Source organism: Balaenoptera physalus (assembly GCF_965194825.1).
Source record: "Balaenoptera physalus genome assembly, chromosome: 10".
NCBI classification, from domain to species: domain Eukaryota; kingdom Metazoa; phylum Chordata; class Mammalia; order Artiodactyla; family Balaenopteridae; genus Balaenoptera; species Balaenoptera physalus.
This window is the reverse complement of record NC_138889.1, coordinates 9541553-9823880: the sequence shown is the minus strand read 5'-3', so window position 1 is coordinate 9823880 and position 282328 is coordinate 9541553. Positions and strand designations below refer to the sequence as shown.

Sequence of the window (282328 nt, the reverse complement as noted above, 5' to 3'; positions counted from 1 at the left end):
CACTTCGGAGGCAGCCACCCCTCAAAGGTGATCTCCTCACACGGAGCCTTCCGGTTGAACCAGAACCCCACCATCAGCAGGGCCTTAGCTCAGATAGGCCCGGGTCTCTCTTCCCCTGACACCCCAAGGCCACCCCTAACCTAGGAAAGTGTGTGTGTGTGTGTGTGTGTGGAGGGGGGCGACTGGGAGATCTTCAGGTACAAAGCACGCCAGAAAAGCCAGAAACAGGCGGGTGGGGGGGGGTTGGGTGTGGGGGGGTGTCGTGTCCCCCCGCCTAAGGAGGATCGTTATCAAGTTTGAACAGATTTGAGCGAGTTTTCCATCAACCCCATGTCTTCTCTTGCACTTGCCTTTACAGAAACAATATTGCTCTCTTTGTCTTAGCCCCAGACTCCCTGGTTCCCCTTCAGTCTCCTCCGAAAGGTAAGACAATTTAATAAAATACGTCAGAGCAAAGTAATGCAAAAGCATGCCAATAGATGCGAGATGCCTGGGTTTCCCTGGGCTTTCCGCCTCCAGTTTTATCCCTGTTGAGTATCCTCAGGAACTACTAGGTCAGTGGTGCGTCTGGGGCAAGGACTCCCAGGTCAAGACGCGCCGCCTCATCCCCCGGTCTCTCGGCTGCAAACCAGGCGACTGCTGGGCAAAGGGGTGGACGCACCGCGGAATTATTCTCCACCCACTCCCAACTCCCGCCCCAAACCAAGCCAGCCGTCCGCACTCCCGCAGCAAAGCCCGGAGACTTGGGAGGAAGTGGAAGCCAGGACTTGGAGAGCTAGAGGAACGGTCTGGCGCTTTGCCTCAGTTTCCTAAAAGAGGAAAAGAGGGGAGGGATTCCTCCTTTGAAGTCAGGCAGAAGGGCAGAGTCCGAAAGAGCCTCATCCCTCATCTTGGGTGCTTTGAGAAAGGAGGGAAACTCTCCCGAGGTGTCCAGAACCGACGCGGGACTCGGGGCGCGGGGCGGGGACTCCATCTCGCGCGCGACGCGACTCTAGTCTCTGGCCCTGCTAGTGGCCGTCGGGGTGGGGGCGGGAGGGTGGAAGGCGGCGGATTAATCCCTTAATTACGCGGTGATCCGCGTGGCACCTGCTTTCTGCCCGCCCAGCTCCCGGGGGACCCGGGCACTGGCGGGTGGAGAGAGAAGGACGAGGGAAGGAGGAGGGCACGCGGAGGCACGCGCGGTACCCAGGCGCGCCGGCAGGAGAGCGGCACCGTGGCTGGGACAGCGCGCAGAAGCTGTAGAGGGGCTTACGGCTCCCGGCCCGCGGGTCTCAGACCCAGGGGCTGGGCTCCGAGCCCCCAGCCCCGGTCTCAGTCGGGTCGCGCCATGCTGCGCTACCTGCTTAAAACGCTGCTGCAGATGAACTTGTTCGCGGACTCCTTGGGCGGGGACATATCGAACTCCAGCGACCTGCTCTTCGGCTTCAACTCCTCGCTGGCGACGCTCAACCAAAGCCAGCTGACCCCCGGCGATCCTTATCTCAACGGTGAGACCCTGCCCCACGGGGACTTCGGATCCAGGGATGGGGTAAGGTGGGAGGGCGGCAAGGTCCGGGACCGAGCGATGCCCTCCCGCGCCTCCCTGGTGGTGGGGGCCAATGGATAGTTTGGGGCTTAAAGCACTTGAGTGGGGATATCGGCGGGAGGTCGAGGGCTTGGGAAGAGTTGGCAGCTGAGTCCACCACTCCTCTCCTCCCCAACCGATGCCCACGGCCACCCCAGGTGAGAAGAACCGGAGTAAGAGAGGCCGGGACCCACAGCACGGAGGGTAGAGGAGGGGGCGCGGTCGCTGGAGGGCCTGGGCCAAGCCGGGCCACTCGGTGACCCACCCAGGTAACAGGTTTCCCTTCGGGACCCTAAGTTTTACAAGAACTCACTTAGGACGAGGGTGATGACGCCAAAATGTTAAATGTGTTTGCTACAGAAGAAGGTAGAGGCGGCGACCATTTCAGGGAAACTTAGAAGTTTGCCCCTCAGAGGTAGAACTCACCGCCGGCCCACCCCGGCAGAGCTGCGGCGGGCGGGCAGCGCTGGCGGGGAGGTCATTACCGCTAATTACGGTGATTAATAAATGACTGAGACAGCGCGCTTTCCCCTAGCGCTGCGGGGAGGCGGCGAGAGTAGATCTGCCGGAGCCTGGGGAGAGGGCCAATTGCGCCCCCTGCCGGCCGCATCGGGAACTCCCGCATCCCTGAACGACTTTGCTGTTGATCCCCCTCTGGGCACAGCCTTCATCCTTCCGCCTCTACCCGCTCGAATCTACCAGCACCGTGCTGGGGACTCCAAGGTGGCAAGAAAGGAGACCCAGGCAATGGATGTGTGTTTGTGAGTGGGATAATCCAGGTGCTGGGGGAGGAGCGCCAGAGCCCCATTAGCATGGCCATTAGCTATTCATTAGCTGCTGTCGAAGCATCTCCTGAGACCTGGAATGACAGGGAAGAAATTCCAGGGAAAGGACGCCTGCAGCTGTGTCTACAGGAATTAGTGGGAAAGAGCCGATGAGAAGGGTGTGGTTTGTATGGAGGGAGCAAGGAGGAAGAAGATGGGGAATGAGATGGGATTCTCCAACCTCCTGACCCTCTTAGATTCCCAGGAGGTTAAGCACAGAGCCCTTCTCACGGACACCCCAGACGCGCCTCTGCTCCCCCAGCGCTCTTACAGTGTTTTCACCACACATGGTCTCATTCAAACTCGAAAATTTAAGGAGGTGCGTTGATGGTCACATTTTGTGACTGAGAAAACAAACTCAGAGCGGATGAATAGTATCCCAATGGTCACGAAAGCAACGTAAAGCTTGGCAATAACAAACCAACTTCCATTACACCCAAAGGCCATGTGAAGGGGGGAAAGGGAATTTTGGGGCCTGGAAGAATCTGATTCAGGTAGAGACTGTAGAGGTCAAGATAAGGTAAGGTGGGCCAGGGAGGAAGAGCCCGTAACTAATGGTAGAATAGCCATATTCATGGAGTCTTCTTCCAAGTGCTTTACATACACTCTGGTCTTGTGACAACCCTATCACTACTGCCACATTACAGGTAAAGAAACTTCGACCCAGACAAGTTCAATAATTTGCCCTAGTTCTCACAGCTAGGAAGTGTCAGCGTCTGAGATTCCAGCCCCGGTCGGTTCCACGACACCCCTTGAGCTCTTAACCACTCCAGGGTCGCTCACGTGGGGTCTGGCCTGTCTAAACGGGGACTGGAATGGGATGGAGAAGAAGAAACGAGTGAGAAGCAGAGATTTCCATCTGAAAGGGAGGAAATCGAGAAAAATTCCTTCCTTCCCTAAGTGGGAGGGAAACCGATCTTCTTGTCCCTAACCAGTTAGATACCCTCCCCCCAGGATAGCAGCAGCACGGGGCAGCCCATGCAGCTTTGTCTCCACTAGAACTTCTTAAGAGCCGGGGCTGAGAAATGAAACCCAATCCCGTACAGAGGCTGGAAGCAAGAGGTCCCCGCGGATTTTGGAACTGGGGGTGGGGTGGGGCGTTGGGGGCGGGGGCGGGGGAGGGGAGGCAGAGAACAGAAGCACGGGGCTGTCCCTGATTATTTAAGGACACCAGGTTACGCGAGGCGGCAGCGACGCCTACTGGCCGCCATAGGTTACAAATCCACTTTTGACGAATCTGGGGGTGGGCGTCTGAGCTCAACCCGCTCGAGGATCCTGGATCCCAAACTGCAGAAGAAGAAGCGAGCAGAAGTCTGTAGGCCAAAGGAGGGGCAGGAGCAGACATGCGGTGAACGGATCTGAGTGACCAAGGAAAGTAGAGGAATTCCTCTCTCAATGATTCTTAGCCTTTCTTAACTATATCAACCTGTAGCATAATCTGTTGAAAACTATGCCCTCTTAGAAAAGGAGCGTTACTCACTATTCCACCATCATTTGCGTTCAATTCCTGTGACTTCACAGGACCCAGAAACGTGGGCACTGTGCCCATTCACGGGCTCCAGGATAAGGAGTCCCAGCCCTCAGCCCATCATTCACTTCTTCCCTTTCCTAAGGGGGGCCCCAGGCTGGGTCACAGTCTCCATATCGCTGGTCCGGGACCGCGCGGAGGCGAAGAACAAATTGTCGGCGCTGGTGCACCGCTTATGGTTGTTCACAGGTCTGTGAACCAGCGCGGGTGGGGGACTGAAAACCAGTCGGGTAGAGGCGCGGTCTACTTGCCAAGCCGTGGCCCAGTCACTCTGCACTTCAACTTGGCAGGAGAGGAGGCTGGCGTCGTTAGCAGGCCTAGAAAGCCGGCCTAGGAGCAGGTGTCCAGATTCCTCTACTGATCTGCCTGTCCGCAGGCATCTCCTTTCCAGCCTAAGAACGTGCGGAGCACCTGTCCCGAAGGAGATACTCGACCCTACACACAGAGAGGGTGGGCAGGAGGGGATCTTTCTTCTCTCTGGAGATTCGATCTTTCTCCCGGTTTCCGGGTCTGAATGCTCTGTGCCCCCCACCCCCCTCAGGGTCAAAGGTCGGGCCGGAGGACGCGATGCCGCGCATCGTGGAGCAGCCGCCAGATCTGCTGGTCTCCCGAGGCGAGCCGGCCACGCTGCCCTGCCGCGCGGAGGGCCGGCCGCGGCCCAACATCGAGTGGTACAAGAATGGGGCGCGCGTGGCCACCGCGCGCGAGGACCCGCGCGCACACCGCCTGCTTCTGCCCAGCGGCGCCCTCTTCTTCCCGCGCATCGTGCACGGGCGCCGCGCGCGGCCGGACGAGGGTGTCTACACTTGCGTAGCGCGCAACTACCTGGGAGCGGCGGCTAGTAGAAACGCCTCTCTAGAAGTGGCAGGTAGGAGTCCCCTGGTTGCTTCCAGAGCCTCGGGAAGGCGGGAGGGCACCGGGTAATGCCATCCAGAGCCAGGCCCAATCTCAACCCATTCAGCAGCTTCCCTTTGGGACTAAGACCTTTGGCCTCTAAAGCCCTCGCTTTGGCCGGAGGAGGAAGTGGGCCTGGTGTTGTCGCAATCCGGGAAGAGTTCCGGTCTGCGGTCTGCGGTGATCCCCCTCTCCCCAAAACACTTTCCTGTGTCCTCACCCAGTTATGTCACCCCACACCCTATTTATTCCCCTGGTCATTCATTCTCTCTCTCTCTCTCTCTCTCTCTCTCTCTCGCTCTCCCTCTCTCCAGTCCTCCGTGATGATTTCCGGCAGTCTCCTGGGAACGTGGTGGCGGCCGTGGGGGAGCCCGCGGTAATGGAATGCGTGCCCCCCCGCGGCCACCCAGAGCCTTCCGTGTCCTGGAAGAAGGACGGTGCTAGACTAAAGGAGGAGGAGGGAAGGATCACGGTGAGGGGCGGGGCCACGGCTGGGGATCCGACGACTGGGAGCCAGGGTCGGGGCCAGGGACATCCTGAGGGGCGAAGCCCTAGGCTAGGGGTCTGGGACATGTGTCAGAGGAGGAAGGCCTGAATCTAAACGTCTTGGAGGGGCGGGGGAAAAGTCCTGGAGGCGATAAGACAAGAGATTTGAAATTGGGGCATTAGCTAGCCAGAGGCTGAGAGTCAGCTACTGAGTGGGGGATAAGTCAGCAGAGGTAGGACGGAATCAGTGTAAGAAGGTGGGGAGTATGATGCCCCAGGGACTGGTGGGAGGTGGTCTGGGCTGTGGGAGAAATGATACACCTGAGCCCCACCTTGTGCAAATCACTCAAGGATTCCTTATCTGATAAGTGGGTCAAATTCACTGGTCTTCATTGGCTTGCTGTGAGGATCAGATAAACAAATATGCTTTGATGGCTATAAAGGATCAAAGTTTCCATTATTACTCTGCAGCTCCGTGGAGGGAAGCTGATGATGTCACATACGCTCAAGAGTGATACAGGGATGTATGTGTGCGTGGCCTCCAACATGGCAGGAGAACGGGAGAGTGGGGCAGCCAAACTTGTGGTCCTGGGTAGGCACGTGGGGTTTTGGAGTTATGGGAGTGTGTAGCCTGGGGAGTGAGTAACTGAGCAGACCCCCTGACTATTCACTCCCTCCCTCTGCACAGAGCGTCCCTCATTCCTGCGTAGACCAGTGAATCAGGTGGTCCTGGCTGATGCCCCCGTGGACTTCCCATGTGAGGTGCAGGGGGATCCCCCGCCTCGTCTACGCTGGCGCAAGGAGGATGGGGAACTGCCCACAGGCAGGTGAGAAGCCCCCTCCTACTGCCTGTAAGGAGACCCAATCAGCTCAAGAACATACCCAGCCCTAGAAAACTGGGGGTGGGGGGTGGGGAAGGAAGGCAGATGCCTCTCACTTGATGGCACAGAGAAGTCTGTCCCCCAGAGCCTGTGGCCCCTGCGCTAACCAGTCCCCACGTCCGTTCATGGGTCCATGGGTACCAGCTTCTGTCCCTGTTGAGGTCTACCTTGTCCTTATGTACCCTGATCCTGGTGTGTGTCCTGGGTGGGTGAGAAAGGGTCTGTAGCTGTGGCCAATCCAGCCTGGGGGTGGGGGGGTGGAGCAGGTATGAGATCCGGAGCGACCACAGCCTTTGGATCGGGCGTGTGAGCGCTGAAGATGAGGGGACTTACACTTGTGTGGCGGAGAACAGCGTGGGCCGCGCCGAAGCCTCCGGCTCCCTCAGTGTTCACGGTGAGGGCCCCACCTGGGACTGCCTGCAGCAGGGATGAGACGAGGGAAGACGGAGGATGGGTGGAGGTGGAGAATGAGGAGAAAGGACAGAGCAGGAGATATGAGTGCGTCCCCTGAGACTTCTGGAAGGGGAGGAAGGATGGGAAAGCTAGGCAGGCTTGAGCAAGAGATGGACATCTGCTCCTGCTTAAGCCAAGCTCAGGCTTCTCTCTCCTGTTCCCTCTGTCTCCCTTCTTAGTACCCCTGACTCCCTGTTCCTTTATCTCCCCTCCCCTTCCCAGTCCCACCCCAGCTGGTGACCCAGCCCCAGGACCAGATGGCGGCTCCTGGAGAGAGCATAGCTTTCCAGTGCGAGACCAAAGGAAACCCCCCGCCTGCCATCTTCTGGCAAAAGGAGGGAAGTCAAGTAGGTGGCCAGCTCCACAGGCCTTCCCACCAGCTTCTCCTCTGGGTCTCAGCCTTCCTCCTTCTACATTCTGCAAACTTCTCTCTGGGGTTCTGTCTTACCTTTCCTTCCAGAAACCCATGCAAGTTATTTGGGAGGATTAAATAAGATAATGAATATAAAAGGCCTGGAATATATGATAATATGTTTTGGAGGTAGGGAACAGTCCTGTATGGTAATTCATTGGAGCATCTTTCTGTTTTGGGCAAGGCTGTCCTGAGGATGTAGCAGATCCAATTAGATCCTTCCTCCTCCCCACGCCTGGGGCCTGGGCTTTAACATTCTGCTCTGGAAAGCGAGTACTGTACCAAAGCTGCTCAGGGTAGAACATTACAAGCTTTTCTAATTACAAAGGACTTCCACCAGGGGGAGCTCACAGACACCCCTCAACCTTAGCAAACAAATCTCAGCATATAGAATTGGAATGAACATTAGTTAATGTTACAACACAAGTAACTCCCTCCAAGGGAAGGATGGGAATTTTGCTACTGCGAAACAGGGTCAGTATAATAAAATAAGTCTCATTAACCCCATCCCACTGGGAAACCAGGCCACCCGCTACCTCGTTGCAAATCCACAGCCACAATTTTCCAACATCTTCTCTAGCACTGGGGACTGCTGCATTTTAATTAGATTCTTAAGTGAATAAAAACGCTGATGGTAGTAGAGGGTGGGAATAAGTATCAGTCAGGGGCTCATCATGGTGCCATTAAAACCTGCTTCCCTACCTTCTGTGTATCTAATGTAAAATGTTAAAGCCAGAAAGAAGGGGAAAGTACTTAACGTTTATCATCCAATGTACTGAAAGAGTTTCAGGTAGTCACTTGATTTAATCCTCATAACTATCCTCTAAGAGCCAAATTTGGGGAAATTGGGGCTCAGGAAGGTTAAATAGCTTGCTCAGTTTCCTGACTGGTAGAGCTGGGACGGGCACCCCCAAAATCATCTAATAAAACTCCCTTATTCTTGTGAATAGGGTTAACTAGTTTGCCTAAGGTCACAAAACTGGCTTGGGACAGAGTATGAACTAGAACCTTAGGACTTCTCTGAATTCTGGGGTTGGTGAGAATGGGGAGCTCTCCCTGCCAGCTGCCAGGTGGCTTGGTTGCTTGCTCTGTCCCCAGGCCCTGCTATTCCCCAGTCAGTCACTTCAGCCCACGGGGCGCTTCTCAGTCTCTCCCAGAGGCCAGCTCAGCATCACTGAAGTGCAGAGCGGGGACGCTGGCTACTACGTGTGCCAGGCTGTCAGTGTGGCCGGCAGCATCCTGGCCAAGGCTCTGTTGGAGGTGAAAGGAGGTACGTGCCCATGGAGACAGGGCTGGACTCATGGCCTGGAAGGAAATCATGGCTTAAAGAGATCTGTTTTTCTTGGATTCTATGTAATATATCTGCAAGGGGAGAGGCATGTTCCTGAGACATGTCCTTGAAGTTTGGAAATCAGGTACAGAAGCCACTAATAGATGGCTGATACCACACAGAGACAACAGGTGGTTATGGAAGCCCCCTGCAATATCCAGGGGAGGGGAAGTGAAGGAACAGAGATGAGGACAAGGGGCTGGTTGCCTGAACCCAGGACCCTCGCCTGAGGTGCCCAAGTTCTTCCTCTCTCAGCCTCCCTGGATGGGCTGCCTCCCATCATCCTCCAGGGACCAGCTAATCAGACGCTGGCACTTGGCTCCTCTGTGTGGCTGCCATGCAGAGTGACTGGGAACCCTCAGCCTAGCGTCCAGTGGAAGAAGGATGGGCAGTGGCTGCAAGGGGATGACGTCCAACTCAACCTAATGGCCAACGGTACCCTGCACATCGCCAGTGTGCAGGTGAGTCTCACTCCTGGGGCCCAAGTAACTGAGAATGGCCACGTGGTCCACATGCCCAACTCCAGTACCTGCTGCAACTTGAACTCCACCTCTGCCCCTCTGCTCTCAGGCCACCTAGAGTGGACAACATCCTCCCCGTCCTTCTGTATACCCACCTCCACTCCTTCGCCCTACCTTGCTCCACTCCCAGTTTGCCAGTCCTCCGCCCTCTCCCGCAGGAGATGCACATGGGATTCTATAGCTGTGTGGCCAAGAGTTCCACAGGGGAGGCCACCTGGAGTGGCTGGCTTAGGAGGCGGGGTGAGTTTTTCCTCTGTTCCCTTGTTTTGCCAGCACCCTTCTCCAAACCTGCTTCAAAGGTGGCCAGTACCACCCCAAACCCCAGGACTGATTTTATCTTCCAAATGCCATGGCCATGGTGGTGGGGAGAAGGAGGACAGTAGTGGTGCCCTTGGGAGGCACATGTGAGCAGGGGTTAGTTCACTATGTCCCCCCTCCACCATCACCACTGTCACAGCGCCACAGCTCCTCTGGGAAGGAGGAAGGTTACGCTGGGGCCATCTTTTCCCCATTCTTCTACTCAAAGATTATCTCCTCACTGCAGAAGATTGGGGAGTATCACCAGACCCCCCTACAGAACCCAGTACCCCTCCGGGGCCTCCCTCGCAACCAGTGGTCACTGACATTACCAAAAACAGCATTACCCTGACCTGGAAGCCTAACCCACAAGCTGGGGCCACAGTCACCTCTTATGTGATAGAGGCCTTCAGGTAAGGAGAAGGTTTTGAATGCAAACATGGAAAGTTACAAGGAGGGGCCCCTGTGTCCTTAAAGGCTTTGCTGTTGTGGTGAGAGGTTTGCCAGGGTGAGGAGGTAGTAGGGGGTGACAGAGAATGGATGAGATGAAATAGACACATTGGGCTCGGACAGCTCTGTCACCTCATTTTTGTAGCCAAGCCTCTGGCAACATGTGGCGGACGGTGGCAGATGGCGTGCAGCTGGAGACACACACCGTCAGCGGTCTGCAGCCCAATACCATCTACCTGTTCCTGGTGCGAGCCGTGGGAACCTGGGGCCTCAGTGAGCCCAGCCCCGTCTCCAAGCCCGTCCGCACCCAGGGTGAGTAAGGTCAGGGTCTCCGGATCACAGGTATAACGTGAAACATGGCAGAGCACCCCCTCCCCGCAAACCATGGCACCTACCTGGTTCCAGGTCTGTCCTGGTGGCCCGGCCTGGAATAGGAGGTCATGCTTCCCTTTCACTGAGGGAACGAGAGAAGAGGAGAGAGGGAAAGAGAGGAAGATGATTCAGGCATCTTGGTAACTCCTCACTTCTGAGCCTTTACCCACAGATAACGCAGATTATAAGGAGTGGAAGGAAACTTGGAGGGTCATCTTCATGTGAGAGATGAGGAACAGGGCCTTTAAAGGGCCCATATGTAGTCACGCAGAAAGAATACTCATGTTAGCTGGACACCCTGGCCCACCTCTGGAAGGTCTTCCCCTGACCAGCCTGTTCCTGACCCTGGGATGTGCTCCGAAGTACTAAGTAGTGGTCTGTGGGGCAGGGCAGAGGTGGAACATACGCACACTCTCAGTCCTGACCCCCTGTCCCGGTGGCCCCTGCTGAGTGGGCTCTTTGGTCAGTAGACAGCGACCCATCCAGGCCAGTGGAGGAGGCCCCGTGGAGGGGCCAGCGGGGACTGGCTGAAGTGGCTGTGCGTCTGCAGGAGCCCGTAGTCCTTGGGCCCCGGACCCTGCAGGTGTCCTGGACTGTGAGTGTGGCCTAGGGATGAGGTTAAGGGCGGAGGTGATGATGGGGCACAAAGGGGCCTCCAAGCATGGGTGTGGGAGGGTGCGAGGTGAGCGGCTGGGGAAGATGGGTGAGTAGAGGAGGGCTGGGGCTGGAGGGCTTGTGTGGCTCCAGCTCTACCCCTGGTGTTCTTTGTCCTGCCTCCCACAGGTAGATGGCCCAGTCCAGCTGGTACATGCTTTCCGGGTGTCTTGGAGGGTAGCAGGTCCTGATGGGGGAAGCTGGTCAGTGCTGGACCTACAGTCCCCAAGCCAGCAAAGTACTGTGCTAAGAGGACTCCCCCCAGGGACTCAAATTCAGATCAAGGTGCAAGCTCAAGGCCAGGAGGGGCTGGGGGCTGAAAGCCCCTTGGTGACCAGGAGCATTCCTGAGGAGGGTAAGGGGGTGGGGCCCAGAGCTGATGGGTGGACAAGAGGGAAGGAGTGGGGGAGGATGAAGGTTTGCCTGCGGAGAGCAAGGAGCCGGTGGGAAGGAGGGATGCATCTCGCTTCCCTAAGATGTTAGAACTGGGAGGATGAGGAAGGGCGGGGCACGAGGGGCAGCTTGCAATGACTGTCTGTGTCCTTCTCACCATGCTCCACCCTGGCCCAGCCCCCAGTGGTCCCCCCCAGGGAGTGGCAGTGGCCTTGGGGGGTGAAGGCAACAGCAGTATCACTGTGTCTTGGGAACCTCCGCTCCCCTCCCAGCAAAATGGGGTCATCAAGGAATACCAGGTGCAGGGGTTGAGAAGGTGGGCGGGCTGGGGAGTGGAGGGAGAGGGAGGCTCCAGGGGTTAGGATCAGGGAGGAGGGAACCTAGGAGTGGCTTTGGGCCTGGAGACGAGGCTGGGGTTAGGATTAGGGAGGAGGGAACCTAGGACTGGCTTTGGGCCTGGAGACCAGGCTGGGGTTAGGATCAGGGAGGAGGGAACCTAGGACTGGCTTTGGGCCTGGAGACGAGGCTGGGGTTAGGATCAGGGAGGAGGGAACCTAGGACTGGCTTTGGGCCTGGAGACGAGGCTGGGGGAAGAGGAGAGAGGTTTCAGAGTGCCCTCTCTGAGTTGAATTACGCCCGGCTAAGCCCCTTCTACCATTCAGAGCTTCAAGTTTCCCCGTGAGGCCAGAAGCCACTTCTGAAACTCTAAACCTGGGTCTCGGCCTCCCCAGATCTGGTGCCTGGGCAATGAGAGCCGCTTCCACCTCAACCGGTCCGCGGCAGGCTGGGCGCGCTCGGCGGTGCTCCGGGGACTGCTGCCCGGTCTCCTCTACCGGACCCAGGTGGCGGCGGCCACCAGCGCGGGCGTGGGCGTGGCCAGTGCCCCGGTGTCGGTGCAGCTGCGTGAGTCCGGAGGGGGTGGGAGGGCGGGGCTGGGAGTTAAGGGGGGTCCTGGGGTAGCGGTTCCTCTACTCCCCTCACCTCTCTGACCCCCACAGCGTCTCCGCCGGAACTGGAGCCTGGGCTCGAGGCGGGCCCGGGGCTGGCGGAGCGGCTGGCGAGGGTGCTGCGGGAGCCCGCTTTCCTAGCGGGCAGCGGCGCCGCGTGCGGGGCGCTGCTCCTCGGGCTCTGCGCCGCCCTCTACCGGCGCCAGAGGCAGCGCAAGGAGCTCAGTCACTACACGGGTGAGAGCCCGGCCCGGGGGCAGCGCGGGCGGGGGACGCAAGGGCGTCGCGGAGATGGAAAGGAGGGCCTTGGAGTGGGCGGAGCCTGGAGATCCCGCCCCCCCCGGGAGGGTGGCAGGGAGGATGGAAAGAGAGGAGGAGGGGCTCAACAGCCCCCGGAGCGGCGTCGGGCGAGGGGTCGCCCGGGAACTCAGCCCCTTGGACAGGGGCCGGGTGCCCAAGGTGGAACCGGGAGCTGTCGGGACCTGGGCTGGGTGGTTGGGGGGGGGACGGGGAAGATCGGGGCCCAGAGGGGGCGGGGCGGGGCCTGAGTTTGCTGAGAGGAGTGAGATTTGTCCTTAAAATGCCTCGGGAAGGAGCAGGCTTTGCGGTCAGCCTCAGTAGAGAAGGGGCAAGTCTGGGGGGCGGGGGGCGGAAACTCATTTCCTGGGGGTAGGGGGCTGGCAGAGGGAGTGTGGCCAGGATCCCAGGCGATAAATTGTCAGGCGGGGTCTGGATGGAAAGGGGAGGACCCGCTGAAAGGAGGAGACTTGAGTTCTGCTTCTCCCTGGGAAGGGGCGTGTCCGGAGAGATGTGAGGTCTCTTAGTTCAGAGGTTCTCAATCTTCGCTACACGCAGGAATCACTTGGGGAGCTTTAGAAAAATACTGATGCCTGAGTCGCATCCCTAGGAATTCCGATGAAATTGGTCCAGGGTACAACCCGAGTGGTGGAATTAGGACCAGGCCCAAGGAGTGGACCAGAATATGGATATTTCTGACTTTTCTCCCCATTTCCCCTCTTCTTTCTCCCACGGGTTCCTTTTCGGAAGCCTCCTTTGCTTACACATCTGCAGGTAAGACATCTCTGCCCCCGGGGTGGGGGTGGGGCGGGGTTCGGACCCCAGGTAGCCGCGCTTCTCACAGTCTCTCCCTCATCTTCCCCAGTGTCCTTCCCACACTCAGAGGGCCTGTCGGCAGCCAGTTCCAGGTAATTCTCTTAGCTCATCTCCCCAAGATGAGACCACTCCCTTCGTCCCAGGCCCAGCTGCCTCCCCGTGCTGACCTCCGCCCTCCTCTCACCGCCACACTCACCGTTACCGTCCTCCAGCTCCCATTACCCCTGCCTCCCTTACTTTGCTGGCCTCTTCAGGCTCTCTGTCCCCAGCGTTCACCTGCTGTCCCTCAGGCCACCAATGGGCCTTGGCCCTGCTCCTTACCCGTGGCTGGCAGACTCGTGGCCGCACTCATCTCGCAGCCCCGCGGCCCAGGAACCCAGGGGAAGCTGCTGCCCCAGCAATTCTGACCCAGACGACAGATATTACAATGGTGAGGAGTTCTGCTTCCCTCAGGGGTACACCAGGAGGCCCTGCACCCTCTCTCCTCCCGACCGGCTGGGGCAAACTGAAGGGGGCCAAGGGGTCCCAGTCTTGCTGAGGGTGCGTGGTCCTTGGGAAGCTGTGAGTTGGGGGAGCCTCTCTCATGCCTCACCTTTACCCCGGATTGGGATAGGGGAAGAAGTGGGATCCCCTTGTGCCCTCCATTCTCCTGTTGTCCTCTATTTTTCTGTCTCTGCCCCGTCTCCTCCCCGGGCCTCCCTCTTTCTCCCCCTCAGAAGCAGGGATCTCCCTTTACCTGGCTCAGACGGCCCGGGGAGCTGCCGCCTCTGCTGAGGGTCCCGTCTACAGCACCACTGACCTGGCCGGCGAGGAGCTGCAGACCTTCCACGGGGGGTTCCCTCCACACCCCTCAGGGGAGCCAGGCGACTGGAGCCAGTATGCTCCTCCAGAATGGAGCCAGGGGGACAGTGGTAGGACTCCAGTTCCCAACACCCCCATTTTAGCCCTGAGCAGCATCTTCCCCAAAGAGTGTCCTCCACCCCCCCTTCTGGGACCTAGCCCAGCACTCCCTTCTGACGTGTCTCACCTCTGCCTCTTTCCTGCCTGTATCTCGCTGTGGCCCCACCCTGCTCTCCTCAGGAGCCAGGGGAGGCAAAGTAAAGCTTCTGGGAAAACCTGTACAGATGCCCTCTCTCAACTGGCCAGAAGCGCTGCCACCCCCGCCCCCTTCCTGTGAACTGAGCTGCCTAGAGGGGCCTGAGGAGGAGCTGGAGGGCGGGTAAGGAGGCGCCTTGCCTGCAGATGCCCTGTACACATGGGACCAGCCCAGGGCCTCCTGTCAGCGGAGGGCAAAGATGCTGGGAGAAGAAGGGAAGGGGGCAACGGAAGGCCAAAGGGAGGGTATGAGGCTACTCAGTCACCCCGCCCTCCTGCCTCTTTGCCCCCAGCTCAGAGCCGGAAGAGTGGGGCCCACCAGTGCCCGAGAGGAGCCACGTGGCAGAGCCCAGCACCAGCGGGGGGTGCTTGGTCCCTCCGTCCCGAGGGGAAACCCCCTCTCCCACACCTTCCTATGGACAGCAGTCCACAGCCACTCTTACCCCCTCACCTCCTGACCCTCCCCAGCCCCCCACTGACATTCCCCATCTCCACCAGACGCCCAGGTAGGGAGGTGTATAGTACCTTGCATGTTACAGGCCCTCCGTGCATATCTATTCAGTGGGTGAATGGGTGGATGACCAGATGGATGGATGAATCTGGGGCCCAGAGGTCTCATGGCTGTATCAGGGTGGAAGTGTGATCTGGGGAGAAATGTGGAGGCTGACAAGGTCTCTCACTCCCGACAGTCATTGGAGGGACTCTGCAAGCTTCCTGGGGCATTTCAAAGTTGGCTTTCCTAGTATTCCACCAGCATGGGAGCCTTGTGGAGGACGAGCTGTGTCTTATTCATCTGAGTGTTAGGTTGATTGTTTAGCACGGTGCCTGGCACACAGTAGGCACTTAGTGTCTGTTGAGCGAACAAATGATGCCTCATGTCATTGCAGGAGGGTGCCCCTTGGGCCAAGTTCCCCTCTCAGTGTATCCCAGCCCACGCTGAGTAGCCACGAAGGGAGGCCTGCTGGCCTGGTTGCTGACCCCTCGGCCCTCCATCACAGCCCCAGCCCTGCCGCTAGTACAGCCAGCAGTGCCCCAGGTGAGTCTGTAGACCCCTCAACTGGCCTCCACCTCCCCATCCCCCGGAAGCTTGTTTCCCCTTCACCCTCAAGCCCCTTTCTTGACCCACTCTCTTACCCGCTCCTCCCCACATCTCCCGATGCCACAGGGAGAACCCGGCAGGCGCCTGGGGAGATGACTCCTCCGCTTCACGGGCCCCGCGCCCGAATCCGGAAGAAACCCAAGGCTCTTCCCTACCGGCGGGAGCACAGTCCTGGGGGTGAGGGGGCCATGAGCCTGGGAGGTGGTGACAGTAGGGGAAGCAGGCGGATAACCAAGGGTGAGCTCTGCGGGCTGGAGGAGGGAGCTAGTGGACCCAAACCTTGGGCTGTTCGTTCAGCGCCCTCTGACGCCAGGGAGTGGGAGTGGGAGAAAGACCCTTATCGGGAGAAGCAGGAGAGTGCTGAAGACAGGTCTCTCCCCAGACTTGCCGCCCCCTCCCTTGCCGCCGCCGGACGAAGAGGCAAGCTGGGCCTTGGGGCTGAGGGCTGCAGGCAGCATGTCCTCCTTGGAACGGGAGCGGGAGCACAGTGGGGGGAGGAGAGTGGCTCAGGCCGGGCCCCTGGGCGCCTGGCGGGGCCCGCACCTGGATGGTAAGGAGGGCCCCTGCTACACAAGAGGGTGGGCGCTGGGACTGGGGCCTAACAGGTGGTACAGACCGTGCCACTGATGCACTAATTTTCAACCCAGCTCACCCCTGACCTCCAGCTGGGAGGAGGTCAACATTTGATCAACATCAAAGACACTTGTCTCTCTAGCTCTCTTTGAGCAAAATCCCCTGAAGTTCCCAAGTTGTATCCTTTCCCAGGACTGAAGCCCAGAGGAGAAAAGAGTGGGAGCCGGGCGCTCTGTCCCTGCTTTCCCAAGGCCCTCTCTGCGTGGGAGTTCCCCACGGGTTTCTGAGCACGTGTTATGTGAAGGCCATGGGCTGCGCGCTCTGCTTCTCCTCAGCCCCCAGGATGGTCTGCCCTCAACTCTGCTTCCAGAGCTGGGATGGCGGTTAGGGGGGCACGGGGGCAAGCAGCGATGTTCTCCCCCTGCCTGGGCGCAAATGCCCCTCTGTCTCGTGCTGCAGAAGAGGCCTGGCTCCCCTACAGCCGACCAAGCTTCCTGTCCCGGGGCCAGGGCACCAGCACCTGTTCCACAGCCGGCAGCAACTCTTCGAGAGGCTCCGGCAGCTCTCGGGGCTCCCGGGGCCCTGGGCGGAGCCGGAGCCGGAGCCGGAGCTAGAGCCAAAGGCCAGGACAGAAGCGTGGAGAGGTAGGGGCTGGGGATGGCAAAAAATGAGAGTGGAGGGCTAGGGAGTGTGGGCCACGGGATGATTAAAACTAGGAAGGCAGAGAGGTCTTCTGGGGGAAGTGTCAAAAGGAAGGGACCCCGTGAGTAAGGAGGAAGGGAGGACTCCTGGAGTACAGGTGACAAAGGATGAAGACAGATGACGTAACAGAGGGGCCAGGCTCTGTAGGAGAGCTGGATCAGGAGAGAGGCTGACCAGAAATGAGGTGCATCCCTACTGGGTCCTGTTTGTCCCGACCAGCGCCTTGCAAACCAGCCTCTCCCTCTCTCTCTCTCTCTAGGAACCAAGATGACCTTTGATGAAATACCAGAAATCCCATGGGGAAGGGCGTGTCCCTGGGCCGGGAGCCTGAGCAAGAGCCCCTCCCCCTGGTGAATGAGGGCTGAGCAGAGAGGAGCAGGGCCGAGTCTCTTCCCTCTCAGCAATGATGCATGGGGCTCCCTGAGAAACTGGCCTAGAAACCAGGAGCCAGCTCTTCCCTTGCCATCTGGGACCCATTCATAAAAAAGACAATAAAAAGAGTCTGATCAGAGCCCTGGGCCCTGTTTGTCTGGTTTTGTGCAGGATGTGGGGAGGAAGGGGGCTGCTAGCGTGTGTATATCATTTGAGCTTCTTCGGCTGAAAGCACTAGGTGAGGGCAGGGCTAAGAGATGCCACCTGTTTTGCCTCCAGAAGGAGCTGAAGCCACTGTCTTCCCAGTTACACCCAGAAGGACTTTCCAAATAACCAACAGCGAGAATCTTGTCCCGCCTTCTGAGAGCCGAGCCAGGCCCTCCCTTGGTGCCCTCCTCCCCTATCAGGAAATATACCCCTTACAATAACAGTAATTTTTAAAAACTCAAAGAAAGGAGGAGCTGATGGGGGAAATCCCAGCCAAGAAGGAAAAAGAGGCTTTTTCAGACAACCAGCCACACCCCCTCACGAAGGGTGTGTGTAGACAGGCACCTCTTAGCCAGATTAGGCCCAGATGTAGCTGGTTAGACTGGCAGAGAATTTCCTTTTAATTTTGGCCACGAACGCCATAGTCCCCATCACTCCCGAACCCACAGCCCATGCCACTCGCTGGGCACTGAGGTCTGTTTCCGTCTCACTTGCCCAGTGACTGCTCCGGGCTCTCAGGGGATGGCCGCTGACCCCCCCCCATCCCAGGCTCTGACGTCTCCTGCCACTTTGACCTAAGTGTGTACAAATCCCTTTTTTCTCATTTGGTCTGGCAAATGAGGTTGGCATGTTTTCAAAAGGAATTTTACCAGGAAGCTAAAAGAAAAATAAAATCCAAAAAAGGAAAAGCAAATAAAGAGGAACGGATGTGTATCCAGGGCACTGACTCCTCATCCTGAGATCACGACCCTGGGCGTGCTCGGTAGCAACCGCCCAGCGTGTGGATTCTGCCCCTGACCTTTCCTACCAAGTGAGAAGCATGCAGCCCTGCCTGCCCTCCGTTGGTTTCCTGCGGCTCAGGCTCTGGAAGTCCTGCTCCTCCATTTCTCTGTTCTGTTTTTTGTCTGAAGCGTGCCCACTAGCCAACCGTTACAGGTGGTTCTACCTTTTGTGAAACTTAGCTACTTTGTCTATTTTTTTTTTATAAACTTTTTTTTAAATTAATTTATTTATTTTTGCTGTGTTGGTTCTTCCTTTCTGTGCGAGGGCTTTCTCTAGTTGTGGCAAGTGGGGGCCACTCTTCATCGCGGTGCGCGGGCCTCTCACTATCGCGGCCTCTCTTGTTGCGGAGCACAGGCTCCAGACGCGCAGGCTCAGTAGGTGTGGCTCATGGGCCCAGTTGCTCCGCGGCATGTGGGATCTTCCCAGACCAGGGCTCGAACCCGTGTCCCCTGCAGTAGCAGGCAGATTCGCAACCGCTGCACCACCAGGGAAGCCCCTACTTTGTCTATTTTAAGAAACCATCTGGGACTGGTCTTTGGGGAGGGCAGCTGGGACCTCTGAAAGCAGGAGTTGTCTTCGCAGGACAAGTTGCTAAGACCAGCAGACCCCCCCGAAAATCCCCCACCCCTCCCTTTCCTGGATTCTGCTTAAAGTCTGGAAGCTGCAGGTAATTCCGCCTTCACAACAGAACAGAAAGGAGTGACAGCCAGCGTGTCAGTGAACACTGCATCCCTTTCTAACCCAGGAGCCCTCCCCAGGATGGTGCCCCACACAGTGACCTCACAGAACTCAAGTCATCGTAGCTTTATGGTATCAAATTCCTTAAGCTTATAGTGACAACAGTGTGAGGAGGGTGCATTTGTCCCACGTTCGTCACTCTTCCTTCATCTTCCTCCCTAGACTCATCCTGAACCCTTTGTCTTGGTGCTGAGATAGGGCCTCACTGCCTCAGTGGAGTCTCTCTTTATGTCCCTTCGTGGTGTGTTTGGGGAGAGAGCTAGGAATGGTCCAGAAAGGGCTGAGAGGGGAGGCCCTGAGATGAGAAGCTCCTTCCTCCACAGCCCTCTCCCGTGAGCCACTGTTGTTCTCCAGGAAGACATTTGGCTCCTCCACTTCCCGTGATCCAAGTGGGTGGGGAGATCAGGATTTAGGGCTGCTTCTTAGGCCCAAATGACCTGGTTTTGGACGTGGATGAAGCAGAAGGAAAAGCAAGGGCTGGGAGTCAGGTGGAGATGATTTTTTCCCCCCGGGGGCTCCAGGTCCGCTTTGTTCGTATTTTGTTTTGCTTTCATTTGTTTTCACAATCCGGGACGGAGAACTCTGGAGGCTGGGAGAGGTGGACCCCAACTGCAGAGAAGCACAGGCCAAGACCCACAGTCCGCAGCCCAGGCTGGTGGCTGACAGGGGAGAGGGTTCTGATTCTCCTCTTGGCGGTCTCGCGATCAGCTCACGAGGCATCTGTAGGAGAAGTTGAAGGAGGATGGATTTATCCCCCAGCTCCTTAGCTCTCCTGCCAGACCCCAGGCGCCTTCTTGGACCCCACCCCACTGCCAAGAACCCCTGCAGTCAAGATCGCCACATCAGCCAGCCAGCCAGACACTCACCGCCGGCCTTGGGCGCAGGACAGCTGAGCTGACTTCTCTGGGACGAGATCCGAGAGGTGGGGGGCCAGGGAGGCAGCCCCCTTCCCAGCCACTGGGTGTGGTTTTTCTCCATGTCCTCCAACCACTCTGACCTCCACTCCCACGGGGGCAGGGAGAGGGCGGAGTTCAGGAAGAGGTCATCCCGGGGGGAGGGAGGTGACAAAGCATCTGTCAGGGAGGGTAGAGGTATCTGTGGAGGGTTGTCCTTCACCCTTATGGACCAGTTTAGGGCAGAGAGCTTGGGGCTGCTTAAGGCATACACCCAACCCTAGACATAACCCAGCCCCACTCGGTCGATCACCCCCAGTGGCCACATCCACAGGAGCCTCTGCCCCAGGGAAAGGAAGATGTCCGTTGGTTTCTTCAGAGAGAACAGCTTGAACTCTTTCCTCCTAGCCCAGCCCTGGCCTTCTGTCCTAGGTAATCCTTGCTCTCCTATTCGCCACAAGGCTGACTGCTTTTTTTGAGGGGCAAAAGGTAGAGTTAGGGCTCGTAAGATGGGTCTAGGGGATCTAATAGAGTGTCTGAGGAAGGGCACACCAAAGGGCCATGGGGAGCCCTGACTACCTTCTGTTGACTTGGGGATGATGGTCCCACCTGCTAGACACGTGAAACAGGCAGCCCAGTGACTTCCCATCCTTCCACACACAGGACAGGAAGAAGGCCTTGAAAGCACAGGGGGACGTATGAGAGAAAACAGAACTTCCCACAGTGGGGACGGATCTGAGTCACTGGGCTGGGGAGCAACCTTTCCTGGAGACCCACATCTGGTAAGAGGGTCCTGGAGGTAGCAGAATGGACTGTACAATTGGCTGCCTCTGTGATTTTAACTTGAACAATTTATCCTTGTTCTGGTAGGTGACCTTGAGTAAGCTAATAAAGCCGTTGGACTTACAGTTTCTTCATTTGGAAAAGAATGATAAAGAATATTCTTCAGAGAGTTGCTGTTAATGCTGAGTGTATGTGAAGCACTTATCATAGTGCCTGGGACATAGTCATCCCTCAATAAAAACTAGCTGTTTTAGGGATGACGACGACGAAGACGATGCTTAGGATGCTTTGCCTCTTGCTTGGGGAGAAGCTGTGTCCACTCCAGGGGGTGGGGGTGAGGAGTAAGCCCGTGATCTCACGTACCTGTGAAGACGCAGTCTGCCTCCCTGGGCTCCAGACCAAAGCCAAAGCTGTCTGCAGCCACGGCCAGGGCCCGGGCGAAGTGGGCGTCGGCGAGGAAGGAGCCGTCGGAGGAGCTGACCAGGCTGGCTCTGGCGCTGGGGGCGTTGTCCTCAGAGGCCGAGCCCCAGCCATTGGCCAAGGAGCCCTCGCTGGGCGTGGGTGTGGGGCAGGGCCGAGGTGGGCACAGCAAGCCCCTCACCTCGGACCCCACCCCTCCTCCAGGCCTGCCCATGTCCGCTAGCTCCGAGGCCGTCGGGACGCTGATGTAGCCATAGGTGATGGGGGGTGAAGGAGTCCTTGGCATTGGAGAGACACTGTTCCTAGGAAGAGGTGAAACGGGGGATGGGACGCGGTCGGGGGGGAGGGGGGAGGCGGGGCGTGGAGTGGCAGAAACAGCCCCGTTGAGGAGGATGGAGGCAGCAGACGTAGGCACGCTCCTGCCTCGCGCTCACATCTGTATCCTTTGGTTGCCCCTCTGGCCACTCACCTGGGGGTCTCCTCACCCTCACTGAGCTCCAGGCACAGCGCCACCTCCTCAGGGGTCAGCACACTGTCCTGGTCATCCCCCAGGGATGACAGTGACGAGCTGGACAGGCGACTGGATGCTGGGCTGGGGCCAGAGAGGGAAGAGGCCTGGGGACTGGAGGGGATAAAGGCGGGGACGGGGGCTGCTGGCAGTGGGGGGCAGGAGGGGGCTTGGGGCTCCACCGAGTGCCTGATTGGGGTAAGACGGCGGGATGGTTAGTGCCGTCCTCCTGGCCCCGCCACCCCTCCCGCAGCCCCGTCCTCGCTCAGCAGACACCCCACACCCCCAGTGCCCAGCCCTGCTTCCTGAGCCCGTGCCCTCTTACTGCGTCTGTTGACTCTGAGTGGGGGGTCCACGAGGAGAGAGGGGTGCTGCGGGGAGAGGGCGAGTCACCAGCTCACTGCAGGAGCTGAGGAGCTGTGGTCCCAGGGCCCGCCAGGCAACCAGGGCCCAGGGCACAGCTCCTGGGGAACGACAGGCTGGGCGTGAGACAGCAGAACCCCCATCAGCCCCGGGCCCCAGTTTGCCTGTCTACCCAGCCCCTCAGAGTCCTGTCCGCACCCAGCCAGCCTCCTCAGGGGCAGGAGAAGCCCCACACCCTGCCTCACCCCCTCACCTGCCTCGCAGCGCCCTCCTCTCACCTGGGCTTTGGGAAAGGTTCTTGGATCCTCGGTTGCCCAACTCACAGGCCCAGAGCTCCACGGGGTGGCTGGCCCGGAGCAGTGGGGAGCTGTTGGCCTGGTGCAGCTCTGCAAAGCAAAGAGTCGGTGGCTGGAGGCCAAGCCTGGGTGTGCCTTGTAGACCTCAACCACAGGCTCTATCTTCAGCTTGGTCATCCAGTTAAGCTTTAGGGTTCTTGAACCCAGAGGGAAGAGGGAAGAACCTCCCTCCATCCAGGCTGCTGTGATATAATGGAAGGAGCACTAAGCTTGGAGTCAAAACACCTGCACTCAGCCTGGCTCAGCCACGTATTAGCTGTGTGACCTCAGGTAAATCCATTAACCTTCCTGAGCCTGTTTCGTTTGTAAACAACCACTGCAAAGCATGGTTTGGCCAGTTAACTAAAAACAGATTGGAAAGTTTTTGGCACCTAATAGATATATTTATTTCTCTTTACTGTACACATTCCAATTTCCTGATCTCTATACCCTCACATTGCTACCTACTGTCATGAATTTTGGCTCCGTGAAGGCAAATACTCCTTCTTTTCTTGGAGAGAATCTGTTAATTTCCACTTCTCACATTGCAAATATCTCACATGGCTCTGGATAGTCTTGCCCTGATAAACCCAAGTGTCTCTCACTTGGAGAGATGGGTTGGGCTGTCAAGTTGAGCTGAACGAGGAAGACAAAACCAGGGAGCTCCAGACCATGTCAGGTGTGAAGGGAGAGAGTCAGCTGATGGGAAGAGGAACTTTAAAATAGGAAGATGTGTTGGTCTCACCCAGGGAGGTAATGCCCTGCCCGTGGATATTCAGTACGTGTTGAATGAATGAGTGAATGGATGGATGATATCAGAGATGCAGGTTTAAACACAAGGTGAGAAGAATCATGTACAAGGTGGCAGCTATCATCAGGCCCATGTGGCCACTTAGGAGACAGGGCTCTGAGTGAAGTGTGACAATACAGAAGACCCGGCTGTGTGTAATGACTTGGTCAGGCCAAAACCAAAATGGATCTCAGCTTAAACCAGAGAGGAGCAGAATAATAAAGGGAAAAGGATTTTCCCAAGACCAGGAACAGGAGAACATCAAGCAAAGGAGGAAAGAAACAGCCTTCAGGTCAGTGTCACATGATCAGAAGCCCAGTTAGGAAAGGGGACCGGAGACCAGGCAGGACTCTCAAGACAGAGCTGTCTAGTCAGTCTGATTTCAAAGATCTGGGGCAGGTTCAAAGCAGGGACAAGGCATTCATCAGGAATCCATCTGGACCCTAGGAATCCGTGTACAGTAGCCAGACCTTCTGAGCCACTGGGATGAAAAGCCACACAATGGCTAGACTTCCTCCATCAAAGTTTCCTTTTGTACTTTGGCTGGTTTGGCTTTTACTCATTTCCTTTAATTGTCATATGACCCAGGGAGTCCCGGAGGCCAAATCTGGGTGCTCCAACCCTGCTCTCGTCACCTTTGTCTTGTCTTGTGCCTGGCTTCTTGACTAAGCTCAGAAATGGGGGCACCTGTTGTTTATGTTGGTTTGAGTGGAAAGGGAAGGAAAAGGCCAATACTCATCCCTGCTCCTATCATTTCCTCTAAGGATTCTGGTAACAAAACAACCCTCCTTCCACCTTGCTTGGAATTACTTGAATTTAGTTTCAATATTATTTGAATTAAACTATACAGTAAACATGTTATCAGGGTTAGGTGGAATCTTGTTGGGCACACCTGAATTGCGATAAATATTTGTTTGAATTAATTATTTAATGAGGCTATTCAATGTACTGATGATATGTATCAGCAAAGTGAACTGAGAATAAGATATAATGGATTAGACACGGGAGACAGCAGTTGGGAGATTATTAGTCACAGAGGAAAAAACCCAACTAAGGTCAGATAATAAGAAAAAGGGGACTTCCCTGGTGGCACAGTGGTTGAGAATCCACCTGCCAATGCAGGGGACACAGGTTCGATCCCTAATCTGGGAAGATCCCACATGTCACAGAGCAACTAAGCCTGTGCGCCACAACTACTGAGCCTGCGCTCTAGAGCCCGTGAGTTACAACTACTGAGCCCGCGTGCCACAACTACTGAAGCCCGTGCGCCTAGAACCTGTGCTCTGTGACAAGAGAAGCCATCGCAATGAGAAGCCTGCGCACCGCAATGAAGAGTAACCCCCGCTTGCTGCAACTAGAGAAAGCCTGGGCGCAGCAACGAAGACCCAACTTAGCCACAAACAAATAAATAAATAAATAGATTTATTTAAAAAAAAAAAGAAAAGAAAAAAGAATAAGCAAGTCAACGGGGTAGAGGACACTGAGAGAGCCTGCCAGTTTTAAAAGGCAAGGAAGCAGTCTTTCCGACTAGCTGACAGCAGTAGAGGAGCTCCATGCCTCTGAGATCTTGCTGCCGCTGCAAAGAGCCAGAGGTAGGCCAAGTGTCCACCAGCCCAGGGGAGTCGCTGTTCTCAGCCCATCCTGGGCAGTGGTGGGGTGGGGCCAGGTGAGGAGAAAAGGGGTGCAGTGAGGACCTGAATCTCTGAGTGAGGTTAGGAAGCTTCATCTCAGAATTGGAACCTTCTTAAGAATTGAGTGTAGAAAATTGCTCACCTTTTGCGGGGTAGTATTAATGTTCTCAGACAGGGTATATATTATATTCAAATTACTGTGGTTATCCATGGAAAAGCTAGTTTTTAAATGAGACTTCTGCAACCTCTTTTTAGCTGGTATTTCATTATCACAGATGATTTCTAATGCAATAGCTCTGAGGCAAAGCTGGAAAGGATGCCAGCTTGGCTAATATTTAGAGTCATAAAATTCTGGATATTGGACAAGCTCTTAATTACTCTGAATCCATCTTTGTCTTAATGAAAGTTGGATTATATCCACTTAACAAAGCTGGCTGTTGAACATTTGTAAATCTTACTAATCAGTACCGGAGGCTCAGGAGGACAGCAGAGAGAGTGCAGACAATGTTCAGAAACAGGAGAAAAGAGTCAGCGAGAGAACAGAATTTCCCAAGGGTGTTCCCAGAGAGATTCAGAGTAGCCTTTGGAAGCAGACCATTCTGGCTTCAAATTTGAGACCTGCAGCTTATGCACATGGAGTTTTGAACAAGTTACTCAATTCTGATCCTCTTTCCTAATCTTGTAAAATTAGAGAAATAGCACCTAGCCAATATGTTGTGAGGATTAAATGAAATAACAAATATAAGTAAAGCACCTCACATAGAGTAGTTGCTAAAGAAACAGAGACTATAATTATTTCTCTCTAGAAAATCAAAGCAGGTAGCCAGAAGTCAGGAGAAAAATCTGGACAGAAAGGAAATACTCATTCTCTGGGAAGCCAGTTGGAGGTGGGTACCTGGGCAGACCCATATATCGTGCACGTACATAGTACATATGGACACAGTGCGTAGTACAGAGGTCATGAGTGCCTGAGGCTTCGGGCTTGCACTGGTGACACCCCTCCAGGTTCTAGAATTATCTGTGCACTGGTCAGGCACTTTCGTTAGACTTTGAGCTCGTAGAGAGTAAGGATTATATCTGGTGTCTCTGTGTCCCCCGTCTGGCATACAGTGGTGCTTATTAAATGTTTGCTGAGTTGAGCTGGCTGCAGAAACAGGGCTCACTGCTGGTGTGGCAAAACCCAAGCAAGAGCACGGTGTAAAGAAAAGCTAAGGCCAGCACACTCCGGGCTGGGTGCGTGGCGATAGGCGTCCATCAGGACAGGCTGTGGGTGGGGTGCGGCCCACACCCGGCGTCGAGGCCACCCCACGCTCTCTCCTGTCCCCCCTACCACCCGATTCAGACCGTGTCCATCCTCCCATCCTTACCCTGCTTTTTTTTGGCCTTCCAAGCCTCTGCAGGGGCCAGAGACAAGCGCGGAGAAGAGAGGCCCCTGCGGCCGCAGAGGCTGTCCGAACTGGGCCAGGGACTGGAGGCCCTGGCCAGCTGGGGTGTGAGCCGCCTGGCAGCTGGGGCCTGGGGACTTGGCCGGGCTGGGGGGCTGGAAGGCAGCTCATTGATGAGGGAGCCATAAAAAGTGCTGGTGTCGGGAAGCAGGGGCACACCGGGGCTTCGGGGATCCCAGGAGATCACTGCAATAAAAACGACAGGAGGAATTATGGTGAGCGCATCCCACCCATGCCCCCCTTCTCCAGCCCTGGGACCCGCTGCTTCACTGCCAGGCCCACCCCACCCCCTCGGGACATGCTCACAGGAGCGACGACCGTCTAGTGGGTCCCGGGGGTCCACTCCCACTCGGCTGCTGAGACTGCTGCTGCTGCTGAGGTCCCGAGAGCCAGAGGTGGAGCGCCAAGTGTCTGCCAGCCACGGGGAGTCACTGTGATCCATCCTGGGCAATGGAGGGTGGGGTGGAGGGAGAACAAGATTGGCCAAGACCTCCAGCTCAGCGGGTAGCAGAAGGGGTGGGGTGTTATTCTCACTACTTTTCAGCCCCTCACAGTCTCCTACAGATCTCTGATCTGCTGTCCCAAACTCAGCGCCGCTTTCTTGTCCTGGGATCAGGGGAAGTCTGAGTTGCCCAGAGCTAGGAGGTATCAAAGAGAGATAGCTATGGGCTGAGACAAAAAGAACACAGACCTGTAGCCAGATCTGCTGCAGCCTAGCTGTGCAACCCTGGGCCACTCAGTCTGTTAGCCTCTCTAAGCCCCAGTTTCTCCATCTGTAAAATGGCAACAGTAAGGCCTTCCTTACAAGGCTGATGCTGAAAGTTGGGACGAAGAAATGTGAGATCACTCAGCCAGCAGATCAGGAGTGTGCTACCTGAATGTTGGCTTCTCTACGTCTAGCCTGGTTCCCTTTGATTGGGACACTATGCGGCAGGGGTCAGACCAAAGCACTTTTCTGCCTAAAACCTTCAGTGGCTCCCCATTTACCAAGATAGAGCCCACCTGCCTAGCATGGCTAACAGGGCCCTCATTGGTCTGGCTTCCAGCTCCTCAGTCTTATCCTTTGCTCTGACCCATCCCACACAGTACGCCCCAGCCAGACCAAAAGGCTTGTCTTTCCCTATGAACGCAACAGGCTATTTCTTGCTGTTCCCTTTGCCCTTCCCCTTCTAACTGTCAGGGTAAATGTGAAATCTTCTTCCTCCCATAGTTCCCCGCCCCCAGGCCCTTCCTTGTACTTGTACATCTTTCTGCACTCCCAACTCTGGATTGCATTTATGCTTGCGTGGCTGTCTCTGCTAGACGGAAGCTGTTCTAAAGGAATGAATGAACAAAGTGATCAGAGTGGAATCTCCCTCAGGGAGAAGGGATGAAGTCCCAGGGGAGCCAGAGAAAGTTGGGGGCAGAGCAGACTAAGCCCAGGAGGTAGCTGGAAGGGAAAGACCAATGAGCACAGAACAACGCAGGAACACAGCACCAGCCAGCACAGAACCTTGCTCTGGGCCAAGAAACTGACAGCAAAATGGTAGAGCTGGATGTGTCTCACACACAGTAGGTGCTTGATAAATTCCTGTTGAAAGGTGCAGACCTGGAATGTGAAATCTCCCAGAGGAGATCTAATGAGATAAAGAACAGGAGAAGGTGGGCCGAGATGAAATGGTTATTTAGTGTAAAATTCAGCCAATAGGAGAAAAAAGGATGTTTTCTTTTTTAGCGTCGTGTCTCATAATGGGAGACTTGCTCTGGCAGCCAAACGCGCTTGGAGCAGATGTACCTGCAGGCGGGCTCCGTTGCTGAGAACAAGGAGTAAGAATCCATCACGCAAGGGCAGAGCGCCCTCTGCTGGAACTGCGGGTGGATTATTGCGAAGGAAAGATGCCTCCGTGGGCAGGTGATTTCCTGTACCCAAAGGGACTACTAGGTAGATGCTGAGTGTACAGAGCAAATTAGAAATCAGACTGGTCCTCCTGTGCTAGTTACTCTCCACCTAGCAGAACGAGTCAGCAGGAGAGTGCAGCAAGTATTCATGAGAGCTTGGTAACAAGAGCACTGGATTAGGAATTCAGAAGGCAGCTACTAGCTGTGTAGCCTTGGGCAGTCACTTGAGTCGTGAGTCTTCAGTTTACTCACCTTGTCAAGTGGTGTGATAGGAACATTAATGAAAGAGAAATTAATTCTCACTTGAAGTTCAAGGGAAATTCAGGTACTAGGATGCCAAATTGCCTGGCAGTAGGGGAGACTAGTACTCTGGCCAGTTCTCCATCCCAGCTCCACTGTCCCTCGGCCCCTCTGCCCCTCCCTCGCCTCAGGCCCTTTCGTCTCTCACCTGTGTTTTAGGATGGCGTCCTCACTGGTATGTCTGTACAGACCTGGGAGAGGGCAGGAGGAAGGGTCAGCCCAGAGTCTCCAGCACCTGGCTAGCGGTCTAAACCCCTGTAGCGTTCTGGCTGGACCCAGGGAAGACCTGATCACCTGGGAGCCCACTTCACCTTCTCACCTGGGCCCAGGTGCACCCCAGCTCGGCGCCGGCGGTGGACGCACACGGCGGTGCCCAGCAGCAGCAGCCAGAGCACAACACCCCCGCTGGCAATGACCTCTGGCTGCCTCAAGGCCGCCCTCAGTTGCTCCAGGGTCCACGGCCCGTGCGCACTGGGTTCCTGGGCAGCTTGCTCCACGGCCTGCTCTGTATGGGAACTTGAGCTCAGTGGGGAGGGGGCGGCCGAGGCAGTGAGGGTGGGGCAGACGAGGGGGAGGAGCCAGAAGCGTGAGCGGGGAGAGAGGAAGGCGGAGATGGGGCCTGAATGGGTCTGGGTGGGGCCGGTGGGCACTGTCCTCACCTAAAAGGAGGCAGACAGGGCTGCTGGGCTGCCCAGCCCCAGCCCCAGTGACTGCGGCCACTTGTACGCAGTAGGAGCCTGGCATGCGGGTGGCGATCTCCAGCCGGGTCTGCTCGCCCGCCACCGTCCAGTTGGCGGGGGGCAACGAGGTGTTGCCCAGGCTCCAGACCTGAGACGCAAACAGAGGGGAGCTCGCCCCCTGGCACCATCCCAGCAGCTCAGCCCTTCCTCTTGCGGATCAGACTCCGGGCGTGTGGCCGCCCCGTCCTGCCATTCACCTGGGGACGTCCCTCGCATGCACCCACACGTCCTATTTCCTCCTCCCCCTACAGCGTGGGAGAGACTTCTCTCTAGACCGACAGACGAGGGACAAAAGTAATCTGCCGAAATAGGCTTTAGACCCATGGTTCACAAACGTCAGCGTGCTTCAGGATCACTTGGAGGATTTGATAAAATCCGGATTGCCGGGTCCATCCCCGACTTGCTGATTCACAAAGCCTGGCAAAGGACCTAAGGATTTGCATTCTAACAAGTTCTCAGGTGATGCTGAAGTTGGCTGGTCCAGGCACCGCCCTCTGACACCACTGCCTTAGAAGCTGGGAGTCAGACACGGCCTGGTTTGACTCCTGTTCGGTTTCCCGCACCTGTGACCTTAGCCTCACTTTCCATGTCTGTAAATTGGGGACAGTGACCCAGGGTGGGCTATGAGATGAAATGAGATCCTGTAAGTAAGTGCTCGGCAGCATCTGGCAGACAGTAGGGTCCTTGCCCAACAACAGTAAGTTTCCCTTGCTTCTCTGCCCAAGTACCATTTCTTAGTGCCCAGAGCAAGTGTCATACAGGACACCAGGGAAGAGGGATCTCCTGGCACCACTAGGAGGGGGTGTGTCAGTTTGTGGCGGGTACCTGGTAGCCACGGATGATGCCATTGTGCTTTTCAGCAGGTGGTGGGACCCAGCTCACGAGGACACTGCCGTTGCCAGGTAAAAGGGTCACCTCCTGCGGAGGGGCACTGGGCACTGGGGAGGGGGGAGGGAGAGAGGCTGTAAGGGATGCTGAGGGAGAAGGCTCTAGGGAAAAGAGCTGGAATGGGACACAGGGTCAGAGCCATACTGATGAGACTAAGAGCCTTTCTCAGCTCTGCTTGCTGAGCCAGGGCAGGAGGGAGCCCAGGGGTGGGACCCACCATCCCCCCCAGCTAGAGTGGGACAAAAAGGGGCTGGGGGTATGTTGTTGGGTTTTGGGGGGCATCTGTCCCTGACCTTGTTCAGGCAGCCTCAGGAGCAGCACGTTGCTGTCGGGGCCTTGAGCCCGCCCGGAGGATGGTCTCACTTTGAACTCGTAGTCTTGGCCCCAGTGGAGGCCCTCAAGCTCTGCGCTCTGCCAGCCAGCCAGCAGGGCCTCTGCCCACGGGGCTCCCTGGCCTCCGGGGGCAGCCTGGGTCCTGAACAGGGCCGTGTAGGACTGGGCAGGTGCAGCAGGGCCGCTCACCTGGGAAAGAGTCCAGAGGGAGAGGAGGGCTCAGGGCTCTCGTGACCAGCCCTTTCTGAAGCTGTGACGGGCTCCAGCCCAGGTCCTGGGCCTCACCTTCCAGCTGAGCCACACAGCAGGACCAGGCTGGGTGCCCTTCGCAGGGTCTGGGTTCAGCAGGGTCACGTTTTCCAGCTGAATGCGCACAGCCAGAAGCTCCAGGGGCTCCTTGTATTCCTGGGGCTCTGTGGGGAGCACAGGGCTGGGGTGGGGCCCATAGGCCAGAATGGAGGAATTGAGGAGTGGGACATCCCTCGGCCACAGAGGGGCCAGAACTCGCAGCTCGCCCAGGTTGAGAGCACTCCGATTTCTATTCTAGGACGGGGGAACCACCCCTAAATGGGGTCCCCGCCACTCTGACCCTGATCCCGGGTTCCGCTCCCACATCCCCTAACCCCAGTCAAAAGCAGACCACACCACCCTAACTGGAGCCCCCGACCTTGGCCCTGACCGCCCTCCCCTTACCTTGGACAGACACCCTGGCTGCCCGGCTCTCCCGTCGTCCTGCACTGTTGGTGGCCACGCACATATAGGTCCCTGCGTCACTCTTCTCTGCTCTTGCCATCAGCAGGGAACCTTTGGACACCTGTCAGGACCAGGTGCGTTGTGAAGTCTCCCCTGCGGGGAGGGCCTCTGAGTGGGGAGGGAAGTCTAAGGCCTCACTGCCTCCCCTTCCTCAAATTCTGCAGGGGGACATTGGGCCACGGGGCGGGTCAGTCCCTCGGGTGTGCACAGTTGTGGCCAGGACAGGGTGAGGTGAAGGGGGTTACACTCACCGAGTGCCGCCCTGGCTGCAGGGCCAGGGGTTTCCCATCCTTCCACCATGAGACTGTGGGCTCTGGGTGGCCCCAGGGCGGCCCACACTGCAGAATCACCTGCTCGCCCACTGTGGCCACCGCGTCCCGAGGCTGGACCTGGAAATCTTCCCGAAGGACTGTGGGGAGGAGGGAGGGTCGCAGAGAGCGGGACCCAGTCCCCACATCCAGGTCCCGCCTTGGCATCTCCCAGCGTTCTGCATTACCTACCTTTCTGCTGCCTTGAGCTCACTCTTCAGAGCCCCACCTCCCAGGTCTCCCATCTAGGGCCACCCCCAGCCCAGGTGTCCACTCCCAAGTCTCCCCGCCCAGGCCTCACCAGCCACAGACAGCCGAGCGCCCCGGCTGACTGCCGTGCCCAGCCGGTTGCTGGCCTCACACGTGTAGACACCCAGGTCTGTGGACAGGGCCTGGTCATCGTGGGCACGTCCCCGGGGAGGGGCCCGCAGCAGCAGGAGGGTTCCGTCAGGTAGGAGGTGGTGAATGTCTGGGGGCACCATGCTCAGGGGATGCCCATTCAGCAGCCAGCGGATGGTGGGAGGTGGCTGGCCTGAGGCCTGGCAGCTCATCTTGGCCGGGCCAGGACCCTGGAGCAGCTGGTCCTCGGGGTGGATGAGGATCTGGGGTGGGGAGTCCTGAGCCATGCCTCCTGGGAGAGAAAAGGAGGTGGAGCCCAGTCTGACTACAAATAGGGCCCCCAAATCCCTGCACGCCTCATCTTCCTCCTCTTGCCTGAAGATCAGTTCCCCAATAACACGCTAGCTGGGAGGGGAGAAGGCCAGCATGCGCGTGGGGCACCCAGGTGAGGGCCAGTGGAGCTCTCAGTCTGTCTGCCTCACACTCAACATCACCATCATCGTCATCACCACCGTCGTCTCTGGTACCCCCCACTGCAAAAGGGAAGCAAAGGAGCAAGGGGGTCTCCTCCCTGCCTCGGCCAGGCCTCGGACCAATGGAGCGGAGCGTGGGCTAGGAGTGGGGAGGGCCACACTCACCTGTGACGAGCAGAAGCAGGAGAGGCAGGGACTGACGGGCCCCGAGGAGGCAAACTCCTCCAGAGCCCATGGCTGCCCTCGGGCCTCTGTCCTCGTCCGTAGCACTTTGTCCCACTGCTCTGAGCTCACAGCGGAGGGAAGGAGGGGCGGGCGCGGTGGTGGTGGTTGTTTGTGACCGAGACTCTGCCCCAGGAGGGAAGCGGCTTTGAGGAAACCGATGCTTCCTGCCTGGCCCTCAGTGCCTTGGAGAACTGGGAGGAGACCAGAGGAGAGAAAGTCTCTGACCTTGATCCTTTAGTCATAACCTCTGACTCCAAGCCCCGCCCTAGGGTTTATCTTGTGATCTAGTCTAGGATTTCTTAGAGGTAATCCGCAGCCTAACCATAACTCCAACCACTGTTTTGATCCTTTACCCCAAGCCTCTATGGAACCCTTGAATCCCAATCCCAATCCCTTGGCTTCCAAGCGACCCCCTGCTAGAGTGGCGTGAAAACCCAGAAGTGGAATTTCAGGGCACAGCATTCTGAAGCTGAGGGTAGAGGAAAGCAGGCCCCGGAAGCCGAGTGCGGGGAGCAAGAGTGTCTTGTCATGCCCTGGCCCGTTTCCCGGGGAGAGGTCAGGGTGGTAGGTCAGAAGACAGAGAAGATCACAGGCTCTTGGACAGTCTGGGAGACGCCCACTCTGTGCGCCTAGTCAGCCCAGAGACAGATGAGATAAGCTTCTGGGAGACCTCGGGCAAGTGACTTAACCCCTGAAAGTCAGTTTCCTTATTTGTAAAGTGAGAATAATAATAATAATAATAATAATAGTTCCTACCTTGAGAGCTGCAGTAAGAGTGAGAGGAGATAAAGCATAAAATCACCTAGCACAGTGCCTAATGCATTGTAAGTGATCAGTAAAGCTTAGCCAATATTGTGATATATTTATTTTTATGCACATCCCGTCATTGAAACTATTTGAGCATCCTTGGCAGGGATATTTCTCAGGCCCTGGAAAGGTGGTTGGAGTACATGACCTTTAAGAGTTTTTCCAGCCCTGAAACCTCATGTCTAGAGCAGCCAGGACTGTAGCTTGTGAGCCTGCAATGTCAGTGCTCACCCCGCGGCTCCCCACCCCCTGCCTACAGAGATGCTGCTCTCCCCTCTCAGAGCCCAGCTCCTGTTTACAGGTCTCTTCCTTCCAAATCTGGAATCTCAGACATTTCCTGGAACTGTTCCCGGAAGGCCAAGGCCAGGCTCTGGAGACTCAGCGGAAGAATGTCCAGCCTTTGTTCCCCATTGTTCCTGGCCAGCTCCTTTGTGGGGCCCCTAACCCAGCCGACTCCCTCCCTTCCTCCCCCTTCTCAGCCTGGCCTCGGTGCCAGCTGCAGCCACGGCCCTCACAGCCTATCAAGAGGAAGGCCTCCTTCACTCTTTCTTCTCTTTCCCCTCAAATGCAGACCAAGACTGATTAAGACAATTAGAGCAAGAGAACACTGTGGTCTCTCCAAACTGGGCATTTCCAAGGGGTAAAAAATAGAGTTAAAGTAACAGAGTGACAGAGCTGGAAGAATAGGAATTGGGGTCAGAGAATAGAGCTTGGTATTTCAGAAGTGGAGGAACTAAGAGCAGTGACAAACTCCATGGCGCGTGCCTGGGCATGTGTGTGCCAGGCATAGCGGAGTAGAATTTATGGGGTCAGGGATCTGTGGGGACAGAGTGATGAAGGAGGTATTCACATGGACACTGAAGTCAGCCAAGGATGAACAACAAAGGATGTGGTGGGACAGATGGATTTACTGCACATCTAGCCAATTTGGGATTTCCCAGGTCCAGAGCCCCCCAGGCCTGTCTGACCCAGTGACTACCTGCTCCCCAGGAACGTTGCTGTTAGCAGTCCTCTTTAGTCTCTTCTGCTTATACATTGGACTTGGGGAGACTAAACAAGTTCTCTGCTAATTATTTGATGGCAGCCTGATTTGACTCAAATCTCTATAATCCAGAAAGATGGTATAAATTTCCCTTGGGGGGTAAGAGGGCAAGTCTCAAAGGAATTCAGATTCATGACTAGCGCTGTCCTCCGCTGAGTAGGAACGGGCAGGTGACTCAGCGAGGAGAGGCACCAGTGCTGTACTGCAGGAATGGAGCCTGGAGGCTGCAGCAGCTGGGGAGGGGCCCTTGCCCCACAGTTACGTGACTCATCCCTGGACATGCCGTTGGCACAGCCTCTTTCCATTCCCAGACTCTGGACACCCAAGTGCTAAGAACTGATGGGGATTGGAAGGCCTCATCATTCTGAGCTCTTCCTTAGGACGTTAAGACTCTTTCTCCTCACTCAGTCCAAGCATCCAGGGCACTCAGGGATCTGTGGAGTGATGGCCGAGGGGACTTCCCAACAGTGAGGTATGTCTGGATGGCTCTCAGAGACCACAGTGATCATTTCCAGCAACCTGTCCCATCAGCATCCTGACTGTCTCATTTCCACACACTAAGGAAGAGCCGACTGCGTGAGTCATGGGGATGACGTTAGTCAATGGGACCCGCCTCCAACTATTTCAAGGAAGCTCTGCTCTGGGACCCTGGGGATGCGCCGGCCAGTGACCAGTTTAAATACTATCTTCCTTCACCCCCTAGTTTTAGAGTTTTGTGTTTTTGTGAGTAACTCTTTCATTGCTTGTAAGAGGGAAGAGAGAGGAGAGAGATTAGGTGCTCTTCAAGGACCCTCCAGAGGACATTTTTTCCTCCTGGTTTCTCTGGCGTCTTATTCTGTGTTTTCTGAAAATGCAGCCCAGGGACTCCAGCTGGTCAAGCTGGTGGGGTAAACAGTACTAATTCAGGTGGGATTTGATGTCAGTTATGCTTAGGTTGCGATCCTAGCTCCGCCTCTTACTGGCAGAGGGACCTCAAATAAGTCACATAACTTTTCCAAGCCCCACCTTCTTTATCTGTGAAGTGTCTGTATGAAGTTTGTTGATAGTGGGTATGTAAGTGCTGTGAAAACACTAGGTATGTGTTAAGTAGCCCTTGAGTGTTCTGGAAGGGGCATAGGCCCTCACTGACCAACAGAGTCACAGCCGGCCGGCCCTCACCACCCAGGGCACTCTCTTTGGCCTTGAGATCCTGCCCTTTCTGTCTTCTTGTTTTTATTTTGTTTTGCTTTATTTTGCTTCCCTCTTTGCTTGAGTCCGTTTGGTCCCATTTTCCAAACTCTCCTCTTTGTTCCACAATGCCAATAGCTGGAGGGAAATTGAGACAAGAGAGGAGACAAGAATGATCTCCTCTTAGCCAAGGGAAAGTTGCCCTGAGGCCACTTGACTGGCTGTGCTTCTGCTTCCTCCTTCCTGGTCCCATCAACATCACGGGCAATTCGAGGGTCCATGTGGAAATCACCTCTAACACCCTCAACACCACAGTTTCTTGGCTTCCTCAACACCAATGTCTATGGGTCACATCTAGACCAAACGTTGGAAATTGGACCAAGTGGAGATTTTGAAAGCTGTTGGCATCAGTATTTAACTGTCTGCTCACATGTCCAAGAAGAAAAAGAGATCAGTTACTGTACTTTGTGTTCAGCTTGTCAATGCCCTGCAGGCAAAGAAAAGACCACCAGAACATACCTGTTGTTAACATGTTGGGTTTATTACTCCTTGCAGCTAAGGGGAGTGTGCACCATGGGGTGCCTCAGTAAGGTGTTAGAACCTATTATAAGATTTGGACTTTGACTGGGTATTGAGGAGGGTTCTAGGAAGCGAAGTTTTGCTCTAAATTGGGTGCTGTCAGGCATCAGGTACAATTCTATGATTCTTTGCAGAAGAGTGTCTTTGATAATTTCCTTACTCTGTAGTATATCAAGTGGTTCTTTTTCTTCTTCTATTATGAACCGTGCTGAATGTTTATTTTGTATGTCTTCTAGTATAATTAAGATTTTCTTTAGGGAATAAAAAACCTAGTAGTAGAATTTCTGTGTCTTGGGACATACAAATATTCAACTTCAGATGCTAATGACAAATTGTTTTCCAGATCATTTGGTTGTCCCAATAACCTTAAACCACATCTTCAGAAGAGTTGATGGATTTCTTATTTTTGACAATCTAGTATGCAAAAAAATATATTATTATTGTCTTAATTTGCATTTGCCTGATTAAATAATGAAGCTGAGCATCTTTTCAAGTATTATTCGCCATTTGTGTTTTTTCTTCTGGGAAGTATTTGTTTCTATCTATAGCTCATTTTTCTATTGCTTATTTGTCTTTTTCTCAATAACTCTCAGGAGTTTTATACATTCGGGAAAATAACTCTCTGTGAATTAGAGATGTTGTGAGAACAAGTATGGCCTCATGTTTTCTCTTTTTTTAAAAAAAATTTTAATTATTTATTTATTTATTTATTATTTTTGGCTGTGTTGGGTCTTCGTTTCTGTGCGAGGGCTTTCTCTAGTTGCGGTGAGCGGGGGCCACTCTTCATCACGGTGCGCAGGCCTCTCACTGTCATGGTCTCTTTTGTTGGGGAGCACAGGCTCCAGACGCGCAGGCTCAGTAGTTGTGGCTCACGGGTCCAGTTGCTCCGCGGCATGTGGGATCTTCCCAGACCAGGGCTCGAACCCGTGTCCCCTGCATTGGCAGGCAGATTCTCAACCACTGCGCCACCAGGGAAGCCCTCTATGCTTTTTTTCTCTTTTCTTGGCTTTAAAAGAAATTGATTGAGTTTGTGTTTGTTTCCTTATTCTATTCCCCCCTTTATCGATTTGGAACTTATACCAATTCTCTCATTTTCTTTTTTTTTTTTTTTGCAGTTACCTTGATAATGTTCCCCTGCATACTCAATAAAATCTGAAATTAATATCTTAGCCATCTTCTCCTCCTGAAAGAATTCAAGGACTTTGGAATAATTTAATTCTGATAACTCCCCTCCTGGTTTATATACATGCTATCATTTTCCTGTATTTTATTTGTCAGGTTTTGAAACCACAAATTAGATATTATTTTCATATTATAAGATACTATTTATTTATTTATTTTAAATTATTTATTTATTTATTTATTTGGTTGCATCGGGTCTTAGTTGAGGCATGCAGGATCTTTTTTTGCGGTGTTCGGGCTTCTATTTAGTTGTGGTTTGCAGGCTCCAGAGCACGTGGGCTCAGAAGTTGCAGCACGTGGGCTCTAGAGCGCCCGGGCTTAGCTTCCTGGCCAGGGATCGAACCCACATCCCCTGCATTGGAAGGCAGATTCTTAATCACTGGACCACCAGGGAAATCCCTATCAGGTACTATTTAGATTTGCTTATGTTTTTACTAATTTCTTTGCTCACTATTCTTTCTTCTGCCTCAAACCTTTCTTTTGGAATAATTTTCCTTCTTCCTAAAATGCGTCTTTTAGGAGTTCTTTTAGTGTTGATGGTAAACTGTAGTTTTTGTTCAGATGATAATATATTTTACCCTCATATCTGGAAGACTGCATTGCTAGGTACAATATTCTGAGTTAATTGTTGTTTTTGCCCATCATTTTGAAGATACTATTCACTTTCAAATGATTTCTTTTATTATTGTTGTCAAAATGTGTAAGATCTGTCTTTTTCCCTCTGACTGCCTTTAAGATTGCCAACTATTCAATATAAATTGGCACGTGCCATCTACGTCTACAAAGATTAAATCATGAGCCACTGCAGCTGCTGACCTGCAACACACCCTGAAAGGAGTTCAAGGTGGAGATCAGGAATGAGGCACTCTGTGCTCTGGGACAAACTGGCAGAACAGGTCTTTCAGTAGATATTTTCAGGAGAAGATTTTATGAGCCCAATTCTTGCATCTCCTCGTATCTTCTAAAAAAGCATTAAAATCATTACCAGTGACATCTGCTCCTCATGACTAGCAGCAAGACTTTGCCAAAATGTGTGCTTGACTGCAGGCACCTTCCTTCACTAAAATCATATACAACACTGACCGTCCTCCCTGCTTCTGGAGCAGTCTCTCAGGGCTATCTGAAATGCTTTCTCCTAGGCTATCGTCCTCATTTTGCCCCAAATAAAACTTAATTCACAACTCTCAAGTTTTGCATTTTTTTTAGTCAACAAGATCTTCTCTTTGTCTTTGGTGTACTCTAGTTTTACTACATTTTATGTAGGTGTGGAAATCTTTTAAAATACCTTGTGTGTCAACCTTCTTGAATCTGTATATTTACATTTGTCATGAGTTCTACAAAAATTTCAGTCATTACTCTTAAAATATTGTCTCTTCTCCATCTCTATTATCCCCTTTGAGCTCTTGAGGAAATGTGTGTCAGACCTTTTCATGCTACATGCCATATCCCTTAATCTTTCTTCTCATATATTTCATCTCCTTGTCTGTCTGTGCCTAATTCTGAATAATTTCTTCAGGTACACCTTTCAGTTAACTAACTCTCTTCAGCTGTTTTTAGTGTGCTGTTAAACTCATTTACATTTTTATTTCAATAAATTATATTTTTATTTATGAGTTCTATTTGTTCCTTTTCAAATTTGATCACTTTTGATAGTCTCTTGTTGCTTGTTCATTTTTGTAATTTTGTCTTGTATTACTTCAAGCATTTCATAATTATTTTATGTTTTCTATCTGATAATTTCAGTATCTGAAGACCTTGGGGGTCTAAATCTATTGCTTCTTATATTTGCTGACTTTCATTCATGGTGATTTGTTTCCTTCTGTGTTTAATGACCTTTCCTTGTGAACTTGTCTTTGGTTGGTCTTAGTCTCTGAAAATTTAAGGAGATGTTTTTTTCCAGAGAGGATTTGTATTTTTTATTTTAGGAGCCTGGTATGCTACCAGCTGGGGGCCAGTACCAATTTAATCCAGGAGTCTCAGGTTCAGCTCCCACACCTTGCCACTGGCACAAGTCTGGTCTTTCGTCAGTGCTAATATAAACATTTGCCCTTGGGTAATCCACATTTTATGAGTGCTAAGAAGTCAGGACTCACCTTACACTTCTAAGCTTTTATATATGCTGCTCCTTCTGCCTGGAATATGTGTCCTTTTATCCTCCCCACCACGCCCCATCTGATTAACCAATCTTAAGACTAAGTTCAGGCTTGTTCTCCTCCAAGATACCTTTGCTGACGATCCCTAGTCTGGGTTAGATGCCGCTCTTACATGCCTCTATAGCACCCTGTATCTACCTGTCGTTGCATTTTCCACACTGTATTGTAATAATCTGTTTACTTATCTGTCTTCCTCCATGAGACTCTCTTTGGTCGGGGTCATGGCATAGTTATGCTGTTTCCCCAGTGTCTGGCACAGGGCGGATCATGGTAGATTAATACATGTTTGTTGAATAAACGAAAGAACACCCGAATAAATGAATGAATGAATGAGTGAGTGATGATTTTGGAATGGACAATATGGGATTTCCAGAGAGGGTGAAGGATGATGGAGGGATGTGAGAAGAAAAAAGAAAAGGGAAATGACTGGTATTTTTAGGCTGTTTGTTTGTTCTCCTTGATTAAGTGGAATAAAGTTGTCACTTCATTTCATCAAAAGTTTATTGAGCATCCAGTATGTGCTAGGCACTCTGCTAGATGCCAGTAATACAAAGATGAAGATCAAAACGAAACAAAAACAAAACCACTCCCCCCTCACCCCATTTAAGGCAGATTTGGCTTGAGCCTGGGAAGCCGGCCCCTCAGGGATGCAGAACCGGGGTTTGGAATACAACTTGCCCTCATCTCACCTTAATCTTCACCCTTGCCTCTCAAGGCTGACCAGCATGTACCCATCTCCAAGTCCTGCATCTTCCACCTGCCTGAGCAACTTTCCCCTGCATGCATTATCTCCTTCTAGATGAGGCACATGGGGAAGTGAGGGGAGCAGCTCTGGCTAAGGAAGGGGAGCTGCAAAGGCACACCTGCTCAGATGAGCCTGGAGAAGTGCATAGGGACAGGGAGCTGGGAGGGGCACGACGTCCAGGTAAGAGCAGAGAGGAACAACTAGAAATGTTGTTGTCCTTGGGGCTGGGACAAAACTGGCCCCAGTGTGGAGTGGTGGGGAACAGGGACCTTGAGAGTCGCTCTGTGGGATGGTGCAGAGTCAGAGCAGGAGCTTAGGAAGTTAAGGAGGGACCAGGGATGCACAAGAGGCATCAGGGGAGAGAGGTCAGAACACAGCGAGGGACTTCTTCTCTTTCAGCTTTTTAATTGCCCTCTCTCTTCACACGGTAGATTACTGTTCCTACAAACTGTTCAAGAGGCGGCGGCATGGGCGTGGCCTGGCTACACGCCCGACCTCTCTGTGGACCAGTGGACCAACCTCTCGGTGTTCTGCTGTCTGTGTGACTGGGGAGTCTTCCCTTGTCCTGTCTCCTGGGACCTGAGCATCTGGGAGCAGGGCAGGTGAGAGGCCAGAGGCCAAGGGTTCCATCATGTCTCCAAGACATGCTGGGGAGCAATAAGCCTCCTCCTCCCCCTACCATTTTTGGGGAGAGTCGAACTTCATCCTCTTACAGCTGGAGGAAGCCCAACAACTTTCCGGGGGATAATGATTGTTTGAAAGGCTTGTTTTGTACAAAACCAGGGAGAAGCCATAGGTATGAGGGGTCAAAAGACAGATCTTCACTTGATCTAGCCTTCTGGGCCTGGAGAATGAGTGAGAAGCCCCTTCTCTATGGAACAGAGACGGAAAGAATGCTGGGCTCGCCACTGAGGGAGGCTTTGGGAGGAGGCCAAGCGTGGGAGGCTTGAATCCTTTGCTCTTGCTAGAACCCCGGTAGCGGGGCAACGGAATGTATTGTACTTGAGCTCCTCCCTCAGCAACTGGTAGGTAGCGAGATACCATATGCCTGAGAAGGGCGCTCCAAGGCACTGCCTTCACAATGATTCCGTGGACGCTCAGAACAGCCCTCTGTACACCCAGTAAAGGGCATCGGACTTCCCCTTAGTTTAGGACAGTTGTACGTTTGAGTCAAGTGGCCTCTCTAATCTGGGCTTGCCAAAAAAGTTCCCCAGGAACCAGGAGTTCGTTCGGAGGGAAGGGGAATGGGTGGGAAGCGTGAGTGCGCCCTAAGAAGGGCATAGGAGAGTCAAGGGCGTTAGGTTACTGATGTTAGTTTCCATAAGCCCCTCCGGGGATTGGGCCGTAAATTTAATAATCTATATGGTCCTAAAAGGGCACAACCCACACCCACTGAGAACACAACTAAAGAGCCGGGAGCAAACGTAACCCGGTTTCACCGTCGGATCCACCCTCCGCCTTCCCGCCGCGTCCCCCCATCTGCGCATGCTCACAGTCGTCCACGCGCCGGACCCATCGCGCTGGGTGAGGACCTCCCTCGCCCCTCGCCCCTCGCCCGTCGCCCCTCGCCCCACGCCCCTCACCCCTCGCCCCTGGCGGGCTGCGGCCCCGCTGCCCTGCCCTCCCCCGGGCCGCGGGCAGCAGTGCGCGGGCGCCTCCCGGGGGCTCCCGAGGAGGCTCAGGCGCTGATCTCCACCGGGCCGGCCTCGTCTTGCTCGCGGATCAGGTGCACGCCGCCCGCAGTCCGCAGTGTGCGCGAGGCGCTGCGCGAGCGGCCGGGCGAGCTCGGGGCCCGGGGCGGCGACGTGTGCGTCCGGCCCGTGGCGGGGGAGCGCGCTGGAGAGCGTGGGTAGCGGCGGGCAGAGCGGCCGGGCAGTCCCGGCGAGCGGCCCGGCACGGCCGGCGACACGGAGTAGCCGGGCGGGCCGGGCTCCGTCGCGCTCCGAGGCTCCGGGGCGGGGTTCTCCTCGGGCTCCGGGGAGTCCTGCAAGGACACGTGCCGCGAGGGGTCAGCGGACAGCCGGCCAGGGCTGGGAGCGCGCCTGCTGTTCCAGGGCGCTGGGAATACCGAGGTGGAGGGGACATAGTCCCCTCCACACTCCGACTGCCTGGAGGGCTGCAGGCGTAGGTCTGTTTTTTCTTGCAACACAGGACACTTAGCGTGGGGCCTGGCACATAATAGGTGCTCATTAAATGTTGAAATGCATTAGTTTGAGTGCTTTGTCCACTTACTCTGCGCCTTCCACCTGCCCTGGACAGCGTGGGACAGAGTTGGTTATGGAATAGTAGGGAAATCACCAGAGACAGTGTCCAAAGACCTGGGTTTGAAGCCTAGATTTGCCACTGATTTACTTGTTTGATCCTGGGCAAGTCATTTCACACCTGTCAGCCTTATTTTTCTCATCTCTAAAGTGGGGATGACACAAATATTTCTCAGGGTTAGTCTGAGTCCTAGAAAGGTATATCAATATGGTATGGCTACGTAACACCAGAACATGGCAGGGGCTGGTGGAGTGTTTGTGGGGCACCCAGCCCGGAGCTGCTTACCTTGTCCTTCAGGATGTAGAGTGCCATGGGGTTCTTCCGCTCCTGCTCTCCACTTCGCGGGAGGGTGTCTGCTGCACGGAGCAAAGAATGGGGTGGCTGGCCCGGGTACAGAGCCCTTTCCACCAGCCAGCACCTACACTCTTTGCTTTCCGATGGCCAGTTAAGGCCATCAGGAAGCCAACCTCCACCAAAGGGTCCGGAATACCTGAGGTCCTACCTTGGCCGCTCCTCTCCCTGCTCTGCAGTCTTCGTGCAGTTGATGGAGGAAGGGGCCCTGCAGAGCTGGCTTCCTTGTCACCCATTTCAGCCTTTTCCCAGCAGCTCACTGATCTGAGTGAAGATGGGACGGGTGAGTGCGTGGCTGGGAGCTCACCTTCTGCTTTCAGGCGGTCATCATTCTGATCCATATATTCCAGGGAGTTTTGCTTCTCCAGCTTCCTCTTCTTCCTGCAAATCAACCCAGCACCCTGTGAACAGAGCTGTCGAGTGTGAGCAGAAGTTCTGGGGGTGAGGACACGGGCAGGATCTGATGGCCATAAACGAGGCCTTGTAACAGGAAGACGGGCTGAGTGCGGTGGGAGGGGGAGTAGTCCAGGGCTTTGGGATGCATCCCATCTAGGTTTGCATCCTGAGTCTGTCCCTAGCATTGTGACTGTGGGCAAGTCATTTAACTAATCTGAGTCTCCGGTCGTTATCTGTAAACTGCAGATAATCAAATTTAAAGGTAACACCCTTTAAATTGTTGTCAGGGTTGTGAGCACAGGTTGTCAGGGTTGTGAGCACAGGATGTGGTTCCATATACAACACTTGCAGTGGTAAGATGGATCTCCTGGGAAGAGGTGCGGGGCCCTGGGAGGAAAGGCGTTTAAAGAGACAAAGGAAAGAACAGAGCTTGGGGCTGGGATGGGTTGAAGGATTCAGGTGCTCAGGGAGAGGAACTTGGAGAGTTACCCAGACTTTTTGGAGGGTTTCCAGCAGGCACAGACTGTCACCAGGGTCACAAGGAGGAAGATGCCTCCTGTGGACAAGATTATGTAGAGGGAGCTTCTTCCTAGGGAGAGAGAGGCAGAGAGGTGGGAGAGACTTCAGAGGGGGCAGGGGGTGTGGTGAGGAGAGCTTCCTGCGGCCGAAGGAATAGAAAAGGAACCCCAGGCAGCATGGCTGGCCAGTGGTGGACTTTGCCCAGAACTCACTTCCCACCTGTGGCTGTCCTCCAGGGAGAGCTGGCCCATCTCTGCCTCTCTCCCCCTCCAGTGGCACTCTGTCTGGGATGTCCTTAGCCTCTCATGGGCACCTGCCTCTCAGGGCTCTGAGTCCCAGGGGAGGGCAGCGGGAGACTCACTGTACACGGTGATCTTGACGGGCAGGCTGCGGCCCTGGCTGATGGGGTTCTCCACCACACAGCTGTACAGGTCGTCGTCCTCCATGAGCACGCGGGTGATGGTGAGCACCTTTTGGTCGGGGGACAGGAGCATCCGCGAGTCGTTGAGGAGGGGCTTGCCGCCCTTCAGCCATGTGTAGCTGGGCTTGGTGCCATTCTCGTGCGAGCAGTTCAGGGTAAAGGCCTCGCTGAGCTCCAGCACCGTGGTCGAAGCCACTAACACCTGGGGCCTCGAAATGGGCACTGAGCCGGGGGTGGGGAGAGCCTGTGAGCCACAGGCCAAAAAGCATCTCCCTTCCCCTTCTTAACTGCCTACCTTCCAACTCAGTCTGCGGTCTTCAGAGATCATCACTCCAGCTCTTTACCACCATCCATCCACCCATCCATCCATCCATCCACTCACTCATTTATTTACCCACTATTTATTGAGCACCTACTGAGCACAGGGAGTACAATGGCGAACAAGACAGCTATGGTCCCTGCCCTCATGGACCTTCCCTTCCCTTCTTCCCAAATACCTTTCCAAGATGTCTTAAACTGACCCAGCCTGTACAATATTTTAGTTGGGCTAAGCTTAGGTCCAAATAGGTTCAAATATTGGCTCTACCACTTACTAGCTGCCTGAACTTATGCCCCAGTTTCCTCATCTGCAAAATGGGGTCCATGATATTAACTATCCCTAGATTATTATGAGCATTACATGAGTCAATATAGGCAAAGCACTTACAATCGTTTCTGGCACACAGTAAGCGCTGTATACGTGTTAGCTATGGCCCATCTGCCAACCTCTAACATTCCAGTTGGCTCACTCCCAAGTGGCTTTTGTGTGGGTTTTCCTGGGGTCTAGCTAATGTACTGGGTGGACGTGGCCCCAGTCCCAGTCACCAGTCCCGCCTCCTTCCCTGCCAGAGACTTTACCATCTACAGTGAGGTTGATGGTCTTCTCCCCAGTGAAGGTGTCATCGGTGATAGAGATCTCAACCTCATAGGTGCCCTCGTCGGCCAGCTGCAGGTCGCTGAGAAGCAGGGAGCCATTTTCAAAGAGGCGGATGCGGTCTCGATAGTCGGGCCGCAGGGTACCAATGACCTCTGTGCCGATGGACTGAACCACGGTCACTGGCTTGTCCCGCTTCAGCTGCCACTTGACAACGGGTTTGTCACTGCTGGTGCTGCTGTACTGCACGGAAAGCAGGGCCGCCTTCCCCACTGTGCCATGGATCAGGCGCACCGGGCTGGTGATGTTCACCCCCTCCAGGGGCTCTGCGAACAGAGACCCACGAGGCGAGGGCAGCGTCAGGCCCTGGCTCCTAACCTCACTCCCATCTTCGAGTCCTCTGGTCTCTCCGTGCCTCACCCTTCTGGGCCCTTCACTCCCTGTCAGTCCTTCCTTCTTACCCTTTGACTGTAGCTCTGGCCCCTCCACTCCCCTGTCATCCCTCACACCCACCCCTTTGACCTCAATCCTTCTTCAATCTGGACCTCTGCCTCTGGCAGTTTTCCCCATTGCCTTCCTCTTGAGGAAGATTCCAGCTAACCCATACCTTATGTGGCCCATTTATGGAAATACGTATTGAGACTTCCCATGTGCCAGGCACTGTTCTATGTCCCCAGGATATATCAGTGAGCAAAACTGACAAACATCCCTACCCACTGAAGCTTATAGGTCATTAGACCTCAGAGTGAATTTGTCAGATTTTCTCCTTAATTGGGCATTGGGAGAGCGGGGGATGGAGAAAGCATGGAAATGTAGATTCCCAAAGAAAGGAGGGTGTCGTGAGACAGTGCCAGTAAAGGGCAAGTTTAGGGGCCTGAGGACAACTGGACAACTCTCCGGTCATACCAAGAGCCTCCCCTATCCTTGCCCCAGCTGCACGTAGCATCATACTAGGCCTGCCCAGGGCAGAACAGTCCTGGAAATTCACCCAAACTCCAGCCCAATTTGCATCCCCTATGGAAGAGGGATTTGGGACAGGTCAAGCAAAGAGCTTGGAGTCAGAAGACCTTGTACGATTGGGCTCCACTGCTTACTGGCTGTGAGAATTTGGGCAAGTCATCCTTCTAGGCCTCACTCTTCTCTTTTAGAAAATAAGGATGACAACAATAAGAAGAGCAAGTGTCTTATCCAGTTCACAGTGCAAAAGCACGATATGTGTGTCAGTTACTGTGGTGTAGGGGAGAGAACACAGGATTGAGCATCAGAGATCGGGGCCCTATTGTTGACTTAGGACCTGGGAGAAGTTGCTTATCTGTTCAGGGCTCAGATTTCCCACAGGTCAAATGAGTGGTAACGAGATGGTCTCATGGTTTTTTCCAGCCCTGTAGTTAGTTCTGGGATTTTACCATCTTGTCCAATGGCAGCCCCATCCAGAGACACATCTCACATTTCAGAGATCTCTTAGGAACTTTGGGGCCTGAACAGATGCTGCTTGTTGGTGTCACCTGGCCTTGCAGAGCAATACAGCCACCTGAGGGAGGGGTCTTCTGGAGAGGATGTCAGCTAGGAACAGGGCTGAGTTTAGCTGAATAGACACATACATGTCAGATTCTCTGTCCCTCTGCACCCCCAGCTGCTTCCTTTGACTCTCATTGCCTCTGAAGTTCCCTCCTTCTTTCTCACCCCTATTTCCCACTCTGCTGCTGCTGCAGTGTAGATTTGGCGAAGGTGAGCTGTACCTTTCCAACCCCTGTTCCTCTCCTTGTACCTCGAGGACACAGACCAAACCAGGAGGCAATGGAACTAAAAGGTTAGTTGTACAGATCGAAGCAAATTTAATTTAAAAACATATCCAGTCCATTTTGGGAGCAAATGCATTGTTAAGTAAGGAGCTCATCATCTTTGGAAGTGGTCAAGGAAAGGCCAATTGACTGTTCTTTCACCTCTCTGTGCTTCCATTTCCTCCTCTGAATAGTGAGGTGGTGGGACCAGATGATCTCTAGGGGCCTTCTCCACCCTGACGTTCTATGATCCATCACCTGTCAAGGATGTTACAATCATAAAACCTTAAGCATGGAAGAGACTACTTTAATGATGAAAGCCACCATATGTATGAATATTCTATACTTGTTACTGAGAGGAGTCTCAATTGGCAGGAGTTAGAATGGACAAAATCAACTATTTTCAAATTTTTTAAATTAAAGGTATTTTTGTTCCCACAAAACCTTATAGAAATTGAAAAGAAATGAAATTTAGTTCTAGTTCACCTGATTTGGTCAAAGAGGTGGTGAGGACCAGAGCCCTGTCCTCTCCAATACCTTGGGGTGCTGCTAGGAATCCTTATGGCTCTGTGTATCAGGCTGAAATCGTTTGGCTACATGATCCTTAAGATTTCTCCAGCTCTTAGTTTCTGTGATTGTTTAGATGGGATTTCCTGCCTTGTATCTGCTAGGTCCCAGGCTTGCTTTGATTTAGAAACAAAAGCTTTCAAATTTCCCTGAATAGGCAAATAGGGTTTGGTGTGTGTGACTTGAGGTGGCCCTGAAAAAAATCACTGAGCTTCATTAAAGGCCAGGGTGGGCACATCTACCCCCCTTCCTCAGGACCCAGTCTGAAGCAGTGGGGTTGGCACATGAGAGTGATATATATGCAGAGCCATCCTGGGGTTTAGCAACCCCAAGCACTGAGGTTCCCCTTTCCTCCCTCCCGGAGGCTGGACAGTGACAGTCCCAGCCCCAAGAAAAAGTGGAAGGGATTCTCCTCCCCCCTTCTATCTTCTCTGGCCCTCCCTGAGTTTCCCCATCGTCCACTCTCTTCCATCCCATACAAGGTCCTTCTAGTGCTTTTGTGATGTCTTTCCCCCTTCAAGTCAGCTCTTTCTACCAATTTATTTATTTATTTATTTTGACCACACCACGCAGCATGTGGGATCTTAGTTCCCTGACCAGGGATTGAACCCGTGACCCCTGCATTGGAAGTATGGAGTCCTAACCACAGGACCGCCAGAGAAGTCCCTCTTTCTACCAATTTAAACTTGATTCTTCTGGATAAAAACATTGGAGAAGCTACAGCATGTGGATTGCCCTGGGCCTCACCCTCTTCTAGGTGGATGCCTGTGAACAGGGCCTGCCCATGAGTCGTAGGGATGTAGGTAGGTATGTTCATAGTGGAGGGAGCAGTCTTTCTCAGAAGCTGACAAAGAAAGCGTTTTTGCTGAGCAAACACTGGTTCCCAAAACTCGCGCCAAAATCGGAGTTGCTTTTAAGTTCAGGGTCCCACAACTTTCAAGGGACGCAGAGAACTGGGACAGGTGCCAAAGTAAGACACAGAAGTGAGGAAATGGCTAACAGTGCAAATAAAAGGGACTGGGACTATTCAACCTTGAGAAACGATTAACTTAATCATCGTCCTCAAGTCTCTGAGGCATCATTATGTAGAAAGTCTCTGTTCCCGCTGGAGGCCGAACAAAAGGAAATTGACCTCGCAGCAAGACGTCCCTATCAATTTAAACGGCCATACCGGATCAGGTAGGTGGCCCTCATCAAGTAGGATTTTGAACTGCGGTGACACCAAGGAATGTCAAGCTTTAAAGTATAAAAATGTACCGAAGAGACACCAAGGGTGCACAGGTGCCGAGGGAGCACCAGGTGAACACACAAAGAGAAGGTAGCCAAGAAGAAAGACTTTAGAAGAAGCCAGCTCTACTAGCATCTTGATCTTGAACTTCAGCCTCCAGAACCGATTGGAACAAAGCTGGTGGAGTAGAAGGACGTGCTCTCACTCCCTCTTGTGAGAACACCAGAATCACAACTAGCTGCTGGACAATCATCGACAGGAAAACACTGGAACTCACCAAAAAAGATACCCCACATCCAAAGACAAAGGAGAAGCCACAGTGAGATGGTAGGAGGGGCACAATCACAGTAAAATCAAATCCCATAAATGCTGGGTGGGTGACTCACAGACTGGAGAACACTTATACCACAGAGGTCCACACACTGGAGTGAAGGTTCTGAGCCCCACGTCAGGCTTCCCAACCTGGGGGTCTGGCAACGGGAGGAGGAATTCCTAGAGAATCAGACTTTGAAGGCTAGTGGGATTTGATTGCAGGACTTCTACAGGACTGGGGGAAAGAGAGACTCCACTCTTGGAGGGCATACACAAAGTAGTGTGTGCATCGGGACCCAGGGGAAGGAGCAGTGACCCCAGGAGAGACTGAACGAGACCTACCTGCTAGTGTTGGAGGGTCTCCTGCAGAGGCGGGGGTGGCTGTGGCTCACCGTGGGGACAAGGACACTGGCAGCAGAAGACTGGGAAGTACTCCTTGGAGTGAGCCCTCCCAGAGTCTGCCATTAGCCCCACCAAAGAGCCCAGGTAGGCTCCAGTGTTGGGTTGCCTCAGGCCAAACAACCAACAGGGAGGGTACCCAGCCCCACTCATCAGCAGTCAAACGGATTAAAGTCTAACTGAGCTCTGCCCACCAGAGCAACAGTCAGCTCTACCCACCACCAGTCCCTCCCATCAGGACACTTGCACAAGCCTCTTAGATAGCCTCATCCACCAGAGGGCAGACAGCAGAAGCAAGAAGAACTACAATCCTCCAGCCTGTGGAACAAAAACCACATTCACAGAAAGATAGACAAGATGAAAAGGCAGCGGGCTATGTACCAGATGGAAGAAGAAGATAAAACCCCAGAAAAACAACTAAATGAAGTGGAGATAGGCAACCTTCCAGAAAAAGAATTCAGAATAATGATAGTGAAGATGATCCAGGACCTCGGAAAAAGATTGGAGGCAAAGATCGAGAAGATGCAAGAAATGTTTAACAAAGACTTAGAAGAATTAAAGAACAAACAAACAGAGGTGAACAATACAATAACTGAAATGAAAAATACACTATAAGGAATCAATAGCAGAATAACTGAGGCAGAAGAACGGATAAGTGACCTGGAAGACAGAATGGTGGAATTCACTGCTGCGGAACAGAATAAAGAAAAAAGAATGAAAAGAAATGAAGACAGCCTAAGAGACCTCTGGGACAACATGAAACGCAACAACATTCGCATTATAGGGGTCCCAGAAGGAGAAGAGAGAGAGAAAGGACCAGAGAAAATATTTGAAGAGATTATAATTGAAAACTTCCCTAACATGGGAAAGGAAATAGCCACCCAAGTCCAGGAAGTGCAGAGAGTCCCATACAGGATAAACCCAAGGAGAAACACGAGACACATAGTAATCAAATTGGCAAAAATTAAAGACAAAGAAAAAGTATTGAAAGCAGCAAGGGAAAAATGACAAATAACATACAAGGGAACTCCCATAAGGTTAACAGCTGATTTCTCAGCAGAAACTCTACAAGCCAGAAGGGAGTGGTGTGATATACTTAAAATGATGAAAGGGAAGAACCTACAACAAAGATTACTCTACCCAGCAAGGATCTCATTCAGATTTGATGGAGAAATCAAAAGCTTTACAGACAAGCAAAAGCTAAGAGAATTCAGCACCATAAAACCAGCTCTACAACAAATGCTAAAGGAACTTCTCTAAGTGGGAAACACAAGAGAAGAAAAGGACCTACAAAAACAAACCCAAAACAATTAAGAAAATGGTCATAGGAACATACATATCGATAATTACCTTAAATGTGAATGCATTAAATGCTCCAACCAAAAGACAAAGGCTTGCTGAATGGATACAAAAACAAGACCCATATATATGATGTCTACAAGAGACCCACTTCAGACCTAGGGGCACATACAGACTGAAAGTGAGGGGATGGAAAAAGATATTCCACGCAAATGGAAATCAAAAGAAAGCTGGAGTAGCAATACTCATATCAGATAAAATAGACTTTAAAATAAAGAATGTTACAAGAGACAAGGAAGGACACTACATAATGATCAAGGGATCAATCCAAGAAGAAGATATAACAATTATAAATATATATGTACCCAACATAGGAGCACCTCAATACATAAGGCAACTGCTAACAGCTATAAAAGAGGAAATCGACAGTAACACCGTAATAGTGGGGGACGTTAAAACCTCACTTACACCAATGGACAGATCATCCAAACAGAAAATTAACAAGGAAACACAAGCTTTAAATGACACAATAGACCAGATAGATTTAATTGATATTTATAGGACATTCCATCCAAAAACAGCAGATTTCACTTTCTTCTCAAGTGTGCACGGAACATTCTCCAGGATAGATCACATCTTGGGTCACAAATCAAGCCTCAGTAAATTTAAGAAAATTGAAATCATATCAAGCATCTTTTCTGACCACGATGCTATGAGATTAGAAATGAATTACGGGGAAAAAAACGTAAAAAACACAAACACATGGAGGCTAAACAATACAGTACTAAATAACCAAGAGATCACTGAAGAAATCAAAGAGGAAATCAAAAAATACCTAGAGACAAATTACAATGAAAACACGATGATCCAAAACCTATGGGATGCAGCAAAAGCAGTTCTAAGAGGGAAGTTTATAGCAGTACAAGCCTACCTCAAGAAACAAGAAAAATCTCAAATAAACAATCTAACCTTACACCTAAAGGAACTAGAGAAAGAAGAACAAACAAAACCCAAAGTTAGCAGAAGGAAAGAAATCATAAAGATCAGAGCAGAAATAAGTGAAATAGAAAAAAAGAAAACAATAGCAAAGATCAACAAAACTAAAAGCTGGTTCTTTGAGAAGATAAAGAAAATTGATAAACCATTAGCTGGACTCATCAAGAAAAAGAGGGAGAGGACTCAAATCAATAAAATTAGAAATGAAAAAGGAGAAGTTACAACAGACACAGCAGAAATACAAAGCATCCTAAGAGACTACTACAAGCAACTGTATGCCAATAAAATGGACAACCTGGAAAAAATGGACAAATTCTTAGAAAGGTATAACCTTGCAAGACTGAACCAGGAAGAAATAGAAAACATGAACAGACCAATCACAAGTAATGAAATTGAAACTGTGATTAAAAATCTTCCAACAAACAAAAGTCCAGGACCAGATGGCTTCACAGGTGAATTCTATCAAACCTTTAGAGAAGACCTAACACCCATCCTTCTCAAACTCTTCCAAAAAATTGCAGAGGAAGGAACACTCCCAAACTCATTCTATGAGGCCACCATCACCCTGATACCAAAACCAGACAAAGATACTACAAAAAAAGAAAATTACAGACCAATATCACTGATGAATATAGATGCAAAAGTCCTCAGCAAAATACCAGCAAACAGAATCCACCAACACATTAAAACGATCATACACCATGATCAAGTGGGATTTATCCCAGGGATGCAAGGATTCTTCAATATACGCAAATCAATCAATGTGATACACCATATTAACAAATTGAAGAAGAAAAACCATATGATCATCTTAATAGATGCAGAAAAAGCTTTTGACAAAATTCAACACCTGTTTATGATAAAAACTCTCCAGGAAGTGGGCATAGAGGGAACCTACCTCAACATAATAAAGGCCATATATGACAAACCCACAGCAAACATCATTCTCAATGGTGAAAACCTGAAAGCATTTCCTCTAAGATCAGGAACAAGACAAGGATGTCCACTCTCACCACTATTATTCAACATAGTTTTGAAAGTCCTAGCCACGGCAATCAGAGAAGAAAAAGAAATAAAAGGAATACAAATTGGAAAAGAAGAAGTAAAATTGTCACTGTTTGCAGATGACATGATACTATAGATAGAGAATCCTAAAGAGGCCACCAGAAAACTACTAGAGCTAATAAGTGAATTGGGTAAAGTTGCAGGATACAAAATTAATGCACAGAAATCTCTTGCATTCCTATACACCAATGATGAAAAATGTGAAAGAGAAATTAAGGAAACACTCCCATTCACCATTGCAACAAAAAGAATAAAATACCTAGGAATAAACCTACCTAGGGAGACAAAAGACCTGTATGCAGAAAACTAAAAGACACTGATGAAAGAAATGAAAGATGGTACCAACAGATGGAGAGATATACCATGTTCTTGGATTGGAAGAATCAATATTGTGAAAATGACTATAGTACCCAAAGCAATCTACAGATTCAATGCAATCCCTATCAAATTACCAATGGCTTTTTTTTTTACAGAACTAGAACAAAAAATCTTAAAATTTGTATGGAGACACAAAAGATCCCGAATAGCCAAAGCAGTCTTGAGGGAAAAAAATGGAGCTGGAGGAATCAGACTCCCTAACTTCAGACTATAATACAAAGCTGCAGTAATCAAGACAATATGGTACTGGCACAAAAACAGAAACATAGATCAATGGAACAAGATAGAAAGCCCAGAGATAAACCCACACACCTATGGTCAACTAATCTATGACAAAGGAGGCAAGGATATACAATGGAGAAAAGACAGTCTCTTCAATAAGTGGTACTGGGAAAATTGGACAGCTACATGTAAAAGAATGAAATTAGAACACTCCTTAACACCATACACAAAAATAAACTCAAAATGGATTAGAGACCTAAATGTAAGACCGGACAGTATAAAACTCTTAGAGGAAAACATAGGAAGAACACTCTTTGACATAAATCACAGCAAGATCTTTTTTGATCCACCTCCTAGAGGAATGGAAATAAAAACAAAAATAAACAAATGGGACCTAATGAAACTTCAAATCTTTTGCACAGCAAAGGAAACCATAAACAAGATGAAAAGACACCCTCAGAATGGGAGAAAATATTTGCAAACGAATCAACAGACAAAGGATTAATCTCCAAAATATATAAACAGCTCATTCAGTTCAATATTAAAAAAACAAACAACCCAATCCAAAAATGGGCAGAAGACCTAAATAGACATTTCTCCAAAGAAGACATACAGATGGCCAAGAAGCACATGAAAAGCTGCTCAACATCACTAATTATTAGAGAGATGCAAATCAAAACTACAATGAGGTATCACCTCACACCAGTTAGAATGGGCATCATCAGAAAATCTACAAACAACAAATGCTGGAGAGGGTGTGGAGAAAAGGGAACCCTCTTGCACTGTTGGTGGGAATGTAAATTGATACAGCCACTATGGAGAACAGTATGGAGGTTCCTTAAAGAACTAAAAATAAAATTGCCATATGACCCAGCAATCCCACTACTGGGCATATACCCAGACAAAACCATAATTCAAAAGGACACATGCACCCCAATGTTCATTGCAGCACTGTTTACAATAGCCAGGTCATGGAAGCAACCTAAATGCCCATCGACAGACGAATGGATAAAGAAGAAGTGGTACATATATACAATGGAATATTACTCAGCCATAAAAAGGAACGAAATTGGGTCATTTGTTGAGACGTGGATGGATCTAGAGACTGTCATACAGAGTGAAGTAAGTCAGAAAGAGAAAAACAAATATCGTATATTAACGCATATATGTGGAACCTAGAAAAATGGTACAGATGTACCGGTTTGCAGGGCAGAAATTGAGACACAGATGTAGAGAACAAACGTATGGACGCCAAGGGGGGAAAGCGGCGGGGGTGTGGGGGTGGTGGTGGTGTGCTGAATTGGGCGATTGGGATTGACATGTATACACTGATGTGTATTAAATTGATGACTAATAAGAATCTGCTGTATAAAAAAATAAATAAAATAAAATTCAAAAAAAAATAAAAATAAAACGCTAAAAAAAAAATAGAATGTACCTACCAGTAGCCTTGGGGTCCCTTAATAGCCTCTTCCTTTAAAGAAACCATCATCTACTCATTTTCATGTGATCCCTTTTGCTGGGCAAAGGTTTTCTTTTACCAGTATTTGCCGTCAATTTACCTTTTAAAAGTATCAATGAGATAGTGCGAAACATATTACACCTAATCTGTACACTCTGATACCACGGGCTGCAGTTAAATCCCTTTTTATCTGAAGGGCTTTTTGTTTTGTTTGGATATGTCTCCACAAGGAAGTCCCTCTTTCCCTTTGGCTAGTATAGATACCCTTGTTTGGGCTTTCTCCAGCTCTATTATTTCTTTTTTTGAGATGTGGTAACCAGAACTGCATACAGTAACCCAAGGGCAGCACACAGCGTGGTTTTTGAAGAGGAAAAAATATTGCTTTCCACTTTTCATTTTTAATATTCTTCTTAATGAATTAATAATAAAGGATATTAAATGCTCTGAGAAAACAACCCCCCTCCTCTGTCCCTACTATACAGGGCCTTCACTGTTGGGGTTATTGTATTGTATTCTTATGCTGTTACCACGCTGAGGCCTACAAAACTGTGAAATCATTTTAAGTGTCAGTCACTCAGGAATATAAGAGAAAACTAGGAAACAGAAATTGTGAAGAAGGCCCTTGGGATCCAGGAAGAGAAGGATAGCTTTTTTTCTACACTGTACAGAGTGTAGATGTTCAGTAATGTGTACCTAGCTAATAAGTGTTAAGATGACACACAGAGATTTACCGTGTTTTGGATTGGAATAATCATTATTGTTAAGCTGTCATATCTCCCAAGCTGACTTATAAATTTAATACAATGCCAATCAAAATCCCAGGAGGTTTACTTTGTGATATTGGCACAAGGATAGACAAATAGATCAATGGAACAGAATAGAGAGTCCAAAAACAGACTTAAACATGATAGCTTGACTTTTTTCTTTTTTTGGCTGCGAGGCTTGTGGGATCTTAGTTCCTGACCAGGGATCGAACCCGTGCCCCCTGCAGTAGGAGCATGGAGTCCTAACCACTGGACCGCCAGGGAACTCCCTGATTGCTTGACTTATGACACAGGTGACATTGCAGTGAAGTGGAGAAAGATTTTTTTTTCTTTTTAATAAATAGTGCTGGGCCACATAGGAAAAAAAAAAAGAATCTTGATCCTTATCTCACATCTCACACAAATAGCAATTCTAGATAGATTGTAGATCTAAGTGTGAAAGGTAAAACAATGTTTTAAAAAGAAAACATAGCATAATATCTCCATGACTTGAGGGAAGACACAGATTTTTTGACAGGACAGAAAAGCGGTACCCATAAAAGAAGAAAATGATACACTGGACACAATAAAATTAAGAGTTTCTGTTCATCAAAAGACACCATTCAGAGAGTGAAAAGGCAAGCTGTACAGTGGGAGATAGTTGTAATACATATATCCTATAAATGACTCATATCCAACATATATATTTTAAACTCCTACAAATTACTACTTTAACAAAATCCAGGAAACTCAATAGAAAGTGGGCAAAAGACTTGGAACAGGTACCTCACATAAAAGGATTTCCAAATGGCTAATAAGTATATGAAAAAGACAACTTCATTAATCATCATAGAAACGCAATATCCCTGGTGGCGCAGTGGTTAAGAATATGCCTGCCAATGCAGGGGACACAGGTTCCAGCCCTGGTCCGGGAAGATCCCACATGCTGCGGAGCAACTAAGCCCGTGTGCCACAGTTACTGAGCCTGCGCCCTAGAGCCCGTGAACCACAACTACTGAAGCCCACGTGCCTAGAGCCTGTGCTCCGCAACAAGAAAAGCCACCGCAATGAGAAGCCCGCGCACCGCAACGAAGAGTAGCCCCCGCTCACCGCAACTAGAGAAAGCCCGTGCGCAGCAACGAAGATCCAACGCAGCCAAAAATAAATAAATTTTAAAAATTAAAAAAAAAAGAAATGCAATTTTAAACCATAATTTGATGCCACCTCATACTAGGATAGCTAAAATGAAAAAGAAAAGATTCAATTATTGGTGAATATATGGAACATCTGGAACTCTCAGTCACTGCTGGTGGGAAAGTAGATTGATACAACCACTTTTGAAAACTCTGGCTATGTCTACTAAGTCTAACCACACAAGTATAACTCAGCAAATTCTACTCCTGGGTATATCTGTTCACCAAAAGACATCTACTAGAATGTTTTAACAACTCTATGCATAAAGGTCCAAACTGTAAACAACCACAGTGTCTATCAAAGTTCAATAGATAAATTGTGGTAAATTCATACAATGGAATATTCTATAGCACTGAGGCCAAGCAAGTTATAATTTTAACAACAAAATGCATGAATCTTACAAATTTGGTGCTCATTGAAAGAAGCCAGGCATAAAAGAATGCATACATATAATTCCATTTTTATGAAGTTCAAAGACATGCAAAATTAATCCGTATTAGAAGTTAGGACACCACTGTGACCCTGAGGGGAAGGCAATAGTAACAGAAATAGTATGGGGGTGCTTCTGAGGTGCTGAAATGTTCTTTTTCTTGGTCTTGGGGGCTGATTAAATGGGTCTGTTCACTTCGTAAAGGTTCATAAAACTGTATCCTTATGCAAAATGCATGTTCCTGTACGTAATTTTCAATTGCAATTAAAAAAAAAAAAAAAAAAAAGACAGCACCTACAATGTGAAGGTGATCTTAGGACTAAAAGGGTGGAAACCAGGCAAGGGACTTCTTCCTACTGGGTCCATAGAGGATGGGCTGGCTCTAGGATCCCAGAGAGTAACATCTTGCAAATCAGATTATGTAGATTTATGGCATGTTGTGTTTATGTCTGTAAATTAGTATCCTAGCCTCTAGAAAAGCCTTGTTTGAATGTTCCAGGAATAGGGCTGTGATGAATTTAGGAAAGCCTCATTAGGCCGTATTAGGTTCAGAGCACTAAGTGTTACTTGCCTGAGGCTAGTTTGGTGATTGCTGCCATAGGGAGTATGGCAAGGGATTACGGTAAATCTCTGGGAGCCAGGGCCACATGGTCCAGCCCCCCTTTTAGTGCCAATCTTAAAACTACATTTCCCAGCCTCCCTTGCAATTAATTATGCTACTACTGATTTCTAGCCAGTAATACTAGTAAAAGTGGTAGACACCATTTATAGGCTGATTTAGAAAAACCTCCCTCCTTTTTTTTTTTAATCCTCTACCTAAAAGAAATGAAGATAAATCTCAGACTGACCATTGGACACACATGTCAAAGTTGATAGCGCTCCATCAGCTTGGTCCCTGAAAAACCTCATGGAACAGAGTCTTTCCTCATCCCAGACCTAGCCTGAAACGGCACTGACTACTCCATGGTTAATGCCAGGAGGACTTAAATTTTGGAATTTATTTGTCACAGAAGCTGACATTTTCCTCATAGATTGAGGATGGCAGAAATTCCTTATAGAATCTCAGCTCTTCATTGCTCTTGAGTCCACAGCAGTACAATGGCCTGACCCTGCACTTACCTCTTACCTGTCATAGATTGTAACTAATATCTTATTAGCATAGTTTATATTTAGAATTTTTTTGTTATACTTTTTTTTTTTTTTTTTGGCCGAGCCACGTGGCATGCCGGATCTTAGTTCCTTGACCAGTGATCGAACCCATGCCCCCTGTAGTGGAAGCATGGAGTCTTAACCGCTGGACCGCCAGGGAAGTCCCTTGTTATATAATCCTTATTAAGTTCCATTTTCCCTCACAGAAGATCCTTTGTCACTTTTTTTTTTGCCTAATCACACTGACTGACAAGATCTTTCTATATATTTTTTTCTTTACCATATGATGACCTGAAAGAGCTTAGGGACATCTCTGATTTGTATAATTCATTGTGCACTTCCTATTCCCAATTCACTGCCTCCATACCCTCAGCTCTCATTTCCTCAACTCATTGTAATTTCCGCTGAGACTGCTCTCACCAAGGCTAATGGTAACCTCTTTTATTTTTTAAAAAATAAATTTATTTATTTATTTATTTTTGGCTGTGTAGGGTCTTCGTTGCTGCACGTGGGCTTTCTCTAGTTGCGGTGAGCAGGGGCTACTCTTCGTTGCGGTGCGCGGGCTTCTCATTGCAGTGGCTTCTCTTGTTGCGGAGCACGGGCTCTAGGCGCAAGGGCTTCAGTAGTTGTGGCACATGGGCTCAGTAGTTGTGGTGCATGGGCTTAGTTGCTCCATGGCATGTGGGATCTTCCTGGACCAGGGCTCGAACCCGTGTACCCCTGCATTGGCAGACGGATTCTTAACCACTGCACCACCAGGTAAATCCCTAATGGTAACCTTTTAATTGGCATATCCAATGGGCTCTTTCTGGTCCTTATTATACTGGGTTCCTTGATACATTTGATGATGATTCTCCGGGAAACTCCCAACTCCCTTCACTTTCTGGATACCACAGTCTTCCAGGTCTCCCTCTGTGCCTCTGATTGTTCCTTCTGGGTCTCCTCAATGGGCTTTATTCTCTGCCTTCCTCTGCAAATCTTGGGGTTCCTCAGTGTTCCATATTTAGCTCATTTTCTCCTCCAAGGTAATGTTTATTCATTCTCATTGTTTTAAATCTCACCTCTTGGCTGACAGTTTGCAAATACTTCTCTCCAACCCTCCAGCTTTAGGTTATTCAACATTTTCCCAGAAATGTCTCATAGGCATTTCAACCTCAGTGTGAGTAACACTGGTTATCATATCTCCCAACCTTGCCCCATTTTTTAAATTTATGGTTTCACACAGAAACCCTACCTCCTTCTCTAGATTGTTTCACTTCCTGTAAATCACTAGGTCCTGACATTCCCTCCAAAATATTATCTCAACATCCCTCACTCCCCCTCTCTTTATTCGAATTCCAGCCCAGCTCATTTCTCTCCTGAACTATTGCAATAGCCTCGCTATGGTTTGACTTGTGTCCCCTAAAATTCATATCTTGAAGTCCTAACCCCAAGTATCTCAGAATGTGACCTTATTTTGCAGTGTGGTCATTGCCAAGGTAATAAGCTAAGATGAGGTCATGCTGGAGTGGGGTGGGCCCCTAATCGAAGATGACTGGTGTCCTTTTAAAAAGGAGAAATTTGGATATACACACAAGCACAGGGGAGAATGCCATGTGAAGATTAAAGTTAATCTGTCACAGCCAAGGAACTCCCAGAAGCCAGCAGAGAGGGCTGGAACAGAACCTTCCCTAGGGCCTTCAGAGGGAGCACAGCCTTGCCAACACCTTGATCTTGAACTTTTAGCCTCCAGAACTGTGAGACAATACATTTCTGCTGTTGAAGCCACCCAGTCTGTGGTTCCAGCAAATGGATACAGGCTTCCTTTCCTATCTTGCTTGTCTACAGTTTCACCTCCAACGCCTCACTGCAGAGTGAGGGATCTGAGCTATACTCTGGCCCCGCTGGTTCCCAGATTAAAAACCATTCAACATCCTCCCCCGCTCCCATTGTTTGCAAATTATATTACAGTTTCCTTAGCAGGGTTTACCAGTCTCACCTAACTCCATCCACACTTTCCTCTCCAGCAGCAGGGACTGGCTGGGTTGCTCCTAACATGTGATACCGTTTCACGCTGTTGACCTTGGCCCATTTTCCCAACTATAATGCTCACTCCCACACCTACCTGTTTTTCTCATCTTTTAAAATTCAGTGCAGACATTCCCAGGAAACCTCCCCTGATATTCCCCCACTCCCATCCTGTACCACCAGCACCAGCTTCCTGATGGGGTAGGTGACCTCTCTCTGATTCTTGGAACCCTCTGCCTCTCTGACTCACAGTAGTTTCTGCATTTTATTAAAATGATCTCTGCATCTTATTTGCCCCACTAAATTGTGAATTCCTAGGCTCTCTGGAATAGCGTGTGTGTGTGTGCGCATGTGTGTGTGCACATAAGCACATGTATTTCAAATAAGATCATTTCTCCAAGGAGTTGGTAGGGGGAGGTAGGTGTCTATGGCGCGTGTGTTATGCATAGGTTGGTGTTACTCTCCCAAACCAGGAGGCTTATTATCTCCAAAGCTTCTTTCATCTCCCTTGTTATTTTACGCTCAGAGAAGCCAGGGTGGCGGTTGGGGAGGCACAAAACCAAGATTTCCCCACCCCTCCAAGGCCCACCATAGTCCCTTGGAAGGAATGCCGGACTGGCCCACGCCAACAAGACATCCCATCAGAAACGGCTCATTGCCCTCCATCTAATGTACTGAATGCCGTGGGAGCTGCAAAGTCATGCAGGCTTTGGGGGGTGGGGGGCAGGGGCCGGGCAGGAGGCACACAGAATGAAGAAATACGTTCAACACGAATGCCTGAATTCACTGAGACGCTTCCCACGGCGGCTGAGCATTCTCCCCTCCTCCCGCCCCAGAGGCATTCTGGCCCTCAGCTCTCCCCTCCCTCTCCTTGGAAAGCCCCGGGTCCCTTCTCCAGACCCTGTCTTACCCTCCGGTCTCCTACCTGTCTGGATCAGAAGCAGGTAGAGAAAAGGAGTGAGGCGCAGGGCACTGAAGGCTCTGGACAGGGCTTCCCTTTCTCTCTTCATTTTGGGTGGCGTTCTCCAGCTCTGGTGCACACAATTAGCATGATTTCTCCACTCTGGGCACGTCCCTTTGTACCACTCGGAGTTTCTCTGCCCGAACACAACCCTGCCAAGTTCCCTCTGAATACACAGAGCTCTGTGTGTTGCTGGACTTGTTCTTTCCTCTCTTTCAGACCTGGCATTTTCTAGTTTCAAAGCCCTACATCCCGGGTTCGGAGGAGGGTATCTGCTTGGGAGATAATCTCCAGCACAGGGTTCAGTCTGATGGGTCCCAGCAGCCTAGCAGTTCTTTGCCCAGCTGCGCTGAGCCCCACTGCCAGGGGGAGATGAGGATTTGGGCTCAATGAAGGGACTGGGCTGGGACACACACTAAACTGGACCTGTGCGTCCCAACCTGTCCAGTCTCCACCTCACGCTCCCTGTTCCTGCGAAGGAGGGTGTGTGCCAGGGACACACCTCCAATAAGCTCTGAAAATGGAGGGAGAGGAGCTTTTCAAAAGCTGGGGAATGAGAGATTCCAGAAACTGCTGAAGAAATGGAAAACTTCTGTTCCACCCCAAAGAAAGAAGATTGGAATATGGCTTGAATTCTATTATTTTCATACCAGTCCTGGTCCTGCTTGGGCTTCTCTCTCCTATCATAGAATCATGTAGTTGCTGGGGACCTTTCTCCAGAAGCTACTCTGCTCATTCCCCAGCCTCCAGCCCATTTTCTAGAACATGTCAGAGCAAAGATGAAGGTAATAGCCCAAGAGCCTGGGGTTCTGTCACCAGCTACAGCCCAGCCGTTTCCTCAAGTCTTGAGGCGTGATGAAGAGAGACACCCCAGCTCTACCCTGACCCTTCATTACCACATCCACACCCTCTCCTGAGGGGCGTCAGTGGAATGTATGCTTGCTAGCTGTGTGATCTGGGGATGGGTGTGCAACCTTGTTAATTCTCCAATTTAACATCTGTAAGGGGGGAAAACAGTAGCTTCCTTGTAGAAATTGTTGAGAGGATTGTTGAAGATTTAGTACGGTAGAGTGCCTAGAAAATTCTTTGTTGGAGAGGTAATATTTTAAACTTTAAGAAAAAACTGCCTCTTCTTCTTTTCCATTCCTTTAAGGATCTTTTATCTTGGTGAGACCAAAGTTTACAACTTCCCCTCTTGATTGTCTCTAACGCTGACCTTAGTTTTGTAAATGCAGTAGCTATCTCTCAAAGTATTCTTTTTACGTACTGGAGACAGCTTGTGTAAGCCAGGTTTCTAGAACTGAAGATTGAGTGCATGGTCCATCTGAGCCAAAGGATGGGGAGAAGAGGTGGGAAGCATTGCTTTTGAACTTCACAGAGGAACTCCAAAAAATATTCTGAAATACACAAGTCAGATTCTTTTTCCTTTTGCATCTTTATGGTTGTGACTTTTTCCTACACAGCTCAAGGCGCTTGTCTGCCTCTGGTAGCGTTAATGGTGTTTCAGCATGATACTATGAAAAAGAGAAAGGCAATATTCAGCTTCTGACATCGAAAATAGTATTTTAGAGTCAGTAGCAAGACGAAAGGTTTGAAAGCCAGTATTTGTAAGGTACAGAAGGATATTTTAATTTCTTTTATCTGCTCCTTTGATGTATCACAGAGCAGGCTGTGGACCAGATCATAGCATTCTTCTATAGTTGCAGACAAATGGCATCTTTTGCCTGTGATGGTTAGGTCCGGAGGCTTATTGTCTGAGGTAAAAGGATATGATGTTCAGGAAATAGAAAGCCTGAACTCTGCCTTTTTCATCCTGAAGGACTGTGGAAAGAGAACTGTGATAGAGGGAGACCTGGGCAGGATCTAAGTTCTCCACGTCCCCTCCAGGGATGAACCTGAGGCTCCTTACACCCATGCAGAATACGAAAGTGCCCCAAAGTGGCCACATGTTCCCTTGAGGGGACCCAGAGGTGCTGGAGGGTAAAGCACCAGTAGAGGGCAGAACAGGGAGCAAAGGGGCCGCACTGTGCAGGTGATAGCTGGGCCACCAACCGCCCTCAGACCAGGGAGCAACCTAGACTCAAGCAGAGACCAGTGGGAGTCCTGAGAAGGCCACACAGGTCCCCGGACACCATCTCCCCCGTTGCCACAAGGACCCCTAAACCACACCACCTATGCTCACCCTAACGCTTCTCAGAGAAGAGCTGGGTTTGGGGAAGAAACTGGAAAGACTGATCCAAGCAGAGACTGAGCTACCTCAAGAGAACGTTCAGGTGGTTGGGTTAGACTGAGTTTACCAGGATGGACTGACTTTTGGTTTTCCTCTGCTGCCCTGGGGTGGGGGGGTGGGAGGCTCACATGGGAGACCCCAGCAGCTGCAAAGGCACAAAGGCACCACTGTGCCTTTGCACATCTGAGTGTACGAGGAGCAATTCTGAAATCCTGCTTCAGGTGTTTTAAGATGAGTAGCCCTACAGAAGCGTATATCATCTGCTTCTGTGCTTTTCTCATCTCAAGAACAGAGAGTTCTTTGATTGAAGGACTGTGCCTTATTGGCCTCTGTAGCCCTACTGTGTAACACAGGGCGGGGCACATAGTAGGTGCTCAGCAGACAGTTGCTGACTATTGAATGGGCCAGAACTTGTTGGGGGGTAAGGGGGCTTCTCTAGCAGCTGGTGGAGTGAAGGGCAACTGTGAGGGGGAGCTGGGCCAGAGGAATGACAGCGGGGAGGGCACCAAATAGCAACTGCAGATGACAGAGCGATGTGTGAGCACACATGAGGCAGCCCTTTGGGAATTCCCAGAAGTAACTGGGATTCACTTGAGGGGGGCCACTGATCCAAGAGGCAACGGGTGACAGAAACATAAGGTAACGGTCCAGCCAACTTAGTCGCACACACAACACGTTCCCGGTGATCTCACCTGTCTGAGCTGACCTCGTTTTATCCTTCCATGAACTCCTTGGGTTTTTCCCTGTGGGTGTGTCTGTTCCAGCTAACTGTTGATGATTCAGACGGGGGTTTTTGTTTTTTTGTCTTTCGTTTTTTTCTTTTGGTACGGATATCCTGATTATAAATATTACTTTTCTTTAGCTTTGAAGAGGGTTGTCCCCCTTGGGATCAGAAAACATGGTTACTGTGGCCATCTCCTCATTAGCCTGGGAGACTCTCCAGGGCAGGAGCTGTAATTCTTCATTCTTATGGGTCTCCTCCCAGGGAGGAGCTCTGAGCTCTGCATAACATGGCTATTAAACATGTGTAGACACCCTGCTTGACTGACTGCCTCCAAGGCCTGTGCCCTTTCCTCCTCTGAGCACTTCAACAGATGCATTTCCGCGGGCATCGTCCTCTCCTGAGCAGCTCGGCCCGGTCCTCTTGGCCCTTCGGCTGCACACAGGTTCTTCAGGCCACTCTCGTCTGGCACCCGCTCTGGGGCTCTGGGATTCCGACCCTCCCCTCCCCCGTGCCCACGGCAGCCCTGGCCTGCTGTACTCAGGCCGCTATGCTGAGCACACAGACAGTGGCCCTGCAGCTCAGAATGGAAACCTCCCCCAACACACACACACACACACACACACACACATACACACACACACGCGCACACACACACAAATGATGTATAGATAAGTAGGTTTTAATAACCTACCATTAGATTTAAATTTATTTATTTATTTATTTATGGCTGTGTTGGGTCTTCGTTTCTGTGCGAGGGCTTTCTCTAGTTGTGGCGAGCGGGGGCCACTCTTCATCGCGGTGCGCGGGCCTCTCACTGTCACGGCCTCTCTTGTTGCGGAGCACAGGCTCCAGACGCGCAGGCTCAGTAGTTGTGGCTCACGTGGCATGTGGGATCTTCCCAGACCAGGGCTCGAACCCGTGTCCCCTGCATTGGCAGGCAAATTCTCAACCACTGCGCCACCAGGGAAGCCCTACCATTAGATTGAAGAATGTCCCTGCCCACTTGGCCTCTTGTCTTGTCTCCAGGCTGCAGGAAGAATGCTCTGGCACCGATACTACTGGAGAGGTTTGGTCCTTGCTAATATCATAACATCAGTGGTGATTTTTATATTTAGCACCCTCTCCCTCCTTCCCTTCATTCACTTCCTGTTATTGAGTCAAATCTGTCTCCTCCACTAAACTGTAATTAATCTTTGGTAGCAGAATGAAAAATAATCTGACAAATGGCACCCAAATTCCTCTTATAGAGTAAATTGTCTTTAGCAAGAAAAATATCTAGATATGCCACATGGAGTGGAAGGTAAGGCCTGAAGCAGAAGACATCAAGGCACAAAAAGATAAACCCCTGTGCAATAGAAACAAACAGGAATTGGGGATGGAGAAAGAGCAAAGAGGAGAGACGTGAGGGGTAGGGGTGAGAAAGCAACAAGGGGCAGAGAGCTGAAAACAATTGAAGAACAACTTGCATTGTTACACTATAAAACCCTTTCTCCTCTGTCTTCTTCAAAACTCTAAGAAAAGTTTACTGTACACAAATTGCGGTATGTGTGTGTGTGCTTCTAGCTGATAGAATATGGCAAAGGTGATAGGATAGCCACTCCCTTGGTTAGATTATGTTATATAAGACTCAGACTTAGCAGACCAGAGAGAGAGAGATGGTCCTGCTGACTCTGAAGAAGTCAACTGCCCTGCTGTGAAACAGCCTCGTGGCAAGGAAATGCTGGTGGCTCTAGGAGCCGAGAGCTACCCTCAGCTAGTAACTGGCAAGAAAATAGGAACCTCAGTACTACAGGCACAAGGAACTGAACTCTTCCAATGACTACATGAGCTTGGAAGAGGACCTTGAGCTTCAGAAAGGAATGCAAACCAGCTGACACCTTAACTGAAGTCCGATGAAACCTTGAGCAGAAAATCCAGCTAAGCTGTACCTGACCCACAGAAACTGTAAAAAAAAATAAATGTATGTTGTTTTAAGCTGCTAAATTTGTGGCAATTAGTTATGCAGCATAGAAAACTAATACGGGTGTGTGTGTGTGTGTGTGTGTGTGTTTACACACTGAGACAAAGGACGGAGTTCCAGGTCTGGATCAACAAGGTGGTGCAGGAGGATAACACATATAGAACAGTGAAATGATCTCTAAAGGGACTAATTCAGGTGAAGCAGGAGTTTGGAGTCAGAGATAGTGCTGAGAACTTAGGCCTTCAGAAATTTGGAGAAATATTGATATCTTAGTCCAGGTTCCCCCAGAGGCAGACTCCAAGACAAGAAGCTAAATAGTTTATCTGAAAGGTGACCCCAGCAAAACCAGGTAGGATATTGGGGGAATGAGACATGGAAGGGAAGGAAGCCAATGAAGGTTGCACATCAAGCAATTTACTACCGTGGACAGCTAGAGCTTAATCCTGTGGGAAATAATGAAGAATAAGCCTCAATTATCCCACCCAAGGGGCAAGGGAGCTGGGATATTTATCCACCAACTGCCACCAGATATGGGTTGAAGGCTGCTTCTCCGGGGTAAGGAGAAGTTAATTCCCCAGATTTCTGGGTCACCTTGCAGGAACGTATCCCGTCCAAACCTTCTCCCCTTCTCTAACTGCTCTCAAAGCGTGTGTGTGTGTGTGTGTGTAAGCTACTCTTACTGTCAGGCACTTTGTATCTATTTGTTCATTTAATTCTCCCAGTACCTCCTTTTCAGTAGATATTATCACCTCATTTTACAAACAAGAGAGACTAAAACTTCAAGAAGTTAGCGATTTGTTGAGGTCATATAGTTACTAAGTGGCAGAACTTGGATTCGAAACCCAGGTTAGTCGCTCACAAAGCTGTGGCTCCCGACCACCTCTCTGGGTCATCAGTTGGAAGTCCAAATCCTGGTCTAACCCTTTACCCCCAGCACCCACGCTCTGACTAAGCTTCAGGATGTAAGGTGGACCTCTCTGCCCACTCCTGATGCCCTCTCTCGTTGCTGAAGCTATTTTCGATTCTTTGTTCCATAAACCTATATGTGAATGGTGCCAGAGCTGTCCCTACCATCAGTTCAATTTGCCAGAAAAGAGGGAGAGGGAGGACTCAAGAATTTGTGGAGCTGCAGCGCGTTGCCTGGGAACGAGGAATTTGTGTGAGGCTTTGAGCTGAGAGAAGGCAGGGCCCTGCTGCTCCAGCAACCAGCGAACCAGAGACAGATTAGCCAGCTCTCTTTGGAACAAAACAAGCTTTCTGTGGGCCTGGAGAGTGAGGAATGGCCCTCCCCAAGGACATTTTTTCTTTCCTTTTTCTTTTTAAATTTCCCCACCTCTGGCTCGCTTCTGAGAAACATCAAATATGAACAGAGACGGGGGTCAAAAGGCTCCCCGTGCCCTCCCCGGGGCCTTCATCCTGAACGTTCGTTTTGCTGCCTGTGAGTTCTGTGAATGTGAGGGGACGCCTGGAAGAAAAGCGTTCTACAGAGATAGGGTGTCTCAAAAAGGCGTGGAGTTTACTAGCAGAAACAATGTGATCCTGCAACGGCATGGGGTCCAGATTTCCATAAGGCAGGGAGGAGGTGCTCCCAGTTCCAAACTGGAAAACTTGAAAACATCAAAGTGTTTTATGCTGAGAGTCAATATTTGATTTCTGAATAGAATTCCCACCCTCTCAGAAACTGAGAGGAACTCAGGCTTGTGTCCACGGTCGATGAACGTGCCCTATTCAGCAACTCTCCAGAGGAACAAAGAGGAGACATGAATTGCTATTAAAGCGTGGAGAGATCCAGCTTTCGTTGACCTATTTGAGATGTGGCAAGGACATTCTAGAAAACATCTCTGGATTTCTGTTCATGTAAAGCTTCAGTGCTCAAAGAAAAACAGGTTGAAAAATCATGGGGAAGCCACAAATTACCCCCAACTCATGAATGGCTTCATTTTTTCTTTTCTCCTAGATCCTCAGATGGTGTCCTCCCACCAACCTTATCAGGAACGGGTTTGGTCCCATCCTCCCTCTCCTGCCCTCCTCCCAAAGAGGGAGGCACAGAAATGGAAATCAGCTGGCCAGCATCTAATAACTGCCTACTGTGTGAAGAGCACTCCGTGTTCCAGACTTTAGTAAGAGTGGGATGTGGGGGTGTCACATTCAAAAGTAACAGAAAACACAATCCTTGCCTAGGTGCTTAACTCTAGTTGGGAGAGCTGCATCTATATCTATAATACTGTTGATAATATATTTGCATTGCCCCTTACAAATTGTCTTTTATTTATTTATTTATATTTATTTATTTTTAATATTTTATTTATTTGGCTGTGCTGGGTCTTAGTTAGGCGCACGGGATCTTCAGTTGCAGCACGCAGGATCTAGTTCCCTGACCAGGGATTGAAGCCAGGCGCCCTGCATTGATAGCACGGAGTCTTAACCACTGGACCACCAGGGAAGTCCCCCAATAAAGGGATTTATTATCTTATATAACCAGAGTCCTAAATAAGGGCATGTCTGTAACTTGTAAAAGAAAGTGGCTCAGCAATGTTATCAAGGATCCAGGTCCTTTCTGTCTTGCTATCTACCAGTCCCAGCTTCTTTTTTCATCGTACTTATCACCATTTGAGACAATATGACGTAGGGGTTAACACAGACTCTGAAGCCAAACTCCCTGAATTTGAAACCTGGCTACCACGTTACTAGGTGTTGAGTTAAACTACTCAATCTCTCAGTTTCCGTATCTGTAAAATGGGGATGATTATTATAGTATTACCTACCTCAGAGGGTTGACTTGAGGATTGAACGAGTTGCTGTGAGGATTAAATATGTAAAATGCTTAAGCAACCTAAATGCCCATCAACAGACGAATGGATAATGAAGGTGTGGCACACACATACAATGGAACACCACTCAGCCACAAAAAGGAACAAAACTGGGCCACCTGTAGAGACTCGGATGGACCCAGAGACTGCCATAGAGTGAAGCAAGTCAGAAAGAGAAAAACAAACATTGTATGTCAATGCATATATGTGGAATCTAGAAAAATGGCACAGATGAAATAGAGGCTTGCAAGGCAGAAATAGAGACACAGATGCAAGGCTTGCAAGGCAGAAATAGAGACACAGATGTAGAGAACAAACGCATGGACACCAAGGGGGGAAAGTGGCGGGGGGGGGTTGAATTGGGAGATTGGGACCAACACATACACACCAATATGCATAAAATAGACAAGTAACAAGGACCTGCTGTATAAAAAAACAAATAAATAAAAATTAAAAAAAAAAGAAACTATAGATTTAGCAGGGCCTTCTAAAAATAAATAAATATGTAAAATGTTTGAAACAGCTACCCTAGTACTAGTTCATTCCTCAGGCTCAGCTGTATCCTGGAGACATTCCTGTATCCTTTTAATAAATTCTCCTTTCTCGTTTAAACCCTTCATTTCTGGGGTTCTCCACGAGGCTCCCCGCCATCAACAAACTGTCTTTCAGAATATGGTCTTATTTAATCTTCTAACAACTTTATGTGGTAAGAATTTTTTCCCCAAGGAGGGACATGAAGCTCAGAGAGGTTAAGTAACCTGCTCAAAGTCACACAGTTTATAAGTCAGCATAGTGCAGATTCAGCTTGTGCTTCTTGGACTAGTATTCACATGCTACACTCCTGAAAGAGGCTGCCTTCACTCAGGCCCAGAAGTAAAAAGTGGGTAGAAAAAAGGAAGGCTCTGAGACAAGATATGAGACAAGGAAGGATAAAGGCGAGCAACAGGGACTTAAAAATAAAAAACTTAGTCAGCAAGAGAATGATTGGGTCCCCAGTGGTGAGTCTGGGGACACTAAGAAGATGAATTTATGATACATGGGATGCAACATAGGGAGAGACAAGGTTTCTTTTTTTTTTTTTTTAATTTTATGTATTTTTTGGCTGCGTTGGGTCTTCGTTGCTGCGCTCGGGCTTTCTCTAGTTGCGGTGAGCAGGGGCTACTCTTCGTTTTGATGCAGGGACTTCTCATTGCAGTGGCTTCTCTTGTTGCGGAGCACGGGCTCTAGGTGTGCGGGCTTCAGTAGTTGTGGCATGTGGGCTCAGTAGTTGTGGCGCACGGGTTTAGCTGCTCCCCAGCATGTGGGATCTTCCCAGACCAGGGATCGAACCTGTGTCCCCTGCATTGGCAGGCAGATTCTTAACCACTGCACCACCAGGCAAGTCCTGAGACAAGGTTTCTTAAAAGAAGGTCCCAACTAAGTTAGTAGGAAGGTGGCCTTGAAGACAGGCCAAAATGTTCACCTCTTGTTGTAGTACTTTTAGGGTCCAGCTCTGTTTCGTTTACAGATCCTTACCAGAGTTAGCCCTCCAGGATTCTGCATCTGGTTTGCTGCCCGTCAAGCTAGAGAATGTGATTCATCAAGATTTTTTGGTTGTAAGTGACAGAAGTTCAACTTGAACTGTTTGAAAGCCCAAAAGGAGGAATTTCTTGCACCATGTAACAAAATTTCGGAGGGAACCAGAATTGGGAATGAGAAACTTAAAAGCCATGGCAGTTATCTCTCATCTCTCTTGCTTATGTCTTGGTGTCAGCTTCATTCTCATAAACCTTCTTACGCTTTTTGAGGGGGGCCGTCGTTGCCAGTCAGTCTAAGGTATCAGTGCTGCCCAGTATAACTTCTGTATCTCTGCTGTTAAGCACAGTAGCTGTTAGCCACACGTGGCTATTGAGAACTCCAAATGTGGCTAGTAGGACTGAGGAACTGAATTATAAATTTTATCTAATTTTAATTAATTTGAAATTAAATAGCGACATGTAGCTAGTGGTTAACACATTGGACTGTGCGGCTTGTTATCCAGGGAGGAGAATTTTGATGAAGCTAGCTAAAAAAAACTTGGTGGAGGACTGTGGCTGGTGCGGAATAGGTCACAGACACAGCTCTGTATCAGTCACAATAGCCAGGAGGATAGAATGCTATCCCAGGCTGGGCCATGTGCAGACAAATCAGTCTGCTAGGGGCGGAAGAGATGAATTCTATGTTGCTTCCTAAAAAAAAAAATTTAGCAAGCATTTATTGAAAACCTATTATATATTACACATTTCACATATATTACCTTCATTTTCACAAAAAAGTCCTGAAAGGTCAATTGTTCCACCCATATTGTAGATGAAGAAACAAAGATGCAGATTATGTGACTTGACCATAAACAGTAAATTGCAGAGTCAGAATATAAATCCAGGTTTGTTTCCAAAGTCTCTGTTCTCTGCACTATAATATGCTGTCTCTAGAGATTTGGGATATAGAAAACGAGACTATTAATAGTGGATAATTATAACAATCATAGAAGAACACACAAAATGAATGACTTGGTTTTCTCCAAATAGTTATCTTGAGCGCCTGCTACTTATTCTATAAAACATTTTTGAAATTCCTCTTTTGAAATTGCTTTTAGATCCTGCAACATATTTTTTAAAGTATCTTTAATGATTGTAATTTTTATATTTTAGAAGTACATTTTCTAAAACAGTAAAAATATGGTGAATAATATTGGTAACAATTTATTGATAGATAAAATCTTTTTGGTCCTAACTAACTTGTGTTAAGGCAAAGTCTCTTATCTTCGTGAAGCTTCTTTGGCTTCAAAGAACAGATACCCCAGGGAAGGTACCATCAGAGGAGAGGCACATCACAAGGATCTCGAATTGGAGAGCTCAAACGCTGAAGCAGCTCCTGGAACCAGATTTTTTTTTTTTTTTTAATTTATTTTTATTTATTTATTTTTGGCTGCACTGGGTCTTCGTTGCTGTGTGCGGGCTTTCTCTAGTTGTGGAGAGCAGGAGTTGCTCAGCAGTTGTGGAGCAGGGGCTTAGCTGCTCCGCAGCATGTGGGATCTTCCCGGGCCAGGGCTCGAACCCGTGTCCCCCGCATCGGCAGGCAGACTCTTAACCACTGCGCCACCAGGGAAGTCCCTGGAACCAGTTTTTGTAGGTAGCTTGGAATCTTCTGCTTATCTGCTTCATCCTCCTACATTTACCAATTGCCTCCCTCTACTTTGCTCATCTCAGGGCTCTCTGTGTTACAAACAATATAAAACCTAATGCAAATTGGCATTCACGATAAACAACTTTCTTGGCTCACATATTTTGAAAGTCTAGAGGTGGGGTAACCTTGAGACTTAGCTTAATCCAGAGGCTCAAAAGAGTCAACAGGGAATAGGAAGGACTTTAAACTGTGGTTTGATGGAAAAGAATAATGATAAGGATTGTCTATGTATTTTTACACTGGGAATTATGTGGCCTCAGAGCTGTTAGTGCCGTGGTCCCTGAGGCCTAACAACACTCAGAGGGGGTTGTAGGTGGGCTCTCCAGGAAGCAGACTCTAAGACTCAAGTTCAGGATGTTTATCAGGGAGTGTGCTGGAGATTGGCACCTGTGGAAGGGAGGAGGAGGAAGCAGGAAGAGGCACAGGAAGAGGTTGAGCTGTGATGCAGGTTGGACAACCTCAGCCAAGCCCACGGGAGCTCTGAAGCTGAAATGATGGCTCACTGGCGTTGTTCCAAGTTAGGCAGAAACCGCCAGGCCTTTACATCCCCAGACCCACCGGTCTCAGGATGCGGCTCCTCCTCAGAGGGGGGGTGAGGCTGCTCTCTGAAGCTGAGGCCGTCCCTGAAGGAGCCGACAGCTCAAGGGACTACAACATTCTCAGAAGCTGGGCCAACAAGTCCTTCCTTGAAGGGGGATCTGGGAAGCGCATCTCTGTGTCCATCCAAGATGAGTATTTGATAACGAGGAGGACAATGAAATTCTTGTGTTAATTTTTTTTTATCACCGACAGAAAGTGGAAAGACTTCTGCATCTATGATAAAATTAGAGAATTTTTTGCAAAGATCAGTACAGCAGGTGCTATTGAGACAACCGGAACAATCCGCTATCAGTGCCACATACAATGAAATGCTGCTGCAGAAACTTATTTTGCACAGGCAAGCAGAAGAACCCTCATCAATTATTCCAGTTAGAAGGGTTATTTTGTGAGGTGGGTAAGGAGGAGGAGGAACAAAGAGAACTTTCAGGAAATATCCCAGAACATTGGTTGTTAGCCCTGGGGAACCCTGCTTAAATTTGGGAAAGAGAGTGGAAGAGGGTACGACTCAGCTGCCTGAGGATCCCGATATCCAGATCCCACGAGAGTGGGAATAGGCAGCTTTCCCACTTCCAGAGAGGTTCTCCTTAGGATAGGCCCTTAGGACGAACGGGTGACCAAGTTTTCTAATTCGTTACAGGTCGGGGGTGTCAGTCGGCCACAAATAGGACAGTGACGACCAAGCAGCACATTTCTGAGTTCTGTGTGGGGTGGACCACTGCCAGGGACCCAGTGACTCAGGGCTTTGTGCAGAGGTGGCCAGGGACCCCCCAGCCACACACATCAGAGACTATCCAGCCCGATGAGGAGTGCTCTGGAGTAGGGCCGCAAGACTGCTGCCAGCAATACCCATTCGAGTTTCTGAAGAAGAGAGACATTTCTAAGCAAACAGTTCCCTTGCTGAGAAACAAACTCTGGCCATACAGAAGATAAGCCTTGAGAAGACGTCAGAAAATGGGTGCAGGGCCCAAGATGTGATCTCTCTAGACATACGAGAGTATAGATTCATATGAAGCCACTGGCACAGCAGTTAGTGGGAGGCACAGACCTGAGGTAGAGGGTTAGAGACAGCAAGGAGCTACCTAGTAACACTTCTTCTGAGTGTGTGTGTGTGTGTGTGTGTGTGTGTGTGTGTGTGTGTGTGTGTGTGTGTGTGTGTGTATGGAGGTGTACAGATCAATCTCCCTCTGGCCCTCTCCAGTGGTATGTTCTTTTCCTCACCCTTCTGGGTGGATGTGGGATGGGTTTCCTTCTTGTTACTTGATTACTCAGGGCTATTTACAAACCATTTATTTTTTATTTTATTATTTATAAAAAGGGAGCTCCTTTTTTTCTCAGCTTCACCTCTTGCTTTGAATCTGATGTTAGACTATGTCACTCGCTACTTTCCAGGCTACACTCATCTACCAGCCTCCGGGTCTTTTCCTGAAATTCCTTGAAGATTGTTGCTCCTGGCTCTCGCCAACACTCTCTGGTCATGTATCTTGGTGATTTCAACAACCTCAGGAATAATCCATCCAGTGCTCTTGCCCTCATTTCTATGACCTCTTCTTCTCCAGTCATCTTGTTCTCCTACTCCCTCCCTTGGTCATACCATAAACTTTGACAGTACCAATATCTGCAGTTTCAAACATCCCACTCTTGGATCACCATCTCTTATTTTTTCAGTGCATTCCTTCTAGTATCCTACTCTAACAAACCTTAGATCCCCACTGGAGCCTACAATCTCTTGATACTACAAATTTTACAAGGTCCCTTATCTACTTGTTATCCTTTCCCATATTACCTATCTTAAATTCCATGGTCAGTCATTTAATCACTCCCTTGCACTCAACTTTAACTCTCTTGCCCCTTTCTTGTTTGAGAGTAATAGTTTGGTAAAACCTCAACCCTGATTAAAAGTAAAATTTCTACCTATGGCTATGCCTGTAACCATGCAACTGAAGGAAAACACTCAACCATGCTGACTAGTCTCACTTTAAATTCATAATCATGAACCTCACATGGGTCCCTAAGGCTGTCTGGCAATTGCACGTTTCTAGTTCATACTTCTACTCTTCTGGACAACTATTTTATACCTTCTTCAAACCTCCAACATCTCTTCCTCTATTTTATTAATTGATGAACTTGTTTTCTATTTGTATTAGTTATCTCTGTGTAACAAATTACCTCAGAATCTAGCATCTGAGAACAACAAATATTATCTCATACAGTTTCTGGCTGGGTCGTCTGTCTCTGGGTCTCTTATGAGATTGCAGTCAAGTTGTTGGCCAAGACTATAGTCTCTGAAGACCTGACTGGGGCTGGAGGATCCACTTCCAAGATCATTCACCTGGCTGTTAGCACGAGCCTTGAGTTCTTTGCCATGTGGGCTTTTTTATGTGACTTACCATGACATAAATGGCTCCCCCCCAGAGGAAGTGACCTGAGTGAGAGTGAGAATGAGAGTGAGAGCAAGAGTAAGAGATGGAAAGAATGAGAGTGCACGCTGGAGAGAGAGAGAGAGAAAGAGAAACAGAAACAGAGAGAGGACACAGTATCTTTTATAACCTCATCTCTGAAGTGACATACCATCCCTTCTGCCATATTCGATCTGTCACACAGACCAACTCTGGTACGGTGTGAAAGGGGACTACACAGGGTGTGAATACCAGGAGGTGGGGATCATCAGAGGCCATCTTGTAGGCTGGCTACAATTCTGTTTTACAGAAAAAACAGAGGAATCAGAAAAGAACTTCCCACTGCCATATTACCCAATTACCAGTATATATTCTATTTTCACTGCTAATGTTATAATGAACTCTCTCTCTCCTGCTATCTAAGGCCAATCCTTCCAATTGTTCACTAGATCCTGTTCCCTCTTGCCCACTTAAGGACATAGATACAAAAATTCTCCTCTATCCTGCATTGTCAGTTTTCTTTTGTTTACTGGATAATTCCCATCAACAAAACATATGTGCTGCGATATTAAAGAATCCTCCTATGATCCTATCTCTCCTTTCAGCTACGCATTTCTCTGTGTCCCTTTACAATAAAACTCATTGAAAGAGTTGTCTAAAATGACTGTCTCCAATTCTTCCTCCCCCTCTCTTTTAAGTCTACCCCATCAGGCTTTTGCTCTCAAACTACTCTAAAAATACCGCTCTTATAAAAGTCGTCTATGACCTCCATATTGTTAAATCCAATGGTAAATTCTCAGTCCTCATCCTATTTGACCTAACAGCAGAGTTTTTAACATAGGTGGTTGGTTCTCTTAAACAAAACACTTTCTTCACTTGGCTTTCAAGGTATCACACCCTCCTGGTTTTCTTCCTTAGCTTACTGGCTGATCCTTCCCAATCTCTTTGCATTTCCCTCTTCTTTCCAGCCTCTTTAATGTTGGAAAACCCCAGGGTCAGTTTCTCAGCCAGGCAGGCACCCACCTTGGAGTGATTGTACTTGCTGTTCCTTTTGCCTGGAACACTCTTTTGGAACACTCTCTGGTGAAAATTAAAGTAGCTTGTTCCATTACCTCATGGAATTTTGCATTGGAGTCTTTGCTCAAAAGTACCTCAGTGAAGTGTTCTCTGGTCATCCTATCTAAAATTGCATCTCCCCTACCCTCCAACACACTTTTAATCCTCTTCCTCAGCTTTTACTCTACAATGCTCATCAGCACCAGACACATTTGTCTACTTATTCATTAGTCCATTTGGTTACTTCTCATTGTCAATTCCATGAACAAGGGATATATGCATGTTTTGTTCACTGCTATATATTTCCAGTGCCTAGAACAGTGGTGGTGTATAAAAATCTCTCAATTATATATTACACGAACGAACGAATGGGTATTCCACATGGATAATAGCGAAGTGTCCCAGGATTATAGCAGAGCTTGGAGCAGACAGGGAGACCACTCATGAGGCTGCGATGTTTATATGTAAGAACAGGTATGAAAGAGCTCCGTTAACGTAGCGAGGTGTACAAAAGATCAGTATGATTTACTGTTGGCTTAGTTCGTTCTTCAAGAAAGCCCTGCCAGGCCCGCCTTCTCCCATCCTTTTCCCGTGCTTCCCTCAATTGGTCCCCTGCCCTGCCCAATCAGCTCTTCAGCCCAACATACTTCTTTTCCTGAAGGACGTGGGATGGTCCCAGCGCCGGGACACTCGGGGCACGGCCAGTGGGGCGACACTTCCGCCCGCCTGTTACCCAGCGGCCACGCGAACTCACCCGTGGCCCACCAGTTCCACGCGCGTTTATAAGTCCCGCCCACACAGCGAGACAAAGCGGAAGTGACGAACCTCTGGAGCGCGAAACCCCGCCCCTCACGCCTTTCCAGTCTCCGGTAGGTGACACAAGCCCGGAAGAGGCAGATACAAGGCCGCCGAGGGGCGGGGCGGGGTGGGGCAGCCATCTCCAAAGCGGCGGTTTACCGGAGGCGGTTCCCTTAGTGTCAGTGGTAGCTTGAATCCGTGGCGAACCGCTATCGATACTAGGCCGGTGCAGTCTCAGCAGGAGTGGGACCCTGAGGCTTGAGAAACAGGCTTTTCTTTGGTCCGGGACTCCCCGGCGTCCAGCCCTTCCCCCCCATAACCGGACACCAGTTATTCGGACTCTTTGCCTCAGACCCAGGTTCCCACCCCGCACCCTCCCAGCCCCCTTGCCCTCCGGCTGCTACGCACTTTCCTCCCTTTCCTGCATCGCTTTGCCGCCACTGGCACAAACTTCGTTCTCTCATTCAGATTCTTGTTTCTCCCCCTTCTCGTCCCTGTTCCTTTCCGAGGGCGATCTTTAAACATTTCCTTCCTTTGTTTCTTCCCCCTTCTCTTCCCTTTTTTCCCTTTTCGTTCCTTCTTCTCCAGTATCCTTGTCAGGCTACTGCCTCCTCCAAGGCTTCTCTCCTTTTCAGGAGCCTGTGGCATACGTGTTAGGGGGTTGAGCTTTCAAGGCGGTCGTTTGAAGATTTTAAGCTTTTCCTCTCTCCTAACCAGGAATCATAGATGCCAGGAAGTATGGCCCCCCTCAAGAAGCCTCGAAATACCACAGAGTTGCCCCTGGCTTTAAACCCCCTGAAGAGCAAGGACGTGTTGGCAGTGCTGGCTGAGAGGAACCAGGCTATAGTACCCGTTGGGGCATGGGTGGAGCCTGCCCCGCCGGATAGTTCAGCAGTCCCGGCATCTGTGAGTGTCAGTTTGATGCAAGTATGGTGGGGTTCTTCCTCCATCTTTCTTTTTATTAGCCTTCTCAAATCCCTGGTGCTCAGATAAGATGAGCAGTCTGGGGTTACCGTTTCTATTCTGTCATAAATAGATATGTTCTTGCATTAGGATTATAGAACAAATATGTATCTGCTGAAACTTGCTGCAGCTTTAGTCGGCATAATCAAATATTTGTTACCTATATATATTTCAGTTTGCTTTGCAAACCCTTGATTGCTTTCTATGCACAAGACATAGGCACTGTCTTTCAGACACTCTACAATGTAGTAGGGATGACGACCACACTTAATGTAACATTGATTGCTTAAAGTTTATGGTAAGTTTTGTAATGGAGATTCAGTAAGGTTCAGATGTAGTGGGAGAATAAAGGAGAAAGAGATGAATTCTGATTGGGATTCCGAGAAAGTTTAACTGTAAATTCCATGAGGACAGGGATCTTTATGTTTTGTTCATTCCTGTACTGGCATATGGCAAGTCTTCAGGATATAGTTGTTGAATGAGTGAATGAGGTAATATAGTATGTGTTAGTCCTTAAAGAATGGAAGTGCTGTGAGTACAGATGAAAGGGAAGAGCATTTCAGATGAAGGGAAACTTTTGCAAATTGACATGTGTGCCTGTCAGACAACTCTCTTACGTAGCTATTAACACAGGAGGACAATTTTGTAAGATTTTTTTTTTTCCTTTTTGGTAAGAAGATTTTTGATTGTCTTTCGCCAAACTGTGCTCCTTAGCTATTTGTTCATATATTATTGTGGTTCATTTATTATTATAAATACCACATTATATTTATAGTAAGTTGTTTACATATCTCCTTTTCCTGATGGAGCATGTAGATATTTATGGAATGCACAAGATGTGTGAAGATCTTCACAATGTATAGACAAGGTGCTGAACATGAGTTGAAAAGTATGAGGTAGGTTCTCTTAGTGGTCCTTCATCTCAGAGAAGAAATGAGACGTGTTTCAAGTAAATGTTAAATAGCAGTGCAATGGCATGTATGCATTCATTTTATTTATGTCTGTAAGGATGTATATACGTATGCATTCATTTATTACTATGCTATTTCCAGAAAGGATTTTGAGTCTGAGTAGTATATGATAAAGTGCTAAGACTATAGCACTTAACGAAGAAAGATATGGTTTTGAATTGATGTGACCCAAGAAAGTTTAGTGAAGAATTTCGTTAATCAAAAAGAAAGAGGATGATTCTCCGATTAAGAAGAATGGAGAGAGTAGGAAGTAAGCAAGGTATATTTAGGATTTAAGGGTAGGTTAGATTGATTGCAGTGGAAGGCCTAGTAGGGGCATGGTGGTTGATAGGATTGTGGAAAATAGGAGTGGTAGGGAACCACAGGAAGTTTTGGAGAAGGGATTGACTTCATTCATTGTTTAATATTTACAGATTAATTTCATGATCAAATAGTGTTTTGATTAGATTAATTGCTTTAACTTTTTTTTAAAGTTCTATTTTTTATAACTATTTATTTATTTTATTTATTATTTTTGGCTGCGTTGGGTCTTCATTGCTGCGTGCGGCTTTCTCTAGTTGCGGCGAGCAGGCTTCTCATTGCGGTGGCTTTTCTTGTTGTGGAGCACGGGCTCTACGCACACGAGCTTCAGTAGTTGTGGCACGCGGGCTCAGTAGTTGTGGCTTGCGGGCTCTAGACTGCAGGCTCAGTAGTTGTAGCGCACGGGCTTAGTTGCCCCGTGGCATGTGGGATCTTCCCCGACCAGGGCTCGAACCCGTGTCCCCTGCATTTGCAGGCGGGTTCTTAAGCACTGAGCAACCAAGGAAGTCCTGCTTTAACATTTTTAAAGGTGAAGGAGCGATTGGCTCCTGAGGGACAAATTAGGATGTAATGGTAACAATTTAGGCATGAAGTATAGCACCAGGATTTTAGTGGTAAGTAATGTAGAGGGAAAGCCTTGAAAAAGGGATTGAAATGGAAATGAAAAGGGATAAATGTACAAAACATCCCAGAAGAATCAGTAAGATTTGGTACAAAGTTATTTTGGTATTTAAATTATTGACACCTGTTTTTAATTGCCCATATTATGATATCTTTATAATATCAATAGCATAAAAATGTCTAAAAACGACCAAGATTTTCTGTGTTAAAAAGAATCATCACATGTTCCCACATATCAACTCAAAATATTAAAGTCTTGGAGCATGTGTAAACATGTCTCCTTTCCCTCATTTAAAAAATTCTGATCATTACCAGTCAAAGGCAATTTGATCAAGCATCTAATAGAACTCTTTATCACTTTAGCATATACAGCCTGGGGAATTCAATCTTATTAACAGATGTAGGTCTTGTCAACTTAGAACTTCTAAAGCTTGGTTACCCTAAGATCATGTCTATGCTAAAGGGAAATGCCTAATCATTTTTGTCCTTAAGTTTCAAGGAGCCATCAGAATTCCTAAAAACGCCATGGTTTGAGACTGCCCCTTAATTAAATTATCATCCAAGGATACTGCTTTCCTATCAGCATATATAGCTATTGCATTGTTTTATAATTTATCTGATTATCTACTGTTGTGTAAGAAACCACTCTAAACCACTTTAAAGGCATAAAGCAAACAATATTGTGCATCAGGAATTTGAGCAGGGCACAGAGGGGATGGCTTGTCTGCTCCACAGTGTCTGAGCCCTCAGTTGGGGTGACTCCAATAGCTGATGATGTCTGGAACAACTTGACTGGATTCTGGCTGGTGGCTGGATTTCTTGGTTCTTCTTTATCTGGCATCTGCTGGGCTGTAATGTCCTACATGGCTTTCTTACTCATATATCTGGCACTTGGGCTAGGATGACTAGAATGGCTGAGGGCTGGGTGGACATCTTCCTCTTTCCACGTGGTCTCTCTGCTTGGCTAGTATGGGCTTCCCTAGGTGGAGGTTGCTTTATGACCTTGCCTGGGAAGTCATGGAGCCAACACTTGTGCCTCAGTCTATTGAGTATACAGTCAGACTACATTCAGTATGGGAGATGACTACACAAGAGCATATATACTGGGAGGCTTGATTCATTGGGGGCAGAAGGGGAGATCACCTTTGGAGACTAAGGACTGTGAAATCTAACTATTAGTTCCACCATATATAAATTATCCGAATGTATTCTTTGATTGTCCTGAGAAACACTTCATTCTGTATTGCCCCCTTGGATAGTCTATAGGGTGCAAAAAGGCTATGAAGAATTGGTTGTACAATTGAAACAGTACGGTTGTCCCTCAGTATCTGGAGGGGATTGGTTCCAGGACCCCTCTCTTCCCCCACCTCCCCCACCTGCAGATACCAAAATTCACAGATGCTCAAGCAGTTGTATAAAATAGCATAGAATTTGCATATAACCTATGTACATCCTCCTATATATTTTAAATCACCTCTAGATTACTTATAATACCTAATACAATGTAGATGCTATGTAAATAGTTGCCTGTGCTTGGCATATTTAAGTTTTGCTTTTTTGGAACTTTCTGGAAAATTTTCTTTTCATCCATGGTTGGTTGAATCTGAGGATGAGGAACCTGTGGATACAGAGGGCCGACTATTTATTTTTGTTTAACCCAGTATTTCTCAAGTTTATATGATTCTGGGAACCTCTTAACATCCCATGGAACAAGTGTTTTCAGGTTCTGGTTGTCTTACACAATAGGGTTGATAAGAAAAATATGTTTCTAAAATATGTTTCTATGGTACAATCTTATCTTTGGTTTATGCTTGAGATCCACAATTTGGAACCAGTCATGCACTTCAATAAGACGTTTGATAATCCCAAGGTGCGAGTAAAAGAGGGCAGACAGAGACAATGGGAATAAAAGAAAGGCAGAATGGCTTAAATTTGTCTGGGTCTTGACTTAACTTGAGTCACTTGTTCAGGCTTTACTACATATATATCTACTTTGGAATTATTTTACTTAATTATTCATTGATATCTGTCTTGTACATTCTACTCCTATGGTACATACTCTTGTAGAATAGTTTATGGGATAGATTTCTTGGAAATTTTAATTTTAATTGGAACTTAAATTCATTTGATTTGGAGAATTTAATGACTCTCTGTGAAATAATTTGGGGCACCCCTCAGAATTAGAATTTGGAATCACTGCATTAGAAGAAGGGATAGATAGGAGGTATGATGATTTTATTTAATATGAAGATTCCTTATGGAAGAGAGACATAGTCAAGAGAAAAGCAGTACAGTATAGGGCATAAATGTTGGAGTCAGAGAAACTTCTAGCTCTGCTGCTTGCCAGCTATAGGATCTTGGGCTACTACTAAAGATTAATCCTTCTGAGCCCCATTTCCTCATTTTTAACATAAGAGTTAAGAATACCTAGTATTGGAGGTAGTTTTGAGGATTCATTGATACAAGGTAGTTAAAGTGTTTATCTCATAATAGATCTTTAATAATGGTAACTGCTGTTATTATAATGACTTTGTTATTCAAAGCACTTGGAGGAGGCGAACAATGATCAAGGACTCAAATGTGATAAAATGTTCCAGATTGTTTAGAATGTTTTGGAATTAAGCATTATATAAATATTGAGTACCTTTGTATTCAAGGCTCTGTGTTGTATACCATAGGGGAAACAAAGGAGAATTAAATACATTTCCTGCCCTCAAAGAATTCATAATCTAATGGGGGAGTTAAGAAGTATTGTACTCAACGTTAATAAGAGTGAGAGGTACTAGATGGGTATTGGATGGTCTTGACTGAGTAGGCCTTTTCTAGATAGAGGTGACAAGAAGGGCATGCTAGGTTAAAAATGAAGCCTAATTCTCATTTTATAATAGGACATAGTGGGTGAGTGGTGAGCAATCTGGTGTATCTGGACTATTTTACTCATTTTAGAAAATGTAACATAATATAGGTTTGAATTGGTTCATTAAGAATTAATGAAGATACTTTTAGTTCTCAGTACAATGAAAAATTAAGATTTGATTTGAGTGCTCACAGATTCCAATTTTTGGTTTGTGATTTGGTTTAAGTTCTTGGTACTCACTAGCTACGTCTAGATTATCAGCTCTGAACTCCTGTGATTTCTTTACTGTATGGGGAATTTTGGGTTGTAGAACTGAATTATTTTTTCAGGGCTGTATTCTGACTGCTTTGTGTTTACAACAGAGTCCTAATGGGCAAAACGAATGGGACATGTAAGTTTATTTTCTATTTTTCATCTTTAAAGACTTCAGCATATTTGATTGAAGAAGAGCTAAAGGAACAGCTAAGAAAGAAACAAGAAGCTCTGAAGCGTTTTCAGAGACAAGTCAAACGCCGAGTAAATCAGCAAATTAGGCTGAGAAAAAAACAACAACTTCAGAGGTCTTATGAAGCCGTAAGTTCAAAAGTGAGCCTGAGTAAAGATTGAATGGGAAGTGTGTTTGTTATGAGAAATGCTATTAGGCAATGACAGAATCACTTTCTTTTGATTCCAGGCTTCGCATAATCTGATTTACTAGTGAGGGCAGTGGATTGTATATAGAGAAACTGTTGTTTCTGTTTCCTGTGTTGTTCTGACTCCCTCTTTTGCTTTCGCCAAATAGTTATAAACAATGTCAGAGTTTGGGGTTGGGGTTTGAATTCTGGCTTTGCTGCCTACTAGCTTTGTGACCTTGGGCTAATTACTTAAATTCTCTCGACTATAGTTTCTTTATGTGTGAAATGGGGATATGATACTTGTTTCCCAGTGTTGTTTTGAGAATTAGATAATGTAAAATATTAGCACATAGTAGGTGCCTGGTAAATGTTAGTTTTTTTGCCAGCTAAAGTCTTCCCCTCCTTCCCCCAACCCCAGTTTTAAAGCTTTTGGGCTGCTGGTAGACATTATTTGATTGCACTGGACTGGGGGAAGCTCACTCTTTCTTCCTTTGTGTAGGCAGAAAAAGAAGGCTCTATAGCCATGCACTCTTCCGATCCAGCATACTTAACTCTTAAAAGAACGAGTGTTTTTCCAAACCATTTGAATGCTGCTATTGGAAGTGCTAGGTTACCTCCTTCCCAGAAGCTTGAGGATGGAATAGAAGATAGAGAGAATCAGAATGAACTATTCCAACAACAAGCCCAGGCTGTAAGTACATATTCATTTTATTTTATGTCTCTGGGTTTTTTTTAGGCTATGATGTAGAGATTAGGAGGTGTCGCATTCAACTTCGCTTTTTATCACCTCCTCTTTTTATTTACCTTTGTAAAGTGGGGAATAGTGGGATGATGTTTATTTTTATATATATTTTAAATTTATATTTATTGGTCAGACACTTAAGAATCATCTAAAGAAAGGTGCCAGAGTGTTAGAGTTCAAAACTTATTAGAAAGAGCTTTAGGTCAAAGAATGTAGATTTTTCAGTTATACTGAAATTGTGTTATGGGTAAGTTACTCTCAGTTTGTGGCATATGGACAAAAGATTATTTTTGTTTCTTTTTTCTGTCCCTCAATCTGATTATCACAATAAATTGATCTATAAGTCAAGTAATAATATAGTAAACTCTAAATTAACATATTCAGAATTTTTTAATGTAACTTTTTAGTGACTCACTTTATATAACGAATATTTAAAAATTAAACACCATGAGTAGATTCATCCACTCAAATCACTTGATGCCATCTAATCAGTACCCCCCTCCACCCTGCATAATATACCCAGGCTTTTGTCCGGTTGATCATGTTCTTCAACTCTTCTGTGGGAATAATCCTTCATCTTATCATTCTAAAATGTAATCCTAGGGTTAGTGAGAGGAGAACAAAAATGTGGAAAATTATGATTATGTGAAAATAAAAGTTGTGTGATTGCTGACATACTTCGTCATAAGTATGAAGCAAATCTGATTATGCTGTTAGTATAAATAGGGAAAGCTTTATAAGCACGTGTTATGTTGAAATACTTATTAAAAAGATTTTTCTCTCTGCCCAAACTATGACTTTTTCTTGTCATTATTTGGTTTGTAGTGATCATTTTTATAACCATTTGTGTTTTTAAGATTATGAACAGTTTACTGAGCAAATATTTATTGAGCCAGGCACTGCAGAAATTGCAAAGGATAGAACATTGACTGAGACAGAATAACAGTCCTTGCTTTCATGCTACTGGTAGCTATAAATTCCATTGTAGTGAGGATTTTACTTCATCTGTTTGATACATGAATAGGACACATCAGTCCACAGATATTTGAATATACTGTGTTTGTTAAACATTGTAGGGATACTAATATGTGAACTAGGACCTTTCATGGGTTTATATTTCCAAGTAGAGATACGAAGCTGGTAGACCCCCAATCTATTAGATAATAATATGGAGATATTTGCTGCATTGTTGATAAATTTGTACAGTGCAAATTCAAAAATTTTTTAATTCCAAGGAAATAGTTTGGGAAGAATTCCTGGAAGAGGTGGATTTGAGCTGTGTATTTTGAATTGGTAAACTGAATTTAATTGGTAAATTCAAAAGAATTTTGAGATAGGAGGAATAGTAAAAAGTCTAGAATATGTAATGAGCTTAGTATTGGGTTGGCCAGAAAGTTCGTTCAGGTTTTTCTGTAACAGCGTACAAAAACCCGAACAAACTTTCTGGCCAACCCAATATATTTGCTAATAAGTGATGGAACCTTTCTAATTGATAGTGTACAGGGTAAAGCAACAGAAAATGAGGTTAGACGGGTAGGAAAAAATCAGGTTATGAAAAGCCTTAAATGTTCCCCAAATCTAAAAAGTTTTTATACCATTTTTTTCTTTTCTTTTTTTTTTTGGCTGTGCCTTGTGGCATGTGGGATCTTAGTTCCCCAACCAGGGAGCGAACACGTGCCCCCAGCCATACAAGTGCGGAGTCCTAACCACTGGACCGCCAGGGAATTCCCAACCCTGTTTTTTTCTTAAAAGAAGATGCACTACTGAGGAATGTTCAGTGACTTAAACTACTTTAAGCCTGTAAACTTTTGCCCATACAACACCATGACAATAGATGCTCAATTTTTTTTAATCTTACTGTTTTTGTTGCAGTTTCTATCCACTAGATGTTGCTAAGAACTAGACAGTGAGACAGAGTTCAAGCACTAACTCCTTTGGGACAGTTTCAGGCAAATGGAGAGTTGGTCATCCTGTCTCTACATGTGTTCTCTCTTCTTTACTTATTTTTCTACTACTAACTGGTATTTTCATCATCACAGCTCCAAAACTTTGGCATACCTGAGGCTCCTTTAGCCTCTTCTCTCCATCTTAGGATCTTTTAGGTCCAGCTCCTGTCTCTGACTTTTTCTCTGAACACTTCCTTGTTCATTATGTAAGGTAAGGAATCTTTATTGGCCCATCCTGCCTTTTTGCATTAGGTCTAGGTTACTGGCCAACCTCTAGTTTGGTATGCCTACTTAAAGGTAAATTGATGCACTACTTTGGGGTTCATAGTCTATGCTAAGGGCCTCATGTGAATTTTTAGGTGTATGGTATTTTTGTGGCTGTAGAAAAGTCTAACACACTGAAAAATCAATATGTTATCTTTTGCAAATAAACTATATTGTACTTGGATAGAATTCAACTTTGGGTAGATTTTTATGGCATTAACATACATTTAAATACATTGGTATTAGGCCTCCATGGCAGTGCAATAGGTGAAATTCTATAAATGTTAGATCTCATCTATAGTCTTTTCCCATGACCTGCATGTTATTACTACATTGTTTCATTTATATAGTTCCATATAAATTCCTAATTGTCTGAATAAATTAAAAAGAACTGGGGCTTCCCTGGTGGCGCAGTGGTTGAGAATCTGCCTGCCAATGCAGAGGATACGGGTTCGAGCTCTGGTCTGGGAAGATCCCACATGCCGCGAAGCAACTGGGCCCGTGAGCCACAATTACTGAGCCTGCGCGTCTGGAGCCTGTGCTCTGCAGCAAGAGAGGCCGCGATAGTGAGAGGCCCACGCACCGCGATGAAGAATGGCCCCCACTTGCCGCAACTAGAGAAAGCCCTCACACAGAAACGAAGACCCAACACAGCCATAAAAATAAATAAATAAATAAACCCAAAGTTTAAAAAAAAAAAAAAAAAAAAGAGAACTGAAGAAAATATGAACAATGAGTGGGGAACAATGTCACAGTAGATATCTATTTTTGTCAAATTTCATCCTGCATATTTGAAGTTTTACATTTTAATATATGATCAGTGTTTGCTTTAGATTTTAAGATTTAAGTCTCAAAATTTGTTTATTTAAATCTCAAAATTTGTTTATATAGTACATTTTATTGGTCAGAACTACCTTTGCTTATTGATAGCTGGGTTTTCTATGTAATTATATAATAATTTATTTCCATTAGGGAATTTTTAAGTCTTGGTTAGCGATTCAGTGCCAGTCTTTGTTGATAACAACAGCTACAAAGGAATGAAAATTGTGTCTAAGCTTCTAGGACAGAAAAGACTTTTGGGGGAGTTCCCTGGCAGTCCAGTGGTTAGGACTTGGTGCTTTCACTGCTGTGGCCCTGGGTTCAATCCCTGGTCGGGGAACTATCCCGCAAGCCGCGTGGCGCGGTCCCCCAAAAAGAAAAAGAACAGACAAGACTTCTGGTCAAATTTTATGTTTTGAGTAGTTACAAACACAACACATATATGTGTTTAAACTCACATATGTAAATATATATGTATATATATACACATACAATGCATATATATACACACACATACTCACCAATATATGTAGTGATCACCATTATCTTACAATAAGAGGAACGTACTTCTCTGCCTGTTCATTTTACATAATTTGATTTTTACCATCCCCTTGTCTTCTGTGTTTTGTTTAGTGCTTATTAACATTAACTTTGGTCTTTGTATTAGTTTCCTGTGGCTGCTGTAACGAATTACCCCAAACTCAGTGGCTTAAAATGACAGAAACTTATTCTCTCACAGTTGTGGAGGCCAGAAGTCCAAAATCAGTTTCACTAAGTCAAAATCCAGGTGTCCGCAGATTCTAGGGAGAATTTGTTCCTTGACTCTTGAAGCTTTTGGTGTCTGCTGGCATTCCTTTGCTTGTGACCACATCAGACCCATCTCTGCCTCCATCTTCACATCACTTCTTCCGTATGTCTGATCTTCCTCTACCTCTCTTATAAAAACACTTGTGATGGCATTTAGTGCCTGTCTGGATAATCCAGGATTATCTCCTCATCTCAAGATCCCTAATCACACGTGCAAAGGCCTTTTCTCCTTATAAAGTAACATTTCAGGGATTAAGCTCTGATATCTTTGGGTGGCCATTATTCAGCCTCCTACAGTCCTCATAGCAGGTTATTGAAAGGATCTTTTGGTTGATTTGATGAAGGGTTTTGGTAAAGACAGAAAAACTGAACGTAATGTTTAGTCCAACTGCCGGACCAGTTGAAATATCCTGCTTAAGGGAGTAAAATCAATCTGCGACTAATAGAGGTTTGGACTTGATGGAAAATGAAGATTATGTACTCTTATTTTAAATCTGTTACAGCAAGTATTTTGCATCCTTGGTCACTTTGTGCAGGGCAATAATGTCTACCACACTTGGCAAGGAGTAAAAGTAAGCATGTTCATGGCTCTGTACTTTTTCATAACTTCAACTGCAGATATACTATCTCTTTTTGCATTGTGATTAACTCTATCTTGACCCCTTTAGCCCTCTGCACTAACCAAATTTGGAAGTCCTCCTCTTAGTAGAATAAAGAGTAATGTTTCAAGCTGATTTCTCTGGCTAGAGGTATAGACCTTCTAGAAACGAGGACAAAACAGAGGTGATAATGCTGTAAGGAAACCGGGCTGTTAGCAAGAGAGTGTTTTTATCTCTACGTCACTATTAGTAAATATCATAAAGTATTTGTTATTTATATCTGTAAATCATAGTCATTATTTCCCTTTAAGGGAGAAATGATGTCATTAAACTTTCACTGGATGGGTTAGAACTGGTCCTGGCTTCGCCATAATTTCACTGAGTAGTATAGGGAATGTGCTTTTCTGTATTTTCCTTAAAGGAACATTCTGTGCAGATATGTGAAATGTAAATTAGGCTGTGTGCTTCTCTGAAAAAGAAATCAAAATAGATACTTACTGAAATTGCTAGGTAGAGATAAGGAATGAACACAAAATTAACATATTTAATATTAATATTTATTATCAATTGTTACCTAGAGTACCTGAGACAAATTGGTTCTGTTGACAGGTTTGAATTTATACTCTAAATTAACTTAGGAAGGCTTCCTGGAAGAAGAGACATTTGAGAAAAGACTAAATAACTATAGTTTTCAAATGTTATGGGTGAAGAAGAGACTCATGTAAATAGGAAAAAAGGATTTTAGGGGGACTAGGAATAGAGTCTTCTTACAAGGAATGATAAAAGTGATCAGGCATGCAAGGACCAGTTGAAGAAATAACTCTTTATTAAGAAGATGGATAGAAGGTAAGGAATGTGTCTGCTCAATAATTTCCAAATTCAGACTTTTAGGTTCTAATATTTTTGTGTATGTACTTAATATAAAGCATACATTATTAAAAAATGATTTGAGTAACAGCACTTAAATCAAGTCATGAAATACAGTCTCTTAAGATAATGAAAATAATGTTGTAAATACACTTAGCAGCAGATCAGAAAATCTCCTTTCCAAGTAATCCTCTTGTCTTAGGTCTGGCATTTTTTTTAATAATAGGGGCCTGTTTTCCTGTTGGAACACTTAGTGAATTTGGTATTAAGACTTTAGCCTGTTTTTGTTTTCTTTTTTTCCCCTTTCTTTGGCAGCTTAGTCAAACCATGAAAGAAGCACGTCAACGGCTGGCATCATTTAAAACTGTGAATAAAAAAAATGCATCGGTGTTTCCAGATGATCGAAAGAAAAACTTTCCCACCCAAGAGGTAAATTAAATTCTAATGAGCTGGTTCGAAAAATACAGATAAAAAATAAGATAAAGATTAATTTACATCTCTACATTATTTAGACCTGAAAAATAATTGGAAATAACCTTAATTATCCAATAGTAGGGAGCGGTTTAAAAGTTATGATATATTCGTTTATAGCTATTATCAAAAATATCATGCTTTCAAAGGATATCTGAAGACTAGGGAAAGTGTCTGTGATATAAAGTAAAGTGGAAAAAGTAGGATATAAAATTAGATACAATATAAGGTCAATTAAAAAAATTCATTCCATAAATATTTATGGAATGTCTACCATTGCCAGGCATTGTTCTAGAAGCAGGACTTAACAGTGGTGAAAAGGTAGACAAGGAGCTCCTGTGTTAGTAGGGAAGCATATAATAAATAAGCAAATAAATACAAAATATAATTTCAAATGATAAGTGCTATGAAAAAAATAAAGCAAAATATCGAGATGGGGAGAGAATGCTATGAGCACAGACAAAGGCCTGGAAAGAAATGGACCAAGAGGTTAATACTGATTATTTCTGGATAGTGTTATTACAGGTGATTTTTATTTTTTTCTCTTGGTTTTCTTTACTGTAGAAATTTTCCATAATGTATATATTTTATTTTTTAATCAGGAAAAAGTCAATACCATTATTTTTTAAAAAGAAAGAAATTCTTTTGATTCAAAATATAGAATAAGTTTAGAGTGAATAATTGGAACCTAAATATGGAGTTAGACTTAAAAGAATATTTAAAGCTATGCTTGTAAAATTACATTGTTTTGGTGCCTCCTTATTTCCGTGTTCACAAATTTGGATGTTAAACCCATGTATTTTCCTGTGTTTACTTAATTTTAGCATTAATTTCAAGTTTTGATAGGCAGCATCAGTAAAATGGATCATTAATTAGTCTTTTTTTACTCTTTTTTTTTGGTACCATTATGAACTCTGTCTCTTGCTTAGTTCTTTCTCAGTTTTGCTTCCTAATTGGTATTTTTTTACATTTTCCTAGGTTACATATATGTTTATATTTTATTTTGGTATTTTTTCCTTAAGTATCTCTGTGCAACCATCAAAGACATTTGTCTCTTATATGTTTGCAGTTGGTAGAATACTAAGCTCTAATACCTTCCTCTTCAGCGATAATTAAGAAATTTATAGTTAAATATAAAAAACAAGTGGGCATGGGTGTGCCTACATATGGCATTCCATCTTAGATGCATTAAGTATGGTTAACTTTTTCTAGGATTGCCTTGTTGTGACTTAAGACTCTTTTGAAACTAAATTCTTGACTTAGTTTCTTGACAATTTTCATACCTTTACCACGGATTTGGCAGTACTATAGTTTGGTCCATAAGACTGACTTCCCGGTACTGCTCAAAGGAGATGATTGGACACATTTTATTTAAACCAGAAAAAAAAAACAAGGGTTATCAGAGCCTAGAGACTGATACTTCACATTGTGTGGAGCATGTTCAAATCTTTCAACTGATGTTTTTCCCAGAAAGAGTACTGTTCCTAGGCCTGACTGAAATAATTCTCCAGTAGAAGGGAGGAGGATTAAGTCTGAGATAACATCCTTGTGTAAACCAGTTTGATACGTCAAAGGTGCCATTTAAGTGTAATTCATTATGATGTTGATGGTGAATTCAGCCTAGCTGCTTGCTTCCAAAGAATGCATGTATGTTTTTCAGGTAAAACATCACAAACAAATCTACTCCATATAATTGAGAATGATCTAAGAAATTAGTGAAATTTTTCTTATCAAGTACGTAGTCTTTCCCTCAAATCTGAGCAGTTTTCTACCCATTCAGTTGTGTGAAGGAGGAAGCTGCCAGTCAGAAAGGAGAACAATCTATAACCCAGCTGAACTCTGGTTTCGTTTTCTTGTTTCGACTGACATTAGAATCTCTCTGGTTGTTATTGTTGTTCCAGATTTAGAGATAAACATAGAAGAGATATATTTGCCTTGCCCACTGTTAGATCACCAAGACAAAATTATAAGCCTTCTGAAATTGTTACTGGCTAGGATAGGGGCAAATTATCATTTATAAAGTTAAAATATTCTCCTACCAGGATCAGCTCCGTGCTTTGTGATCACCTAGAAGGGTGGGATAGGGAGGGCGGGAGGGAGATGCTAGAGAGAGTGGATACGGGGATATATGTATATGTATAGCTGATTCACTTTGTTATACAGCAGAAACTAACACAACAATGTAAAGCAATTATACTCCAATAAAGATGTTAAAAAAAAAAATTCTCCTACCAGGAATTTCACTTCCATGTGTTTGATATGTAAGTGACTTGTTTGTATACTTGAAATAGAACTCACTATTCTGTATTAGACTACCATAACCTGCTAGGATTGCTCCAGATCTTTCACAAAAACTCAGCTTAGTGTCATGAGCATATTACTTTCTCTAGACCATTTATATTTGTATTAATTTTTCTTTTTTTTCAGAAAGCACTTTGTAGAAAACCATCATTCACTAGGATAAATGTAGGGATAAGAGGAGAAATGCCCTTTGAGGTCCATCAAGGTCTTTTAACTCTTGTAGATTACCAGAAATTTATGGAAGATCAGGTAGGGAAATGTAAAGAGTAGAGGGAAAAAGATGCCTTGTTAGAACTATCCACAGCTAATTAAGGATGGGTTTAAGTATTAAGATTATAATGCCCAATAGTTGTTTTTTTCTAACAGTTTTATTAAGCTATAATTCACATACCACACAATTCACCCACTTAAAGTGTACAGTTCAGAGGTTTTTGGTATATTCACAGGGTTGTGCAACTGTCACCACAATCTAATTTAGAAGATTTTCTTCACCCCTGAAAGAAACCTGTACCTGTTAACTGTCACTCCCCAGTCCCTCCCTGTCCCTACCCCCAGTACTAAGCAACCACTAAACTACTTTCTGTCTCTGTAGATTTGCTTATTCTGGGCATTTCATATAAATGGAATAATATAATATGGGGTCTTTTGTGACTGGCTTCTTTCACTTTGCATAATGTATTCAAAGTTCATCCACATTGTAGCCTGTATAAGTACATCAGTATGTCACACTTGGTATATCTGTTCATCAGTTGATAGACATTTGTGTTGTTTCCATTTCTTAGCTTTTATGAATAATTGTGCTATAAGCAGTTTTTACATGTTTTTGTATGGACATTCATTTCTCTGGTTGTGGAATTTCTGGGTCATGTTAACTCTATGTTTAATATTTTGAGGAACTGCCAAGGTGTTTTTTTTTTTAATTTTTAAAAAATTAATTAATTAATTTTAAAATTTATTTTTGGCTGTGTTGGATCTTCATCGCTGTGCATGGGCTTTTCTGTAGTTGCAGCGAGCGGGGGCTACTCTTTGTTGCAGTGTGCAGGCTTCTCATTGCGGTGGCTTCTCTTGTTGCGGAGCACGGGCTCTAGGCACGCGGGCTTCAGTAGTTGTGGCTCGCGGGCTCTAGAGCACAGGCTCAATAGTTGTGGTGCACGGGCTTAGTTGCTCCACGGCATGTGGGATCTTCCCAGACCAGGGATCGAACCTCTGTCCCCTGCATTGGCAGGCAGGTTCTTATCCACTGCGCCACCAGGGAAGCCCCTGCCAAGGTGTTTTCCATCAGCAATGTATGAGGGTTCCAATTTCTCCACATCGTCTTCAAAACTTGTTATTGCCCATCTTTTTTATAGCCACCTTAGTGGGTGTGAAGTGGTATCTCTCCATACTTTTGATTTGTATTTTCCTGATGACTAATCATCTTGAATATCTTTTCATGTGCTTATTGCCCATTTATATATCTCTCGTGGAGAAAATCTGTATTCAAATGTAGTGCCATTTTTAAATTGAGTTGTCTTTTATTATCAAGTTATAAGAATTCTTTATATATTCTGAATACAAGTCCCTTATCAGATACTTGATTGCAAGTATTTTCTCCCATTCTCTGGGTTGTCATTTCACTTTCTTAATGCTATCATTTGCAGCACAAAAGTTTTAGTTTTGGTATAGTCTAATTTATCTGTTTTTCTTTTGCTGCTTGTGCCTTCGGTGCAGTATCTTTTAAGCCATTGCTTAATCTGTCTTCTTCTAAGAATTTTATAATTTTATCTCTCATATTTAGGTCTATAATCCATTTTGAGTTAATTTTTGTATATGGTGTGAGGAAGAGTTCTAACTTAATTCTTTTGCATGCATTCTTGTTTCTACCTGTAACAGGTACATTTGGTTGTTTTTTTTTTTCTTTTCCATTTTTGTTTGTGTGTTCTTTAGGAACCTGACACTGAGGAATCTTCATCTATTATGACAGAGAAGAAAGGGAAAAAGAATTTGTCTTGGGGGGACCAGCAGGATCTCCTTTTTGAAGACAAGGATATACCTTTCAGCACAGTTCAGGTAAAGCAGAGTGAAAGGAGATAGTATAATAGAAATTAAAGTAATTATGATTTGGACTAGAGATGCCAGTATTCTTGTACTGGTTTGGGACTGTAGATTTAGGTTCTATTGAGTTGAGCAAAGACCGTAATTTTGCATTTTATTTTAGTAATTTGTTTGACTACCGTATCCTTTTAAGATTATTTTAGGAATCTTGCAGAAAACCCAGTGTTGCTGATGCTTGGCATTCTGTATTTGATGTTTATGTTCACTTTTAGAAAGTACAATTCAAAAATCCATTATTTGCTGTGATGGAAGAGGAAGAGGTAAAGCAGTTACATCAGGATGTTCTGCCAGAAGCCCAGGATTATCTTCCAGAAACCCAAGGTGACCTGCTGCAAACCCAGGGTGATTTGACAGGTGTCTGCAGTGTTGAGCTGGAAGCCCAGAGCGTTGAGTTGAGGCTCAGTGCCCAGGATATCGAGCTGGAAGGCCAAGCTGTTGAGCCCAAAGCCCAGGCTGTTAAGACCAAAACTCAGAGTGTTACGCTGAAAGATCAGAGTGTTGAACTAGAAGATGGGAATATTGTTTTGGAAGGCCAAGCTTTTGAGCCCAAAGCCCAGGCTGTTAAGACCAAAACTCAGAGTGTTATGCTGAAAGATCAGAATGTTGAACTAGAAGATGGGAATATTGTTTTGGAAGTCCAAGATTTTCTACTCCAAAACCAGGCTTTTCTACCCACAGACCAGCATATTCTTCCCAAAGATCAGAATGTTCTACCCAAATGTCAGGACCAGGATTTTCTACCCACAGACCAGCATGTTCTTCCCAAAGACCAGAATGTTCAACCCAAATGCCAGGACCAGGATTTTCTACCCAGAGATCAGGTAAAATAGAGTGGAAAGGAGATATAACAAAAAGAAATAAGCTCTTTAAGGCTTGTAGTGGGATTTGCAAGGACTATATTGCAGCTGATTTGGAGAGCCATAGTTGGAACAAAATAGTTTACTGATTGATTTATCAAATAAATGTCCAGGGTTCTTATTAAGTGTTAAAATATTATCAGTAGCATATTACTCCTGTCTGGACAATTTGCTTTTTAAAAAATTTTCTTCATTAGGGAAAGTATTTCTTGCAGCCGTCATTTGTTTTGAGAGCTGAAAGATGGGAAAAAAGAGTGGCCCACAAGTGTCCAACTGTATTTTTTACCCAGGTTCCAAGGTCAGCCCTCCACCAGGGATCAGTTAGACCAAGAGGAAGAAGAAAGGGATCAACAGGAAGTAAATTACTTAGGGTTGTGGCTGGGTTTATGGGGAATAGAGTATAATGTGTTAATTTATTCTATAAGATGTTCAATTATATTCTGACCTCAGTTAACTCCTGAATTCTCAGTGCAACCTAAAGTATTATTGATTAACCTGTCTTTCTTAACTGAACAATTGCTATTTTATATTTGTTCTTTTTTAGAAAGCAAATTTGAAGCCACCAGCATCAATTTTGATAGGTAGGAGTGGGGGAGAGGTGTTTCCTCTGGATGTCCATCAGGATCTTCTACACAGGCATCAAGATCAGGCCTTCATCAACAGCAAGGTAGAGCAGAAAAAGGAGAGAGACCATCAGGAACTGCATTGTTTGGGTTTAGTTTGGAACTTTCCAAGATTGTTCTTAGCTAGATTTCAAAAAGTATGGTTTTCTGTTGTATTCCATAATGTTTCACATTATCTGGAGTTGAAAAAATTACCGTAAGGCTTCCAATAAAGCCTAGAATATTATTGCTATCATGTTACTCCCACTGAACAATTTACACTTTATGTTTTTTTCTCTTTAGAAGGTACGCTTCAAGGAGTCATATTGTGATATGACAAATGAGAAAGGGAGAGAAGGCTTTCCTCTGGCAGGTTATCAGTATCTGCCTCCTAAACTTCAGGACCAGGCCTTCATCAGAGATCAGGTAGAGCACAATCAGAAAGAGATAGATAAGAAATAAAGTAACTGGATTTTATACATTTTCAACAACTGGTAATGTCAAATATAGAATCAGGTCCTTGTTCAGTGAACTGTATCAGTCAAATCAGTTCTGTCATTCAGAAGGATGATAAATCACAATTCATATTCTTATTGTGGAATCAGACTATTTTAATTTACTAAGATTATGCTATAACTTTTGCTGAAGCCCACTTTATTACCACAAGCATACTGCCCTTACGTGAATATTATAGGAAGAATTAGCAGATACTAAATTACTTAAAATTTGGGGGGGGTGGTTTGTCAGACTATTCTGTACGTGTTTGGGGATTAAAAATTAAGATCTAGGGGCTTCCCTGGTGGCGCAGCGGTTGAGAGTCTGCCTGCCAGTGCAGGGGACACGAGTTCGAGCCCTGGTCTGGGAGGATCCCACATGCCACGGAGCAACTGGGTCCGTGAGCCACCATTGCTGAGCCTGCGCATCTGGAGCCTGTGCTCCACAGCAAGAGAGGCCGCGATAGTAAGAGGCCCGCGCACCGCGATGAAGAGTGGCCCCCGCTTGCCGCAACTAGAGAAAGCCCTCGCACAGAAACGAAGACCCAACACAGCAAAAATAAATAAATAAATAAAATTAAGAAGTGTTGTAAGAAAGGTTTAATTTAAAAAAAAAAAATTAAGATCTATAGAGTTGGGGTAAAAGTATAACATCCTCGTTCAAACCAAAATGTATCAGAATATCCTCATCTGGTACCATTTCCCTGGAGTTCTCACTGAAGCCTAGAGTATTAAGATTAGCCTGTTGCCCTGGTTAGACGACTTGTTTTCTGTTTTTGTTGTTTCTTTTGAACATGTTTCTGAAGCAACTGTCATCTTTTATGAGAGAAGAGAGAGTGAGAGATGACTTGACTCTGGGGTGTCATCAGTATGTTAAACCTAAAATGCAAGACCAAGCCTCCCCTAGAGAGCAGGTAGAGCAGAATACAGTGAGAGCACTGTCTACTTTCTAAAAGAGTAACAGATGAAATTACTTAAGATTTGGGCTGGAGCTTGCCAAGCTAGCTAGTATGTAGACTACATAGAATTAAAGCTTCTAGAGTTAGGCTAAGAGTATGATGTCTTCATTTATTTCAGAGTGTGCCAGATCTAAAGAGTCCAGGTGAGAAAGCATACCTCTGTCATTTGGGTTAAATAAGAGATAGGTTTTATATAACATTGATTGGTTATCCGTAAATTGTTCTTCTTGAACTCAAGTCCTTCAGCAAATTTGGCTTTTGACCTTTAGTCTTATACGTACTGAAGGAATTCTACTCTTGGCCATCTGAAGCAGTACACCAAAGCCAGACATCCAATTTGCAAACCAATTATGATGAAGGAAAAAACAAGCTGTTTGCCACTCAAAACTTCCTAGACTTCACCACTTCTAGTGTTTCTGCATGGAGTTATTGGGGACATCGAGTAGGAGTACTTTGGGAAATGACACAAACTTTTTTCCTGGCTTTACCTGAGAAAATGCTAGCAACATTATAAAAATATTGCCTTGTTGCCTTATCTTCTTCCAAATGTGTTGTTGAATAAAGAGTTGCCCCATGCAAAAAATGAAAAAGAAAAAAAATGCCAGAATAATCTGGGATTTGCTTTAAAATACTCCAGGAAAGAAAGTGGGAGAAGAGATGGATGAAAAAACATGATGTTGCTGGGAGGGACAAATTGGGAGATTGGGATTGACATATACACACTACTATATATAAAATAGATAACTAATAAGGACCTACTGTATAGCACAGGGAACTCTACTCAATATTCTGTAATGGCCTATATGGGAAAAGAATCTAAAAAAGAGTGGATGTATGTATAACTGACTCACTTTGCTGTGCACCTGAAACTAATACAACATTGTAAAATCAACCATACTCCAATAAAAATTAAAAGAAAAAACAAAAACAAAAAACATGATGTTGCTAATTGTCGGTGCTGGGTGATAGGTATCTGGGATTTATTATACTAATTTTTTTCCCACTTTTATGTATGTTTGGAAATTTTATATTAAACACACACATGCACACCTCTAATTGTTATATTACCCTCCCCTAGTATCATTATTTCGGGGTTGTCACTGAAGTGTACAGTATTGTCACTAACCTATAATTTTTGCTTAGACAATTAGTTCTGTGTTTTGTTATTCCTTTAGAACAAGTGTATCAAGCAGCCCTCATCTTTTGAGAAATGGGAGATTGAAAGAGGAGTTGCTTCTGGAGTGCCATCGGTATGTTTCACCTGGTATTCAAGACCTAGCCTCTCCCAGAGAATAAGTAAAGCAGAATATAGTGAGAAGTAAGTAACAGAGAGTAAATTCCTTAGGTTTTGGTTCAAGATTGACAGGGCAAAGTAGTAACTGCTTCAGGGGTTTAGTGTTAAGGTCAATAACAATGGGCAAAGATATAATGTCCTCCTGTTCCGTGACCATTCTGCCCTGTTGAAACTACTTCTGGCCTCTTCACTGAAGCTTTTACTATTGCCCTGGCATGATGCTACCGCTTGGACAATTGATGTTCAATGTTTGTTTTCTTTTAGCACAGGAACTATGGGCAGGCCTCACATAATATGACAGATGAGAGATGGAGAATGGAGTTATTTCTGGAGCATCATGAATATGTTTTACATGAAATCCAGGATCCAGGCTCCACCAGAGAGCAGGTAGAGCAGAGTATAGTAAAGTGTAAGCAGCAGAAAGTCAGTTAGTTAGAGTCTGATATAGACTTGCCAGAGCTATGCTACCAACAACAATGATGATGATGATAGTGTTATCTCTTATTAATATTATCAATAATGTTATTAATATTATTAAGACTAACAGCTTAAATTCATTAAGCATTTACCATAGCCAAAATGGTTCTAAAACTTTGTATCCATTGTCTCATTTAACTCTCACAATTACCCTGGGAGATGGATACTATTCTTATCCTTGTTTTATGGATAGAGAAACTTATTGCTTTGCAGATACAGTTAAGATCCATAGTAGTGGAAGGAAGTGTAATGTCTACTTTTATGCCATAATGTATTAGACTATTCTGACCTATTTAGATTACAGCAGGGGTATCGCTGCAGCCTAAAGTATTTTTACTACCATTACGTCACTGCTCACACAATTTGGTGAATGCATTTGTATCTTTTAGAGCTTACGCTCCATACAGCAACCGTCTGTTGGAACAGCTGAAAGACAGCGAGCAGGTTTGCTTCCGGCCGGCCATCAACATCTTCCACCCAAGCACCAGAGAGAGGCTTCCAGCAGCAGACAGGTAAAGCAGACTGTAGAGTATGAGCCCTGGAGTTTAGATAGGGTTATGGGTCCTACTGAGCTGGGAGCAGTAAGGCTGAGCAAAAAGCAGATTCTGAGTTTATTTCATAGTGTGTAAAATCTAAGATTACTCGCCGAAGCCTAGGGTATTGTCAGGAGCGCTTGTTGCCTATTGGAAAATTGTATTTTTTACATGTATGTTCTTTTATTAAAGGTGTATTTCTGGTGGCCGTTGTCTTCTATGGTGTGAGAGGGAAAGAAATAAGTGGTTTCTGAGGGGGAGGGGTCAGGAGGATCTTTCACCAACAGCCAGGACTAGATCTCCATTAGTAACCTGGTAGAGCATAAGGTAGGATCACCAAGAAATAAACTATTCAGAATTTGGGCTGGAGCTTGTTAGGGTTATATTGCCTAAGTTTTGGTGTATTGATTTAAGATCTATAGTTTTTCAAGAAAATGTCACAGTACGCTGGCCTACTAAGATTTTTCTATGACTTAACTGAAGTCTAGTTTATTCCCACTAGAATTTTACCATTGTCTGGATAATTTCTGACTTGTGGTTTCACGTTATTTTAAAGACAGAGCCTTCAGGCAACCAGCGTTGTTAGAATATATGAAAGAGATAAAGAGAAATTTCCTCTTGGCTGTTTTAAGAGAGCAGAAAGAAAAGGAGGCATAAAGGCAGAATTATGGATTTGGGCTGAGGTTTTTAGGACTAAACTGCAGATCCTCTGTTATTTTTGGTTTGGGTCTCTAAGATTGGTCTAAGGGAAGGCTGTCATGTTTTCTTCTGCATCGCCATTTATATATCCTGAACTATGCCAGGCCCTTTTCTACTTCAGCTGTTTTGCTTTTTTTCCGCCTCTGCTTGGATAGTCTTCTCTTTTTTCTTCACAAAGTTGGTCCCTTCTCATCCTTCACGTTTCAGCTTAAATGTCACCTTTTTAGAAAAGACTGCTCTGACCACCTTATCAAGATTAGGCCTCCCCTCTTCTGTTTTTCCTCTGTCCCTGCATTCTGTTTGTTTCCTTCTCCATAAACAAGACAGTTCGTAATTATTTACTTATTTACATGGCTTCCACTAGTCTATAAGCTTTATGAGGAGAGGCACCACACTTGTTTTGTTTACTGGAGTGTGGACAGCCTTTAACATGGTGCCTGGTACCTGCTAGTTTCTTGCTAAATTTGTTTAGAAAGAATTAGTCAATCAAACACTTACTGAGCACCTGTTTGATGTTAGCCATTGTTTAGGTTCTAAATATCAAAGATATAACTATGAACAAGACATAGCACTCAGATTTCAGACAGTCTAAAGAAGAGAGACTGACAAATAAGCGATAATTTTGAAGCAACGTACTTAGTGGTAGAGGATGCATAGGGCATTAGCTGAGCACAGAAGAGGGGTACCTAATGCTGACTGTTTAGTTGAGGGTGCAGCTTTGGTAGTCAGAACCTCTTCTTCTTGTCCTTCTGCCATACCAGCCCTGAAAATCCTCAACCCTGGATCAGTCCTTTCACATTTTAGGCTCCCAAATAATCCAGCCTTATTGGAAAAAAGCTCTTTAATAGTGTAGATTTATACACATTCATCCTTACGGTTTATAGTCACAGCTGGGTCCCCAGTGATGCCTAGCTTTTTCCTTACTTGCCACTTGTCTGCTCCCTCACCTATGGCCCACACTGATAATTCTAACCCTTAAATACTCATTAAAGTTCCTGCTGCACCCCCATACTCTCAGACTTTCGTTAAAAAAAAAAAAAAATAGAAGCCATCATGCAATCACTCCCTTGACCATTTACTTTTTTGCCATTCTTACCTGTTCCTACTAATCTCAGAGGAAGAATTGTCTTTCTTTGGATCCATATTCTGGATTATCTTGCCATCTTTTCTTCTGGGTCCAGTTTTGAATATTATATTGTGAGACAGGTTTCTATTAAAATCCTCTGAATAATGTTGCATATTTTTGTTTGTTTGTTTTGGCAAGCAGTCAACCTGGTTAAATTCAGATTATACGTTCTTCCTCATCTTCTGTGAACAGTAGCTCCAATGTTAGTTCAGTTCTCAAAGCCTTCATTATACTTCTTTAAGTCCATCCCATGCATGCACAGCTCAGGGGTGATTCTGGGATGTGTGCCAGTTCATACACAGAATTAAGGAATCCACTTTTCTAACTCATGCATCTTTTTTTTTTAAATTAATTTTTATTGGAGTATAGTTGATTTATAATGTTGTGTTAGTTTCTGCTGTACAGCAAAGTGAATCAGTTATACGTATATACATATCCACTCTTTTTATAGATTCTGTTCCCATATAGGTCATTACAGAGTATTGAGTGGAGTTCTGAACTCACTCCTCTTGAGGATACCCACCCCATATACTCTCCAGATACCAGGGGCCACATTTCCTGGAATTTTTAGTTACAATCAGTGAGAGAGAGAGGCTCAGAGTGGGCTTACTCCTTGGCCAGTGCTGGAAGTCCAGTTTTTCTTACTTTTTTGAAAGCAGAAAATTTCATTTTTATTATAGCGAAAGTAAATACAAATAAACAAAAAGAAAAAACCCCCAAAATTCCAGAGATAACCACCATTAGCCTTTTGCTATGTATTGTTTTCAGATTTCCTCTATAACAAATAAATAACTTTAAAAATAACAGCCTTATTGAAATATACAATCAGTTCTCTTTATTCATAGTAGTTATGTTCTATAAAGTTGCCGTAAACACTGAATTTTAGTGAATACTGAACCATTCATTGCTCAACTGTTTTGTGTGAATTTCTGTTTAAAGACACCTTTTTTTTTTTTTTTTTTTTTAAAGACACCTTTTTAATGTGTGTTGTTGATTCATTAACATTGTACTCAGGGCCAGTGTCACTATAGCTCGTGCCTGAACGAAGCTTATCTAATACATGTAAATATTTTCTCCCTAAGGCCCATCACAGCCTTCTTATGCTTAAGAACACTAGGTAGTGCTTCAACACTGTGCTTGAGGGATGTTTTAAACAGCAAAATCAACAAACAAAGCACAAAAATACAAAAACCTTTGCACCAAATGTACCTTGAAAGGGATACTTGTTTACAGCATGAAGGCCCAAACAAAGGTAGAGCATCTCCGTGTTCGACCTCAGCTGGCAATGTGCACAACTGACGATTCCGATTTTTCACAGCTCTGTGCATGTCTGCAAGTGACCACAAAAGCAATGCGAGTATTAACTTTGTGATAAATACATTTTAGCGAATAGGCAAATTCACAAATAATATAGGAGTATTCAAATAATGAGGATTGACTACTTTATATACCATACAAGTAACCCATTTAAAGTGTACAATTCAGTGTTTGTACTATATTCAAAGGGTTGTGCAAACTTTGCCACAATCGATTTTAGAATATTTTCATCACTCCCCAAAAGTCATATACCCATTAGCAGCCACTCGCTCCCTTTTTCCCCTCACCCCCATCCCCAGCCCTAAGCAACCACTAATCTACTTTCTGTCTCTATAGATTTGCCTGTTCTGGACATTTTATATAAATGAGATCGTGGAATGGCCTTTTGTCACTGACTTCTTTCACTTAGCATAATGTTTTCAAAGTTCATTGACCTTGTAGCATGTAGTAGTACTTCATTCCTATTCATTGGATAATATTCTATTATATTCATATAGCACGTTTTATTTATCCATTCATCAGTTGATGGACATTTGGATTGTTTCCACTTCTTGACTGTCATGAATAATGCTGCTATGAACATTTGTTTATAAGTTTTTCTGTGATATGTGTTTCCATTTCCCTTGGGTATATACCTAGGAGGGGAATTGCTGAGACTTATGGTAATCATATGCTTAACCTTTGAGGAACTGCCAAACTGGTTTCCAAAGTGGCTGCACTATTTTTCATTCTCACTGGCAGAATTATGAGGGTTCCAATTTCTCTGCATCCTCACCAACATTTGTCATTGTCTGCCTTTTTAATTATAGTTCTCTTAATGGGTGTGAAGTCGTATCTCATTGTGGTTTTGGTTTACATTTACTTGATGATTAATGATGAGCATCTCTTCACGTGCTTATTGGCCATATGTATATCTTCTTTGGAAAATGATTAAATCCTCTGCGCAATTTGTAATTGGATTATTTGTCTTCTAATTATTGAGTTATGTGAGTTCTTAACATATTCTACATACAGTACCCTTATTCGTTTTGTGATTTGCAGATGTTTTCTCCTATCCTGTGGGTTGTCTTTTCACTTTCTTGGTGGTTTCCTTTCCTTTGCAGCACAGAAATTTTTAATTTTGAAGAAGTCCAGGTTACTTACTTTTTCGTGGCTTGTGCTTTTGGTGTCATTTCTAAGAAACCATTGCCTGATCCAAGGTCATGAAGATTTACTCCTGTGTGTTTCTCTAAGAATTTTATATCTCTTGCATTCTGCAAGGTCTTCAATCCCCTTTGCATTAATTTTCCTATATGGTGTTCAGTAGAGGTCCAACTTCATTCTTTTTTGCACTTGGATATCCAGTTGGCCCAACATCATTTGTTGAAAAGACTCTTTTTACCCATTGAATTCGCTTGTCACTCTTGTCAAAAATTAGTTGATTGTAAATTTAAGAGTTTATTTCTGAACTATCAGTTCTATTCCATTGATCTATAAGTCTATCCTTATGCTAGTACCACACTGTGTTGATCAGTGTAGCTTTGCAGTAAGTTTTGAAATTGGGGAGAGTGAGTTCTCCAACTTTGTTCTTCTGTTTCAAGGTCATCTCAGCTATTCCAGGTCCCTTGCATTTTCGTATGAATTTAAGGATAACCTTGTCAACTTCTACAAAGAAGTCAGCTGAAATTTTGATGTAGATTGCATTAAATCTGTTGATCAATTTGCCATCTTAACAATATTAAGCCTTCTGATTCATTTAGATCTTCTATTTCTTTCAACAATGTTTTGTAGGTTTCAGTGTATACAATTTACACTTCCTTTATTAAATTTATTCCTAAGTATTTTTTGATGGTATTTTATATGGATTTTCCCCTTAATTTCATTTTCAGATTGTTCATGGCAAGTACATAAAAATACAATAGATTTTTGCATACTGATCTTGTATCTTGCAACTTTGCTGAAAGATAAATAACTTTTAAGCTAAAAAGATAAAAGTAATTTTAAACTTTTATTTCTAAAAGTTAGAGATCATAATTTGAACCATATTATGTCCAAGTAAGTGTACTAAGTTATGTCAACAGGCTTTTCTAATAATTAGGGGGGAAATAAGCCCCAGTTTCTTCCCTGCCATGTCAGTTGATGGCTATAATATTTTCAAGCTTTTATTCTCTAAACTCACACCTTGCAAGAATATGTATAAATTGAAAATGATTATAGATTTGAGATGTTAAGGGATCTAGTTTTATATCCTGAATTCAGTCCCAAGCACACACTCATGATAGAGTGATTTCAAGTGATCAGTTTAGAAGTACTTTCATTCTGAACATTTTGATCTGTCATTAGTTCATCTTCTTTTTTTTTTTTTTGGCTGCATTGGGTCTTCGTTGCTGTGTGCTGGCTTTCTCTAGTTGTGGCAAGCGGGAGCTACTCTTCGTTGCGGTGTGCAGGCTTCTCATTGCAGAGGCTTCTCTTGTTGAGGAGCATGGGCTCTAGGCGTGGGCTTCATTAGTTGTGGTGTGTGGGCTCAGTAGTTGTGGCTTGCGGGCTCTAGAGCACAGGCTCAGTAGTTGTGGCACACGGGCTTAGTTGCTCCATGGCATGTGGGATCTTCCCAGACCAGGTCTCGAACCCGTGTCCCCTGCATTGGCAGGCGGATTCTTAACCACTGCACCACCAGGGAAGTCCCCATGCATGTTTTTGACCTGGATATTTTCTTTTCTTTATTGTTTTTGTTTGATTAATTTCTTTCTTTTATTCTTTCTTAAAATTTTATTCTTTTATATTTGTTTTTTTTAATTTTTTTATCCAGTTGAGCTCAAGATTGCAGGAGAAAGGAATCAATAGATGAAATTATCAAAAGCATACATAGGGCTAACTTTTGGCAATTTTGTCTCTTTGTGTGACTGGACTTTCTAACAGGTTGGTGGTGAATATCAATCAGGATTGAACACTGAATTCCAAACTCCACTGGCACTTCAGTCAGGAGTAAGTCAAGAGGAAGACAAGAAAGAGGTATGTAGTGATAATGGCTTTTGGACATCAGTGTTTCTACTTTAATAGTATATGTGAGATTGGAAACAATTTGTTGTGTCCTAACACATTAAGAGCTAGTACTACAAATTCCATAGATAAAGGCACAAAAGTTACTTGACTCATTTTAATATGTTGAACTTCTCTTCTAAGCTTCTAGGATTTAGGGTACCTTGATGTGAAATCAGAGAGGTGATCCTAGTGAGTTTCTTCAGTTAGTGTATATTTGCCATAATAGCTAATTTAAGGAAGAGTTTTAATTTGTGACTTCCTTTTTTTCCTTTTCAATCTAAAGTTAGTTTAAATGAACAGTTTTTAACACTGGCCATGCACCAGAATCAGACATGGAGCTTTTTTCCAAATACAAATGCCAGGACCCAAAGCAGATAAACTGAATCAGTATCTTAGGTAGGTTTGGGGCATCTTTGTTTTAAGAAAACACCACAGATGATTGTGATGTATCCTCAATATTGAGAACTGTTATTATAGTTTTAATAATTTTTACCAAAAAGACACAAGCTACTCTAAGGACAAAAACATGTCTGTGTGTATACTAGTGCTCTTTGAGTAGCTTGTGCCCTTAAAAAGAGAATATATAAATTTGGAAGTATGAACAGATCACACACAGGGTAGTAGCATTTGCTTTTTTTTTTTTTATTATTATTTATTTATTTATTTTTGGCTGCGTTGTGTCTTTGTTGCTGCGCGCAGGCTTTCTCTAGCTGTGGCGAGCAGGGGCTACTCTTCCTTGCGGTGCACGGGCTTCTCATTGCGGTGGCTTCTCTTGTTGTGGAGCACGGGCTCTAGGCACGTGGGCTTCAGTAGTTGTGGCACGTGGGCTTCAGCAGTTGTGGCATGTGGGCTCAGTAGTTGTGGCACACGGGCTTAGTTGCTCTGCGGCATGTGGGATCTTCCCGGACCAGGGCTCGAACCCATGTACCCTGCATTGGCAGGCAGATTCTTAACCACTGTGCCACCAGGGAAGCCCCAGCATTTGCTTTTATTATACTTGTTCCCTTTAAAAGTATGATGCTCTGATATTCCTCAATCTTCCCTCCTCCCCACCATATTAGGCTAGGCTTAGAGTGTGCTTTTGTAGTGTGGTTTTAATTTTGAAAAGTTAAAGTGACGTTGTTCTGTTATAAAATACCTCTTACATTCTTTCTTTGGCTCTGCTTCTGTGGTACTTACTACTTGGGAACACAGAGTAAATATAGTATGTATCTTATCATATTAAATATAATCATTTCCTCAGGTGCTATTGACAACTGACCATGCTAAGGGCAAACTAAATTAGTACTTCTTTTTCTGATTTGTCTGTTACATCTAATAGCTATGTGCTTGAAAATATAAATCTCTTGCTATATGTGATATTATCCTGAGTCACCATAAACAGAAGGAAATTAAGGACTTAATTCCCTGTGACTTTTGTATCATATAGTTTTCTTGTCTATGGCACAAGGATATTTTCCTTTCTTGGAAAGTCCTATGAGAGCGGAATCTTAACAATTTTAACTTCTTTTCTTTAGCGTCAAAAGCAGTACCTGAGATATAGACGACTCTTCATGGATATTGAAAGAGAACAAGTGAAAGAACAACAAAGGCAAAAAGAACAAAGGAAGAAAATTGAAAAGTAGGTTCTTTGATCCTCATTGTGAGCCTTAAATTACCAATTAAGATGATTTTGGAAGCTAGGTTTTAGAAATAATCAAGCAGTGGTTTTACCTTCTTATCCATAGTGCAAACAACTATTTTTGATCTGGGTCGTAGTATTAAAAGATGGTTAAGAGCTATGTTTTTTTAATAGACTTTTTTTTGGGAATAGTTTTAGATTCATAGCAAAATTAAGCAGAAAGTACAAAAAGTTCCCATTTACTCCCTGCCCCTACACATGGACTGATTCCTCCACTATCAATATCCTGTACCACAGTGATACATTTGTTACAACTCATAAACCTACATTGACATATCATAATCTATATTTTACATTAGGCTTCACTCTCAGTGTTGTACATTATTATAGGTTTTGAAAAATGTATAAGGACATGTATCTACAAATGTAGTATCATACAGAATAGTTTTATTGCCCTAAAAATGCTCTGTGCTCTGTGTATTCATCTCTCCCTTCCCCCAGCCTATGGCAACCACTGATCTTGTTACTGACTCCATTGTTTTGCTATTGGGTTGGCCAAAAGGTTCGTTTGGTTTTTCTGTAAGATGGCTCTAGTAGCACTTAGTTGTCTTTAACTTCATTCAAAACAAGTTTGTTAGATTGTATGTGACAGCTGTCATATCAGCGTGCATTTAAAAAAAGACTTATGAAAATTGGTGAATTTTTGTGTAGCCATTTTAATATTGAAGATGGAAGAAAAAACCCAACATTTTTGGCATATTATGCTTTATTACTTCAAGAAAGGTAAATACGCAACCGAAATGCAAAAGAAGATTTGTGCAGTATATAGAGAAGGTGCTGTGACTGATTGAACATGTCAAAAGTGGTCTGCAAAGTTTTGTGCTGTAGATTTCTCACTGGGTGTTGCTCCACGGTCAGGTAGACCTGATTTGATTTGAGTCCTCTCCCTCTTTTTCTTGAGGAGTCTGGCTAAAGGCTTATCAATTTTGTTTATCTTCTCAAAGAAGACCAGTTGAAGTTGATAGCGATCAAATAGAGACATTAATTGAGAATAATCAACATTATACCACACGGGAGATAGCCGACATACTCAAAATATCCAAATCAAGTGCTGAAAATCATTTGCACCAGCTTGGTTATGTTAATCGCTTTGATGTTTGGGTTCCACATAAGTTAAGCGAAGAAAACCTTCTGGACCGTATTTCCGCATGCGATTCTCTACTTAAACGTAATGAAAACGTTCCATTTTGAAAACAAATTGTGAGGGGTGATGAAAGTGGATACTGTACACTAATGTGGAACGGAAGGAAGAGATTGTGGGGCAAGCGAAATGAACCACCACCAACCACACCAAAGGCCAGTCTTCATCCAAAGAAGGTGATGTTGTATATGTGGTGGGATTGGAAAGGAGTCCACTATTATGAGCTTCTTCTGGAAAACCAAACGATTAATTCCAACAAGTACTGCTCCCAGTTAGACCAACTGAAAGCAGCACTCAATGAAAAGCATCCAGAATTAGTCAACAGAAAACGCATAATCTTCCATCAGGATAATGCAAGACTGCATGTTTCTTTGATGACCAGGCAAAAACTATTACAGCTTGGCTGGGAACTTCTGATTCACCTGCCACATTCACCAGACACTGCACCTTTGGATTTCCGTTTATTTTGGTCTTTATAAAATTCTCTTAATGGAAAAAATTTCAATTCCCTGGAAGCTGTAAAAGGCACCTGGAACAGTTCTTTGCTCAAAAAGATAAAAAGTTTTGGGAAGATGGAATTATGAAGTTGCCTGAAAAATGGCAGAAGGTAGTGGAACAAAAGGGTGAATATGTTGTTCAATAAACTTCTTGGTGAAAATGAAAAAATGTGTCTTTTATTTTTACTTAAAAACCAAAGGCACTTTTGGCCAACCCAATATTTTCAGAATATCATATAGCTGGAATCATACAGTATGTAGCCTGTTCAGATTGACTTTTTCCTCTTAGTATTATGCATTTAAGATTCCTCAAATTCCTTTCCATGGTTTGATAATTCATTTCTTTTTAGTGCTGAATAATATTCTAAAATCTGGATGTACTACAGTTTATTTATCCATGCACCTACTGAAGGATATCTTGGTTTCTTCCAAGATTTGGCAGTTACAAATAAAGCTACTATAAGCATCCATGTACAGGTTTTGTGTGGGCATAAATTTTCAACTCCTTTGGGTAAATATTGAGGAGTACATTTGCTGGATTGTATGGTAAGAGGATGTTCATTTTTCTAAGAAACTATCAAACTTTCTTCCAAAATGACTGTACCACTTTGCAATCAGTCAGCAATAAATGAGAGTTCCTGTTGCTCCACATCCTTGTCAGCATTTGATGCTGTCGGCGTTTTGGATTTTGGCCATTGTAATAGGAGTGTGTGGTGTCTCGTTGTTTTAAATTGCATTTCCCTGATGACATATGATGAGGAGCATCTTTTCATATGCTTACTAGCCATCTGTATATCATCTTTGGTGAAGTGTCTGTTCAGGTCTTTTTGCATCTACATTCATCAGTGATATTGGTCTGTAATTTTTTTTTTTTTGTAGTATCTTTGTCTGGTTTTGGTATCAGGGTGATGGTGGCCTTGTAGAATGAGTTTGGGAGTGTTCCTTCCTCTGCAGTTTTTTGGAAGAGTTTGAGAAAGATGGGTGTTAGCTCTTCTCTAAATGTTTGATAGAATTCACCTGTGAAGCCATCTGGTCCTGGACTTCTGTTTGTTGGAAGATTTTATATCACAGTTTCCATTTCATTACTTGTGACTGGTCTGTTCATATTTTCTATTTCTTCCTGGTTCAGTCTTGGAAATTTATACCTTTCTAAGAATTTGTCCATTTCTTCCAGGTTGTCCATTTTGTTGGCATACAGTTGCTTGTAGTAGTCTCTTAGGATGCTTTGTATTTCTGCAGTGTCCATTGTAACTTCTCCTTTTTCATGTCTAATTTTATTGATTTGAGTCCTCTCCCTCTTTTTCTTGAGGAGTCTGGCTAAAGGCTTATCAATTTTGTTTATCTTCTCAAAGAACCAGCTTTTAGTTTTATTGATCTTTGCTATTGTTTTCTTTGTTTCTATTTCATTTATTTCTGCTCTGATCTTGATGATTTCTTTTCTTCTGCTAACTTTGGATTTTGTTTTTTCTTCTTTCTCTAGTTCCTTTAGGTGTAAGGTTAGATTGTTTATTTGAGATTTTTCTTGTTTCTTGAGGTAGGATTGTAGTGCTATAAACTTCCCTCTTAGAACTGCTTTTGCTGCATCTCATAGGTTTTGGGTCATCGTGTTTTCATTGTCATTTGTCTCTAGGTTTTTTTGATTTCCTCTTTGATTTCTTCAGTGATCTCGGTTATTTAGTAATGTATTGTTTAGCCTCTATGTGTTTGTGTTTTTTACGTTTTTTTCCCTGTAATTGATTTCTAATCTCATAGCTTCATGGTCAGAAAAGATGCTTGATATGATTTCAATTTTCTTAAATTTACTGAGGCTTGATTTGTGACCCAAGATGTGGTCTATCCTGGAGAATGTTCTGTGTGCACTTTAATTCTTCTAGGTGTTTGTTCTTTAATTCTTCTAGTTCTTTGTTAAACATTTCTTGCATCTCCTCGATCTTTGTTTGCCTCCATTCTTTTTCCGAGGTCCTGGATCATCTTCACTATCATTATTCTGAGTTCTTTTTCTGGAAGGTTGCCTATCTCCACTTCATTTAATTGTTTTTCTGGGGTTTTATCTTGTTCCTTCATCTGTTACATAGCCCTCTGCCTTTTCATTTTGTCTGTCTTTCTGTGAATGTGGTTTTCTTTCCACAGGCTGCAGAATTGTAGTTCTTCTTGCTTCTGCTCAAGTGTCTTGATTGGATAAAAGTGATGAACGCTGCACTCTCTGCCTAGCAGAGAAAAGGGTAAACTCTTTCTGGTCATAGATAACATAATTTGGAGCCTATAAAAAATTTTAAAACAATATTATTCAGTTAAAATTTTCTAGGCATGTCAAGAGATAGGACCAGATAACCACAAGTTAACAGAAGCAGGCTCACAGATGCCACAGATACTGGTGTTATCAGGCAAGGACTTTAAAACACATGATTAATATTTTTAAGTAAATAGAGGAAAAGACGGAGAAAATAGATGAAAATATGGAGAATTTCACCAGAGAACTGGAATCTTTAAAATAGAATAAAATAGAAAGTCTGAAATTTAAAAAATAGGATCTTAAAATATGCACTCCATGCACAATGAGATACCACTTCATACTCACTAGAATAGCTTAAACAGACAAACAAACAAACAAAACCCAACTTAACAGTACCAAATAGTGGCAAGGGTGTAGATTAACTGTAACTCATGTATTTAAAGTGAAAGAGGAGAAGAGCACAGCTACTTTAGAAAACTGTTTAGTATTTTTATATAGTTAAATGTACACCTACGCTATGACCCAGCTGCTTTACTGCTAGATATTTCCTTAAGAAAAATGAAAACATTCATAAAAACACCGAACGGAGACAATATATTTTCAAGTGTTCATGGCGTTTACCAAAGTTGATCACATCCTGGGTTATCTTCTAGAGTATGTTCTCTATAGCAATATTAAGCTATAAATTAGTAAGAAGTACATTTTCAAAGATAAAATTATAGTGGAAATTAGGAAGTGCTTTGAAGGGAATAAGAATGAAAATAAAACATATCAAAACTTCTCAGATGCAGCTAAAGCAGTGCTTAGAGGGAACATTGCAGCCTCAACTGAAATTATCAGAAAAAGTGAAAAGGCTGAAAAATCGACATTATAATTTGCTATCCTAAGAAGCTAGGAAACAATAGCAAATCCAACCGGAAGAAAGAAATCAGAAAGAATAGAAATCAATGAAATAGAAAACAAATGTACAATGAAGAAAATCAGCAAAGCCGAAAATTTAGTTTTGCTGAGGACATATCTCTTTTACTAATCAGTGAAACGAAATGAGAGAAGACATCATTTACCAGTATTAGGAATGAAAAAGGAGCCATTACTACAGAGCCTAGAAACATTAAATGTTCATAAGAGGACATTATGAACAACTTTACACTAAGAAATTTGATCACTTTGTTGAAATAGACAAACTCCTGTAAAAATAAAAAACTGAAAATGGATGCAAGAAGGAATAGAAATCTGAGTAAACCCATATCACATAAAGGAATTAAATCACTTACTGAAAAAAAAAAATCTTACCTAAAAGAAAAATTCAAGTTTAGGTCCAGGCTCAGATGTCTTCATTAGGGGATCCCAAATATTTAAGGGAAAAAAATAACACCAGGGTTTACATAAACTATTCTAGAGAATGGAAAACAGAGAATACTTCCCAAATAATTGTAGAGGCCAGCGTAATCTTAGTACCAGCCTGACAAGGACATTACCAGAAATCAACACTTACAGACTAATTTCTCTCATGAGCATAAATGTAAATATTCCAAGTAAAATAAGAAGACCCAGTGGCCGATGAAGGGCACTGCTGCAGGCCCCTGTCCTTGGGGCTTCTGCCTGAGCCTGTGCCTCCTTCCCCAGGGCAGCTTCTTAACCACCCCTGAACTGCTCCCAAGCTATGGACTCAATGGAAACAAAGCTTTTTGCAAAAACAATGATGATGAACAAAATGACTAAAGTAAACACTCCAAGATGTTTAAGAATTGTCTTTTGAGCTTCCCTGGTGGTGCAGTGGTTGAGAATCCACCTGCCAATGCAGGGGACATGGGTCCGAGCCCTGGTCCAGGAAGATCCCACATGCCACTGAGCAACTAAGCCCATGTGCCACAACTACTGAGCCTGTGCTCTAGAGCCCGCAAGCCACAACTACTGAGCCCGCGTCCCATGACTATTGAAGCCCATGCGCCTAGAGCCCGAGCTCCGCAACAAGAGAAGCCACCGCAATGAGAAGCCTGTGCACCACAACAAAGAGTAGCCCCCGCTCGCCACAACTAGAGAAAAACCTGCACGCAGCAATGAAGACCCAACGCAGCCAAAAATAAATAAATACATAAATTAAAAAAAAAAAAAGAATTGTCTTTCACTGGTGGAAGTAAATCATTTTTTTCTATTCTTTCTGCATTTCAATTTTTTATCTTTAGCATATTTGACTTTGGGAGCCTAAGCAATATCTACATTGTAAGGGACCCCTTGCTGAATATCTTGTTTGTTTTGCTATAGAGAGTACAAAGACTTGTGAAATTTTTATGTGGCAGTCCACTGGTGAGAATAGTTTTCCTGTGAGGTGTTTAATAGTTCCTTTGGTATGTTTTTATTCTCACATTTTTTTTCCCCTTTGAGATATGTTATAATACTCTTGTCCTAAAAGCAACTTGACAAAAACTGCTGCAGTAAAAAAGTGTGTGTGTATGTGTATTTTGGATTGGGGTTAGAAGAGAGAGGCTTGGAAGAATCCTCATGAGGTTGTCTAGGGTATCCTTTAGGCAGAATTCTATTTAAATATTTCAAGGATCTTTTCTATTCTTAATATTCTTTAGGATTGTAGTTATATTGATATAATCTCCCAAATAACAATTTCAGAACATAAGGACATTGGCTCTCGGACGTTCATTCTTATATCTAGGCCAGATTTGTCTTACTATAACCTAGTTATTTTGCCATAATTATGATCTGATCTACATCAAAAAAAATCTCAGTTCTGTGGTGCCCATATATAAGCGTTTTTACAGACTCATCAGGCAAAAGACAGAATGGAAATTTCAGTTCATTTAACTGAAGCCAGGACATCCCTGCTGTGGGTATTTTATGTCTACCTTAAATCTTCTTATGACATCCCTACCACATGGCATAGTCGGTGGGGAATTCTTCTTTAGCTATACTGCTGACCTTCTTTGAAAGCTTTTCTGCTTAAGGCTTTTGTTTTATTGCCATTTTCTCACCAGATAATCTTTTTCTTGTTGGATTTATACTCTTGACCCCAGAAAAAATATGAAGGTCTCTGTCTTACAGATGGTATCAGAACATTAAATCTGTTGTTATTGACAGTTTGCAAGTAATTAAAATTTATTTTTTGCTTTTTCCTTGTTGAAGAAACTAAATCATGTATGCCTTCTTTGCATGGGGGTTATATGTTTTAACTTAAAGACAGAAGCCATTTTAGCAACATTCTAAAGTAAACATATACCTGCTTTCTGAACCTGGATTGATAATAACCACTTTACCTCACCCAGTTGTTTTAAGAATCAAATGATATATTTTCATTCATTCACTTAGCAGCTACTTATTGAGCATCTTTTAATTGGTAGACATGATGCTAGATTTAAGAGGTGCAAAAAATGGAAGACATGATCCCACCCTTCAAGGATCTTACTAGATAGATTTCACTGACTAATGGGGAGGCAGATAAATGAATAGGTAATCATAATACCATATATTAAGTATTACAAGACAGTATAGCAAGTGATTAAGAACATGGGGATACATGTGTTGAAGTCCCAGTTCTGCTGCCTACCAGCTCTGTGACTTTGGGAAAGTTACCTTCTGTAAGCCCCAGTTTCTTCTCTATAAAACAGGGATAATAATGATATATACCTTAGAAAGTTGCTGTGAGGATTAAATGAGGTAACATAGTAAATGAGCTTAGTATAGAATCTGGCAGGTAGTATATGCTCAATAAATGTTAGTTGCCAAATATTTAAGGGAAAAAATAATACCAAGTTTTATATAAGATATTCCAGAGAATGGAAAACAGGGAATACTTCCCAGATAATTATAGAAGACGGTATAACCTTAATACCAACCTGTCATGGGTATTACAAGAAAGCAATGTTACAGACTAATTTCTTTCATCAACATAAATGTAAAAAATCAAGTAAAATATCAGTAAAATAAAATCTTTCTTCTTATGTCATTAGAAGGAAAAAATTACAAGAATGTCTGAGAGCACGGAGACTGTGTTTCGAACTCAAGTGTGAAAAAGGCCCCCCATGGGGCAGAGCTGTTCAATCACAAAAAAAAGAGAGAAGTCAGTCCCCCAGGAAGCCTCGCTGGGATATAAATTGCCCAGGGCCAGGACATGCGCCAAGGCTGCTGCTGCTGGTGCTGGGTCCATTTTCTCGAGGACAGGGAAGGCTTCCTGGGCTGAGTTGTGAAGGGTTAGAAGAAGTAGTATGAGACAAAATTGGAATTGGATTGGGGAAAAGAGTAGATGGGAATTCTAGGCAAAAAGAATAGCATTGTAAAAGCAGTAACTCATGAAAGAATAGGACACTTCTGAGTTGGATGTGATTGGAGCTAAAGGAATGGCAAGAAGTAAACCTTCAAAATGAGGAAAGATCATAAAGAACTTTGTATGTCATGAGAAGGAATTTGGATTTTATCCTGAAAACAGCCATTTAGAGGCATTGTGAGGAATAGATAAAATGGCTAAGACTAGATGTTAGGGTATTATTGAAGTAATATACTTATACAGAAGATGAAAGGTGAAATTAATTTTTTAAAGGTTACTAAATATTAAGCCCTTACTGCATGTTAAATGCTTTACATAGATTATTGTATCATTTAATTGATATACAGTCCTGCAGGGTAGTGGCGGCCACCATTCATTGAGTGTTTACAATATGCCAGACATACTGTTGGGTGTTTTAGAGGCATTAGCTCATTTGCCTACTTCAATAACCGTATGAGGTAAATTTTATTATTCTTTTTATTTTACAGATGAGAAAATGAGCCCCAGAGAGGTTAAGTAATTTGCCTAAGATTAAGATCACACTTAGCAATGGCAGAACTGGGATTCAATCCCAGATTTATTTGACTCCATCACCTAAGCACTTTGAAGTCTGTAACTTCAATAAGTTATAAGCCAGGGCCAGGAAGGCAGCGAGGAGGAGGCAGTTTTAAGAGCAAAAGAGGTAGAATTAATAAAATATTGTCAGAGGAGAATTCAAGGATAAGTCCCAGGTTTATGGCTTAGGCCACCAGGTAAATGGGGTGCTATGAAACATTTTCCAGGAAGGAGGTGGAGGTGGAGAGGATAAGTTTAGTTTGGGGGCATATTGGATTTGAAGTTCTTAAAGGAAATCCAAGTAGAGTGTCCAGTAGGAAATATTAAGTTATTTTTAGTAATGATTTGAGAAATCACTAAGGAAGAATACTATCAGAATCAAGAAACAGAGAGACAGAGAAAAAAAGTTGAACAGAAAAACAGGATCAGCAGGCAAAGATTTAGACTGTGCTAGATGAGACCTTAATCACGTTGTACCAAAGAGGAAGATTTCTGTCATCTCCTTGAGAAGTTATTTTTCTAACAGAGCACCTCTTTTTCTTTTTGAATATTATTTTATTGTATTTTTTTATACAGCAGGTTCTTATTAGTTATCTATTTTATACTTTTTAGTGTATATATGTCAATCCCAATCTCCCAGTTCATCCCATCACCACCACCTAACAGAGCACCTCTTTTAACTCCTGAAATAAATCTATTTCTTATTCTTGGATGCAGAATTCTTTTTATTTGATAGTGTTAGTGTTGGCAAATTTCTGTGATTGGTCAAGAAGTATGAATCCATAGAGCCAAAAAGATAGCCCTCGATTTTAGTTCTAGGTCTCTATCTTGGTTTAACTTTGTAAAGGATTAGTGGTGTGACTTTATATGGAAGATAGCTAACAAGAGTTTTTGAGTTGTTGTTGTAATTATAAGAATATATTTTTAATGCAGTTTGCCTGTGATATCACTTTCTTTTCAGGATTCTCTTCAAAATGTAAATATTGACATCTACTTGTTGTTTAGTTATGCAAACACCCAGTGTAGCAAGTTTACAAATCAATTTGCAGTGTTTTGTATTCTTACTCTCTTTTACTGAAAGTCTGACACTGGTTTTAGAATACCTTTTAGCATAACCAGAGAACCAGTATAATTGTATTCACGTCAGTGCCCTGGGAAAAACCGATATGTTGACATGTTGATTTCCAACCTAGTTTAGTTTCTATTGTGTGTCAGCTAAAAGGTATATTTATGCAAGAAGCTTTAAAGACATCCGAGAAGAATAAACTTGTTTATAGAATAATTGTTTATATCAACTTTTTTAGTTGGTTTTTGCCATTTTTTATTTTTATGATCCTTTCTGAAACTACTGTATGGCAGTAGCTCTTAACCTGAGAATCTGACCAAAGCTGCGGATTCTTTTCCCAGATAAATACCTTTGAGACACTCAAGTGGAATGTCAAATTGGCAGGTAGTTAAGTAGGTTTGAATCTCAGAGGAATGGTCTATGCTGGAACTGTAGCTTAATGAGTTACAGGTGGTAGGGGGTGGTAACTGAAGCAGATGGTATGCGTAAAGTCACCTGGGAAGAAGGCATAGTGTAAGATATGGAGAATGCCTAGATGTAGTGTATTTCTGCTTATGTACTATGACTTTTTGGAGAGCCCCAAGCTATTTTAATGTCTAAGATATTTTGCTCCCTTGAATCAATTTTTGCTGCCTTAGGTACAATGTTGCCCCTGTTGAGAATGTAAATGCTAGATGGATTAACCTGTAGGCCACCACTGACCTTAGACTTGTTTTGGTGGAGTGATTGATGGGTCTTAGTAAGCCATATTGGCGTGGGAGAGGAGATCAGGAAATAGAGAGAGAAAGCTAGACAACCCTTAAGATGTTTGACTGTGAGGAGAGGAGTAGCTATGGGGGAGAAGGGGGAAAGGGCTGATTCCATCATTTCTAGTAATTGTCCTGTTACCAACATTTGAGAAACAATGCTGACGTGTTTCCTTAGCTCTTAGTTTACTGGTATAGAGAATAAATGGTATAGAGAATTATACCAGTAACTAAGCTGTTCTGTTGTAATTCACTTGGCTCCATTTGTTTCACTATTGAAAACCTCACTTTAATTTCTTATCTACAGAAAAATCTTTTCACATTCGCCTTTTTCACAAGCTAAGGAGTTATTGAACTAATCAAATATGAATGTCCTAAAAACATTTACTTTTTTTACTGGCTCTCTTTGGAATAAGATCTTTATATAAGACGATCTTTAGCCAAGGGCACCTATGATCTTAGGCTTATCTTTAAACTTTTGTACTCTTTTAATCTCTTCCTTTTATTCTCTTATTTCATGCATTATATTTTAAGAGAGCACAGCGACGTGTATTTTAAAGTCAATTTTGGGGAATTCCCTGGTGGTCCAGTGGTTAGGACTCCAAGCTTCCACTGCAGGGGGCACAGGTTCAATCCCTGTTCGGGGGAACTAAGAGCTCTCATAGTTTGCGGCACAGCCAAAAAAAAAAAAAAAAAAAACGTCAATTGTGAAGAGTTATGTGTCTTGTGGCTCTTCTCCACATTACCTTTCTCACATTCCTCGTACACAACCTTATATGCCTTTAAATCTTGATCCTTGCTAGTTATAAAAACATTATCTCTCTGCCCAAGTGGCAATAGTGAGATTTCTTACCTCCGCCCTCTTACAACTTTATATTGCACTTGAGTTTGAATCATACCATAAAAGCTATATTTATGTTCTATACTCTTTGAGGAATACTCAACTTAGACTTACAGTTGTAGCTCAAGAAAGAACAGCAAGTGTGGCAGAACAGTTATAAGAAAATCCTTGTTCAAAGTGGCCTTGTCACTCTGCTAGAGGTGGCCAGAGATTAGCTGTCATAATCTGGATAGACTTAGTTGCACATACAATACAAGTTTCTTGTGCTTTTCCAGTGCCTGATGTTTCAGCCTTTATAGGACAGCTTCCTGGGTTTTAGTATATACCTGTGTTAATCTAAGTAAAAGGAAGCCCATAATTCCCCTGGAGCAAATAACCTGCTACAAATGGATAGAAGCCCAGAATTTTCAGCAGTTCATGCTTTATTGAAGAGGTGTGAGTATGAATTGACCTCACACTACTGTTCAGAAAACAATAGCTCATTTGTTTCAAAGTAATTTTTAGCAACTGACATTATCAGAATATATTTATAAGTTCTAGCCTTGAAGTAATTATATTTCTTAACAAAAGCTCTTAAATTAGGTTTTCTGACAATTTTCTCACTGAGCAACTCATTTCCTCTCTGCAAGTAGGTGTTTTTTTTTGAATAAACATAATTGATATTCAATAAACTACACATATAAAAGTGTAAACTTTGATGTTTTCTCTCACACACACACACACACACAATGACTATCATAGTCAAGATAGTGAACATATCTATCATCCTCAAAAGTTTCCTCATGCCCTAGGTAGCACCTCTTTCCTGCCCTCCCCACCTTTTTCCCCAGGCAACCACTGGTTTGCTTTGTGTCACTATAGATTAGTTTGCATTTTCTGGAGTCATACAACATGTACTCTTGGGCCCAGCTCCTTTTATTCAGAGTAATTATTTTGTCCTTGTTGTTATGATACCAAGAGTTTATTCCTTTTTGTTACTGGATAGTATTCCATTGTATGGATATACCACAATTTGTTTATCCATTCATAGTTTGATGGACATTTGAGTTGTTTCCAGTTTTTGGCTATTACAAATAAAGCTGCAGTGAACATTCATGTGCAAGTCTTTGGAAATACGTTACCTTTTGTCTTGGGTGAATACCTGAGAGTGGACTGGATCATCATGGTAGGTATATATTTCATTTTTTAAAGAAACTGTCAAAAGGCTTTCCGAAGTAGTTGTACCACTTTATATTACCACCAGCAAGAGTAATATAACTTGTAAGAGTTCAAGTTCCCTTACATCATCACCAACACTTGGTATGGTCAATCTTTTTCATTTTAGCCATTTGAATAGGTATGTAGTGGCATCTCATTGTGGTTTTAGTTTACATTTCCTGAATGACTAAATATGTTGTACTTTTGGCATCATATTTAAGATATCATTGCCTAACCCAAGGTCACAAAAATTTTCTTTTTTGTTTTCTTCTAGAAAGATTATCATTGTAGGTTTTACATTTAGGTCTGCAATCCAGTTTGAGTTAATTTTCACATATAGTTTGAAGTTTATTTTTTTGTATGTGGATATCCATTTGCTGAAAAGTTATTCTTTCTCCACTGCATTGCTTTTGTGCATTTGTCAAAAATCAGTTGTCCAGCAAACAATAAAAGAGAAGATTGATGTTGGACTTCATCAAAGTTAAAAACCATCAAGAAAGTGAAAAAACAACTACAGAATGGGAGAAATTATTTGCAAATCATATATCTGATGAGAGACTTGTAGTCAGAATATATAAAAGAACTCTTACAACTCAATAATAAAAAGATAACCCAATTAAAAGGTAGACAAAGGATTTAACTAGACATTTCTCCTAGGAAAATATATAAATGGCTAATAAGCACTTGAAAAGATACGCAACATCATTAGTTATTGGGAAGTGCAAATCAAAACCACAGTGAGATACCACTTCACACACATAAGAATTGCTCTAATAAAAAAGACAAATTATAACAAGTGCTGATGAGGATGTCTAAAATTTAGAAGTCCCATACATTGTTGGTGGGGAATGTAAAATGGTACAATCACTTTGGAAAACAGTTTAGCAATTTCTCAAAAGGTTAAACATAGAGTTACCATATGACTCAGCAATTCCATTCTTGGGTGTATACCCAAGAGAACTAAAAATGTACGTCCACACACAAACTTACACAAATGTTCATAGCAGCATTATTCAAAATAGCCAGGAAGTGGAAGCATCCCAAATGTCCATAAACTGATGAATAGATAAATAAAATATATAGATACAGATAATATCTATACAGTAGAATATCAGCAACAAAAAGGAATGAAGTACCAGTACATGCTACAACATGGACTTATGCCAAGTGAAAGAAGCCAGTCATGAAAGGCTGCATATTGTATGATCCCATTTATATGAAATGTCAAGAACAGACAATCTATAGAGACAGAAAAATTAGTGTTTGCCTAGGGCTAAGTGGGAGTGGGTGGAAGGTGACTGTTAATGAGTACAAGGTTTCTTTTGGGGATGATGAAAATGTTCTCAAATTACATTATGGTCATGTGAACTTTATGGTATGCAAATAATATCTCAGTAAAGACGTTAAAAAAAATGAGCTGTCCTTATATGTGTGGGTTTATTTCTGGACTTTCTTTCCTGTTTTACTGATCTATTTGTCTATCTTTATGCTAATACCATGCTGTTCTGATTGGTATAGTTTTATAATAATGCTTGAAATCAGGTAGTGTTAGCCCTCCAGTTTATTTTTCCCCAGAGTCGCCATGGCTATTTTAGGCCATTTGCATTTCCATATGAATTTTAAAATGTTTGTCAATTTCTACCAAAGAACCTTCTTGGATTTTGAGTGGGATTGTGTTGAATCTATAGATAATTTGGGGAGAATTGACATCTTAATGATATTGAGTCTTCCAACCCAGGAACATTTATTTAGCTCTCCTTTAATTTTTCTCAGTTATAGTTTTCAGTGTATAGGTCTTTCACATTTTTTGTCAGGTCTATCCTGAAGTATTTCATATTTTTGAAGCTATTGTAAATGGTATTTTTAAAATTTTTCAGTTGCTGATTTTGTTGTTGTCATTGCTAGTATATGGAAATATACAGTTGATTTTTGGGTATGGAGCTTTGTACTCACTTATTAATTCATTGGATTTTTTTACATGGTAATCATGTCATCTTTAAACAAAAACGGTTTTACTTCTTCCTTTAAATCTGGATGTCTTTTATTTCTCTGTCTTGCCTGATTTCACTGGCTAGAACCTCCAGAATGTTGAATAGAAGTGATGAGAGTGGACAATCCTGATTTTAGAGAGAAAGCATTTAGTCTTTCACCATCAAGTATGATGTTAGCTATAGTTTTTTCTTAGGTTCCCTTCTCTTCCTAGTTGGTTGAGAATCTTTATCTGGAATGGATGTTGGATTTTGTCAATTTTTTTCTTCCTCTCTAGCGAGATGATCATAGGTTTTCTTTTCTAGTTTGCTAATATGGTGAATAACATTGTTTGATTTTCGAATGTTAAATCAGTCCTGCATTCCTGGGGTTACACCCCACTTGGTAATAATGTATTATCCTTTTAATGTATTGTTTGAGGGACTTCCCTGATGGTGCAGTGGTTAAGAATCCACCTGCCAAGGCAGGGGACATGGGTTCCACCCCTGGTCTGGGAAGATCCCACATGCCGCGGAACAACTAAGCCCGCGAGCCACAACTACTGAGCCCACACACCACAACTACTGAAGCCCGCGTGCCTAGAGCCCGTGCTCCTAGAGCCCATGCTCCGCAACAAGAGAAGCCACCACAATGAGAAGCCTGAGCACCACAACGAAGAGTAGCCTCCGCTTGCGGCAACTAGAGAAAGCCCGCTTGCGGCGACTAGAGAAAGCCCGCGCGCAGCAACAAAGACCCAACGCAGCCAGAAATAAATAAATAAATAAATTTATAATGTATTGTTTGGTAAGATTTGCTAAAAATTTTGTTTAGAATTTACATCTATGTTCTAGGAGATATTGGCTTTTACTTTTCTTGTAATATCTTTGACAGGTTTTGTTTTCAGGGAAATGCTAGCCTCATAGAATGAGCTGGGGAGTATTTGGGAGGAAGAGTTTATGTAGAATTGGCATTATTTCTTCCCTAACTGTTTGGTAGAATTTGCCAGTGACTGTCCCTGTTTCTGGACTTTTCACTGTGGAAATGTTCTTAACAACAGTTTCAACATTGATAGTAGAAATAGGGGTATTCAGGTTATTTTTTTCTTGATGAGGCTTTAGTAGTTTGTTTCAACAAATTTGTCATTTCATCTAGGTTGTCTAATTTATTGGCATAAAATTATTCTTATTATTCTCCTATTATCCTTTTAATATCTGTAGAATCTGTAGTAGTTTCATTTCTCTTATTTTTTATCTTAAAAATTGTATCTTCTCTCTCTCTTTTTTTTTCATGATTAGATAAGCTCAAGATTTATCAGTTTTATTGATCTTCTCAAAGTCCTAGTGTTTGGTTTCATTAATTTTTTTAATTCTGTTTTCTAATTCATTGATTTCTGCTTCAATCTTTGTTATTTCTTTTCTTCTGCTTACTTTAGATTTAATTTCCTCCTCTTTTTTAAGTTTCTTAAGGTAGAAGATTAGGACATTTACTTGATACCTTCCTTCTTTTCTCAAATAGGCATTTAGTGCTATAAATATCATACTAAATACTCTTTAGCCACATTCAATAAATTCATTTTCATTTGGTTCAAAATACCTTCTAATTTCCCCTTTTTTCTTCTTTGGTCATAGGTTATTTAGCAGTGTGTTATTTAATTTCCAAGTATTTGGAGATCTTTCAAGGATCTTTCTGTTATTGATTTCTAATTTAATTCTATTGTACTATGTATGTCTTGAAGTCTTTTGAATTTACTGACACTTGTTTTATGGCCCAGAATATGATTTATCTTTGTAAATGTTCTAAGTCCAATAACCTTATAATAGAAGAATGTGTATTCTCTTGTTCTATAAATGTGTATTCTGCTATTCTATAAATGTTGTGGAGTGTTCTATAAATGTCCATTAGGTCAAATTGGTTGATGATGTTGATCAAGTCCATATCTTTGCCATTTTTATGCCTAGTTATTCTATCAATAATTGAGAGAGGGTATTAAAAATCTCTGCCTGTAACTATGGATTTATTGTATCTCCTTGAAGTTCCATCAGTCTTTGTTTCATGTATTTTGAAGCTCTTTTATTAGATACATAACTGTTTGGGATTGTTAGGTCTTCTCAATTAATTGACTCCATAATTATGAAGTGATCTTTATCTCTGATATTTTGTTTGCTCTGAAATGTACATTGTCTGATACTAATATACCTACTCCAACCTTCTTTTAACTAGTGCTAGCATATCTTTTGTATTTCTTGTATTTTTAATCTATTTGTTTCTTTATATTTAAAGTGCATTTCTTGTCAGCAGCATGTAGTTGGGTTGTGACTTTTTGTCAAATCTGACAATCTCTTCCTTTTAATTGGGGTGTTTAGATCATTTACTTTTAATGTGATTTTTGGTAGGGTTTGATATAAGTGTATTATCTTGCTATTTGTCCCATCTGTTCTTTGTCCTCTTTTTCTCTTTTTATGCCTTCTTTTGAATTACTTTTATATTTTTATATCTATTACATCTCCTTTGATGGCATGTTAACTATGACATTTTTGTTATTTTATTGGTTGTTCTAGGATTTATGTCATACATCTCTAACTTTTCACAGTGTACCTTCAAATGATATTATACTACTTCACATATAGTATAAAAATCTTAATATAAGAATCTTAAAGTAATGTTCTTCCATTTCTCTCTTCCCAACCTTTATGCTATTGTCATACATTTTACTTTTATATATAAAATACATTGTTATTTTTGTTAAAGCAGTCTATTATTATTTAAAGAGATTTAACTAATAAGAAAAATCTTATATATATTACCTAAAGTATCACTTTGCTCATGTCTGAAAGACAACCTTTAACATTTCTTTTAGTTGTGGATACACAGGCATACCTCGTTTTATTGCACTATGTTTTATTGCACTTTGCAGATATTGCATTTTTTACAAATTGAAGGTATGTGGCAACCCTGTGTTGAGCAGTTCTACTGGTGCCATTTTGCCAATAGCATGAGTTTTTAATTAAGGCATGTACATTGTGTTATTGCACACTTAAAAGACTACAGTGTAGTGTAAACAGAACTTTTATATGCACTGGGAAACCAAAAAATTCATGTGACTTGCTTTATTGCAATATTCCCTTTATTACAGTGGTCTGGAACCAAACCTGCAGTATCTCTGGGTTATGCCTGTACTAGGGATGAATTCTTTCAGTTTTTGTATGTCTAAAAACAACTTTGTTTCATTTTTCCCCCTCCATTTGTTCATTTATATATTTATGTGACATGTCTTTTTTTTTTTTTGGTGGTATAAAACACATAATGTAAAATTTACCATTGTAACCATTTTCAAGTGTACAGTTCAGTAGTGTTAATAAATAAACATATTCATATTGCTGTGACTGTGGTATGAGGTGATACCTCACTGAGATTTTGGTTTGCATTTTCCTAAAGATTAGTGATATTGAGCATCTTTTCATGTTTGTTGGTCATTTATAGATCATCTTTGGAGAAATGTCTATTCAAGTCCTTTACCCATTTTTAATTGGATTAACTGCTTTTTTGTGTTCCTTTTAATTTTTTGGATTTTTCCCCTGTGGTTTATTTTGGATAATTTCTATCATTATGCTTTCAGATTTCGTTCTGCAGCATTTAATCTGCTGGTAATCCCATCCAGTGTATTTTTTTAATAAAGAATTTATTTTTATAGAGCAGTTTAGATTCACAGCAAATTTGAGAGGAAGGTAGAGCAATTTCCCATATGTACTCCCTGTCCCCTGACATTCAGAGCCTCCCCCATTATCAACATCCCCCCGCCCGGTGTGGTACATTTGTTAACAAGTGATAAGCCTACATTGACACATCATTATCACCCAAAGTTTATAGTTTACATTAGGGATCACTCTTGGTGTTGTACATTTATGGGTTTGGGCAAATGTGTAATGACATGTATCCATCATTATAGTATCACACAGAATAGTTTTACTACTCTAAAAGTCCTTTATGCTCTGCCTTTTCACCCTGCTTTCCCTCCCTCCAACCCCAGCTTCTGGCAACCACTGATCTTTCACTTTCTCCATTGTTTTACTATTTCCAGAATGTCATATGGTTGGAATCATACAGTGTGTAGCTTTTTGAGATTGGCTTCTTTCACTTAGTAATATGCATTTATGTGCAATGTCTCTTCATGGCTTGATAGCTCATTTCTTTTTAGTACTGAATAATATTTCATTGTCTGGATGTACAACAGTTTATATATCCATTCACTTACTGAAGGACATCTTGGTTTCTTCCAAGATTTGGCAATTATAAGTAAAGCTACTTTAGGGCTTCCCTGGTGGCGCAGTGGTTAAGAATCTTCCTGCCAATGCAAGGGACACAGGTTCGAGCCCTGGCCGGGGAATATCCCACATGCCGCGGAGCCACTAAGCCTGTGTGCCACAACTACTGAGCCTGAGCTCTAGAGCCTGCAAGCCACAGCTACTGAGCCCATGTGCCACAACTACTGAAGCCTGCGCACCTAGAGCCCGTGCTCTGCAACAGGAGAAGCCACGACAATGAGAAGCCCGCACACCGCAACGAAGAGCAGCCCCTGCTCACTGCAAGTAGAGAAAGCCCGCGTGCAGCAACAAAGACCCAACGCAGCCAAAAATAAATAAATAAATAAGTAAATAAAATAAATAAAGCTACTTTAATCATCCATGTGCAGGTTTTGCGTGGGTATAAGTTTTCAACTCCTTTGAGTAAATACCAAGGAGTATGATTGCTGGATTATATGGTATTGGATTTTGTCAAATGCTTTTTCTGTATCTATTTATAGGATCTTGTGATTTTTCTTATTTAGCTTATTGACGTGATCTATTACATTAATTGATTTTTTTCATGTTGAACCAGGCTTGCTTTCTTGGCATAAATTCCACTTGGTTGTGGAATGTAATATATGTACACCATTGGATTTGACTTGCTAATATTTTTGAGGATTTCTGCCTCTTGTTCATGAGAGATATTAGTTGTAGTTTTCTTGTAATATCTTTGTCAGGTTTTGGTATTAGAGTAATGCTGACCTCATAGAATGAGTTAAGAAATATTCTTTCTGTTTCTGCCCACTGAAAGAGATTGAAGAGATTTGGTATAATTTCTTCCTTAATTGTTTGGTGAACCCATCTGGACCTAGTGCTTTCTGTTTTGGAAGGTCACCTATTATTAATTCCATTTCTTTAATATATAAGCTTATTCTCAAATGTATTTTTCATCTCAGAAATTGTAGTTTTCATCTCAAGAAGTTGATTTCAGCCTTTTTTATGTCTAAACTTTTTGAACATATAGGATATAGTTGTACTATCTGTTTTAATGTCCTTCTGTGCTAATTCTAATTACTGTCCATTCTAGGTTGATTTTGATTGATTGATTATTCTCTTCATTATGAGTTGTATTTTCCTGCCTCTTTGCATCTTATCTTTGATTAGATGTCCAACATTGTGAATTTACCTTGTTGATTACTGGATATCTTTGTATTCTTATAAATTTTCCTGAGCTTTGTTTTGGGATGCAGTTAAGTTACTTTGGGGCTTTGCTTTTACAATGTTGGGTGTGTCTGGAGCAGTGCTCAGTCTAGGACTAATCATTATTTCCCACTACTGAGGTAAAATCTTTCTGAAAACTTTACCCAATGTCCTGTGCATTATGAGTTTTTCAAGTCTTGACTGGTGGGAACAGGCTCTATTCTGTGCTCTGTGTGAGCACAGGACACTGTTCCCTGTTATTCTTTCGGATGGTTCTGTCCCTGGCCCCAAATCATTTCCTCACATACATGCACAGTGCTCTGCTGTGTATTAGAAGGAGACCCTCTGCAGATCTCTAAGGTCCTCTCTGAGCAGCTCTCTCTCCCTGGTTTTCTGTCTTAGGAGCTCTAGTTGCTTTTGTGTCCCTGGACTTTGAGCTTCATCTCCTCAACTCAGGGAGTCTCCCAGGCTCCACCTCAACTCCCTGTGCTGCTGCCTTGAAACTTTTGAGGCAGTAAGCTTGGGCACTTGTAGGGCTCACTTCATTTGTTTTCCATCTGTCAAGGATCACTGTCTTTTGTTGCCTAATATCTAGTGTCTTGAAAACCATTGTTTTCTTGTATTTGGTCTGGTTGATTTCTGGGTTGATTTGTTTATTTATCTATTTGGTTGTTTAAGGTGGAAGGGCAAGCCCAGTCCCTATTACTCCGTTTTAGCCAAAAGCAGAAGCCCTGTCTACTTGTAGTTTTAACCTGAGAAAGTTCTTGTATTAGAATTCTTACAGGAAAACTCTTTTAGTAGCAACCATTGGTCATTTCCATTCAAGAGGCTATGTGTATACATGAACTACGGGATAAACTCAAATCAGCCAGCAGGAGTTTTTGAGGCTTTTCTAGGGGTGTTAAACTGATTTCCTGACTTCCCTGTTTCTGGGAATTTCTTGAGTTATTTGGATCTAGAAGCTAATTCTAAAGAATGATTTTACGAAATTCCTAACCACGTTATGATTTTATTCTCAGAATTAAGAAAAAGAAAGAGCAGCAACGTTATGCTGAAGAGCAGAGGATATTAAGAATGAACTTTCGTGAAGAGCCATATTCAGGGGAGAAGATGAGTGAGATACTAGCCCAGCTACAACTTGAGGAAGTAAAAGGAGCCAGAGAAAAACAACAGAAAGAAAAGGAATACCAAAGGTACTTTGAAAAGTTCTGTGTGAAATTTTGGCTCTAGAGGAAACGTGTTAGGAAGTCAGTGTTCTCATTTTCCTTAAAAAAGAGTTGACTGTGTCTTCTCATACTTTTGGGAGTACAGAACTTCATCAGATTTCTTGATTGCCTAATACCTCTCTGGAATAGCACTACATTTTTCCTAGTGCTGCTTCCCAGGACAAAGAGGAAGAGTTGAGGCACAGAGATATGAAATAGTTTAACAGTTAAAGCTGGTAGTAAAATAAGGACTCACACTCATTCTCTTCCTAGTGGTTCACTTTGCCTGGTCATACTGTATTTTTATAGATATGTAGAAGCTTTAAAAGCCCAGATCCAGGAGAAAATGCAGCTGTATAATATTACTTTACCTCCACTATGCTGCTGTGGTCCTGATTTTTGGGATGCTCATCCTGATACCTGTGCCAACAATTGTATTTTCTATAAAAACCACAAAGGTAAGTCTCTTAAAGGAATGGTTGGGGCCTGGTGGCAGTTAAAAAAACAACAACAGTAAAAGTAGTGATTGTAGTAATGTAGCATTTATTGACTAAGGGCTTACTATATATCAGAGACTATTCTACCCCCTTTACAAAACAACTCTGAGGCAATAAAAATAATTATAGTGAGTTATATTTCTCTTTGAGATCTGTTATCTTCTTGTCTCCATTTATGCTGGGGAAATATTTCTAGCTCACTCCACAGTAGTGAGACGAGGGTTTCAGGTCCTCCTGTAAATGAAGAATATTAGAGCTTGCCTCTTACGGCCATCTAAGTTAGGCCTTATCTAACATAGACTTATTATTTATATTCACATATATATATTATTTATAATGTGTAGATATCCACATTAGACTTTCAGTTCTGCTAAGGATCACTGAGGGAAATGAGGACCAATATAAACTCTATCTTTATCAGGGATCCCAGCTAGAGAAGATGAGTCATTCCTGCTGAGACTAGTATTTCTGTTTCCTGTCCATTCTTAAATATATTGATTTACATACTGTAGAGATTATATAGGCTTCATACACACACTGAAAGTACTGCAAGTATTTGTATTCCTGTTGCCCTGTGATATGAGTTTCTTATCAGTCCTGTGAGTTATATTTTAAAAACACAAATCTGATCGTGCCATTCCCCTGTCATCAAACCTGTAGGACTTACCATTACAGTACAAAATACATGTCATATTTGGCATATCTTCTCTCTGGCTCCAGGCAACCCTCTAGCCTTATCGAACTTGCTACTGCCAGGACATGCCACATTTTTTTATACCTTTGCACCCCACACACTCATTCCTTTGCCTAGAATGCCTTCTTTCCTTTACTTTTATTAATCCTTCAAGACCATCTTAAATGTTACCACTTCTGGAAATCTTTTCCATCCTCTCCTAGTTTTTCTTTCATTCCAAACTTCATTCTGTGATGACATTTTGTATATGCCTCTGGTCTGGAAATATTACACTGCAATTTAATTTTTGTGTCCATCCTCTCCCTTATCTTTCCTATAATCACAGAGTACTTGGCGTGTGGTAAGTACTCAATAAATATTTATTCAGTGAATGGGTTAAAGTTAATTCCTGTGAGACTGGGCAGAGAAACAGTACTAATAGAAAAAGGTTGGGAGAATTGTTTAGAATCTGACTTCATTCACCACTGTGCAAATCTTTATTTGCAGCATATACCCGGGCACTACATTCAGTCATCAATTCCTGTGATATCCCTGAAGGGAACTCAACTCTTCGAGTCGCCATTCATAATTTTGCTTCTGCACACAGACGGACTTTGAAAAATCTGTAATAAGAATCTGAAATCAACTGTTAGTATTTCAACCTTCACTTAAAGTCAACCCTGAGAGATTATTTATGAAAAGATGTTAAAGTTTATAAGATGTGTAATCTGAAAAGAAAGACTGTCCCACATAATAACAGCTGTCACTATAATTAGATCATGACCATTGTTTCACTCTGCTTGGCACCAAGATTGAAAGTTGGCTTCCAAACTTGTCTGTTTGCTGTAAACCACATGGAGCATGTTGCTTTAAAAATGATCAGTCAGACTGGTAAGATTTCTCTCACTTTGCTCTGCTCTGATCAGAAGAGGTTATTAGAAATCTTTGAGATTATCTCATTTATTGTCTTTCTGTATCTGTACTTTGAGTCTTCTATATCTGTGCTTTGAGTCTGTATCTGTACTTTGAGTCTTGACAAAATTGAAAATGTCTGGATGAAGCAGAAGAGAAGATGATAAAATGAGTTTCTGAGCCTCAGTGGCCATCTGTTTTGCTGTTAACTTTTCTAGTTGTGTATAACAATTAGAGATGAGAACAATCTGAATTTGATGTATGTTTTTTTTTCTCAAAAATTTTTCTCTCCTGTTTTTTAATTTATTCCCTCTTTCCCCATTCAGTGACAATGGACATAGGACTTTTAAATTTTATAATTTTTATTGCAAAAAAGAGAAAGGCAAATAAACTCTCTGTCTTTTGGGCATCTTTTATGTGACATAATTGTGAGTGACATTTCAAAAAGTGAATCTGAAGTCAAAGTGAATAAAGCAAATCATAAGTCTAATAATGGACTTATGATTTAAACTTATTAAAAAAATATTCTACCTTAAACTTATTAAAAATATTATTAAAATATATAAACTTATTTTATATTAATATTAATTTATAAACTTATTTATATTAATATATAAACTTATTATATAAGTTTATATTATTAAAAATATAAACTTATTAAAAATATTCTACCTTAAACTTATTAAAAAAATATTCTACCTTATTTCCCTATCTTTAAAAAAATCTGGTGAATGCCATACCTACAGAGCAGATGAAATAAAAATTGCTATAGTTAGTATGAATTTGTTATTTCTTCACAGTGTTTCTTGACACAAAATATGAAAAGGTTTAATATTGTGAATTAAAGATAGGTACTGACATTTTCTTTTTCCTACGTCTTCTAATGGTCAGTGTTTAAAAAGCACTTAAGTTATGTCTCAAAAAACACCTAAATATCTAGCCAGGTCATTGCAAATAAGAGTCAGAATTACCCATGTGACAAGATTGACTGGTTATTGAACCAGATTAATTATTCAGTTCAGTCAAAATCCTTATGTAACTATATCCTTGATTTAACCTTTCTGAGTTGTATTTTTTAATAGCTTCATTGAGACCTAATTCATATACCATTTGATTCACCCACTTGAAATGTACAATTCAGTGGTTTTTAGTATATTCTAGGGTTGTACAACTGTCACCACTAACAAATTTTAGAACACTTTTGTCACTCTAAAGAGATGCCCCTGTGATCCAGCAATCCCACTTCTGGGTGTATATCCAAAATAATTGAAAGCAGGATCTTCAACAGATATCTGCACACCCATGTGCATAATGGCATTATTCACAATAGCCAAGAGGTGGAAGCAACCTAAGTTTCCAACAGCAGATGAATGAATACACAAAATGTGGTATATACGTACAGTGGAATACTATTCAGCCCTAAAAAGGAAAGAAATCCTGTCACGTACTATAACATGGATTAGCCTTAAGGACATGATGGTAAGTGAAGTAAGCCAGAAACAAAAAGACAAATACTGTGTGATTCCACTCATATGAGGAACCTAGAGTAGTCAAATTCATGGAGACAGAAAGTGGAGTGATGGTTACCAGGGTCTGGGAGGAGGGGGAAATTGGAAGTTGATTAATGAGTAGGGTTTCAGTTTTGCAAGATGAAAAAGTTCTAGAGGTCTGTTTCACAACAATGTGAATATACTTAACACTACTAAACAGTATACTTAAAAATGGTTACAATGGTAAATTTTAGATTATGTGTGGGTTTTTTTTTTTTTACCACAATTAAACTTTTTTTTAAATATAGAAAAGAAAAATCCCATACCCATTAGCAGTTGTTTCCCATTCCCCTGGCAATCACCAGCCCACTTTCTGTCTCTACAGATTTGTCTATTTTGGACTTTTCATATGAATGGAATTTTATAATATATAGTCTTTTGTGACTGGAATCTTTAGTATAATGTTTTTCAGATTTGTGCATGTTGTAGTATGTATCAGTACTTCATTGCTTTTATTGCTGAATAATATTCTACTCTATGGATGTACTGCATTTTATTTACCCATTTATCAATTGATGAACATTTGGGCTGTTTCTACTAATTAGCTATTATGAATAAGGCTGCTATGAACATTTGTTTACAAGTTTTTCTGTGGACATACGTTTTCATTTCTCTTGGGTGTATACCTAGGAGGGGATTTGCTGGGTCATATGGTAGCTCTACATTGAACATTTTGAGGAACTGCAAACTGTTTTACAGAGTGGCTGCACCATTTTACATTCCCACCAACTGTGTATAAGGGTTCAGATGTCTTCACATCCTCCAACCCTTGTCCTTATCTGTCTCTTTAATTATGGTCATCCTACTGGGTATGAAGTGGTATCTCGTGGATTTGATTTGCATTTTCCTGATGGCTAATGATGTTGAGCATCTTTTCATGTGCTTATTAGCCCCTTGTATATCCTTTTTGGAGAGCTGTCTTTTCAGATCCTTTGCCATTTTGTAATTGTGTTACTTATCTTTTGATTATTGAGTTATGAGAGTTGTTAATATATTCTCCATAAGGTCCATTATTAGACTTATGATTTGCAAATATTTCCTGTTGTTCTGGAGATTGTCTTTTCACTTTCTTGATGGTTTCCTTTGCAGGACAAAAGTTTTTAATTTTGAGGAAGTCCAATTCATCTACTTTTTCTTTTGTTGCTTTAGCCATTACATAATCCAAGGTCACAAAGATTTACTCCTGTGTGTTCTTCTAAGAGTTTTATAGTTTTAGCTCTTACACCAAGGTCTATGATCTATTTTGAGTTAATATTTGTATATAGTGTTAGATAGGGGTCTAACCTCATTCTTTTGCATGAGGATATCTAGTTGTCCCAGCATCATTTATTCAAAAAACTATTATTTGCCCCACTGAATTGATGTGACACTGTTGTCAAAAATCAATGGACCATTGGGACTTCCCTGGTGGTCCAGTGGTAAAGAATCCACCTTCCAGTGCAGGGGACGCGGGTTTGATCCCTTGTCGGGGAACTAAGATCCCACATGCCTCAGGGCAGCTAAACCCGCAAACCACAACTACTGAGCTCGCACCCTAGAGAGCCCATGTGCCACAAACTGCAGAGCCCATGTGCTCTGGAGCCCACACACCGCAACTAGAGAGAAGCCCTTGCACCACAACGAAAGATCCCACATGTCGCAACAAAGATCCTGTGTGCCGCAACTAAGACCTGATGCAGCCCCAAAAAAAAAAAAAAAAAAAAAAAAAATCGTTGGACCATTAATGTTAGGGTTTATTTCTGAACTCTCAGTTCTATTCCATTAATCTATATGTTTATCCTTAAACCAATACATTCTGTCTTGATTATTGTGGCTTTGTAGTAAGTTACGAAATTGAGAGGCATGAGTTCTCCAACTTTGTTCTTCTTTTTCAAGATTGTTTTGCTATACTGAGTCCCTTGCATTTTTTATATAAATTTTAAGATCACCTTCCTGCAAAAAAGCCAGCTGAGATTTTGATAAGGATCGCGTTGAATCTATAGGTCAATTTGGGAGCTATTGCCATCTGATCCATGAACATGGGATGTCTTTCCACTCATTTAAGTCTTTAATTTCTTTCAACAATGTTTTGTAATTTTCAGAGCATAAAATGTGTACTCTTTTGTTAAATTTATTCCAAAGTATTTTATTCTTTTTGATGCTATTTTCAATGGATTATCTCCTTAATTTTATTTTCAGATTGTTCATCACAAATGTATAGAAATACAATTGATTTTTTTTAAATTTTGTTTGTTTGTTTGTTTGTTTGTTTGTTTGTTTATTTATTTATTTATTTATTTATGGCTGTGTTGGGTCTTCGTTTCTGTGCGAGGGCTTTCTCCAGTTGCGGCAAGCGGGGGCCACTCTTCATTGCGGTGCGCGGGCCTCTCACTATCGCAGCCTCTCTTGTTGCGGAGCACGGGCTCCAGATGCGCAGGCTCAGTAATTGTGGCTCACGGGCCTAGTTGCTCTGCGGCATGTGGGATCTTCCCAGGCCAGGGCTTGAACCCGTGTCCCTTGCATTGGCAGGCAGATTCTCAACCACTGCGCCACCAGGGAAGCCCTACAATTGATTTTTGTATATCAATCTTGTATCCTGTAACCTTCCTGAATTAATTTTTTATGCCTAATAGTTTTTTAGGGCATTCCTTAGGATTTTTCATCTATAAGATTTTCTCATTTGGAAATAGAGACAGTTTTACTTCTTTTCCAATCTGGATGCCTTTGATTTCTTTTTCTTGCCTAATTGCCCTGGATAGATCATCCAGTACAATGTTGAATAGGAATGATGACATCCTTGTTCTGTTCCTGATCTTAGGGGGAAAGCATTTAGTCTTTCACTAGTATGTGGGATGTTAGCTGTGCATTTTTCTTGGATAGGCTTTATTAGTTTAAGGAAGTTCCCTTCTTTTTTTTTTTTTTTTTTTTTAATTTATTTATTTATTTATTTATTTATGGCTGTGCTGGGTCTTTGTTTCTGTGCGAGGGCTCTCTCCAGTTGCGGCAAGTGGGGGCCACTCCTCATCGCGGTGCGCGGGCCTCACCATCGCGGCCTCTCCTGTTGCGGAGCACAGGCTCCAGACGCGCAGGCTCAGCAATTGTGGCTCACGGGCCCAGCCGCTCCGCGGCATGTGGGATCTTCCCAGACCAGGGCTCGAACCCGTGTTCCCTGCATTAGCAGGCAGATTCTCAACCACTGTGCCACCAGGGAAGCCCAGGAAGTTTCCTTCTATTACTAGTTTGTTGAGTGTTTTTATCATGAAAAGTTGTTGGGTTTTGTCAAATGCTTTTTTTGCATCTATTCAGATTATCATGTATTTTTGTCATTTTTTTCTATTAATAAGATGTATTATATTAATTGATTTTCAGATGTTAAAGTTTTTCACTCCTAGGATAAGTTGTATTGGTTTTTATTTGTTTCTTTGGTCTCGTCCAACATGTTTTGATTGTTTGTTTGTTTTTTCTGCTTGTTTTGTTCTACTTTTTTAGTTTGGTTATCTGATATAGGTGAATTGACTTGTCTGACATCAAGTTAATGGAAGAATGGTGATGGGATTAGGTCTTACACAGGACCAGAGAAATTTCAAGTCTTCTTCCTCTAGGTTAAGTCTATGAATATAAATCTCACCTGAGAATGAGTATGCTTTTGTATTGTAGTTTGGTTATGTGTAGACAGTATCTAAAGATTTATTTTTGTGGGGTTAGAGAATGCTGGGATAACCAGCAGCTACCAAGGAGGAAGCCTGAGTCTCATGACCCTTAGTGATGATAGTGCGGTGAATCCTGTTTGAATTGGATGAATGTGCTTTGGAAAGGAGCCTGGACTCTAAGAGTTTGCGTGAATTTACACGTTTCTGAAGTCATGGTTGGGAGGACAAATTCTACAAGTTTTCTAAATTAGCAGGGACTAATAAGAAGAGGCCTGAAGATAAGATTGAGCCTAAATGAGATAGATTTTGATTTCAGGGCGGGGGGGTGAGGGACAGGATTAAATTTGGGCCCACTATTTCAAATAAGGAAGGTGACAGACATTTCAAGTGAAAAACGATGGATTAAGAATGAACACTTTCCTAGATAACTGTTTCTTTTTTTTACTCTCTTCAAAGTTCCTATAGGTTTTCCCTCACACTCACTCTCAGTTGGTGACGATGCTTTCTGTATCACTGAAAAAACAAGCAGTCCAAAGGGAACTTCCCTGAGCTCCCACCATCATACCTACCTACCTACCTGTGTGTGTTAATTCCTGTTAATATGGATGAGCTGTTTGCTCTTCTGTCTTAGGCCTACTCTGACTACTGGCTGGATCCAGTTCCCTTGTACCTACGAAAGGACATTGCCTCTGCATTTCTTCCCCTTCTCTTCTGCATCATAATTTTTCCTTGACTACTAGAGTGTTCCTATCAGTATATAAACTTGCTGTAATTTCTCCCATCTTGAAAACTAACCAAGAAAAAAAGAAAGGAGAGAGAGAGAAAGAAAAAGAAAGCCACCTGCTGCCTTTCTTTACCCCACATTCTCCTTCATGTACCACCAACCTTCTCTGCTTCTCTTTATAACAAAACTCCTTGCGTGTCGATACTTCCTGTTCCTGTTTTTCTCATCACATTCACTCTTGAATACATTCTAGTAAGACTATTTGCCTTTACCTCTCCAATGAAAGTGCTGTTTTCAAAGTCATCCATGACATCCACATTGCTAAATCCAATGGTCATTCTCAGACTTTATCTGGACCTGGCATCAGAATTAAACACAATTGATCACTCTGTTTTTTTGAGGTACCTTACACATGGCTCCCACAACCCCAAAGCTTTTGAGAGTGTCCCAGGGCTCAGTCCCTGGACTTCTTTTGTATCTACACTTGCTCTTTAGGTGATCTGTTTTAGTCTTGTGGCTCTAAATATTACCTATATACTGATAACTCCCACATTTATATATCTGGTGCAGGCCTCTCCCTGAAAATGCAAACTTTTAACCCTAACTGCCCACTTGACATTTCCACATCATTGGTTTCCCTCAATTTGCTCTTTCTATAGTCTCCCCCATATCAGTTAATAGTAATTCCATTTGTCTAGTTACTGAGGCCAAGAACCTTGAAGAAATCATTGACTTTCCTCTTTCTCTCTTTCATCTTTCATCACTTCATCAGCAAATCATGTCAACTCTACCTGCAAAATATATTTCCAGTTCACATTACTTCTACTGCGAGATGCCTGGTCCAAACCACCATCATCTCTCTCATAGATTATTTTAAGAGTTCCTAAGTAATCTCTTCTTGCACCTGTGTACTTTCTCAATACAGCAGCCAAATTTAACACATCTAAAACCAAACCTTCTGATCTCCACCCTCTGCACACACACGCATTCTCTCTCTCTCACACACATGCACACATCCCAAACTATAAAAACATCTGTTTCTTCCTGCAGTCTTCTCCATTCTCAGCAAATGACAACACCATCCTTCTAGTTGTTCTGGCCAAAAAAACATGGAGGCAACCTTCACTCTTGTCTTTCTTATACAGCCCACATCCAATCCTTGTTGGCTCTACCTTGAAGATATATTTAAAATACAGCTATTTTTTTCCATGTCTGCCCTACTACAACTCTGTTCTAAGTCATCATCATGTCTCACCCGAGTTATTGCAGTAGCCTCCTGGTTGGTTCTGTTTCTCTATTTGCCCACTATAGACTTTTCTTAGCACCACCTAAGTTCTTAGCACTTAGGACCACTTAGCAGTCCTTTCAAAAAAGTGAGATCATGTCTCTCCTCTGCTCAAAGTCTCCTTTGGCTATCATTTCCTTCAGGAAAAGCCAGAGTCCTTACAGTGTCATACAAGGCCCTGTAAAATCTGGTCCTAGTTACTTCTGAGACTTTATCGCCCACTACTTTCCTCCTTGCTTGTTCTGCTGGACCGCGTTGACCTTGTATTTCTATGGACGTTCCAGGGACTCTTCTTTTTCATAAGCTCTCTCTGCCTGGAGACACTTGTCCCTCAGATAATGTTTGGCTCACTTTATTACCTCCGTCAAGCCTTCATTCAAGTGTATCAGAAGTAGAGGGCCTTCCCTGACCACCTGTTTTAAAATGTGACCCTCCTACCCACCCCCATGCTTAGGTGCTCCGTCTCCCCTTCCCCTGCATTATTTTTCTTCATGATACTTACAGCTGTATGGCATACTATATATTTTACTTAATGTTTCTTTTCTTTCCCCACTAGATTGTATACTCCATGAGCACAGGGATTTTTGTCTGTTTTTGTTCAGTGCTCTATCTGGCATGTAATAAGCTCTCAGAAAATACTTGTTAAATAGATACACAGATTTGAATTTTTAAAATTCCAAATGCTTCTACATGATTAGTAGTTTTACCTAATGTTTTTGATCTTTAAAGGTCCTTAGACATCATTTTACTTTGTTTTTCATTCTTTAATTGTGACTGTGATTTGAGACAAATAATTTCTCTGGGCTACAGTTTTCTCTTTCTGTAAAGTAAGAGGGTTATACTAAGGGACCTTCAATCTCCCCTGTGGCTCTGACGTTCTATGAATGTATTAATTATGTTTTACACCTTTGACCTCACCAGTTTTCCATTTCATTCACTCTTCATGCTGAGTTGTGGACTCGTGGTACATTTTACTTGTACATGATGCGGTAGCGTCAGACAAGTTCATTCTCTTCACCTCTGATTCCAACCCTGATCTTGTCGGAGTAGATGCGAGTTCAGTAGGTCACAACGGAATAGGAGAGCAGGGCAGGAGGATATAGGAAAGTATGGGTGTGTGTCCAGCAAGAGGGCCATGATCCCAGAAGAGCTCAGCTGTGCTATTCCCCAGAGGCAACTTTATCAACTTACAGAATTCATGCCGAAAGAAGGAATATACATGTGATAGAGGCAATTCCAGGATTACGGTAGTAGCAGAGGATATTCATGTACTAGTTTTCGTGCAGTAACAATCACAAAGCTGGCACATGATGTATTTTCCTAGGCAGTTCTACCTAAAACGCCTTGCTCTAATTGCTTTGATTTAATGAACTCTGTGGCTTCTCCCTGGCATTGTTCCAGTGTATTACTGGTAATTGTCCAATATTACTTACCCTTAGTTTTTAGCCCTTTTATGATGGGCAGGAATGAGATTGTCAATAACTTTATTGACTACCCACTGGGTGCAGAGGCTAGAAATGGCTGCTTTCACATCTTCCAACAATTTAAGGTATGATAGGTAGCAGGTATTACTTTTCTGTGTTTACTTACTTAGATTCTGGTTTTGGAAGCAAAATATTCCTTTAGTTTCACTTTAAGTGTAGTGAGCATAGTTTGCTTTGTGTCCCATCTTGGGCATTTTTCCATGCTTCTCCGAAAAGAAGACTTGGCAGATTGGATATATTATAGAGAGAGATAAAAGCAAACGTTCTCCTGGCATGCTAGGCCCCTTCCAATGGGCAAAAGACTTTGAATAAGCTGACTTTGGTTTTTAAAGCTCTCTTAAGGTAGAAATGAATGGTCCATGTCTGGTCTTGCTGTCAGTATTACTGACCACTATTAGAGGGGTGTGCCGAAGAGAAGTCAAATCAGTTCCTTTTGATTAAGACAGTTTGGTGTTGTACTTACTGCACGAGCCATCATCCTTTCCAGGCCCCAAGATGAGATCACCCTTGGTAAACATTTTACTCAATTCTTGTCTTAGGTTCCTCCCCCTGCCTCAAAACATCTACGGAAATCATTATACGGAATCCACTGTGTATAATAAATGAACTTCTCTCCAGTTCACTTGAAACCAAGTCCCCCTAAAACCGAGTTCCCCTGCCGAGTTTGTAATTAACCTCTTTATCTAGAACTTGATTCCCTTTCTGGTCCTGCCCCTGGTCCCCTCACGATTGAGGAGTATCAAAGAAAAGAGGGGATTGAAAGTGAGCAGCACCCTGTGGGGTCCTGCCGGGTACAAAAGTCCCTCTGTGTCCCCCATTTCTTGTTTGTAGGAAAAGGCTTTAGTCTCCTAAGGCTTCCCTGAGTTCCAATGAGCAGACTCAAGCAGTTGCTAATTAGGGAAGTGAGGGAAGGCAGAAACAAAGGAAAAGCAGTCAAGAAACAATAGTTCAGCAATAAAACAGAGTCTGAGTTCCTCCTCAAGGGATACATGTTACAACCTGACACATGTTTTTGAGTTGTTCTGCAGGAGCTAAGACCGCCCTCCCACCCATGGGGACTAAATGCTGAACACGAGCACGTAGACCCCAGACTGGTTGGAACCAGAAGGTTGATGATAAAGATTCCTGAAACATCACCCTTTTAGCTTACACACCAATCAGAAGAAAGTCCATGAGCTGATCACGCACCCTGCAACCTCCACCCCTGATGCTGCCTTGAAAACCCTTCCCTGAAAGCCATCAGGGAATTCAGGTCTTTTGAGCACGAGCCACGCCGTACTCCTTGCTTTGCACCCTACAAATAAACGCTGTGATTTCCTTCATCACAACCCAGTGGTAGTAAATTGGCTCTGCTGCACGGCGGGCAAGTAAGACCCAAGTTCTATTCAGTTACACACTTAGAACGGCACCAGCTATGTACCATATGACATTTGATGATGTAAATGATGACATTTACATTTGATGTGCATTTGGGTATTTGATTTTATTCATTGTTCCATCCTACTCTGAGCCTTCTTACCACTAAAGCCAGATTTTTTTTTTTTTAAGGTGGAGAATCAAGGAAAGAGGGTTTGCCTAGCTGCCAAATGGATGGGTGTGTTGTTTAAATTATAGATTAGCATGTCTCCTTTATTGCTCAGCCAGTGGGTGAAATGATGCCTATCTTCGAGTCCTTCCTGGCTTAAAACTGTAGGTACCCTCACCTGACAGGTTCAGCTACAGGAGGAACATGTCTTACCCTGTTTTCCCAGGTGGACTCTGTGTTTTCTCTAAGGAGTTCAAAGCAATTGCTACAGAGCTGAGCAACACATCTTTTCCTGTCACTATTGGGACTTTATATCCTACGCATGAAACCTGACTGACTGTCATACAGCTCGGTCTTTTAGGGTTCAGCCTCAGGAGCCTTTTTCCACATAAGGTAACTCCTTGTTCTTCCCTTACTAGTGACTTGGCTCAGGGATGGTAGATGAGGGCCTTTCTCCCTGTGACTCCTGCTCTGTAAAAAACAAACAACAAAAACAAAAGCAACAACAAAAGACAAAAACCCGGAAACAGAGCTGGGAGTGGGAGGGGAAACCACATAGACATAAGGCAAGAAACAGGCTGAGACTGAAATTAGCAATGGAAGATCAAGGGAAAAGAGAGTTTGAAGTAGAACGGGATTGGAGCTTGAGCCAACACAATCGGAAGTTTAGCTAGGCATGGGTTTCTGAAAACTGTGGAGATGTTTGTTATTAGTCTAGGAGACTAATATAGTGTAAGTGGCTTATACTGTAGTGTCTGTAGTAAGTCAGTCTACAGTAAGTATAGACTTACATACAGTGGCTTACGCTGGAAAATCCATTCATGAAGGAATGTCATCAGGCACAGATAAACAGTGATAGCTGGAGACTTAGTTAATGCTCTACTAAATATGTATTTTCTTTGTATTACATTTTCTGAACTCCTATCTCTTCCTCTTCACCACTGGCAAAATGGAAATGTTTGGATTAATAGCCATTAATGAAACTTAATTTGACTCCAGGAGTAAGATGCAATTAGATCCATACAGCTCTACACCTGGCCTGCCAGGCAGCACAGGGTAGGGAATTTGTCTAGACTGTGGTATAGTTCTATCGGACATACAGGAAATAGGTTGTGATGCTCATTTCAAGACACACTGCTTTGATGAGCCAGTTATCCCAGTTTCATCACGCCTCGTGCTTCTGTGCTCGCCAGGAGTCCTTCAGCAGCTGAGCGCTGGGACTGTAAGCCTTGCCAGGTCAGATACACAGGGAGATTCCCTGGGACGGGTTCCAAACTGGGTATTGCTCCTGTGTGAATCTCACAGGACTGAGTCTGGCCTCTTCTTGGGACTCGAGGGTGCTGGGTGCAGGCTAATAACATGTGGGTCAGGAGAGCCCCTTAGGATTAATAGGCCTTTTGTTTGCCTGAAATTGTCCTTCGAGTTCTCAGTCTTAAAACTTTACTCACCCTTAAGGCAAAGTATTACTACCACCCGCTCTATGAAAACGTATCTGATTTCTCTCAATCAGAAGCAATTATTCCTCCTGCCAAACCATAGTATACTACTTGTATGCAGTACGTATTTTTTCTGCCTTACATGATAATTGTTTATATACATTAAAAGACAATTTTCAGAAAAAAGTAAACTCATGACTTTCATACAGATATTAAAATGAACATGTTGATATTAAAGTGAGCATGTGTTAAAGACTTAAACCCCTAAGGAAAATAAGCAGCTGTTATAACTCGTTCCAAGAAAAGGCAAAAGAAAAAAAATACTCATATTTATATGAATAAAGGAACGCTGTGAAAGTTCAAATGGAGACAAAACTGATTTCCTTCTATAGTTATTTAAAATTTGCAGAATTGTAAATTAGATCAACTATCGGCTAAAATTAGATAACCTGGAGGGGAGTCCTCTAGCCAATGTGTAATTTTCCACTGAAGCATAAAATGTTTTCTACAACTTCCTTTGTTTTGATCAAAAATAGTCTCCAAGAAAGGCTATTCTTGATCACAACCTAAGGCTGGTCTCATTAGATTGGGTCTAATTATTCATATAGGTGCAGCAAGAGTGTTAATTTATGATCCAGGTCTTCTGAAGTTTGCTTTACTGGAAGTTTTTATAAGGAATTTCAGATTTGATTTTTAAAATATTTGTTAATTAACCAGACCGAATATTTATTCATAGTTCATCTTGTTTTCAACCTGTTTGTATTTGTTAATTTTGCGGCTTGTGTGTGTGTGTGTATGTCTTAAACCTCCTACCGTGCAGTAAATAGACGAGGACTTTACAAGACTTGAAGGACTTGACAAAGTCACACAAGGAGTTTGAAAGAAACTGATGAATTTTCTGTTTTGTTTTTTTTTCCCCTAGAGATGCCTGGGCATATGCCCCTCTCTCTGGCTGAAGCTCTGTCATTATAAACTGGAAAGAACCTGTACAAATTCATGAGCAGGAGGGGGGAAAAAGGTTTAGAAACAGGGCTTAGTCAATAGAAATTACTAGAAGCATACGGTGAACATTTAGTTGATCTTGAATTCGGAAGAAGGGAAGACTTGGATCTAAAATAGGATTAGGACTAGGTTTAGGTCTCTCTCCCAGGAATTTCAATCTCGAGCTCAGTTCCTGCATCTTGCAGCCTGACTGTCCTTCGCATATTTTACAAGGAATGCCAACAGCACACTAAGGGCCAGGGATCTGAGACCAGTGCAAAAGAGTGTTGTGGAGAAATTATAGGGTGAAGGTATTGTTGGGCCAAAGGAGCTATAAGCGAGTTTTTCCAGATCTGGGGCCTGCCTCTGCTGCCCTGGACATCGAAGGGTAGCAAGAACATCTCCAGTTTATATAGTGCGGCACCAGTTTGTTTATCCAGAACTTCTTTAATCTTACTAGTAAACTTCTCCCTAAAAGACCTTCCCATTCTTGTCTGTGAAAAGCATCATAGTTCTCTGAAGTCACATGCTTCTCATTTCTAAATCCAGTTTCCAATTTTCCTTTGTCCAACCTGTTCTCCCTGTTTCATTCCTCTTGCTTTACAATGGTGCAGTAAAACTGTGCTCCCAAATGTAGATATAAGAGAGCAGCAGGGTAAGGCAGGGAGGCATGTCCACAGTCACCCCAGGGGCTGAGAAGGAATCTGATCTTCTGACAGAGTGGCCTTGGGGAGAGCTGGTATCTTATCTTTCCACCACCACCATTATGTGATTTCAGAACATGCCTGTTTTCTTCTATAAGCTTAAAATTTCTTGTCTTTGGAATGGGGAGGAGTATTATCTCCTAGCCATTAAGTGGTACAGAAGAAGGTGTTAGATAAAAGCAGAGTTGGAATAATTTGGAATCAAGGGACTAATGCTGAAACCTGTACTGATGAAGGCAAGTTAGATGTTAACTTGAATTAGCATGGACAGCTGACCTTGCCACTCCACAGCATGTTCTGAAAAGAAAAGATTTATATTAAAAGGTAAATTTGTACCATCCCCTGTTTCTAGAATTAGCAAACTGAGAACTACTAGGAAGAACTAAAAAGTTGACAAAGAGCTCCTTTTTTTTTTTCACTTTTTACAAAACTTTTTTAAAAACAATGATATATATACAGGAAGCTGCAAAAATAGTTGAGGGACGAAACTTTACCCAGTTTCTCCCATAGCTATAGCACAATATCAAAAGCAGAAAGTTGGCATTGGTACAGAATGTATGTATGGTTCTATGTGTGCCATTTCCACACGTGTTGATTCATATAAACACCACCATGATCAAGATACAAAACTATTCCGTCATCGCAAAGACCTCCCTCACGTTACTCCTCGAAAGTGACACTCGCACCCCTCCCTGTCCCCACCATCCCTAACCCCTGGCCACCATTAAGCTCCTTGCCATCTCTATAATTTTGTCATTTCAAGGAAATGGAATCATACAGTACGTGGCCTTTTGAGACAGATTTTTTTTCACTCAGCACAATGCCATTGAGATCCATCCAAATTGTGTGTATTAATAATTCTTTTATTTGCTGAGTAGTATTGGGTGTACCATAACTATTCACCTGTTGAGGGACATTTTCGTTGTTTCTAGGTTTTTGCTATTGCAGATAAGGCCACTACAGACATTTGTATACAGGTTTGTAAGGACAGAAATTTTCATTTATGGAAGGCAACTAGTGGGTTGTATGGTGAGTGTATGTTTAGTTTTTTAAGAAAGTGACAGCATGTTGGATCATGTTTTTAATACTCTCTTCCAGGCGGGTGGTAGAAATTCAGGTTTCCTACTTGGCCTCAGTTGATACCCGTGGGGTGGTGGAGAAGGGCATCTCGCTACAGTTTGGAGAGTGGGAGATCTGGGTCCCTACTGGGCCTCCACTGACAGCACCCTGCATGAGAGGGGGAGGGGCCCTCCTTACTGCTCCCCATATGATCTCCGCTGACACCATGGTGGCGGGGGGGGGGGGGTGGGTGCGTGCTCATCACCACCGGAAGGTGGTGAAAGTCCTGGCTTCCCAGGACTCGGAGTTCCCTGACACCGCCCTGACGGCGGGGCTGGGAGGATGCCTCATTCCGGCCAGGTGCAAATGGAAGGTGAGGCCTCCACTTTGCCTCTGCTGATAGAAGTGGGGCGGGCTGCTGTGCTCTCTGTAGTGTTTGGTTGGAGGGGATGCCCCTTTCTTGATCCTTTACTTAGCTGGCTAGCTTTTCTTGGTGTTTTTTCCTTTCCTTTTTTGTCTGTGCTGTTGGTGTTTCTGGACTGGGTGCTGGCTTCTCCAGAGCCCAGCCCAGGATAAATGAAGCAAAAAGCAACCCAGACAAACCACTACTGTGTCTTTCCTCAGATCTCGAGCTTCCTAGCTAATCTTCCTTCTTCTCTCCACTTTTTCAGAATTTTCTTACGTTGCTGTATATATTAATGCCCAGGATTTTAGCACTTAGCAAGAAGAATAGGGAGAAGTGAGTCTATTCCATCTTGATCCAGAATCAGAGGTCGGCAAGGGCTTTTAAATGGCCATTTCTCCTCTAGGAACATAAATCTGATCGTGTCTCAACCCTTCTTGCAAACCTCCTTTTCATAACCCCCAACTGTCCGAAGGACAAAATCCCAACCCCTTAACGTTGACTTTGAAGGCTCTTCGCTACTTCACCACAAGTAAAAACGGTCATATCTTCAGCACCTCCTCACTGTGCATGTGTGCTCTCCAGCTACACAGAATTTTTTATGCACCATCTCTTAAATAGACCACGTTTTTTCATGCTCTGCTGTTTTGCACATGCCTGTGTCCATGCGTTCTGTTGGTCCTACCTTTCTCTTCTTCTCTTCTTCTCTACTTGGCACGTGCCCAGCTGTGCTTCACATCTGCTTCTCATATTACCTACTGTGGAGCCTCTCAAGCCTCTTCCAGGGTCATCTGACCCTTTCTCAGTGCCTCCTTAGGAGGATGAACATACCTCTTTAACCTGTTTCTTGTTTGAGTCAACCTGTTCCTCTAGGGCTCTTTGAGGTGGAATTACATCCCTATACATGTCTGTCCCATTCAGCTGTGACTCCTTTGAGATTAGGGGCTGTGCCTCTCTCATTCATCAATGTATCCTGCCTGGCACATAGTTGGCACTCCAAAAGTGTTGATTAAATGAATATATTAATGAATTGTTATTTTCAGATACTAGAGCAACCAAAACTTGTCCTCAGCTTGTGTGAACAGACTACCTGAGTCTGCCTTTTATCGTTACCATATATTCCTTTTTATTTTTCCCCCTGAACAAAGCAACTTTGGGAGACCATAAGAGTTTAACCACTTGCCCAATCTGCTCCTCCCTTCCCAAGGACTGCCTCCTTTCAGGTTGTCCTTATATATACCTGCTGCCACCCCGGTTGACTATTTGAGAGCAGGACTGTCCCCTTGTTTGGCTGATAGTGGTCACCAAAGCCCATTCCTCAGGCCATTATGAGCCATCAGTCCAGTCTTGAATAGACTGAAGCCCCTCCTTTTGACCAGTCATATCAATGCTGGGGCTTTCTTTGCCAAGCCCTTCCAAAAGATTGTCTTTTATTGAGAAACAAAATCTTTTTGGATACATGGTCACCTTGCTTATTTATCTTTTGATTGTGTTGGCTGGAAGAAGTTTAAAAGCAACTCTTCTTAGCAAGAGTTCAGCATCTGATATATTTGAGATAATAATAGCTTCCTTCATTTTTATGACACTTTACTTAACCCATACAACCATCCTTGTCAACCCCAAATTATTCCACATGTATTATCATAATGTTTACAATAACTCAGTGAGTGAAGTTGTATACACACACACAGCACACACAGATACCCACATACATATACATTCACACACATACACACACACAGCACACACAGATACCCACATACATATACATTCACACACATACACACACACAGCACACACAGATACCCACATACATATACATTCACACACATACACACACACAGCACACACAGATACCCACATACATATACATTCACACACATACACACACACAGCACACACAGATACCCACATACATATACATTCACACACATACACACACACAGCACACACAGATACCCACATACATATACATTCACACACATACACACACACAGCACACACAGATACCCACATACATATACATTCACACACATACACACACACAGCACACACAGATACCCACATACATATACATTCACACACATACACACACACAGCACACACAGATACCCACATACATATACATTCACACACATACACACACACACACACACACACACATAGGATATTAAAGACTTTGCAGGTCAAATCTATTCTGTTATACCCATTGATACTTTTTAAGGACTCTGATCCTTTGGCGCCTATACTTTGTTCTTATTTATACTGGCCATTTGTTTCCATCAGTTGTAGTCAATATCTAATCCTCAAGCTGTGTATAAGCTCATGCACATATAATAATTGCTCCACTTATCAAGCCTATTTAATACGGCCAGACACTTTTTTTATGCATAATTTTAAATTCTTACAGCCACCTTGCAAGATAAATGTTATTATCCACATTTTACAGACGAGAGAGCTGAGACTCGGAGAAGTAGGAGCGCCAGAGCTGGCTCTGCCTCAAAACCCGTGTTCTTTTCACTACACTTGGCGTCTCAATCAACAGGCCTAATATGAAATTGAATCTTTAAAAGGTTGATTAATCCCAATTTCTCCTAATATCTCAACTCCTATCCCACTAATCAAGGGTCTGGGTTTTGACTCTATCACACAAAAAATTGTGCTATTCTCTGTTTAGTGAGACAGAAGTGGGAGAACGGAGACGGGTTCAAAGAATGATGATCGTGTGTGTGCAGGGAAACGCGAGGGTTCTGCTGCCTAATGGCTTGTCCTCGTGGCACTTGTTCTCACAGACTTTCTCAAGAATTCAGGTCCCTGGGTCCCTTTGAAAAAACCAGGGAGGACACTCATTGCTATATCTAGAAGGACCTAAACGGGTAACTGACTACCCAAAAAAGTCCCATGGATGGTCAATGAAACTTGCTAGCAATGGGAACTGGTACTTGATGGGCAAAAAGGTCATTAACTGCCAGCTCCTGGTTTACAGGTGTCTGATACTAAGGCACAGTAAGCATTTTTGACCAATTGTAGGGCTACCCACAATAAGAACTAAGGCTCTTTTTTCTTTAGTGTGTGGTTCAATCGCTCATTCCCTCCCTCCTTATTGCCTTCAGATACTACTGTCCACACCCTGCCAGGTTTGAGGAGGTAGCGTGTGAAGGGGGCCAGATAACAGGAAGGTGAGTCAAGGGTAGAGAGCTTGTGTAGCTGAGTGAAAGAAGTATCCTTTTGTCACTCCCCCAAGCAGCAGGAAGCGAGGAGATTGTCAGGTCACACACAGGAGCAAGCGAGGAGCATTGGTAGGAGTGTCCCTGCTGCCATCCTGGCCCCTGAATTCACAGGAAGTCACTAGGACAAGGCAAAGGCTGTCTCAGGACTGGCCCTGCTCCCAGCCACTCATTGGCACAGCATGAATAATAGCCATGCCACCATGAGGGCGTATTCTTTATGCCTCTCTGAGGGTTCCAGCCACAGACAAGCATGGTCCCCTGAGGGGCACAAACACACCTTCTCCAGAGGGGCAGGTAAAGTGAGTGCTAACGACTCTCATTCCTCGGCTCCTCTCTGTCTGAAATGGAAAGATAGATATTCCCCACTACTGAAGTCTGGAGAGCAGCCCTGGAGCCCCGGCGGTGGGCTCTTCCCTTCCCTTGCTGACGTCCACCTACTCCTCCCGTGCAGCTTCAAGTGACCTCAGCTGCTTCCCTGGCTCCTCTGTATTCAACTTTATCCTTCCCTCTAGTCCTTTGGACACAGGCAGCTCTCTTCCTGGTGATATCATCTCATTATCTCATTTTATTTTCCACCTTTAATCTGCCTTCTTTCAGGCCTAATGCCTTGTGGGTGTTACCGACCCCAGAGCTGTCCGTCATACATTCTGGGACAGCGGGTGTCTGCTGGGATTGTCCCAGGCAAACCAGCATGGGTAGTCAGTCTTCTCAGATGGATAATGCCCACGTCCCTGACCTGTAAGAACGAAATGAACGTACAGCTGGGCACCCTGTGTGGTACAATTAAGGGCTGGGTTAGCTGCTGGTAGCTGCGCTCTTCCTCAGTGTTTCAGCTCCATACCTTACACACCCCAGCACGGCTTCTTCCTTCTAGCCCATCCCCTTTCCTTTGTAGTCATCTACCTCCTGCCCTCGGTTTGTTGCTGTCTTCATTTCTGCCACGAGACCCCTGCCCCTGACTGCCGGGCGTTAAGGGAGGATTTTACAACTCTGTTTACCTCTTTTTGCCTGATTCCGGGGCTGGCAGCGGCCAAGCCCACTCTCCTGGGTCTGAACCCGTTTGGTGTAGCCGTTACTGCCCTTCTCTGACCTTGCACTTTGGGTCTGGGCACTCCTAGGAGTGAGGGGCAGGGTGGGCTTAGGGCTGAAATCTATTTGCCCAGACAAGTTCCTAGTTCACGTTCTATTAACCATTTTATTCTCCAGGCCAATGCTTCCCTCTATAGTTAGTTCACCCTTGGGTTCATAGACAAAGATCTCACAATCACTGCTTTTTATAGGTGGAAACATACCCTGGACATCTTCAGGCTAGAGGTCTGCAGAGCACTTTTAAGAGCACGGAACTCTGTGCCTCAGACGGGCCCTTCACTGTTGCACGGCTGCGGGCCTTCAGAAGGGAGAGCAGGAGTGGCCGCCGCACAGTCACCGTGGGGAGTAGAGGCGGGCGGGGCGGGGGTGTCAGTCTCTCCGTGGACAAGGTGCGGTAGGGTCCTGTCTGGCTCACTGCGTGGTCTGGAATCTGAGTGGGACAGAAAGTCCCTGTTGGGACACCTACGCTCCCAGGGGGCGCTGGCACTCAAATCAGCGTCCTGTGGGACGCTGGCCCTCCAGCCTGCCTCAGTTTCCCGATCTGTGTCGGTGCCCCAGCTAATCAGGATAGGAAGGCACGCAGGAGCAGCTGAGGGCAGACGGAAGATCACACACAGCTGACTGCGTCTGGGATCGCAGCTTTCGGTTCCCCGGAGGGAAGTGAGCCGACAAGCGCAGGCCGAAGGGGGGGCCCCAGAGGCTCGGAGGGCCGCGGGTCCCTAGCCCCCAGGCAGAGCACGAGAAAAGTCCGTGCTCGCGGCCGGCCGGAGGATGGGCGGTGGGCGTGCGCTTTGCGCTCGGCCGGGCTCGAGGGCGGTCAGGCGCAAGGGGGCGGGGGCTAAAGGCCATGGTTTGCGCGGTCGGGGCGGGCCGGCCGGCGGGGCATTTAAACTCTGGGGACCGGCGGCTCGGGGCGCGTGCCCAGCTCTGCATCCTCCTCTGCTTCGGCTTCGCTTCGGGTACCGCCGGGCAAGATGCGGTCTTCCTTGGCGCCGGGCGTCTGGTTCCTCCGCGCCTTCTCCAGGGACAGCTGGTGAGAGGGCCTGCGGGGTGGGGGGCGCCGGGCCAGGACGGCCTCCCGCTCCCTCGGGTTCGGCGGATCCGAGTCGGGCGGCCGGGAGTCCCAGCGTGCTGGCGTCGGGGCGGGGGGGCGGTGCGGCGCGGCGGCGGGTTCCGGCAGCCTCTGGCCGGTCGTCGGGGAGGTGGGACGCACGCGCCAGCTCGCTCCGCCTCCGCAGGCCCCCTCCCTGGGAGGCTGCCCAGGAGAGTCTCCGCCGATGCCCGTTCGCATGCGCACCTCCAGGCACGCACAGCCCGCACCCGTCCCCGGGGAGACCTTCAGAGCGTCTCCTTTATCGCTGAGCACCCGCGGGAGCCGGGCTTGCAGGCTAGGGAAGCGAGGTCAGGGCGTGGCGGAGTTGCTGAAAAAGTGGCCATTGGAGTTGTCGACTGGTTCTTTCGGTCTCTCTTGGCCCTTGGATAACACGAAGGCCAGAACCCAGTGGTCCTGGGAGTTTGCCTTGAGGGGTTCCGGGCCCTGAGAGACACCCTCCCGGGAGGACAGACGTCTCAGATCCGAGCGGCAGCTGCTCCCCAGCAGGGTGGTCACCCCAGCGGCGGCCCAGCGGCTTCCACAGGAGTTTTCCTCCTGACCAAGGAGGCCTGAGGAGGCCGCGGATCAGGGGGTGTGTGGTGGGGTGGAGGGCTTTCAGCCCATTCTTCATCGGAGGCCGCACTGGAGCACTTTGCTTGGTCTGCACAGTGTTTTGTTTTGTTTAATATTGTGTTAGTTGCCATCATTTACAAATTATAAAACAACGTAAATAGACAGATTCCTCGCTTCTCTGATGTAGCAGTCTCAGGCCTAAATTCCCCAATTATATCATTAGGAGTAGGAGCCCCTTTTAGATGGGGTGCAAGCTCTTAATAGCTTGTTCCCGTTTTTTTAAAGATTTTATTTATTTATTTATTTATTTATGGCTGTGTTGGGTCTTCGTTTCTGTGCGAGGGCTTTCTCTAGCTGCGGCGAGCGGGGGCCACTCTTCATCGCGGTGCGCGGGCCTCTCACTATCGCGGCCTCTCGTGTTGCGGAGCACAGGCTCCAGACGCGCAGGCTCAGTAGTTGTGGCTCACGGGCCCAGTTGCTCCGCGGCATGTGGGATCCTCCCAGACCAGGGCTCGAACCTGTGTCCCCTGCATTGGCAGGGGGATTCTTAACCACTGCGCCACCAGGGAAGCCCCTTGTTCCTGTTTTAAAACAGAAAATCCTACATCCCCAGCCCCTTCAGTCCTGGGCAAATCATGATGGTCAGTTGGTGACAGCCCTCATTGGGGACAGTCCTCACACTCCCAGCCTTCCTCACTCATTTAGATTATTTATTTGGTCCTTTTTGAGTTTAGGACTCTTAAAAGATATTTTTCAGAAAAAGATAAGATCATGATTCTCGTGAGGATATAAAAATGGACACGTGTTAAAAAGATTTAATTTCACTCATAATGAGGGTGCCAGAAGATATTATAATTGGCACAAAAGAAAAATCCAGGGAGGGGAGAATGGGGGGTTTTTGTTTAATGGGTACAGAGGTGCAGTTTGAGAAGATGAAAAGGTTCTGGAGATGGATGGTAATGATGGGGGCACACCAATATGAAGGTACTTGATGCCACTGAACTGCATACTTTAAAATGGTTAAACGTTAAATTTTATGTTACATATATTATACCACAATTTTGAAAAGAGAGAATACAAAGAACGTCCTCATTTATAAGTTAGGCATATTGAGGCAAAACTGGTTGGGAGGGAAGACTATTGAAACTCTGTCAGTTCATGGACATATTTTATATGACTAATCAGTTACTTACCACTTCATGGAATTCAAGCTTAGTGAAAGGCAAGAATCAGATAACTTGGAGGGGTGTCCTCTGGGCAATGCACAGTTTTCCAGAGAAACACACATTTTTTTTCCCTACAGTCTGCCCTGCTGGGATCAAAAATAGTCTCAAAGAAAGATTATTCTTGATCACAAAATAGGGTTGGTCTCATTAGATTTGATCTGATAATCTATATACATAATTTACTATATAGGCCTTGTTAAGTTCACTTTGCTGGAAGTTTTCATAAGGGATCTTGGATTGGACTTTTAAAAGCCTTCTATTATTTACTGTTCTGAGATTAGGAAGCCAAGCCAAGAAACTGTCTCCACTAGGTTTTACCTGCTGTACCTATAAATTTAGGCAAATTCCTCTCTTCTTCAGGTCCCCAAAATATCCTAAGTTTCCTGGGCCTGCCAGGGAGTGACCTTCCTGATTTGTGTGTAAGGGAACACAGTAAGCCAGTTTTCTTGGGCAGGTTTTGTATTGGGTGTCAACCTTAATTCCTTAAAAGTGGCAGCAGTATCTGATTAAATGAGCATCATTGTCAAGTACGACATTCCAGGCAAGGCCTTGGTTGTAAAATCAAGTTTTCTAATATGTTCTGGTAAAAAAAAAAAAAAAAAAAGATTCTTACTGAACTTTTGCAAATAACCATATTTTATAAAAAGCAAGAAGACTCAAAAAAAGTTTCTGAATTCCGAGGGGTCAGGCAGGGAGAATAAGGTATTTACAAATGTTTCAGTTTACAAAAACAGGATCTCCTAAATTGTTATGGGATACAGACAGCTTAAGAAGAAAGAGAAAGGGCTTTCTTATATATTCAGAAGATTGAACACTATAATAACATCAGTAATATTCCAAACGTAAGTGACAGTCATTCCTTATCAGTTCTTTCAGTCCTAAGTGATTAATTCTTGTTCTGCTGAATCTTGGGTTTGCAACCTCATAAATGGGTCTTTGGGTTAGGGTCTTTGCTGAAGAGTTTTGGAAATGCTGACTCAGTCCACTGGTATATTCTTAAAGGTATCTGAGTGAGGTCATCAGGAGTACGTACCCACGAGTATGTACCTGGTCCTGTGCTTTTCTGAGACGGTTCTTGTTTGCTAAAGATAAAACCTTTGGCCTATAGCTGACTGCGCAGCCTTTAGGGAGCATCAGAGTAGAACAAAAACTATCTGTAAGGGACAGAGACCTAAAAAGGTATGGATTAACTTATTAATGATAATTTTCAAAAATGAATGATCTGTTGAGAATTCATGACAAGAAAAATGCAGCTAACAAGGAAGTCTGATTATTCCTGAGGTATGTAAAACAAAATAAAGCCAATCCAAAAAAAAAAAAAAATAGACAATGTCTAAGAACACACTAAGGCTAATTTCAAAGAAGACAGTGAACATTATATCTGATTTATAAAAATTATGAGCATAATTTTTATAGAGGAAAAAATCTTGAGATATATAAAAACCCCAATACATAATTTACATAATATACCAAGGAGATACCAAGAATGTTGACTTAAGAGATTTAGTAAGTCTGGAGTAAGTCCTAAACATCTATGTTTTAATAAAACTCCATAGGAAAGTCTGATGTACATCCCCGGTTGAAAACCACTGACCTAGAAGATGCTAGATTCAAATTAAAGAAGTAAGGTTGCAGCCCAGGTAACATTTAAAATCATAGCTGAAATCATGACTGGTAACATTATAGTGTTATCATCAGGCAAAGCACAACCAGGGTGCTGATGTATAGCAACAGATCGTGGACCAAGAGGGCATTGAGAAACCTTTCGAAATTTCTCACACAGCAAACAATTTCTGAGATACTTATATAAATAAGATATTCTACTTCTCTTTTTTTCCCTTAATAAACAAAAATATATCTCATTACCATATATATTCGAAGTTGTATCTCTCTGCCATTATTGTTCCTTGTAGAGTCTTATTCGTATACATTAATTATACCCTTTAACCAAAGTAACTTATATTTCAGAGAAAATGAGGAGCAGGGAGAGTGGATCATTGTAAACAGCCTGTCCCACTCCAGCATTTTAGAAGAGCTCAGGAAAGCACAACTCTCCACAGACACACACGTCATTTACACACTTGTTAAAGTGTGAACCCAACCACTGTGTTCTCCCACATCTCCCAGGTTTAAGACAGACCCGGATTGAAATCCTCTCACCACTGTGTGCCTTGTGTCGTTAACTCAGTTCCCTCATGGGTGCAAGTCAGGTGGGTTCTTGAAGGCAAAAGTGATCTGTGAACATTCTTGACCTCCCGTGGCCGATGGAGGGCACACGATAAGTGTGCTTTTACTTCTTTCCTGATGCATGGAGGTTTGGACTCCTAACAAACACCAAACGTCAATGTAGTTCCTACTGTAGGCACATTATTGTGTTAAACTGTGAGGCCTACAAAGATGATTAAGACACGGTCCTACTTTCTCGGAATTAAGGATCAAGCTGGAGAGAGGGCGTGTACTCTCATTATCAAATTTGCTGCTTCCACCTGTACCCAAGGAGGGCTTTTAAGCAGAAGTGAAGAAAGCAGACAGTCCTGGAGCAGGACACCAGAGGGTGGGCTGGCCCTGAGCTTTGGATTCCTTGTCTGTACCGTGAGGATGCTTGTAACACCTACCTCGTCAGGTCGCTGTGAGGATTAAAGACTGTCTCGAGATGCAGCAGGTAAAATACTTACATCAGTGCCAGGCTCATATTAAGCACTGACTAAACATTAATTATTGACTATTTTTCTACTCGCGTTTCCTACTGCTCTGTGCCAGGCATTGTGTTTGTGGTTCACTGCAAGGTCTTTATTTGTTTCCCCACCTAATTCCCCATTATATGGGTATAATGAGGCACAGAGAAGTTACGTACCTGGTCAAGCGCCGCATAGCTAGTAGGTAACTGTGGTGAATTTGAATCCAGGTTAGTTAGGCTCCCAAGCCCACGGTCTTTCCTCCCCATTAGAGTGTGGGAGGGGAAAAGAAAACATAGCCTTTGGACTTGAGACAAATCACTAAATCTCTAAGGCTCCAGGTCCTTGTCTTTAAAATGGAAATAGCAATGTACCTCTATCCCCGGGTTTTGGTGAAATTAAGTGAGAAGACATTTAAAGCACTTAGCCCTGTGCCTGGCGTGCAGTTAGTACTTGGTACTTGCACGGGGCTTGTGAGTTTCTGTGGAGGGAGGGTTTCATCTTCATTAGGGGGAACAGGTAACATGTGCCTTGGTGGATCTGGAGGTATTCTGAGTGGAGCTGTGGAGCTGGCGAAGGCGCAGCAGTGAGGACGTAGCCTGTCTCGTTGGCACTGGTCATGTGCAGCCTCAGCCGGCGGGAGCCTGGGGCCTGAAGGCGCGGTCCCCGGACAGGGGGCTGAGAGGCACGCGGCACGAGGTGTGCAAGCGGAAGGCAGAGACTCTGAGGAGTTCCTGCCCAGGAAGATGGTACTGCCCCTCCTTCTCCTGTCAGACCCCCCGGGGGCAGGCGGCCTCCTCACCGGAGTCACAGCCCCTCTGAGGCCTCCCCAGCCCTGGGCCTGGCCGGTGCCCTGCCTTCTGTGCCAGCGTCCGCGTGGGCACGTCTGGGGACAGATGGCAATGTGGGCATCTCGCCAGAGAGATGAGTATGGCTGCTGATTATGGGGCTGGGCCCGCTTCCTGGGGCCTGTGGGGAGGGAGCAGTTCAGGACTCGGAGGAGAGGAGCCTGTGGGAGGAGGACCAAGTGACATTCCCGCTGGATGAGCAGGAATGGGTGGGGCACTGGGCAGGCAGGAGAGCAGGAGCTGCGAACTCCCAGCTCGCTGCCCTCCCCCACGCTCTAGAAGGCCGAGGCGGGCTGGGGGCTGCAGCGGGGACCCGTGGCTCTGCCCCCCGGAGTTTGCTGAGGTCCTGCTGCCAGATCCATCGCATCTCATTTAATCAACCCTTATGGACATCTCATGTGACAGGACTTTACTATCTTATTTAAAGGAAGATCAAAGTGAGGCTGAGAGGCGAAATGTTATCTCAGTTAGTCTTTAGGGCAGCCTCGTGTGACAGGAGTTTACTATCTCATTTAAAAGAAGCTCAAGCTGAGGCTGAGAGGTGAGACAGCTCGCCCAAGGTCACAGTAACGGAACCAGAAGTTAAGACGCAGCCTCTTTTGGTCTAACGTCCTTTTCCCTATTCTGCCATGGCCTCAGACCAGGGACCCAGATGCTGCAAAGTAGCTTTCTCTTGTCTTCCTTCTCTTCCTGGTAACTGCCCAGAGATGCCCGGTAAGAGCAGCAGAAAGGGCTCCTTAAAAAGAGCGGTGATGGTGAGAGGCAGCTCCGAGAAGGAAGGAGAGAGCCTGGTGGAGGACCTGGAGGGCTGAGCCCACCGTCCCTGTCCCCACCCCCTTCCCTTCCTCGGGCTCCTCAGGCTGATCCCCAAAGAGCATGTGACCCTGCGAGGCTCCCTCCCCCACCCACACGTGACTGCTGTCTTCTCCCCCAGCCGCCTTCTGCTTCCTCTTCCTCTCTGCTGTTTCCTCTTTCCCCCCTTACAGAGCAGACTGACGCGCACCTCCCTGGCTTTGGGTGGGGCGGTCGGCCTCAGGCGCCACGCACTGGTCTAGAAGGCAGTCAGGGTTTGGGGATGGTCTGTAATGAATGGCCAAGACCTTACTTCTTCCAGTCAAGCTGCACCACCTGAGTGCTGAGGTCGGAGCTGAGCGGTCCCGAAGTAACACCAGAACTGGGGGCAGACACCAGGGTCGGAGTCTCTGCAGCCCACAACGCCCCCATCTGATTGTCCCCAAGCTGGTGTGCGGGGTGGAGGCGGGGTGGAGGCGGGGTGGGCGGTATCACTGCTCTCCTTTTGCCCTCTGGCTCATGCCTCCTCCCCTGGGTCCTTCACGCTGGGGAGAAGGAGTAGGTGAGGGTGAGCCATGGGCTAGGCCTCCAGGGAATCCCGAGAGAAGAGTCCTCATCTTAGCTCCCTGGGGAGGAGGGCCCCGCCACCATCAGCGCATTCCCACCCTGCGCTCTTTGCGTAGCCGCTCTTCAGAAGAGAGACCACCAACCACCCACTGACCACTTCTTCCAAACCCTACCAGCTCTCACACTCTTCCAGAGTTTTTCCAGGTACCTAAACGAAACCTCATGCTGTAGCTAAAAGCCACGTCTTTTCATTCTGTCTAAGCACTCAGGCTTCCCCTGCTTAGATTCCTTCTCAAGGCAAAGCAATCAAGCCTGTATTTTCCTCTCTCCTAAAAAAGATCATTATCTTATCTACTCATTCCTTCTAGAAAGTCCCCGGCTCCTTGTGCTACTAGCCAATGGCTCCCTTCTCTGGGAAGGATCTTGGGACCGAGCCCTGTGTCAACCTGATGTCTCTGAGCAAATGCCCAAGTTCCATCTGGAGGAAGGGCAACAGGTGGAGGAGTCCTTGGGCTGGCTCTCAGCCCCAAGAGGGCTTTGTTCCTCTGTTCTCAGAGGCCCTCCCAGACCTGGCCTGTCCCCGTCCCATCTTGTCAGCGGAAGGCCTGGCTCAGGCTATCTGTTCCAGGCTGGCCTTTGCCTACCAGGGTGTGTCCCAGTGGCAGTGGAGGACTTGGCAGGGGGCGGGGGGATGGCATTGTCACCATTGGCCTGGCTCTTACTGTCCCCAGCCCTCTCTCCTTTTCAGATCTGCTGAGTCCCAGGACAGGCACATCCAAGGACAGGCCACCAAGTGGCACTTTCCTCCGGGCAAGTGCCAAGGGCACCTGCAGCTACAGCCAGCCCGGTCTGTCCCGTGGCCAACCTGAGTAGCCCCAGACATCTACTCGCTGCCCCAGACTTGGCTTAAGGGCTGGGCTGAGGCAGGAAGTGGTAGGGGTTGGTCAGTGAGGGAGTTTAATTCCCTATTGGCCTGCCATGGGAATAGGGACCGTCAGCAATGTGGTTGCAAAGCAAGGAGGGGGATGCAGGGACCAGGGGATGACTGGGTAGACATTGGAGAGAAAGGACCTCTTTCCACTGTCTCCTAAGGTCAGCATCCTTCTGCTGGGCTGTTTGCTTTCTGTTGTTGTGATGGTGGTGGTAGTAGGTCCTTTGGGGTTTTGTTTGTTATCTGTTGCTGCTTTGGCAGACATCGTTCTTTGTCCCTACCTCAGAAGCACTTCTAGTGCAAAGTCTTAATGAGGTCCATAAAGATATCAGCGTGCTCATTTGAAAGAATAAATTGGACTGTCAGCTAATAGTTAAGAGATAGCTGGTCCACCTCTCTATCTGACTTGGTTACTCAGTAACCAGCGCTGTGTAAGGGAAGGTGAGATTCTACGAAGTGCCATCTCTTGCTAACACAGACTTAGAGGGTCATGGGGTGGGCACCCGGCCTGGAACGGTCTGTGGGCCTCGCCATGCACGTTCCCGGGTCTCTGGCCTGCTTGCCCAGCCTGGACAGCACCTGGGCTGCCATCCCTCCCCCTCACAGCCGCCCTGGGACAAGCTAGGCAAAGCCCGACTGTGTATTTTTCCCCCTGCTCCCTTTCTGGGGCCTCTTGATTCTGAAAGAAGGGCTTGTGAAAGCCGAAGTGAAACTTGCGGGTTCTACAGGCAGCAGGAGCACGTCAGCTGTCTTCCCTGTGAGCTACTGTGAGTTTGACAGCCTTTGTGTCAGCCCAGCCCTTCACCGGACCCATGTCCCCAGTCCCCTTTGAACTATGGCACCTTGGCCTTTTTCTCAGAAGAGCTGCCAGAGTGGAATGGAAAGAGGACTTGCCTAAGGGGAGGCCCCAGGTATGCCCTGCCCAGCTAGCTGTGCCCCTCCGGGCTCATGCCGCCATTGTGCTGCCGTCCAGGCAGGGAGTCCCAGAGGAGGCCACTGCCGGTCCTAGCATCACACAGCACGTTTGAGGTCCTTCTGCCCCACCGCCTCCCTCCCTGTGACTCTCCTGCTATCTTGGGTGTCAGGTTTTCTACTGAGGGATGGAGTTAGAGCTGAGAGAAAGGTCAGGCCAAGCTTCTGGACGGGGCTGGAACCTGGCAGAGCAGCGTGACTGTGGACCTCTGCTAAGCCGCCCTGTCTACTCCCAAGGGAGAACATGGGCGGGCCCAGCGGACCAGCCTCTGCTCTGTCCCGTTGCAGGCTCCCGCATGCGCACTGGCAGCTTCGGGGCATCTTCGTGTTCTCCAGCCCACCTCTGTATACTAGGCATGTGGGGAGGCGTGGCCATGCTGGCCTCCAAATCCCTACCTCACAGGCAAATCCAGGGCCTGGAACCACCACCGCTCGGAGGAGTTTGGTGCTAACCCACACCCTGCTCACCTCCCGTAACAGAGCAGCACGGGCTGCCTCCGCCCCCTCCAGCTTTCCTTCCTCAAAATCTGAAATCATAGAAGCGGTCATTTTTAAGTGCCCACTGGGTGTGAGGAACATGTAAGAGCTGTCCTATGCATCGTCTCATCAACCTGTCAATAGCCCTGTGAGAAAGGTGATAAACTCTACGTTGCAGATGACTAACAGGTGTAAGGAATGAAATCAGGTTTCGCCTGATTCCTAAGTCCTTGCTCTTTTCTCTTACAGCTCCCTGAAATGCACCACCGAGGGTCTCCCTGGAGGGTGGCTGAGGGTGGATGAGGCAGAGGGAAGCGGCCCTACCTTCTGCGAGGAAGCTTGTCTGGAGCTTCCCAAACTAGTCAGCAGGGCAGAGCCCTGGGTCTTCATCTGGCTTAGCCTGGGAGGTGTCCAGAACTCTCTGACCTAGAAACTCCCACCCCTCTTCAGTGACTCCCCATCACCCCAAGAGACAGTCTAAACTCACCCAAGGCCCTCCATGACCTGTCCCCTCCCTCCTTCCCCGCTCCCTCGCCTTCCATGCTTGGCCCAGTCCCACCTTCCAGACTTCCTGACTACACAGAGGTCCCCAGACAGGTATTGCTGTTCACGCCTCTGCACTTTTGCACACGAACTTCCCTCTCCCTGGCGCCGCTTCCCGCCCCAGCCCTGGTGGACCTGGCCACCTCCTGCTTGTTTGTGAAGATCCGGCTGAAGCCTCACCTCCAGAATCCTTTCACTGCTCCCATCCCAGCTGGTCTCGGTGGCCCTGCTTCTGTGTCATGCAGGGCTGCCCTCTTTTATGGCACTGTCGCACCAATTCTGTTTGTCTCCCTGCTGACCTGTGAGCCCCTGGAGGGCAGAGGTCTCTCTTACAGTTTCTCTGGGTCCCTAGCACAGTGCCTGGCACATGGTAGGATGTGGATGGGAAGGCAGTCCTGTTTCTGCCAGAGAGAATCGAGATGTCAGAAATGGGCCTGGCTGTGCCTGCTGTTCTGTCATAGCTTCTGCCACCCAAGGTTGGGAGGGACAGGACTCCAGGAGGCAGATAAGGAAGAACACCGGGGACCGCAGGCCGGAGAAAGTCCAGGGCAGGTGATCTGAGGTGGGCAGGTGTTGGCACTTGGGGCTGAAGCCGTGTCGTCGTGGGAGGAGCGAGGGAGGAGAAAGGTGGCTGCCAGCGGGGCCGTGCCTTTTGATCCCTCGTTGTCTCTGAGCAGCTCCTGAGCGGGCTCGGCGCGGGCTCGGAGTTGCAGCCTGGGCCTCCCTGCCTGGCCTATCGAGGAAGGACAGTCAGCGCCGGGGGGCTCAGTGGGGCCTGGGGGTCTTTCAGGCCCAGAGGAGATCTGATCTGTCACCGGGGTCAATGGCTGTATCCATGTGGCAGCCAAGATAGACTCAGCTGATCCCGGGGGGCCGTAAGGGTGGCCCAACAGAGACGTAGGGCCCAGGGTGAGTCACATTGTGTTCCCCTGTCTCTGAGCTGGGTGTGATTGGCACTGTCCTGCATGGGCATCTGATGAGGAAACCGGAGCCAAAAAAGGCTTAGGAACTTTCATTTGGCTCCACAGTGAATTAGAGTCACCCCTCAAAGCTTTCAGCTTTTTTCCAGACCCAGCAGCTCCCCGGGCAGGACGCTGGTGAGTGTTATCTGCAGGGCTGTGATTTTCTTCCATCTTGTGCTCTTTGAAGAAGCCCCGCTGGGCACCCTCTCCACTTCTCTCAGAGACACCCCCAACCCTGCCACCAGATTCTGGAATTCCCTGAGGTAGCAGTCATGGGCCATTTGCCAAGTGGAAAACATTGCTGCCACCAAGCTTGTCTATGTCACAGGGCCACTGTGACAGTCCCTTGGAGTAACCCCAGATTCCCTGGAGAGCCCCTGGTGACTCCCCGCTCCCATGCGCCCTCGGCAGTGGGGAGCCAGAGAGGCCGGGCAGTAGAGAGGAGCATAAGATTCAGGCTAGAGAGTCAGAGCTTCGTTCTTAGTGGAATGGAGAGCCACTGAGCGATGTTAAGCCAGGTGATGGCGGGGGCACGTGTACCTTCATTCTCTTCAGAAGATAAACTGTGAGGCAGTGGAGGGAATGAGACAGAGAACGAGTCCAGGGGTGAAGGGCCCTGGTAGCCCAACCTGAATTCAGTCTCTGCTGGAACACCCCTTCATCTCACAAGCAGGAGCCTTCACGACGTGCTCGGGGGGAAGTGATTTGGGGTTTGGAGGCAGATGCCTGCAGAGGGCAGACTGAGCTTCCAGTGTCCTGGTCCTTTGGTTCATGGATCTCAGGGATAGAAAGGGTTTCAGGCCTCCTTCCCCTTCTTCCCCACCTTCTCCATGGGCTCTTTAAGAAACCAAGGCTCTGGTCTTTCTCCTGGGCTAGAGTCCTTGCTGATGTCTATTTTCCATGTACTTCCTGGCTCCCGACTCAGTGCTGACTCGACTCAGCTGATGCTGTGACTCAGGAGGACGTGGAGGCCCTTCCTCAGACCCTCAGCAGAAGGGGAAGAGCGGGGCATGCAGTGGAAACTTCGGTGGTGCCCGGCTGAAGTGTTCTTTCCGCCCCAGACCAGTGCATGGGACGAGAAGCACTGGTGCGAGAGGGCCCATGTGATGCATGAGCCACAGGTGGAAAGGATGACCCCTCTGTCCCGTGGGGTGGACGAGGGCAGAGGACCTGGGCTCCGTCACCAGCTTTCCCTCTGTTGCCACATTTCCAACTAGGTTTTGGGCTCTGCCCCTACTGGGCTGCAGCAGGTGCTGTTTCTGCTGTGTTCTAGGCTTAAGAGCAGTGTTGACCTCACTTTATTTTATTTATTTATTTTTAAAATTAATTAATTTATTTTTGGCTGTGTTGAGTCTTCGTTGCTGCGCGCGGGCTTTCTCCAGTTGCAGCGAGTGGGGGCTGCTCTTTGTTGCGGCGCGCGGGCTTCTCATTGTGGTGGCTTCTCTTGTTGCGGAGCACGGGCTCTAGGCATGCAGGCTTCAGTAGTTGCGGCTCGTGGGCTCAGTAGTTGTGGCACACGGGCTTAGTTGCTCCGCGGCATGCGGGATCTTCCTGGACCAGGTCTCGAACCCGTGTCCCCTGCATTGGCAGGCGGATTCTTAACCACTGCGCCACCAGGGAAGTCCCGACCTCACTTTAAAGATAGACCCTTCTCCCACATCAACCTCCTACCGGTTTCCACCATGTCCAGTATTTTAAATACAATTCTATCTCCCTGCCCCCATCTCTCACACACACAGAGGCACCCCGACCTTAGTGAGGCCAGAGAGAAGTAGAGGTGATGGGCCGTGGTAAGAGCAGGAGGGGGTACTTTGGTGTCGTCTAGGGCGCTGATGCTGGGCTGGCTCTGTCGGGAGGCCTCGGGAGCGGGAGCAGGGATGTAGGGCCCCCCGAGCACTCTGGCCTCTGGCATCTGTTCCTACCCTCCCCTTGGCCTCTGCCCCAAGGAACTTGTGTCTGGAGGGGAGCCTGATGTAGAAGAGTTGGCGGTGCTGGGGCTCCGAGGCCGCTAGAGTGGGCACGGGTGGGACGCTTCCTGGGCACAGTAGAGGCTGTGGGTCCGAGCTCCCTGCTAACCCGGCTGCCCACCTTTCCCTGCAGGTACCGAGGCTTCATCCTGCTGATTACCTTCTTAATCTACACCTGTTATCACATGTCCAGGAAGCCCATCAGTGTCGTCAAGGTGAGGCTAGCCTGGGGGTGAGGAAGAAAGCAGGAGGTGCTGGGCCCCAGCAGAAATACACTTCCGTAGAACGGTCTGGAACTTGGCGTATAACCATCCTTGTTCCCTTACCTTGGTCACTGAGCCTGCTCCTTCCCCCCGGCAGAGTCCCACTTTTAGCAGTTCTTTTTTCCCAGGAGAGTTTCCTGGGTTTAATCACCAAGACGGTGGTGTCGGGGGCTGCGGGTGGAGCCAGAGAGCAGACACCCTGGGCCCCGTGTCTACCCTGCTCGTAGACCCCCCTTGCCCTTCACCGAGGCTCTGCTGTGGCCACTTGCCCCTGGAGCCAGTTCTTGCCGGAGGAGGGAGCGTGGGGTCCAGTCGAGGGGGGCAGCGGGGCTGGTGTGTTGGAGGCTGCTTGCTCCTTTCGGGGTCACAGGATGCCCCCTGACCTGTGCGCCCATGGCTTCTCCAGAGCCGTCTGCACCGCAACTGCTCAGGGATGATTCAGCCCGTCAACGACACCCACAGCCTCAACGACACCACGTGGTGCAACTGGGCTCCATTTGGTAAGAGCGGGGCAAGCTGTTCTTCCCCGCACCCCACTCCGCCTACCCAGGAGAGGGTCGTCCGGGGCCGGAAAGGGCTTCTTGCAGGGGCGTCCATGCAGCCAGCCAGCTTTCTGTCTCTCCCGTCGGCTTTCAGATCAGAGCAACTACAAGGAGCTCCTGGGGGCGGTGGACAACGCCTTCCTCGTGGCCTACGCCGTCGGTATGTTTATCAGGTGAGAGAGAGGCAGAGCCTGTGACCTCCCGGAGTAGAACCGTTCAGAGCCGCTGTCTCCCCTTGGCCAACCTGGGGGCAGCAGGGTCACAGGGAAAAGCTGGTGGCTCCCCCAGGCGGACATGAGACAAGACGTCCCCATGTCCTATCAGCCCGTAGCCAGCGTGCTCCGCGGTTACTGAGCCTGCTGCCTCACCTGGCCAACTCCCGCTTTTAGTAACTCTTTTTCGTGGAAAGGCTTTCCTGGATGTCCTTTCGAGTTTATTCACTCAGATGGCAGTGTCAGTGGTGTGGCTGGAAAATGGTTTGTCCTGGCCCGGGGTCCTTCAAGGGTAGCCCTGGATGCTAGGAAAACCCCAGCACGGCTTTTACGTAGCAAGCATGATGTTTGTTCCCAGGAATCAAAGATGACTAAGGCAGGGTACCACCTCCAGTGAGCTCACGGCCTAGTGGAGTGACCGATAACGTCAGCAGCTAGTTATAAAACAGTGTGGTGGTTCCCAGACAGGTGGTTTCATACGGGGCACTCTGGGGGCTCTGAGGGGCCGCTTAGTGTGAGCCGGGATTAGAGAAGAGCAGTTGGGGAAGGCTTCCTGGAGGAGATGACACTTGAACTAATGAAGAGGAATTGGGCTTGGCAATGCAGAAATGGCTAGGTGGAGAGAATGGCATGGGCAGAGAGTAAGGCGAGTGTGAAACAGCATGATCTGGGGAGACAAATAACAGGTTTACAGTGTAAAATGCAGGAGACGGGGCTGAAGAATGAGGTCATTGTGTACCAGGCCGTGGGCACAGGAGAGCCTCTGAAGGGTGGCATGTTCAGATTAACACGTCAGACAGATCGCTGTGAGGGTGATGGAAGGTAGATTTGAGGGAGAGTAGGACTGAGTACCAGGTCATGGTAAGGAACAGATTTGATAATAGCTCAGCTGAGCTTTGAGCAACGCCTGAGTTAGAACAGTAGTAATAGAGGTGAAAAAGAAACGACGCACTGGAGAGAAGTAAGTAAAAGGTACAGGTCTTGGAGGTTGCTTGTGAAGGGTGGGATGGAGAGGCAGGAAACTGAGGTAGCCCCGTGGTTTCTGGCTTGAGTGGCCAAACGTGGTGGCGACATCCACTCAGATGAGGGGCACGGGGCAGGGTGGGGGCGGAGGCAGAGGAGTTCTGTTTTTGGAGTTGTTGAGTGGCAGTTGTTTTGGGGAGCATCCAGTCAAGATGTCTGGAAGGCATCTGGATATGATCATGACGCTCTGGGGGAGAGTTCAGGGCTGTAGATATGCAGCTGGGCTGTGTAACATATATATAGGTGGTAGTTAAAACCATAAAAGTGATGCAAGAGAACATGCATGAGAAGGACTGGTCAGCCAAGGGGGGAGGCAGATGGGCCACGGTGACCTCACAGAGGCCGCGGAGAGCGCACTTCAAGGTGCTTGGTCAGCAGCGTCAAATAAAGCAGAGGAGCCCAGTGAGTGGAGGACCGAGGGTGTCCCTGGCGTGTGGCAACACAGAGGTGGTCACCTCAGCAGAGTCGTTTCAGTGGCTTTGTGGGGGGGGGGAGCGGCGGAGAGATAGGAGGTAGAGAGCCGAAGGGCGCAGGTAGCAGAGATTACCATGGATCCAACTCTCTCTTCTGCAGTGGCATTTTTGGGGAGCGGCTCCCCCTCCGTTACTACCTTACAGCCGGAATGCTGCTCAGCGGCCTTTTCACCTCGCTCCTTGGCCTGGGGTATTTCTGGAACATCCACACGCTCTGGTACTTTGTTCTTATCCAGGTACGAGCCTTCGCCTTGCACTCAGGCCTCTGTTCCCGGCACAGAAAGATGGTAGAGGCTGCAGGTCCTACCCAGCTGCCCCAGGTCCCGGCGCATCCAGCCCTGTGCTCCTTTATCACGATGCGGGGTCCCATTGCCCATGGTCAGCCTCGTGGGCTCAGTGAGTTTGCGCTGAGCGTCACCCTGAGGTCCGTGGAGGTGCCTGCGAGGCCTGGTCTCTGCCGTGGGGATCTGGGGCCACAGGAGAAATCAGCTGGCGGGTTAGGGGGTGCGTGCACGCAGGTGAAGGAAGGGGGTGCGTAGTGTGCGCTGCGGAGAGGCCCCCATCCCAGAGGCTGCACCGCTCAGCCCAGGCCTGTCCCGCCTCCCTCCTCCCTCCTTGCAGATCTGCAACGGACTCGTCCAGACCACGGGCTGGCCCTCCGTGGTGACCTGCGTGGGCAACTGGTTCGGGAAGGGGAAGTGAGTGTGATGGGGCAGGAGGGTGGGCGGCACCTGGGGGGCTGGGTTGGTGGGTCCCTCGTGGCCCCTAATGTGATTTCAGGGTCAAAGATTAGAAACTCGCCTCCATCTTGCTGACTTTCACAGGCCGAGATACACATGTTTTAGTGACTAAAAGCAGTACTGATTTTCTCATTGCTAAGGTTTTGATCCTTAAAACCTGCAACCTCAGTTATGCTTTTTTCCTCTTAATAGATGAATTTCCATTTTGCGTGAAGACAAAAACGAAGCCTATAAAATTGTGTGTTTTTATACACACACACATATATATATGTTTGTGTATATATATATATATATATATATATTTTTTTTTTTTTTTTTTCCCTTGAACTGGCTTTTGTGCAAAAAAAAGTTTCTTTAGGGCAGGGTTTCTCAACCCTGGCACTATTGACATATGGGGCTGGATAATGCTTTGTTGTGGGACCGTCCTACACAGTGTAGGGTGTTCAGCAGCCTCTACCCCTAGATGCCACTAGTGCACCCACAGCTGGGACCGTCACAACTCTCCAGACAGTGCCCGTGTCCCCTGGGGGCAGAGTCACCCCTGGTTGAGGACTTCAGAGTCACGGCCTTAGGGCAAGAGAAGAAAGGGGTGGGGCTCTGGGCCCTGGGGCAGCAGGAGCCAGAGTGCTTGCTCAGGGAGCGGCTGGGGAGCGGGACCCCCCGGCCTTGCTGTCACTCCCTTGACACCAGCAAACCCTCCCGCTCCTCCCTGAGTGGGGTCTTCAGCTCGGAGGCTGCAGGCAGCCAGCTTTTTGCACTTGGTCGGGCGGTCGCCAGGAGCCCTGTGCTTCTCTTCTTACTTTTCCCGTTCTTCTCTACCTCCCTCCCTCCCTCCCTCCCCTCCAGGCGGGGGCTCATCATGGGCATCTGGAATTCCCACACATCCGTGGGCAACATCCTGGGCTCCCTGATCGCCGGCATCTGGGTGGATGAGCAGTGGGGCCTGTCCTTTGTGGTGCCCGGCGTCATCACCGCCATCATGGGCCTCATCACCTTCTTCTTCTTCATTGAATGTGAGTGGAGCCCTCCCTCCTCACAGGGCCGGAGCCGAGCCTCCCGGCTAGGCCCTGGGAGAAGGCGGCTGGTAGCGTGGGATCGCGGGGCTGGAGCCACAGGTGTGTGACTTGGGACAGACAACCTCTCTGAGCCTCAGTTTTCTCATGTGTGACATGAGTACAACAGCGCCTGCTTCCCTGGGCTGTTGAGCGTTTCCGTGAGATGTGTAATCAGGATGCCTGGCAAACGCTGGCTCTTCTGAGACTGAGGAGGGAAAGGGGGGGGTGGACCTCTCCGCGTTTGCTGCCTCTTCCCAGCTCCCTGACAGACGGGCCAGGGAGTCAGGGCCATGGTCACTTGTAGCAAGAGCACGAAAGTCCACGAGGCAGTAGTGACACAACTTACTGTTAGGAGACCCAGACCTCGAAGGTGGTCTCCGGAGCCCCGGTTCCATGCTCCCTTGTGCTGGAAAGTCAACTCACCCCCTTTGAGGAGAGGTGGGGACCACATGCCATGCAAGGTGAGGGCCTGGCCTGCTGGGAGGCTTCTTAGAAGGTTTTTCTTTCAGACCCAGAAGATGTGGGCTGCTCCCCACCTCAGCACCATGTGAGTGTGGCCCCCAGTCCCGTCCCTGCCCTCCACTCCACCCGGGGGCTGGTCCCAGGGAGGCCTGGGGAGTTGGAGGAGGGGCCCGTGTGCCCACGGTTACTTCACAGGCCCTTGGGTGAGGGCCAAAGTCATGCCCTTGGGTGGCTCCCCGACAGCCTGACGGGCCTGGCAGGATGTTAGTCCAGTGCAGGAGGGGGACACATACCTCTTCCAGCGTGGCAGCCCCTACCTCTCACGTGGGCTGTCCCTCCAGCTGGTGGGAGGGAGGTGGTATGTGGACGTGCCCACAGCAAGGGCTCTTCTCCGCTCAGGGTGGGCTGGAAGAGAACGTGGACGACGCTGAGGACCCTGGCAGTGGGCCCCACTCTAACAGAGAGAACGGCCTGGAGTCTGCTGTCACCTCCTCCAAGGAGCCAAGCGCTCAGCCCGCTGCCATCAGCTTCTTTGGGGCGCTCTGGATCCCGGTGAGTCCTTTGTGGGCTGGAAGGAGGAGAGAGGCTCTCTAGATTTTTCTGCTGGGTCTCAGGAGATGGGGATGCTCAGGGTGACCTGTGGTTTCCAGCATTTCTTTACACGCAGTGCCTAGGGAGGGCGGCCCACCCGGGGAGGGGAGCATGGGAGGCTCGTCCTGACACAGCATATCCGGGCCGCAGGCGCACTGCTGTTACTGCGGCTGGAGAGGTCCTCGAGGCTGCTTTGTATGGTGGGTGGTGGGAAGTGCTGGGATGGGGCTCCGCTGACGGACCAAGGATGTCTTGCCCATTTCCATCGCGCCCTCTGTTACGCTCCCCAGGGTGTGGTCGAGTTCTCCTTGTGTCTGCTCTTTGCCAAGCTGGTCAGTTACACCTTCCTCTACTGGCTGCCCCTCTACATCTTCAATGTGGGTGAGTACCCGGGGAAGAGGAGGTGAGGAACGGAGGGGTCTCTGAGGAGGAAACCTGTCACGTGATGCGTATGACTCCAGGAATAGGCAGGATTTCTGCTGAACCTCTCCTAGGGCAGGAGGGAAATTTTTTTTCTTTAATGGGAAGCTAAACCTTGCAGACGCACCCCCCACCCCCACCCCAGTCCCTGATTCCAGCCACTTTTCCTCCCTTGGCACTGAGTCGGGGTTAGGAACTCAAAGCTCTGTTCTGCGATCCTCCCTCACTTCTTCTCCAGCCTCAGGTGTAGGAGAAACCCCCCTCCAGGCTGCTTGGCTCATAGATGGGCGGGACCGGAGGGTGCTGGAAACGGTCTGCCTTTTGAGTGCCTCCAGGAGCCCCTTAAGCCTCCCGCAGCCCAAGGAAGAGGGCCTGTAGCCTGGCAGTAAACACTGTTCTCTTCCAAGCAGGGCTGCCGGGAGCCTCGGGGGACTCATGCCCTGTGCCTGGGTCTGCTGGGCTGCCCGCCTTGTGGTCCTCCTCTCCCCTGCCTCCGCCCCTGCCCGAGGATGGACAGATGAGGAGAGGTCACTCTTGTGGTTGAAAAGGATGTTTATGTTCCCCTGTCCTGGATCTCTGGTTTTCCACATGTGGCGCTACTCTATCAGGGGGCAGCTCCGCCCCCAGAGCCTCAGAGCCTCAGAGCTCCACCAGGGCCAAGGACCGCTCAGCCAGGGCTGCCGGGCTCCCTCCAGGCCCCGTGGGAGGGACGAGGCTGCCCTCCACACGGCATCCTTGCACCGAACAGGATGCGGTGGGGATGAGTCAGGGCCGGGTCTCAGGCTGTAACTCACCCCCCCAACCCCGCCCCTGGCCCCATCTGAGGGGCCTCTCTCGACGACGGGGGCAGAGCGCCAGGGCAACCCTGTGGTCACTGACTCTTTGTTCTGTGGCCTTGATGCTGGCTACAGAGTGTGAGTCAACCTTGAGGGCTGGGCTACAAGTCAAGCTTCTGGGCGTCCCTTTTTCTAATTCTAGGGCGAGGTCTGGGACCTGAGGTCCCCATTTTCCCACGAGCCTCCTTCCTGGCTCTGTTCATAAGCAGGGACCTCAAATGGAGGTGACAAGCTTCTGTGGGGACCAGCCGCTCGGTCAGGGGGAGGGCAGGAATGTGGCTGGACAGGCTGAGGCTCAAAGAGAGCAGTTGTGCCCCAGTGGGACAGGGTCCTCAGGGGCCAGATCCCAGTGCTTTCATAGAAGGGCTTTTCCGGGAGGTCGAGGCCATCCAACAGGACTGGGGCCGGAAGGGGCATCCGGTCCCAAACTGCCGCAGACTCACTTGTGACCTTGGCCAATCACTTCTCCATGGCCCCCCACTCCTTCCTCTGAAGATGATACTGGACCAGGTGTCTGCAGGGACGCTCCCAGCGGTGGCCCTCCAGGATGTCTGCCCTGAGCCCCCAGGTCTGAACACATGCTTTTGTTTTCCACAGTTCACTTTAGTGCCAAGGAGTCTGGGGACCTGTCCACGCTCTTCGATGTTGGTGGCATCGTAGGTGAGGCCATGCCCTGCTCTGCCTCTAGGCTGCATCCCCCTCTTGTCAGGGTGTAGAAAAAAGGGACGGGTCCAGTGGGATGTGACCTAGGCAGGTGGCATCAGAGGGAAAAGGTGGCATCCTGCCCAGGTGGTCTTCCCGTGAGCAGTGGGTGTGGGGAAGGCTGCGGAGGGAGACACTCAGCTGGCTCTGGGTGCCCGGCCCCGGTTCGCGCTGGGCTGAGTGATGGGGCAGTGCTCGGGGTCCCACGTGCACATTGTGTTCCAGGCGGCATCCTGGCGGGGCTCATCTCTGACTACACCAATGGCAGGGCCACCACCTGCTGCGTCATGCTGATCTTGGCTGCCCCCATGGTGCGTAGAACCTCAAGGGCAAAGTGTGTGTGTGTCGTGGGCCGCTGAACTCTGTGCACGCCCGGGCATCACACGCACACCTGTCTCTTTGCGTGTGTACATCCCTGTGCACGGCCAGGGGAGGAGAAGCCAGGGTCAGCACAGGAAAGAGATCCAGACTGAGAATTTTGGAAAGGGATTCGTGGTTATTTGGCCTTGGTGAGAAGGGGGAGGCCAGCTGCTGAGCTTCTTGACCAAGGAAAGAATAAGTGATTGAGGTTCGATATGAGAGGAGACTTTGGGGGGGCAAAGGGAAATGATAGATTACCACGTATTAGACCCTGCATCCCTGGGACACGAAGACCGAGAGGCCTGGGTATGAGAAGGAAAAGGAGAAAGGGGACCTCTGGGGTTCCCAGACTTCTGGGCTCCAGTCTAACGGAGGCAGCCTGTGGGGAAGCCAGGGTGTGTATGACTCTGTCTTCCCCCTTCTCCTCTCTCAGATGTTCCTGTACAACTACGTTGGCCAGAGCGGGATCAGTATCTCCATAGGTGAGGGAGTGGCGCTGCCTTGGGGACACCACGAGGCTGGCTTGGGGACGTGGGTGGGAGGCTCGGGGAAGTGGAGGTTCTCAGCCTGACGCCTGGGGGACTCGCCCGCTTTGGGGCTGGGGGTGGCGGTGGCCTCTCCTCTCTAACTGGGCCGTCTCCATCACCACGTCAGTAATGCTGCTCATCTGTGGAGCCCTGGTCAACGGCCCTTATGCCCTCATCACCACTGCTGTCTCGGCTGACCTGGTAAGCGGAGCCACCTTGGGGACTGGCCAGGGCCTCTGTCTCCAGGCCCATCTTCCCCACGTCTTTCCCCCTCCCCCAGCCTACAGAGACGAGATCCTCAAAGTCCTTCAGAATCCTTCGTCGGCCCCCTTTCCTCCCAGCTCCAAGCCCCCAGCGCTGCCTTTCCCTGAGCCCGTCCCTCTCCTGGTCCTGGTCCTGGTCCTGGTCCTGCTCGGTGCCGCCTCCTGGTTCAGGCCTCCCCACTCTGCTCTCTCTCCCCAGGGCACGCACAAGAGCCTGAAGGGCAACGCGAAGGCGCTCTCCACCGTCACAGCCATCATCGACGGCACTGGATCCATAGGTCTGTGACTCTGGCTCTCTGGCTCTTGGCAGCCGGGCCCCGAGCCTGGTCTCGGGCGCGCGCTTGGGATGCTGCCCTCGTGCGGGCAGGGAGGGCCAGGGTCCCTGGTCCAGGGCCCTTCTCTCATGCTGTGCTCCACACAGGTGCGGCTCTGGGGCCTCTGCTGGCCGGGCTCATTTCCCCCACAGGCTGGAACAACGTCTTCTACATGCTCATCACTGCCGACATCCTGGCCTGCTTGGTAAGAGCTGTGGGGCGCACAGATGGGTATGGGGAGGGGCCCTGTCCTGCGGGGCTGGAACCCTGGAAAGTTCCAAAGTGGTCCGAAGTGTCGGCCATCCAGGGCTTTGCTCGGAACCACTCTGCGTCCCATGGGTGGACCCCTGCGGAGTGACGCTGTGAGCCAGCCCGGCGGTCACCTAGGGCTGGGGACCAGCCACGTGCTCCACGCTGATTGTCGCCCTCCCTCGCCTCAGCTCCTCTGCCGGCTGGTGTACAAAGAGATCCTGGCCTGGAAGGCATCCCTGAGTAGAGACAGAGGGTAAGTCCTGCGGAGGGAGAGCCGGAGCCCTGCCTGCCCGGCCTCACGTCTCCCGGGAGTCAAATCCAGCGCTCAGTTGCTCTGCACCAGTCTGAGCCTAGCTCCGCCCAGACCTCAGGAACTCGGAGCCGACGCTGCGCGTGCTCCGGGAACCCCTGCCTGGCCCCCGGCCCCGCTAACCTGTCCTCTGTTATCCCCATGTGTCTCCATAGCTCTAGTGTGGCCCTAACCCACGCGCGGTAGTATTTTCCTCAAGTCCCGTGACTTTGTGAGTATTTTCTTCAAGTCTGTTAACTCCTGTGCCCTTAGAGCGCATGCAAAGCCTCTCTCCTTCAGTGTGATTTTTCTGACTTTCGCTTTTTCCTTGGGGGCCAGTTCCAAAGACTCTGAGTCTGGGCGGAGTGTGGTGCTGGGGAAGTGTTTCCTAAGGGGCCGGAGCTGCTGTGAAGGTCGGCAGCCCCTCGTCCTTAGGGAGAGCGATAGGGCTTTGGACGCAGACCCCGGGACAGAGGGGGCAGCATCCAGGGAAATCGTTTTCCCTCTGAACTTGGACGCTGAGCCGTCTGTGCCTCCGAAGTTCAGAAACCAAGGGCATCTGGCCCCTCTGCCTGGGGTGTGCAGACAGAAGCGGCTACCAAGCAAAGCCTCTGGAGCAAAACCCAAAGCTGGCCTGCTGTGCTCTCTGCCTGTTGCCCAGCGGTGGCCGGTGTGGAGGCCGCGCAGATGGGCCCGCGGCTGAGGCAGGGCGCTAGAGGCTGGGCTGCGCGGCTGGTGCTGGGCTTGGCAATGTTCTCTCGTGGCCTTTCTGGCTCTCCTTAGGAAGCTCTTGCTAATGAGAAGCTGCCGGAGCGATGGACCTGGTCTGGATGGTAAATGTGAGGAAGAGCCCACTGGGGTCATGGTAACCAGCACTGTATCTGGGGGAGAACTTCCCTTTGAGGACGGCGTCGTCCGGGTTCAGGGGGAGAAGAATGCAGGGCAGGAGGCATTGGCGGAGTCTGTGCCGTGCCCTGCCCTGGAGGGGAGCAGTGATGGCACCTCACGTGACCAGTGCTCCTTCCACCTGCCGTCCCCGGGCCAGGCCTGGGGGGACGCTGGGAGGAGAGGAAGTGATGCAGAAAGGGAAGAGTGAGTGCGCAGTAAGCGTCTGCTCTGGGCGTGAGCTGAGTCTGTCTGTAGCTGTACTGGCTTCCCTCTCAGCAGCCTTGAGAGGTAGATGTTCTCACTTAGAGGTGAGAGAACAGAGGCTCAGAACTCATGGAACATACCTCAGGCCTTTAGCTAGTCCCAGCAGAGCCTGAGTTTGACCCCAGGTGTGCGGGGTTGGCGTCTCTCTGCATCCTCAGCGGGTCCTTCTCTGAGGAAGGCCTGTGTGGGAGAAGCAGAGTCACTTGCTTGGGCAGAGGGAGCTCGGGGCTTGAAACCAGAAATGCTGGACCATCCTGGCTTCTCTGCTCACCTGCTTCTATAGAGCTTTGGGCATCTTCTCTGAATGTCCGCGTCCTTGTGTGTCAAATGGGGATGCTCGTTTCTAAATACCTGGTAGGGCTGATCTCAGGCTGCGACAAGCTGGGTATGTGGTACTGCTTTGCAGAGTGGTCAAACGCGGTACAGACATTGTAACGTTTTTCACATTATTCTGGCTTGGTGTTCCCTGCTTGCTGAAGAGGTGACAGGGAGCCCTAATCATAGTGAACGGGATGAAAGGCAATTATTAAGGGACCCTCGGGACCTGCCTTCCCCGTCCCCACCGTTGGGGCAGGAGCTTGCTAACCCCTGTCTCACTTTCTCTTCCATTGCCTCTCTGCTCCTCACGCAGGTATAGAGAAATGTGAGGACCCGATCGCAGCAGAAACTTGGAGGGCCCTCGCCGGGTCCCACAGTTCCCCCCCACAGATGGCTGAGGCAAAGCCTCTGGACCCAACACCAGCCAGCCCAGCCCACGAGGCTTCCACGGGCTAGGAGACTCTCCACCAGCAGGGGACCACCAAGCTTGAGGCCACAGAAGACTCAAGGGCCTTGTGGGAGGACGGAGGGGATGCAAAGTGCCCACTGAACTAAGGCACCTTGAGACCAAAAATTGAGGAGGCAGCTCCGTGTGATCAATGGACCAGTTTAGTATAGGGTCACTTACAGGGTGGGATCGGGATTGGGGTCAGGTGGACGGCGGTCTGGGAGCGCTCCACACCACCAAGGGGCCATCAGGACAATTTTATAGTTAACCTGGGGCAGGGGGGCGGGTACTTGGAAACAGGACATGCATTCTTAAGATTTATGAATGGGTAACTAGTCTCGTGGCTGCCGGGAATACGTCAGGGGAGGTTTTCATCATTGTTTGGGGACTAACAGAGCATAGAGGCTGCCTGGTCCTAAAGATTATTAAACAGTATCTATTAACTGCAAAGCCCTTGATGACAGAGAAGTGATTTACCACACAGTATACAGTCCTGGGCAGGGGAGCGGAAGGAGAGGAGGAGCTGTGAGGGCCCCGAAGGCGTCAGTTACGCTGCCAGCGATGAAGGCCTGAGCTCTGGAGGCCGCCAGCAGAAGGGATCAGGGCTAAGCGGTGTCCGCATTTTAGTACAAGAAAGGATATGCTCAGACTCTTGCTTGTTCAGATTCCAAGACAGAAGGCAGAGGTTCAGCAGGGCCACGGCCTGGAAAAAGCACGTCTCCCCTTCTCACGTTAAACGTGAGCCTCTGTAATCAGCCTGAACCTAGAAGCGCTATTTCAGAGCCACCCGGCCTCTCTTTGTCCCTTTGTCCACAAGCCAGTTTTCTCCGTGTGTTTCCCCACGTTGGCACGCCTCCATCTACCCTCCATTTGATCCTGTTTCTAACTCCTGACCCATTTTGATGAAAGCATTATTGCCGTATCCTCCAGGGCAGGCCTAGGGAGAGACAGGGGAGGCGTCACTCCCGACTGGGAGGGCCCCTTGCCTGCTCTCATCCCAGCCCTCTGTGTCCCCAGGGAAGATGGCTTGTCAGGGCGGTGCTGTAGGGGAAGGGTGGGGCGGAGGGCATGACCAAAGTACCAGTTACGTTATTAAATATTTTGCTAATGAAATGCCAGTGGTTGCCGAGTGCTCACTGTCTGCCAGCTCTGCTCTGGGAACGGAGTAGGTAGTGGACACAGAAAAAGGACTGACACCCAAAGCACAGGCACCGGGGTGACGTGACTAGCAAGGAGGGCGGGTGCTGCCGGCTGCGTTCAGGCAGCTGTTACGTGTGCAGCTCGCAGGCCCCCTGCAGCTGGCCTCCCCTCCCGGGTGTTCTGGCCGCCCCAAACCCTTGGATCTGCCAGGCCAGCGCTTGGCATTTCTGTCTGCCCTCTGAAGCTGCCCATTAGCCCCGATACAGATGTCACCAGCTGTGCCTGTGCTCGTCCTGTCAGGGCTCACGTGGGCCGCTGGGGCAGCGTCCCAGGGCCACAGGGTGGTGTGCTGGGTAATGAAGCCCGCGCGCCTAGAGCCCGTGCTCCGCAACAAGAGAGCCCACGCACTGCAATTAAGAGTAGCCCTGCTCACCACAACTAGAGAAAGCCTGCGCGCAGCAACAAAGACCCAACACAGCCAAAAATAAATAAACAAAACGAAACAAACAAAAAAAAGATCAGGTTTACCTGCCAGCAGCACTCAGGGAAGCCACTAGATGGCGCCATCATCCCACGGTAGAGCCCGTGCCGGGGCTCCTTTTCTGCTCCCTGCAGGGAGACAGGCTCCCTCGCCCACCCGCTTCTGGGGCAGTGTTGGCAGGGTGTTGTCCCTCCCTGGGCGCTCACTCTGGAGGTCTCTTCCCCAGCCTCACCACTGATGGCTTCGAGCCTTTTCCTCATTAGAAAACAGTAATAACGTTACCTCCCTCAGAGCATCGCTATGAATCAGGGAGACAAGTCAGTGTCAACCCACGCCCTGCCCTCAGGGGCTTGTTTAGTTAGGGGATAAGACAGGAACAGGGAAACGTTTAAACAATGCGAGAAAAAACACCAGGGTGGGTGACTCAAGTTGAAAGACTTCGCCATCCACTCGTCCAGCCCTGAAGGGACAGGGCTGGCAGGAGGGCAATCCCAGTGGCAATGGAGGAACAGATGTGACCATCCAGAAGGAAGAATGAACAGGAAGGACGTGAAAATGGACGCGCACCAAGCCCCTAAATGTGTTAGGCCCAGGGACTGGAAAATGAACAGACATTCTCTGGTGCCGGCGGCTCAGTGTGGCGCTAGGGAGATGCACAGGGCGTGTGGGAGCTCGGGACGGGCCCCAGAAATGAAGGCTGGGGTGTAGGTAGGAGTCCGGGGCCCCGGGCCCTGAGTTCTGTCCTTGCACACCTGGGTCCCAGGCCCAGGATCCCTGCCCCGCACCCCATCCCCGCAGCTCTGGGCACTGACTGTCCCTGGAGGCCCAGGACCTGCCCCCTCTCTGGGCCTCGGCACTCACTCGAGGCTAATGCATGAGCATTACGTTAATTAGTTATTCATTTAATTTAACTTCACATTTGGTCTCAATTAAGCTTAAAGTGTTCTTCCTTATAGATGTTACAATAGCACTTGTAATTAAAAAGCAATAACTCTTTGCATGTCTCCTTTAGAGATCCATTGGGAGGCTGGGCTAGTGAGGGGGTGGGGAGAAGCCAAGAAAAGGAAAGCGGCTCTTGGTGGATCTTAGCACTCAGAGGCGGCCACTATGAGTGAAGTCGGGGGAAGTTATCAACACATCATGGGTGTCAGGTGGGCACCCTGAGAATTGGAGAGTGGCACTGGAGCTAATGGGGCAGGTCTCATGCGTGAAGGCGTGGGGTACGGAGAGGATGGAAGAGGGAAGGTAGGAGGCAGTCCTTAGAGGCGGAAGAGGGGCCGGATATGCTGGGGTAGGCAGAATAATGCCCCCTCCTCCAGAGGGGTCCACAGCCTAACTCCCAGGACCGGTGAATGCTATCTTACATGGCAAATGAGACTTGGCAGACGTGGTTAAGGACCACGAGATGGGGAGACTATTTTGGATTGTCAGGGGTGAGCCCAATGTAATCACAACGGCTCCTTACAAATCAGAGGGGGAGGCAAGAGTGTCAGGTGTCAGATTAGAAGATGCTGGCTTAAAAAAATTTTTTTTTAGTTTTTAAATTTAAAATTTTTGGCTGCCACCGAGTGACGTGCCGGGATCTTAGTTCCCTGACCAGGGACCGAACCTGTGTCCTCAGGTTCAGTGAAAGCGGCGAGTCCTAACCACTGGACTGTCAGAAGGTGCTGGCTTTGAAGGTGGATGCAGGGCCAAGGAATATGGGCAGCCTCCAGAGGCTGGAAAAGGCAAGGAAACAGGATTCTCCCCTCGAGCCTCCAAAACCTTGATTTTAGCCTCGTGAAACCCATTTTAGATTTCTGACCTCCAGAACTATAATAAATTGGTATTCTTCTAAACTGCTAAGTTTGTGGTAATTTGTTATAGCAGCAATAGGAAACTATTACATGTTCCCAGTGTAAAATGGGGCCAACATCAATATGAAGACAGCAAGACCAAAGAAATCCGCAAAGATTTAAAAAAAAAAAGTGGAGAGGATGGCCATGGAGCATTTGGATACCATATAAATGCCACATGTGTAACTACCCCGAGTTCCCTGAAGGCAGGACCTGGGCTAAATGTACACCCTTTACAGTATCCAACGTGTGTGAGGAAAACCAGAAAAATGAACTTTCTCATTCTGTCTGTGGTGCTGGGCCCCAGGTTTGATCCTTGCTGTCATTTCTTAGGTCCCAGGAAACTGAGGCAGGAGGGTGTGTGTTGAGTGGGCTGGGAGTGGGGGGACTGGGGAATATTTTTTTTTTCCTTGAGTAAACAGCAACCAGTGTGGTCTGCTAGAGACAGAGATCGAGAAACAAACACATATTCTTGGCTCGTGGCTCTGATTCTCCCACTGGCACCTCTGAAAACCAAGCCAAGTACCAAACTTTCTGGGCAGACAGTGTTGAAGAGAGAGCTTGCGGCGTATATCCTTGATACTCAGTCCACAAGCCGCTCCCTCGGTATCTCTAAGCAAAGTCTCACAGCACAGAGACCCCGCCACCCCAAACCAGAGGTGATCAGTGAGGCTGTCCCTGAGGTCCACGTTGCTTCTAACTGTATTGCCCTGGATTCCTGGCCAATTCCTAAGATGCTGGATTTTCCTCGAGACTCAACTGCTTCTCCTTGGTATTCCTTGGTCCCTCCTTTTCCTTTGTTTGCATCTTATGGAGCAACACGATGTAAGGAAGAGAAGAACAGAGACTGCCTGAGTTCAGGTCCTGAGTCCTGTTTAAACCCTAGCTGAGTGACCTCAAGCAAACCACTTCACCCCTCTGTGCCTGTTCCCCGTCTGTGAAATGGGGGTATTAAGAGCACTTATTTCACAGGGTTGCTATAAGGATTACATAAGTTAACACGTAAGAAGGCACTTAGAAAAGTGCCTCCTACGTGTTTGCTCAATACAATAAAAATTGTGATTTCAGCAAGTGAAGAACAGAATATTCCGAAGTATTGCGTTGGAAATAGAGATGAAAGATTGAACTCTATGGACTACAGCATCCCTTCCAATCCTGAGTTTTTATGCTCCTGTGAGGAGAATCAGCACTTCTCCAGATTCCCTTCCATGCGGTTCCCATTCCCATGTCTGGAAACTTGCTCCTATGTAATAAGAGCCAAATACTTGAAGCTTTATGCCAAGAAGTCATGATAAAATGTTTTTTATTTGTACTATAAATGTTAATTAGGAATTCTTTAATGAAACGTTTACCTTTTTTGGATATGGGTCAGGGGAATGGTGGGTACAAATAGCTAAGAAATAGTATTAGCCAATGTAAAAATAAGGAGTTGTTTGAAAGCCAAAACGGATCCTTAAAACTATCTGAGAAATGAAATGTCAGGATCCCGATGCAAAGTGTGAACCTCACTACTAATAAGCTGGGCAACTTTTTAAACCCCTGTATCTCTCTGCCTGTCTCTCATCTGTGAAATAATTGCAGCAGGTTTCTTTACACGTGAATAAAAATCAAAGCAAAACAAAACCCTTCAACTGCAGCAGCAACAGGACAGAGCTGACAGAAAAGTTTATGTCTCAGAGAACAGATCAAGAAATGGATTACTTTATGTTAGAATAAAAACATTTAAAAATGATTTGGATGCCTTCATCCCAGGAAGGAGTGAGGAAGACAGCCTGGATGCCTCAGAGCCTCATTCTCGGATGGATTTACTCCACCAGGACCGTGCTTCACACCCAGTGGGAGCACAGTCAATGCTGAGTGAGTGCCCACACCTGCTGTGTGCAGCATGCATGAATGGCAGTGCATTCGCTAGCAACTGAACAGCGTACAATAACTCTGATGAATTCTTAGATTAAATATCCGATACCATGCGTCAGGAAAGAATGTTAGCTCTACTTCTGTTTTACCAGTGAGAAATAAAAGGAACTTGTCAAAAAAATTACCTAGTGTGTTCTGCCGGCTTGAGACAGCGCCACCTAGTGGATCAGGCAAACGTCTCCGCTGTGAACGTTGTGGCGTCCTGCTGATGTGGTTTTCGTCAGGATGCAATTTTAAGAGGCTGTGAAATAACCTGTCTTCTTATATGGAAGCCCTGATTCACTCTCCCTCCCCCGCTTCCAGACAGTGGGATCACCACAGTCTCTTTGCCGCGGGATCCCCTCTGGGTGGCACCACCTGCACTAAGGCCATTGATCAAAGAAGGATGAATGGGACCCTGAGATGATTTGTTTGTATTTAAGGGATGCCCTCTAAGCCCTGTCCCCAGGAAGGCCGTGAGCACAGGGGGTGCCATATTAGCCATTGATTATCGGGGTACCCCATGTAGAACTCAGTGAAATTCATTTTGTGCCCTCCCAGACTTCTACTTCTTATCCCAACCCTGTGAGGGTTGTTTTCAGGGCTGGACATGACTGCTTGGCATATGAAGGTAAAAAGTGACCCATCATTTATGTCACCACTGCTGGTAGTTACAGGATCTACAGAAGGCAGGCCGAGCTAAAATACCCTTTGTACGAAGCATATTTTTGCCCTTAACACACAAGCCTGTCATTTACATCTGTGTAAAAAAAAAAAAAGATTAGTGTACTACTGGCATATAGCATGTACTCAATCAAAGTTCTTTTTCCAACTTGTTTTCTGGTTCTTAATTTTAAGCCAGAAAGTCCTCCTTCAAATAGCTCTAGGGAGCCAGGATGAGATTTCCAAAATGGAACCAGCCTAGAGCCCATCTAGTTAATAACAAATTTCACTTGGTCTGGGGGCTTAGGTATAAAGTTATACCTAAGCCTGGGCATATACATTCCTCACCAGCTTTGGAGAAAGAACTACGAAGATGAAAGAGATGACAGTAACCCCAAATGGACTCTTATGGTAGCCAAATAAGGGAACAAAGGCCGCCGAATCCTGGAAGAAAAAGAATCCAGAGAGACAGCAGCAGGACACACAACTGACGTTTCCATACCCTGCCTCTAATCCCCGAGTAAACCTGAAATATAGAAATGCTGGATTTAGAAGGCTGTGGCCAGGAGTTCGAGGTGAAAGCCAGTCCTTTGGCTGCTGTTGCTTGCTTTCTTGGAGCAGCGGGAGGTGACACCATGGCCTTTGTGGAGCCCGGTGTCAGGATACGCGGAGTGCTCCGGAACCGGCACCTGGATATGTCTCCAGGTCATCACACTGAAATAACCTTTTGAACTTTGTCTTTCTTTCCCAAATGATCTTGACCTTGTAACTGACAATTTTTCATAGTATCAAAAAGGACCAAATTCTTCCATCTATTGGACAGCAGAAGCCAGAGTGCCCCTTCTCCCAAAATTCATTTACTGAAGTCTTCATTGAAAACCTACTCTAAGCAGATCCCTGTTGCTATTTCCTTTTCAAAAGAGATGGAAAATCTGAGGTACAGGTGCTAAGAAGACGGCAATATCCCTCTTAAGCTGGTGAGAATCTCTCCCCAGGGGCAATTTTGCAACCCTGTTTCTGGAAGCCAGGACTCAAGGGATTTGTCTTAGTGATGAAGAGATGATCCCCTGATCTTAAGGCAGGAAGGCTGTCAGAACAAGACTCCAAACAATACCTTTCTGCTCATCAGTGACATCAAAGCGAGGGAAAGAACAGGGTCTTGGTTTTCCTGAAGATGGCTCAGTAGGACCGCAGTGGTTTGGCATAGATTGGCTCCAGGATGTGATGGATTAGAACCAAGAAAAGGCTCCCAAGGAAGACGAGAGTGAGGAAAGCCAGCAGGACATAGCGGCCAATGAAAAAGGCATCTACAATCTGGAGAAGGAAACATCAAAAGCGAAATTACTGTCACTTCCGCACCCTGGCTGTGCTCATCTGTAATCTCTGATGAATGGGCCCAGAGTCTGTCCATATTTGTAACTTCCAGTAACATCCTGCCCTGAGTCTACCCTGCAAATGGATAAGAAAGAACCTTTTTCTCAACGTGCTGAGCCAGAAATACAAGATAAAGAGAGGCTTAATGAAGTCCAGGGAACACATGGCTCCACGTAGGAGGTTCACAAACACTCTGAAGACCCTGGACGAGTCCTTTTCTGTTCTGAAATCAGTTCTCTGAAAGAGTTGATGAGAAGCTTGCTTGCTTGGTCTCTGGAAGGCTCATTTGGTGGCTGTCAACTTTTCCTCATGGAGAATTTTAAACATACATAAAGATACGATTGTATAATAAACCCCACACACCCAGGACCCGAGCCCTCCCATCATCAACGCATTGCCAACTCAGGAGATGTCATTTTCAAAATGAAAAGGTGACTCTAAAACTTTCATCAGAAGAGTTCTGAACCCTAACATTCGTAACCCAGCATTCCAAGGGTTGGAGGAAATAGCCATTTTCCTGAGATACTGAAACACGAAGAGGAGAGATAACTTGCCCCAATTCGTGCAGTTGGCTGCTTGGCAACCAGTTGTACTTGAGGCCCCGAAGCTGTTGGTCTTTGCTGACAGAAACCTATGATTGGTATTGGCCCTGCTTGTCTACTGTTCACAGCCAGAGCTCTGTTTTCCGCAGATCCAAATGGTGCTGCTTAAGTCTGGGCAGGAAAAAGCAGTTTAATCTATAGACTTAAGAGAGCAGCAGCACAAACCAAGTGACTGGGGACTCCACAACTTCCGGAAGCTTTCAGAACCCAGTACCTGAAGAGAACCCAAAATACCTGAAGGGCGACTGTGGCTGACAGAATAACGGCCCTAACATGTCCACATCCTCATCTCCAGAAAGTCTGAATATGTTAAATTACATGACAAAGGAGAATTAAGGTTGTAGATGGAATTAAGGTTGCTAATCAGCTGACCTTAAAATAGGGAGATTGGCCTGAACTGTCCAATACAGGTGGCCCTATGTAATCCCAAGCGTCTTTAGAAGTGGTAGAGGGATGCAGGAGAGAGGGTCAGAGAGAAAGATGTGAGGATGGAGGCAGAGTCAGAGACGCGTTGCTTTGCTGGCTCTGAAGATGGAGCGAGGGGACTGCAAGCCGAGGGTGGCCTCCAGAAGCAGGAAAGGGCACGGAAACATCCTTCCGCAGAACTTCCAGAAAGGAAGACAGCCCTGCCAACCCCTTGATTTTAGCCCAGTGAGGCTGATGTGGGGCTTCTAACCTACAGAACTATATAAGATAGTAAATTTGTGTTGTCAGCCACTAATTTCATGGTAATTTGTTACAGCAGCAGTAGGTAACTAATACAGTGGCGATACACAAAGCACCTTTCAAGTCCGAGCTCTGCTGTGATCACTGAGTTCCAAAGACACCAAGAAGGAAAGGGCTGCTCCAGAGATTACCCTAACAGCCAACTTACAACAAAGGTCAGCCTGATGAAAGCGCTTTAACATAACTTTGACCTTGGCTCCAGGACTGAACAAGTCTCTTGCGAGCTGCGTGTTTGCTGGTTTGACGCGGTTCACTTTTTAATTAGCCAATTAGCAGGCTTTGGGTGAGGAAGGCCCAGGCCATGTATTATTGATACAGTATTGAGCCAAGCTGCTGCAGGGGCTGGTGCTCAAAACCTGAAAATGAGATCCTGCTGGCCATGTTGACGAACATATTTTGCTCAAAGCTCATTCTGCTCTCCTGGGTCTGAATCTCATATGACAGAGGAAAGAGGGATTGATTTCAAAACAGTGTTTGCTCTGTACCCTTCTTCCAATGTTCACATCTGCAGCAATCCAGAAATACGCAGCCTTCATTGCTCTCCCCATTGTAGACAGGAAAACCAGGGTGGGAGTCTGCGCCCCAGCTCACACACACAGTCCTGACACAGTCAGAGTGGTTTTCAAATGTTGACCAAAAAAAACCTGGCACGTATGAAAATAATTCCTCAGTTTTGTGTGGTAAGTATTATTTCCCTTGGAATTTTCAGAACGAATTTCCTCCCTTTTGCCATGGTCAGTCCTAGATAGAACTGGAAATGTGTGCCGATTTTAGTTCAGGAGTTATATCATTTTGTGTAGTCTAGTGTCTAGTGTCAAAATAGTCGCCTCTGCACTTGCTGCGAAGGCCCCCGATATTCTGTGGAGTCCCCAACAATGAAGGTTTTGAAGACAGACCTCAGCTTGAATCCTTGCTCTGCCTCTTCCTATACATGTATGACCTTGGGCAAGTTACCCTAACCCCTTCCAGCCTCGGCGTCCTTACCTATGAACTGGGGACACTGACAGCACCTGTGTCATACCACTTAGGGTTGTCCTGAGGTTTAAATGAGAGCTTGTCAATAACAGGCTTAGCACAGGACCTGGCACACAGTGATGCCTTAAAAAACGTTAGCTGTTATCACCGTGACGGCTTAAAAATTAAAACAGAGGAAAGAAGCTGCTCGAAAAAGTAATGGGACACAGGAAGTCAATACTGTGATCAAGATCGTAGGGATCGGGGCTTCCCTGGTGGCGCAGTGGTTGAGAATCTGCCTGCCAATGCAGGGGACACGGGTTCGAGCCCTGGTCTGGGACGATCCCACATACCGCGGAGCAACTAGGCCCGTGAGCCACAATTACTGAGCCTGCACGTCTGGAGCCTGTGCTCCGCAACAAGAGAGGCCGCGATAATGAGAGGCCGGCGCACCGCGATGAAGAGTGGCCCCCACTTGCCGCAACTAGAGAAAGCCCTCGCACAGAAACGAAGACCCAACTCAGCCAAAAATAAATAAATAAAATAAATAAAATAAATTAAAAAAAAAAAGATCGGAGGGATCTGAGACCAGCTCTGTATGGTAAAGCCAGAGCCCCAGTCAGGAATGAACCAGAATGGGTGGGGTCTAGGAGAGATGATAAAAATCCACGTAGACAGGTAGGTGCTGGGAGATGTGGTTCTAGAAACGAGGACCAAAGGGGCTTCCCCAAAGGCTGTTAGTATTAAACGCACCAATCTCTACAGCTTCTGCTTTCCAGAGAAGCGCTCCGCCTTCCTCAGTGCTGTTCTCTATGGAAGGTACTCCCTCCATGCCACAAGCGGAAAAATGCAAACACACGGAGGTGAAAGCGCATGTCGTCCAGCACCCGAGAGCACTGCCTCGGTGCTGCCCGGGATGCGCGTTTCCGAGCCGAGGCCACCAGGAGTGGGGGAGTGGGAGCCTCTTACTCAGGGCAGGCTCTTCCCGCCTGTCTGCCCGGCTCCGGCCCTCACACCACGAGGTGGCTTCTGGGCTCACTGCTCGTTCCACTTGATGCAAAATGGAGACGAGAACAGATTAGGCAAAGAGCTGCCCGGGGGTGTCGCAAGGGGGCATCGGAAGGACTGTCTCTTCCTGGGGGAGGGGGGAGGGGGTTAAAACTCCCTCTGAGCTCCCCCCATCCTGGTTTCAACTTTACAATTTTTCTAACACACTTCGGCCCTCCTGGCATCAGGGACCATGTGGGGCAGGATGGAGGTCCAGAGCAAGAGAAAGAAGAGACACAACCCAGGATGCAAAACAAAACCCATGGTTTTACCTTCATCTCGGCCTCAGGGGCGGGGAATTCACTGGCTCGGGGGAACAGCAACAGCACTGCTGTGATGATCAGAGCACCGAGGAACACGAAAATGACGGAGAACCTGGCAGTGAAAGACAGAGGGTTAAAAGCGCTGTTCAGTCTCCCTTCTAATCAGCTAGGCCGGGACTGGCTCTTCCCTGGGTGGATATCCTGCTTCAGTCCATTAACAGGGCCCAGTGTGCTGCCCACACCGCCCAGGGAATTTAGAAATGTTTTCCCCTTCATCCCAAAACCCTCCTTCCCAGACAGGTACCAGCGGGATGCATTCCTGTTTATTCCTGGGAACTCCAAATTCCGAAGAATGGGAATTGGTAGTTTTTACCTTTGCCTCTGTGCGGTCATGATCGGGAAAAAGCGAAGCAGCCCTGCCCCCCAGTGCTGTGTTTTAAACCAGGAAACTCGAGTAAATGATGTAACTTGCTGATTTGTACCTACACTGTCTGGCCAGGGAGTGTGACTCTACGGTGACCTTAGAGTCAGTTTATGGCCTGATTCTTTCTTAAGTCAACGCCAGCCCAAGTCACCTACGACTCTTCAGCGTCCCAGGACCCGGGTCTGGAGCCTTAGGGGCTGGACCCAGTGCCTGCTGTAAATCTCAACAATTAAGAAACACACACACATACAACCCCAAGAAACTCAATAGGCACCGAAAGCGGATTCCCTTTTCATCCCCTGTGTCCCCATCTCCTCAACACTGAGAGCTGACAAACACCACTCCCCTTCTCCTCCCACCTCTGCTTCCGAGCATAAATAACATAGTTAGTGCTTATGATGAAGTGAAAATGCAACTCATTCAAACTGCCAGTAGTTACAACAATGAGCTTCTGAATTCTAAACGTTTCACGAGCGTCAGCGATGGCACTTCCAATCGCTTTTACCTGGGACTCCTGGCTGGAGAGAAGGCCTTACCTAGCTATACCTGAGGCTCTGGACAGCAGCAGACACAGCAGCAGCACTGACACCCAGAGCAGGGCGAGGATGAACACGCCGGCCCCCACGCCCAGCACGGTGCCAGCCATGCAGGGGAGGCAGCGGAGAGCTGCAGGCCTGGACCCCCCGGCCCGATGAGCCGTCCGTCCCCGGTGCTGTGGGTACCGCCAGGCTTCCGTGCGCTCCTGGGTTTCCTGGTGGGCGGTCAGACAAACACAGAAAGTCCCAATTCATTCTGGGGAATTTTTGATGATTGCTGTGGTAGGAGGATTCGTCAGTACAGGTCTTTGGGAATGTCGAGTCCCTTAATAGGAATGAAAAATTTAGAACCTAAACCTTTCTTTTTTGGTGAGGACTGAGAAGCTGCTTTCTGCTCCACGTGGGTCACTTCAAATTCGGAATCTGAGTTTATCTTCCCACAACCTACGAGCTGGATTCTCCCTTGATACAAAACCCTAACCGAGGGCTGTAAAAGGTACCAGGACCCCAGAGCTCCAGGGCCCACGAGAAGTCGAAGCTCTCAGGTTAAGTCTGTGGTGGGAGCTGTGACTCCGCAGGCAATCACAAGACAGAAACTCCTAATCCTTGGAGAAGAAGAAGAGCCATCCCTGCTTCTGAACGTTCACTTGTGCTAAGTACCTTACAAATATAGCGCATTCAATCACGGCAATAAGCTTCTGAGGTAGGTATTATGTCCATGTTGCAGAAGACGTAACTGCGGTATAAGGTGACGGGATAGTATTAACAAGCCCGGTGGCTCACAGCAACAGACAGCTATACACTCACAGTCCTGGGGGCCAGAATTCTGAAATTAATGTGTCAGCCAGGTCACACTTTTTTCCAAAGGCTCTAAGAGAGAATTCTTCCTGCTTCTTCCAGCTCCTGGTGGCCCCAGGTGTTCCTCGGCTTGTGGCTGCATCATTGCAATCTTTGCCTCTGTCTTCACATGGCCTCCCCTGTGTCTCTGTCTTCTTCCTGTCCCATCTCTTCTGGGGACACTTGTCATTGGATTTAGTTCCACCCAAATGATCCATCATGATCTCATCTCAAGATCCTTAACTTAATTGCATCTGCAAAGACCCATTTTCCAAATAAACCTGTCACATTCACAAGTTCCAGGGGTTAAGATGTGGACATATCTTTCTTGGGGCCACCGTTCAACCCACTCCAGGGTAACACCATATAGTACTTCCCCTGATTTTCCCTTTAGTATCAGATGCAAGCCTTAAGCACACAATTTCCTCCTCAGGCTGATGGCTTTCTTTACCCTAATGGCTTAAATACCACAAAAATGATTACCTATGAGAATTTCTGTTATAAAGATATTGGAAAGTAAGTCCTAAGCATGAACTGCTAATCAACAAAACCCCACATATAGTCACTCAACATTTATTTATTTATTTGTTTGTTTATTTATTTATTTAATTAATTAATTTTTTTGGCCACATGGAGAGGCATGTGGGATCTCAGTTCCCCAACCAGGGATCGAACCCACGCCCCCAGCGTTGGAAGCGCGGGGTGTTAACCACTGGACTGCCAGGGAAGTCCCAGTCAACATTTATTTTGCACCTACCTTGTAGAGCATTGCTACAAGCTGGGGATCACAAGGTAAATAAGACATTTCTTCTGACAGAAGCTTAAGACCTATTGGAGAACACTGCTATGCAGACAACTCTCCATTCTGATCAGCAGGAAAAACAAAGTGCGATGGGAATTGAGACTTGAGAAGGGCTTTACAAAGGAGGTGACTTTGCATGGGCCCATTTGGGAGAGAACGATGGCCAGAGGACAGAGTAAGGGAGAGGTGGGCAGAGAGGCCTGGCAGCAGGTGGGCGTGGCCCCCTTGCCCATTCTCCCCTCATTAGAGCACAGGGGTGTCGGGTGTCCTCAGTAACTCAATATGCCAAGGGTTTTCCCACTTCTGGGTCCTTGTGCCTGCTGTTTCCACGCCTGGAATGAACCCCTGACCCCAAAGAAGCCGTCTACCATTTGCAGGGCTGGCTGCTCCTCGTCCTTCTGACCCAGCTTTAAACGCAGCCTCCTCAGAGAGGTCTTCCCTGACTGTCCCAGCTGAAGGAACCCACATTCACTCTAGTTCCTTCAGAGCGCACTTCACAAACTGTAGTTCACATTCTGATTTATTGTTCACAGGTTTACTTTCTGTCTCTCCAGCTAGAATAGTAAACTCCAGGAGGGCAGAGACTTTGTATCTTGCTCACTACAGTCTCGCCGGTTCTTTTCTACAGAGGTTATAAGTAATAGATATTTGTTGGATGAATACATGAAGCAGTGCTAACAAGCCCACAAAAGTCCAGTGAAGGAGTGATAGGATCGTATCTAATCTTAGAGAAAGATGACTCTGGCTTCTGGTCAATATGCTGGACAGAGCTGACACGGGAATTACCCCACACAACAGCAAACACATAGAAAGGCTTAATAAAATAGAACGAAAAGAATTTAATACACAGCGCAGCTTGAAAGCAATAAAGGGAAATCCTTAAGTGCTATAAACAAAAATGTAACTCAAAGCCTGGATAGTAAGCAGGAGCTGAGCCCAAAGACCTGCAGGGGTCCTGGAACCAGGTGCAAACCTTAGGAGTGGTCCTCTCCTCGACAGGTGAGGTCTCAGACCCATGATACAGAGAACTAGAACTGAGAACAAGGTATAAAAATGGGCTCTGTAAGGGCTCAGCTGTCTTTGAAACAGGGACTAAAAAATTTGATGCTGACATGGTTAGAAGAAAGCGGGCCAAGAACCTGAGGCCATGGGTGAAAAAAGAACAACCCAAGAGAAATCTGCATCCCAATCCTTCATCACATGCAGGAGAGGGGTTCGGATCACACTACCACTGAGGTGTGGGAATCCCAAGTAGTAAGAGTAACATGAAAGCCACACTAACAGTGAGAAGCCCATAGGATCCCAGCAGAGACAAATGGAAACCTCTCTGGAGGGAGGTCAGCATGCAAGGTTCCCACTGGAGTGAGTGTAAAATAGAGGTTTTCAGACATACAAAGACTGGAATGGAGTTCACCCCTCATAGATATACTTCACCAAGAAGGAAAATGAACTAAGAAAGAAGGTGTGAGATGTAAGGAGGAATGGTGAGAAAAATATTAGTAAATACTGACAGTAAAGACTTCTTTAATGATAAGGACTAATTTCTTGATGAGTTAAAAACAAGGAAGAACTAAAATATTTGTCGACAAGTGGAAGGTGAGAAAGGACAGCTCAAAGTTAAATCATTCCATAGTTATTATTTTGCTCTGAAGAGGTGAGAATTAATGATTTTACCTATACGCTTTGTTAAGCTAAATATGCATGTTAAAAAAACACATAGGTAAACACAAGATAACATAAATAGGATGAATAACTTCCATACTAGTAGAGTGAGAAAAATAAAGGAAGAAAGCAGAAGGCAGGAATGGAAAGAAGCAAAGGAAAATACAAAATAAGTCTGTAAAACTAAGCCCAAATATAACAGTAATCATAGTAAATGTAAGCAGATTACACTTGACTATTAAAAGAGATTCTTATATTAGATTTTCTTTTCGAACAGCTCTTTATAATAGCTGCGCAGAAAGCATAATGAGAGAGAGGCTGAAAATACAGAGAGTGAAAAAGACATACAAAGCAAATACTACCAAAACAAAAAGAGGGGAAAAGGGGAATTGTTCAATGGATACAGAGTTTCAGTTGTGCAAGATGAAAAAGTTCTAGAGATCTGTTACACAATGATGTGAATATACTTAACACTGCTGAACACTCAAAAATGGTTAAGGTAGTAAAATTTATATATGTGTTTTTTACCACAATTACCAAAAAAAAGAAAAAAACAAGCAAAACAAAACAAAATACAGTCTGGTAAAGCAATATCAGCATCAAGCAAAACAGAGTGTAAAGCTTTGAAAAATATTAATAACGACAGTCACAAAAGGAATAATTTAACAAAAGAATACAACTCAAAACACATGAACCTAAAACAAAGCCTCAAAACATATAAAGCCAAAACTGAATCACCGCAATAAATGGAAAAGCCCACAAATTTCGTGCAAGATTTTAATATACCTCTTTCAGAAACTGATAGATCAAGCAGCTAAGAATAAACACTTGACAAAGAGGATATACAAATGGCCAACAAATATGTGAAAAGGTGCCCAACTTCATTAGTCATCAGGAAATTGCAAATGAAAACCAAAATGCAGTACCTCTAGACACCTACCAGAATGGCTAAAATGAAAATGACAGATAACACCAAGTGTTGACAAAGATATGGAGTAACTGGAACCCTCATATCCTGCTGGTGAGAGTCTAAGTTGTTACTACCGCTTTGGAGACTCTTTGGTAATATCTAATAAAGTTGAATATACGTGAACCCTAGACCCAGCTCTTCTCTTCCTGGGTGTGTCCCCAACAGACACATACACATAAGTTCACTAAAAGACATTTACAAAAGTTCACCGCAGCCCTATTTGAAATAGTTAAAAACTGAAACAACCTAAATATCCATCAGTCGAATAGTTAAAGTGTGGTATTATACATACAATCTCTTCATTCATACAATGGTATAGTAGAAAGCAGCAAAAATGAACAAACTACAACTATACCCAGCAATGTGGGTGAGTTTTGCAAATATTGAGTGTAAAAAGCTAAAGGCAAAAGAGTTCATACTGTATAATTCCACATATATAATGTTTAAAAACAGGTCAAACTAATTTTGGGGTTAGAAGTCAGGAGTGTGGTTACCTTGTAGAAAGTAGTGACTGGAGGGGGCCTGAAGGGGGCTCTGGGGTGCTTATGAAATTTTGTTTCTTCATCTGGGTGTTGGTTACATGGCTTTGTTAATTCTGTTAAATTGTATCTAGCTGTACACTTCTGATTTGCATATTTTTTGGTATGTGTGTTATAACTTTTTTTTTTTTTCCAAAAAAGTTTACTTCAAAGAAAGTCTGAAGAGACATACCAGACAAATGCAATATATGGGCCTTGTTTGGGTCCTGATTCAAACAAACCAACTATACAAAACCTTTTATGAGATGACTGGGGAAATCTGAACAGTATCTGGATACTTGATGATATTAAGGAATTGCTGTTTATTTTTTAAATGAAAAATATTGTTTTTTTAAAAATGTGGGGACTTCCCTGGTGGCGCAGTGGTTGGGAATCCGCCTGCCAATGCAGGGGACACGGGTTCGAGCCCTGGTCTGGGAAAATCCCACGTGCCATGGAGCAACTAAGCCCATGCACCATAACTACTGAGCTTGCGCTCTAGAGCTTGTGAGCCACAACTATTGAGCCTGCGTGCTGCAACTGCTGAGGCCCGCCTGCTGCAACTACCGAAGCCAGTGCACCTAGAGCTCGTGCTCCACAACAAGAGAGGCCACCGCAATGAGAAGTCCATGCACCGCAACGAAGAGTAGCCTCTGCTCGCTGCAACTGGAGAAAGCCCATGCACAGCAACGAAGACCCAAGGCAGCCAAAAATAAATAAATAAATAAATAAATAAAATTTTAAAAAATGTGATGGTGTTGTGGTTATACTGCTACAAGATTATTTCTGATATACAGGTACACACACACGCACACCAGAGATAAGAGAAAACGATGTCTGGGAACTTTGTAATTATTCAGGGGAGAGGAGAAGACGGGGGCTAATATGAAACAAGGCTGGTCATGAGTTAACTGTTGAAGCTGGGTGGTGAATATATGAGTGTTTGCTATACTATTTTCTGCACTTCTGAATATATTTGAAACTTTTGCAATAAAAAGATGTGTGTATGAATAAGTATACATGTATAAGTAGGAATAAATCCAACAAAAGATGTGAAGATTTTTATAGCAAAAATTATAAAACTTTATTTGAAGATACATATTTTTAAAAGGCCTGAATAGAGAAATAACTCATGTTCCTGAATGGATGGGATGGTTTAATATTGAAATATCTCAATTTTCCTTAATCTATCAGTCCAATGCAATTCTAACCAAAATCTCAAAGTAATTTTTTGTGGAACTTGAAAACTGATCCTAAATTCATATGGAAAAGCAAAAGCCCAAGAATAGCGAAAACAATTTTGAGAGCAGGATGGAAACTTGCCTTTCGTGTTACCAACTGCCGCAAGACACATTATAAAACCAAGGTAATTAAAACAGTGTGATAGTGGCATAAAGACACGTGAGCCAGTGGAATAAAACAGAGAACCCAGAAGCAAATCCATGCATTTATGAGAACTTTGCACAAGACAGAGTTGGCTCTATAGTCAGTGGGTAGAGGATTTCATAGATAGTGTTGGGACAAGTGATTATCCAATCAGAAAAGAATAAAACCACATCTCTACTTTATATCATACGCAGAAGCCAATTTTAAATGGAAAGTAATTCATAATAAAACAGCATATGTTTAAATATACAAATGTTCAGGCTGACTACACTAGAATACATAAGGAAGTAACGCACTCAGATGCTCGCACCTAAACTTAGAATCACCATGAACGCAAAAGCTACAAATGCTGGCTGATGCAGGTGTGTTATACGGCAACTCAAATACCACGAGCTGGGCTGCCTTCAGGTACGGGGTTTTCTAGAGTGATGAACAACTCTTGTTAAAAAGTTCCAAACCACAAATAAGTATACTTTCCCCTTGATTTACATTAGAGTTGCATTCCTGGAAATTTTACTATATTAAACTGTGCCAAAAAATACATTATGCTTATACAAAAAATGGAGTTAGGTTCTAGGCTCATATTATAAATGAGTATCCTGTGAGACACTCAAAAGTTGTGCAGGAGGAAGGATGATTCTTTACTATGAGGGGCTGTCCAGTGTATTGCAGGACTTCTAGCGTCCCCAGACCTGCTTTGTAAACCCTGGTAGTGTCTCCAAAATCACAATAATAACGAGGGGTGCCCTCACGAATTCCAAAATGACCAAAGGGGCATTACCATCCCCTTAAAGAACCACGGTCCTAGATAAACTCTGGCATAAAGAGACATGTAGAAGGGTGTTCATAATAGCAAAACATCTGAAAAAATCTAAATGTCCATCAGTAAGGGAATGGGTATTATATACTCAGAATGAACACTTAAAATGAATGAACTTGAGCTGGCCTTATTGATATGAATGTATCTCAGAAACAATATTGAGTCTAAAAGCAAGTTGCAAAATGAAGCCCACAGTACTATGCTACTTGTATCTTTAAAATTTAAAAAATACCTAAATAGTAATATACATATAGTTTATGAGCTACACATATACAGTAAACATAAAAACATGGGCATAAATGATGGAAAGCAATTTCAGAAGAGCGTTTGTCTCTGGGGAGCGAGGAAGGAAAGAGAATGAGCCCTGCTTAGAATCTGCAGGAATTAGGAGGTACTGACCCCAGTGCAGAAGCCGGCACTGGATGGCTGCCTGCTGGGGGCCCGAGTGGTGTGGTTAACGGACGACAGTCGCTACGCACTTTCAAATCACAGAAGCATGCAGGAAAAAGGGTGGAAGGGTGTAATCTGGATACACTGATCCCCCTTTTCTGTCAGCGCGTTAACAGATGATGCCACATCGATGGCATTTTTGGTAGCGTGACAATTGATTTTTCCCAGACTTGCATTTTATTTCATTATAAAGGTAGAGGCATTATCCTAATATTTTAAAATTCAAACCATATTGAAGTGTTTAAAGTAGAAAAAAAGTGTGAAAGTTACCCCCCCGCCCAATTATCTTTGAAGGTTTGGAACAGCTATAAAGGAAAATGAAGAAGAATCCTCCAGAAGGGCAGTTCACTCCTGTAACCCACTGTTTTCTTTTTTCTTTCCTAAAGATTTATTTTTTATTGAGGTAACACTGGTTTATAACATTATATGTTTCATGTGTACAACATTATATTTCCACTTCTATATGCCCTACTGTGTGCTCACCACCAAAAATTTAGTTTCCATCTGTCACCCTACATTTGATCCCCTTTACCCATTTTGCACCCTCCCCACCTCCCCCTCTGATAATCACTACTCTGTTCTCTGGATCTATGTCTTCTTTTTGTTTGGTTTGGTTTGTTCATTTTTGTTTGTCTATTCCACGTATGAGTGAAATCATACGATACTTGTCTTTCTCCATCTGATTTAAGCACTGGTAGAGACTTTGAGGATACAAAAGAAATGCGATGTTACTCTTGCCTTAATAGCCTGTGGTTTGTTGACATCAACAGCACATGAAACAATTAGGAAACACTAAACAGAGATATGACAATGTGCTAAACTTAATTTATAGTTAATTTCCCCCAAAGATAAAAATACTACTACATATCTGCAGGAGCACTGTCATCTTCAGAGCACTTCTTCACTTGCATTATTTGGGGGAAATATTGCTTTGGCTGGAGTTACTGTGGGTCTTCATGGTACAGCTAGAACTAATGCTGGGCCCTGGCATATGGGTAGGAATGGGAAAGGTGAAACGGAAATGGAAGGGGATCCACGGAGAGAAAATAGTTTGAACAAAGAGGGTGAGACAAGATTGGCCACTGAGTATCTGGGGAATAATGTGGAGACTGGCCTCAGCCAGAGCAGGGGCAAATAATGGACAATAACGTTGTGTAGACCAACTGTTCAGGACCAGTTCTGGGTCTTTAATATTTTGGGGGAAAGTGTTTAAAAGCTTGAGATTTGGAGTTAACCTTCTTATACTCCTAGTGATCAAACTGACTTTAGTTAAATTATAAATTAAGAATAGGGCATGGGGGCTTCCCTGGTGGTGCAGTGGTTGAGAATCTGCCTGCCAATGCAGGGGACACGGGTTCGAGCCCTGGTCTGGGAGGATCCCACGTGCCACGGAGCAGCTGGGCCCGTGAGCCACAACTACTGAGCCTGCGCGTCTGGAGCCCGTGCTCCGCAACAAGAGAGGCCGCGATAGTGAGAGGCCCACGCACCGCGATGAAGAGTGGCCCCCGCTTGCCACAACTAGAGAAAGCCCTCGCACAGAAACGAAGACCCAATACAGCCACAAATAAATAAAAAATAAATAATAAATTGCCATATCTTTAAAAAAAAAAAAAAAAGAATAGGGCATGACTGAGGAAGCACTGCAAACTTCTTACATCTTCCTGAATGGAGATAACGTTTTAGGTTTTCTCTCTCATAAGAAGGAGCCCAAAACCCAACTCTGTCCTCCCTTAACTGGGAGAAGGTATTAGTCTAAATTTCCCCGCCCTGTCGCAGATTCAAACTGGCGACAGGAAAACAGTGCCCTCAGGTCTCATCTTCAGAATTTTCGCCTGCTACCTACCAGTAGCTGGGAGAGAGATTAAGGTTTCGGTCACAAGGTATTTCGAACCGGGCACTGACATGTCACTTTCTTAAGAGCATGAGAAATAAAGCATTCCTGCCTTTTCCGCCCCCAATTCAGCAATTATTGGCCGCCAGGCCTTGGGTCCAGATCGGCGGTGAGGGTAGCCTGAGAGGTCCCTGCACCGCCATCCGCCCACGCCTTCCTCTAGCCTCCTCAGCCCCATCCCCTTCCATTCTCTCCTCTCCGCGGCCACCCCCACTCATCTCACCTCCCCGCCCCCCCCCTTCTGGCTCCCCATCTCCCGGGTCCCCTACTCACACCTCTCAGTCCGGCCTGTTTCAGCCCACAAGGGATTTGGTCTACTCAGGGCGAATCACAAGTGGGTTTTCATCCAGGCAATTCCGGATTCGCTAATCAGCGCCGCTCTTTCAACGCCCAAATTCCCCCTCATTTGCTTACAACCGCCGCGGCTCCAGGCAACGCGGAGCGTGGTGGGTGGGCACGTCGCCCTCCGTTACGCCCTCCGATTGGCCGGTGCCTGTTGGTCCTGGGACCGGCCTCATGTTCTATTGGATAGAGGCAGTCCTGGCTCCCCACGCTCGCCCCACCCCGTTGTCAATCACACCTTCCCTTAGGTAACCCACGGGACCATTGGTCAGTCTAGCCTGAGGGCGGGTTGTTGGGCGGAAGAGCTGCTTTCCCGGCCTTCCTCGCTGTTACCATGGAGACAGCAGCGCAGGGCTGTGAGGCGAAGAGTCCTGGCCACCTCTTCCTCCATTCTAGACCTTAGTGCCTATTCCGGAGTCTAATGGTCATCACAGTTCCCGACCTACTGGCTCCGGCGGACCGCGGGATTTGGGGGCAAGTCAAATTAGGCCTCAGAGAGGGTGCCAGGCCCAGTCATTAAGGGTCCCTAACAAGCCTCCTGGAGAGAACCGAGTCCGAAGCACCTTGTAATAACATCACGTTTTCATTCGTCCTTACCTCGCTTTTTTGTATTTGGCATTATTCTTCCGTTAGCCTTACGACGTACACTGCAGCAAGAATCATTCTACTCACGGGACAGACTGGGGAAGAGGAGCCAGGGTCAAATCAAGTAAATCTTCTGTAGCTACGCCTCCAGGCATCTGGAAATGGTCCATGCTTTTATCAAACTGCTCTTGCCTAACTGCAAACTAAAACTTGCCATGATTTTGTTCTGAGGCTAGAGCCTGTTAGACCAAAAGACCTGTAAATCAGGCCAAAGGAAATAAGACAGAGGATGCATGCTCCATTGCTGAATCAGGAAAGGTGAGCAGACAAAAATCAAAACAAACAAGACCAAATGGGAGAGCTGCAATATTCACACCTTTGACCTTACACAAGATTCTGAAACATCATGAAACAAACTGTTCAATCCTGGAACACTGAATCTCTGATTTAGGGAATTCAGCTCCTGAATCACAGCTTTATGAGTGAAATGGAAGAAGATGGTTGAATTCCACTGAATGTATGTCTCACATTTATTCTACTTTCAAGGTTTCATTTGCAGTCATGTGTACTAAACGATGATTTCTTATGTGTTTAACAACTTAACGTTACATGGCCCAATGAGGAGTTCTGTGGTTAAGAAAGCCATTATTTTGATTAATTCATTTCATTGGAATTGCATGTTAACTGTAGCTAAGCACTGGTAGGGACTTTGAGGATACAAAAGAAATACGATGTGACTCTTGCCTTAATAGCCTGTGGTTTGTTGACATCAACAGCACATGAAACAATTAGGAAACACTAAACAGAGATATGACAATGTGCCAAACTTAATTTATAGTTAATTTCCCCCAAAGATAATAATACTACTACATATCTGCAGGAGCACTGTCGTCTTCAGAGCACTTCTTCACTTGTATTGTTTGGGGGAAATATTGCTTTGGCTGGAGTTACTGTGGGTCTTCATGGTACAGCTAGAACTAATGCTGGGCCCTGGCATATGGGTAGGAATGGGAAAGGTGAAACAGAAATGCAAGGGGATCCACGGAGAGAAAACAGTTTGAACAAAGAGGGTGAGACAAGATTGGCCACTGAGTATCCGGGGAATAATGTGGAGACTGGCCTCAGCCAGAGTAGACGCAAATAATGGACAATAACGTTGTGTAGACCAACTGTTCAGGACTAGTTCTGGGCCTTTAATATTTTGGGGGAAAGTGTTTAAAAGCTTGAGATTTGGAGTTAACCTTCTTATACTCCTAGTGATCAAACTGACTTTAGTTAAATTATAAATTAAGAATAGGGTATGACTGAGGAAGCACTGCCAACTTCTTACATCTTCCTGAATGGAGATAACGTTTTAGGTTTTCTCTCTCATAAGAAGGAGCCCTCCCCCAAAACCCAACTCTATCCTCCCTTAACTGGGAGAAGGTATTAGTTTTCTGATTAAATGTTCATATCCTACCCTCCCATTGAAATTGAGGGAAGTGCTGTTACCATAGCACTCCATCTTTTGCCATCACTTAATCAAAGTTCATTCTGCAGAAGATTGATTACTTGACTATCCAATCTTTCTGTTTTTAAAAATTGTCTTCTGTACATCAAGTGTTATACAGCATTCCATATCTCTGCTGTATATGTATCACTCACATTGTACTTGTAGGGTGTACATAGGTACCATATATGTATGAATATCATTTTGTTTAATTACAATTTTCTTTTCTCCTAAACAAAAAAGTCCAAGCAAAAACAGCAGTAATAACCAATGTCTAATTTCCTCTTTCTCAAATGTGTAAACTCATTTGTTATGCTGCCTGATAGAGGTGGGGTGGCAAGAAGGGGTCATTAGGATTACTGAGTGCAAGGAATGATTTCAAGAGAAGACATAAAGTTTTCTTGTTCGTTTTATAGTTATCAAGTTTTTTTCTGCCAAACAGCCCTGAATTTCTTGTATACATTTTCTCATGTGTTGTGATTATTTTAGCATTTCTGCAGATCTGAAAATGTACCCCAAACTTAAGTAATTGTTAGTTATTCGCTGAGATTCCAGACCTACTATTGTTCTATTCTGCTGATTGGAAAACTGGGTTAAAGAAACGCCCCCTCCCCCCAGTACTATTGTCAGTAGTTGAACCTGAGTTACTGGCCTTCCAGCTTCACCCAGAATCACCACTGTGATGTTTCAGATCATAATATTTACCTATTGCCGTAGATCAGGGGTCAGCAAACTATGGCCAGTGGGCCTAAACTGGCCTGCCATCTATTTTTTCTATGACCTGCAAGCTAAGAATGATTTTTACATTTTTAAATGGTTGGAAAAAATCAAAAGAAGAAAAATGTGAAAAATATGAAATTCAAATCTCAGTGTCCATTAAGTGAAGCTTTACTGGAGCACAGACATGCTCATATGTTTACATGTTGTATATGGCTGCTTTCATTTTACAACAGCAGAGTTGAGTAGTTAATACAGAGGCTGTATAGCTCATAAGCCTAAAATATTTACTACTGGGCCCTTAGAAAATGTTTTGATCCTTACCATCTTAGAGGTCTCTAATGAATCAGTTTCCATGGAATGTTGGAACTGAAACAGACTTTTGAAATCATTTAGTGTTAATATATTAAAAAAAAATCTTACATTGATAGAGATAAGTTGCTTCTTCTTAAAAATCACAGAGTCAGGGGCTTCCCTGGTGGCGCAGTGGTTAAGAATCCGCCTGCCAATGCAGGAGTCACGGGTTCGAGCCCTGGTCCAGGAAGAGCCCACATGCCATGGAGCAACTAAGCCCGTGCGCCACAGCTACTGAGCCTGCGCTCTAGAGCCTGCAAGCCACAACTACTGAGCCCACGTGCCACAACTACTGAAGCCCGTGTGCCTAGAGCCCATGCTCTGCAACAAGAGAAGCCACCGCAACGAGAAGCCCGCACACCGCAATGAAGAGTAGCCCCCGCTCGCCGCGACTAGGGAACGCCCTGCACAGCAACGAAGACCCAACGCAGCCAAAAATAAATAAATAAATAAATTTATTTAAAAAAAAAAATCACATAGTTAGTGGACAAAACTGGTACTAGAACCGTGGTTCCATCGGTCTAAGTTTTTTTTTCATTCAAGTGTCTTTTCTCACATGGAGCTTATCTTACTTACGATGGGAATGATGTTATATAGTCTGGAGGCAAGGAGAGTTAATCAAAAACTTTCCTGACTTTGATCTCATGTCTCATCCAAATATACTGCACCATAATCAATTTATGGATACTTGGACTTTCATTATTTCAGCCAATGTGAGTTGTCTTCTGTCTTCCACTTTTCTCATTTCTCAAAAGGTGTATGGCCATCATGAAAAACTTTCTCACTTTTATGCTCTTTCTTTAAAAAAAATCTTTCTCTTTCAACAAAGGAATTCAGAGGCGGCTGACTTTCTATTCCAGTCTAAGCTTCTTAAGGGAGGTGAAGACAATTAGAAAAGCATAGGACACAGTTTTTACTCTGGAGCCCATGGATGGGCCATATGTGTGGAGAGGGGAGGTGAGTGTCCACAAACCCACCAAAGGGTAAGGTTTAGTGTATATGTGCATATGTGGGCTTTTCTGCGGGGGTCGGTGGTATCCATGGTTTTCATAAGATTTTAAGAGTCCATAACCCCAAGACGTGTTCTGGGGAGAAAGCTGCTCAGATGTATGGTTGGGGAGACTGGTCTAGGTTCTCAGGTCTGTAAGACTTCAGCAGATAAAAGAGAAGAGCTCTTTGCTCACTTACATCAGCCCACCCAAGTTTTGTGTGTGTGTGTGTGTGTGTGGATGTGGGTGTGGGTGTGTGTTTTACCTCCTCTGCCACTCATAGAAGTGATAAAAATTCATCAGATTCACATAACCGTTGAACTCAGAGGGTGATGAAATCCCAGTATAATTCTCTCCAAAGAACGTTCTGATTAATAGAAACTGCAGAGGAACTAATTTTATGAAAATAGCAAATGGGATTGTTTTAGCTGAAGCAAGCCGGGAGAGTGAGTGCTGGTGCCGAGCGGAAACAGCCGCGTTGTGCGGAGCTGACAGCTCCAATCTGGCCGTTTATTTATTAAATGTCTTTCCGCTGTAAATTATTAAGCCTGGATTCTGGGAGATGAGGGAGCTGACAGGATAAGACAATAGAACGGAAAGCAAACCTGGACAGCTTCCTTCAGAATTATTGCAGCACTGTGTCTTGTGAAAACCCCTGCCATCCCGGGTTTGGAGAAGGGGGAGAGTCCCTCTTTGGCGGGACTCAGAAATGGACGAGAGAAGTAACATGCTTTTGATTTCTGATTTTTATTTGCCAGTTCTTACACATCAGAATGTTCTTCAGAGAAAATTCAACCTGTTGGCTCAACAGCTGGGAGTCAGGCATTTTGTCTATTCTCTGCAAGGGCTGTTTTGCCCAAATAAGGAAGAACTTGGTCAGCTTTACCATTAAGACGTATCAAATGAAATGTTTTAGGGTCCGCAGCTGTGAGAAGACTGGGTTCATTTGGCTTATTTGACAGCTGGAAAGGCCTTTCATGCCGACAAGGCGTTCTAGGGTCTAATTCTTTTTTTTTTTTTAATAAATTTATTTATTTTGTTTATTTATTTTTGGCTGTGTTGGGTCTTCGTTGCTGCGCGCGGGCTTTCTCTAGTTGCGGTGAGCGGGGGCCACTCTTCATTGCAGTGTGCGGGCTTCTCATTGCGGTGGCTTCTCTCACTGTGGAGCACGGCTCTATGCACGCGGGCTTCAGTAGTTGCGGCACGTGGGCTCAGTAGTTGTGGCTCACAGGCTCTAGAGCACAGGCTCAGTAGTTGTGGCGCACGGGCTTATCTGCTCCGCGGCATGTGGGATCTTCCCGGACTAGGGATCGAACCCGTGTCCCCTGCCTTGGCAGGCGGATTCTCAACCACTGCGCCACCAGGGAAGCCCGGGTCTAATCTTAAGCTGAAAAAGAGGAAAAGGCTGGTGGACAGAGAGGGAGTGGAGCTGTGATTTTGCTCATCATCGACTGAGAAGCTGGAGTTCTGGTAAACGGGGGGTGGCTGGTTTACGTGAATCTCAGGCCTCACTTCTAGACCCCTGTTTTCTAAAGAGTGTAACAGAGGGCAGGAGGCTTCATTTCCTGGCCAGGCCTTGTAGGGCTTGAGTTTCCTCCCGGGTGACACGGGAAGCATTGGAGGATCTTTGCGGAGAGGAGCGACATGATCTGACTTGTCAGAAAAACTGACTGGGTGCCAGTTAGTGTAGTCTGTGGTCAGAACGGGGCCTGATTCCCATCACACTGAGCCCCTCGCTGGCTTGGGGTGATTCCTGCCCGGGATGTCGAGTGAGAGGGCTCCTTTGATTTCTCCTCACCTGTAGGATGGGTGGGACTTCTTTGTTCTTTGTGAAGTGGCGTCCTCTCCTGGAGGGTGCCAAGGCTGGTGATAAGGTGGAGTTTCAGGTCCCTCTGTCCTCCTACAGACACGGAGGAGGATACAAAGGATCAAACAGCAAGAGAATCTGCTACCACTGGCCCTGCCCTGGGCTGGGTTTGTGATCCAGTAATCCTTTCCGGGGAGCTGATAGACAGCGGCGGGCAGGAGAAGGATTCGGTGAGTTCTGATTTCCTCAGCTCTGGGGAAGGAGGAGAGGACTGCAGCCCAAGAGGCAGGACACCAGGCAGCTGCCGGGAGGCTGGCTATGGCAACACTCAGCTGGAGCCTACACGGGGCCTGTGGTGGGTGGGAGGAGGAAACGCACGAGGCTTTGTGGGAAAGCGCGAGAGTCTTGGAAGAACCGTGGGGTTTCTAGACCAGCGGATGTCTTGAGGCATATTTACAGCCCATGGCAGGCCTGAGCCCCATGCTGCCTTACAAGATGGAGAGTTCGTTGTGCCCAGGAGCAGCTGAAAAGTGCTACTGTTCAGCGGGGTCACACCAATGAGTGTTCTCATCCCTTCTTTCGGGGTATTTTAGAACAGGGTCAAGCTGAGGCTGCGGGCAGTGTAGCCATAGTTCTTGAGCTCTGAGCAAAAGGAGATGGTCAGACCCAGAATTGAGGGATTTTTAAATATGGGTACAGATCTTATTTGAGTTCTCAGCTGCTCAAATTGAAAGGGCTTTTTATAGATCGGTGCTGTGTTCTGGGATTGAAAGGCCAAATACTTAGGAAGAAGCTCTAAGAGCTAAATCAGGATTAGGGATCTAATTCTCTCAGAGGCACACAAGTACCTAGGTGTGGCCCAGCATGAGAGTGCAGGCTCACAAATATCCCATGTTTTTTAATTGGTGAGGGTCCCTGTCCATAAGAAGGAAACAAATCTTGAAAATTTCATTTCTGGAATTTTCTGCCCCAGAACCTTGTTTTGCTAACCTTTGGGTACCATACCAAGCTATCCCCAATAGAAAATATTAACATAGGAGTTTGCTGCACAAACTCAGAGGCCCCGAGGGCAGTAGATGTGACTTAAGTTTATCTAATAAATACATGATTATAAAGAGAATTGCTTCTTTCATTGCTTTGCCAACATATTCTTCAGGTTGAGACAGTTAGGGGAGTCAGCACATGAGCAGGGGACAAGGAGAGAAGAAAGGAGGGGAGTGACAAAGAGCAGAGCGCTTGAGGAATGAAGAGAGTGAAGCCAGATTCCTTAAAGAAAAAGAAAGCACAGTGTGTGATCTCATCTGCAGTTGAGAAGGATGGCCATTCCTGAATGGTCATTTCCCCAAACCTTCTGTTTCTGGAGCTGAGCTGATTGCCCACTTATTAAACTCCAGATTCTGCCTGACACCTTGGTTGTGTTTTGACCTAAGGAGTAAGGGCCTGATACTATTCACTTTAAGAACTGAGCATCCCCCATCCATCAGGTGGCGTTCTAGAAATGGGGGTGTGGAGATAGATACAGTGCCTGTCTTCAGATTGTTCACATTCTACTTTCAAGACAAACAAGAAAACACCCTGTGTGATAAAGGCTACATCACAGGCAAATCTGAGGTACTTCCTACCTACAGGGGAGGAATTAGAGGGGCCAAGAAGAGTTTCCAAGGTGATGCTGAATTGGGCCTTTATGGATGACTGGAAATTAGTCACAAGGATAAGAGGGAAGAGGTTCCAGGCACAAGAAACAGCATATGCAAATATCTAGCAGTATAAGAGAGACCAGCAGAACAGGTGGGGGGACAGGAGTTCAGTGTCTGTGGTAGGCAGTGTGGAAGGCAGGGAAGGGTAGAAGATGAAGTGATGGGTCATGGGGGCCTGTGTCATGAAGGGCTTGCGTGGCCTGATAAGGAATCTAAGCATTAACCTGCCGATTCTGATGAGCCACTGAAAGATATAACAAGAGAAGGTCTTTATACTTTTTGTGTACACACACACACACACACACACACACACACACACACACACACACACGAGAGAGAGACAGCTCTTCCATAAATCTCTTATAGATATTTATCTGCTTCTCTGGCCTCTGCTTGAATATATTCAGGGTTGGGGAGCTTTCAGCCTCCCAAAGCTGCCCACTTCATTGTTGGATAGCTATAAACCTGAGAAAGTTCTTACATTGAGTCAAACTCTGCGTCCTCATAATTCCTGCTCATTCTGTCAAAGCTTTGCCATTTGTAGCAACACATGAAAGGCCACTTGAAAAATATTTGAAGATACAATGAAACCTTCCCTTGGTTTTCAGTTTTCCAAGTTAAGCACACACAGAGTTCCCTCATTCTTTGTTTATTTCATCGATTCTAGACTCCTTTACCATCCCTGTCACAGCTATCTGGATGAACTGTGGTTTATTAAAGCATCTTTTAGAACCTGGCACTAGAATTGCTCATAATATTTCACATAAGCTCTAAAAGTATGGAGTATAGAGATATGATTACTTCTTCTTTTGAGCTGGACACACTGTGGCCATCAGGGACTCTCAAGACCTTAGTTTGTTACTGGCCACATCTCACTGCTTGCTTTTAAAGCTTTTGATTAACTGAAGCTTCTAATCTTTCTGCACATTAATTACTGCCAAGTAAATTCTCCACTGTACTCAGTATGTGCAATTTATCTCTGAAATCTAAAGATAGGACTTTACATTTATTTAAATGTTACTTCGCTAGTTTTCTAGACCACTAGATTCCAGCCTATTAGATTCATTTTTCAAGTCTTGATTCTCTTTCCTATGATATTAGTCGGCCTCCCTGAACATTTGCTAAACATTTTTTGTATGTTTTATTCCAGGTCACTAATAAAAATATTGTCTAGGATAGACCTTGGTATCAGTGGAGACCTCCTTCCAGTCTGAATATGTGTTCAGACAGCTTCAGTTTTGCCTAATGACCCATTTTACAATATTATTCATGTGATCACTTTAAGGATACGTTGTATTTGGCATTTTCTCCCGTTCAAATCAATAAATGTTTATTGTTGAGCTCCCGTCTACTAGGTTCTGTGTTAGGTGCTGAGGACTCAGAAGATGATCAAGGTATCATTCTTGTCTTAAAGAACCTCATAGAAGTGACATTCACATATACGCCAGCTCCAAATCAGTATGTGTGTAATTAAATATGCATTACCTCAAATTTGTATTAGAGAGATATATATATTTTCAATATAAAATATAATAGATAATATGCCATGTATATAATTTCATATTAATATTAGCAGTATAAATAAAGTATATAGAGAACCCAGAGAAAGGGGAGATTACTTCATCATAGGGGGAAGAGGAGAAAGGAGGGCTTCATACAAGAGGTGACATTTTGGACTTCCCTGGTGGTGCAGTGGTTAAGAATCCGCCTGCCAATGCAGGGGACATGGCTTTGAGCCCTGGTCCGGGAAGATCCCACGTACTGAGGAGCAACTAAGCCTGTGTGCCACAACTACTGAGCCCGCGTACCACAACTACCGAAGCCCACGCACCTAGAGCCCGTGCTCCGCAACAAGAGAAGCCACCGCAATAAGAAGCCCGCGCACTGCGGTGAAGAGTAGCCCCTGCTCGCCGCAACTAGAGAGAAAGCCCGCGTGCAGCAACGAAGACCCAACACAGCCAGAAGTAAATAAATAAATAAATAAAATAAAAAAAAAAAAAGAGGTGACATTTTAACAGGGTCTTGAAAGATATGTAGGATTTTTGTGAGATAAGTGGAGAATGGATATGGAAAGATATTCCAGACTGAAGAAACAGAATAAGCCAACCATGGAAGAGTGAATGTCTTTGGTTCAGGAACAGCAAATATTCTAATGTAGATGGAGTGCCAGTGTCAGGGAAATGAGCAGCAGGAAATGAGACAGCGTGCGAAGGGTCACGAATGCCATGTTAAGGAATTCAGGCTTTAGCCTGTAGGTGAAGAGTTTAGCTAAATCAGAAGTCTTTGAGCAACGTGATCCGATGTATCAAGGTCATAACTCTACTGTACAGGAAATGGGTTCAGTTTGGCAAACTTATCCTTAGTGAACCCATGTTGACTCTGGTATTAACCAATTATTAAGCATCTGTTTAATGAGCACCTCAACCTTTGTGTGTTTTTTTACTGAAGTATAGTTGATTTACAATGTTGTGACTATCTCTGCTGTACAGCAAAGTGACTCGGTTATACACATAGAGACATTCTTTGTTAATATTCTTTTCCATTATGGTTTATCACAGGATATTGAGTATAGTTCCCTGTGCTGTACAGTAGGACCTTGTTGTGTATCCATTCTAAATGTAAGAGTTTGCATCTGCCAACCCCAAACTCCCAGTCCACTCCTCTCCCTTCACCCCTTTCTGTGTGTGTTTTGCTCCTACTTCATCAGCTTCTCCACATTTTCTGACTGTTGCTTTGACCTTTGGGACTCTTGCCCTTTTTTTTTTTTTTTTATAATAATGGCGTGGTTCTATAGGTTTTTCTTTTTTTTAAATTTTATTTATTTATTTATTTATGGCTGTGTTGGGTCTTCGTTTCTGTGCGAGGGCTCTCTCCAGTTGTGGCAAGCGGGGGCCACTCTTCATCATGGTGCACGGGCCTCTCACCATCGCGGCCTCTCTTGTTGCGGAGCACAGGCTCCAGACGCTCAGGCTCAGTGATTGTGGCTCACGGGCCCAGCTGCTCCGCGGCATGTGGGATCCTCCCAGACCAGGGCTCGAACCCGTGTCCCCTGCATTGGCAGGCAGACTCTCAACCACTGCGCCACCAGGGAAGCCCTGCCCTTTTCTTTTTCCTTAGGTATTTGTGTTCTGTATTCTGTTGCTTTATTTGTTCACTCACAGCTTGCTCTGACCTTTACTATTTAATGTGTCCTCTGGCTCTGACCTCAGAGCCACAGCAATTCCCTGACCCTCAGAGCTGGCCTTGCCTCCACTCCAGTTGCTCATGTGCTTTCACTTCCCCGGGGCAGCCGTGACTTCTGCATTTTCTGTTCCTCCTTGGTCTCACCTGGTCTCACCCTTTGTGCTACCGTCTTTGCATCAGTTCTCTTTTCCAACTCCCTGACCTGCAAGTTGGGCCCATTTGCTCACTTTGGTTCCAATTCTGGCTGGAGAATGTGATCTTTCCTTTTTAGGAGCTGTATGGTACAGTTGAAGTGATAGGACTAACACACAAGAAACCCTCTAAGTTACAACTGAGTGACAGTTGGATGTACTAACTAAAAGCGTTCTATGAGTTTAGAGAAAAGATTGAGGTGGAAATCCAAGAAGGAATGGTCCATTGGACCAATCCATTAGGAGGAATGGTCCTTTCTAGTCAACTCCCTTTTAGAAAGGTTTGGATATTTGAGACACAAACATTTCTTGGGAAGAAGGAAGAACTCCTTGTGGACTTCCCTGTGATTGGCTCCAAAGCTGCCTGTCTTAGAGGAGCGGCCTGGTCTGTGCCATTTAGCGGTGGTTGCCATCAGAAGCCTTACCCGCCTCAAGGAGAGAGCAATTTAACGCCATTTCCAACTTAAGCACCATATCTACAGGGCGTGAAATTAGTTCCAGCAAGCAGCAAATTTGCTGCTAATAAAAATATTTAGCGATTCACTTGTCTTTAAATCAGCAGCAGAATATTCTTTTACTTGCATCAATGCTTGTTTCTCCCAATTCTAATGTTTGATAATCAAGCTGGCGTTGTTTAGCTAAAGCTGTGAAACAGCAGTTCTTCAGCTCTGCAAAAATTTGGGTTTCCTGAGAGGGAATTTTTTTATCTCTTTCCTTTGGTCAAGAATAGGCCTAGATGTTTGGATCGTGGAGATGGAACACTTTCACTGGTTTGGGGGTCTTGGAAATAAGTTTTCATTCTCTTCTGTCTGCCAATATTATCTCCTGAGTCGTTGCACGTGGAGAATCTGGGACGCTAAGAACGGACACGATTTCTATCTCATGTTTAGACACAACTTTACCCTGTCTCGGTGCCAAACTCATTTTAATTTCTTTTCTGTCTCTTTCAGCCTCTAGTCCAGAGTGAGGGTGATCTAAAAACTGAAGAGATACTGTAGGACGTTAAAACTTCTTTTTCATTCATTCAACAAATATTTATTGGGCACCTCCCATATGCATTCTTTGTTTTAGGTCCTTCTTTGGATCAGAGTGTTCCAAGAAGGCTAGCATGATAGTTGGGTGAGAGGCTGACCTGATAGATGACACCTCTTCTCCAGGTCACTGGAATAGTGGGTCACATAGACACCTACTTCTTTTTCTTTTCCTTATGGAGTTCATCGAAGAAACAAAGAACAGCAAACATTCTCTCTTATCCCTTAATTGGTCCAAGGGTCTAAACAGATCACTTGTTTCAAAGTCCATATAATTTAAAGAAAGAGTGTAGTGGTAACCCGGGGACTCTGTCTTCTACCCCAGAGGAGCATCTGGGGTAGAAGAGGGCTGGATCACCTTTCTTAGGCTCCTGGTAGAAATCAGTTTTGATCATCCTGACAGGAAGTCAAGATGTAAGCTGCTTCTGACACATACCACCATATCCTTCTCAGAAATCAGCCACCTTGAGATGCTGATGAAAACAGGCCTCTTGCTTAAGAGAGGGACCCTGGCAGGGCTGATAATTAGAACCAAAGACAAACGGAACGGCCTAACTAACACTAACCTCACTGCTGGAGATACTGGAGGGCGTAGATTAAAAACACGCCATCGGGGAATGACACTTGGCGGTGGCCTGGAGGTCAGCATGGAGGCTCAACAAGGGGAGAGCCCCTCTGTGCATAGCAGCAGGAGGTTCAGAGGACTGGAGATTAGGGTTCTAGGTTCTGTGCTTGGTCCTTTCCCTCAGGTACACGACTCTGACGAAGCCCCATCTCCCCCTTGACATCAGTTTCCTTGTCTGTCAGAACAGATAGATTTTTACCCACCCTCCCAGATCGTCCTACTACAGCATGAGAGGATCGGAGGGTGACCGTTTTGAAGGGCTGTGAGAGATTCCCCAGAGGAGCAGGTACTGCGATGAAAGTCTGCATTTCTCCTGGGATGGAGAGCACGACATCATGATACATTTAAGTTAGACAAAGCAAGGCTGTTCTAATCGTAAGGGACGTAAGACCAGATTAAGTGGAACCACCTGCACTGAATGAGATATGCAACCCACCCCCGCTTCATGCTCTAATCTCCAAATCCCAAATATCTGCTACTCAGTGAGAGTCAACAGAAGTTCCTCACGTTTAAAACCTTGATGATTGTATCCTAGCTCTAGAGTGATGGGAATCATCAGGTGTGAATTGTTGGGGAAGTATTAAAAAGTGATTTGAAGAACAAGTGCTATCAGTTAGTACTTAAGCAAGAGCCAGAATCAGGATCAGGAAAATAAAAACCTAAATAATTTAGTAATTAAATAGAAATAAAGACATTCTCCAATCCTCCTGGTCCTGTCTTTCTTCTATGTCAGTATGTAATCAAGAAAGACTTTCTGGGAATGAGTATACAAGGAAAACGTGTAACTTGGAGGCTGCAGATTGAATGTTGTTGAGGGCAGCTGGTATGTAGCGCAGCATAAGGCCGCTGGGAGAGCAGGGAACATAAAGAATCAGAGAAAGAAGCCGGGAGGAGAACTGGAGAGAAAGAAGGGAGCTGGACAACAGGAGCCCTGGAGTCTCCCGTGAGCCCTTTGACCCCCGAGGCAGAGCTGGCAGAGGCTGGGGAGAGGAATGATGGGGTTGGAGCAAGGATGCTGTTTTTCTCTGCCAGGTATCCTGGTCCCTTGGCCCCCTTCTAGCTGCTTCTCATCTCAGTGTCCTTTAGGGAAGCTGTTTGCTTCTCCATTTCCCATGGCAGCCACCTTGCCTCTGCCAGCTACCACCCAGGCAGGGGGTCTCATGCCTACAGCCCTCTTGCACTCAGGTGCCAGAGCTGGGTCAAAAGTCAAACAGGTTGAGGATGGATTATTGATGCTTTAAAGTGTCTAATCTCTTCAAATGCCCATCTGTTTCTCGGGCATTTCTCATAACAACATTCATCATAAGCCTGTCGTCAGGTTTCCCTGAGTTCTCCTTGAGTTAATGCACATATAAGGTAGAACCTTAGCAGTGCTTCCGCAAGGTCCTCATAAACACAGCCCTAGGAGGTTAATAATTCCAAACCTAGGCTGGGCAGAACATGTGATCAAGGACCAATAGTCAAAAAGGGCTTTACAGGTAGAATGAATAATGCTCAGAGGCAGTAAATCACTCTGTAATCTCAGAAAGAGGAGCATGGCTAACATATCGGTTTATAAAACAGACTGGCCTTCTGCAGAACTTCTAAGGGGTTAGGTTGCTGATCTTATTTCAAGTAGTTTATTCTCGGAGGTCATGGGTAAAATACTTGATTTCTCTCTTAGGAAAATTTAACCACCTTCCTAGCCCTTAGCATCAAGGATTTGGATTGTTGAAATAACTGGATCCTGTGTAATAAGGAAAGGAGATATGTGTGCTGCAGAGCTGTCAAAAGAAATGCCTTGCTAGGACACCCACATTCCAGAATTGGGAGGTCATTCGAAGAGTGTCAAAATGAGAAGTGGAAGCAATGTTAGAGGTCACCTAGAGGCAGCATGGCATCCTGATAAGAATACAAGCCCTCATGTCAAACTACCTGGGTCTAAATCCTTTTCCTACCCTGCACTGGCTGTGTGACTCTGGGCAAGTTACTTAACCTCCCTGTGTTTTTGTTTCTTCATCTGGAAACCAGAAAAAAGTTGCCTACCTCAAAGATTTGTTTAAGGTAATAAATGTTAGATATTTATACCATTAGTAATTGATTTACGGCATGTTTGTAAAGCCCTTCAAAATGAGACATTCTATTTATATGAGCTCTCTCTGCTTAAGGTAACTAGAAAACAAAGAAAACCCCAACCAATTGGATTCACCATAAATTTATGCTGTTTAAGCTGGGTTGGCCCGTGCAGCTGCTGAGCAATCTTCCTCCCCATTTCTTGTTGACTTCTTAGTGCAATTCCCTCAATAGTTGTTCTAAAGCATGGTTTTTCAACCTTGACATGAGTAACATTTGGGGCAGCATAATTCTTTATTGTGGGGAACTGTCCTGTGTATTGCAGGATGTTTAACAACAGCCCTGGCCTCCACAAGATGCCACTAGATGCCTGTAGCACCTTCTCCCCATGGTGACAACAGATGATGTCTCCAGACCTTGCTAACCCAAAGGGCCTCTGGGGTGGGGGGCAAAATCCCCCCTATTGGAGAACCACTGTGCCAAAGCTTTTCCATCTTCCTCAAGCTCATACCTTCAAACACCCACTCTCAGTTGATAATTACGCCTCCTGTTTTCCTGAGAAAGAGATCATCTGATCTAGGTTTTGAATATCCCTTTCTTCCCACTTGAAATTCATCTGGATATTCCCCATCATTTTCTCTTCCCCTTTAGTCTGGAGTTGCCCTCTTTTTCAAAACTAATCGTTGCACTTAGGTCTTTCATTAACGTCCACCGAGGTTCTCTGGCCCTCACTTCCAGCAGTCGTTGCTTTTCTCTGTTCCGTTAGTCACTTGTCTTTGCTGGGCCTTCGCTTCAGTCTAGATGCACATTTTTTTTTTTTTCCAAACACCTTTAAGTATTGATACTTAACTATCCTCACTCAGCTACTAGCTTTTTTTTTTTTTTTAAATCATGTTTTTCTGAAAAAGAGATAACAACAGCTAATATTTGTGGAGCCCTGACTCTGTGCTAGGCGCTCAGGTAAGTTCCACTGCCTCAGCTCCCACAGAATTTTTAACCCCCTGCCTTCTGGCCGTTCCCGCTCCGCCCCAGGGTGCTTATTTCCTCAGTGATCACCTAATTGCCAAATGTAATGGCCTTCTCTTGGTCTTCAATTCCTTACGTTCTCTAGAGTTCTTACCATGGCTGACCATTGCTTGGTTGAAACTCGATTTCAATTTCCCTTGGATTTTAATTTCTCTGGGCTTTGATTTGATTAGCTAAATGTCAGAGGAATTCATTTCAGGAACTTCTAAGACCCCCTTCGGTGCCAGAATCTTATACATTTAAGATCCTCTCAGCTTCTGTTTGCCAGACAACTGCAATCAGAATACTGTACCTTTAGAAGCCACAGAGGTGCACGAGAGGGTGCAGACAAAGGGACCCCACCTCCCAGAACACCGCTGAGGCCACCTCTGCCTTCCTTACAAGCAGCTAACTTTCTCAAGCTTTGCTTTGTTCCCCAGCACCACCTTACTCTAACCAGGTTTAAAACCAGAGTGATTTTGTTTGGTTTTTCTTGGTTTCATGCTTCCCTCTCCTTTGCCCTCCATTTAATCAGCCCACAGATCCAGCTTCCACATCTCTCTAATCCGTCTCCTTATTCATCCCCACCAACCACTACTCTAACTCAGAACTTCATTACCTTTTTAAAATTAAATTTCCCTTACAGTATTGAGTCCGTATTTTCTAAAAAACATTAAACTTCTAATGCTGCCTTCCACTTCCCCAGCTTTGCCGTCATTGTTGCCTTCTTCATCCGGAAGATGACCATTTAACCCTCTAACCCTTTCCACACACATAAATACATACTTCTCCTCCCTCAAGCCTCCTAATTTAGTTATGATATAATTTTTGGTTAAATTGATGTTCAGAATTTATAGTATTTTAACTATGGAAATGTCTGTAGCTAAGCCATGTCGTGTACTATGATTACACTTCCTTTCTTGTACGTTTTATTTTTTAAGTTAATATGGGTATTTAAAAAATTTGTTTAGTTTTATATGTACTCATCGACAGCTCTGCCCCAAACATTCTAGGGGAACTATAAATTTCCTCCAGTTTGGCCATGGATATCAGATAATTCATCAGCTCCATGTCAGTTCAGTTTCGTTTTATTTTTCCTGCACAGATGCCAGCTACAGCATCTTTTTCCTGCTCCAGTCCAGACAGGTCGAGCTTTAAGCCTGTGGCACGTCTTTGTGTCAACATTTCAGGAATTCCTTTCATTCCGCTCCTGCTTGAGCCCCTTATTTCCTGGATCCCGGGTCTTTCTCTTTCTGCGTTTACTGCCTATTTTGAAGAAATTCAAATCTTCTGTAAACCTTCATAGAAAGGATTTAAGGAAATAAATATTTCTTAGTATTTGCATTTTTGGCAATGTCTTTGTTTAACTTTATAGTTGATTCCTAATTTGTCAAGGTGTAGAAATATTAGTTAAAAGTCATTTTCCCTCAGGATTAACATACACACACTACTATATATAAAATAGATAAACAACAAGGACCTACTGTATAGCACAGGGAACTATGTTAAATATCTTATAATAACCTATAACGGAAAAGAATCTGAAAAAGAATATATATGTTCTGAAATAATCTTGAAACGAATGTATATAATATATACTTCAAAAATATATATACATCTTCCCTCAAAATGTTGAAGATCTTATTTCACCACTTTTTTATGTGTGTGTCTAAGCCTGTTTTTAGAAAGTCCGATGCTATTCTGATTTCAATTCCTTTTCATGCAATCTTTTTCCTCTTTTCTTTCTTTTTTCTTTCTTTCTTTCATCCTCTCTCTCTTTAATATATCAGATCAGCCTTATTGAGATATAATTCATATATCATACAATTCACTCATTTAAAATGTACAACTCAATGGCTTTTAGTATATTCACAGGGATGGGCAACCATCTTAGCAATCAATTTTAGGACATTTGATCACCTCCACAAAATACCAGTCTTGTACCTGTTAGCGGTCAATCTCCAATTCCCCTCAACTGCCAGCCCCTGCTCCGTAGCCCTAGGCAACTGCCAACCTACATTCTGATCTATAGATTTGCCTATTCTGAACATTTCATATAAATGGAATCATACAATATGTGGCCTTTTGTGACTGGCTTCTTTTACTTAGCAAAATGTTTTCAAGTTTCCTCCATGTGGTAGCATGACTCAGTGTTTCATCTCTTCTCGTTGCCAAATAATATTCCATTGTATGGATATACCACATTTTGTTTATCCATTAATAAATTGATGGATATTTGGGTTGTTTACACTTTTTTGGCTATTATGAATAATGCTTCCACAAATAGGATTTCCTTTTTATCCCTGACCTTCTGAAGCTTCATGGTGACATTCCTTGGTGTCACTTTTTCATTCATTGTCCTGGGTGCCCAAGAGATCCTTTCAGTCTAGGGAACTGTGGCCTCTAGTTCTGGGAAATGTTCTTGTAATATTTCGTTGATAATTTCATCCTATCAATTTTCTCTTCTCTCTTTCTGGAATTCCTATTAGCTGGATTTGGGGCCTTCTAAATTGAGTCTCAAATGTACTTATTATCCCTTTTCTTCTATTTTGCTCTATTTTCTATGAGCACTTCTCAACTTTTTTCCAGTTGTTCTATTTAATATTTTATTTTAGATATTTTATTCTAATATTAGAAGGCTCTTGTTTTCTCTTCTTTTTCATAGCATCATATTCTTTTTTTGTGAATACAATGTCATCTCCTGATTCTCATAAGTTTTAATTATTCTATTTTTGAAGTTTCCTCTTCTTTCTGCATTGTTTATTTCCTCAAAGTTCCTATATTTTGATCATTAGGTCTTTCATGGTAGAGATTTCTCTCAAATGTTCAGTACTCATTGCCTGGAATTAGTATTTAAAAATGATGCCCTAAAGATCAGATAGAGATTCTGTGTGTGTGTGTGTGTGTGTGTGTGTGTGTGTGTGTGTGTGTGTGTGTGGCGGGGGGTTGGTCTTGTGACTAGTGGACCTTGTGGCAGAGTGATTGGGCAGGGATCTGGCCATTTAATTGGGGGCTCTCAAATAGCAGTGTTGGTTAGTCTTTTCTCTTGAGCTGGTAATTTTCCCAAGAAAGGAATTCTCTAGTCTTCTGCCCAAGGAGGAGGTGAGTATAAGCCTGGCTGCTGACATTTTGGGAGCCTAGCCAGGGAAGGGAACCATGGGATCTCACCTCTCAGTATGCAGTCTTTCTCTTCCCCTCCCACCCCCCGACCCCTGTTTCAGAATGGCCTGTCACCTGACCTTTAGCTGTGACTACTGTCCCTGCATGTGGACCTCTTCCAGTTCAGTCTCTCCAGGGAGGTCCTCTCATCTGCTGAGGATCGGGGTGGGGTTGGGATGTTGGGCAGTTACTTGGCTGCCCATTTCCAGCCTCACCCAGGCCCGTGGCCCTGAGAGGTTCCCAGTGCTTCCCACTCCAAGTCCGATTTTGTTGACCTCTCTCATCTGCTGTTGGCTCCTCTTCCATAGTCTTTGTCTTTGTGGGTTCGTGTCCTTTTTATTTACTGTCATTTTAGTTGGATTTTACGAGGGAGAAGAGATAAACAAGGATGTCTAATTCACCATGTTTAAGCAGAGTCCTGCTTGCTTTTGACTGAGCTGTTCCGTCGGCCTCATGCTCATCCGTTTTAAGGTTGTTTCTACTTTGACCCAATCTATACACTTCCGCCGGATGAGTTTTTCTAAAGCACGGCTCTAATTATTTAACCCCTCACTTAAACCTCCTTCACTGCTTCCCCATTTGACTGTAGAATCTTAACACTAGAAAAGACTGTACAGGTTCTTCAGACCGGCTCTCTGCTTGATGCATGAGTCCTCTGTCCGCACTGACGGCTCGTTGGGCCTCTGCCTGAGTGAGCGTCTCCATGGAGAGGGCAGACTTCTCACTGGCCGTCCACTCCCTTACTGCACGGGTCTGTTTGTTCGAAAGTCCTTTCCTACCTAGAACTGAAATCTTGCTCTTGAAACTTCCAGTTTTTGACCCAAATTCTGACCTATGGATCCTCACATTAAAAGCCTAATCTCTCTTCCACATGATAGCACTTTACAAAATTGAATTATCGCTACCATGAGCCTCCTAGATCTTCTGTTCTTCTAGTTAAAAATCCCTAATTCCTTTGACCATTTCTTATCTGAGGTTGCCTATTGAATACTGTCCAAAATTCCACACTCTTGTGTTTAGGACCCTCTGCAGCAAGACTCCAACTCCTCTTACCCTCTCATCTTCGGCTTTTGCCGTACACTCCAGGCACATGACTTGCCTTTTCTCTTCTTACTCCTGTTCTTTACCTGTGATACTGTACTTCTTCTCTTTCTGTGAAAATCTAAAGATTAGGGCTGATACACACCAAACTGTTAAAATAGTTAGTTGCGGGGAATGGAATGGGATGGGTGAGAAGGGAATATTGATTTTTTTACTCTCTACAATTTTAAAAAAAGAAGTAGGATTGTTGATCATCTTTTTAAAATGTTCAATGTATTTTTCAAATGCATTAAAATTAATTTGAAAATTATGTTAATAACAAATTCTCTCCATCAATTGCAATCCATCTCAAAAGTTATTATTTTTAAAAAATTTTATTTATTTATTTTTGGCTGTGCTGGGTTTTTGTTGCTGCGCGTGCACGGGCTTTCTCTAGTTGCAGCGAGTGGGGGCCCCCTCTTCATTGCGGTGCACGTGCTTCTCTTTATGGTGACTTCTCTTGTTGCAGAGCATGGGCTCTAGGCCCACAGGCTTCAGTAGTTGCAGCACGCAGGCTTCAGTAGTTGCGGCGCGTGGGCTCAATAGTTGTGGCACATGGGCTTAGTAGCTCTGCAGCATGTGGGATCTTCCTGGACCAGGGATCAAACCCTTGTCCCCTGCATTGGCAGGCGGATTCTTAACCACTGCGCCACCAGGGAAGTCCCCCATCTCAAAAGATATATGGCCCAGGAAACCTTTGCTTCTTCCTTCTAATGTGAGCATTCCCACTCTGAACACCCGGAGCATTTGGGGGTAACTTTCTCAGTGATCTTACCATGTTGCACTTTACATCATAGATATTTGTGTGTGAGCCTTACCTTTTTACCAGACTGTAAACTCCTGGACACCAAGGATTGTGTCTTACTCATTTTGGAAGCCCCTGCCTTCCAAACATACTTAGATGCTACATAGCAGGAGTGCAATACACTTTACTAAAAGGGTGGGTTGGTGAGTTCACATTATAATTTACTTATACTCCTTCTAATATAGTCTTCTGGTTTTTTGTTTGTTTGTTTGTTTGTTTTAACGAGGAAGCAGAGAACTCTGGGTACGTCAGCCTCTGGTCAGCCACTGAGTGTCCTTCCTGAATATCACACAGCCTCTTCCCAGGGCGCAGACGAGTGCTGTGGCAGGAGTTTTTCTCTTTCCTTCCGTGTCTGGGCGTGTGAAGTTTACCCAGAGACCCATGTAGACCCTGAAGAGGGCAAAGGACTCTGGAGATGTGGGGTGGGGTGATGGGTAGAGAGGAGATGGGCTGGGTCAGGGCCCAAGGAAGGGAACCAGTTTCTGGCACAGCAAAATATCAAGCGGGAGAGTCAGAGGAGGGGAGAGGACAGCAGGATGGGGGGTAGAAGGCAGAGCAGGAGCCCAAGTCAGTGTGGCATGTGGCGCAGAGGCAGACAGAGCTGCTCCCCCAGATGTAAGTAGCCCCCTCCCCACGAGTGCCATGAAGATCTTTTGCTCCATCTGGTGTTGGAGTGAATGGAAAAAATAGAACCTTTATCTCTGTTGAATCTTGGGCTGTGCAAGCCTGAGGTGAAAACATATTCTCTGTCTGTCTGTCTGTCTCTGTCTGTCTGTCTGTCTCTCTCTCTCACACACACACACACACACATACACACATACACACACACACACCCACACACACTATACCACCCACCCCACCACACACACGCAACCACACTGACTCTCGCCTTCCCCTGTGGGCAGGATGCAGCTCTCTCACAGCTCCTTGCAGCGAGGATAGACTTGAGCCAAAGGGGTCCCTGGCTTCCTGGTTCTCTAGGATGCCCCTGGTTACCAGCGTAAGAAAATGTAAGACCTCGCCCAGTTACCTCCCTTGTTTTTTGAGTCCACTGGCCCACAGGCAGGTGTTCAGTTGCAGAGAAAAGTGATCAGGGAGGGGACAGCGTGCGAACTGTCCGCAGGCAGATGTTGTTTTCGATTTCTTGGTTTTGCCCTTTAGGCTCTGGGTGCACACGATGGAGTCGATCAGCAGTCCTCCTTCCATGGTCTGCAGTCAGTGCCGGGCCACTGAGACCTCTCGTTGACCTACTGAACTCTTATTGCCCCGTTCTGTTCCCCCATCCCCATTTCTGCTCCACTCTCCACACTAAAGGCTCCCACTCTTGATTATTTAATGTGTTCCTTGGCTAGGGCTCTCTGGAGAAAGTTCTGAGATGGAGAGTTGCGCGCAGGTTTGTTAGGGAGTGCTCTTGGGAGGTACACCTGTGAGGAAGGGAGGACAGGAGGATGGGACTGCTGGCGAAGCGGATTCCCGCTGTGGTTGCAGCTGCGGACTCAGCTGAGCCCACACAAGCTCTGGACCTGGCAGGACACTTTGGAGTTCTCCCAAGGGTCCTTTTGTAACCCTGCATCAGCCAGTCATGGATCACTTCCCCTAGAAGGGGTTTAACCTCGGGTGAGGCAGTTCCCCTGAGGGATGCAGCCTTGAGCCTCAGCACTAACACCCCAACAGCTGGGGGGTGGGTGCATTGGCCCTGAAGAGAGGTATGGGTGGAGCCCCCCAGTATCCACTGTCATGTGTGTCCTTCTCGTTCACCTTCCAAAAGTTTATTCACCCACATATGTATCCTTGAAACATATGTGGGGTTCCTTTGTGTCTTTTAAAAATTTACATAAATAGTATTGTGCTATAAACCTATCTTCTTCCCCACCCACCATCCCAACTCCAGTTTGGAGGCCTATCCCTGTTGCTTTAAGAAGATCTATTTCACTCCGTCTTAATGCTGCACAGAGTTTTTCCATCTGTAGACACCACCATTTCCCCTTCCGTTCCCTTGGTAATGGACACCCAGGTGCCACTAGTACTGTGCTACCCCCATCAGCAAGGTGCTTCTGTGTGAGAGCTTCTCCAGGGCGAGTGTACCCATGCAGTGGCAGTGCTGGGTCCTGGGCTCCAAGCAGTCTTCATTTTAATAAACCCTACCAAACTGCTCTCTAAAATAGCCGTGCCAGTTTTCACATTCATCAGCTTTCCTGTTTCTCTGCATCCTTGCCAGCACTTGGTATTATAAGACTTTTTAATTTTTGCTAATTTATTAGCTGTAAAGTGATATTTTATTTTTCTTCTGTGTTCTTCATATTATTTGTGAAATTAAGCATCACTTCAAAGACTTGTTAGCCATTTAGATTCCCTTTCTATGAACTACCTATTTGTAGACCTATACTTTGCCCATTTTTCTATTATCTCCTCTTTTTTTCTTACTAATTTGTTGGAATTCCCTGAACATTTGTTAGTGCAAATGTCTTCTTCCAGGCAGTACTCATCTGCTAACTCTATTGATGGTGTACTTCACTGAATGACAATCTTTAATTGTGATGTAAAATCCACCCATTTTTCTCCTCATGGTTTCTTTTCCCACCTCAAGGTCACAATATATTAACATATATTTTCTTCTATTAGTTTATGATTTTACCTTTGACATTGAAGTATTGACTCCGTATAGAGTTTATTTTCTCATTCAGTAATGAAATAGATTCAAATTTATTTCACCACTTATGAAGTAATTCATCTTTTTACCGTGATTTATGATGCCAGATTTATCACACGCCAAGTTTTCATGCACATATAAGTCTGCTTCTGGACTCGCTCTTCCATCCCACTGGCCCATTTCTCTCTTCTGTTTAGGTAACTCACTGTTTTAATAACTCTGGCTTTCTCATATTTCTCAATGTCTGAAATGGTATGTTCCTTCTTCCTGCTCTTTTTTTTTTTTTTTTTTTAAACCAGCATTAGCAGACCTTTATTCTTCTTCACAGGTTTAGAATTTGTCAGGTGTTTTTGCCCCCACTTTTAGCCAAATCTACTGGGATTTTGATTGGAATGAATTAAATTTACAGGTTAATTTGGGGAGAATTGACATTGTGTGGAGTGAAGTCGTCCCTCCCATGTGTATGATAGACTCCTCCATTCATTCAGGTCTTCTTTTACATTCTTTAATAGGGTTTAAGGGACTTCCCTGGTGGCGTAGTGGTTAAGAATCCTCCTGCCCATGCAGGGGACACGGGTTCGAGCCCTGGTCCGGGAAGATCCCACACGCTGCAGAGCAACTAAGCCCGTGCACCACAACTACTGAAGGCCACGTGCCTAGAGCCCGTGCTCCGCAACAAGAGAAGCCACCGCAGTGAGAAACCCGCACACCACAGTGAAGAGTAGACCCCGCTCGCCGCAACCAGAGAAAGCCTGTGCATGGCAACGGAGACCCAACGCAGCCAAAAAACAAATTAAAAAAAAAATAGCGTTTAAAAATATTCTCCAAGTCTTATATATTATTTTTTAGACTATTTAAAAATAATTTTTGTTGTTATTGTAAATGGTATTTTATTGTATATTGAATTTGTTTTTACTTATAAAAAGGAATTGTGTTTTATTCTCTGTTGGTAAGACAATGGATAATTCACACTCTAGGGGGTAAAATACCAAAAAAAAAAAAAAGAAAAAGCAATATTTGAGCAGCCTCTCACTTTTTGGTGTCAAATAATGACCAAAAATGCTGCTGTAGTCTGGGAACTACTAGTGTCTAGATTCTCTACTAAGATGCCACTAATTTTTATTTGCATCCATTTTCCAAAAAATGTAAACATTTAGTTGGCGCCAACATGCCCCCCATTCCTCTCTACTTCTGCTTCCTCTCCTTCAGAGAACTCAATGCCTGGAATTTCCGACTGAACTGACCTGCCTGGGCTTCACTTAGGTGGGTCCAACCTCGAGTAGTGCAGACTGGAAAGTTGGGCAAGGGCCAGCGCAGGAAAAATTGACAACTCTTCCCAGACACCATTAAGTAATACCTTTTCTGTCTCATTTCCCAGACTGCCGCAGAAGGGGGTTCTGGAAGGCAAGAGAACAAAGCAAGCAGAGCTGGGCATGAATAGGGCGGCAGGGCCCACCAACACCATCGGGGAGCAAGGCTGGAAGGGCAACCCTGCTGTGTCTCTGAGCTACGCAAGGTACCAGCAGGCTCAGTGCATGCTCCCTCTTCTGTCTCCTTCCTTCTCTTCCATGCAGTCTTCTTAGGTTAATCACAACGGAAGCAACACTTTTTTTTTTTTTTTCTTTTGCCGCATGTGGCATGCGGGATCTTAGTTCCCCAACCAGGGACTGAATCCGCACCCTCTGCAGTGGGAGCGCGGATTCTTAACCACTGGACCGCCAGGGAAGTCCCTGGAAGCAACACTCTTAATCTCACTGAGTTCAAGCAGGCAAATCCAAGGACTATCCACCTCAAATTAGATTTTATTACGATGCTATGGAAAATGCTTTTCACATGCTTTGAGCAACACTTTTTTAAATGGTTACCACACATCCATTATCTCATTTGATCCTCATAACAACCCTGAGAAAGTGAAAAGGCACAGACTTGCCCCAGATGCCCAGCGAATTATGTTAGAATCAGGCCCCAGAGTGTTCTGGCTTTCCAGGCCAAAGTCTTTCCACTCTACCACTGTTACTCATATTTGATTAATGTTCAGGCCATTTCTCAAAGAGGAAAAATGTTCTCTCAGACATCTAATATGGACCTAAATTTTTTGTATCATAATGTAACCTAAAAGGTACAAACAAATAAGTAGGTATGACCTTCCCAATGTTTGTAGCTTTTCACAACTAAGAATTAATTAAATGCTAACAAAATTCTAAAATTAAAAAAAATTTAAGTTAACAACATTAGCCCAGTTTGAACCATCCTGTGGTTTTCCTAAAGCTAAATCACTGCTGTGGAGGAGCACGTAGCCCTGACTGCTCAGTTGCAGGTTCTTTTTTATGTACTTCTCCTAGTGCTTGGGCGCCACCGTTCTTCTGGACTCGAGTTTCTGAGACTTTCATTTGTTGAAAGCACCATGGTACCATTTGGCTTTTCCTGGCCACAGATGCATTGTTAAGTCCTGGGTCTGCCTCTGTCTTTTGCCTTTTCAAAGTTGATTCCTTCATAAGGAAAGGCAATTAGTAATTCTTATTAAACCCGGCTTCCCGGCATGAACCATGGTGCAATTAACTCTTTGCATGATGCAATCAAGTGATCCTCCGGGACAGAGGGAATCATTTCTAGATTCTGAGTCCTTTTAAAAGATGATCAGATTTTCCTCTTTGGGGAGGAGGTATGAAGAGGAAAACAAATACTGAAGAATTCAATTTTGCTCTGTGACGGCCTCGTCTCTGACAAGTAGTTTATCTCTTTGTTGAGACTGGGAGAGGCGAACCTCCAGCAGGGAGAAAATTAAAAAACGCTCAGCGCCAGTTGCTGCCCTGATGAATCCCATCCAATTACTTAACAGGACACTGCTGTTCTGCTTCTTTATTACTGTTGTTTTAATTGTATTATATTCTCTATTGTTTGTCATACCATTGTAAAACTTTTTGGAATTAAAAAAATTATTTTTCTTTGAGTCCATCCTTTTTCATTTGGCAACCATTGATTTCTTTTGCTTCTGTTTTCATAACTGAGTTCAAAATGAATATTATTAATTTATGTATTTCTTTATTTACTTTCTTCCTGAAATGTAGCATCGGAGAGGTTAAATTCAGAAAAGAACTTTAAAGAGCATCAGTTGTAGTAGGAGAGTTTTAGGGTAAAAATAGTGTAGAATTGTGTAAACTTTTGCAAGAAGTTAATTACACTCCTCTTTTGCTGACAGAGTCCCCCTTTTCAACATGAAGCACTGAGGCAACATGCTCTCAGTTGAGGAAATTCTTTCTTATCAGTTTGGACCTAGTTAGCCTCTGGGATTCCAGTAGGTGCAGAAAGAGATGTTTTTTTTCCTTGGGGGACTCAGTTGTCTACTACTTGGATTTTGGTTCCATCTCAAAGTCATTGACGGAGATAAGAGGATTTGGCTGTACTCTCTACATAGCGAGGGGCCTTTGAAAATGACCGGGTCTTCACAACCCATCATAGCTGGAAGAACCTGACCCTGTACGGTTAAGGCTCTCTGGCATGTTTTAGCTCTAGGAAGATTTTGACCTCTTAGATCTATGAAGATCCCCTCGTACTCATCCAACGCGTGACATAGCCTCCTGGCCACCACTCCAGCCCCTCCGGCCTTCAAGGAGAGGGTGCCAGATAAAATATAGGACAACCTGTCAAATCTGAATTGCAGATAAACAATGAATGATTTTTGGTCTGAGCATGTACCGAATCTTCTAGGACATGTCCTTATGGCTCTCTTTTCCTCCACTGTCCTCTACCACGCATGCCCAGAATCTGATTGCTCCTCCTCTGGCTCCCTTTTCTCTTGAAGCTTCGAACCTTCAGCAATCTTGGATTCCTTACTTTTTTCAGTCTCCTCACCTCCAGCTCTGAAGCCAGGCTCTCCCCTGCGCAGGGCAGCCACTGACATTCAGGGGCCAAGGCAAGAGTGCACGGGGATGCCCGGCCCAAGCACGCCTCCCGTTCCCATCGCCAGCATCGCCCTGCTCTTCCAGGAGCCTCGTGCCCCTTGGCCCCCGTCCCAAGATGTGTCTTCATCATAACTCCCCACTCCCCCTCCAACGCTCACCCCTTGGTTGGCCTGGGTACCTGGAATATGACCTAGAAGGGGGAGCAAGGCTCCTGCCCCCGTCCCTGGGGAGGGGTGCCCTGTCCCTGGGGAGGGGTGCCCCTGTCCCTGGGGCGGGGTGCCCTGGAGGAGGGGCAGCACGGGCTCGTCTAAAGAGCAGGGTCAGGCAGAGATGGGGTGGTGGGTCTAAGGGCGGTACTGCCCACCACAATCTGGAGAGGAGTGTGGCCAGCCCCTGGGCCTTGTGGCCTGTAGTTGCTGGACTTCATCCCTCCCTCAGGAGGTTCTATGAAGATCGAGGTATCTGGTTATCCTAGTTTCTCTGTTCGTCGTCCCCACCCACCCCTTCCTGGCCTCAGCCTTGTCTCCCTTCCTCTATCGCTGCTGCAGGACTTAGGGCTTCCTTTCCTTGCCATACACATCACTGGTGTGTGTGTGTGTGTGTGTGTGTGTGTGTGTGTGGAGGGTCAGCAAATTTAACAAAATCTTGACAGCTAACGGTTTTAATTTAGTGTGTTCTTGAGGCCAGAGGAACAGGTAGGGTGGCGAAGTGACGGTGGGAGAGGATTGTTGTTTCGGAGAGAATTCAACCATTCAACCGGTGGTCTTCACCCCCTGTCCCTCCACCCCCTGCTTGGGACTGAATTAGCTGGTTATTTTCCAACCCCGCTGTGTGTATAGACACACCCACAGCGGCTTTGATCCTCCCACGCTTTCCTCCTAATAGACTTACTGCTGCCAAAGCTTCCAGCTTCTTTCTCCATGGTGACCAAGCCCCTCATTTCCATTTAATCTCAGCCTCCACCTCCCGGTAGCTGCCCTCCCCCTGGCAAAGCCTGGCCGTTTTCTTCTCTTGTCCCCTTTGCGTGCCTCTCACTTCTTTGCCCGTCTTCTGGCAATTCTCCCAACGGGCAAGGAACACACGTCGACACGTTCTGGGCTCCATCCTTCCTCCTTTATCTGCCCTCTTCTTTCTCTTTGTCCCTTTTGCTTCAGTGACTCTTGTAGCTTCCTTTCAGGCCCCTTGGGCTCCCTTCCCGGCCCCAGCCTCTGGATAAAGGACGCAGAGAAGGGAGGCAGAGCAGGGGCGCTTCCTTCTCCCCCGTGGCTGGCTCTGCTGGGACCCTGGGGTTTCCCGGGGAAGGTGAGTCTGTGGCCCAGCCTCCCTGCCCAGCTCGGGCAGTGGTCCAGGCCCTCAGAGTTCCCCGGAGCAATGCCTGGAGTCTCCTGCTGCTGGCACCGCCTCAGGTGGCCCAGCCAGGCCTCTGCTCACGGCAGGCTTTGCGTGCAGCTGAGTGGAAGGACCAGGTCAGACAGCTGGCCTCTGTACCTGTCTGGGCTGTGGTGCCCAGCTCCAGGTCTCACGACAAGTTTGCAGAATTCCCTTCATACCTCCCCTCTGCCCCAGGCCTTCCTATTCTAATCAGTGATTCTTTCCTAATGGAGAAAATGGCCCAGTCTCTAACAGACTGTTTATGTTCCAGTCCTTTCCAGCATACACACATTCTTTTTTTTTTTTTTTTTTAAGAGAGTACAGCCTTGAATGCGTGGCTAAGGAAGCTAGCATTTATTCTTTTTATTTATTTATTTAGGCTGCATTGCAACTAAGCCCGTGCGCCGCAACTACTGAGCCTGCACTCTGGAGCCTGTGAGCCACAACTACTGAGCCCGTGCGCTGCAACTACTGAAGACCGTGTGCCTAGAGCCTGTGCTCCGCAGCAAGAGAAGCCACCACAATGAGAAGCCCACACACCACAACGAAGAGGAGCCCCCGCTCGCCACAACTAGAGAAAGCCCGTGCACAACAACAAAGACCCAACGCACATACATACATTCTTACCCAAGTTATCTTCCTTGGTCCTTGTGACAATCATGTGATTCAGATTTTGCAGATAGAGAAACTGAGGCTCGGTGAAATGAAACATATTACCCAATATTTGAACCAAGAAGTAGCCCCGGGAGCTGGGGCAAGAACCTGGCTTGTACTCCTCTTCATTGCGCCTTCTTTCTTTTAGTGGTCTGAGAGGGAGCAGGGAGGGGAGAGGGCTGCCCTTTGCCCTATTGGGCCCAGGTGCCAGTAGGAGGGATAAGCTGCAATTTCCCCCCTTCTGCCAGATCCCCTCATGCCCAGTTTACATTGTTCTACAACGCTAACGTGTGCCATTCTTGTTACTATCTCTTCATAGATGTGTTAGTTCTGTCTGCCCCATATGTGCATCTGATTCTTTCCTAGACTCTGAGCTTCTTGTGGGCACTTTCCACTGCACGACCCCTCCTCCTCCCTCCCCCTGGGTCAGCACAGGCTTCAGCACATGGTCCCTGGGGTGTCTGACTTAAGGCCCTGCAAGGGGCATGAGAAAACAGTACTGACACTGTCTATATTAGGGCAACCCAACTTACTGTCCTGTTTTCCCTTCTTCCTGTTATAGCGCAGCCAGGCTTCTCAGCCTCCTTGTTAGCCCGTGTGAGAAATTAACGTCCCCGTAATCAAATCAACCCTTGTAAATTCCCTAGAAGCAGCTCCAGAGCATCAAGGAGCCAGCACACCCCAGACCCAAATCCATGTCAAGTTTCATAGATATAATTCAAACAGGGATCAGAACCCACACGAACCCAGTAACTGAGGCTGCTCAAAATGCAGAGTTTATGGTCCATCTGCCTCTCTGCTTCAGGGAATCTGTCTTAAATTTATTGCAAAGTAAAACAAATAAACCCAGGCAAAGGCAGGATGGAAATCTGCATACTCGTCAGAGAATTAGCAGCCCTCTCGGGTTAGGAAGGCTGCCTCTCAATTTGCATCTCTAAGGAGTTGTGACTGGGCTGACTGGGGGCTGGGAGGTTCGGGGCAGGATGGAGACTCGCTGCAGGACTGCCCCCTGCTGGCAGATTGCTGAACGGCAACCCTTTGACCTTCGTGGAAGAATGGGGGGCTGGGGGGTGAGCGGTGGGAGCTGGGCTCGCTGCGGGCAGCTGAAAAGAGAATCTGCAGCTGAAATACGTGTTGGGAAGGTGTGGAATTGGAAGAGCAGGTAGCAGAGAGAGGCGGAACTGAGGAAGAGAGCCTAACTTCGAAACCCAGGACTGGGGGGCCTTGGGGGAGGCGGAGGTGGCGGTTTAGAGGTGTCTCCAGTTGTACAGACCAGGGATGTGGAGACTTCCTTGACTCCTCCCCCTCTCCCTTTCCCTCTCCCTCGCTTTCCACAACCCGTGGGTCACAAAACCCAGAACACTGGCGCTGTCTTGTTGGCTGTTGATGGCTACAGACCGGTTGCGTGGACCCCGGGGGGCTGGGACTAGGGCTGGCCCCACACTCGTGGGGCTGTGCCTGCAGGGCTCAGTTTGCTCATTTGTGGACACAGGGCTGAAACGAGATGCCCTCTAAGGCTCCCCTCGCTGCTCACATTCTCTAATTCTTTGCCTCCGTGTCCAAGGATTCAGGGATCTATGACATACTCTCCAGGGACCCTCCGAGGAGCCCAGCTACCCTCCTAGGGTAACCCCATCATCCTTCACAACAGGCTCAGACGGCACCTCCTCAAAGTGATACCTCCTCTGACATGTTTAGGCAGAGACAGGCTATCCTCCTTTTAATGCTCTATGGATAGAAAGACATATACTAACAGACATGTATAATCACACTGTGATAATTTGTTGTACTTATTCATATATCAGCTCTCTCCCCCAGGATGTAAAGCCCTTGAGCTCCTTGGATGAGGGCAATGGGAAGGGGCAGGTGAGTGTCGTGGTCATTCTCAGTATTTACCTGCTCCTCTTTTCCCAGCCCAGTGCCTGAATCATAGTAGGTTCTGGCTAAGTATTTGTTAAATGAACGAAAGAATGAATGAATAAATGCAGAAGGCGGCACAAGATGATGAAGGTTTGGTTGTGCGATTTACCAGAGACCTGGGTGTCACCCCAACCTCCTATTTCTCTCCGTCTCCCTCTCCCTTATTCTTCAACTGCTCTGTGGTAGTCTACCTAGTTTCCTTCCGGAGTAACTCTCAAATCTTTCTACCTCTTCTCCATTCCCTCAAGAGGTTAAGAGCATAAAGTCTGGAGTCAGAAGGACCTCTGGCACTTGAACTAGCCATGAGAAACTACCTGAGTCCTGGTTTTTCTGTCCTTATTTTCCCCCCAAAGACAGTATAGCTTTGTGGTTAGGAGTATGGACACCCAAGCTAGACTACCCTGGTTTTAATCCTGACTTCTCCATTTAGCTGAGTGGCCCAGGGCAACTGTCTTAATCTCTCTGTGCTCAGCTTTCTTATCCATAAGCTAGAGTTAATAGAATCTATTTTATATGGTGGTTTTGAGGATTAAAAGAGCTAATACACATAAAGCCCTTAAAACAGTGCCTGGTACGCAGTTAGCCTTAGCTAACTCAATAAGTACTAGCAATTATTAACAAAAAGCAAAGGAATTTTGCAGAATTGAAAGCAAGCACCTGAAGAGGGAACTGTCCCAGCAGATGCTCTGAAAAGCTAGGAGGCATCTTATGGACAAAACAGCAAAGTATTTCCACGAGGAACATATGCAGACATGCCGAAGAGAGTTCAATGGCTAGGGTGGCAAGAAAAGCCAACTACTTCTTCGTGCCTGTAGAACCCAAGCTGTCTTTTTTCTTTTTTTTTCAGCAGAATCAGAAGCATCAATGAGGTGGGTCCTAAGTTTCCAAGTGTAGAGCAGCTTCTCGGTCTTCCAGATCTTCAGGGGCACGTTTGCTCATGAAACCTCCCCCAGCTGGCTCCCCTCACCTCCTCAGCCTTGTTCTTGCTACTCCTTCTCTGACACTACAGGCTCCATCCCCGCAGCTGTCCCACCCAGAGTACTCTTCCCTTGCCAGTCCTTCTGGGAAGCTTCCCTCATCCCTAGAATTGGGTGAGGTACCTCTGCCCCCAACCCCGGCCCCCAGTATGTGCTAGTCTGCTTGGGCTGCTATAACAAAATGCCATAGAGTAGGTGACCTAAACAACAGAGCTTTCTTTTGTCACAGGTGTAGAGGCTGCAAGTCCCAGACAATGTGGCAGCAGGGTTGGTTTCTGGTGAGGATTCCCTTTCTGGCTGGCAGACGGCCCCTTCTCCCAGTGTTCTCATGTGACCGCTTCTCTGTGTGTGCATGGAGAGAGAGAAAGCTCTGATAGCTCTTACTCTTCTTATAAGGACACCAGTCCTATTGGATGAGGGCCCCACCCTCATGACTTCATTTAACCTTAATTACTTCCCTAAAGGCTCTGTCTCCAGGTACAGTAACACTGGGGGTTAGGGCTTCAACATGTGAATTTAGGGAGGGACATAGTTCAGTTCATAGCACTCCATCAGACCGTAAGTTCCATGAGAGCAGGGCCTTGTCTACTGCTTATCTGCATGTCCCTCAGCTTGGTCCTCACCCCACCTCCTTGTGAGTCTCTGTAATTTCTATAGTACCTGCTCATAGCAAGGGCTCCATAAGTATTTTTTGAATGAATGAATAAATTTGTCAGTTACCTGTGATGATAGTAGGAGTTTGAGACACATAAACATTCAAGTATGATCTAGTTGAGGTTCCCGACAGGAGGCTCCTTGCTAGCTAGTGACAGAATGAGGACTGGAAGTCGGGTCTTCATACTCCCTTCTACTCTAAGTCCAGTGCTCTTCTCAGAAACCCAGAAAGAGAGTTGTCAAAGATCTGTATAGGGACTTCCCTGGTGGTCCAGTGGTAAAGAATCTGCCTTCCAATGCAGGGGACGCAGGTTCGATCCCTGGTCGGGGAACTAAGATCCCACATGCCACTGGGCAGCTAAGCCCGCGCACCTCAACTAGAGAGCCTGTGTGCTGCAAACTACAGAGCCCACGTGCTCTGGAGTCTGCATGCCACAACTAGAGAGAAAACCCACACACCTACAACTAGAGACAAAACCCGCACGCCCACAGCTAGAGAGAAGCCCGTGAGCCGCAACTAAGACCTGATGCAGCCAAAAATAAATAAATAAATAAATAAATAATAAATAAATCTTTTTTTAAAAAAAAGATCTGTGTAAAATTGGAGATTCTTTAAAAATCCTTGCCTGAGTTTCCTTGCAAAGAAAAGGTCTTTGGACAAGCAAAAATTCTTCCTCATTTTGTGTCTCCTGCACAGGGGCTGGTTTCCTCTCGTGCTGATAATCAGCAAAGCACTTGAAATGCTTTTTCTGCTTCCCCTCTGTCTGCTTAGGGGCAGCAGAACTGGTCTGGGTTGGGGCAGGGACTTCTTCTCCACAGGTTTGATTCCAAGCCCAGGTACATGGCTCTTTGACTGCCTCCTTCTCTGCTAATGGATTTTGTTAACTGTTTGTCATTTGCTTATGCAAATCTACCTCTTTCTGCATTAAAATGAACCCAATTATAAAGTGAAATTTCACAATTAAACCACTTAGTGAAGGACATTAAGCGACCAGAAGGAATCTGGTAAAAATTTCAGCGATAATTACAAAGCATTTCTGAAATGTGACTAAGTTCTAGGTTTTTCTTTAAACAAACATGCATACGTGCACATTTTCATATACGTACTGCACAGACACATGCACATATTTTCACACACCTGGTTTCCATCTTCTCACCAGGGGACTTGTTCTTGCTCCTTCTCTGGGTCTAAATTTTCCCCAAATAGAGGAAATTCCACCAGCCATCAGATCATGTCTGCAAAGTTCTTGGAAACCTTCCAAAAGAAATGGCCACTGGGCTAAGGAAGCTGCGGTGGGCAGGACGGTGGAAGAAGGTGTAATGGTTTTAATAAAGTCTCTTTGCCATCTTGGTGATTGATATATTTTGGCATTTGCTTCCCAGCTCTGCTGTAATCAATAGCAGTTATAGACTGAGGAGCAGGAAACGGTGGGGACGTGGGATGGAGCAGTACTGATTGGCCTTTACAGGAAAGAGCCTTGCCTGATGACTGCAGTGCTGTGGCCACCAGAAGTGAGACCTAGCTGTCCCAGGGAGAGGCTACCTTTCCTTATATTCATCCAGGCAAGGGGCATGGAGTCCAGGAACTTGGAGATGGATGAGGATAGATGAGCATCCACCTAAAAAATGACTCTTTCTGGCATTTGAGGGAGCCACTCACACTGGCTTTCCTCATAGCACCCACAGTTTGAGGGTGGAAACCACAGTCTCCTGGGCTGGTGCAGGAGTAGGACGGGGAGGGTCTTTAGGAGGGAGCGGGTGATGGTATGCTGATGGTTTCAGGCTACACCTATGTCCAGGAAAGGATGCAACTCACTTGGCAGCATGCTGCACCCTCAGGCAGAATAAAGTAGAAGTGACTTTAGCCCAGACTCTGGAGCCTGATTGCTTAGGTTCCAAACCCAGCCCTGCTTCTTAACGCATGACCTTGGATGGGTTAATGAACCTTTCTGTACCTGATTCCCCCAACAGTAACATGGAGATAACAGTACCTATTTCCTGGGGTTGCTCTGGTAGTTATGCTAGTTGATATATGTAAAGAACTTGGAACGGTCCTGGCATATAGTAAATGCTATGCACATGTTGTTATTATTATCTGATGGTGGTGGATACCTGTGCTGGCATCCATGATTTATGGGTGGAAACTTAAGGGTACACATTTCTCTAATCAAACAGGGTCATCACAGCATTCGCCTTCTGCTGATGAGAACACAGGGCTCAGGACTCAGCCTCTGTTAAATAATTCTTAGTACATCAGCCATTAGCTATGGGATTTCTCAACACTTTCTAGATTAATTTTTTTCTAAAAGCTTTTTTTCTTTAAAAAAAAAAGACGAAGTGCAAACATACAGAAATAAAGATGGGAATGATAGCTTTAGAGCCCAAAAAGTCCAACTAAGACAGGTATGTATTTGTTCAACAAACATAGAGTTCCTACTATGTGTGAGATAGTTTCAACTGATGTGACAATTTCCATGTGTGAACCTGAACTCAGTGTTGGTGCATTGAGATGTGTAATCGCCCCTCTGCAGTGCCTTGATAGCTTTCCCATAACTGGAGATCCTGCTGCCTAGAACAATGTGCTCAAAACAGAAAATGGTTTATTAAAAAAAACACATTTGCCACGATATTTTTGTTGAAAACATATTCATTTTTGAAGTATAGTTTTATTTTCTTTTACAGACATGGGTGAATTTTCAGTTTTGACACATGAGGTGATCTGGGGGCCTATTTTTTTCCAATTGTAGGCCTTGACACCACGACTAATAGAAGTTGGCAGATTGGCAAGCAGGTACTAAGGAACCCACTACAAACTCCTAAAAGGTTAGAACCGGAAGGGATCCTAGAGATCCTCTAGTTCATCTCCTTCATTTTAAAGATGAGCCCAGAAAGGTGTCACGGCTTTTGGAACCTGGTCTTTTGATTCCAAGTCCAGTGCTATTCTGCATACCATGAGCTTGTACGTCAGCCCTTTCCCTTTCCCAAATCTCCTTCTATTCTCAGGTTTGTACATTTGATAATTCGGTTCAAGTCAATGAAAATGCACTGAATATCTACTTGGTGCCAAGCATCGCGTTAGGTCCAGGATACAAAAATAAGATGTGGACCCCACCAAGGAGACCGTAATAGATGGTATTATTGTACCCAATTTGCTGCCTCTCCCTGTGAGAGGATTATACTTATCTGTGCCATTGACATGGACTTGGTCATGTGACTTGCTTTGGCCAATGAAATTTCAGCAGAAGTGATATAAGTCACTTCTGAGCAGAGGCTTTTGGGGACATTTTATGGTCCCACCCACATTTTCTCTTTCTTATCTGCCAGAAGAGTGGCATGTCCAGAATAGGGCTGCACCTCTAGCTGGGTCCCACCTGGAGAGAAGACATGGAGTGGAACCAGAGCCACAGCTGCCGCATAACCTGATGGGAGATAAACCTTCATGCAGTGAGTGCCTGAGATTCTGTGGTTGCTTATCCCGCAGCGTAACTAGCATAAGCTGATGAATGTAGAGAGGATCGCGGGTTTGTTGGAGAGTTGGCTTATTTCCAACTGAAACACAGGGTGATGGGTGCTTTGCTAGGTGTATACACAGAAGAGTCAGAAGTAGGCCAAAAGAGGGAAAAAGAGCTCTGGGGAAGAGGCATCAGGAAAGGCTTTCTAGAAGAGGCAGTAGGGGCTTGGGACGTTTGTTTATTGAGGCATTCTAATCGGAAAGATCTGCAAGCACAGACATGAAATATCACAGAATGTTTGAGAATTGCCTGTAATGTCCACAGTGGGGGGCCAGGATGAGATTTCTTAACCTTTGAAGCCTATTGGGTATATGCAGACACTCAGGTAAAAATGCATCATTTATTTTCATCAGAGCTTTGGCGCCAAATTTTCATCTGATCTCACACCCTGAGGATCTAAGATGGACTGTGTGTGAGCCATAGAGGCCCTATTTCAAACGTTTAATTTTTATTTTAATCAAAGAATACATGTACATAGTTTGGAAATCAACAGTTGCCTTGCTTCACTCCTTCACACTCCCATTCTCCAGGTCAATCACCCTCAGCTCTTATAGCTTATTTCTCTTTTGTATATATTGCCATGTTTTAAAATAATATCCTGTATTGTTATTTCTTGATTTACTAAATTTAGAAATTGTATATTGACTTTCTACCATGGTGGATGAGAACTTAGTCCTCCCACACCGTTCTCCCCCAATTTCATCCCTATCCCTATTTCTCCCCCTATTTCATCCCTCCTTCTATCTCTCCAACATAAATTTTCTTTTTTGTTAAATTGATATTTGTGTTTATATACTAATGACTATGCAAATATTATTTATTCCTGAGTCAAGTAGTGTACTGTGATCATGTGTCCTCTTTTGTATAGCTTTGTTTTTTTTTTTCCTGTAGTTAATAATTGCCTCCTTTTTTATTGACGTGATGTCCAAATGTACTTATAATTAATTTTTTTCAAATGGTTTAACAATTCTGCTACGTACCTGTCAACACCATGTTCCATACGTTCAAACCCATCTGTTCCATTTTTTCCCCTATAGTTATCCCTCTAAGATGACTTTCTGTTTTTCTGCTCCAGTCTGGATTGGCTGCTCTTGGAATTGAAATAGTGGATAGCTGTCATCTTGAGATTTCCCTTTATCATCTTTTTGAACATTTTCTTTACTGCCTTCTCATGTTAGATCCCCTATTTACTGAATCCTCTGTCTTTTTATCATCTAACTTTACTAAGCCCCATCTTCCAATAACTTCTTAAGAATGAGTGCTTGGGAGGTAATTGTCTTGAGTCATTGGCTATCTGAAAATATCTCTGTACTACTCTGGTATGTGACTGATAATTTATTTGAATATAGAATTCTGGGTTAAAAAATATTTTCTTTCAGATTTTAGAAGGTATTTTTAAAATCTGATGTTTTTGAAGAAGGTTGATGTTTTCTTATTCTTGTTTCTTTTACCTGTTTTTTTCTTTTTAGAAATTTTAGAAACTTTTATTTATTCCTCATGATTTAAAATGTCATAATGATGATGGTGGTGGGCATTGATTAGTATATATCTTTTTCTCATTTTTTTGTGCAGGGCTAATCAGGAAACTAATCCTTTGTTTTTCTCCTAGTCATCTCTTTTTCCTTTTGCTTCCTCCCTCTTTGGAAGATTTCTTCAGCTTTGTCTTCTAAACTTATGAGTTTTTGAAAAAAATTTAATTATATTTTTAATTTAAAAGAGGCTTTTTAATTTAATTTTTTCCATTTTCATTGTAATCGCTTCTTGATTTATGAATACAACCCTTCCCTTTATCTTTCAGAATGGGTGTTATTGCTCCTTTTGAACTTTTCTTTTGTTCCTTGCAAACTCTCTATCAACTTAGATCTCCTTTTTTTCCTGTTTGCTTGCTTCTTTTTTCACATTTGAGGCTTTCTTTAAATAACTGATGATTCTCAACTGTTTATTCATATTTAAGAAAGAGGCACTAAAAGTTGATTTTGGAAGATTGTTTTGTAAGTGCCAGAGTTTGTTGACCGATGGGCTTCAAGTAGGGTGATGGGGTAGAAAATGAATCATTTTATTGAGGGAGCTTGGGATATCACTAACTGGAGTTCTCTCTGGGGCTGTTCAGTTCTTCAAAGTAGAATCTTCCAATCTACTGGTTGGTGGTATGGGAGATTTGCTAGCAAGGCCAGGGAAAGGACTAAAGGTCACCTCTCCTTAATCCTCTTCACCTTCCACCATACTTGGTGTTCCCAAGTCCAATATTGTTCTTATTTAGTTTCTCCAAAGGGAAAAACCTCTTATTTCCTGGAGGATAAAGAGCATGGCTGACTGGCCGTGTGGGGAGAGTGAAGACCCCTTCTATAGACAGACTTTCCACCGATGCCCCCTGTCCAGCCAGGCATCCGACCCCGGCCCCGAGGTGCTTGGTGCCTCCAAGGGCTGAACCTTTCAGGGCTCTGCAGGGTGGATCGGCCCTCCCCACAGACCCTTGGCTTGTGATTCCTCTCTCTGTTGAGCCAGTTACCACTCTTCCCTCTTCATTCTCTTACAAAAATAATTGTGAAACTCTCTAAGCCTCTGTTTTCCTTCTGGCATTCTTGTGTTTGGTTAGTACCTTTGTAGTCTCTAGGGGGTAGGCTGGTTAGCCTTCCCTGGGGTGATGCCGCTACCATGGCGAAGAAGGCGGTGGGTGGCCGGCTGTCTGTCTGGGTCTCACGGTTCCTCAGTTCCCCTTGTTGGCTCCTCTTCTTCGTGCTGCCCCTTGAATGTTGGTGTTCCTCAGGCTTCTGCCTCGCAAGGACTCTTGCTGTCCCTGTAGCATAAGCCAAAGACGAGGGGCAGGTTCACGGTCTGCTCTGCAGCCCCTTCCTCTCAGCTCACAGCCTGGTTTTGGCTCCTGAATTGGAGAAGGAAGCAGAGAAGATGGAGGAGCCAGGGCTGGCCTTTGCCAGCCGCTCGAGGCCCCTGGACCTCACCTCCTTTGGTCCTACCTTGGTGCTTGTCTGGTCTTAAAATGTTTTTTCGTGACCCCAAACAGGAGGGGCTTCCAGACTCGCCCAATTATACCAGCCTCAAGGGAGGGCAGGGATGTAGGGAACAACCCCCTTTTTCCTGGTCCAGCTCTGTCACTCGTTCCAAAATGAGTCAGGCACCACGCTAGGGGTTAGAATTATACTTGTGAGCAAAGCAGACTGGATCCTACCTGGATCTTATCATCTGGTCGCAGGAAATATACCAACAATAACAACAAAACAAAAACACTCCACTCCGTAGTACAGAAGCCCCGTGTGTCACCGCTGAGCTCCCATTTCTCAGGCCTGGAATGGGAGGGTGAGGGGAGCTCATGGGAAGCAGGGGGCTTTTGAGTAGGTGGCCATTACACACAACACTGTTTCATGTCTCCATGTCATTTGTGTGTTGGCTTTTCTTCCCTTGTCATTTTGGCTAATTCCATTTGTTCTTTAAAACTGTTCAGTAAGCTCTTCCTCTGCAAAGTCCTCCCTGACCCTTCCCCCCGCCTCCCCCCCCCCACCCGCCAAGCATTAACCACACTCCTCCTAACCCCTCCCTCCTTGGTATGATCAGTGGCATCCTGGGTTAAGCACTGCTTCAGGGACTAAGGGCACAATGTGGGGAGACCCTGAGCAGGGTGTGGGGACGTGTCAGCTTGGGTGGAGTCCCAGCTCTCCCACACACTGCTTTGGCTTTGGGCAAGTGAATCAACCTCCCTGAGCCTCAATCTCCTCATCTGTGAAATGAGGATAATAAAATCCATCACGAAGCGTGATGGAGATGAAGTGACTATAGTGCGTAACAGGAGCATATAATTGGCCCTCAGATATTGGTTCCCCCTCCTTTCTCCTTTTAAGGAGCTTCCAGTCTAATGAGGGGAGAACACCAGGCAAATCAATAAATGCAGCCATTTGTCACAGGCGCTGTTATAAAGGATAATGACGTGCGTGCCATTGATTTATGAGTCCCTCCCTGTCCCTCCACTTGACGGCGAGCTCCCTGAGAGCAGGCTTTGCCCCAGCGTGGAGCGCAGTGCCGGGCACTCAGGGTTGCTCAGTGAACATTTGAGTGAACGAAGTCGGAATGACTGCTGGTCACAGTGGTGGTTAGAGCCGTGCCCAGCGGTGCTTTCTGCTCCCCCCACCCCCGGCCCCCCTGCCACCAAGAGCCGTTCCTACCTCAGAGGAAGGACAGTTATGCTTTATCAGCCATCTGGGTGAGAACTTTCCATCCTCACTAGCGGCTAATTTTTCCAAACATTATCAACGTTTGGGACATGAGCATCCGCCACTCCTCTTGGATGGTGAGAATGAGTGGACACAGAGATGAGGGATGGCCCATCCTGGGTCCTCCTGCGGGACCCACCTCTCTCGGCCTCCCTCTCTCTGGGCATCCAGACACACAGACCTCCCTCCACCAGCTTATCCGTCCTCTCCAAATGAGTCTGTCTCCCAAGAACCAAACATTGTCTCTCCCTGGCCCTGACTTGAAATGAAACGACTTAGCCCGTAGACAGTTTTACGGTCCTGCGCTTTCCATTCTTCTTGTCGAGTCATTGCGCTGGTGAGAGCCCAACCCAGGCTCTGATTTATACAGCTCTCCCAGGCCCTGGTGGATTCGGAGTCTGGAACAGTAAGACAGAGCTATCCATCACCCCTCTGCTCAGATCTCCCTGGACTCATTGGGAAGGAAGGAGGGGTGGGTGGCAGAGAAGACAGCCGCAGGGCTTCTGCCCAGAGAGCATCTGTCACATTGATCGAAGGCGCAGGGCGAGAGTGGGGTGGGGGGAGTGGAGGCTTTTTATCTCACCCCAAGCCTACCCTGTGACAGCAGGGATAGAGTAGAGTGGGAGAGGGGTGAGAACACACATGGGGGAGGGACGGGAAGGGAATCAGAGCTCGGAAGGCTGCCGGTGACCACCTGTGCTACTCCCACCTGCTCCAATTCAGAATGCAGCAGCCCCTGGTCCAGCTAGGCTGGACCACCACCAGCTTATCCATACTGTTTGTACCATCCTATAGCACGGTGCCTGCCACACAGTCATGCAGCAAAGATACATACTTGCTGACTGACTAAGCCTCCCTTTCCTCCTTACTCCCTTACCTGATCTCAGGGTCAGGGACCATTCTGAGAAGTCCTCGCGCACGTGTGTGTGCTGCCTCTGTGCTTCTGTGGATGTGTGGATGTGTGTCCTACGTGTTCATCTGTGATGCGTATGTGTGTGTGTGCTGCACACGTGTCCACACAAGTCCACACATGAGTGAGAACTTTCTGAGAGTCAAGATTCTTAAATTCTAGAGTGGGTGACCCAAGGGAAACCATGGCTTTGGCTTCTATGAGGAATTTAATTATCTAAGCCTGGGGCTGGAAGGGGTGCCTCTCTGCCAGGAGGGAAGGGAGTGGGTGGGGTACCCTCTCAATGGCCTTCTCTACTTTCTGACCCCTGGTCAGCCAAGGCAGGAGGGGGCTGCTATGTGGTTATCACCTGTAAACAACTTGAAATCATCATTGCTCCCAAGATCCCCACCCTCTGGTCTTGGGGATCACTTTCTAGGAAACATTGTGATTGGAGAAGTGACAGCCTCTACCACTACCCAAGCAGAGGGAAGGCTGCAGCGCACCGTGTGTGCCACTTCTGGCCGCAGGCAGACTCTGGGGAGAGCATTTGTTTGTCAGGAAATTAGAGGCTTTGTTCAAAGCCAGGAAAAGAAAATCGACGCCCAAATTTAGGAGCTGAAGAAAAGAGAATTCAAGAGCTGCGGGGTGGTTGTGGCTTTGTTGTGTCTTTTTTTGTTTTTTTTTTAATTTATTTTTGGCCGCGTTGGGTCTTCGTTGCTGTGCGCGGGGTTTCTCTAGTTGCTGGGTGAGCGGAGGCTACTCTTCGTTGTGGTGCATGGGCTTCTCATTGCAGTGGCTTCTCTTGTTGCGGAGCATGGGCTCTAGGAGCGCAGGCTTCAGTAGTTGTGGCACGCGGGCTCAGTAGTTGTGGCGCACAGGCTTAGTTGCTCCGCAGCATGTGGGATCTTCCCAGACCAGGGATCGAACCCGTGTCTCCCGCATTAGCAGGTGGATTCCCAACCACTGCGCCACCAGGGAAGGCCCTTTGTCGTGTCTTTTTGTTTTAGTGCCACTGAAGCAACAACATGTAATGGCCTGAGGGCCGCTGCCTCCCAGTGCCTGGGAAGTTGGCTGACCTTAGGAGAAGCCAAGGGTGGCTAATGAGTCATTAAGAGTCGTTATCAAATCAGGATTATAATCCATCTCAACATGCAGAGGAAAATGTTTCAAATTATCTACTTTCTTAATTGCAACTCAAAGATTTGGCAGGAAATTGTCATGAGAGATAACGTCTGGAAATTGATGGATCGTGCTGATGTGTGTCTAAGCTTCCATAACTGTAATAGCTGGAGAATTCATCCACACACACGTGCATATGCTCACACTGATCCTCGGAGGCACAAACACCCCTGCTGTGCATACGGATTCAGGATATTACCCAGACAGACAAGCACACACACACAGTTATGTCTGCACACAGTACATCAAGCCATCAGCATTTATTAGGCAATTCAACTAGGCTGAGGTTGCTACCAAATGCTGCGAGATTGGGAAGAACAAGCTAATATATAAAAGAAACACTCTTTGCTTCTAAAAAGTTCAAAATCTGCTTGGGGGGCTAATGCATACATATTTGAAATTTAAGCACATGTACAAAGTGGCATTCCAGTGCATACTACTATAGTGGAAATGTGAGCATATGAATTCAGAAGGCTCCAGGACATGGGTGTCCGAATTACGTAGAGTTTCTGGAGAGGATGAGTTTTGACTTGAGTGTGGCCTTTCCCACTGCACGTTGTGATAGCTGCCAGTGGGGTGTAAAGCAGAAGAAGCCAAGCTGAGTCTGTCAAGAGGACCTGCAGCCAAGCAGTGACACAGTATGTCTGCAGAATCCCCAGGGAAGGGTGGGGCTGGATGACAAAATGGTTTGGTTGGAGAATCCAAGCTGACTCGTACTGGCCCCATTTAGTCAGGAGAGATTTGAAGCTCACCCCTTCCTTGTCCCTCCTACCCGGCCTCACTTTCTCTGCCTGCAGAATGGGAGAGGGATCTGAAGACAGAGTTAGGCTTTCCACCTCTCTCTTGGCCCCCAAACAAGATCGCTGTGCATTCAGGGATGGTGATTTGTTCATCTTTATAGTCCAAGGGCTTAGGATGTGCCTGACCAGCCTGGATGCTGAATGGGAACCAATGAGCTGGCACGTTTCTTAGCGGCTCTCAGTACACACATGCGGAAGAAGAATGAATGAGTGAGTGCATGAAGGAGTGAGGGAGTGAACACGTATGCTTCTGAAGAAGCAATGCAGGACCGTGGTTTGGAGTGTGGGTTCCAGAGGCAGCCCGCCTGAGTCCACCCATGGTGACAAGTTACTCTCCTTACCTAAGCTTCACGGGAGTGCTGTGGGGATCTCATGAGACATTGCATGTTGAGCACTTTGCATGGAGTCTGGCACTGAGCAAATAATCAATACATATTGGCTATTATTATTATTGGCGTCGCCTGGTTTTGTTCTTCTCTGCTGAGCAAACCATGCTCCCCGTGCTGGGTAAGTTGGGTATCTTGCTCTCTCACTAGACCACTCTTCTTCACCCTCCCCCTACAACGTGATGAGACGTGACCAGCTTCTGCCAGGGCTGTGGCCTTCCCCCTTTCCCAGAGCTGTTGCTTGGTTCTCTGAGCCCCGCAGTCAGGCTGCTGTAGGTCCCAGTCACCAGAATGAAGATGGGCGTCCAACCATGCACAATCCTCAGCTCAGGAGGGCTTAGAGATTGGCTGCAGCATCAAAGGCAACAAATACGGATAGGGTCATCCCTGGAGACAGGGTAGGGATGGTCCATTGGATGGGCAGAAGAATGCAGGGCAGATCTGTGAGCGGTGGTGATGATGAGGGTGGTGAGGATGTGGATGGAGCCAAGGGAGAGGACGGTGAAAGCAGAGGTGACAATTGTGATGGTGACGAGCGGGTTGACAAGGATATGGGGGAAGAGAGGTTCACGGCTGGGTCCTCCAGTACAGGTAGGAGAAGAGATCTTTGTTTTGGAGAGAGCAGATATTTCAAAACTCCATGTAACCCTGGGAGCAGAGGAGGGGAGATCTTAGCAACTTCTGCAGTCCGAGGGAGAAGGCATTGAATGTCCTGCTGGCCTCCCCCCACCCCATCACCCTTCGGCTGGTCCTGGGTGGTGTTGGCAGGAAGCAGAGTAGATTGAAGAACTGGTGAGCCTGAGTGACACATGATCAATGATAAAGGTTTCAGCAGCTAGACACAGTTTATACCAGGGCAAAACCGAAGCCCAGAAAAGAGGCTCTAATAGAAATTGAATGCAAGTCACATAATAATTTAAAATTTTCTAATAGCCACATTAAAAAGGTAAAAGAAACAGGTGAAATATTTTAATAACCTATTTTGTTTAATTCAATGTATCCAGAATACTACCATTGCAGTACCTCATACGTATAAAATAATTATTAATAAATATTTTACACCCTTTTGTATACTGTCTTCTAAATCCATTATGGGTGTTACACTTACAGCACACCTTAATTGAACAGTTGCATTTCAAGTGCTCAGTAGCTTCTGGTGGCTAGTGGCTGCCATGTGGGACAGCATGGCTTCGTATCTTCCTTTCTCAACTTTTTGTGACCAAATTCTTGGGATGCCATTTTTGGAAATCATCATAGCATTTTACAGTCCAGATAGCCTCTCTCTCAATAGTCTTCTTGCTCAGTTCTTTCAGACTGGCTGTGATACTGCCCACTCCTTGCTGGAACCTGGAAAGAAATGAAGAATTACTCCAAACTCTTCTCTTTCCTTTCCTGCTTCCCACAGACTCTCTCATCTGGAGCTAAGGCCGGGCAGCTCCCTTGAGAGCGTATATATTTGTGTGTGTGCGTGTGTGTGTGTGTGTGTGTGTGTGTGTGTGTGTGTGTGTGTGTGTGTTGGGGGCGGGGATTGGCAGAACAAGACAAGGGCGGGAGACAGTGCTTGAAGAATCTTCCCAAATGTACATCGGCACCATAAGAAAGATGGGTTTTTTTTTTGCAAGGCTTTGGGGACTATATTGCTCCTATATTAGAGAAGCTGGTTAGAGACATGACCCAATTAGCTGCCTATCTGTGCCCAGAGGACAGGTTGCAGCCCCCATGCTTCAGAGGGTGGGAGTTGAATGGAATGGAATACCCAGAGAGGCTTTCACAGGGTAAAGAAAAAAATGAATCAGAGATGTACATGGGGCCTCGACATCCCCACTTCCAACTCAGAGCACAATCCTGGAGCCCTACCTTTCAGAGGATTTATAGCATCTGAATTTTCACTGCTCTGGTCCCCAAACCCAGTCTCTGAGGGACATTGTTTCATGCATTTTAATCAGGAATGGAATCTTCCTCACTTGGCGCTGGCTGCCCAGAGCACCACAGTCCCACCTGGTTCCAGGGTCAGGAAGGGGCTTTAGGTAAAGAGTAAGCACCCCCTTCCTCCTTTCCTTGTTCCCATTATCTGTGTTTACAGCCTCAGAGCCTGTCAGAGCATTCTCAGTAAACGCTATCTCCCATCCTCAGGTCGATTAAATAAGTTCTATAATAAAGGTGCAGGCAGGTGCTGTGGAAACCCTGGGAAAGGGCCATTAAATCTAATGACCCTGTTTATTAGAGAGCCTCCCATGTGCCAGAGACTGTGCTGAGCGCTTTGCCTTCATTATTTCATCTAATCCCCATGGGCTCAAGAATTGCATACTATTATCCTCCTCATTTCACAAGAGCAGAAACAGAGACTTGGAGAGCGTCAGGAACTTCCCAGACACTGGGCTACTTTGTGACAGGGTGGAGATTTGAGCCAGGTCCCTGCGATTCCAAAGCTAGTGCTCTCTGCCGGGGAATCCAAGGAAGTTTCAAAAAGAGGTGATATTTCAGTTAAGTCTTAACAGCAGATAGAACTTTGGAAGGTAGGGAAAGAGGGAAGGAAAAGTCAAGGCCGAAGGCACAGCGTGAGCAAGTGCGGGAAGGGTTGGGAGCGTGGGGTGTGTTCTGTTATCCATGAGCACCAGGGGTGGCTAGGATGGAAGTGTCCAAGCCTCTCCATCACAGTGTCTTTTTAAAAAAATTAATAAACTTTATTTTTCGGAGCAGTTTTGGGTTCACAGCAAAACTGAACAGAAAGTATGGAGATTTCCCGTATACTCCCTGCTCCCTCCCACACGAACAGCCGCCCGCATTAGCAACATCTCCCATCAGAGTGGAACACTTGTTATAACTGATGAACCTCCATTGCCACATCATCATCCAGAGTCTGCAGTTTGCAATAGTGCTCACTCTTGGTGCTGTACATTCTGTGGGTTTGGATAAATGTATAATGAGCATGTATTCATCATTAGAGTATCATACAAAGCATTTCACTGCTTTAAAAATCCTCTCTGCTCTACCTATTCATATCCCTCCCCACCCTCTAAGCCCTAGCAACCACTCATCCTTTTACTGTCTCCACAGTTTTGCCTTTTCCAGAAAGTCATAAAGTTGGAATCATTCAGTATGTAGCCTTTTCAGGTTGGCTTCTCTCATTTAGTAATACGCATTTAAGGTTCCTCCATGTCTTCTCATGGCTTGATTGCTTATTTCTTTTTAGTGCTGAATAATATCACATTGTCTGGATGTACCACAGTTTATCTGTTCACCTACTGAAGGACATCTTGGTTGCTTCCAAGATTTGGCAACTATGAGTAAAGCTGCTGTAAACATCTGTGTGCAGGTTTTTGTGTGGACATAAGTTTTCAGTTAACTTGGGTAAACACCAAGGAGTGTAATTGCTGGATCATATAGTAAGAGTATGTGTACTTTTGTAAGAAGCTATCAAACTGTCTTGCAAAGTGGCTGCACCATTTTGCATTCCCACCAGCAACGAATGAGAGTTCCTGTTGCTCCACATTCTCATCCCCATTTGCTGTTTTCAGTGTTCCAGATTTTGGCCATTCTAGTAAGTATTCAGTGGTATCTTTCTTTAATTTGCATTTCCCTGATGACATATGATGTTGAACACCTTTTCATATGCTTACTTGCTATCTGTGTATCTTCTTTAGTGAGGTGTCTGTTCAGATCTTTTGCCATTTTCTAATTAGTTTGTTCGTTTTCTTAATGTTGAATTTTAAGAGTTTTTAAATACATTTTGGATAACAGTCTTTTACCCGATGTCTTTGCAAATATTTTCTCTCCGTCTGTGGCTTGTCTTCTCATTCTCTTCATGCAGCAGTTTTAACAATACAGATTCCCAGGCCCTTCTCTAGACCAGTTTTCTCCAAGGATGGAACCAGGAACCCTGAACTATAGAGAGGTTCCCTTGGGGATTGTCACGCAGGAAGTCCATGGGGAGCACTTGGGACCACTGAAGGTGGAGTTGGGAGGTGTAGGTAGGAATACAGGAGATGAGCCTGAAAGGTGGACAGGGCCAGACGAGGAGGAGGAGGATTGTGAATGCCATGCTAAGGAATGCAGCATTGAAGGCCATCCTTTTTATTATAAGGCCCACTAAACATTTTAGGCTGAATCTTATAAGCAATGGAAAGTGACTAAGGATTTTGAGGGGAAGCCAAGGTGTGAGACAACCTTTGTTTTAGGAAGAACATTCTGGTGATAGTGTATAGGAAGTATTGGGCATATTGGAGGCATTAGACCAGTTAGAAAATTGTCAAAATACTCCAGGTGATGGGTGTTAAGTCCCTCAACTGGACTGGGGCAATGATAGAGAGATAAATTCCATTCATTCAATTCAACAAGTATTTCTTTAATATGTTTTCTGGAGCACTGTACCAGGTTCTAAGGATTCTAAGATGAAATAAGATACTGTCCCCATCCTCAAAGAACTCACAATCTATCAAGATTCATCAAAAATAATTAAGTTGAGAATAAAGGAAACAAGCATGTGGACAGTGTTATGGACTGAATTGTGTCTCTCCTAAACCCACGTGTTGAAGTTGCACTGTGACCATATTTGAAGATAGGCTTTAAGGTAATTAAAGTTAAATGAGGTCATAAGGGTGGACCCCTAATCCAATAGGATTGGTGCCCTTATACGAAGAGGAAGAGACACCAGAGATCATTGTCTCTCTCTGGTGCACACAAAGGAAAAGGCCATGTAAGGACACAGCAAGAAGGTGCCATCTGCAAGCCAGGAAAAGAGGTCTCACCAGGAACTAATCCTACTTGGCACCTTGATCTTGGACTTTGAGCCTCCAGAACTGTGAGAAAATAAATGTCTGTTGTTTAGGCCACCTAGTTTGTGGTATTTTGTTATGGCAGGCCAAGCAGACTAATACAGACAAGTCTTAAATTTGTATTCATAGGGTGATACAGACAGGATTCAGTTAGGCCATTGATTATATATGTCTAGGGCTCAGAGGGGACAACCTGGGCTGCTGTTAACTGCTTATACTAAAGACAAATCAAGTGCAGATAGAGTGAGAACATGGCCCAGAACCATGCCTTACGAACGCCAATGTATAAGAGAGATGGCTAGGATTGGTAGGAACTCCTGTTTGGTTCTAATGTTGACGGGTTGGTGACTTACATGACATGTGTGCCCCTCTCCATCCTTTTCTTCATTCTCAGAAGGATGATGAGGGAGAGATGGGAGAATATCTGAAGTGAATTCTACAGACTTAATTTCCACTCTATCCCTTCTCTACTCACCGACAAAGCCAACATTTAGATATGGAACTCATGGAATTTGACATATTGTCGATTCACTTTTTCATTAATTATTTACTAGCCATGTCTTCTGTTGGATTCTTGTGTTATTATTATTTAATGTTTTATGTATTGGTGCTTTGCCTTCTTCAACAAGAATGGAAGCTCCTAGAGGACAGGAGCTGGTACTTGAACTTCTTTGCTTCTGCCCTTTATCCTTAGCTCTAGCACACAGCTGAGCTTCCAGGGGGTGCAGGAGAAATATTTGCTTTGAATGATTATAAGAACAACAGTTACATTTAGATAATCATTTTTTAAAATATTTATTTATTTATTTTTGGCTGCATTGGGTCTTCGTTGCAGTCCGTGGGCTTCTCATTGTGGTGGCTTCTCTTGTTGCAGAGCACGGGCTCTAGGCGTGGAATTCAATAGTTATGGCACGCGGGCTCAGTAGTTGTGGCTTGCGGGATCTAGAGCGCAGGCTCAGTTGTTATGGTGCACGGGCTTAGTTGCTCTGTGGCATGTGAGATCTTCCCTGACCAGGGCTTGAACTCTTGTCCCCTCCATTGGCAGGCGGATTCTTAACCACTGCGCCACCAGGGAAGCCTGAGGTAATCAGTTTTTTAAGCTTTTGCAAATTACAAAAATAGTCAAAGCAAGATATATTTATTTAAAATTACAATGTGCATTTTAAAGCCTCAATAGGGTATCAGTAGAAATCACAGTATATAAGAAGACTCCAAAAATTAATAGCTCATGGCAATGGATTGCCTGTACCAAGAAAGAGATGGGCACCGAACTGGATTTCAGGAAATGAGGGGTGTGACAAGTGTGAATCAGTGACGCATGGCTGTTGCCTGCAGTACTATTTACGGCTCACTGACACCTCTCTGATGGGGTTAAGTATTTACATTCAGCCTGATTTTCCCCTCTGACTCTGCAAGCTACAGCAACTCACTAGGAGCCCAGGGAAAGAGAGAAAACCCTCTCTCCAGGCGTCCTGGGCCGGGGCAAATGGATCTCCCCTCCCCCTCCTGTATCTGAAGAGGGCTTCCCTCTGAGAGTTTATGGCAGCCTGACCTCCAGCCTCTGGGTTGGAGAATCTGGCTGCTTCTGTACTACATAAAAAGGGCAAGTGCATTCATTATTATTATATTATTATACAATGTATAATATATAATAGCGATTATGCTGTCAGCAGCCAGAGTTTCTGACCACAGATCAGAGGCTGGGGTGACATGAATACACATAGTGAAGTCTTTGGAGGTTCTGTGTGAAGGTGAGAGGATTGAACTCCGTCTACGATGGGGGCTCCAGTGAAGTTTCTTCCACAGGCAACTTTGGAGGTTGAATCTGGGTGGGGGAGGTACTGGGAGGATCTTGACAAACAGTATTTGCTGTACCTGGGATGTGATTCAAAAAAGGTCTCAGCTGTCCCCTCTGAGCCACAGCTAATGGCTCTCATCCTTGCCCGTGAGAAGGCAGACAAGCAATGACCCAGAGGCCTGGAAAGAGCAAAGGGGCAGCCTTCAACTTCTTGGGTCAGATTCTTTACCCAAAACCTGGCCTGCTTGGATTTCACTTTCTGCTTTCCTTGCTTACTTCAGTGTCTTTGTCTAGGCCCCCTGCCTGGTCTGGGGTCAGCGGATCAATCGCTGCCTGACTGTGGCTGAAATGGCTCCCCTACAGGGAGCAAGAAGCAAATTTCATGGGGGAAGAAGGGGTTCTCTTGTCCATTTATGCAGAGAGCCATGTGCTAAGTTGTGGAAGCAAGCAAGCCTGCATCTGTAGGTGGCTGGGTGTCCCCACCTGGCACTCATTTAGTAGGACCGTAATCTTTGTGGAATGAAAGAAGGCACATGTCTGACCACAGATGCTTGCGTTGGTCTTCCTCCTAGAAGGCACTTAGGTGAATTTCCCTCCCCCCACCCAGGAAATCACCCCAGCAGGGCCAGGCTGAAACCACCCAGCCGGCCTCCCTCTTTATATTACACCTTCCGACCCCTAGACCTTTGCGACTTTTTAGAATAAAAATAGCAGTGGCTTAAAACAGGCCTGCCCAGCATTTGCAAAGAGGTGATTTACTGACAAAGCCTCCGCACCTTTTTATCTGTCCCTCTGCCCCACTGTTGCAGTCACCCCTCGGTGAACCAAACGCCCCAGGAAGCCCAGAGCAGAAAGCTCTTGAGATTAGGAATAACTAACCAGAGTGTCACCTGAGCAACTTTTCTGGGGCCAGGGTAATGAGAATTATTCAAATGCAATCATAAAAATGAGGCCAGCCAGGCAGGAATGGGGTGGGAGTGGGGGAGGAGTGGTGGTGGAGAGAAGGATTTCTTGCCAGTTTTAAGTTTCATAATTTCTGGGGAGTTCTCTTGGGGTCCACAGAAAATTTCACCTCATCTCCAGCCCCTGAGCCCAGAATGTCTTGAAACTCGGCCTCGGGTGTTTGCCGAGGAGGACTTGGCCTGGGGGGCGGGGGCAGGGTTCCCGAGCTCCTTGGGGGTCCGCCGCGTTCCTGTGTCCGAGGCAACCTCGCAGTCTGACGCTGTCTCTCCAGCGCTCTGCTGCCTCCCCGGCCGCTGGAGCAGGCCCGCGCCCGGCGTCTGAGAAAAGCCTCCAGCAGAGGGAGACACTCCAGCGGCTGCTCCGACTTGGAAGCGGCCGGGGCCGGGAGGGGGGCGGTGAGGGGGTGGGGAGAAAGGGGGAGTGAGGAGAGGGGAGGTGTGTGAAGGGGGGGGGGGGCTCCGGGGGGCGGGTCCCTGTGCCGCTGACGTCCCGAGCAGTGCTGGGAAGTATAGGCTGTGTTGTCACGCCGGTGTCAGTCTGATGAAGATTGGCATCAGGTAAGCTGTCATTCATTTCCATGTCAGAGACGCTTTTGCAGGCGGTGGCGGCGCGGCGGCGGCGGCGGCGGCTGCTGCTGCTGCTGCTGCGGGCGGCTGCCTCAGAGCGCGTGTGTTTTATTCCAGTCCCCAAGCCAGAGTATTATTCATTGCGACAGGGCAAGGAGGAGAGAGGGAGAGAGGGAGGCAGCAGGGAGGAGAGAGAGGGAGGCAGCAGGGAGGAGGGAGGCAGAGAGCAGCGAGGGACGGCGGGAGCGTGCAGAGAAGCTGGGGAAGCGCCGGGAGAGCGCGGAGCGAAGCAGCGCGAGTGGCGGCGAGGCCGGGGAAGGAGGCGGCCGGAGCCGCGCGGCCCGCCCGCGCCCGGGCCCGGCCAGCGCGCAGCCCCGCCGCCGCCGCCGCCGCCGCCTCGCCCCGCTCGGGCCGGTGGCCGGGCGCGCATTGTCCACGGGTGCCAGGAGCTGGGCTGCCGACTCGGACCGCCGCGGGCCCAAGACACCGTAGCGGGCGGGCGGGGAGCTGCGAGCTGGGAGCGCCGGGGACCCGAGTAGGGACGTGCGCGCGGGCCGGAGCCCCGGTGCGGGCAGCTCGGGGCTGGGCGCTCCGCGGGCGAGGCTGGGAGCGGCGGGCCGGCTCCAGGTTCGCTTTCTTTCTCCCGGCTTCGGGCGCCCTTTGGGCCGGAGCTGCTCTGCGCCAGCAGCTTGGAGCTGCCTTCGAGCGGCTGGAAGCGGGAGCAGCCCCAGACTCGGGCCGGGTGCCTGGAGTCCGGGAGCCGCGGCCGCGTCCCGCCAGGCCTGGGGAGCCAGGGTGGGTGGGGGTTTGCAGGCGGATCCGTGGGGAGAGCGGAGCACAAGCTGTGGGCCAGGCAAGCTGGGATCGCAGGGGCCGGGCTCAGGGACCCTACCCGCGGGAGGAGCAATAATTTGTAGGGTTACTGGCTTTCCGCGGATTGTTGGGTGTCTTTGGCGAGGTGTGGGGAGGCGCAGGGGCCCTCGGCGAGATTCGGGAATAGGGAGCCCTCCTGGCTCTAGAACGGGAGCATGAGTTCGTAAGAGGGGGGGCGGAAGGAAAGCGCCCCAAAGCAGAGAGCCGAGGGGGATGGGGCAGGGTCCCGAGTCTGCCGCGCAAAGTTTGCGTTTCTTTCGGGTTAGGCGTGCGGGGCTCTCCCGACTCTAGATCCTGAGGAAGGAACGAGCAAAGCGTGCAGCCTTTTCCGGGGGCTCTCAGCGGGAGAGCCCGAGGTTCCGGCGCGGTGGGGAGAGCCCGGCTAGGACTGGGAGTGGGACGGGGGGTGGGTGGTGGTTGTGCATTAGGGCTGGGCTTCAGGGCCAGGCTAGAGTTTGGGATTTTAAGAACCGAGCTGTTTTCAGAAGCGGGATCGAAGGGCCGCTCAGTAGCTTAGGGATCGAATCTATACCCCGGCCAGAGCAGCGGGGGTGGGGGGTGGGGGTGGTTCTGGAGTTAGGGGCACGGGGTTACATCTGAGGCTGGAATCGGAGGAACTGGTGGCGTTTTTAGGATTTAGCCAGGGGTTCACGGCTTTGGTGGTGGGGTGGGTGGGTTGAAGCTGTTGGAATTTGGGGAGGGTCGCGCGCGCGACTCCCCACGCTAAGTGGGTTGAAAAGCGTTTAGGTAGGCGATGAAAGTAGTTGATAGGAGCCATGGCAGGCGAGTCCCGAATTCCTGCTGCTTCTCCCCAAAAGCGGATCTGGAGGAAAGGACTTAAGGCGCGCAGGACCCGGCCCTAGGAGAAGGATTCCGGGAAGCGGACAAATCGAAGGGATGTTCTGGACGAAGCGACGGGGTAGCCTCGCAGGGCTCGGGGTGGATCCGAGGACCCGACCCTGGCGGCTCGGCGGGCTCCGGAAGCCACTTCGGGTGTGCGGGCGCAGCGCGGCCGGGCGGATGCGGTGGCCCGCAGGGGCCGCGGCCTGCGCGGGGGGCGCTAGCAGCGAGGCGTCAGGCCGGGCCCTGGGAGTCCGGGCTGCGGCCGAGGGCAGGGCGGGCTCTGGAGCCCTGACCGGAGCCGCCAGCTGTTGACCCGCAGGCGCTGTCTGCACTTCTCCCAGGCCCGGCCCGGAAGCCCACAAGCCGGGCCGCCGGTGCGACGTTCCGCCTGGGAAAGGGGCGAACTCGGAGTCCCTTGTCTTTACCCCACTTGTCCCGGGACTCCTCCAGCGTGTTGAAATATTTTCCAACTAGTGGAAACCGAAAGCTTAGCATTTTAGGCAAATTTAGACTATTTCCTCCTCCCCAAATCTGAGAAAATGATGGTGTCCAAACACGAGCTATATTGCGCAAAGCCTTAGTCCCTAGCCCTCCTGCCTGCCCTGCCATTCTGGCCTTCTCGAGGCTTCAGGAACTCGGGGGGAAGGTAGGGAGGGTCTCCAGTCTTTGGGCTCGTGATCTTCCATTTGAGCTGCACCCCGCTTGGCTCCGGCCTAGCTCGGCGGTGGGAGAGAAGTCCCGACTCGGGAGGGAGGTTATCCCTCGGGCCGCTAGGGAAGCAGAGTGTGTTGGCGGGGGAGGGGGGGGTGAACGGGAGGAAGATTTGCAATTTCTCCTTTGCAGTCGCGAACCCGCCCTCCCAGCCCTCCGCAGCCCTCGCACCCCTCTCTGGGGCAGCCAGACGGCGCTTCCGGGACGCCGAAGGCTCGCGACCCACGAGTGGCCGCGGCGGCCCGGGGCGCGGCGACCGCCCAGCGGCGGAGCTCCGAGGCTGTTGTTTTGCAGGCTTGGAATTCGTGCGCACTCTCTCCCGCCGAGAGCCTGAGGGCGGGAGGGAGCCGTGACCCCACGGAGACTCCCCGGTCACCGCCTCCCCTTTGTGAGCGCTAAAGGCATGCAAGCCCAGAGAAAGAGAAGCTGCTCAGAATAAGGGGCAGGGGGTTACCGGAGGGAGATGGGCCCGGCCACCGCTCACAGTAAAATGCCTTGTGCAAATTGCACTGAAGTGTACCCAACTTGAGACTGGCTGTTTTATGATCCTTTCTGGGAGTTTACTGCTCTCTGCTTTTAAGTCTGTAGATTGTTTTAAGTTAATGAAAGTGCTGCTTTCAAAAAGGGCTTTTATTGTGCAGCGCTGGCAATCCAGTACCTCCCCTTTACTCTTCCAAAATGGGCCTGTTTAAAAAGAGGGAGCGTCCTGGAGTTCCCACATGGACAGAGCTTGGGGGAGGAGGCTGTATGACAACGAGGATTAATAAAAATCAATGTCCAAGTCATTCGGAAAGACGAGTTCACTTCTTTTCCAGTCCAGTGCCATCTGTACATTCCTGTATTGCCTTTTGGACTTTTCACTGAGTCTGATTTTAAATGTTGCTTGGTGCCTCCCCCTGACACCCCCTCTCTACATTGCTTTATGTAGGTCTGACCCTGTTCAATTAAACTCAAACTGGATTTTAGGCTTTCAACTGGCTGCCCATTCAAACTGCAACTAAAATATTTACTCAGGACTGGGGGAGGGGCTTTGCCTTGCATTCAGTGAGATAGATGTGTTAAAAATGTCAGGGAGAAAGGCTGGGAACCTTGAGAAGAAACATGGAAGGCTTTTTCCTTTTTCAATTGATTTGGCGCAAAAGGTGAGATGACAAGGTTTTTAACTAGGTCCTAACACAGAAACTGCAGTGGGGCTGGGCTGTGGCTTTGACCGCATGTCATAACCATTTAAACTGTGGTTAGTTGTTCAAAGCTCAAAGCTTCTCCAAGCTGGGTTTCATTAACTCTACACCAGTTGCCTGGAAGTTCAGTAGCAATAAATTGTATAAACACATTTGAAGTAAGTTAGTGATGAAATAAGGAGAATTACTGTCTTGTGAGTGGAGAATCCTGAATTCACGGAGTTCTAGCCTAACTGGAAACATACCTCCTCTCCCTTGGCCTTGAGGTTTATGGGTGCACCAGAGTGTGTGTTAAATTTCTTTCTGCTATGTCCATCTCCAACCTGGGGCTGTAACTCATTAGGGACCAAGGCTTGCCTAGAAAGCAAAAAAGGCTGGGTTTTAAAGGGCTCTCTATTAGCCTGGTTTAGAAACCAAACCAAACCCCTCAACCTGACTTCCTTACCCTGGGTGAATACAGTGTGCAACAGAAACAGCAGCAGAGAAGGCCAAATTAGATTTTTAAAGGTTAGCAGCTTAATAATACTGTGTTGTTAGCAACTGAATTTGTTTTTATTAAAGAAACAACCTATAAAATTTATAGGCCTCCAACATGTTGCAAGATTTCCTTGCTATTTATTTAGCGCCCCCGCCCCGAAATTCTATCTCCAATTTCAAACTTTTGTTCCCCATTTATTTAATTTGGAGCACATTTTCTAAATTAGCTCGCGGAAGGTGAGAAATGCTGTTATAAGTTTTCCTTTTTCCTGTGGCACCAGGACAGCGATGCTGTAAGATATATATAAATGTGTGATGCAATTGCCTGAGGTGCTGGCATGTGAAGCAAAGTGTCTGGATCAAACAAAATGCAGATCAGAGTATGGAGAGGGTGAAAATGATGCCACAGAGGAAGTTACATGGGAAGTGAAATCATCATGAGCCACCATTAGCCTTGATTCTAGCCAACACAACAGGCTTTGTATAAAACACTTCACATGAGATCCGTGACTTATTGAAGATTGAATTATGTTGAGAAGCAGAATTTAGAAGGAAGAGTTGCACTGGCTGGGTTCCGTCCAGGCTGCATGGCCAGGCTTGTTGTGATGGGGATCTGCTAATTTAATTAAATCTAATACCTGGTGGGAAAGGGAGGAAGGAGATAATCAAGGAGGGCAGGTCAGCATGCTGGGTAGTGTTTAGGCTGGAGTTTGGGGACCTGGCAGTTTTATACCCTGTTACTCTCTGGCTTCATGGCTACAGTGGGTCAGTTAGCTTCCTGATCTCGGTTTCTTCATCTGTAAAGTGGAATGTATCACATGAATTCCTCATTAGGCTCTGAGGAGTGACTGCTGCCTGAATCCTGCACTCTAAAGAATAAAGGAAATGGGAGAGAGGAGGCTTCTGAGCGGCAAAGTCATTTTCTTCATTGTGTTTTCTTGCCCTGCCTGGCCCCAGAGCCTTTCCCCACAACTCTCAGGAGTTCTTAGGCTTGGGTGAAGGGGCTAAACTCCTGCCTTTCTTATATCCTGGCATTTGAAGTCCCTGCTGTGATTCCAAAATGCACCTGCACTTTTCCAGGAGAGGCAATTAAGCTGGAGCTGGGGGAACCAGCATGTTTATTCCCAGCGGTGCTACCTGGACTACCTTTCATGCATCAGATGAACACAGAATCTGACTGGTCAGAAATGCGGCCTCTTCTCTTTATGTCACTGGGAAGAGGAGGCCACAGCCTGGACTGGTGTGTGACATCTGGTAGGGCTAGGGCCGGGGGGGATGGGCGTTGGTCTGGAGCTAGCCGCAGCTTGAACCTCACTTAGCAGTCTCCATTGCTGGCAGATCAAAGCAGATTCTGGGCCAGAAAGCCCGAGAAGTTACACCCGGCAGTTATACAAAAGTGTATATGCACTTGGAGCAGTTATACAAAAGTGTATACGCACTTGGAACCTCCTTCCGTTCCGGTGCCTGAGTTTTTAAAGTTATCCCTGATACTGGAGACAGGCTCCAGTGGAATGCTTGCCTTTAATTCTCCCTCATCGTTGGGGGGGACTTCTTGGGGTAATTTTTTCCTCCGCATATCCTTCTCCAGCAGTCTTGGGCAGCATCTTAATTTCCAGTCTGATCGGGGGTGAGAGCTGGGACACACAGGATGAGGGTGGAGGGAGTTGGAAGGCACAGTCCTTCTACTAGAGCTCGGCTTTTCCTCGGTCCTGATCCCCCAGGAGTGAGGAAGAACCAAGCCCTCGGGCAGCTCGGGAAGAGCTTGCTGCCAACGTGTTGTCTTGAGGGGGATCTGCTGTTTGGCTTGGATGGCTCACTGCAGGCCCTGCCTGCCTGGGTTTCTAATTACAAGAAGGACGGTTCTGCTAAGACCTATCTCAGTAAAAACACATCCCTGTGTGTAATAAGAAACCCTAAACCAGGCAGGATATTTTAAAACTGAAGCAATGAAGATTAGATTAAGTCTCCGCCAAACAGCTTCGTTCTTAAATTATTTTTGGCTGGAATGTGGAGAAAAGCGGCTAGCCCTAGGGCCCAGAGCAGACTCTGGAGGGTTCAGATGGGGCCGGAGTCGGTGGTGTAACTGTTAGTTTCTCTGCTCAATAGGAATGTGGCCAATTTCAGTACAGCTCAGTCAAGGCAGTGGGGTGCCTGGTGGGGGAGGAGGGTCAGACCCAAAGGGGCCAGAGAGTGGCCCCGAATCAGCAGGTCACAGGGCACTGAGAACCTTTTAAATCCCTCACATCGTCCAGCCTTTTGTGTTCAGCTTATGCTTCTACCTCCCCCCCCCCACAATCCCCCGCCAGCCCCATCCCATGCCTAGTTAACCCAGCCATCCACCACGTGGCCTTTGGAGGATCCTTAGTTTATTGGATTATTTTTCTGGGTGGAGAGAGGAACTAACAGTTGTCCAAGATTCCTGGAAATAGAGTAACCAGTAACCTGGCATCAGGATCCCTTGCTCTGTCCTGCTAGGGAGATGCAGCGTGGTATCCATTCATTCCTTTGTTCCTTCGTTCAGCAAATATGTAGAGAGTGTCTCCTCTGTGCCTGGCACAGTCCTAGGTGTTGAGGATACAGCAGCAAAAGCAAACGGAACAAACACATGTAACCACCAAGTCCCTGTCCTCACGGAGCCCGCGCGCTGCGACAAGTACAGAGTGTGGGCTTAGCATCAGATAAAACCCGCACTGAAAGTCTTCTTCTACTAGTTACTGATCGTGTGGATTTAGACAAGTTGCTTAACATCTTTGATCCAGTTCCCTCATCTGTAAAGTGGGAAATAAAAGCACGTAGCTCATAGGATTGTGGAGAGAGTGTCTGGAAAGTGCGAGCGCAGTGTCTGGCACCCAGGGCAGGCTCAGTGGGTTTCCTCTCCAGTTGGTGCATTATCCAGCCTCCCCTTCCCCCTGGCTTTCTCCTCCCCCAGGACATGGCCTAGGCCTTCCACAGGTTACTGGCACATCAGCAAGTGTTGAACAAACAGCCGTGTGCTGCGCACTGCACACAGACTTCGGACAGGGACACAGACCCGGTCCTCAGGGACTGTGCAATTTGGGCGAGGACAAACTTACACACAAACGCATGAGAGATGCTGTGCACACGCACTGAGGCGGAAAGAAAAGAAGGCAGAAATCAATCGTTAACCAAAGGAGGCAGAAGTGGGATGGGAGGCTGCCGAGTGATGGGGACAGAGTGGAGGTGAGCTCTCAACGGGGCTGGAGGGGGAGGGGCGAACATGAGACTGTCCAGGTCAAGGTGCTCTGGTGCTGTCATGGCGATGGCTGGGGGGCAGCGTGAAGAGTTCAGCCTCCTCTGACCACAGCCACGGGGACAGAAGGGTCACCACTGCCTCAGGAGAGCCTCCCAGACCTCCCTGTTGGAGGTGGGCTGCTTTCACACAGTGACCTTTCAATGCGTAGAACTTAGGCTTATGATTTAGTGCAGGAGGCCGACCAACTCATTTAATTCCTGACTGTGATACCCCTCTCTCACCTACTATCCCTGCTCTTCCTAAGCCGAGAGAGCAGAGACTGTAGGCCCACACCCGGCCCTCTCGGGGGCTGCGAAGCTGACCGATGTCGGAGCGGTTGGGATGTGGAGAACAGGGATTCGGACTGGGGATCAAGGACAGTGGATTCTGCTCCAGACTTGGCCACTGACTTGCTGTGTGACCTACAACACGTGACTGACCTCTGGATGTCAGTTTCTTCAGCCGTCCGAGGAGCTGGAACTTGCTCTCAGAGGCCCCCTTCAGCCCAGAGTTCCGTGATTTTGTGTTTCCTCAAATTGGATTGGTTCACGAACAGACAGTCGTTGGAACCCCCATCCAACCACAAAACCAACAAGTATCATGACGGCATACAGCCGCCAAGGCACGGATTGTGAGGGCTTGGCCCTCGGGTGCCCTTGTGTTGTAGGGTCTCTCAAGACAGTGGGGAGTTGGCCTTGACTTGACCGATGGCCTTCCCAGGGCAAATGGGCAAGTCTAGCAGTAGGGGCGGCTCCACAAGGGCAGCATTTTGTCTGAAGACTCACTGGCTTTTTCATAAAAAGCATCGTTTGCTTCTTTTGTTGAGACGGTGTGGTGTTGGGAGAAGGAACACTGGCTTTGGAGTCACATTCTTGGTTCTGACCCTCGTTCTACTACGACTAAGCTGTGTGTCCTTGGGCACATTGCTGAACCTCTCTGAGCCTCAGTTTTCTTACCTACTTAGGATAGTAATATTATGGAGCACACAGGACCGTTGTGAACACTCTAGAAGAAAGTATCTGTAAGTGCTCATGGTGAATATTGGTTTTCTTTCCTAATAAAGAACATTCTCGTGCGCTCTCTCTTTTGAGCCTCTCAACATTGTGAAGTAGGTGAAGTGTGAAGCAGTTGTTGTATCACTTTACGAGTGGAAGGAACCTGGGCTCAGAGAATGGCTGAAGCGGCAGGTCCAGGTTGGCAAACTCTGCAGAGACCTACGGGCTGTTACGGAAACCCAAACCTAGAAGATCTATTTTTTTCACTTCCACAAAGCTTTTGGTTACGGGAGGGCTGGGCTGGTCAGCACAGAGAGGAGGAGGTGGGTTTCGGGCAGGGAGGTGGGGTAGTGGCAGTGGGGCATGGTGGCAGAGCTGCAGGGCCATCTCCCTGCCTCCATCTGCTACCCAGGCTGCAAGCCGGCCCACAGCCGGGGCGAAGAGAGTGTCCTGGGGCTATACCCGTGGTCCTCTGGCTCTCCATCCTGACAGACACCAGGGAACACTGAGCCCATTTTTGGCAGGGCCTGCTGACTCCGAGTAGGCTGAGTCCAGGGTGGCGCAGGGGGTCCGTGATGGAGCAGGGGGAGTGAGCCCCCCCCCCCCAGAGGTCCCTCTCACAGTCCTCACTCCGTGGTCCCTTGTCACTGAGTACTGCTCTATTCCCAGGCCTGTGCTAAGCCGGGAGTCCAGAGCTGTCCCCGCCCTTTCTCAGGTGAGGCCCTGCTCTGTGTGGATTGTGAGTTCAATTCCAGATCAGAGGCAGAGAGAAGCAGCCCAGAGAGACTCCGGCTGTGCTCCCAGGGCCTCGTGGTGACAGGTGCTTGTTCTCACTCCCGAGCCCTCCCTGGTGGTCCTTCCATCCGTCAACGAGCGGGGCCTGAGCCCACTATTCAATGAATGCCCAGCTGTGTGCCGTATGGGACTCGGGGCCTCTCCCGTGTGACCTCTGACACATCTCTTAACTTCTCTTGATCTTAGCACCCTCATTTTGTACAAGGAAGAGGTTAGATGAGATTATCTGCAAGGCCCCTTCGGGATCTACTATTCTGTGACTCTGTGGGCTATACGTGCTGAAGTGTGTGCTCCAGACCACCAGGCACCTGGGTCAGGAAAAGGTGGTGAGGCACCAGGGGACATTTGGCCCATAGTGGTAGGACTTGCCTAACTCTGAGTGAGCGAGGGGGTGGGGAGCGTAGATGTAATGGCAGCTGGGCCTCCCTTGTTTGGGTGCAGGGGCTGGGGGAGCTCCTGCTGAGGGGGGCCCTTTCTGAGTCCTGCAGTCTCCAGGAGGACCAGGGGGACAGAAATCAGGCAGGATAGCCCAGTGGTTTGGGAGCTCAAGTCTGCTGCTCTCCCGTGGCCTGGGTAGAAGTGGTGGTCTTGTTCTGCTGCCATGATGGGAGCCCGTCTCGCGGCCCCTCTCCTGCTAGGCCTCTCCCAGCTCTGGGAGGAGAGAGCTAGACACACAGTGGGGCGGCAGACCCCTGGGGACCCTCACGTGTGAGTATGATCTGGAGGAAAGCCAAAGAACTCGACAGGATTCCCCAGCCTTCTCTGGAGGCCATTCCCGGGGAAAGTGACTGTTCCTTGCACTGGCACAGCTCTCCTTGGGAAGGCACCCCGTTCATGAGAGCCTCTTAGTGGCAACAAGATGGGGGCGGGGTGCTACCTCCTGCTGACTCCCAGTTTGCTGGGAGAACCCCTTTCCAAGCTGGACATCTGGCCTCCTGGAATACTTTTCAAAGTCATTTCCATTGGCTTTGGAAGGGAGAGATGGAGAGAGAACTGCATTCGCGGGCTGTACTCTGGGCAGTGTCATTAGCTGCTGGCAGGGCTTTCTTTCTGCACAGAGTCGTGGTGCTGGCGGTGCTGCCTGACCACAGTGGGACTGGACCCTTCCAGGGTGGGAGGAGATGGGCTGCCACAGCTAGCACGTAGATCAAGGGAGGAAAAGGATTGTTCTTGAGCCCTGTGATTTCTGAGGAGCTGCACAAGGCCACAGAGGAATGGACACTCCTTCACCGGGTGCCGGCAGCTCTCACTCTTTATTTTATCCGGTCATCACCACGGACCCGAGAAAGCAAGCGAGGTTCAGAGGGGGTGAGAGAATTTACCCAAGGTCACGCAGCTGGTTCGGTGTCCACCTGGATCCGTGGTCTTTCTAGCCCAGTTCGCCGCCTGCTCTAGGGAGATGCGTGTTTGGGGGAAAGTTGCAGGATTGCTTGCTGCCTTCTTGCTCCATCTCCCTCCCACCCCAGACCCCGTGCTCCAGCTCATAGCAAGCTCAGTGTAAGATACAGGGCTGTGGCCTGGGCAGGTCATGGGTGATGAGATTGCAGTGTGACAAGGAGCACGACTGAGGCAGGCCGGTGCCAAACAAGCCAGAGCCTTGGGTTTGAGCCGTGACTCAGCCGTATGCTCACCGCGGGACCTTAAAAGCTGGCCCCACTGTCCTCCTCAGTAAATGGTGGTGACAGTGCCTCCTGCCAGGGCTGTGGGCCAAGCGAGTTAGTGGCCAAGGATGTGTTACGCACGGTATATAAACATAAGTGAAAGCGCCTACACTCTGCCTCCCATGTAACGTGTTGGGGAGAAAATTGGTTGTCACAGATTCTATTTCTTATTAGTTTGGAGTCGAGCGCACACACAAACACACACCACCTCTCGTGCTCACTCACAGAGTGATGACAACCTTGTTTAAGCGATTGAAAGCTGGCAGGATGGCCCGTCACGCCTGCCCCACGGCTGGGGTGTGAATGGCGCCCTCAGGTGGTTTTCCAGATTCTGGCATAGAGACAGACCTGAACTGTGTGCCTACTGTGTGCCAGTGGCTGTCCCATCTAGTCCAGTGCAGGGGCCATCTGGGGCCTGGTGTCGGGGGCTGGCCTCTGCCAGGTCCCGTCAGCCCGCACCAGGCCACGGGTTCCTCCCCATGGGTAGTAACATTCATTCTATAGATTTTCATTGAGCACTTTGTACATGTCAGACCTGGCGGAGGTGCTGGGGATGGGGATACGGCCGTGAACTAGGCAGACGGGCTCCCTGCTGGTAGAGTTCACAGTCTGCTGGGGGGAGATGGGCATTCAAGTTCTGCGGGTAATTAGTGAAACCATGATAAGAGGAGAAGTCCAAGAAGCCACGAGAGTATAGCCAGGGGGTGTACATCCTCTGGGGGTCTGGAGGGCATCCTGGGGACATGAGGTTCGGGCTGAAGTTTGCAGGGAGCTGGCGAGGATTCTAGTCACCATTGGCTGGCTTCACCTGACCTCATGCTCAGAGGAGACCCTTCCCAGAGAGAGAGCTGGCCAACCCCTCCATCCCTAGGGGCTCCTTTTCCATCCCAGGCGAGGGCAGAACAAGGCAGGAGAAAGACAGTGGGCACCAGAAACAGCCAGCCAGGGATTTTGCTCTCACCTGAGTTTCCTGTCCAGGCTGCTTCAAAGGGCACAGCTGATGCTGTTCCCACAAAGCCCCTTCCTCCCAACGCGTACTACTCCAGGGCAAAGCTTTCAGGAGGAGCCTTTAGAAAATGCAAGCATCCCTTGCCTGCTCTTCCAAAGTTAGGGCCCTGATCATATCCAGGGGTGCCTGGTGATGTTGATGTTCAAGACGTCTTACCTGAGTCTGATTTCTGGAAAGCCCTCATGGGCAGCAGCTGTGAGCTGGGGAGGAAGGCTCACCCTTCTTTCTTGGTACCGTCGGGAGGACTATATTTATTGGAAGATCTGGCCCCTTCCCTTGGAGGGGATGGAGTAAACCTCTTGACTTATTTCCTTGATGCAGTGGCTGAGGCCATGCCATCCTTTTGGAAACACTGGGAACAACTTATGAATATTTTGTAGTCTGGTACTTTGGAGGGGACAATGAGGAGAGGCAGGAGGGGTGGCCAGAGAGAGATTGATGGGCTTAAGTCACTAGGGCTGTAAATTCAAAGTTACACAGATGTGAAAAAAAAAGGTGCTTGTGAGGGAATAGCTGGTGGTACAGAATGGACCTTTGCCCGAGGCTTTGGCATCCCCCTGGGCTGGCAAAGTGTATCTGCCTTGGGGTTAGACAGGTAGGGGTTAAGCCCGGCTTCTGCCACAGGCTGGATGTGTGATCTTGGGCAATTTCCTAACCTCTTTGAGCCTGAGTTTCTTCCCTTTTGTGAAATGGGGAGGACAAAGGCTCTTTGCAGGGGTTCAATGAGCCTGGTCTAGTCTCCGGTACTAGGTGCTCAGGATGTGTGGGTTCCTTTCCCACCATTTCCTTCTCTCGACAGTGCTGGACACAGACCAAAGTTCCCCTTCAGGAGGCAGGAGGCAGTGGGTGCAGGGAGGCGTGGGCCTCTCTGGGGAGCACAGCTGGAGGCATGGATGGCAGAGCTGGCGAGACTTTCCTGAAGGTGGGGCGAGGAGAGTGGGGGGGAGGTGCAGTGCTCTGGGGCTCCTGGGATAACCAGGGCAGCATAGGTGGCCTCGGGAGGGCTGCAAAGCAGGGACTCTTTGAAACAGGGAATTGGGAGGATGGGAGGGAGGAATGAACACTTATGAAGTGTCTGCCATGTGCTTGACCTTGAGCTAGGTACTTTAGCACCCATTATGTGAGTTTATAAATTTAGAAGCATAGAATCTTTAAGTCTCAGAAATCTCAGAACTGGAAAGGAGATAAGACATCTATTCCAACGTCTGTATTTTATATATGGAGAAATTGAGGCTCAGAGAGGGCAGTAACTTGCCTAAGGTCACACAGGAAATCAGTGGCAAAGCTGGGTTAGAAACTGCCCAGGCCAGTGCCGTCGAGGCAGAGCAGAAAGAGCATAGACTTTGGAATTAGAAAGACTAGGTCTGACTATAGACATGCTTACAATATGACCTTGAGAAACTTACTTCCTGAGCTTAGTTCTCTCAGCTGTAAGATGGGATAGTAATTCTCAACTCAAGTGGCGGCCATGACAATGAAATGAGATAACCCAGATAAGTGCCCAATGTGGCATGGGGGCTCTGTGGGCTCAGGTCCTTTCCCCTCCCGGCCTACCCCCTCCCCACTTAGCTCAGGGCTCTGACCACGCCCACAGGGCCTCCAAAGAGCCCTGAGCTGGTCTGGCCTTGTGCCTCCAGGGTGCCAATAACCTGGAGGCCTGGGGCACTCATTCATTTTCTCATTCAGTTATTCTTCCAGTATTTATTGGGTACCTTGAGTGTGTGCCAAGCGTTGTCTTGGTGCCTGGCCTAGAAAGGAGCAAAAATAGTCATAGCCTCTATCCTGATAGAGTTTACAGGGGGATGGAGAAGAGAGGCATTAGTTAAAAAAAAAAAGTCATACAAATAAATTTGAGAAACCATGTGTAACAAGAGCTTTGAAGGGAAGAACATGAAACTATGAGAGCATTTAAATAGGAGATTTTATTTAGAGAGAGCAGGGAAGGGTCTCTGTGGAAGAGAAGTTTGAGCTGAGACCTGAAGGGAGAGGAGGACATAAGTGAATAAAGAAGGAAGCAAAGAGTATTCCAGGGTGTGTGTGTGTGCGGGGGACAGTCGGTGTGAAGGCCCTGGGGAGAGAGGAGGGGGTTGATGGATGGCAAGGGGGATGGGGCAGACTGACAGGTCAGGAGGGACACCTTGGAAGAGCTTGGGAAAGAACCCAGGAGTCTGATCTGGACCAGGCAGCACCTTCAGGAGAGGCGGGACGACCCAGGCTGAGATTCTGGCTAAAGCTTGGCTATAGGCCTGGAAAGAGAAACAGAAACGAAAGTAATAATAATAAAAATCATAAAATCATAAATAGATTGCAGGTCTGTGGTGGAAAGGCGAAAAATGAACAAATTCATCATATAACTGAACAGTGTCAAATTCATTTATGTCGAAGCCTTAATGATATGGATGCACCATTGAGTAAAAGCCAGAGTCCAGTGGCTGAATTCCTACCTCCCCAGTCCAACTCCTCTCACTGTCTTCCTCCCTCGCTGCTCCAGCCGCCCTTACCCCGACCCCACCCCACCCCCCGACCACCTTGTGGTACCTGGAGGGGTCAGGCATGCTCCTCCCTCAGGGCTTTTGCACGGGCTGTTCCCTCTGCCTGGAGCTCTCTTTCCCAGGTATCTGCCTGACTCACTCCCTTGGTTTTTCCAGGTACCTGCTCTGATGTCATCCTCTCTCTGAGGCCTTCCCTGAAGGTCCTATCTAAAATGAAGTTCCTTTTCTCCCATCCCTGGCTCTCCCTACCCCCTTTATTTTTCTCCTGTAATTATCAGATTTTGTCTCTTCTTTTTCACTGCTGTAATCCAGAATAGTGCTTTTGCATATAGTGAAAGCCCAGTCAATGTTTGTGGAATGAATGAATGAATGAATGAATGAATGAGTGAGGGGAACTGATTGCATGAGAAATGATTTGCTAGGTTCATTCAAAGATGCTTTTTCCTTTCTCTGAAATGTCAGGATTGGGAGGAGCTAAGTCTTTGAACAACTCTCTAATTTAACAACTGAGCAAACAGAGGCCCAGAGAAGTTAAGGGGCTTGTGAAAGATCACATAGAACAGAGCCAGGATGAGAACTGAGGCCTCTGGGATTCCCTCCAGGACTCTTTCTACAAAGTTTTGGCTTTTCTGTTTATGACACAGATCTTGGGGGATGAGAGGTTTGCTCTGTGGGCCTCCACTTCTGGGGGGTGGGTGGGGGATGGCCAGAGGGCCTTGACTTCCATGAATTCTGCTCCTGGGGTCACATGGCCTCAGGGGCCATAAGTTCATTCCAAAATCTCTGTTGCTTCTGCTTATCTCGCTGTGAGACATTTTGGGGTCGTTCTTGGGGGGTGTTGGTAAAGGTGGCCATTGGCCACTGACAGGCAGACATAATTCTCTCCCCAGAACTAGGAAGTAAAATGAATGGGCTGTCAGTCTTCTGCAAAGGCCAGTGCACAGGAAATTGTTGTATAGCTCTTATTTGGTGCAAGTCTGCCTAACATGGGGAATAATGCAAAGAAGCATGTTTCTGGCCCTGCGCTCCAGACACTTCCAGTCTAGCTAACTAGACTAGACTACTAACTAGCTAGGGAGACAATACTTTAGTAGCATCAGTATTAATATTTGAATAATAATAATAGCAAACATTCATTGAGTGCTTGCTACATACCACTCTTCTAAACACTTTACACCTTATAGTTCATTGACTTCTCATAACCACTCTTTGAGGTGGATGCCCTGCCGCCTTCACTTTTGGGTGACCTGAGGCACACAGAGGTTAAGCCACCTGTTCAAAGTCACACAGCTAGTATGTGGGGGAGCCAGGATTTGAACCCAGGCAGTCTCCTACCAGTGTCCATCCTCTTTATTTATAAAGTTAAATAATAGTACAAGACAGGAACGTGTGACACATCACGAGGAGGTTGTATGAAGCCAAGGAAGGAGGTCTCGCCATGGCTGCAGGAGTCAGGGACGCCTTCCTGGAGGAGGTGCTGCCTGAATCAGAAGAGGAGTGTGTGGATAGTCAGAGAGAGGCTTTGCCCTCTTGGTTTCCGGTCCTCATATGGACGAGAACAGTGGTTCGGAGGGCCTGGTGAGGGCCTTTCAGTGGGGATGGGTCTCCTCCTCCCTTGATGCATATACTTGGGGACGGCAGACACGAGTGAGGTCCTTTACCAGCTGCCCAGCAAGGGTTGGGAAGAGGGCCTGATGTGACCTGACCTCCCTCCCCATAGAAACAGTTCCCCATGGGCTTGTGTCATGAGGATTCTGCCTAGATTCTTAGATCTAGGCAGATCCGAGGGCAAGATGCTCAGGATTCAGGATTCTTAAATGTTGGGCGAACTTCTGAGAAGATCCTCTAAATGGTCTATAAGATTGTGGCTGTTCTGTCTGTAAAATGGGCTAGAAATCCCCCAACTATGGGGTTGTAGTGAGCATTTGATGGGGGAGATGTGTCCAAAGAATCTGGTCCAGAGGGCTTCAGGTACTGAGCACCTCTGCTCTTTTGTCCACCCCCTCAAGGCCAAGCTCCACCCAGACTGGCCACTCTTGGTCTTAGGCTGGAGCTGGGACACAGACAGAAGGTTTCTTTGCCCTGGTGACCTGGCCCTTTGGGGCTGTGCTTGGGGGCGGGCCTAAAGCTATCCTCCTACTCAGAGTGGGAGCCATCAATATTTTCCTTCAGCTATGTTTGCATTCTGAAAAGACATTTGCTTTCTTTTGGAGCCACAGAACACAGAAAACCCTCAGTCATAGGGGTCCAACCATCTCAGTTTGCTGGGGACTGTACCGCGTTTAGGCTTTAGTGCTGAAAGTCCCAATTCCAGGGGGACCCCTCGGTCCCGGGCTCTGGGGCAGCTTGTCACCCGAAGAGTCAGTCCAGACAGAGAGGATGTCGTGGCCTCAGGCACCCACTAAAGGCTGTCCCCTTGCTCCCTCCATCTGGCTTCTGAATCTCCCAGCAATAGCAGAAGTCACTGGAAGGCCTAGTTGAGAGACAAAAGCCTTTGGCTTCAGACAGACCAGAGTTCAAATCCCGTATCTGCTGCGTACTGTCAGCCTGACTTTGGCCAAGCATCTTAACCTGAGTCTCAGTGTCCTCTTCTGTAAAAATGGGGACTATAATAACTCCATGATGGTGTTGTGTTGGGACTCCAATGGCCTACTGTGTGTAGAACTCCTGGCACATGCTAGGTTTACATATCATGGGCTAAGCCATCCGAGCCATTGCTTTTATTCCCAGTGTTGGTTATGGGATGGGGAGAAGCAGCCACTTCCTTTCTCTCAGAGAGGCTGGCGTAGACACTCCCAGCTCCGTGCACAGAGGGCTTCCTGGCCCAATGGGCTGGGAGTCCCTTAAGTTCCAAGGGACATGGTACATGCTGGCCGCAGCATGTGACAAGTATGTTTTCTGACAGGGAGTCCTCTGCTCTGTGGATCACCGGAGACACATCTGAAATTCCTGGCCAGCTGACCCCGGCCACTGTAGCCTCCTCCTGGGCCACCTCTCCCTAATGCAGGGTGAGCCATGCTCATGGGACATGGACTCTCTCTCTCTCTTTTTTTTTTTAATGAATGTTTTTACACTGACTCTTTTTAATGGTCAAACGAAACAAAGAAGATGAACACTATTTCCAAGACATTGTAAAATTCACAAAAAGAGGTGATTTTCTTCAGATCAACCATTTGCCTGGATTTCCACTCTAGCATTGACCTTGATGAGCCCGGGGCGTCAGCAGATTCCACTCATTCGAGGAATGGAGTGTTCTTGAAGGGCCAGAATGGGCAGGGGACGGTTGCACGCAGAGCAGAGAACACCAATGGGCTATTACTCTGAGCCGAACATGCTCTATTTCCTGTGAGGTTTTCCTCTGTTGCCTGTGGCCCCTCCATTTGCCTCAAATGTATTTTCAATTTATTTAGCACCCACCTTGTGCCAGCCACCAGGGAGGGAAACAAAGCAGATAAGATTTGGCCTCTACGTGCAGGAGATTACAGTTTGAGTGGAGAGAGAAGCATGAGAACATGGAAAGTTAAATGGTTTTGGAGGAGTTACATAGCAATTCTTGAGGGTGGATCATCACAAGAGCTGTTCCAGGGCAGAGAGGATTCATTACCGAATGAGAGACACAGGGAAGAGTGTCTCAGAGGAAGGAGAGATAAGAGGGCTGATGGGTCGGGAGAGACTTGATGGAAGAGGTGGGTGGAGTACCAAACCCTTGACACTTAACTACCTTATAGCACGCTTGGGATGTGGGTATGACTGCCTCTATTTTTACATACGGCAAAGGCCAAGCCACCCAGTTGATAAGTTTGGATCAGAACCCAGGCCCATCTGCATGTAAACTTTTTCCATTAGCCATCCTGTCTCCCATGAGCCAGGCCTTGAAGGTTGGGGAGGATTGAATAGACAGAGAAAGGGAAGCCATAAACAAGGGCGTGCGTATAGGAATATAATGAGCGAAGAAAGACCCTACTGTGTGGTAGGGCGTTGAGCCAGCCAGCCTGGAGGGGGAAAAGCCAGCCTTCTCCAGGGGAGTAGAGCCTGTGGTCTGGGCTCCTCGTGGGGTAGCGACCTGAGCCTCCGGAACTTTGCACATGCTGACCGCTGTTCCCTGCTCTCTCCTTGGAACCTCTCCTCCCCACACTCAGGAGCACCCGATCGCTTTCCCTGGCCTTGAGTCGGAGGCTGGCTAGGCTGGCATCCTCCAAGAAGACCCAGTAAATCCCTAGTGATAACGGTGATGATAACAACACCATCTCACTCCCGTATAATGCGTTTCTATCCATACGGTCCTTTCATTTGAAACCTGAAACAAACCATGAAGAAAGACATCCTGGCGGGTGAGCACAGGCCAGGGCTCCAAGCAGGTTACTCACCGTTTACCACTGCGTGTGCAGCACCTGGCACATGAAGGTGCTCAACAAACATTTGTCAAGTTTCACTCCATCTGTGGGTACTGGATTCCAGCACCTCTGCAGAAAGCAAGCAACACCCCTGGTCCTTCTCTCCTGGAGTTTGTTCAGTGTTCTCTGTGCCCAGTGGCCCCATGTCTCAGCCCGAGTAGAGGCTGTCGCAAAGCCCACGTGCATTTATAACTATTGAGTTCAAGGTTGAAAGCAATCTGGGTTTTTCTCTTTGTTTAGGTTCCCTGGGTTCAATTTAGTTTCACATGAGAAATTAAATAAGTACACCCTATCTTTTCTACTGTCCTTTTTTGAGTAAAATCTATATAACATAAAATTTGCCATTTTAACCATTTTAAGTGTATAATTCAGTGACGTTAATTACATTCACAATGTTGTGCAAACATCTCCATATCTATTTCCAAAACTTTTCATCACCCCAAACAGACACTCTGTACCCAGTAAGCAGTAACTCCCCATTCCGCTGTCTATTCTGCCCTTGGTAAACGCTAATCTATTTTCTATCTCTATGAATTTACCTATTCTAGATATTTTATATAAGTGAATTATAGTATATTTGTCCTCTTGTGACTGGCTCTTTCAACGTTCATCTGTGTTGTAGCGTACAGAAGAATTTCATACTTTTTCATGACTGAATAATATTCCACTGTATGTTTGTACCATATTTTGTTTATTCATTCATCTGTTGAGGGACACTTGGGTTTTTTCTGCTTTTTGGCTATTGTGAAATAATACTGCAAGTGTCTGAGTCCCTATTTTCAGTTCTTTTGGGTATGTACCTAGGAGTGGAATTTCTGGGCCATATAGTAATTCTACATTTAGCTTTTTGAGGAAACACCAAACTATTTTCCACAGCAGCTGCACCACTTAAGTTCCCACCAGCAAAACTCAAAGGTCCCAATTTCTTTAAATCTTCACTAACATTTGTTATTTTCTGGTGTTTTTTTTTTTGTTGTTGTTTACAGTCATTCTATCAGGAATGAAGTGGTATCTCATTGTGGTTTTGATTTGCATTTCCCTGATGACTAACGGTGAGGCATCTTTTCATGTGCTTATTGGCCATTTATATATCTCCTTTGGAGAAATTTCTATTCAAGTGCTTTGCTCAGTTTAAAAATGAGTTGTCCTTTTGTTATTGAGTTGTAGGAGTTCGTTATATATTCTGGATATCAAACTCTTATCAGATATATGATTTGCAAATATTTTCTATTATTCTATAGGTTGTCTTTTCACTTTCTTGGTAATGTACTTTGATGGACAAGTTTTTATTTTATTTTATTATTATTTTTTGCCTTGCAACGGTTTATTGGGGCATCTGAGGAAACACTGGCTTGAAGTTTTTATTTTAATGAAGTCTAATTTATATACTTTTATTTTGTTGCTTATACTTTGGTTGACATATCCAAGAATCATTGCCAAATCTATGGTCATGTAGGCTTATCTCCATGGGTTTTTTAAAAAGAGTTTTATGGTTTTAGCTCTAATTTTAGGTTTTTCATCCATTTTAGTTAATGGTATGAGGTGGGATCTAACTTCATTCTTTTGTATGTGGAAATCTAGTTGTCCCAGCACCATTTGTTGAAGAGACTCTTTTTCCCCCAGTTGAATGGACTTGGCACCCTAGTCAGAATCAATTAATCATTGATGTATAGGGTTATTTCTGGACTCTTGATTTGGTTCCATTGGTCTATATGTTAATCCTTACCCCAGTAGCATACTGTTTTGATTACTGTACCTTTGTGGTAAATTTTGAAGTTGGGAATGTGAGCTTTCCAACTTCGTTCTTTGTTGTTTTTTTTTTCAGGATTGGTTTGGATATTCAGGGCCTCTTGCAATTCCATATAAATTTGAGAATCAGCATTTCTCTTTCCGTAGAAAAGCCTGTTGGAGTTCTGATAGAGATTGTGTTGAAGCTGTAGATTGCTTTGAGTGGTATTGACATCTTAGCAATTGTAAGTCTTCCTATCCATGAGCATGAAATGTCTTTCCATTTATTTAGGTCTTATTTAGTTTCTTCCAGCAATGTTTTTTAGGTTTCAGTCTTTCACTGAAGTCTTTCACTTTCTTTGTTACATATGTTCCTGGGTGTTTTATTCTTTTAGATGCTATTATAAATAGAACTGCTTTCTTAATTTCCTTTTCAGATTGTTCATTGCTGGTGTATAGAAACACAACTGATTTTTGCATGTGATCTTGTATCCTACAACTTTGCTGAATTTATTAGTTCTAGTAGCTTCCTTGTGGATTCTTTGTGATTTTCTATATATAGGGTCATGTCATCTACACATAGATTATTTCTTCCTTTCCAATTTGGATGCCTTTTAGTTCTTTTTCTTACCTAATTTCTCTGGCTAGAACTTCTAATAAATTTTGAATAGCAGTGGTAATAAAAGTGGGCATCTTGTCTTATTCCTGATCTCAGGGGGAAAGTCTTTCATCATTGAGTATGATGTTAGGTGTCCACTGCCCTTTTGCTGATGGGCCTCTCCTAGGGCCCTGGGTCAGGTGGGGATGGGGGAAACTATCTGCTTTATTACTGAATAAATGGATTTCTCCTGAAGGAGAATGTGTTAGTCTTTTGGGGCTTCTATAACAAATTACTGTAGACTCGATAGCTTATAAACAATATAAATTTATTTCTCACAGTTATGGAGGCTGGGAGAACCAAGATCAAGGCACTGCAGATTTGGTGTCTGTGGAGGGCCCACTTCCTGGTTCATAGATGTCTGTCTTCTTGCTGTACCCTCACATGGAAGAAGGGGCAAGAGAGCTCTCTGGGGTGTCTTTTATAAGGGCACTATTTCCATTCATGAGGGCTTCACCTTCATAACCTAATCACTTCCCAAAGGCCCCACCTCCTAATACCATCATATTAAGGATTGGGATTTCATCATATGAATTTTGGGAGCACACAAACATTCAGTGTATAGCAGAGAATCATATCTGGAGCCTTGTTCAGAGCAAATATCAATAATTAGAAAATATCAGTTTCATGGCAACACTAATCACACTATTAAAATGTCAGTTGAACTAAAACCCCCAAAATTGTTAAGTTCCTACGGTGTTGCAGGCACTTTCATTATGTCATTTGATCCTACTATAGCCCATGGAAACAGGCTTTTTATTATTGCCTCTCCCATTTCAGAGGTGAGGAAATGAAGGCTAAGGGAGTGAGGTAATTCATACAGCTGGTAGGTATTCAAAGGAAGTTGGGTATATATGGTGACTTTCTTGATTTGTAAATTGACTTGTTTTCTGTCCAGTAATTCTCAAGGAAAGAGAGTGAGGACTGCTCTTCTTTGTGGGTGTATCAGAACCTCCCCGGGGGTGGAGGGGTGGAAGGCTTTCTCAAAGACACTGCCACCCCTCAGCCCATTCTGACTGATCACTCATTCAGAGGTCATCTGCTCCCAGTAGGGAGTCATTGCTGCAGCGATTCACCATGACTACAGAGCTTGCTGCAAACTGCAGGGGTGTGCAGTGGAAAAAAGTTGAGGGCCACTGCAAGCCGCAGCATCAACTTTCTGTTACGATGTTGGTGTTGCCAGATCAGCTAGAGAGACTTGTGGAATTGATTCCATCAGGAGATTCCAAGAGGGAGCCCCTTCTGAGGACTAGGAGCAAAGTTCGTGTAGCTCAAGGAGAGGTGCTGGGTCAGGCACCTTCGTCCTACCCCAAACCCTGTATTGTTAACTCAGTTGTAATCAACACTCTTAGGGAGATTAGCTTGATCACCTAACTGCAGCCACCCGTACCTGGATAATTCATAGCCGATGTTTCTGCCTCAGATTTCTGGGTCACTGGATGTCTGTAAGATCCTCTTCTGGACAGCGTTATAAGACCCAACTGGTGGACTTGTGTGTCTGCCACGGAAAAAGTGCGGCCATGATCCTGGAATAGAGAATCCCTATGTGGGGGGCAGTGCGACAGCCTGTAGAACAGTCCTAGGTTTTCTGAGTCCTCATACAAAAGTCCACATTAGCCAAGGGCAGGGGAAGGCTTCATATTTGCTCTCTTGATTTTCTAGGTTGAATTTTCTTTTTCATTTTTTCTTTTTTCTGGCCTCATTTTCTGCATTTTAGTTGGGAAGAGGGACATGGTGAATTTACTTCCCTGCTTCTTCTATCCTGCTTGGAGCAGGATTTGCTGAGAGTCCCCTGCCACTGCTGGCCATTTCGATGCCCCATTTATGTTTTCAGAGCACATTAGAATTATCAGTTCATGATGAGACTTCCCTGGGCTGCAGATGACCACGGGGACAAACCCACCAAGAGGCACATCTATTGAAATTCTAAAGACATACATAAAAACAAACAAAACCAAGGGGAGAAGGGTAGCCCTGCCTCCTATTCCTCCAACAATCAGTCCTCTTTAGATTAAATTCAAAAGGTCTTTATTGTCTCGATTCGATTTAGCAAATACCTGTGTGATAATTCAGTTAAGATGCAGTTCTTGTCTTTAAAGAATTCAAAATCTGCTTGGCCGCTCAATTTCAACAAACTCCTCTCATCCCTTATTTCTCTGTTGCTCTATGCCACCATCCTCCCACCTATCCCTGTCGACTCCCAAGCTTTTCCTGTCTTGTAGGCTTGAAACCTTGGAGTCCCTCCTCACCCCCCACCCCCCTTCATTCTCTGGTTTGCCCAGGACAGTCCTGGCTTAAGTCTGTTGTCCCAGTGTAATTGTAATGGCTCCCCTTTCACATCAAAAGTGTCCAATTTTGGGTGATAAATAACTGATCAGCCAGTCTCTAACTTTCGGAGGCCAAGGCTGTCCTCCCATCCTTCTCCGTGCCTGCCTTGTCACTGCATCTTCACTGCCACCACCCTGGTTCAGCTGCTGTCAACTTCTGCCTGGACCGCTAGAGCTGCCTTCTCTCTGCTCTCCTTGCTGCCTGTCCTCTCACTTCCGGTGCACTCTGCAAACCATTGCCTGATTCATCCCCTCAAAATACCGTGCTCACTTCATCGGCCCCTTGCTGGGTACAGCACACAGTTCAGGCCCCTGAGCCTGGCACTTAAAACCTTTTGCAGCCCAGCCTCTGCTTTTGTCAACACTGCTCCCCTTTAGGTTTCTCTGCATGAAATCTCATTTCCACTCTCATTGGTGGATGCACTGTCCCCTGACCCTGCCCTTTAGAGAGCACTGTTGCTCACGAAGGGCTCAAGCTCAGCCGTTCCCACAGATGCACGTCCCCGTGCATGTGTCCTTCAGGCCCAGCGTCATTGCCCACCTCGCCAGTACAATGTTCTGTGACCAGCTGTCCCTTGGTGCTCTCTCCTCCTCTGAACTCCTTGGCCTAGAGCAATTATTGCTGCACAACTCATTTGGCATCTAATCATGTACTGCCTCATGACTTTTCATATATTGCTCTCTTGCACGAGGGCTGAAAGTATTTGCTGTAATTTCACTTTTTGTTCTCACAGGCCTTTCTCCTCAATGAAATTGCAGGTTCCTTGAGGACAGGAGCCGTGTCTTATTCATGTTTTTATTCCTTATGGCACCAAGTGCCTGGTAGGTAGAAAAGAAATACTTCCCAGAAACCCTTAGCAGGAATTCATTTAGGAATCCTGGGACCGAAAGGACCCTTATGATCACGTAGTTCAGACTCTTATTTTGTAGATGAACTGAAAAATGAAGACAAGAGAAGTCAAGAGACTTGCTCAAGGTGACCCAGCTATGCAAACGGCACATACAGGATTCAAATGCAGGCCCTCTGTATCTGTGGGTTCCACATCCGTGGATTCAACCAACTGTGTATCAAAAAATATTTTTTAAAAAATCCAGAAAGTCCCAAAAAGCCAAACTTGAATTTGCCACCTGCCAGCAACTATTTACATAGCATTTACATGGTATTTACAACTATTTACATAGCATTTACATGGTATTTACAAGACCCGCCTTTCAGAAGTTGTGGTGCGGGGCGTAGGGAGTCGGGGGAAGCTCAGGAGGGCTAGGAGGGGTCATGGGAACTGCCTGCTTGGAGGCAACTGGGTCACATTTGCTTTGGGCCGTAAGGAAACCTGACTTCAGCGGTGTTGAGAAGGGCCACCGGTAATGCCGTTATATGTAGCTTTCAACTTTAATAAGGTGTCGCAACAACTATGAACATACGTATAACTAAAAACACATTTCACTGGAAGCTTAATCCTGAATCCTTTTCTACTGCTCCTGTGTGGTGCTTCATGCCGTCAGTAGAGCTGTTAAAACACAATGGAACGTGGGTAATTGTGCATTATATGGCTTTTGTTTTCCGTTAGGAAATGTTGACACCCGAAAAGAGAGTGGGATTATCATGGCGGAGGGCGCTGTGGAAGAGCCGTGAGAGGGAGGCCGGCGGGTGAGGACACAGGGCGGGGGAGCAGGAAATCTGGCTGCTTCTATTCCAGGAGGTCTCGGCTTTTCTAGCCTTAAACCTGCGGGCATTCATACATCTCAGGACGTGAAGAGGCTCTGAGCTGATGATCAGGGTTAGCAGAGGACTCTGGGGTCCTGGCATCACGTGCAAGGTGAGGGCAGGGGCTGCGGAGAAAGAATGCGTCTGAAGGCATCTGGGGGAGATAAGGGCAAATTAAGTCAGGAAACAGGCGCTGGAACGGTTTCCCCGGGGAGCCGGGCGGCGTCCGTGCCCGTGTGCTGCTGGCCGGGCTTCTTCAGTGATGTCCTTCCAGCTGAGCCGGGAGCCTGGGGGAGCTGGGCCTGGAGAAGGTGGTACCTCCGCTCAGGGCACACTTGCTCCTCCCCTAAGTCACGGCAACCATGAAGTAACAATAGCTAATCTTTACGGAGTGCTGTGTGACAGGTACTTTACGTACATTTCCTAACTTAATTCTCACAAAGCCCCTCTTTCTGGGTGGAACCAAGGCTGTGTCTCTGGAGCCTCCAGCCCCTCCCTGTTCCCGAGGGGACACAGGAGGTAGGACACCTGGGCAGCATGTAGAAAGCCAGGGCCGGCTGGTCCTGTTTGTTGGGGGGAAAGGAAACAACACTGGCTGGCAGAGAAAGTAGCTGAGTGTGGTTTCGGATGGGAAGGTTGTTCTCAGGTAGCCTGATGGCAGCCCTGCCCCAGGGGAGCCTTCGAGGCACCTGGGTCATCTGGGACAGTCCCCTGTCTGCATACAGGTGACACACTTGCTGCGGCGGGGCCTTCAGGGTAACTTCTCTGGGCCGTACAGCAGCACCACGGGGTCTGCCACTGGGGTTGAGGGGTGACCCGTCTCCCTAGATAGATTACATTTGGTTTGCTCGGAAGGCATTTATGGCTTTATAAAGCTCTTAAATTGGCTCTTTTCCCCCCTCAAAACATTTCTTCAAGCTTACAAGGCCAGTTTTAGAATAGCAATTACCAGCTCCAATCTCCCCCAGCAAACTCACGCTGTGCTGTTGTATATAAACTGCTTGGGACATTTGTAATGCTGCCACACAGCGTATCTGCACGGCGGAAAGCCCCGTCTGTCCCGAGGAATGCTGCAGAGGCCCTTTCTCAGCTCTAATTTATGGGCCACATAAAACTCTGTGAAGTTGCCCTGCATCTTTCTGAGGCAAAGTTGAGGTTTTTTACTGTTTCAAGCTGCTAATTTTTACCATTTAAAGCCAGCCTTCTGCCCGTGCCAGTGTGCATGTGTGCATACAAGTTGGCCACTTGAATTTATGTGCCTCTTTCTCTCTCTGTGATACTCATAACTTACAAATGTGTGCATAATGTACAGCCAGCTCTTCCTTATTATGAGAGGCTTGGATGCTTTGTCCTGTGCCCGCGCTAACCCGGACCCCCTCCCACACCCTCCTCAAACACGGGAGGAAGCCCTGCGGTGGAGACAGAGATGGACACTGGCCTGGGAACAGGAGCCGGCGAATGGCAGGAGTTCGCCGTGCAAACCTGGTCTAGGGTCCTTGCCGGTGAGAAGAGGGGTTTAACGAGAGGCAGCTGTGTGAGGGTACAGAGAGCCGAAGTTCAGAGCCGCTGGGGACCAGGATTTCAGGCTGGAGCAAGGCACGTTCCAGATGGAACCTTCTAAGCCTCAGTTCCCTCATTTGCAGCATGGGGGTAGGATTATAGATTTCTCACCGGAGTGTTGTGAGTATCAAGTATGCTGATGGCTGCGAGGGCCCTTCCCAAGCTAAGGCAATATCCCAGGGCTGGTTGGTAGCTGTTCCAAGCCTGAAACTGCTGGCAGGGCCCTGGAGTAGGGGGAACAGCCGAAGGCAATGTGATGTCTGCGGGTTTTCCAAAGTGGAATGGCAGTGCCGCTGGTGGGCCTCGCCAGGCTCCGCTGTGCCACGCGGGGCAGGCCATGGGAGCTCCGTGCACTCGGCCCCTCCCTTCCCACCAGCGTCCTCTGATCCCTGGGTAAGAGCTCCTTGGCACCCCCTTCCCACCTTCAGCTCAGCTCCCACCCCTAACCTTTCTTGGGAGCAGTAATCCTCTCCTGGCCTTTGCTGACGCAGGCAGCTTTTCTAGCAGTCTCCTGGGAAGGCTGCTGTCCAGTAGGTCTTGGGGGTCCAGAGGCAGGGAGGTTTGTACCCCCAGCCCCCTGTGTCCCCACAGGAGGGCCCTCACTGCACAGCAGGGGAGCTCGGCCCTCTTGCCTCCCACGCTGAGTTTGGATCACACTATTACACTGGCTGACAGGGGGGGATGTTCAGCCCTTCCTTGGGGTTTGGGTGAGTCCCTGAATCAGAGGACCCCAAATCCCACTCTTCCTTCAATGTCCCTCTAGGCGTCATTCCTCCTCCTAACTGCTTCTACTGGAATGTTCCCACTTGGATATTTCGCCACTAATGTGAACTCCGCGAGTTTAAAACAGGCGAATTCAGCACATTTTTAGTGAAGGGAAAGATGCTGTCACCTATTGAGCATCGACTATTTGGCAGGCAGTGGGCAAGGTGCTTTGTATGCTCCAGAGAATTTAATTATCACCACAAATCCTACCAGTAATAATAGCGAATATGTATTTGGCACTTACCACATGCCAGGCACCGTTCTGAGCTCTGCACGCTAGCTCAATCCTCACAACACTTCTACAAAGTAGGTACTATTATTATCTTCTGATAGTATAGATAAACTGAGGCACAGAGAGGTTAAGGAACTTGCCCAAGGTCCCACAGCTAGTAATTTGGGAAGATGGGATTAGCACCCAGGGAGTCTAATTCTGAGCCAGAGCTCTTGACCACTACACAAGAAATAGTGCTTCTTTAAGGAAGGTGTTCATTATTACTCCATTTTATAGGTGTGAAAACTGATATTCAGAGAGTTCAAATAACTTGCTCAGTAACATATAACTTGGAAGAGGCAGAGCCAGAATTTGAACCCAGGTTGGTCTGGCTCCCAAGCCTATGGTCTTTCTGTTTTACCTTCTATTCTCTTGCTTACTGGCTTATGACACAGGTTCAAGACACATGGTTTTCCCACCCTCAATCCTTGATATTGTAAGCAGATGAGTCATAACATAAAACTGAAGTTTTTGAAGAAGATAAGGATGGTTTGGAGCTGAGAGGCAGGAGCAAGGGGAAGGACTTGGCAGTAGCTGGGCAGTGATAGGGGGTGGTGCGGTTGAGGTCAGGGTGGGAGTAATGGAAAAGAGGATGGACTTAAAAGTTGTGCCGAAGAATCAATAGAACCTGGTGATTGACGAGGTATTGGGAGTCCGCCTTAGAGTGGAATCTCCAGCCTGAAGATTCAGTGGATTGACATACTATTCATGAAAAGAGCGAAGTTCTTGTGGGACAAGGGTCTCATTTTTCAGGTGTTGCCTTTGAGATGCCATGGAACATCCTGTGGAGGAGTTCTGTGAGCAATGGCCGATCATTTCTCCAACCTCCAAAATTGATTTTGGGTGTCATGGCCTCTTTGAGAATATGATAGAATGATGGATTCTCTCCCAAGAAAAATGTACAAACACATACGCACACGCACACACACACGCAAAATTTCTTAACAGTGTCCCAGCCGGGGATCCCTAGGATGCAGGGACTGCAGGTTACCAACACCTGGTTTAGGGCCTCTGTCCTGGCTGCAGGCACCCAGGCTCTGCCACCACAAGGTCTGCTTGGGAAGCTGGAGACGGGCATCCTGAGAGGCTCTATCTCTGAGTATTGGGAGTGTAGATGGTGCCACAATTCCTCGAAGGGGAGACTTTTCCATTTCAAAGCTTGTACCTGGAAACAGTGTGGGTGGGATTTCCTCTCAGACTCTGAGCCAACAGGAGGGTCGCAGGACATTTTCCCTCGGCTTGTGCATCCCTGGGTGTGCCCCAAACTTGGCCCTGAGTTTGTTCATTTTTCCTTTCATTCACTCGTTCTGCTGAGTGCTGACTGTGCATCGGGGGCTGGCCTAGGCATCCCCTGATGGTGGTGGGTCAGGATAGGGCCTGAAGCAGGGTCTGAGCCCAGGAGACTCTTCTGTCCAGCCTGCCTTCTGTGCCCATCGCCAGACCCGTGGGGTCTCCCCAGCACCCTCATCGAGGGTTGTGTATTTCCTCACTGAGAAGCTCCAGTCTGTATGAGGGCAGAGCGTGGCTGTCAGGGAGAGTACACTGGCGTTCAGAGGCAGTCCAGGGAGGGAGGGGGGTCGTAGAGCAGTGACGTCAAACCGGGCTTCTGATGGCCCTGCTACAATTTCCTCTGTGACCTTGGCGAGCTGCCTCACCTCTCTGGGCCTGAATTCCCACATCGGTAGAGCAAAGGATTCGGATCTGACCATGTCCAAGGTCCCATCCAAGTTAATTTTCCATGATTCTAAGTATAGAGCCGCCGCGTGCCTATAAAAGGCTCCCGGAAGGAAGTAGCCCTGATACTATGAGGGTAAAACATGCCCCCCTCCCCCGGGCAGGGCCACTGTGCTGCATCACTTAGAGAAGAGGCCTTGTGTCAGTGCTGGGAAGGCATGGAGAAGTTTCTTCCCTGAGATCATTGGCTTTTACCCTATTGGGTAAGAATATGGTAACCACCACTATGTGCCTATTTAAATTTAAACTAATTAAAATGACATCACATTAAAAACTCAGTTCCTCACTCTCACTGGCCACGTTTCAAGAGGCCAATAGCCTCATATCCATCACTGCAGGAAGTTCTACTGGGCAGAGCTACTGCAGAAGCCAAGCCCAGCTAGGCCCCTGTTTCTCTGAGGGGTTAGAGGCCTTGCTTGGTTGGAGAAGGCGGGTATTTAGAATAGTTGACTAATGACACTTGGGGAGACCTTGGTCCTTGTGTAATTCATTATGTCGGAGATGGGAGGAAGATGAACTTTCTCAATTGCAGCCACCCTGACCTTCAGACTCATTTAATTACTGCCCAGGCTGTGAGATGGGCGGTGAGCACAGGCCGGAGGTTGCTGCTCGTGCCCTGTGACACCCCACGTGGATCCTCTCTGCCTCCGGACCAGCTCCCTGAGTAGGGACCTCTCTTTCTGAACCCCTAGTTGACTGAGGCCCCAGAGAAACGTCTTCTTCTGCTCCACACCTACCTGAGAAAGAGGCCCTACCCCCGCCTTCCCTGGGAGTCCTCGGCTTCCCTCAAGGCTCCGCTGAGCCCTCAGGCTGGGAGGGCTCTCGCTCTGGGGACTTGGTAGCAATAAATAACTCTGCGTCAGAGCCCTTGCCCGCCCTCAGCGGGGAAGAAGGAGACCCAGGCCGAGGTTCCGACGCGGCAGCCGCAAGGGTGAGCTGAGAGTCGTCGGGGGAGGGCGCACATCCCCAGAGGTCCCGGGTTGCTGTAAAGTTGGGGTCAGTAGGGGGATTGGGGCTGTGCAGGCAGCAGCTGCCTGTGCACAGAGCTGGTGGGCTTCCTGGAAAAGGATCACAGTGACCTCAGGCTGGGTCATCGCCACTCCTGCTCACCCTGCCCTGCACGCAGACGCCTGCAGCAGGCTCTGGGGGCCACGCCACTGCTGTGGGCTGCAGCTTGGGGGCTCCTGGGAAACCTGGCTGCGACCTCCCTACGTTGCATGTTAGCAGCATAATCTTGGCCTTCCAGGCCAGTGGAGGGCCCTCCGGGTAGCAGCCGTTTCTTCCATCTAGACCTCAAGGCAGGCCCTTGTAGCGGAGAGGAGCTTGGGAGGGATTGGGCATCCCTGGCTGTGTCTGCCAGCCCATGCTCAGGTTGAGGCCCGGATGGCCATCTTCCTGGGACTTGCTGGGGGCTCTCCAGTCTGCTTACCAGAAGAGAGATGAGTCGTGTCAGGGGCCAGAGTGGAGTCCTCGTACGGAGGAGGTCAGATGTTCCACCATCGTTTCTATAGCCGGCTTCTCGTCGAAGAGAGCAAAGAATTCTGTGTCTGGAATCGTACTTGCTCCCATCAGCTTTTGGGATGGAAAGGCCAGAAAGGCAAAGGTGGGATGGGAAGCATGTAACACACCCTATCGACCAGCCTTGCAACCTTTGGTGCCCTCCTTGGCACCCCTTACCAGAGGGGTAAGAAGGATGGGGAGAGTAGGGGAAGGGCCATTCCTTTGCTCTAAACCTGCTTTTGGGTTCTCCTTCAGTACACTCATTCCTGTCCATTGTCCTCTGGTGATATGAGTGCCAAGGTCAATTTGACTTGAGCGCAGATGAACTTGGGAAAATTCATCCGTGTAGGTTTGTTCCTATCTCCACTTCCTTGGAGTCCCTTTGACCTGTGACAGCCTGCTCAGCCGGCCTTTCATCCTAAACCTGTAGATCTGACCTCTGGGCTCTTCAGACACAGATATTCCCCCCACCCCGTGCCACGCACCCTCCCCTCCCCTCTCTGCTCTCCTTTTTGCTTCTTTGCAGATCCTGGACCTCACCTGTCTCTTCCTCCTCCTCTTCCCTCTTCTTTCCTCTCTTTCTCCTTCTCACTGGTGGTTGTCAAAGTCCCCAGCCCACACCCTCAGCCCACCCCCAGGTGGCACCTGACTGATGTCTGTTCCCCCGGCCCAGGCCGCCCGCCCAGGCTCCTGTCCACTCTGAGGGGGCTGAGGAGCTTCGCTGGAGTGGAATGCAGGCTGTTCCCACCTTCGTCTGGGTACCCTCTCTCCTCACTGCAAAACGCTCTTTTGTTCTGACTTTCATTCAGGTCCAGGCAGCCCTGCCACTCTCACACATTCATTCAGTACAGATTAAATTTATAATCTATCCGAGAAAAACCAAACCAGGAGGTTAAGCCAGTTAGTGCAAAAGAAAACAATGTGATACACTTCACTGTCCCAGATCAAGTGATGTGGGGCTCCTGGGTCTCTCCTTGCTGCTCTGTGGACCAGCTAAGACAGAAGCAGCACCCACTCACCGAGGGAACCCTGGGCTCCCGGCACCCATGGCAGGTGGCTCAGTCTTCCCGTCTACACAGCAGTGACACTAATGCCCTCTGAGGGCTGTACACGGGGAGTGCACCTGGTGTTGCATTCAAGGCGCGGCACCAGGTCCTGGCTGCCGGCCTCCCTGTCTCCCTGATGTAACTGAGGTAGGGCCAGAGGGTCCCACTGTCAAGGCATTTTGTTCTCCAGGTCACAGTCGTTAGTCTCAGGAGGAAATAAGTAAGGCAAAGGGATGAGCAGAGATTCTCTTTCCAGGGACTGAAAGCAGGGGAGGGAACAGAAAGGGCCACCCCAACTTGATCTCCTCCCCTTCAGCTTAATCTGTGCCTTCCCAACCTGCCCCACCCCAGTGAACAGCAGGAGGATTCACCAGGTTGCTTGAGCCGAAAACCAGGGATCATCCTTGACTTTGACCTTTCCCCCATTTCCTCATAGCCAATCGTAGTCGACCTAGTATCTAAGGTGAGTCTTGGCCTGACCACTTCCCTCCGCTCCCCACGCCATGCGCTTGGCGCAGACCTCTGCCGTCGCTTGCCTGGCCTGATGCAATGCCTCCGGGTGGCTTCTCCCTCACGCCCGTGCCCTGATCTCTCTGCTACACGGAAGCCGGCGCCATCGTTCCTACCCCGCATAGCTTCTTCATCGTGGCCATCACCGTTTGTAGTGGCATATTTATTTGTGTGGTTTGAGGTTTAGGATCTGACTTGCCCATTAGACAAGCTCCAGGATGTCAGGGACAGTGTCTGGGTTGATCATCACTGCGTCTCAGTCTCAGTGCCCTTAATAAGCAACTGTTGGGCAGAGGGATGAATAGAGGGCCAGGCGGGGCACTTGCTTTCTTGCTCTCTTTCAAAGGGATGTGCGCTCCACATGGGCGGGGGTCAGTCTCTTGTTCACTCTGACGTCCCCCGAGAGCCTAGAACACTGGCACATCCGGGAACTCAATAAAGGTCGTTGAGTAGAGTGACTTGACAGGCTCTGAAGTAGAGGGCCTTGACTGGGCTCATGCACTCAGACCACCGGCCGAGATTTGGCCTGGTCACCTTCTCTGCGACGTCATCCCTCATTCTCTCCCTTTCTCCCTGGCCTCCCAGGGTCTTGGTTCCACGAACGCTTTCTGAGCTGAGAGCCTAGGCTGGGGCAGAACCCAGATTGCTGTTGATTCTGTCCTGTTACCCCCAAGGAGGGAGTAGGGTCTTCTTTGTCACTTCCGGGTTAGATCTGAGAGACAGGGTGGTGTGCTGGGGCCACGCACGTCCTTTGGTTCCATGAACTTTTGGGAACAAACCTCTGGAGCCCTTTGGAATGACAGCAGTGCAGCTTAAACCCTTCCCCAGTATTGCTTTCTTCCTCTGCAGAAAAAAAAGCAGCCTCCCTCCTCCCCATTCAAAGTTCTGGTGATTCCCAGAAAATACGGAAAGCGTCCGCAAGGCCTGGCCACAGGAGAGATGGCAAAGGCTTGGGGAGAAGGAGACAGTGCAAGGCACGGTCAGGGCGTCTTCAGAAGGCGTTCGGTGCTGCCCATTTTGGTCCCTCTCTGAGCTGTGGCTCCCACCTGTGGGAGGGAGATGGGGACAACTTGTGCTGCCCAGCTGGAGACTGTCTGAGAGATTCTGGAATAGGAAGTAGGACAGCTAGAAAATGTTTGTTTTTCACCTCACCCATCAGGAAAGCCCCAGCCCAGCCTCCTTCCCGCTCTCCCATTGTTAATGGCCCAGTGGATCAAATTCCTCCACTTCACTCCCTTGAAGGTTTTCTTCCAGACCCTTCTCTTAGGCACTCCCAGCTCCCTTTTAGTTTCTCTCCCGTGTGTAGACATTTCCCCCAAGAGCCGGGCTAGCTTGGCGTTCGCTAGGGTTTGGGGAAGAGTGGTGATTGGGGGGCGCTGGGCTTGGCTGGGGGGCTGGGGGTCGCGAGCTGCCTTTGGCTGCTCCGCGGGGTCTGGCCGAGCCCCAGCCTCTGACTGTGACATACAGCCCCCTTCATGAAACCAGACAGAATTAAGCCTTTTGTTTCCTGTTTGCTAGGCCGGCTTAAAGAAAACACAGAGGGTCCATGCGGCTGGAGCTCCCAACAAGACGGCCTTTGTATTCATTTAATTAATCAGTTGGCTGAGGGGAAGGAGAGGAGGGAAGTTCATGTTATAAATACATGTTTTTCTTTGGCTTTTTTCCCCCAAAAGACAGGGCTTGAATGGCATCCCCGAGAGAGCCCCCCATCTCACCCCAGACGTGCGGGGGGCCGGGGGCCTGCCAGGCTGCAGCTGTGACTCCCCCCACCTCCGTCCCCCCAGGAGCATTAGCCCTGATCTCTCTGGGTCCTGGGGAAATGTCAGATGCTTACAGGGGCGGGGTTTGGGGGACAGTGGGCGGGGTGTGTCCGCTAGGCTCTGGACTCCACTTCCCCCCTCCTCACTTCCCCCTTCAAACCCTGCATCCTCCTACAGCCTCCATGGAGGCGGTACCCACACTGCCACATGGAGAGGTGTCTGCCCCCAAGAGGCCTGGGCACGAGGCAGGTGCACCTCGGGGGAGACGTCCTCACTTAGGAGCAGTGATCTTCGTGTTCCCTGCTTGTCTCCGCATCCC

General features: G+C 46.6%; 10 protein-coding genes and 2 long non-coding RNA genes across 44 annotated transcripts in view; 7 read left to right on the top strand and 5 right to left on the bottom strand.

Annotated features, from left to right (window-relative positions):
• Window positions 1-1327: 1327 nt before the first annotated feature.
• On the top strand, window positions 1328-8705 carry LOC309636455 (roundabout homolog 3-like; the record flags this gene model as incomplete). The annotated part of the gene is made up of 10 exons (XM_082409601.1): window positions 1328-1528; window positions 2229-2287; window positions 3555-3703; window positions 4458-4784; window positions 5125-5282; window positions 5768-5888; window positions 5985-6123; window positions 6396-6571; window positions 6853-6977; window positions 8141-8705. 10 exons carry the CDS (start codon window positions 1328-1330, stop codon window positions 8441-8443), a joined length of 1758 nt encoding a protein of 585 aa, XP_082265727.1. The 3' UTR covers window positions 8444-8705.
• On the top strand, window positions 8701-9616 carry LOC309668139 (roundabout homolog 3-like). The gene is made up of 3 exons (XM_082477506.1): window positions 8701-8833; window positions 9052-9133; window positions 9438-9616. Exons 1-3 carry the CDS (start codon window positions 8798-8800, stop codon window positions 9605-9607), a joined length of 288 nt encoding a protein of 95 aa, XP_082333632.1. The 5' UTR covers window positions 8701-8797; the 3' UTR covers window positions 9608-9616.
• Window positions 9617-9789: 173 nt separating this feature from the next.
• On the top strand, window positions 9790-10750 carry LOC309668138 (roundabout homolog 3-like). The gene is made up of 2 exons (XM_082477505.1): window positions 9790-9952; window positions 10483-10750. Exons 1-2 carry the CDS (start codon window positions 9802-9804, stop codon window positions 10620-10622), a joined length of 291 nt encoding a protein of 96 aa, XP_082333631.1. The 5' UTR covers window positions 9790-9801; the 3' UTR covers window positions 10623-10750.
• A 438-nt stretch (window positions 10751-11188) lies between these two features.
• Window positions 11189-17099, top strand: LOC309668137 (roundabout homolog 3-like). Its single transcript, XM_082477504.1, has 14 exons — window positions 11189-11358; window positions 11791-11962; window positions 12058-12243; window positions 13054-13077; window positions 13169-13211; window positions 13410-13549; window positions 13836-14030; window positions 14200-14338; window positions 14508-14720; window positions 15102-15250; window positions 15380-15490; window positions 15696-15863; window positions 16346-16530; window positions 16848-17099. The coding sequence occupies exons 1-13, from the start codon at window positions 11194-11196 to the stop codon at window positions 16498-16500; spliced, it is 1860 nt and encodes a 619-aa protein (XP_082333630.1). The 5' UTR covers window positions 11189-11193; the 3' UTR covers window positions 16501-16530; window positions 16848-17099.
• Window positions 17100-18739: 1640 nt separating this feature from the next.
• On the bottom strand, window positions 18740-34346 carry ROBO4 (roundabout guidance receptor 4). Of its 5 annotated transcripts, none has more exons than XM_082477499.1 (19): window positions 34205-34346; window positions 32034-32275; window positions 31358-31687; window positions 31000-31157; window positions 30689-30809; window positions 30281-30408; window positions 29956-30184; window positions 29600-29712; window positions 28694-28862; window positions 28354-28539; window positions 28183-28225; window positions 26163-26299; window positions 25779-26042; window positions 21934-22041; window positions 21618-21771; window positions 21254-21481; window positions 20728-21086; window positions 19555-19761; window positions 18740-19408 (listed from the first exon to the last, which is right to left on the bottom strand). In XM_082477499.1, exons 2-19 carry the CDS (start codon window positions 32101-32103, stop codon window positions 19398-19400), a joined length of 3015 nt encoding a protein of 1004 aa, XP_082333625.1. In that variant the 5' UTR covers window positions 32104-32275; window positions 34205-34346; the 3' UTR covers window positions 18740-19397. The 5 variants fall into 5 exon arrangements, with proteins under 5 accessions (XP_082333625.1, XP_082333626.1, XP_082333627.1 ...); XM_082477500.1 differs by having other exon boundaries at window positions 21618-21756; XM_082477501.1 differs by having other exon boundaries at window positions 21618-21663.
• Window positions 34347-40281: 5935 nt separating this feature from the next.
• Window positions 40282-61131, bottom strand: HEPACAM (hepatic and glial cell adhesion molecule). 5 transcript variants are annotated; one of them, XM_082477498.1, is made up of 7 exons: window positions 60788-61131; window positions 44615-44956; window positions 43658-43939; window positions 43267-43366; window positions 42521-42762; window positions 42316-42386; window positions 40282-41752 (listed from the first exon to the last, which is right to left on the bottom strand). In XM_082477498.1, the coding sequence occupies exons 1-7, from the start codon at window positions 60870-60872 to the stop codon at window positions 41447-41449; spliced, it is 1428 nt and encodes a 475-aa protein (XP_082333624.1). In that variant the 5' UTR covers window positions 60873-61131; the 3' UTR covers window positions 40282-41446. The 5 variants fall into 5 exon arrangements, with proteins under 5 accessions (XP_082333624.1, XP_082333620.1, XP_082333621.1 ...); XM_082477494.1 differs by having other exon boundaries at window positions 42316-42383; window positions 60788-60958; XM_082477495.1 differs by having other exon boundaries at window positions 42533-42762; window positions 60788-60958.
• An 8480-nt stretch (window positions 61132-69611) lies between these two features.
• LOC309667469 lies at window positions 69612-146443 on the bottom strand. 3 transcript variants are annotated; one of them, XR_014267784.1, is made up of 3 exons: window positions 145650-146443; window positions 102088-102208; window positions 69612-70993 (listed from the first exon to the last, which is right to left on the bottom strand). It is a non-coding gene; the product is annotated as an uncharacterized lncRNA (long non-coding RNA). The 3 variants fall into 3 exon arrangements; XR_014267786.1 differs by lacking the exons at window positions 102088-102208; window positions 145650-146443 and adding exons at window positions 72310-72564; window positions 74920-76441; XR_014267785.1 differs by lacking the exons at window positions 102088-102208; window positions 145650-146443 and adding an exon at window positions 76451-76657.
• Window positions 76734-130437, top strand: CCDC15 (coiled-coil domain containing 15). Of its 6 annotated transcripts, none has more exons than XM_082475865.1 (17): window positions 76734-76959; window positions 77319-77507; window positions 82737-82886; window positions 83427-83618; window positions 89287-89400; window positions 93670-93792; window positions 94050-94658; window positions 95239-95361; window positions 95600-95722; window positions 97925-97999; window positions 98308-98430; window positions 98910-99032; window positions 105094-105186; window positions 106734-106837; window positions 127917-128090; window positions 128412-128560; window positions 129780-130437. In XM_082475865.1, the coding sequence occupies exons 2-17, from the start codon at window positions 77328-77330 to the stop codon at window positions 129899-129901; spliced, it is 2577 nt and encodes an 858-aa protein (XP_082331991.1). In that variant the 5' UTR covers window positions 76734-76959; window positions 77319-77327; the 3' UTR covers window positions 129902-130437. The 6 variants fall into 6 exon arrangements, with proteins under 6 accessions (XP_082331991.1, XP_082331990.1, XP_082331993.1 ...); XM_082475864.1 differs by having other exon boundaries at window positions 97925-98067; window positions 98313-98430; XM_082475867.1 differs by lacking the exon at window positions 98308-98430.
• Window positions 101214-102075, bottom strand: LOC309667471. Its single transcript, XR_014267788.1, has 2 exons — window positions 101852-102075; window positions 101214-101821 (listed from the first exon to the last, which is right to left on the bottom strand). It is a non-coding gene; the product is annotated as an uncharacterized lncRNA (long non-coding RNA).
• SLC37A2 (solute carrier family 37 member 2) lies at window positions 143814-175590 on the top strand. Of its 12 annotated transcripts, XM_082475883.1 has the most exons (22): window positions 147056-150316; window positions 150774-153017; window positions 154609-154837; window positions 161868-162029; window positions 163043-163124; window positions 163579-163672; window positions 163809-163887; window positions 165523-165658; window positions 166044-166120; window positions 167009-167175; window positions 167727-167764; window positions 168079-168231; window positions 168561-168651; window positions 170124-170186; window positions 170454-170539; window positions 171022-171070; window positions 171243-171316; window positions 171578-171656; window positions 171800-171897; window positions 172133-172197; window positions 172410-172465; window positions 174017-175588. In XM_082475883.1, the coding sequence occupies exons 4-21, from the start codon at window positions 161953-161955 to the stop codon at window positions 172438-172440; spliced, it is 1539 nt and encodes a 512-aa protein (XP_082332009.1). In that variant the 5' UTR covers window positions 147056-150316; window positions 150774-153017; window positions 154609-154837; window positions 161868-161952; the 3' UTR covers window positions 172441-172465; window positions 174017-175588. The 12 variants fall into 12 exon arrangements, with proteins under 12 accessions (XP_082332011.1, XP_082332007.1, XP_082332009.1 ...); XM_082475885.1 differs by lacking the exons at window positions 147056-150316; window positions 150774-153017 and adding an exon at window positions 143814-144934; XM_082475882.1 differs by lacking the exon at window positions 150774-153017.
• On the bottom strand, window positions 168633-195866 carry TMEM218 (transmembrane protein 218; the record flags this gene model as incomplete). 5 transcript variants are annotated; one of them, XM_082475927.1, is made up of 5 exons in its annotated part: window positions 195702-195865; window positions 186093-186307; window positions 185142-185244; window positions 173466-173565; window positions 168633-168760 (listed from the first exon to the last, which is right to left on the bottom strand). In XM_082475927.1, exons 2-4 carry the CDS (start codon window positions 186200-186202, stop codon window positions 173479-173481), a joined length of 300 nt encoding a protein of 99 aa, XP_082332053.1. In that variant the 5' UTR covers window positions 186203-186307; window positions 195702-195865. The 5 variants fall into 5 exon arrangements, with proteins under 5 accessions (XP_082332053.1, XP_082332051.1, XP_082332052.1 ...); XM_082475926.1 differs by lacking the exon at window positions 168633-168760 and adding an exon at window positions 171904-172180; XM_082475928.1 differs by lacking the exons at window positions 168633-168760; window positions 173466-173565 and adding exons at window positions 178894-181480; window positions 185401-185478 and having other exon boundaries at window positions 195702-195863.
• Window positions 195867-247669: 51803 nt separating this feature from the next.
• Window positions 247670-282328, top strand: part of PKNOX2 (PBX/knotted 1 homeobox 2) — a 257918-nt gene continuing 223259 nt past the window's right edge. For all 3 annotated transcript variants that reach the window (XM_082475901.1, XM_082475905.1, XM_082475900.1), the window contains exon 1: window positions 247670-247752. The gene's annotated coding sequence lies outside the window, so the exon portion shown is untranslated. The remainder of the gene's footprint in view (window positions 247753-282328) is intronic.

What these genes read in the sequence shown, in the direction of transcription:
- LOC309668138 (XM_082477505.1), top strand. Translation starts at nt 9,802, where the DNA reads ATGTGGCGGACGGTGGCAGATGGCGTGCAGCTGGAGACACACACCGTC. An exon ending in CAAGCCCGTCCGCACCCAGG is followed by an intron (nt 9,953 to 10,482) that starts GTGAGTAAGGTC and finishes TTTGGTCAGTAG; the next exon opens with ACAGCGACCCATCCAGGCCA.
- HEPACAM (XM_082477498.1), bottom strand. Translation starts at nt 60,872, where the DNA reads ATGAAGAGAGAAAGGGAAGCCCTGTCCAGAGCCTTCAGTGCCCTGCGC. An exon ending in CCTGCTTCTGATCCAGACAG is followed by an intron (nt 44,957 to 60,787) that starts GTAGGAGACCGG and finishes CTCTGTTCGCAG; the next exon opens with AGCCCCTGGAGGGGGTGAAC. An exon ending in TCTACATCCTGAAGGACAAG is followed by an intron (nt 41,753 to 42,315) that starts GTAAGCAGCTCC and finishes GTGTCCTTGCAG; the next exon opens with GACTCCCCGGAGCCCGAGGA.
- LOC309668137 (XM_082477504.1), top strand. Translation starts at nt 11,194, where the DNA reads ATGACTGTCTGTGTCCTTCTCACCATGCTCCACCCTGGCCCAGCCCCC. An exon ending in ATGGAGCCAGGGGGACAGTG is followed by an intron (nt 14,031 to 14,199) that starts GTAGGACTCCAG and finishes TGCTCTCCTCAG; the next exon opens with GAGCCAGGGGAGGCAAAGTA. An exon ending in TACAGCCAGCAGTGCCCCAG is followed by an intron (nt 15,251 to 15,379) that starts GTGAGTCTGTAG and finishes CCGATGCCACAG; the next exon opens with GGAGAACCCGGCAGGCGCCT.
- SLC37A2 (XM_082475885.1), top strand. Translation starts at nt 161,953, where the DNA reads ATGCAGTGGAAACTTCGGTGGTGCCCGGCTGAAGTGTTCTTTCCGCCC. An exon ending in GCCGTCGGTATGTTTATCAG is followed by an intron (nt 163,888 to 165,522) that starts GTGAGAGAGAGG and finishes TCTCTTCTGCAG; the next exon opens with TGGCATTTTTGGGGAGCGGC. An exon ending in TTGGGGCGCTCTGGATCCCG is followed by an intron (nt 168,232 to 168,560) that starts GTGAGTCCTTTG and finishes TACGCTCCCCAG; the next exon opens with GGTGTGGTCGAGTTCTCCTT.
- CCDC15 (XM_082475864.1), top strand. Translation starts at nt 77,328, where the DNA reads ATGCCAGGAAGTATGGCCCCCCTCAAGAAGCCTCGAAATACCACAGAG. An exon ending in AAAACTTTCCCACCCAAGAG is followed by an intron (nt 89,401 to 93,669) that starts GTAAATTAAATT and finishes TGTGTTCTTTAG; the next exon opens with GAACCTGACACTGAGGAATC. An exon ending in AGGCCTTCATCAACAGCAAG is followed by an intron (nt 95,362 to 95,599) that starts GTAGAGCAGAAA and finishes TTTTCTCTTTAG; the next exon opens with AAGGTACGCTTCAAGGAGTC.
- LOC309668139 (XM_082477506.1), top strand. Translation starts at nt 8,798, where the DNA reads ATGGCCAACGGTACCCTGCACATCGCCAGTGTGCAG. An exon ending in TGCACATCGCCAGTGTGCAG is followed by an intron (nt 8,834 to 9,051) that starts GTGAGTCTCACT and finishes CCTCTCCCGCAG; the next exon opens with GAGATGCACATGGGATTCTA. An exon ending in TGGCTGGCTTAGGAGGCGGG is followed by an intron (nt 9,134 to 9,437) that starts GTGAGTTTTTCC and finishes TCCTCACTGCAG; the next exon opens with AAGATTGGGGAGTATCACCA.
- ROBO4 (XM_082477499.1), bottom strand. Translation starts at nt 32,103, where the DNA reads ATGGGCTCTGGAGGAGTTTGCCTCCTCGGGGCCCGTCAGTCCCTGCCT. An exon ending in GAGGGTGAGGAGACCCCCAG is followed by an intron (nt 21,087 to 21,253) that starts GTGAGTGGCCAG and finishes ACCTCTTCCTAG; the next exon opens with GAACAGTGTCTCTCCAATGC. An exon ending in GGCAGACTGCGTCTTCACAG is followed by an intron (nt 19,762 to 20,727) that starts GTACGTGAGATC and finishes CCTCCCTGACAG; the next exon opens with ATGCTTTGTCACCTCCCTCC.